The following is a 288,358-nucleotide window of genomic DNA, read 5'->3' as shown; positions in this document are numbered from 1 at the left end:
GACTGTCATTTTATTATACTAAATGAGGTTTATTGGTGGTTTCCTAATGTTATACTACTTATTGGTTCTAGGCTGGAAATAAAGATTGGGAATTAGTTTTAGACAGTACCTTTCTTTAACTGTTCAAAGTATTTACCTAAATCCTTCTAATTGCTTTCCTTGTCTGTTTTTTTTTTTTTTTTTCTTTTCTAAGTTGGAAATCATTGGGCCTATTTTTAAATGTGGTCAAGGGCAATGTTGGGTAGAATGATGTTCTTAGAATCCTAACAGTCTTCCTCATGGGTTTATGAAGTTGTTCTGAGGAGTCCCCAGTTGCCTAAGAGGTGGGAAAGGGCAGGGATTGCCTTTATTTTAATCTGGAAATACAGAGGCCCGTGGAGTTAAAGAGTTAGTACCAGATTCTAGATTGTCTGAAACTCAGGCCTGACTCCATATAGGAGAGGCCAGTAAGTAACTGGAGAGTGGACTAGGTTTTGAGGGGTCAAGGCTAGGGCTGTGATTTCCTATCAAAGCCTGTGGAGGATCCCAGGAACCCAAAGAACAAGCCAAGTTCTTGTAGCTAAAATATTGATGATGGAAGAGGTTTAAATATCATGTCTGTAGGGGCTAAAGGCAGGGACTAAAAACAGAATTCAAAGCCAGAACTCAGCAGCTGGAAGATGGATTTGAGTATGGTCAGGGCAATTGTCTGAAACTGCAGCTGGGTGAGACTTGGGTGGTAGGCTTTACTAAATGACCAGTCCTAGCTCACCAGGAGGGAAATCCTTGGTGAGTCCCTTATCCGACAGAACTTTTTGTCACTTTTCACTTTCATGCATTGGAGAAGGAAATGGCAACCCACTCCAGCATTCTTGCCTGGAGAATCCCAGGGACTGGGAAGCCTTGTGAGCGGCCGTCTTTGGGGTCGCACAGAGTCGGACACGACTGAAGCGACTTAGCAGCAGCAGCAGCAACCTCAGGAATACGTGCCATTTGAAGTCTGACAAGGTATAAGAAGAAGATAAGAAAATCATAAACTGGAATCATCTTTCTTCGTGGTCCTTGTATTTTAAATTTGGCAAAAATGGAAGAAAGGATTAAAAAATCACTTGGCTATAACGAATTGGTTTTCTTTTTTTGAAGTGTTTCAGTCATATATTTATGTTAGTCAGGATTATTTGTTCATTGTTTTCTCCCCAAACACCCATAATAATTGCTGAATACAAGAATTGTTTTACTGACTCAGATCTATGGTCCACAGGGCTACAACTTTATGCTAATAGAGGCCTGTGGGACTTTCATAGGGTGACATCACTTCCTTCCTTCACCCATCTTTATGTTTCTAATCCTTTAGAAATCTGAATTTCATTAGTTCATTTGTGGGGAAGGTAAAATTTTCCTCCACCCTTCTTGGATCTCCAGCTGGGACTGATATAAGACAGATTAACAGGGGAAAAGCATACAAATTTTATTTATATTCAATGTGTACATAGCCCTTACAAGAACAAAGAAGATCCAAAGTGATAACTAGGCCTAAGTGCTTATATTCCAAGTTGAACAAAATGTGGCTACTGTGGAAAAGTAACCAAAATATAAAGGAAAATGAGAGTTATTCCTGACTCCCTAGAATGTATCTTCCTCCTTGTACAGGGAGGGCAGTTTTCACATGGGAATTTTATCTCCTGCTTTCAGGAAGAAAAAGAAATATCAGAGAATCTTTCTTGCATGTACACTTTTTCAAAACCTTTAACTCAGAATAATTAATATACCAAAGTGCCGTATTTTGTAGTAGCATGTTCTGAACTCCTTTGCATCCAAACTTAAAAAAAAAAAAGTTACTCCAATTCTATTTGGGTTGGTGGAGGGAGGGTGGTGGTAATAGGTTCCACAGATTTACTGTTGGCAGGAAGCAAGAGATTTTCATCCTTTGTACTAAGACCAGCTAGGAAACCCATCAGCAGGTGACATGGAATTGGTATATAGACCTCATCCCTGTTTGAGTGTTGGAGGGAGATGGAAGACAATGAAATTAGGAGTCTTGTGAACTTTGAGGGAAGACAGGAGGCCCCTGGAGTCTCTGGTAGTATTAGAGTAGAGCTGGATTTCTTTGAAAGATAGAGTGATTCATCCTGGTTTTCCTGGAATCTTCCTGGTATCTGCCCTGAAAGTTCCACATGCTTGGAACCCTTCAGTACAAGGCCCATTTCAGATGTCATGTGATTCTTAGATCCTTTCTCTTCTGTGTTCCAAAGCCTGTTTGGAAGCTAACCTTATCCATGTAAGGTTACTCCTAAAAGTCCTGGTTTGAAACCTCTGAGAGAAGTTTGGTGATAGTGTCCCCCATGGGCCAAGCACCTTCCCTGGGACTCTGTTGTTGTTCAGTCACTAAGCCTTGTCCAACTCTGCATGAACTGCAGTGTGCTAGGCTTCCCTGTCCTCTACTATCTCCTGGAGTTTGCTTAAGCTCATGTCCATTGAGTTGGTGATGCCATCTAACCATTGCATCCATCCTCTGTGGCTCCTTCTTCTCCTGCCCTCAACTTTTCCCAGCATCAGGGTCTTCTCCAATGAGTTGGCTCTTTGCAACAGGTTGGAGAAAGTATTGGAGAAAGCATTGGAGCTTCAGCTTCAGCATTAGTCCTTCCAGTGAATATTCAGGGTTGATTTCCCTTAGGGTTGATTGATCTGATCTCCTTGCAGTCCAAGGGACTCTCAAGAGTCTTCTATAGCACTATAGTTCGAAGGCATCAATTCTTCAGTGTTCAGCCTTCTTCATGGTCCAATTCTCACATCCATACATGACTACTGAAAAAACCATAGCTTTGACTATGCAGACCTTTGTTGGCAAAGTGATGTCTCTGCTTTTTAATATGCTCTCTAAATTTGTCATGGCTTTTCTTCCAAGAAGCAAGCATCTTCTAATATTATGGCTGCAGTCACCATCTGTAGTGATTTTGGAGCCCCAAAAATGAAATCTGCCACTGTTTCCACTTTTTCCCCATCTCTTTGCTATGAAATGGTGGAACCTGATGCCATGATCTTAGTTTTTTGAATGTTAAATTTTAAACCAGCTTTTTCACTCTCCTCTTTCACATTCATCAAGAGGCTCTTTAGTTTCTCTTCACTTGGGCTCTGTAGCTCCTGCCAAAAGACCTGCCTGGGCCACTGCTGTAAACCTGAGGCCTCTTTATGGACTAAATAGCTCATTTGAGTCACAAACTTGTGTGGATGAATCTGAAATAGGAATATTTGTTTTTCTCTCTGGTTTGTGGCTTAAATGACAATCTTTTTTTTTCTTAAAATTGGGGATAATAATCTTACCAACCCCTAGAGTTGTTTACAGTATTAAATAATAAAAGAAGAGTGCTAAGAATAGGGGCAAACACATAGTAAATAATAAATATTGGGATTATTACTATAGAGTTATAGGATGTTGATAGAATTGTCATTGTTATACTAACTTGCAAGTTCCTATAGGAGAGAATTTTCAGGCTGTGGAAAAAACACACTGAAGGTTAAAATGAGAGCAATTCAGAGTCAGTGAAGGTTTGCCCAAGGAAACCTAACCTGGGAGTCAGATGGCCTAGTACTCCCACCGTTTAACTGCAGTGAGTATCCTCACATCTGTAGGAAGCCACGAAACTACGCCTATAAAACTGCAGAGCTTCAGTGCTGTGAACTTCGTGGTGGCCTGTGGGTGAGGCTTCAACCACCAGAGGGAGTTGAAGGAGCCAATTAGTGAAAACTTGAATCAAACTAGATTAAGCAACTAGGAAACACAATTGCTCATGTCTCTAGAGGTCTAGAAGATCATGCAACCAACCTTTAGTGTTAACCCAGTGGTTTCAGAGTATAATCCATTGAAGTGTTGATGTTCCCTATCCTGTAAGATCTCAGTGGTAAGAAATGAGGGCGTCAGAGCCAGGTATTGATCCTTTCTCCTCTCAGAGAACAGGGAGTTTATAGGTTGAGGATGGGCCGAGAAGAGCCTATCTCATACCTGGAGAAACCCAAACCCAGAGAGTTACAGAAGCTGACAGCGGCGGGGAAAGAAGGGGCCCATGGTAGAGCTCAAGGTAGACTTTGGGAGTTGGAGTGTAAAGGTCAGGGAACACAATACCTGAGGAGACATGAGGAGAATAGGATGGGTGGGGGCTATTGGTTGGGCTGGATGGTAGTGTTTGTGCATCTTCCTGGTGTACTTTCCGGCCTCCCAGGCAGCACTCGTGGTAAAGAACCCACCTGCCAATGCAGGAGACATAACAGACTCGGCTTTGATCCCCGGCTTGGGAAGATCCCCTAGAGAAGGGCAAGGCAACCCACTCCAGTATTCTTGACTGGAGAATTCCATAGACAGAGGAGCCTGGAGGTCTGTGTTCCATAGGGTTGCAAATAGTCGGACACAATTCAGGGAGACTTAGCATGCACGCATGCCTGTGCAGTCTCAGCATGGGCTGGCCATGTTGAAAGAGCCAGGATGGATTAGAGAAATAGTTCAGGGCAGGGCTTTCCTTCCAGTAGGGAAATAGGAATGCCTTCAGATAAGGACTCAGATAGTAAAGAATCCCCCTGCAGTGAGGGATACCTGGGTTCGATCCCTGGGTTGGGATGATCCCCTGGAGAAGGGAACGGCTACCCACTCCAGTATTCTGGCCTGGAGAATTCCTTGGACAGAGGATCCTAGTGGGCTATAGTCTATGGGCTCGCAAAGACTGAGCAACTTTCACTTTCAGATAAGGACTATGGATGGTTCTGGCTCCAAGGATATCAAGTAGCTGGGCCTTTTTAGGAGCTCTGCGTGTAGGCTAAGGGCAGCAAGACCAGTTCTGGTAAGGCTTATGCTGATGGCACTGGGGTTCCTAATCCACTGCCAGGCTTGAAGCAGGAACTGGTTCTTTATGACCTGAGGCTGGTGAGATCTTTGCTTATCATCTTAAATTTCTCAGAAGGTAAATCTAAATTTTTAAGGGTTCATATTTCACAATTCTAGAGGCCTTTTCATCTGGCTTCTTTGCTTGCCAGAGTTCCAGAATAAACCCTCCTACGATATGGACCATGCTCTACCCACCAAGGCCAAAGCAGCCAGCTGGGAGACAGAGCACATGGACTGAAAATTAGGTAGTAAGACGCTGAGTTCTGTTCTTTCCAAAATAATTGAAAGTCGATGGTCAAACTTCATTGAGTGTGGAATATTTGGAAATAACTTTTCCAGGGGGATTAAAAACAACTCTTAAATTTAAGGATTATCAAGGAAGATGATGCTATTGGGGAAGGATTGTCAAAAAGGGGGCATTGAGACTGTTTTTCTCATGTAGGCTAGAAACTAATCCTGGGAGTATCCTCCAGAAAATGGTTTTCTAAATGTTTTAAAAAGAGCAATGTGACAGCATCACTCGGATCAACCATAATCCCATAGATTCGTAATTCTGAAGGTTTGCACTCAATTCTAACATACAACATTCTGAAATGTCTATCAAACACTCTAGTTTATGACATAATTTATATTTATGTAGAACCTAATTTGTTATTTAAATTTTAGAAAACTCAATAAATATTTTGGGTGCATGCTTAATATAAATTTATTTTTATTTATCTGTGTTTGATAAACAAATGCCTTCCCCCCACCCCATTCTCTTCACTCTGCATTTATTTTCTGGATTGTCTGCCCTGCGTTTGTAGGCAGAAGGTAATTGAAAGTTGTGACCGGCTGCCATCTACTGGGGAAATAGAACAATAGGTAAAAAACAGGCTTGGCAGGGGCCTCAGTGCAAAAGAATGAATACTTAGAAAAAGAGAACTTCATGAATATATAAAAGGAAACATGGAAAGAGACGGGATGTTTACATATTCCTTGATACGGGAATCTAATATGCTTCTTTAACACATATTTTCTTTAAAGTAAGTGAAAGTGTTAGTTGCTCAGTCATGTCCAACTCTTTGCAACCCCATGATGGACTGTGGCCCACCTCTGTCCATGGGATTTTCCAGGCAAGAATACTAGAGTGGACTGCCATTTCCTTCTCCAGATAATCTTCCCAAGCCAGGGATCAAACTCAGGTTTCCTGCACTGCAAGCAGAGTTTTTACTGCCTGATTAGGTCAAACATTAGCTATCAGGAAAAATCCTTAGTCTATTAAACCCTCAGTCTACTTAAAATCCCCAAACTTTCATAGTGATAAGACCTTTGGGATCACCCATTTCAGCACCTTCATGTTATAGTTGAGAAACAGAGGCTCTGAGGAAAGGGATGATGGCAGAGGACCTGCATCTTCTCATCTCATCACCAAGATGGTCCTCACTTAGATGAAGTGGCCATTTGGGTAAAGATCATGATTTAAAGGATGCCAAGAAGTTATTCAGGGCACCAAACATTCTGTCCTTTGCTGGCTAAATAGGCTGTTAGAAAGTCTCAGAATTAGAGTTGCTTCTTTGAGTCAAAACTGGTACTTACTCATTTGTACTGTAAGTTCCCCCAAACACCTTCACACAAATAGGGTTTTTCTGATTACCTATTATTTCCCAGCTTATTTAGAAAGTAAGTAAGTAGTAAAATCACTGCTTGAGATCTAATTCTAGCCAAGAGAGGGTAGTGGTGAGTGAGAAGAGTCTTGTGAGATTCGCTGAGGCAGTGAGAGCCAGGGAGGAAAGCTGGACCTGGTGAGGCTGAGACCCTGGATCCTGGAATTCAGAGAAAAGCAGGTACCTGGAGGGATGAGGAGCTTTCAAAGCCATGGTACTGCATCTGCACAAATGCAGACACCCAATGAGAGGTAAAAATGGGTGCTTAGAAAAACCAGGGTGGCTACACTGGAGCTCTCTGATGAGTTGTCATTTCAGAAGTATACTTGTAGAGGGAAGTGAGCTCTTGGAGCCGGGGGTGAGAGGCAAACCCTGTGGGAACAATGTTGTGGAGACTTTAATTCCCATGAGCTAATAAGAAATGTTCAGGGCAATAAACCCAATAAAATTAGGTTCAGAGTAACTCCACAAGGCAGAGGTGGGAAATGGGCCTGTTACCTGGAGTTTTTCTTGAATGCAGACCAATAATTAAAAAAAAAAAAATCAGAGATTTCCTTCTTCTTTCACCATTATTTTGGCAACAAAGAATGATCTTTGGATTGAAAATCATAGAACATCCATCAGTGAAAGGGAAATAGAAGTCCAGACGAGAGGAAACCCATGTCAGAGAGTAACAGTGACATATTGGAATGCTTCCTGCATCATCTCATTGAATTTGTACAATAACTCTGTGGTTTTAGGCACTATCTTATTTAGATATTAGGAACCATAAACTTATGAAGGTGAAACTATCTATGTTTCATGTAATTAGAGGAAGGGAAGGAGCATAATTTATACCCTGGTCATCTGAGTCTGAGAGCTAAACCACTCCGTTATTTGGCCTCCAGACCACCTAAGAGAGATCAGGTCTCCTGGTGCCCACACATCACTCCAACTGTTGAGAGAACTTCCAAATATGTAACATGGACCGTGGTGAGAAGCTGAATGGAAAAATCTGTGTGTGCTTGCTCAATCATGTCTGATTCTTTGTGATCCCATGGACTATAGAACCCACCAGGCTCCTCTGTCCTTGGGATTGTCCAGGCAAGAATATTGGAGTGGGTTGCCATTTCCTCTTCTAGGGGAACTTCCTGACCCAGGGAAGATCCTTGTGTCTCCTGCATTGGGTTCTTTACCAGTGAGCCACCTGGGAAGCCTCGAAACAGGAAAACAGGTTTCTGTTAAAAAATGTTTTTTTCCTTAAAAAAAAGGAGACTGTAATAGATTCTACAAATTGCAAGTAGTGAGCTTGATGTAGATTCTGTGAAAAATCCTATGATAGTCTACTAAGGGATTATTATATTAAACTGTTAAGAAGATACTACACTTGATCTTAGCCAGAAGGTCAAGAAGCCATAATACCTGGGAAAGGAAGCTTTGGGTCCAAGACCCAACAAAGGTTGTTAACACAGGTTATGTCATTTAGAAAATACTGCAGCTGCTTTGGGCTTGCTGCTGTGTGGGTTACTTATAAAAAGAGTCATCCTCTCAAAATAGTCACAGCCAGTGTAAAGGAGACTGGGTCAGATGATGACAATGCTGTAGATCCACACACAGAGGTGCATCAATGGGGGTGAGGGAGTCCCAGGGAGAGGCGCACAAACCAGAGAAAGAGGGGCAGAGGAAGTTCTCCAAGGATCACATTCCTTTGCCTTCCATTAGAAAAGTTTCTAAAATTGAATTTCTGTTAAAATTTTAGGTTGAATTATGCAAACGTATGTTCATGTAGATGGGATGGCCATTTTAAGGTCACACATAGTCAAATATTGGCAATTTCGTTGATTCAACCTAACCCAAAATCTTAAAATTCAACAGCATTACAGACAAGTCCACATTGAAAGAGTAGGAGTTCTGTGCTCTGCATTTCCCCACCCAGCCCTTTCTCCAAGGCTGCCACAGTCTTCTCTTAGAGCTGTTTTCAGCTATTTCTTTGGTTACTTACTGCCTCTTAATATGTTCTATCATTTCTTGGCTTTTCATTTTCATACCAGCTATTGCAATTCTCTTCTGAGAATGGGGATTTAGCTCTCTAACACCACCTCTGTCATAAATGTCTGCATTCCCTTACCCTTCTTACATTGCCCTGTTATAGTTTCTGGTGAAATCACTCTTCACGTTGGCATCGTTAATGTCAGGAGGGAAGCCTGTTCCCCACTCCTGAAGTTTTCTTCCTTGAGGTGGGATTTCTCTGTTCTCTCTGCCCAACTTGGTTATTCATTTCCTTCTCTCTAAGGGAGAAGGAGTAGCTTGATTTGGTTGGTAAATTTGGATCCGTTATTTTTCCTTCTGCCCCACTGGAAACTCTTCATTACCAAGGAACAAGCACTCCATGGAGCACTGCCCTTGCTGGGTGAGAAAATATGCCCAATCTGGGGTTCAGTCCATTTGGCTCTCCCAACTAAACTACTTTAGCCAAATCAACCTTTATCATAAAGAATAAAAGTGGTATTTTATCTTTCCCCTGAATTCCTTAGTTTTATTTATCAAATTATTCAAAACTTAGGTGGGGAGGAGAAAAAATGATTTACCAGGTATCTTGGAAGGACCCCAAAATTATGATTATATACCTCTAAATCTGCAAGGAGATCAGACCAGTCAATCCTAAAGGAAATCAGTCCTGAATGTTCATTGGAAGGACTGATGCTGAAGCTCCAATACTTTGTCCACCTGATGCGAAGAACTGACTCATTGCAAAAGACCCTCGATGCTGGGAAAGTTTGAGGCCAGGAGGAGAAGAGGGTGACAGAGGATGAGATGGTTGGATGGCATCCTCGACTCAATGGACGTGAGTTTGAGCAGACACCACCAGATAGTGAAGGACAGGGAAGCTTGGTGTGCTGCAATCCATGGGGTTGCAAAGAGTCAGACACGACTTAGTGACTGAACAACAACAACCTCTAAATTTACTCTTCTTTTCTTATAGTACCTTTTATTTGCTCTAGAGCTATTAAGTTGCTCTGTTTTTCTTACCTATTTAGCTCACCCCTAAACTCCTGAAGGCTGAGCCCTTCTTTCTATAACGTCATAACTTCAAGTAATGTCTTGCTCTCCCTACCCCTGCCCATTCTCCTTGGAGATAAGCCTTTCAGAATTCTCCTACTCTGTTTCCATCTGCTCCAACTGTTCTCTAGGTCTGCAGCCCAGCTGTCACCCAGAGGCTCCCCTTCACCATTATTCTGGGAATTCTGTTTGTTTCTCTCCTGTGTTGAAATCTGATCTCGTGGTTTACATGACTCCTCTTCCTTGGTCTACATTCTACCCTCACACTTGACCAGTCATTTTGTTAAGTATAGAAATCTGTCTTGGACAGAATTTCTCTTAGAAATTTGAAGAAAGTACTCTTCCAGAATTCTAGTATTATGAAATTTTGCAATGATGGGCATTCTGCAGGATACCTGACACATTCTTTCCATTTAGAAGCACATTCAAGTTGTAGAAAAATTTCTTGCATTATCTTTTCTTATAATCTTCCTTCCATTTTTTTTTCTGATCTCATTTTTCACCCACCCATGCTTAGAACTCTTATAATTTTAATGTTTGACCATCTGAATCAATGTTCTTTTCTCTCTTATTTACTATCTTTTTGACACTTTGTTTTACTTTATGTGAGATTCTTATACTTTATTTTTCCATGCATTTGATTACATTCCCCAGTCTTTAGTTGGTCATCTATCTCAATCCTCCTGCATCCATGTCTTGGGTCTCTGAGTCCAGAGCCTAAGTCCTGGACCTAGAGTCTGAAACCCGCTTCCTGTGCAGAAGGAAAACCTCCTGTCTTTCTCCCATTGCAGCAGCAGAGTCAGGAAGCCATAGAGGTGGTGATGGGTTGTGTTGCCTAATTCCATGGGTGTAGGAAGGGAACTTAATGCCTCCTTACAGAAACTTTCAACCAACCCTCCTAATTTCAGCCTCATCCCATAGCATGGTCTTCAGAAGTAACCAATGCATTCAATTTCTGAGACTTTCTGGTGCTTTCTGGCATGCAAATATTCCATCTTGTCTTCCCATATAAGCTTGGTTTTCAGCTTTTTTTGAGTCTGCTCTGTCAGGATGTATGTCTGCTATGTACACTCATGCATCTACTTTTCCAGCATTCAAAATCGTGTTGACATCTCCCCTTGGCTGTAGTCTTTTCTCCCATATTATTTGTCATCTCTTTTAAAAAAGAGATTACACCTTAAAAAAATTTTTTTTCTCAGTATTTTGTTGGCATTTGGGGAGAGATTAATGCCTGGTGTACTGCAATTCATGGGGTCGCAAAGAGTCGGACACAACTGAGCGACTGAACTAAACTGGCTGAAATGAATGTTACTTAATGTTCCATGTTTAAAGAGAACTTTGCTCCCCCATTCGTTTCTCCCTCCATCCCACCCTTTCTACATCAATTTTTAGTAACAACTCTGTTAAATTATAATTCATAGATCTTACAATTCACCCATTTAAAGTATACAATTCAATTTTTTTTAGTATATTTCAGAGTTGTGCAGTCATTGCCACCATCAATTTTAGTATATTTTTGTCCAAGTAAGTAGAATATTTTAGAATATTTCAAACCTAAAAGAAACCTGTACCTGTTGGCAATCACTGCCTTTCCCTCAATCCCACCAGCCTTAGGAAATCACAAGTCTGCTTTCTGTCACTATGAAAGTTTTAGTTGCTCAGTCATGTCTGACTCTTTGTGACCCCATGGACTGTAGCCCACCAGGTTCCGCTGTCCATGGGATTCTCCAGATAAGAATACTGGAGTAGGTAGCCATTCCCTTCTCCAGGGGATCATTCTGAGCCAGGGATTGAACCTGAGTCTTCTGCATTGCGGACAGATTCTTTACCATCTGAGCTACAATCTGGGCATTTCATGTAGTGAAATCATACAATACAATATATGGCCCCTTGTGGCTGGCTTCATTTACTTAGGTCTTCCCTGGTAGCTCACCTGGTTCAACTCCTGAGTCAGGAAGATCCCCTGGAGAAGGGATAGGCTACCCACTCCAGTATTCTTGGGGTTCTCTTGTGGCTCAGATAGTAAAGAATCTGCCTGCAATGCAGGAGACCTGGGTTTGGTCCCTTTAGCATAATGTTTAAAATGTTCATCCATGTTGTATCAATACTTCATTTCTTTGTATTAACAAATAACATTCCAACATCAGGATATACCATATTGTATCTATACATTTATCACTTGGTGGACTTTTGCATTGTTTCTACTTTCTGGTCATTATGGATAATACTATGTTTCTGTGTAGATGTATTCTTTCATTTTTCTTGCATGTGTAATTAGGACTGGAATTGCTGAGTTAACTCTATATTTAATCTTTGAGAAACTGCCAGATAGTTTCCCAAATTGGCTGCACTATTTTATATTCCCACAATGTATGAGGGTCCCAAATACCCCACATCCTCATCAACAGTTGTTATTGTCTTTTTTATTATAGCCATCCTAGTGGGTGTGAGGTGATATCTCTTTGTGGTTTTGATTTGCATTTCTCTATGAATAATGATGTTGAACATCTTTTTATATGCCTGTTGCCTGTTCAGGCATGTCTTCTTTGGAGAAATGTCTTTATAAATCCTTTGACCATTTAAAAATTGGGTTGTCTTTTTATTATTGAGTTGTAAGGGATTTTTTTTAATTTTTATGTTTACTTTATTTTACTTTACAATACTGTATTGGTTTTGCCATACATTGACATGAATCCACCACGGGTGTACATGCGTTCCCAAACATGAACCCCCCTCCCACCTCCCTCCCCATAACATCTCTCTGGGTCATCCCAGTGCACCAGCCCCAAGCATCCTGTATCCTGCATCGGACATAGACTGGCAATTCGTTTCTTACATGATAGCATACGTGTTTCAATGCCATTCCCCCAAATCATCCCACCTTCTCCCTCTCCCTCTGAATCCAAAAGTCCGCTCTACACATCTGTGTCTCTTTTGCTGTCTTGCATACAGGGTCATCATTGCCATCTTTCTAAATTCCATATATATGTGTTAGCATACTGTATTGGTGTTTTTCTTTCTGGCTTACTTCACTCTGTATAATCGGCTCCAGTTTCATCCATCTCATTAGAACTGATTCAAATGTATTTTTTTTAATGGCTGAGTAATACTCCATTGTGTATATGTACCACAGCTTTCTTATCCATTCATCTGCTGATGGACATCTAGGTTGTTTCCATGTCCTGGCTATTATAAACAGTGCTGCGATGAACATTGGGGTACATGTGTCTCTTTCAATTCTGGTTTCCTCGGTGTGTATGCCTAGCAGTGGGATTGCTGGGTCATAAGGCAGTTCTATTTGCAGTTTTTTAAGGAATCTCCACACTGTTTCCATAGTGGCTGTACTAGTTTGCATTCCCACTAACAGTGTAGGAGGGTTCCCTTTTCTCCACACCCTCTTCAGCATTTTATTGCTTGCAGACTTTTGGATCTCAGCCATTCTGACTGGTGTGAAGTGGTACCTCATTGTGGTTTTGATTTGCTTTTCTCTAATAATGAATGATGTTGAGCATCTTTTCATGTGTTTGTTAGCCATCCGTATGTCTTCTTTGGAGAAATGTCTGTTTAGTTCTTTGGCCCATTTTTTGATTGGGTCATTTATTTTTCTGGAATTGAGCTGCATAAGTTGCTTGTATATTTTTGAGATTAGTTGTTTGTCTCATTATTCGTGTATAGGAATGCAAGGGATTTCTGTGTGTTGATTTTATATCCTGCAACTTTACTATATTCATTGATTAGCTCTAGTAATTTTCTGGTGGAGTCTTTAGGGTTTTCTATGTAGAGGATCATGTCATCTGCAGACAGTGAGAGTTTTACTTCTTCTTTTCCAATTTGGATTCCTTTTATTTCTTTTTCTGCTCTGATTGCTGTGGCCAAAACTTCCAGAACTATGTTGAATAGTAGCAGTGAAAGTGGGCACCCTTGTCTTGTTCCTGACTTTAGGGGAAATGCTTTCAATTTTTCACCATTGAGGATAATGTTTGCTGTGGGTTTGTCATAGATAGCTTTTATTATGTTGAGATATGTTCCTTCTATTCCTGCTTTCTGGAGAGTTTTTATCATAAATGGATGTTGAATTTTGTAAAAGGCCTTCTCTGCATCTATTGAGATAATCATATGGCTTTTATTTTCCAATTTGTTATTGTGGTGAATTACATTGATTGATTTGTGGATATTGAAGAATCCTTGCATCCCTGGGATAAAGCCCACTTGGTCATGGTGTATGATCTTTTTAATGTGTTGTTGGATTCTGATTGCTAGAATTTTGTTGAGGATTTTTGCATCTATGTTCATCAGTGATACTGGCCTGTAGTTTTCTTTTTTTGTAGTATCTTTGTCAGGTTTTGGTATTAGGGTGATGGTGGCCTCATAGAATGAGTTTGGAAGTTTACCTTCCTCTGCAATTTTCTGGAAGAGTTTGAGTAGGATAGGTGTTAGCTCTTCTCAAAATTTTTGGTAGAATTCAGCTGTGAAGCCATTTGGACCTGGGCTTTTGTTTGCTGGAAGATTTCTGATTACAGTTTCAATTTCCATGCTTGTGATGGGTCTGTTAAGATTTTCTATTTCTTCCTAGTTCAGTTCTGGAAAGTTGTACTTTTCTAAGAATTTGTCCATTTCTTCCACATTGTCCATTTTATTGGCATATAATTGCTAATAGTAGTCTCTTATGATCCTTTGTATTTCTGTGTTGTCTGTTGTGATCTCTCCATTTTCATTTCTAATTTTATTGATTTGATTTTTCTCCCTTTGTTTCTTGATGAGTCTGGCTAATGGTCTGTCAATTTTATTTATCCTTTCAAAGAACCAGCTTTTGGCTTTGTTGATTTTTGCTATGGTCTCTTTTGATTCTTTTGCATTTATTTCTGCCCTAATTTTTAAGATTTCTTTCCTTCTACTAACTCTGGGGCTCTCCATTTCTTCCTTTTCTAGTTGCTTTAGGTGTAGAGTTAGGTTATTTATTTGACTTTTTCTTGTTTCTTGAGGTATGCCTGTGTTGCTATGAACTTTCCTCTTAGCACTGCTTTTATAGTGTCCCACAGGTTTTGGGTTGTTGTGTTTTCATTTTCATTAGTTTCTATGCATATTTTGATTTCTTTTTTGATTTCTTCTGTGATTTGTTGGTTATTCAGAAGCATGTTGTTCAGCCTCCATATGTTGGAATTTTTAATAGTTTTTCTCCTGTAATTGAGATCTAATCTTAATGCATTATGGTCAGAAAAGATGCTTGGAATGATTTCGATTTTTTTAAATTTATCAAGGTTAGATTTAAGGCCCAGGATGTGATCTATCCTGGAGAAGGTTCCATGAGCACTTGAGAAAAAGGTGAAATTCATTGTTTTGGGGTGAAATGTCCTATAGATATCAATTAGGTCTAACTGGTCTAATGTATCATTTAAAGTTTGCTTTTCTTTGTTAATTTTCTGTTTAGTTGATCTGTCCATAGGTGTGAGTCGGGTATTAAAGTCTTCCACTATTGTGTTATTGTTAATTTCCCATTTCATACCTGTTAGCATTTGTCTTACATATTGTGGTGCTCCTATATTGGGTGCATATATATTTATAATTGTTATATCTTCTTCTTGGATTGATCCTTTCATCATTATGTAGTGGCCTTCTTTGTCTCTTTTCACAGCCTTTGTTTTAAAGTCTATTTTTTTGGATATGAGTATTGCCACTCCTGCCTGATGTCCTCTGCCAGCATTCAGAAGTTGTTTTGTGGAGTTTGCTCAGCGTTGAAATGTTCTTTTGAGGAATTTGTGAGGGAGAAAGTGGTCTTCCCGTCCTATTCCTCTGCCATCTTAGGACCGCCCCCCGCCCCCCGCCGGGATTTTTTATATTATGCTCACTAGTTCCCTTACCAGTTATTTAATTTCCAAATATTTTTCCCATTCTGCGATTATGTGTTTACTTTCTTAATAGTACACTTTGCAGCCATTTTATTTCTCGTTTTTATATCTTGTGCTTTTGGTGTCAAAGAATGAGTTGGAAGTATTCTCTCTTCTTTGGAAATTTTATGACATGTTAGTTTTCTTCTACAAAGGTTTTGTAAAATTTATCAGTAAAGACAATTGGGCTTAGAATTTTTTGTAGACAATTTAAAAATTACTGACTCTATCTCCTTATTTATTATGTCTATTCAGATTTTCTATTTCTTTTTGTTGGTTTCAGTATTTTATGTCTTCCTAGGAATTTGTCCATTTCATTTTCCTTCATCTTTATGTTTATTTTTGTCTTGGACAGTAGAAAGGATAGTTCAAGGAAATACGGTGGTGTGCCTCATGCTGCTGTATGGGATTGTACAGGCTGTAGTTCATTTGAACTTGCTACTCTGAGGTGAGTGTGCACAAACTGCATGGCCAAACATGGTGTCTTAAATAGCAAGGGAGTTAAATGCGCCAGCTTTGAAGCATTTGGGTTTGAATCCTGCCTCTACCACTTTCCAGAGGAGTGCCTTTGGGCATATTACTTAATCTCTTTAAATATCAGTTTCCTTCTGTATAAATTATAGATAATATCACCTTCCTTAGGGATTTTTTTTTTTAAAGACCAAATGACACAGTACAGTTAAAGTGCTTAAAATAGTGGCTGATTCAATAAGAATGTTACTTTTGTATATAAATGTTATTTACTTATGTTTATTTATGTTTATAAGTGTGACTTGTGTTATTGTTCAGTAGCTAAGTCATGTCCAACTCTTCCCGACCCTATGGTCTGTAGCATGCCAGCCTTCCCTGTCCGTCACCATCTCCTGGAGTTTGCCCAAGTTCTAATGCATTGAATCGGTGATGCCATCCAAACATCTCATCCTCTGTCATCCCCTTCTCCTGCCTTCGATCTTTCCCAGCATCAGGGTTTTTTTTTTTTCCAGTGAGTCGGCTGTTCACATCAGGTGGCCAAAGTATTGGAGCTTCAGTTTCAGCATCAGTACTTCCAAAGAGTATTTAGGGTTGATTTCCTTTAGGACTGACTGGTTTGATCTTGCTTTCCAAGGAACTCTCAAGAGTCTTTTCTAGCTGAACGTACCGTGGAAGTGACAAAGATTCAAGGGATGAGATCTAGTAAACAGAGGGCCTGAAGAACCAATAGATTCAAGGGATGAGATCTAGTAAACAGAGGGCCTGAAGAACTGTGGACAGAGGTCCATCATATTGTGCAGGAGGCAGCGAACACCATCCCAAAGGAAACACCTTATGGCCCACCTATAAGCTTCTGTTAGTAACTGAGGTCAGAAACGTTCTGTTTTTAAATTGCTGAAACTTTAATCCCCAGCAAGATGCCTGCTACACAGTAGGAGCTCAATATTATTTGTCTAATGTTTCCATGTCAAAGTACTGGATGTGAGGGCAAAGAGCTTGTTGAGGCACGGATTAGGGTACTGATTCATAGTGAATGTCACTGGAAGAGACTGGAGGCATGCTGAAGCTATTGTGGCTCTTGTTGGGTTCAACATAGTCATAAATGGCTTGAATAAAGCCACTTGACATAAAGAAACTATGAGGGAGAACAAAATTTGGGTATGCATATATTTGTGTATACATCCCTATACTTGAATCCTACAATTACCACTGCATATGTAACAGGAATCTGTCGATTTGCTGCAACATAAAAGAAATGCTTTGGATTCTTGCCAAAAGCAAGGTCATTATGAGTAAACAATTCAGAAACAGTAGCAATAGAAAGCTATACTCTTTATATGTGAAACAAGGGATGGGACAAGTACACGCACAACAGAAATGTGTTGTAGCCTCACTCCTCTTTAACTTTTGGGGGGATAATTTGCTATCTCTTCTAAAAAACTGAATGTAGACAATTGGCAATAGACCCTGAAGCATTCTCTTTTATGGAGATGGTAAAGTTTTATGACGATGAGTTAAAAGTGTTCAGTAGACAGGTTGCCATATCCTTGGTATAGCACCTCATCAAGGTTGATGTAAGGATGCACTTTCTTATCACTGAATTATCACTGAATGTGAGTTGGCCTTTGTTCTTTGGCATGAGTCTCAGTCAGGATCCTCAGATTTCACACAAAGTTATCAGTTCTATTCCCCAGCTCAGTTTAACTGAAATAGAGTAAAGGTACCTGTCTGTACTCATTAGTACTCGATTACTTTCCAAACTGAAGCTGAGAGAAAAAATATTAATGGAAAACAACCTGAAGGTTATGTGAGTCATCCATCTACACTCTAAAATTTGTCCCTAAATGAAGCCTATCAGAGAATCAGGAATGCATCGTAGCCTTCCCGCAGAGGTTTTCTTTTGTTGAATTGTATACGTTGGCATGAGAGTATGAAACTATATTAAAGATTGTTACAGGAAGCATCCTTATGAAATATGCCTTTGATTTTATGTTATTCAAATACATTAATTATTATGCAGCATCCTAGGATAATTGCTTGAATTAAGCCTGGAAGATAAAGATTTTCCTAGGCAAAAAAGAGAGTAAGCCAGTGGAGGAGAGAGATGAAGAAAGTGAAAAAGGGTATATGTGGGAAATGCTGGTTACCTCAGGTTACCTGGAGTGAGGCATCCAACTAGGACTGGAAAATGGAATAGAACCAGAGTGTACCAGGCCAAAGAGAGAATCAGTTCAGTTCAATTCAGTTCAGTCACTCAGTCATATCCGACTCTTTGCAAAGCCATGAATTGCAGCACTCCAGGCATCCCTGTCCATCACCAACTCCCGGAGTTCACTCAGACTCATCTCCATCGAGTCGGTGATGCCATCCAGCCATCTCATCCTCTGTCAAACTCTTCTCCTCCTGCCCCTAATTCCTCCCAGCATCAGAGTCTTTTCCAATGAGTCAACTCTTCGCATCAGGTGGCCAAAGTATTGGAGTTTCAACTTTAGCATCATTCCTTCAAAAGAAATCCCAGGGCTGATCTCCTTCGGAATGGACTGGTTGGATCTCCTTGCAGTCCAAGGGACTCTCAAGAGTCTTCTCCAACACCACAGTTCAAAAGCATCAATTCTTCGGCACCCAGCTTTCTTCACAGTCCAACTCTCACATCCATACATGACCACTGGAAAAACCGTAGCCCTGACTAGATGGAACTTGTTGGCAAAGTAATATCTCTGCCTTTGAATATGCTATCTATGTTGGTCATAACTTTTCTTCCAAGGAGTAAGCGTCTTTTAATTTCATGGCTGCAATCACCATCTGCAGTGATTTTGGAGCCCAAAAAGATAAAGTCTGACACTGTTTCCACTGTTTCCCCATCTATTTGCCATGAAGTGATGGGACCAGATGCCATGATCTTTGTTTTCTAAATGTTGAGCTTTAGGCCAGCTTTTTCACTCTCCACTTTCACTTTCATCAAGAGGCTTTTGAGTTCCTCTTCACTTTCTGCCATAAGGGTGGTGTCATCTGCATATCTGAGGTGATTGATATTTCTCCCGGCAATCTTGATTCCAGCTTGTGCTTCTTCCAGCCCAGTATTTCTCATGATGTACTCTGCATAGAAGTTAAATAAGCAGGGTGACAATATACAGCCTTGACATACTCCTTTTCCTATTTGGAACCAGTCTGTTGTTCCATGTCCAGTTCTAACTGTTGCTTCCTGACCTGCATACAGATTTCTCAAGAGGCAGGTCAGGTGGTCTGGTATTCCTATCTCTTTCAGAATTTTCCACAGTTTATTGTGATCCACACAGTCAAAGGCTTTGGCATAGTCAGTAAAGCAGAAATAGATGTTTTTCTGGAACTTTCTTGCTTTTTCGATGATCCGGTGGATGTTGGCAATTTGGTCTCTGGTTCCTCTGCCTTTTCTTAAACCAGCTTGAACGTCTGGAAGTTCACAGTTCTTGTATTGCTAAAGCCTGGCTTGGAAAATTTTGAGCATTACTTTACTAGCGTGTGAGATAAGTGAAATTGTGTGGTAGCTTGAGCATTCTTTGGCATTGCCTTTCTTTGGGATTGGAATGAAAACTGACTTTTTCCAGTCCTGTGGCCACTGCTGAGTTTTCCAAATTTGCTGGCATATTGAGTGCAGCATTTTCACAGCATCATCTTTCAGGATTTGAAATAACTCAACTGGAATTCCATCATCTCCACTAGCTTTGTTCTTAGTGATGCTTTCTAAGGCCCACTTGACTTCCCATTCCAGGATGTCTGGCTCTAGATTAGTGATCACATCATCGTGATTACCTTGGTCATGAAGATCTGTTTTGTACAGTTCTTCTGTGTGTTCTTGCCACCTCTTCTAATATCTTCTGCTTCTGTTAGGTCCATACCATTTCTGTCCTGTATCGAGCCCATCTTTGCATGAAATATTCCTTTGGTATCACCAATTTTCTTGAAGAGATCTCTAGTCTTTCCCATTCTGTTGTTTTCCTCTATTTCTTTGCACTGATTGCTGAAGAAGGCTTTCTTATCTCTCCTTGCTATTCTTTGGAACTCTGCATTCAGATGCTTATATCTTTCCTTTTCTCCTTTGCTTTTTGCTTCTCTTCTTTTCACAGCTATTTGTAAAGCTTCCCCAGACAGCCATTTTGTTTTTTTGCATTTCTTTTCCATGGAGATGGTCTTGATCCCTGTCTCCTGTACAATGTCACAAACCTCCCTCCATAGTTCATCAGGCACTCTGTCTTTCTAGTCCCTTAAATCTATTTCTCACTTCCACTGTATAATCATAAGGGATTTGATTTAGGTCATACCTACATGGTCTAGTGGTTTTCCCTATTTTCTTCAATTTAAGTCTGAATTTGGCAATAAGGAGTTCATGAGCTGAGCCACAGTCAGCTCCCGTTCTTGTTTTTGCTGACGGTATAGAGCTTCTCCATCTTTGGCTGCAAAGAATACAATCAATCTGATTTCAGTGTTGACCATCTGGTGATGTCCATGTGTAGAGTCTTCTCTTGTGTTTTTGGAAGAGGGTGTTTGCTATGACTGGTGCGCTCTCTTGGCAAAACTCTATTAGTCTTTGCCCTGCTTCATTCCACATTCCAAGGCCAAATCTGCCTGTTACTCCAAGTGTTTCTTGGCTTCCTACTTTTGCATTTCAGTCCTGTATAATGAAAAGGACATCTTTTTGGGTGTTAGTTCTAAAAGGTCATGTAGGTCTTCATAGAACCATTCAACTACAACTTCTTCAGCATTATTGGTTGAGGCATAGACTTGGATTACTCTGATATTGAATTGTTTGCCTTGGAAATGAACAGAGATCATTTTGTCATTTTGAGATTGCATCCAAGTACTGCATTTCAGATTCTTTTGTTGACCATGATGGCTACTCCATTTCTTCTAAGGGATTCCTGCTCATAGTAGTAGATATAATAGTCATCTGAGTTAAATTCATCCATTCCAGTCCATTTTAGTCTGCTGATTTCTAGAATGTTGAGGTTCACTCTTGCCATCTCCTGTTTGACCACTTCCAATTTGCCTTGATTCATGGGCCTAACATTCCAGGTTCCTATGCAGTATTGCTCTTTACAGCATCAGACCTTGCTTCTATCACCAGTCACATCCACAACGGAGTATTGTTTTTGCGTTGGCTCCATCCTTTCATTCTTTCATTATTTCTCCACTTATCTCCAGTAGCATATTGGGTACCTACTGACCTGGGGAGTTCGTCTTTCAGTGTCCTATCATTTTGCCTTTTCGTACTGTTCATGGGGTTTGCAAGGCAAGAGTACTGAAGTGGTTTGCCATTCCCTTCTCCTGTGGACCACATTCTGTCAGACCTCTCCACCATGACCTCCCCATCTTGTGTGGCCCCACATGGCATGGCTTAGTTTTATTGAGTTAGACAAGGCTGTGGTCTGATCAGATTGACTAGTTTTCTGTAATTATGGTTTCAGCGTGTCTGCCCTCTGATGCCCTCTCGCAACATTTACCATCTTACTTCAGTTTGTCTTACCTTGGACGTGGGGTATCTTTTCATGGCTGCTCCAGCAATGTGCAGCTGCTGCTCCTTACCTTGGATGAGGGGTATCTCCGCTGCCCCTCCTGACCTTGAACATGGAGTAGTTCCTCTTGGCCTCCTGCACCCTCATAGCCACCACTCCTTGGACTTGGGGTTGCTCCTGTATTTGAGAATGAACACAAGATCATCCATTCATAAAAAAAATATGAGTTGACTGCTGCTGGATATGGAATGATAAGTAAAATGGACATAATCATTGGTCTTATGGAGCTATTATGATCAGTGAGATGGACATTAATACAGTAAGGAAACAAATAAATGCTTAATTTCCCTCCATGGATGAAAACGATAGGGTACTAGAAGAGTAGGAGAGATCAGAGTGAGAGAAAGCTTCATCAAGAAGAGTGAACTCATTTTGAGGAGTTGACATTGATGCAGAGACCTAAGGATGAGAGCTGTTGTCCAGATGAAAGTGGATGGGGAAGAGGGTTCCACTCAAGGGGAACAGTAGGTGCAAAGGTCCTGGAGCAGGAAGAACTTGATACTGGATGACAACAAGAACAGCCAGTGGAGCTGGAGAATGGAGTGGGGAGGCAAGTTGGAGAGGTAAGCCACACCCACTCGTAGCATTGGGAATTGTTCTAAGGATAATGAGAAGCTTTTTTTTTTTTTTTTTAAAATACGTTTTAAACAGAGTGTGTGTGTGAGAGAGATAAAATCCATTAGTAATTGAGTATAGGGTATTGGTTAGGGGACACTTGAAAAAGTAGAAAGAACAAGAAACAAATTAGAATGGGGCAGACCTGTTGCAATAATATATAGAGAGGAGCAAGCAGTTGGCAAATATTTCCTGTTAAGGGCCTCATAGTAAATATTTCAGGCTTTGAGAGGCAACAGTCTCTGTCTCAATCCTTCAGCTTTGTTATTATAGTGTGAAAGCAGCCAAATAATATGGAAATGTGAGGATGACTATGTTCCAGTAAAGTTTTATTTCCCCAAAACAGGTGGTGGGACAGATTTGGCTCTAAGCCCAAATGGTACTAGAGCTGTGCTAGGGGGCAGGAGCACAAAGGATGGGCTGGGAAAAACCATGGATGAAGAACTGCTAGGCTTTGTGACTACCTGCAGGGACTGAGAAAGAAGGTATCAGGAGGTGGGGTCCAAAGCTTGGGATATAGAAAGAATAGTATTTTCATTGACAACTACGTGGAAGTCAGGAAAAGAAGCTGATTTTGGTGACAGATGATGCATTTGCTTTTCATTTTTACACAGTTTATACCACATTTTAAAATTGGATTCGGCTAGTCTAGGCTTCCCAGGTGGCACTAGTGGCTAAAAAAATCTGCCTGCCAGAGTGGGAGACATGAGATTCGAGTTCGATTCCTGGGTTGGGAAGATTCCCTGGAGGAAGACATGGCAACTCACTCCAGTATTCTTGCCTGGAGAGTCCCATGGACAGAGGAGACTGGTGGGCTATGGTCCATAGGGTTGCAAAGAGTCAAACCGAAGCTATTTAGCATGCATGCAGTCTGGAAACATCCATAAGACTGGCAGTCGACGATGATATTCAAGGCTTATGCAGGCTGTGAGCAGTCTGTGTATAGGATTGCTTTGTTTGAAGGCTGGGGTGATTTATCTGATCTGGCCCACAAGAGGACTGCCCCTTCTCCTTAAATGAGCAGCTTCTGGAAGGTGCAGATCCAGCTGAAAAGGCTCTTTTTTCCAAAAGACTTTGAAAGTTTTATTCTTTCTGCAGGCACACATTTGCCTGCAGAAATGTGGTAAACCATTGTAGGGGCCAGAAAGGTCAGGAATGCCTTGGGCTCTATTCAGTGAATACTGAATTGGAGTGTGATTTCTCCAGCCAAGATGACAGTCCCCTAGACTAGATTTCCCATTTTGGGATCATCCTTAGTTTTAGCATATTTGTGTCTTAAAATATATTGTCATCCATCATTGATACATTTTATATTTATTATTATTCAAATACTAGACAATGTATTTGTTTAATGAAAAAATCATAGTGTGCCTGAGAAATACCCTGAAGAGAGAGGAGAGAATGGGAATCAGGCTTAGCTCTGCTTCAGATGGCAGCATGCTTCTTACAGAAAAGTTCCATACTGAGGGATTTTACGGGAGAGTTTGGCAAACTGGAGGCAGTTACCCCATGCTCTTCAGTGTAGCCTTAGGATTACAAGACTGGAATTGAGTGGGAGAAGGCCATGGCTTGGCTAACATCAGGCCTCCTGTACATGTTATGATGGTAGCCTGGCACAGGGGGACTTGCTGTGGCTATCCTTTTGCAAATTCTCACCCCTGTTTTCCTCAAAGTCCTGTTTGTTCTTGGTGTTCCCTGTGTCCGATACCCATAGTGAGGTTCAGTTTAGTTCAGTTCAGTCTCCCAGTCGTGTCCGACTCTTTGCGACCCCATGAATCACAGCACGCCAGGCTTCCCTGTCCATCACTAACTCCCAGAGTTCACTCAGACTCATGTCCATTGAGTCAGTGATGCCATCCAGCCATCTCATCCTCTGTCGTCCCCTTCTCTTCCTGCCCCCAATCCCTCCCAGCATCAGAGTCTTTTCCAATGAGTCAACTCTTCGCATGAGGTGGCCAAAGTACTGGAGTTTCCAGCTTTAGCATCATTCCTTCCAAAGAATCCCAGGGCTGATCTCCTTCAGAATGGACTGGTTGGATCTCCTTGCAGTCCAAGGGACTCTCAAGAGTCTTCTCCAACACCACAGTTCAAAAGCATCAATTCTTCAGTGCTCAGCTTTCTTCACAGTCCAACTCTCACATCCATACATGACCACAGGAAAAACCATAGCCTTGACTAGACCGACCTTAGTCGGCAAAGTAATGTCTCTGCTTTTGAATATGCTATCTAGGTTGGTCATAACTTTTCTTCCAAGGAGTAAGCGTCTTTTAATTTCATGGCTGCAATCACCATCTGCAGTGATTTTGGAGCCTCAAAAAATAAAGTCTGACACTGTTTCCACTGTTTCTCCATCTATTTGCCATGAAGTGATGGGACCGGATGCCATGATCTTCGTTTCCTGAATGTTGAGTTTTAGGCCAGCTTTTTCACTCTCCACTTTCACTTTCATCAAGAGGCTTTTGAGTTCCTCTTCACTTTCTGCCATAAGGGTGGTGTCATCTGCATATCTGAGGTTATTGATATTTCTCCCAGCAATCTTGATTCCAGCTTGTGTTTCTTCCAGTCCAGCATTTCTCATGATGTACTCTACATATAAATTAAATAAGCAGGGTGACAATATACAGCCTTGACATACTCCTTTTCCTATTTGGAACCAGTCTGTTGTTCCATGTCCAGTTCTAACTGTTGCTTCCTGACCTGCATACAGATTTCTCAAGAGGCAGGTCAGGTGGTTGGTGACAACAAAAATTTTTCCAATGGTCATGTCTTGCCCTCTTCTTTTGAGGAAAGCTCCTCCTCTCCCCTCAGCCCCTGGTCATGTAGTCTAAAAGAGGACTGTCATCATTTTACATGTCCCTAGTTCCCAGACCATAGTCATGGATCCAGACATGCCCTCTGAGTTCTTCCTTGTGAATTCTTAAATGGCAGCTGCCCTCTCTGATGACAGAACTGTTTCAGAAAGGGGGACCCCTTTCAGGGCCCGAAACTGGGCTCTTGTCTAACACTCAGAAATGAATTGTCCGAGGAGACACATCTGTTGACAAAGCAAGAGATTTTATTGGGAAAGGGCATCCGGGTGGAGAGCAGTAGGGTAAGGGAACCCAGGAGAACAGCTGTGCTGCGTGGCTTGCAGTCTCGGGCTTTATGGTGATGGGATTAGTTTCCGGGTTTTCTTTGGCCAATCACTCTAATTCAGAGTCTTTCCTGGTGGCGCATGCATCGCTCAGCCAAGATGGATGCCAAAGAGAAGGATTCTGGGAAATGGATGGACAAGCGGTATCTCCTTTTGACCTTTCCCAAACTCTTCCGGTTGGTGGTGGCTTATTACTTCCGTATTCCTTATCAGGATCTCCCGTCATAAAACAACTCATGAAAATGGCTACTATGGTGCCTGGCCAGGGTGGGCAGTTTCAATCAGTGTGCTTCCCCTGACACAGCTGCGGTGCTGTGTTCACAGCTGATGACAGACTGTCTGCAGACAGAGGACGAGGAGCACCTGGGGTTGGGAAAGCCCAGGTGACAAGCAATCTGTTCTCCTCTAAGATATTCAGCACTGCCCTTGCTGTCCTGCTAAGAGCCTGGGAGGCAAGCTCTCTTTGATTTTCTGAGCTACCCTAGAGTCCTGCCAACACATTTCCTATATGCTTAAGCTAGTTTCACTGGCCAATTTACAAAGTTTTAGGGTAGGGAATGGGACACAGCATTATAACAATGTCCTGAAATCACAACATAGAAACAGTAGTCCATTTGGTTTGAGTGAAGTCACCATTGTCCTCTAGTGTCTAAGAATTAACCTCAGGTCCTGCCAAATTTTAGACAGAGGCTGACCCTGAGGATATAGGTCATTTGAACACTTGGAGTGATCTTGTGATAAGAAATCACTTTTCATTGCCCTAACAATAGCAAGCTAAAGAGGGATAAATGGGTGAAAAGGGTCTGAGGTCTCTCTCTACAGAAATAGTCCATGAGTCTGGCTTTTTGCTAGGAGGGAGACTTCACTCTCTTGGTTCTCCTTCAAGTGGCTCCAGCTCATTGGTCCATCTTTATTGTCTACCACAGAGACAATCTGACAAAAAAAAAAAACTTCACTGGACTTGGCTTCTGCTTTTTTGCCTCTGTCTTCAGACTAAGTGCCCCTCCTCTCCTCAGTTTTCCACCTACTGAAATCTTGCATATACTTTAAGACTTATTGAAGATGCCATCTCCCCTTGAAGCCTACCTTTATTGACCCCAGCTAAAATTAACCCTTGCCTCTTTAACTATTAATACAATAGAGATTTTATAGCTCCCTTAGCATTTATGCATTACTTCTTCCAAAACTTTGGTAAAACTCATCTTATTTTCATGCATTAGGTCAAGAATTGGCCTATGTAATTTCTAAATTTTCTTGCAGCAATTCTCTATTTTGTAACATCTGTAATTTTATAACTAATATCAATTGTTCACAAACTTAGGGTGCACATCTTTTTATTTTTAGAATGGCTATTTCACTACCTCTTATCCTGGGTTTTTTTTTTCCCTAGATTTATGAAGACATAATTGATATATAATATTGTATAAGTTTAAGGTGCAGAATATGTTGATTTGATATATTTATATATTGGAAAAACCACAGTAGTGTTAACTGATACCTCCATCACCTCATATAATTACTGTGTTTTTTGAGGGGGGTGAGAAAATTTAAGATTTATTAGATTTACTCTTTTACCAAACTTCAAGTATATAGCAGAGTGTTATTAGCTATAAGTGCCATGTTATATATTAGATCCCTATTGTCAAGAGTTTAGTATGTCTTTCTTTCTTGAGATTTCCCCAATTCTTGAACTGCTCAATAATTCTAGGGAGGCACTGTCCAATAGACCTTTCTGCCATGATGCTTCTCATATGCGATTATTGAACACTTGTAATGTAGCTTGTACAAATGAAGAACTGAGCTTTTCATTCCATTTAGTTTTAATTAATTAGATTAAAATTTAAGTAGCCACATGCAGCTAGTGACTACCATATTGTTTAATATAGCTCTGAAAGCTTCCACAGTCCCAAAACATTTACTCCAACCTCTGCACCAAGTTGAGTATCACTGGGTTCAGTAACCATAACAGCTGATGTTCCTCCCACCAAATATTGTTGCCTACAGAAGGTCAGTCCTGCACTGCTTGCTCACAGTCGCTGGTTCACTTCTTTGAAGAGGAGGTGACAGAACCCTGTTCTTCCTACTGCAACTCTTTGGGAACATGATCTCACTCCCTTGAGCTAACCTTGGCCAAACTGCCCGTGCCTGGACTCCAAGGCTTGGAGTTTTCTTACTCATGTCTCCATGCACAACTACCAACCAGAACTACTGCAGTAATTGAGTCAGGATCAGAGCCAATTCTGTTGTTGATCACCCGAAGGATCTAGAGTCACCCTTTCCCTGTCTAGTTATCCATCACAGGAGTCAGAAGATTTTTTTCTCTTGAACCCTCAAAAGCACAAGGAATTTGGCTTTGGATTTCTCTAAGAATAGACCTTTAGGTAAAGACTTAACTGAAAGTAGTTTATTTAAGGAGGTGATCCTAGGAAATATCAGTAAGGGAATTTAGAAGTAAAATAAGGAGGTGGTGAAGGAAGCTGGTGAAAGGTAATTCAGCAGAGTTACCATCTTGGGGAACTCTAAGAGGCAGTGTAGAATGTGCTTCAGAATGAGCCCAGCTGAAAGGCAAATGGTATCCATACACCAAATTCCTGTCAGTCATTGGTTGAAGTCTTCTCCTGAAGACTTTAACTCTTCTGCACTCTTGCCTGCTCTAAGGGTAGCAAGTATGCTCTCAATGACAGAGGAAGTCTCTCAGGCAGTTACAAGAAGTCTATGGAATACAGAGGTGGGGGTAGGGGTGATGATGCCTGCTCTGGTATCCTAGCCAATGGGTCAGTCATACTTCCTTTTACGATTTCGGCAGCTTTAACTGGTTCTGGGGTGCTCCACACTTCCCATCTTGGGACAGAAGCCTCAGAAGTTTCTCACAAAAGATTTACGACAACTGTAAAATCTAGGGCAGGGTATGTGTCTCTGGTAAGCTACTCCATTTTATCTTGTTTTGTCTATTTAGTAATATACTGACCAACATGCTGAGAACACCAAATAAAACTTTAATGTGGTCTGAAAAGCATAAGAGAAGTTAAATTGATACCACCTTCACAGGTTCTAACAGTATCACCAGCTTTGTGTAAAAGAAAGGGGTTTAGAATTTGAAAATATCTTAGAATTTCAGATTTTAAATGCACATATTTTCATGAACTCTTGCTTTCTTCAGCTTTAGCAGGCATATGGGGATTATTACACTTGCAAAAGGTGACTAAGATACAATATATTAGGTCTCATATGCACAAAGTGAAAAAGGCAAAAGAATTGAAGAATGAAATCTGTTCTTAAGTATAGTCAAGTGGAATTGAGTGATGTAGGAGTGAGTGAATGAAAGTCACTCAGATGCATCTGACTCTTTGTAATGCCATGGACTGTAGCCTGTCAGGCTCCTCTGTCCATAGAATTCTCCAGGCCAGAATACTGGAGTGGGTAGCCATTTTCTTTTCCAGGGGATCATCCCAACCTAGGGATTGAACCAGGTATCCTGCATTGCAGGCAGATTCTTTATAGTCTGAGCCAGCAGGGAGCCATTCTACAAGTGAACTCAGCGTTCCTTCACGGTAAAAGCATTTGGCTTGGTTTAGACTGGATCATTTTAGAAAGTTCATTGATAGCAACATTTCCTCTCACTATATCTGGAGGTCTGAAGTAGATGGATTTTGTGTGTGTGTGTGTGTGTGTGTGTGTGTGTGACTTTTCATTTAATCACAAACTTAATTTGGTCTATATGCAAAGATTTACAGTTTCTCCAGATAGGAGGAGTATCAATAATAAAGGAGATACTGGGCAGTGTGCTGCTTCTCATCAAATATTCAGTGTGTGATATGAAGATTTATCTTGTAAATATCACTGGGTATAACCTTGTAAATTCAGAGATACATCATCTACAGTTCAGCTTTGAGAATAGAGCAAATGAAGGAAGAATGGATTTTTTAAATGAAAAGATCAAAAAGGATAATTAATATTTCATAATCTTAACTAACTTTTCCATTGCACATTGGTTTTTAATGTTATTTGGGGAGTAAGGTGTGATTATTGCTTTCATAGCCAAATCAGATAATCTGGTCACAAACTTGAATGTCAAAAGGTAATGTGAAAATTTTGTTTGGCTTGAGAAATTAGTCATTAAGTTCTTCAATTAGCTCTGTGCTTATTCTGGGGAAATTGCATTACACAAGTGAATAAGATTGTAAGCTTTTAGAATAGGAAGCAAGTTATTAAGCATGTTAGGTTGGAGCCCACTGGTAAGAGATGTATGAATTGCTGTATTAGGAGAGAAAGAGGGACCCTGCACCAAGGTGCATGGAATAAACCATGCTTCCCAGTGGAAGCATGGATAAGCATGGATAAGCATGGATAAGCATGGATAATAGAATTTAACAGACCACCCAGCACAGTTGATTGGTAGGTGCTTCTGTGCTGGTAGGCACCTGATCCTTGAAGCCAGCCAGGATTGGACTGGATTCTTGACCCCAGCAAACTCACCTGCCTATCCAGTAGAGGTACACCAACCAGAGCTAGTGGGAAGTGTCCAGGACCATCCAAACTTTGATCATGGCTCACTTTTCCCTTGGCCTCATCTTCCCATCCTGAAGCATCTGGATTCAAGACTCTGACTTCTGAGCGCCCCCATCTAATATCTCAATTTCAGTTCTTTTACCTCCCTTGCTCTAGTGACTTTGCTTCAGCTGAAAACTCCCTGTTCCATTCTCTATTCTGGCGACTTAATCTCCAGCTGGGTTAGCTCCTGACCAGCTTGGGTTGAGGTAGGATTTAGGGTAAAAAGGGAAAGAAGGAATTCAGATAATTTACTCCTGGGAGGTGAATAGAACTTCAGGTTCTACATTTGCTGCAAAGCATACTAGGATCAAAAAGGTAAAATGAGAACCAACATGGGAATCATGGAGAGGTAGCCAAGAATAAGAGATTCACGTCTAATTTATAGGCAGGAATTGCAGTTTGTATAAATTAGAGTATGGTACATTGTGCTATTATTACACACTGCCCCACATCACTGTTTTAACAAAGTGAAAGTTGATATCTTATACAAGGTATCCAGTGTGATATAGTGTGATGATCTGTCCCACTCAGTTACTCAGGGACCCAAGCTAACCAAGTTTCTGCTGTTTTATTCTCTGCATCGTTTGTGTCATGTAGACTTTATACCCCCCAGCAGGAGAAATAAGACTGGAGAATCTGACATGGGCTTTTCGCTTCCATGGTGCAACAGTGATATATGTCACTTCCGGACACGTTTATTGGTTAGAACTAGTCAGATGGCCCTGTAGCTTTAAGGGGGTCAGGAAACGTATAAGAGAAAGTAATATTTGGTGAGAATTCTGTTTCTATCACAATATACATGAGTAAAAACCTCATCAGAAGGAGTAGGGCAGGGGTGCTGTGGCTGAAGTTTGAGGAGGGAAGTGCGAGGGAACCCACCCAAAAGAGAGGTAGAGGAGGGTTTCAAAAGAGCCTGGTCTGTCCAGAAGGAGCTGCATGGAGCCCTCAACTAGCTGGGTTCTCACTCTGACCATAGGATGGCCTGCGGCAGGCACTGATGTGCACAAACAATCTCACGGTCACTTTAAAAGGTCTTTGTTTCACATTATTATGAAGGGATTTTACCAAGTAATTCCTGAATGTATAGAATATGCGTGCCTTTTAAAGACAGGCAGATACTTGTATAACGTTATGAACTAGTCAGATATCGTCTCAGGAGGAAATGTGCTGTCTTTTGGTTGTCACTTGGAAGGAAAGTTACCTAAACCTCAGAGTCATATATTTCATGTGTAGAGCAGAGCTCACTTTTGATAAGTTGTTGCTATCATTTATTATAATAAGTAGTATACATGTTTGACCTCACCTAATCATCTCCATAAGCCTAGAAGAGTATTATTAGCAACCTACTTTACAGACAAGACTACTGACTTTCAGATAGGTTTAGTTATATAGCTAGTAAGTGACAGTGTTGGGATTCAAATCTAGGTCTCATCTGAATCCAGTGTCTCATATCTCATTGCTAGAATTAAGTAGATTAAACATGCCTATCATTAACTAGGAGCTCAACAATGTTGATTTTCTTCCTCTTCTTTTCCTTTTTCCCTCTTATCCTGGGATTCCAGCCAAGTAACTCATCACTTATTGGGGATTCCTTTGGGGACCTCTCTCTTAGAAGAGCCAGGAAACCACTTACACAATGATTTCGGCAACTGAGCAGGTGATGAGAGGGAGAGCAGGTGGAGAGGTGCGCTCTTGCCAGCCCCCCTTCTCCCCCTCTTTCGCAGTTGGTCTGGGAGAGGTAAGACCAGGAAGAGTTCTGTGCCCATTTACCTTCTCAAAAACAAGAATAAGGGTGGCAGCCTTCACCCCTCCTTGTCCCCTTTCTCAATATTTCTGTCTCTTGTGCTATTTCGGTTATTTGTTTACAGCTGGAGAAAATGATTCACTTGGTGACACAAAACTTTTCTCTGTCAAGCACAGGAAGCTGTACCAATTGCCAGCTCTTAAACATGAGGTCATGTTAACCTTTAATCTTAAAAATATGTAGCTCTATCCACCAGATTCCATGTTCCTCTTATCCTGAGATCCAGATGCCCTAGGGAAGTGGGGTTAAAGGTGAAGGGTTGTAGGTGGGAGGATGTGATTCTACATCTTGAAAACAAGATTCTCCCGGTTTTTTGTTTTGTTTTTTTAATTTAGAGGAGAACAGGGGATGCCTGCTTATGGCACCCAGCATGGAGCCTGGGGCTATTTCTTTTATCTCATTCTATAAATAAACTGGATGGCTGCCAGGGAAAATGTAATCTGGGACATGATTCTTAGTTTCTACTAGACTGAACTGCTCTAAAAATTCTGGCTGCCACTTGGTACAAGTTTCAGGATCTTTAAAGAGTATTTTGAGTGCTCATGCATGGGAAGCGATGCGTTCCCTTCTTCATATAGTTTCCACTTAAAAAGAAAATCATCAGACTCAGAATGATTTAGAGTTTCTCTGTAATCAAACGGAGAAGGCAATGGCACCCCACTCCAGTACTCTTGCCTGGAAATTCCCATGGACAGAGGAGCCTGGTAGGCTGCAGTCCACGGGGACGCGAAGAGTCGGACACGACCGAGCGACTTCACTTTGACTTTTCACTTTCGTGCATTGGAGAAGGAAATGGCAACCCACTCCAGTGTTCTTGCCTGGAGAATCCCAGGGACGGGGGAGCCTGGTGGGCTGCCGTCTATGGGGTCGCACAGAGCTGGACACGACTGAAGCGACAGCAGCAACAGCAGCAGCTGTAATCAAATGCTAATAGTTTTAGTACATACTTGCTTATTGCTCACCATGCGTTGGGTGAGAGGCTAGTCTCTTGCTAATTTTGAGGATAATGGTGTTTCACTACCACTAGTCCAGGAAGGCCAAATTTGTTCTTAGTTGAAAATTTAAATGCTGCTCTCCTTATGTAACTTGGTCTTCCCTTGTGGCTCAGCTGGTAAAGAATCCCCCGTAATGCTGGAGACCTGGAAAATTCCCTGGAGAAGGGAACAACTAGCTACCCACTCCAGTATCCTGGCCTGGAGAATTCCATGGACTGTTTAGTCCATGGGGTCACAAAGAGTCAGACATGACTGAGCCACTTTCACTTTTATTTTACTTAACTCAGTAAGTTACATGTAGCCCTAAGAAATAAATCCCTTAGGGTAAATCAACCAATTTGTTAGAATTTTGGCCCCAAAGGTGGGTTTGAAGTCTCACATCTTATTTGTTGCTGTGATTTACTACTGAAAGTTCAAACATCATAAATCAGGATGATGAGACTTTAAGCATGGGTTACTGAGGCCTCAAAGGGAGGACACAGAGCATCTCCCAGGCTGCTCAAGAAAGAAGAGAGTCTGCTTTGCATATGATAGGGTGGAGCATTGGAAAGAGTATGTACCTGTTCAGGGAATCCAAAACCATCTTTCCCTCCCTCTGAACACTGGTGCTTCTACTGTCAAACCATTCACTTGGCAGTTGCCTTTGTCACATTCTGTTCATATTGTGAGTTAGATGTTCATGTGTAAGAGTCTAAGATCTCAACCTGATGGGAAGTTCTGCAAGGCACAAAGCTGAGCTTTCTACTCCTTCATGTCCTTGTATCTTCCAGCTTTGAACTTTGCATATAATGATGCATAATGTACCATTCATTAGTATGAATTATGTATTATTGTTATGAATTATTCTTATGATCCTCATTATGACTCATTATTCATACTTGATGAAAATTCAGTCAAAGTTAAAAGTACACACGATGCTCTCTTTCTCACGCATTCGTGTAGAGCTTATCTTGACTCAAGGCCCAGAGGTCTTGTATAGGTATCTTTTTTTGTAGAAGGTTTATACTCAGGATACAGTTTATTTAATTCAATAAATATTTACTGAGCTTCTATCACGTGAAGGGTTATAAGTTATAAGAAAGAAATAAGATAATATTAAAGTACTCAATGTGCTTATGTCTACCCCATGAATGATGGATAGATTTCACCTTAAATGTCTAGTTCATTAACTGATGAAGGCTGCTTGGATTGCTGATAAGGATTATAAAGTCTGCTTTAGATTCAGGAGAAAATAATACCATGATTAATTAGCAATATCTGCCCTTTTATTTAGGAGTAGAGAATGGGCTTCCCTGGTGGCTCAGATGGTAAAGAAACTGCCTGCAATGCAAGAGACCTGAATTCGATCCCTGGGTTGGGACGATACCCTGGAGAAGGGAATGACTAGCCACTCCAATACTCTGGCCTAGAGAATTCCTTGGACAGAGGAGCCTGGCAGGCTATGGTCCAAGGGGTCACAAAAGGTCAGACAGGACTAAGCGACTTTCTCTTTCAGAAAATGGTGGCACAGATGCCACACATTCATAATCCCCAATTTGCAGAATGAATTGAAGTCCAGACAGTAAAAGAAGCTTGTATTTAGTAGAATCCAGTCAGTCAATAACTTATATTTAAGTACCAAACAAATACATAAATTACCTGAAATAATTATGTATTAATCTGGTTGGGCTTTCCATCACAAAATACCATTGACTGGGTGGCTCACACAACAGAAATTTATTTCTCACAGTCCTGGAGGCTAGAAGATATTTTTTGAAAAAGAGGTCATGGGTTTATAAAAGGCAGTCATTCATAAGAAAGAGCTCTTACAGGAACTGAACTGGCCCAAAACTTCATCTTGGATGTCTAAGCCTCCAAGACTGTGAGAAAATAAATTTCTGTTGTGTGAGTCACCTAGTCCATGGCTTTAGGCTGTGCCAGTGGTAAAGAACCTGCCTGCCAATGCAGGAGACATAAGAGAGGCAGGTTCGATCCTTGGGTCAGGAAGATCCCCTGGAGGAGGGCATGGCAACCCGCTCCAGTATTCTTGCCTGGAGAATTCCATGGACAGAGGATCCCGGTGGCCTACAGTCCACAGGGTCGCAAGGAGTTGGATATGACTGAAGCAACTTAGCACACATGCACGCGCATGTAGTTGATTAAAAATGTTGTGTTAGTTTCAGGTATTCAGCAAAGTGATTCAGTTTACAGATACATGTATATATTCTTTTTCAAATTCTTTCCCAATTAGGTTGTTACATAACATTGAGCAGAGTTCCCTGGGCTATGCAGTAGGTCCTTGTTGCTTACCCATTTTAAATATAGCAGAATGTACATTTCAATTCTAAACTGCTGAAATAAGTTTGTTTTCTAAGTCTGTGAAGTCTCTTTCTGCATGATCTCTTTTTTGTATTCTCTAGGAAAGAGTGATAAGGCCCTGTGGGACCAGGGCCCTGGCTTTATAACCTCATTTAGCCTTAATTACTTCCTTAGAGGCCTCATTTCCAAATACAGCCACATGGAATGGGGTGCCTAGGGCTTCACCATATGAATTTTGGGAGAATACATTCAGTCCTTAGCAGTATAAGGTAGATTTATATCTCCTGTTTGGAGGATGGTATAATATAGGAGTTAGCTATCTAGCCAGGGTTATCATTTTTTAAAAAGCAAGACATCAAAATTGATTTCTTAATTAATGTTTTTCATGTTAGCTACATTTATGAGTTTAAACACATCTGATCTTATGGGTTGTTCATAACTTAAGTCATTTACATAATGCAATTTAAAAATTACATCAAAGAAGCCAGTAGTTCAAAGTAACAGGTGGTAGACAGGTTTACAAATGTACACTTAACAAAAACTCATACACTTTTCTAAATCTTAGTGACATCCTAAAATAGTAACTAACCACTAAAAACAAATACTATCCATCAGATGGTGCTAACTGTAAACATTTTGCCTTGGAATATGGCACCCTTCCTGCTGAAACTCCAGTACTTTGGCCACCTCATGCGAAGAGTTGACTCATTGGAAAAGACTCTGATGCTGGGAGGGATTAGGGGCAGGAGGAGAAGGGGACGACAGAGGATGAGATGGCTGGATGGCATCACTGACTCGATGGACGTGAGTCTGAGTGAATTCCTGGAGTTGGTGATGGACAGGGAGGCCTGGCGTGCTGCGATTCATGGGGGCGCAAAGAGTCAGACACGACTGAGCGACTGAACTGAACTGAATCTTTGTGTTGGTGTGCGCTGTTGTTGTTGTTCTTCAGCGGCTCTCTGCCACCCCATGGACTGCAGCACACCAGGCCTCCCTGTTCCTCACCATCTCCTCAAGTTTGCCCAAGTTCATGTTCATTGCATTGGTGATGCCATCCAGATATCTCATCCTCTGATGCCCTCTTTTCCATCTGCCCTCAATCTTTCCCAGCATCAGGGACTTTTCCAGTGAGTCGTCTGTTCGCATCAGATGATGATAATACTGGCGCTTCAGCTTCAGCATCAGTCCTTCCAGTGAATATTCAGGGTTGATACCCCTTAAGATTGACTGGTTTGATCTCCTTGCTGTCCAGGGGACTTTCAGGAGTCTTCTCCAGCACCACAATTCGAAGTCATCAATTCTCTGGGGTTTTGCCTTCTTTATGGTCCAGCTCTCACATCCACACATGACCACTGTGAAGGCCATAGCCTTGACTATTCGGAACTTTGTCTGCAGAGTCATGTCTCTGCTTTTCAACACTCTGTCTAGGTTTGTCATCACTTTCCTGCCAAGAAGCAATTGTCTTCTGGTTTCATGGCTGCAGTCACCGCCTGCAGTGATTTTGGAGCCCAAGAAGAGGAAATCTGTCACTACTTCCACCTTTTCCCCTTCTATTTACCATGCAGTAATGGGGCTGGATACCATGATCTTAGATTTTTTAATGTTTAATCTTAAGCCAGCTCTTTCCCTCTCCTCCTTCACCCGTATCAAGGGGCTCTTTAGTTCCTCCTCGCCTTCTGCCATTAAAGTGGTATATCTGCATATCTGAGGTTGTTGATGTTTCTCCTGCCTATCTTGATTCCAGCTTGTAACTCATCCAGCCCAGTATTTCTCATGATGTGCTCAGCAGATAGATTAAACAAACAGGGTGACAGTAGACAGCCCTGTCATACTCCTTTCTCAATCTTGAGTCAATCATTTGTTGGATACAGGGTTTTGTTACTTCTTGACCCGCATACAGGTTTCTCAGGAGACAGGTAAGATGGTCTGGTATTCTCATCTCTCTAAGAGCTTTCCACAGTTTGTCATGATCCCCACAGTCACAGGCTTTAACGTAGCTAATGAAACAGAGGTAGATGTTTTTCTGATTCTCTTGCTTTCTCTATAATCCAGTGAATGTTGGCAATTTGATCTCTAGTTCCTCTTCCTTTTCTAAACCCAGCTTGGACATCTGGAAGTTCTTGGTTCACATAATGCTGAAGGCTAGCATGCAAGATTTAAGCATGACCTTACTAGCATGGGAGATGAGTGCAATTGTCTGATTGTACATTCTTTGGTACTACCCTTCTTGGGAATTGGGATGAGAGTTGACCTTTTCCAGTCCTGTGGCCACTGCTGGGTCATCCAGATTTGCTGACATAATGAATGCAAAACCTTGATGGCATCTTCCTTTAAGGATATGAATAGTTCTGCTGGAATTTCATTGCATCCACTAGCTTTATTAACAGCAGTGCTTCTTAAGCCCCACTTGACTTCGCAATCCATAATGTCTGGCTCTGGAGGACTAATTACACCATTGTAGTAATTTGGTTCATTAAGATCTTCTTAAACAGTTCTTCTGTGTATGCTTTCCATCTCTTCTTGATCTCTTCAGTGTCTACTAGGTCTCTGCCATTTTTACCTTTTATTGAGCCCACCTTTGGGCAAAATGCTCCCTTGATGTTTCCAGTTTTCCTGAAGGGATCTCTAGTCTTTCCCCTTCTGTTGTTTTTTTCTGTTATTAAGCATTGTCATTGAAGAAGGCCTTCTTGTCTCTTCTAGCTATTTTTTGGAACCCTTTATTTAACTGGGTGTAACTTTCCCTCTCTCCCTTGCTTTTTACTTCTTTTTGTTCTTCCACTATTTGTAAAGCCTCCTCAGATAACCACTTTGCCTTCTTGCTTTTCTTTTTCTTTGGGATGCTTTTGTTTGCCACCTCCTATAAAATATTACAGACCTCTGTCTATAGTTCTTCAGGCACACTGTTTACTAGATCTAGTCCCTTGAATTTATTTGTTACCTTTACTGTGAATTCATACAGGATTTAAGTCATACCTGGCTGGCCTATTTTTTCCCTGGTTTTCTTCTTTAGTTTTTGTGCTTAATAGACTAAAAATACCATGTTCGTTTTTACAGGTATACTCATTACAGTGGAATTAAAAAATGTGATTTACCATTTGGTCTCTGTGAAATTTAAATCTTGATCCAGGTTAGTTTTGTTTTCATGTGTGTGTGTTTTAATTACTTCCTCCAAGAAGCTTTATTTATTAAAGTGATAAGATACTACAGCTAGTGATTACACATAGAAGAAAGAAAATATATCAGTGTTTGAATTTTGACTCCATCCAGCCCATGCTTGTCTCTCCACTCTTCCATGATTTTATATTTCAGAGTAAAAATATTAAATAATATTTATTCTTTATTATTAAAGAAAAGCTGACCTGGGTTTTAATAGAACTCTTAGCTTCAAATGGGTCATAATGCTTTGTCATTTATCTTTTGTCTTGACATGATTTAACTGTAAGAACACTCATGTTGATGATAAAATGGATTCCCTTGATTTTAATCACAAACAAAAGCTTCATAAAATGTTTAAATGAATTCTTGGTTAAGGCCTAGAAAATTCAAGGGGGTATTTTTTTATCCATATTCTTATGTCAAAATGACTCTCTTTAATTATTAACATGGGAATAATGTAGTGGCTCAAGGTGACACCTCTAAGTATGACTGAATAATGTTTGAAATGTGACAAAGATCTGAAAATTCTGTACACAGGGAAGTGTTTCATTTTAAGAAATTAGCATGTAAATTATCATTTTTCATGTATTTGAGACAGTATAACAGGAGAAATTATAATCTGATACATACACTGTTTGTTATTATAGTTATTATATATGTAATATTATATATATAGTTATTATAGTTATTATTATAGTTATTATTTTCCAAATAAAACAATATCCTCTATAGATCAGAACAAAGAGTATAAAAATCTTACATAATTCCACCAGTCAGTATTCATTGAATTAAATATTATTAATGCAGAGATATCTAACATTATTTTAATGTACAGTCTTCCTATTTTTAAAATTGGAATTATGTGACATATTTTAGACTGCTACATTTACTTATTAATATATTATAAACATATTCTTATATCACTGCATATTAAATATAATTCTATCATGTAGTTATATCAAAATTTATTTAAACAGTCATCTGTTTCTGAATCGAAAGAGCAACAGAGTCCCAGAAAAACATCTATTTCTGCTTTACTGACTATGTCAAAGCCTTTGACTGTGTGGATCACAATAAACTGTGGAAAATTCTGAAAGAGATGGAAGTACCAGGCCACCTGACCAGCCTCTTGAGAAACCTGTATGTAGGTCAGGAAGCGACAGTTAGAACTGGACATGGAACAAAAGACTGGTTCCAAATAGGAAAAGGAGTACGTCAAGGCTGTATATTGTCACCTCACCTTGCTTATTTATCTTATATGCAGAGTACATCGTGAGAAATGCTGGGCTGGATTGAAGCATAAGCTGGAATCAAGATTGCTGGGAGAAATATTAATAACCTCAGATATGCAGATGACACCACCCTTATGGCAGAAAGTGAATAAGAACTAAAGAGCCTCTTGACAGTGAAAGAGGAGAGTGAAAAAGTTGGCTTAAAGCCAACTTTTCAACATTCAGAAAATGAAGATCACGGCATCCGGTCCCATCACTTCCTGGCAAATAGATGGGGAAACAGTGGAAACAGTGGCAGACTTTATTTTGGGGGGCTCCAAAATCACTGCAGGTGGTGACTGCAGCCATGAAATTAAAAGATGCTTACTCCTTGGAAGGAGAGTTATGACCAACATAGACAGCATATTCAAAAGCAGAGACATTACTTTGCCAACAAAGGTCCATCTAGTCAAACCTATGGTTTTTCCAGTAGTCGTGTATAGATGTGAGAGTTGGACTGTGAAGAAGGCTGAGCGCCGAAGAATTGATGCTTTTGAACTTTGGTGTTGGAGAAGACTCTTGAGCGTCCCTTGGAGGGACTCTTAAAGAGAGTTCAACTAGTCCATCCTAAAGGAGATCAGTCCTGAGTGTTCATTGGAAGGACTGACGTTAAAGCTGAAACTCCAATACTTTAGCCACCTGATGTGAAGAACTGACTCATTGGAAAAGACCCTGATGCTGGGAAAGATTGAGGGCAGGAGGAGAAGGGGACAACAGAGGATGAGATGGTTGGATGGCATCACCGACTCAGTGGACATGGGTTTGGGTAGACTCCGGGATTTTGTGATGGACAGGGAAGCCTAGCGTGCTGTGGTCATTGGGGTAGCAAAGAGTTGGACACGACTGAGTGACTGAACTGAACTGAACTGGTTTCTGAATATTTACATTATTTGCAGTTTTGTTGTTTCAAGTAATATTGCCTCAAAGTAATTTTATGTAAATATGATTGTACCTAAATTATTTTTATTATGATAGAGTCCTAAAAGTGGAAGTTTTGGGTTAAAGACTATAAATATTTTTTTGGATTTTAGTAGATATTGTTTCTCAGAAAGATGTATCATCTTACATATTTTTGGCTATACTGGGCCTGCACTGCCGCGTGGGCTTCTCTCTAGTTGGAGCAAGCAAGGGGTACTCTCTGTTGTGTGGGTTTCTCATTGTGATGGCTTCTCTTGTTGCAGAGCAGTAGTTGCAGCTCCTGGGCTCTAGAGCACAGGCTCGATAGTTGTGGAGCATGGACTCCGTTGCCCCACAGCATGTGGGATCTTCCCAGATCAGAGATCAAATCCATGTTTCCTGCATTGGCAGGTGGATTCTTTACTGCTGAGCCACCAGGGAAGCTCCCATTTTACATTCCTAACAGTAATTTGAAAGTGCTGTTTCTCTACACCCTGGCTAACAAAGTGTGTTACAACTTTTTATGCTTGTCAATTCAAAAGAAAAAAGTATGATAGTAAGATGTATTATTTTTATCTACTTATAGGCCTAACTCTGAGCTTAGATCAGAATATAGAAGTACAGAAGGAAGCATTGTCAGTCTGTCTCATTGTTCTAAATACTAATTTTAGATTAATATCTTTTCATTAATCAACAAATATTCTCAGCGTTCTTCTTCAGAAAAGAAACAGAATTTGGAATGTAAATTTTTATTTTTGGCAAGTTAATCATATTCCTCAGCTGATGGCATGTTATTACCATGATCCATGCCTGGAAGCCCTCTTGTTTATTTCCTCTTCTTTCATCCTGATCCCAACTTCATTTCTCTTCTCTTCCATAAGCAGCCATTCTAGTGTGTTTAACACATACATATATTTGATATACGCATTTCCTTGAAGAACACATAGTGTCTTGTGGTTTTGAGTATATGCATTTTTAATTTACATAAATTATATTCATAAATATTATATAGCTTACATTTTCCATTATTAGCACATTAAAAAAATTCTACCTTTGTGAGCATGTTTGGATTTCTGTTTCTAGTTTGCTGCAAAAAATTCTATGGTGAAGATGGAAAGTCCAAAGAAGAATAAATGTTTGTGATTAATTCATCATTCTGGGAAGATCATATAAACATTTACATGTTATTTCTTAAATAAAGCAGATCATGGTTAGTTATGTGGCTACATATGTCTAAGGTAGGTTTATTAGTTTCTGAGAAGACTGCAAGAACTTTCAGGAAAGCTTACATTGATTAGCACCCCTTTGGAGCATCAACACTCCGGGTTAAGACTGTTGTATCCATCCTGCACATCTGTCCAGGGAGCATGTGCATCACGTCATTGACTTTAGGTGCGGGCAGTTGGTGTCATGTGTTGTGCTGTGCCTAGCACACTCTCCCACGGGTACCACAGCCAGGAATACAACCCTACCCCTTGTCTCGTATCTTCAGCATCACTCACAATGTCTGGCACATAGGAGACACTCGAACACTGTTTGTTGAATGGATGAGTGAAAAGGAATCAATCTATGCTGAATCTTAGAGAGGCAAGGATCCCTACTGCTCAGGCTATGAGGGATTTCCAGGGAAACGGCTTGCAGTTCATGGCGTAGAATCCACCTGTGTCTTCCCCTCCTTTCCCTCCTGAGCACTTAGATACTACTACACTTCCTAGCCCTTTGGCAACTGGGTGAAACTGTTTTACTAACTGAAGCCGATGAAATATACATGAAGTTACATATGCCATTTCTATGTCCAGGCACATAATGGCCAGTGGGCCACCTCTGAGCTCTCTCTTCCCTTCTCTGGCAACCTAGGAGGTCGCATGTTCCAGACTGTGCAGCTTACAGGACAGCAATATTAAACAGCCTTGGACCCTGGTGCTATATAGAGACAGACCACCCTCCTCCTCCTCTGCCAACCCTCATTGGGAGGAGTTTGGAAGTGGTGAAGGAGGGGGTTACATTTTAAATAATGAAGCCAGGGAAGCTCTGATGGAGGTGTTTCAGTTGAGACCCAAAAGCTTCAAGGCAGTGAGGGTATGAGAGGCAGTTGAGACAGGACTATTATGAGCAGAAGGACAAGCATGTGCAAAGGTCCTAACATGAGGTTGGCTTTGGTGTGTTAAAGGAAGCAAAGTCAATGTGGCTGAAGCAGAGTGAACAAGGGGAAAAGTCACAGACATACCAGCTGGAGGGAGAAGAGAACAGATGTGCAAGGCCTTCTAGGTCCTTTTAAGGACTTCAGCTCTCATGGTAGGGGACACTGTAAAGTCTTGCATACTGGAGTGACATGATCTGACTTACATTAACCTCAGTTGAGAACAGAACCAGGGTGACAAAGGAAGAGGCAACTAACTAGGAGTCTACAACAATAATCCAGGCAAAGGATGGTAGCGGCTTGGGATAGGGTGACAACAGAAGAGATGTGAAGCAGTCAAATTCGGAATGTAGTTTGAAGGTGAAAGTGAAAGTGACAGTGAAGTTGCTCAGTTGTGTCTGACTCTTTGCAACCCATGGACTGTAGCCCCCCAAGCTCCTCCTCTGTCCATGGGATTCTCCAGGCAAGAATACTGGAGTGGGTTGCCATTTCCTTCTCCAGGGGATCTTCTCAACCCAGGGATCGAACCCAGGTCTCCCACATTGCAGGCAGACGCTTTAACCTCTGCACCACAGAATTACAGATTAGACTGAGGGTCGGAGAAGGCAATGGCACTGCACTCCAGTACACTTGCCTGGAAAACCCCATGGATGGAGGAGCCTGGTGGGTTGCAGTCCATGGGGTCACACACTGTCAGACACGACTGAGTGACTTCACTTTCACTTTTCACTTTCATGCATTGGAGAAGGAAATGGCAACCCACTCCAGTGTTCTTGCCTGGAGAATCCCAGGGATGAGGGAGCCTGGTGGGCTGCCGCCTATGGGGTCTCACAGAGTCAGACACGACTGAAGCGACTTAGCAGCAGCAGCAGCAGCAGCAGCAGCAGCAGCAGCAGCAGCAGCAGCAGCAGCAGCAGCAGATTGAGGGTATGAGAGAGAATGTCAAGGATGACTCCATGGTTTTGGTCTGTGTAACTGGGAGGATGCGGTGGTCATTTGCTGAGATGTGGAAGGCTGCAGGGTGATGGTGATCAATTTTGGAAGACTCTCAGGAGGTCAGGTTTGGATGAATTAGGCTGATAACCACTGAACATGCAACTGTTGCTGGAAGGAGAGTACACCAGGCTATGCTGGCAAGGAGGTGGACAGACTGACATGGATGATGGTGCTTCTTCCCTAGGAGGTTGAGGTCCAGGTTCTCTGAGTGGAGATTCAATTGTGAAGGGCATTGGGAAGCCTAGTCCTTGGTTTCTAGAGGGCAGGCTGACCTGGAACTGAGGTTCACTCATGATGACTAATCTGAGTTTTTACAAGGCTAGACTATAAATGCATCTCCACATGGCAGGCAGAAGGCCAGAATTTCATATTCTGTGGGAGAAAAGTCACCTAAAAATCCCATCCTCAAAGCTTCTGCCTCCTTGGGTTTGAGACCCCTTTCCAGGTTTTCAGATCTCAGGGATGAACTGTGAAAGTGTATTTTAAGGTAAACTAATTTATGCTTATTCTTCCAGCATAAAAAATTGTATTTTCACATCAGAGTCATGTTTGGTTTCTAAACCTATCACCACAGCAAGAACTATTTTCCCCAGTTTTCCCTAGCTGCATTGTTTATATTTTTTAGCTAACAACATCTAAACCTTTTTTTTTTTTAAACTCACTTGGAACTGCCATTTATTGCAACCTTTGCTTATGAAACATTTATATTCTGAATGTGTGAAAAAATGCCCTTATGTGGGGGAATTTTACACACCACCCTGCTATCTGTTAGGGTCATGATAAAGGTAAGTTTTGTGTGTTTTCCGATGCCAGCCCTATACCAGTACTCTCCAGGCATCACACTTTCCATTCCTAATTGTCTCACAGTGTTGAACTTGACAGCACCTTGTCTGTGACTGGTAAATAGCGAGTCATTCCGTATGCTATCCTTCTGCACAAATGCCATTTCTGGGACTCAGTACTCGTTGAACACTTTGGCAGCTGTTTTTTTCTGTTATTAAAGTCCTTACTTTGTAGACTCATTTTGGTTTTTGTCCTCTTCCTGTTGTTTTGTGTTTTTATTTTCTCTGTTCTTCAATTTCTGAGGGGAGATTGAATGTGTCACATAGACCTGCCAGTCCAGGGGAAAGCTGTGCTTCTCCCACTGAAAGGAGGGGTTCAGCATCATACCCTTGACTTACATAAGTCACGTAACTCAGATGCTTGTCTGGGTAGCCCTAGTAAAATTTGAAAGGAGGCTTTGGGACTTCCCTGTTGGCCCAGTGGCTAAGACTCTGTGCTCCCAGTGCAGGGGGCCTGGGTTTGATCCCTGGTTAGGGAACTAGATCCCACATATTGCAACTAAGAGTTCACATGCCACAGCTAAAGACTGAAGATCCTGTGTGCCACAACCAAGACCAGGTGCTGCCAAATAAATAAGTAAAAATTTAAATAAAACAATACAAATTAGCATAAAAGGAGGCTTCATCAGAACAACTCCTAAAATGAGGTACCTTCTTAGGGTACCGAGTCTAAACCACGATTGGTCCAGAAACATGGTGGGATTGAGGAAGCCACTATAAAGTCCCTGAACTTGGAGAAGAGGAGGCCATTTCTTAGAGAGGTTGTTAAAACAGTGGGCAGGTCCCTGCCTGTGCTTGTGTAGACTGTGTTCTATGCTGTTGTGCCTAGCTGAGGGGCAGATAGGAGCTGGAATGTGGCCTGTAGTCCACCATGCACCTTAATTAATTTTATGTGTCAACCTGACTTGGCCACAGTGTGCCCAGATATTTGGTCACGCATGATTCTACCTGTGTCTGTGAGAGTGCTTCTGGATGAAATTAACATCTGAATAGGTAGATTCAGTCAAGCAGATGGCCCTTGCCAACACAAGTGGCCCTCATCCAATCCACTGGACACCTGAATAGAGCAAAAGGTGGGATAAGGGAAAATTTCCTCTCTGCCTGCTTTTGAGCTGGGACGTCTGTCTTCTCCTGCCTTTGGACTTGACTCAGACTGAAACCTATGCCATTGGCTTTCCTGGTTCTCAGACCTTGAACTTAGATTGGAATGAGAGCATCAGCTCTCCTGAGTCTCCAGCTTGCACTAACTCACAGAAAGTTTCCATATGGACTAACAAAGGTTCTGGCACTGGGTGTGGAGAAGTGGGAAGGGGGCTGGTAAGTATAATTTGAATAACCATGTCCCCCTCCACCGCTGTATAGCCTAGAGTTTGACTGTGGTTTAAAGCTCCTAGTCACAGCATAAGTTTATATTCTAGATGATTCTTATAGCTCCAGAGGGATGGGAGCAATTAAAGATTTTAGTTCCTCTGCTACATTAGCAGTAAATCCTGAGAACACCTTTGCTGTTTGGAAAGAGATACAGCAAACTGGGGATAAGTGCTATCCACACAAAATAGTTAAGCTGCATTTTGGTGTGGCAGTGTGCACTTTTCAAAACATGTTCCTTTCTATGCTTTAATACAGGGAAGGATGATGAATGCTTGTTTTATTCTCATTTTAAATGTGTGGTAACAGAGCTGCAAAGGGATGTCCCTGTGGCAAGATGGCTTTTAGGTATCAGGCTTTTTCTCTAGTCGAATTGCTGTCTGGACTCCTGGATTCTTTCCAGGCTTCCTCACAGGCCTGACAGAATGCTTAGAATCTTGGCATGCTCTTTTGAAGCATTTCACTTCTTTTCTCTCCTTGGTTTCAAAAACTTTTGTATAACTTTTGAGGGTTCAGAGGGATTATGAATTCTAATATACACCACAATATAAGATTATTAAACTTGTATCTCAGGAAAGAAATTATACTTTGAAAATCTTATTGTAGAATTGGAGCTTTGTCTCATAGCAAAGGTGATGAGATTTGGATTCTAAAATATTCAAAGTTAATGTTCAGATAATCAGTGGAGATTTAAACATTCAGAGTATGTGCGATTGTCATTCTTGGATACTACAGTAATTAAACTAACAGCTAGTGTTTATTGAACACCTTACATCTATGCTAAGAGTCACACTAAATTTTTAAAAAATATATGTATGTAGAAACATTTATTTCTTAGGAAAAGTAGAATATGACAAGTAGGAGCATGGTTTCATCAAAGAACAAATAGGAGATCCTGGCTGGTGCAGATTTTAAGTTTTTGAGAAAATAACCATGCTTATTTGGATTATAATTATATATTTTAATCGAGTTTTCTCCTCTCACTGTCCATAGTCTCTTCTAATTGCTGTACACAAATACATGCTCACATGTGTGCACAAATGTGTGCGCACACACACACACATACACACACACACACATCTCAGGTCTGTTTGTTTAACAATTTCTTTAAAAAAGCCCTCAAGACATAGGCACTCAGGGCACTGGGGTGTCACACAGGTCACCACAAAAGAGACAGAGTGGATGTGAGGTCATGTTTGCAGAATCTGACATATTGGCCTCAGAGTAAGAATTATTGTTGGTGCCCATCCCCAGCAGGCAGAGAAAGAGTGGCAATGATATTACCATGCTGTCAAGAGTTTCTTGTGCCCCAGGGAGAAGATGGAAGTCAGTGAACCAGAGAACCCATGTTTTGCTTTTGCTTTGTTTTCAGATGCTGTCTAAATTGGTTTCCTGATTTCTTGTACTTTTATGTAACCTTCCCTCTGGGTCATTTAATGCAGATTAAAACAACACAGCCACACCTCCAACTCCGGAAAGACCCCTATGAAGAATGACACAGTTTATTTAGGAGCATTAATAACAGATTCCCACACCATCTTCCAAAGTTTTGTGATCTTCATAGTCACACATCATTCTAGGAGGCTAAAGTTATAGGCCAAGAATCCAGCCCTTCTCTTATAAATTGCCTGGAGAGCTTGTCTAAAGGCAGATTCCCATTCAGTACTTCCAGAGTGGGGGCAGGAATTCTGATATTCTAGCAAAGTCTTTGGTGAAGACCATGCCTGCTGGTCCTTGGACCACACCATGAAGAGTAAAGGCCCAGGGTGATGTTAATTTCTCAGGTACTCAATTCCTTTTCTTTTTTTCCTTTTGATGTTACTACTATGTGGCTGTGGACTCTGCTCCCTGTCACTGCCATTTCCAGCCTCATTCCCCATCTATTGCTAAAACAGTATTTAGTATTGATCTCCAACCACTCAAATCTGCATAGGGTTCACATGGCCATCCTTAGGTGGTCTACCTTTTGGTTCTTTTGCAAACCCCCAAAAGATGTATGTTACTTTGAGGTTCCAAGGAACTTGGGATACATTTTCCAGAAAGTGGAATTCTTTAGCTACCCTGAATATTCCCCCCAATTCCCACCATGTTGGTGGTCTCTGTCTCTCCTTCTTACTGGGGAGCATTAACTCATGGTGTATAGAAGGTAACATTAGCTTTGAATTTTATTTATGCCTTCTTGTGGCTAGACAAGGGTACATATGCAAATAGGAGTCACAAGATACACTCAGACATCCCCAAGATCCAAAAATGGGTGTGTGAATTAGGTTGTTGCCATGTCTCTCACTGCAAAGAGAACAAATACAAATTGTGTGAGGAGGCAGGCATGGGGTCCTGCATGCTGTTCTATTGACTGATCACATCAGGGTTAGCAAGAAGCAGCCTTTTAGAATACACATTTCCAGGACCTCACCTCAGACCAACTATATCAGCCTTCTAGTATTGGGGGATTTGTACTATTATAAAGCATAGAGTGATTAGGGGCTTGCTGTGCTGATAAGCAAATATTAAACATCTGCCATTTATCTAGTTACTAAAAAAGAGTTTCCGAATAGATACCATGAGTCAGGCACAACACAAACCCACCTCCTCCCTATGTGCCTTTCCCAGCTGAAAATGGAAAGTAAACAAACAACATAGAAACAATTTCAAATGAAAAGTGTTATAAAGGAAACTAATAAGGTGATGAACCCACGATGAAGGAGTAGGTCCTTCTGATGAGCTGATTAGTGATGGTATCTCTGGGGCAGTGACATTAAGGCTGCAACATGAAGGGGCAGGAGTCAGCAGCAGCACAGTGGTGCTGAGGCAGACAGCATCCTTTGCAAATATTCCTGTGGGAAAGAGCCTGCTTTAGCAACTTCTGTAGATGCTACCAGACAAACCAAAAGACAAAAAAATGTTACAACTTCCTTCCTTGCAAAATATTCTGCAATTAGGTTTTCTTTCCCAGTGGCAAAGGCATAAGAACCCCTTTTATGTCACCTTCAGAGGCTGTTCTCATTCTGTGTTTGCTCTACTGCTATTTCCAAAAACCTGGGACTCAGTGTACCACTGAAGACCCCGTGCCATTCTTTGAAGGCTGTATGGAAGGTTGGGGCCCAGAGAGTCACCTGCAGAATCTTCAAACTCCTCCTGTTTTCTTTGGATGAAGACTATCATCCGGATGATACTCTGTGTTAACTGTGAGAGTCTGGCCTGAGCCTTGGACTGCTCATATATAAAAGGGAATCAAATGCCTGGTCATAGTTGATTCAGTAAGATCGTGTACCTCGCCCATGAGAGTTCTCCAGTTCAGTGTGCCCACAGCATTTTGGAAGCTTCTGTTCTGAAGGACAGTGTGTACTTGAATTTTTGCTCTGTCATTTATCATTTTAAATTATATGGGGGCATGATAAGCAACATCCCAGGTGGTATCAATGCTTCCAGGAGACTGTCCTTCTGCCTAAGAGCAGACTTCCCAATCAAACTTACACACCCTCAGAGCAGCTGATCTCTACATTAGGAGGAAAGCTATCTTATTGAGCAGACATGTGAAAAGGTATTTTCACCCGTGAGACTCTTAACTATGTCTATTTCAGGCAGCTGAGCAAAGAGACAAAAAATTCCCGTGGGGGTGGGTCTGCCCTGGGACAGGCGGAGGTGGGCTAGTTCTGCTGGAGTTTGCATCGCAGGTCAGACCTGGTAGGCAGTTCCTGCGTCTAGCACTTTCTTCCTTTTCTCTACTCCTGGGGTTACTGCTTCTCAAAGATACTTCAAGAGACTAGGGCAGGCAGGTGTTACAATGGATCAAATGAATGTCTATATGTCTGTGATCTGTTGTCACTCTGTCAGATAGAGATCTCCCTTGGAGGCAGCCTGCCTTTCATGCTTTTCCAGAGCACACACAATCTGGGCACCCTGGAGACACCACTTCAGGTGCTTCTGAACAACCTTGGCTGATGCCTATAGCAACCACCTAACTGGCTGGGTGTGGTGAGGGTTCATCAATGAACATGCATATCCCTGCCTCAAAAGAGACACAGATATATAGAACAGACTTTTGGATTCTCTGGGAGAGGGTGAGGGTGGGATGATTTGGGAGAATGGCATTGAAACATGTATATTATCATATGCGAAACGAATCGCCAGTCCAGGTTCGATGCATGATACAGGATGCTTGGGGCTGGTGCACAGGGATGACCAAGAGGTACAGGGAGGGAGGTGGGAGGGGGGTTCAGGATGGGGAACGCAAGTACACCAGTGGCGGATTCATGTCAATGTATGGCAAAACCAATACAATATTGTAATTAGCCTCCAATTAAAATAAATTCATACTAAAAAAAGAGAATATATCAATAGGTATTCAACTAGCTGCAAAAGAAGACAGACTGTGATGACTGCAATACTACATATAAAAAGTATTAGTTCCTACTGTCGTATTAGTTCCTACTGTGGCCACATATTTAACATCTTTAAATAATAGAAATTTATTTTCTCACAGAAGGCCAGGAATCTGAAATGAGTCTTAAGCGGCTGAAATCAAAGTGTCGGAAGGGCTGTGTTTCCTCCAGAGGCTCGCGGGAGAGTCTGTTCCTTGACTCCTCCAGTTTCTAGTGGAAGCCAGCATTCCTTTATTTGCAGCCTCATCTTTCCAATCCCAGTCACTGTGGTTACATAGCCCTCTCCTCTCCTGTTGGGGAATTCTGCCTCCGTGTCCCTTCTATAAGGATACATGTGGTTGCATGCAGGACCCGCTAGGATAAGCTACTGCCCTATCTCAAGATGCTTAATGCAATCATATCTGCAAAGTCTGTTACTACCATGTAAGGTAACATTCATAGGTTCCAGGGATTAGCACAGGATATCTTTGAGGGTGTTATTATTCAGTCCACCACAGGTGCCACTCTCTTTCTTCCACTCCTCCGCACCACCCCCACACCAAATAGAATACATCTGTGCTGTCTAATTTGGAAGCCACTAGTCACATGTGGATATTGAGCACTTGAAATGTGGCTTGTCTGAATTGAGATGTGCTGTAAGCATAAAGCTCATGTTAGATCTTGAAAGCTTACTACAAAAATGCAAAGCATCTCATTCAGAATTTTTATGTTGATTACACATTGAACTAACATTTTGGAAACATGAGGGTAAATGAAATCTATTATTAAAATTAGTATCACCTGTATATTTTTACTTTAAAAAGAAACTACTAGAAACTTTGCAGGTTTCCCCAGTGGTTTAGTGGTAAAGAACCTGACTGCCAATGCAGGAGACACGGGTTTGATCCCTGGGTCAGGAAGATTCCCTGGAGAAGGAAATGGCAACCCACTCCAGTATTCTTGCCTCGAGAATCCCACGGACAAAGGAGCCTGGTGGGCTACAGTCCATGGGGTCACAAAGAGGCACATATGACTTAGGGACTAAACAACTAGGAACTTTAAAATTTCATTTGTAACTTGAATTTGTGGTTTGTACTGTACTTCTATCCCATCTACACCATCTAACAGTAATTTTCAAATGGATACACAACAGAATCATGTGAAGAGTTAAAAAAAAACCCCAATGTGTATGCTGTACCCCAGACTTATCATATCAAAAATCTCTAGGGAGAAGCCCTGGTTATTCCAGTATGCAATCAAGGCTGAGAATCTGTGGAGTAAAGACCGGAGGAGGGTTAACAGTGGCAACAGCATTAAAGGTCCTGGGATGACCATGAACGGGTATGACTGTTTCCTTTACAAACAACAGAAAATAGGGGTTCCTGAAGTACCCTCTGCTTTCACTTTCTTCCCTGAGGTGCAGGCCTCATCCCACCCATGGTGCAGCTGTGAGACTGTGCGTGTGAGGGGGACAGAGCTGCTGTTCCCATGAGCCCGGAGACACTGGGGATCCCAACACTGATGATCAGGCCGACTGAACCTGTCTCCCTTGGGTGCTTCTGGCAGTGACATTAACACTTGCCTGGAAGTTTCTGCCTTGGTACTTGGCAGAACAAAGTACAATAAAACCCAGCAAGCTCCTAAATGTCCTGTTTGTGGGGCTGGATAAAGGCAAAGCACTTCCACATTGGCTTGAGGCAGAAGCATGTTTTGGAGTCAATCATCAATAATACCCACCACCCCCAGAGGTTTCTCACCAGAGCTGGGAATCTCAGCTGTTTCCCAGCTCCACACAAGGGCCATGTTCTCTGGATCTGGATGCAGAATTAGACACCAAAGCTAAAGTCTGATGCACTTCCATTGAGCTTTGAAATGTTGCCTGGGAAACAGGCCCTTGGGGGAGCAAGATAGGATGTTTCAATGGCTGCTTGTGTTACTTGACACAACACACATACAATGAGATAAGCCTCAGCCTTGTTGATGCAGTACCATTACTTACTCTGGCATCATCAGCGAATAAACCTGTCACCTGAGAGCATTTTGCAGCATTTGAGCACCATAATATCCTACCTTTAAACAATTTTGAAAAATCTGAAAAGTTTTCTAAACTGCAAAGCACTCCTTTGACTTCTATAATAGCAAATGCCAAACAGTAATTAATATTTTCAAAAGGAAGAGGCATTCCAAACCAGGGGGATAAAAAATTCTGAACAAAAGCTTCTAGGAAGCTTGTTCTCTCCTTGCTTCCCTCCTTTATTAAGTGCTGACTTTAAGTAGGAAGCAGGCCTTGTTGACAGAGTTTAGGGCTGACAGAGGGAAAAGACATCAAAGTAAATGGGAGACAAGCATATAGGGTCTATGGCTGAAGGAAAGTCCTCTCTTTCCCTCCTGTTCCCTTTTTTTGTGTGTATGTTTACAGATGTATGTATCTGACAGTGTACAAATATACATACAGAACAAGGTAAAAGATAAATTTGGAAATTTGGAGAAGGAAATTTGAAAGTAAAAAAAAAAATGACAGAAGTCAGAGTTAGTCAACAGACGATATTCTTTAAGTCTTGTTGAAGTAGCTGAATGTGGGCCACAAATTTGGATTTGACTTCCCAGCAGCCAGTGCAAAGAACAATGCTTACCAGATGCATAATTCAGTCTCCATAAGATTAAAACTAACGAGTTGCCAAGAAATCTCATGGATGAGGATGCAGTGTCATGACAATGCATTGTGGAATATACTCAGTAATGTCCTCAATAGCAAGCATCTCCCGTGGTCCTGAGGGGCTCTGTAAGGGATGATGGGGGTCTGTAGGGTTTGGAGACAATACAAAAGATAGATGATTAAACTCTGGCTGGAGCTAAACTTTCTACTAGGATTGAGCTGGGTTAGTCTGAGTTTCTACCTATACTATTCTGTAGTTGATAGTGTGTTTCAAGTGCTGAGCTATGGTATGCACTGGAGGTGAGATGGGATACTCACTCCTACTTCCACTGAAGAGCGTGGGCTGATGCCAGGGACCTGGAGAAGCTGGTGCCCATGGGAAAAATCAGTGTGAGTTGTTCAGGGGAAAAGGCAGGAGAGGCACTGAGAGAAGAGCAACAGTGGGGCACAGAGGTATGGAGAGCGCCCAGAGGGAGCGATGGGTAGTTTGGCACTGGATAAGTATGAAATACGAGGCAAGATAGTCAAAGGCCAGACTGTGCCAGCCCTCTGTGCTCTGCTAAAGAACATGGCTTTGCCCTATGGAGAGATACTGAGATGCCACTGAAGGGATTCCAGCGAGGGAGTTGTATCTCCTATCTATCACATTCATGATGCACAATAAAGATACCCCAAACTCAGTGGCTTACTAACAATCACACATTCTTGCACACAGATCTGAGTCTACAAGGGGAGGGTGGCCTGGCTTCTGGGTAACTGTGTGGGGCCCAGACTGAAGCAACAGCAGCCACCCAAGGTTAGCTCTTTCCACATAAACTGTGAAAGTACAGGCAGGTGAGTTCTCACCAGAGAAGCGATACACCCTCAGGTGCTTTGCTTTCCATTAGCAAAGCAAGTCCTGTGGCCAAGCACAAAATCATTAAGAGAGAGGATAAACTCTGCTGCTTTGGTGGGAGTTACTGCAAAGTCACGGGGCAGAGATGGTATGAATTATACTTGGAGGTTGAGATGAGCGGTGATTCACCCTACCTGAGGGGTGAAACAGCTTGACTTGACTGTTTCAGATAGTTTATTTGGGCAGTTGTGTGAACTCTAGAGAAGTGATGTTGGAGTCAGAAGAACCAGTGCGGACACTCAGGTGAGACCTGAGACTCTGGGTTAGGCAATAGTGAGCTATTATGGAATAGTTGATTCAAAAGGACAGATGAGGTAAAACCATCAGGACCTAATGACGTAGAGTCACATAGTGGCTGGTTTTAGACACCTCCATTTACTGTATACAGAATCCCTTGCTAAGGTCTGCATATGAAACTGTTAATTGGCTTTATAATATCAGTTTCCTTATTTATTAACACAACTTTGATTTGACTTGTGACATTACTGTATCTTAAAAAAACTACCTAGCTTCCCATGAAGCTGGGAGGTGGTCAGATGGTAAGCCCTGACTATTAGGATATAAATGAGATTCACTGGGTCATGTTACCAACAGAACTTTTGGCATCTGCATCTACCTCCTTCCTGCCTCAAATGTAGATGGATGGCCAGAGCTCCAGGTATAAACAGAACCCCACAGTTCAAACTCTTGTTGTTCAAGGGTCAACAGCACTAGAGGAGTCTGGGTGTTGGGGATGTTAGCTGATGTGATGAGCCATCTGTGTTTGCTAACTGGCACTCATTGAAGTTAGGCTTCTACCTCCAAGAGAGCTAGGGCACTATCTTCCTTGATGATCACATTTCAAATGGATGGCTCTCAGGTCCTTGAGAAAGAATTTCTGGGTGGTAATACTGGTGATAAGCTGGGAGGTGATCTACAGTTCAAGAGAGCAGAGAGAGAATTTACGAAGGAAAGTCTTCTAAAGTAAGTGTTCTATGGAAAGGGAAGTCATGGACCTTCAGGATGGGCAGGAAGAAACCTGTCTGAAGTGTAGTTAAGTGGAGGGGAACTTTAAGGGCATCAAGGTCAAAGGGAGAACCACCATTCAGGCTCTCCAGGAAGTCAGGTGTCAGAAGTCCCTGAGCGATCATCTCTTAACAGGTAGCAGCTTTATCAGGGGACATACACTGAGCAGCTGGTGGGGGGTGGTCCTCTGATTTAGATCCTCATCTTACTGGACAGAGAGATTGCCTCTGCACCCTGGTTTTCTGAAGTCCCTTGGGGGCAAATCTCTGTGGTTTTCTGACCCTGTCCCATCCTATGCCCCATGACATGCCCCACCCTTGGTCCTGCGCATATCACTTCAGTGAGTATACACTGAAGTGACATGCCCAGGACCAAATGCATCCACTTCTTCAGGCAAAAACAAGCATTTTCCTCTCAGATGATCCCATGTGAATCATATGTGAGAGCAGAACTGAGGATAGGGGAAGAGACTCTTGTAGCCCAAACACAGTACACAGAGACACAGGGTACCCCTTCCAGAAATTACTACCATAAAAGGCTGAGCAGTAATACAGGGCAGCCTTGACAGGCATTACAGCTTGCCTAAAGGGCAGTACTCAGAGAGAAAGTGACTGCTGACCTTAAAATCCAGGCTTCCCTGAGCAGTTCATTCAGTTCAGTCGCTCAGTCGTGTCCGACCCTTTGTGACCCGGTGGACTGCAGCACGCCAGGCCTCCATGTCTATCACCAACTCCTAGAGTTTACCCAAATTCATGTCCATTAAGTTGGTGATGCTATCCAACCATCTCATCTTCTGTCATCCCCTTCTCCTCCCACCTTCAATCTTTACCAGCATCAGGGTCTTTTCCAATGAGTCAACTCTTCGCATCAGGTGGCCAAAGTATTGGAGTTTCAGCTTCAACATCAGTTCTTCCAATGAACACTCAAGACTGATTTCCTTTAGGATGAACTGGTTAGATCTCCTTGCAATCCAAGGGACTCTCAAGAGTCTTCTCCAACACCACAGTTCAAAAGCATCAATTCTTCAGCACTCAGCTTTTGTTATGGTCCAACTCTCACATCCATACATGACTACTAGAAAAACCATAGCTTTGACTAGAAGGACCTTTGTTGGCAATGTCCCTGCTTTTTAATATGCTGTATAGGTTGGTCATAGCTTTTCTTCCAAGGAGCAAGCATCTTTTAATCATGTCTGCAATCACCATCTGCAGTGATTTTGGAGCCCCCAAAAATAAAGTCTGCCACTGTTTCCCCATCTATTTGCCATAAAGTGATGGAACCAGATGCCATGATCTTCGTTTTCTGAATGTTGAGTTTTAAGCCAACTTTTTCACTCTCCTCTTTCACTTTCATCAAGAGGCTCTTTAGTTCTTCACTTTCTGCCATAAGGGTGGTGTCATCTGCATATCTGAGGATACTGATATTTCTCCTGGCAATCTTGATTCCAGCTTATGCTTCATCCAGCCCATCTCTTTCAGAATTTTCCACAGTTTATTGTGATCCACACAGTCGACTTTGGCATAATCGATAAAGCAGAAACAGATGTTTTTCTGGAACTCTCTTGCTTTTTCGATGATCCAGCACAGGTTGGCAATTTGATCTCTGGTTCCTTTGCCTTTTCTAAAACCAGCTTGAACATCTGGAAATTCACAGTTCACGTATTGATGAAGCCTGGCTTGGAGAATTTTGAGCATTACTTCACTAGTGTGTGAGATGAGTGCAATTGTGCTCATTTGAGCATTCTTTGGCATTGCCTTTCTTTGGGATTGGAATGAAAACTGACCTTTTCCAGTCCTGTGGCCACTGCTGAATTTCCCAAATTTGCTGGCATATTGAGTGCGGCACTTTCACAGCCTCATCTTTCAGGATTTGAAATAGCTCAACTGGAATTCCATTACTTACACTAGCTTTGTTTGTAGTGATGCTTCCTAAGGCCCACTTGACTTCACATTCCGGGATGTCTGGCTCTAGGTGAGTGATCACACCATCGTGATTATCTGGGTCATGAAGATCCTTTTTGTATAGTTCTTCTGTGTATGGTTTCCACCTCTTCTTAATATCTTCTGCTCTGTTAGGTCCATACCATTTCTGTCCTTTATTGAGCCCATCTTTGCATGAACTATTCCCTTGGTATCTTTAATTTTTTTGAAGAGATCTCTAGTCATTTCCATTCTATTGTTTTCCTCTATTTCTTTGCATTGATCGCTGAGGAAGGCTTTCTTATCTCTCTGTGCTAGTCTTTGGAACTCAGCATTCAAATGGGTATATCTTTCCTTTTCTCCTTTGCTTTTCATTTCCTGTCTTTTCACAGCTATTTTTAAGTCCTCCTCAGAGAGTCATTTTGCTTTTTTGCATTTCTTTTTCTTGGGGATGGTCTTGATCCCTGTCTCCTGTACAGTGTCATGAACCTCCATCCATAGTTCATCAGGCACTCTATCAGATCTAGTCCCTTAAATCTATTTTCCACTTTCACTGTATATTGCAAGGGATTTCATTACAAGAAGACTCTACACATGAACATCACCAGATGGTCAACACAGAAATCAGATTGATTACATTCTTTGCAGTCAAAGATGGAAAAGCTCTATACAGTCAGCAAAAACAAGACCAGGAGCTGACTGTGGCTCAGATTATGAACTCCTTATTGCCAAATTCAGACTTAAATTGAAGAAAGTAGGGATAACCACTAGACCATTCAGATATGAGCTGAATCAAATCCCTCCCTGGGCAGGAGTTTTTATTTTTCCCTTAAGGCTCTGATGTTTTCCAAACAAAAATATAAAAGATCCAGAACTTTTCTTTAAGCTTCTTCACTAAGTAGTGGGTTTTTAGACAAGACAGAGGCCTCCTCTGGTGAGTGTGAGGGTGTGTGGTCCTTAGAGTATTGCCCAGAAGCCTCTTTTACCCCTTCTTAGAGAGTTTTCTTACACGTTCCTTCCCCACAGCCCGCTTATGTCTTTGCCACCGACCTTTTCTTCTATCCTCCAAAGTATACTCAGACGGTTACCCTCATGTCGTCCTACCCATCTTTCCTGAACCTCAATTTCTTCAAGTAGCTCATTTTGCTCACAGCTGTTTCCCCTGCCAGGTAACTAGCCTGGCAGGCAAGGGGCGGAGGGAGCAGTAACTTCGGTCACACGGTGGCGCCCGCGAGCCTCCCAAAGCCTGAGCGTCACGTCTTCTCATACTTCTCCTCCCGCCCCACCCGCGCCGGGGCGCAGAACGAACCGCACCCCCGGCCTTCCCCGGCGGGACAGCGGAGAGCGTGCCTCGGCATCCCAGCAGGCAAGGGAACGGCTGCAGCTGCGTCCGGCCCGCGCGGGAGGTGCGGCCGGCTGCAGGCTGCCCTGGCTGCAAGCTCCTCCTCCTGCCGATCCAGCCTTTTCCCACCCAGCCTCCACCCCTCCTCGGCTCGGCGCTGCAAATCCTAGGCTTCCCTGGGAGCGGCGGCGGGAGTAGCTAAGGCGGTCGGAGGAGCGCCGCCGTCCGTCCGCACGGATCACCCGGGCAGCAGCGGCGGCGGCGCCAGCTTAGCCCCGGAGGTGCCGCGGGGCCCAGCGCGCCCCTGCGAGGCTAGGATAGAGGCGGGGCTGCAGCTGGGCAAGGGGGAAGAAAGTGAGCGCGTGTGCGTTGTGTGCGTGCGAGAGTGTAGGGGGCGACAGGCTCGAATTAGGGCGGTGGAGAGGGCAGGGGAACCGGGCTGCGGCTCCCCAGTGCCTCCTCGAGCGGCACCCGCTTCCCGGCGCCCCTCACCATGGACCTGCGCGGAGTCGGGATGTGCCTTGGCCGCAGCGCGCGGGTGGCTGCCCGGCCCTTGGGGTGCGCGGGCGCGCGCGCGGAGATGGCGAGGTAGGATGGCCGTCCAGCGCGACCCCTGCCGCCCCAACCCAGCGGCCCCTGGGCGGTGCAGCTGACTCGCTGGAGCGCACAGGGGTGTGGGCGGAGGCGGCCCCGCAGCGCCCGCGTCTTCGGGAGTCGCTTTGCCTTTTCCACCCACTCGCACCTGCCGCCGCGCGGATACCATGTCGAAAGCGGCTGGAGGCGCATCGGCGGCGGAAAGTTGTCCTCCAACCTCTGCCGGCCCGTCTGCGGCCGCTGCCGTGGAGGACCTGTCCAAAGTGTCGGACGAGGAGCTGCTGCAGTGGAGCAAGGAGGAGCTGATCCGTTGCCTGCGGCGCGCGGAGGCCGAGAAGGTGAGCGCGATGCTGGACCACAGCAACCTCATCCGGGAGGTCAACCGCCGCCTGCAGCTGCACCTCGGCGAGATACGAGGGCTCAAGGTGAGCGCTGAGCTCTGCAGGGCGGGGAGCTGGGCGCCCCGGGGAGGTGGGGCCAGACGACTTTCCCTCCTTCCGTCAACAGGTAGTGCTCCCCTTTCTCCCTTGTCTGCACCCCCCGCTCCCCTTCCCCAGCCCTTTGGAAACTTTTCCAAACTTCGGAGACATTCGGTTCCCTCCTCTTCTCCATATGGGGCGCGCTAGCGTCGAGCTCGGTGGTCCTTTGTGGCCCCAGGAGCATGCTCCAAGGATGTCGAAAGGCTGGGAGGTCAGCGATGGGCGCGCGGAATCTTTAATTTCCCAGGAAACCTGGAAAATCGGTGCTTTGGGGAGCCAAGTTACAGCCAGGCAGGAAAAAAACAAAAACGAGCGAAAGGTTGAGTCCAGAGCGCCCTTGGGGATCAGGGATATGATAACGTTGCTCTGGCGCCACGACTTCTCCATGGGGCAAAAGGTGAAGAAAGGGACAGGGGAGAGGGGCTGACGGGGCGCCCAGGGTGAAGCCCGGCGCCATCCCTGGAGCTGGGCTATGTCTCATCTTGCAGAGAAGCCTACCTCTGCCTTCCCGTTCTGTTTTCTACCTGTTCCGATGCTTTCCTTCTCCTCGAGTTAGACTGGCATCATCTGGGGTTGCCCGACCGTACCATTTGCCCCCGATTTGATTGTAAGTTCACCTAGCCTGGGGTGAAGGGCAGAGGGACTCAATGCGGGAAGCACAGGGATTGGAAAAGGCAGCTCAAGTATCAGCCAACGATGCTTTCCCTTTCTTTGCTATTAGGGGAAAGAAAAGAACAAAAGAAAAGCAAAACAGTAAAGCCGCAAACCCCCACCAAGTTTCTTTTCTCCTGGAAGCCTCTGAGTGTGCCTGCAGCGTGCCCGCCCCAGTGGCTGCCGCAGATGAGTGGTGGGGAACCGCCCTGCTCCTGTGTACCACAAACTTCCTTTCCTCACTGCTTGCGCTGGTGCCTCCTGGTATTCCTTCCTCTCATTGTTCTTCTTTTGTTTATAGGAAGCCAGACACAAACGAAATCACTGAAGGAACCTGGGGAGCAAATACCCGCAGGCACATGCTGTTCTTGTCCGCTTTCCACTCCCACTCTGCTTCTCAGGCCCTAGACGCTTACCGCTTACCGAATTTCCTCGGCGGTCCAGCTGTAGGATTCTGGGGCAAAGGGGAATGGGAGGGGTAGAAGGCAAGATGCTCACCTGGGTGCTGGGCCCGCTCCAGGTGGAGATGGCCCTGCCCTGAGGCTCCAGCTGATTGTCATATGGTCCCTAGAGTGGGTGCAGTTGGGAGAATCTCAGTTAGGAAAACCCCAAGGCTTAATCTCTCTTTTGGTTCAATTCATTACTAATGGACTATTTATTAAGTACTAGACTCTTGGGGGATTAGAGGCAGGCCAGGCTAGTGGGGAGCTCATCTCAGAGGTGGATTTGCATCTACAGTAGAATCCTCATTTGGCCAGGAGGGTGAGCTTGGGTAATTAATTTCTCAGAGCTTCATTTTACTCATTAATAAAATGCAAATCATAGTAACCATCGCCTTGGGGGTTGTGACAATAAATTATGATAATGTAGGCAAAGGTTTAATTCTGGACTTGTCTGCAAAAATGGTGGTTATTGTCCTCAGGTGACGATGCATAGGTGTATGTATATGCATCTTCCGGATTAGTCCCAGTTTCCTAGGCAAAGCCGGACCCAAGTATAGTTCACGATCCTCCAATTTCATCTTCTATGGCTTGACCTATAATATGACTTGGAAGAGTTTGTAATTAATTTCCTAGAGATTTTGATAGTATGGAACATTGACATAAGTGCTTAGAAATACTTGAAAGTTCTTTTCGTTTGTGTGAACTGTGTGTCTAAGTCTATGTGTAAGTGGTGTGGGGAATGGGGGACCTGGTCTTGATTCCAGTAACCTCATTTAGAGGAATACCTGTATGGCCAGTTAAGAGCAGCTATTATACCTCAAGTAGTCTCCCTTGTGGCTGGAAAATGTGACCAGTCCACCAAGTTCAGAAATGACGGGGGCAGGTTACTGCTATCTGACACAGCCTCTACTCCTCATCCACATCATCCCGCCTCCCCCCGCCCCCCCAGGGCTGTGAAAGCCCAGTCAAGGGGCCAGCCATCTTCCTTCCCTTCTTCATCTCGGCTCAGAGCTTCCATAGACACCATCATGATCCATAAATGTCATTGACTAAATAAGTAATAGTACATTTATTTTCACTTAATTGGAAGGAAGGGAGTTTATTTTTTGCCCTCTGTTGGTTTGGGACTCAGCTGAAGACTAAAGTTTGGAGTAATTAAGGCCATAACACTTTGCTTTCTTTTTTTTTTTTAATGTCTCTTTCTTTGAGCTGCCTTTGAAATTGCATCTCAATATTTTGAAGGCTACTAGGTGGTACTGTGGCTGTGGACATGGGGAGATGGAAGCAACATTCTCATCCTTTGAGTGGCCTATGACTAAGTCCAAGCATTGGCTTGGTAGTGCAGGGTGGAGCAGTGGAAAGTGAAAGGTTTGGGGCCCTGATGATTTGGGTAGCATGGGCAAATAACTCACCTTTTTGAGCTTTTGTTTTTTTTCATCTGCTAAATGGGTATATTATTTCTGAATGAAGTTTGATGAAGATTAAATGATACACAGATAAAGAAATCCAGTGAGGTTCAATAGCTTTCTTAAGGTCACACAGATATGAAATGATACAAGTAAGCTGATTTTTTTTTTTTTTCTTTTGGCTGGTTGACATTCTCTGGTTGGGATGCGTCTTCCTAAAAGGGGTTCGAGAAAGGAGATTCTGGTTAGGGTGCTGATGTTGAAAGGGATGAATTCCTGAGAACCACGTTCCTGCTCTCTGAACATATACCAGCACTCACACGGCTCTGGCCTAGAATTTTGGCAGGGGAGGTTGGGGGCAACTGAATCTCTATGGATTTATCTCTAGCACATTAATTTTCCTCCTCGCTCTCCAACACACTAATTCCCCATGCTGCAATGATGGAAAAACAACAAAATAACTCTTTAACCTCAGTTACAGTACTTGAGGGGTTTCCCTGATGGGGCAGTGGCAAAGAATCTACCTGCCTGTGTAGAAGATGCGGGTTCAGTTGCTGAGTTGGGAAGATACCCTGGCAACCCACTCCAGTGTTCTTGCCTGGAAGATACCGTGGACAGAGGAGTCTGGCGGGCTACAGTTCATGGGGTCACAAGAAGGTTGGACATGACTCAGTGACTGAGCGCATGCACACACATATGCGGTACTTGAGAGCCCTCTGTATGAAATTTGGGATGATGTGAATTTCAAGTGATTATACATTTAGCCTTTTAAAAAGCCCACTTTAGACAAATGGGTAACATCTAGTGGCCTGTTGCAATGTTAAAAAGAAATACTGTTTTGAAAAAGACAACCCAAGTCTTAAAGTGACAGATTTGAAAAAACTATCTCACAAGATTATCATCAAGCTGGTTGCTTAGCTATTCATTACAAGGCAAAGGAAATGGCTAAAAATTGGAGAGTACATAATATTTGCAAGAACCCAGGTGGCACTAGTGGTAAAGAACCCACCTGCCAATGCAGGAGACATAAGAGATGCAGGTTTGATCCCTAGGTTGGGCAGATCCCCTGGAGGAGGGTATGGCAACCCACTCCAGTATTCTTGCCTAGAAAATACCATGGACAGAGGAGTCTGATGGGCTACAGTCCATGGGCTCGCAAAGAGTCAGACACAGCTGATACGACTTAGCACGCATGCAATGAAAAAAAGGAATAGTGAATAAATGAAATAAATGAAAAAAGGGATACTGATAAAACTGAATGAGGCAATACCTATCCCTTCAACCTCAACTAGAATTCTGGCATTTGAGCAACATAGGTGTGAATCGCTCAGGTCCACTTTTTTAGGGATATTTTCTCTAGTAAATACTGCAGGGCTATGATCTGCCATTGGTTGAATCCGTGATTGTGGATCTGGTGTGTATAGGGCCGACTATAAGTTGCATGGCTTTTCAACTTGGCCAGATGTCAGCACCCCTAGCCCCCAGCTTGTTCAGGGGTCACATGTATATATTTCACTCCATTTGGGAAGCAGCCCATGGTGGCACAAGTCCTGTTTACTTCCCAGTTCTGGAGAAAACAGGAATAGTTGTAGGATAGTCAAAAGGTAGTATTTTCGCATGGGGATTCAGATGAAGAAGAACGTGACTTGAACTTTCTGTGAGATACCAGAACTAAGCTAAATGTGCAAGAATTTTTGAAGCTGAGAAAGATTGATTTTGTTTAGCATTATTTTCTCAGAATATCCACAGCTTCTGATTTTCCATAAAGCACCCGTGTCAACGGATAATTTATTCTCTTATTATTATAGGCTCCAACACAGCAGGAGCTAGCAGAAAACAATAAGAAGCCTTTTGTCAGTAGCTAGAGCTGTGTCTTGTTTGGATCACTTGCCTAGGGCTTTAAAGGGTCGGTTGCTCCATCAACACCTATTAAGCTTTCACTGTGTGCAGTGCACCAAGTCAGATGAATCAAATATGCAAAGAAAGACATTGAAATAGATTCTTGCCCTCCAGAAGCCATCTACATTAAAAAAGAAAAAAAAATGATGCCCAATGAATGAGTGCTCTAGGGAGTGCTTCTTACAGGCATTGAGCAGTGAGTAGAAATTCATTCATTCATTCTTTCAGACCTGGTGCTCCTGCATACCTGGTGCTCTTCTAGGGCTGGTGGAGTCTTAGAAGTGCAAGCTCTCCGCTTTGGCAAATTCACAGACCGGACAAGGTAGTTTTTTCTAGTTGCAAAGTTAGACCTAATCAGGGTTCCTAGTTGGCTGGTTCAGAATTAAAGGGGGCTAAAGGTAGAAAGGCAGGAGAAAGCCTTTCAGGCCTGGTCCAAGGGTTTCTTCGTTTTCCCTGGCAAAGGGGAGGTGATGGAGGCAGGAGAGATGTCAGCTGCAGGGAGAGTGTTTGAAGATCAGTCTGGCAGGGAGAGCTTGAGTTGGAATGACTTAGGGAAGTTAAGGGCTGGGGCAGATCAAGGCTGGGAGGCCTGGGGATGCTTTTGGAGACAGCAGGCCTGAGGTCAGAGGTGGCACTGAGAAGCAGAAGAACTGGATGGGCATTAGACACAAGGAGACAGAGCCATTGGTAATGCTGGGAGCTAGAATCAAGTTGAAAACTAAGCTGCACTGATCCTCTTTCTCCTCAGGCCTTGAGAATCACTCCTGCCTTAGGCCTCATGACTGCCAGGAGGTGCCAGGCATGGTTGGCAGATGTTTTATGTTTACTTTCTAGTCAGTATCAAGGAAAGTGTTGAAATCAGTCTGAGTTTGAGAGAATCAGGTCCCCTCTCTGAGTGCCTCTAGTTCTGGATTGTCTGACAGTCACAAGACCAGAGGTTTTCAGGCTTTGTGAAGCAAGGGAAATCTTAGGTAGCTTCCCCCTTTTACCCTCTCCAAAGGATGGTGCTGCAAGAAACAGCTACCCCTTTTACTCTGTGTGAATGGAGACTAAATGGGGATTTCACAATTAATTCTGACCTTGATGTCAGGTATCCACAGTGGGGGTGCTGTGTGTGGGGTACACAGAGGTGAAAGGAATAGATGGGTCTCCATTCTCATGACTCTGGTCCTGTGAAGAAGGAGACTTGACCAATAGTCACACTCAACCATATGTGATTAGAAGTTGTAAAAAGCCCAACAGAGGGGACGTTGACGGGGTCCAGCATAGAAGAGGACTTCCTTTAGATTGAGTGAAAGTGGGAAGGGCTCATCTCTTGGGCCTGAGACCAGCCAGCATGGGTGGGGCTCAGTGCGTGATGGGGAGGAAGGGTCTCACTTTGTCCACTGACTCCATGGGTAGCAGCCGCTATTATCTCCCTCTGCCTAGACTTACCTTGTAGCCTCCTAGCTGGTCTTCCAGCTTTCACCCTATCCTGTCTCCCTCACTTCAAGTCACTCCCTCCTTCCATCCCCCAGCAAACTCTTTTCTGCACAGAACACTGGTGATTCTTTATAGAATGAATCACATCATGTCAAACTTCGAGCCTCAGCTCATTAACAGTCCAGAATTTTCCTGTGGCCCACATTACCTAGCCCTGGCACCCACCTCGCCTCCCAGACCTCCTTCCTCACTTTGCCCCTCTTGCTCATTCTGCTTTAGGTCCACTGGCCTTGCTGCAGCTTGAGCCACACTTGTCTCAGGGTTTTTACACTGGCCTTTCTCTCTTTCAACAAATGTTTGCTCCTTGATTTCGCCCAGGTATTTGCTCAAATGTTTTCCTTCTCTGCAGAGGTGCCTTCTCTTTATAGATAGTATTTTTTCACCTGTTTTAGTCTTTTTCCCAGCACTTTTTACTATATGACGTTACGTTCTATACTTTTTGCTAATCTTTCCCACCAAATGAAAGCCATAGGAAGGTCAAGGTCCTTCAAGGTCAAGGTCCGCAGTCAATGTCCTTGTTGTGTCTGCTGATCTCTCCCTAGGACCTGGACTAATAATACCTTGCACATAATAGATGTTTACTAAATATTCATGAAGGAATCACCATTCATGCTGGAGAAGTAGGCCAGTTAAGAGGACTCGGAGCCTTTTGAGACCTACAGGATTTTGTACTTTATCCTAAGGGCAGTGAGACCCTTTTAAGCGTTTGAAGCATGGGAGTGACAAGGTAAATTTCAGAGGTAGAGTTTAGGAGATGTGTTTGGCTTGCAAATGGGAGGTGAGGGAGAAGGAGGTGTCAGGCACAACTACAGATTCTTATGAAGAGAAACAGGATGGGTGGAGGTGGCATGTGCTCAGAGGTGTGATTTGGGGAGGGGACCCTGGATATAACACAAGAGCTTGAGTTTCCATGAGATGCCTGGGACACCTGTGGGGGTTGGGGGTGGCAATAAGGGGCTGGATGTGCAGGATTGAAGCGCCACCAGAGGGCAATTGTGCTGCTCCCTAGAGAGGGATCAGGGCTGCGCATCCCATGTCATGAGCTGAACACCAAGGCTGTGTTTCTTGTTTGCGGTGATGAAAAGTCTGTTGCTTCAGAGCTTTTAAGTCTTTCACAGGTCACAAGTAGCCATCTTTCTTCCTTGAAGGTGAGGTAGGGACCCTTGCCTTTTTTTTTTTTTTTTCTTTTTTACTGATTTCCTGTTAATGAACTGGCTGCTCCCTCAAGACTGACTGGATGACCTTGGACAGGTGAAGCTTTTCGAGGTCCAGTTTCCCATTCTGTAAAAGACCCATTATAACCATTATCCCCTGAGGGTTTGGTGAGAAGTCGATGAGATAATGCAAGTAAAACATAGGGCAGGGAGCATAATCAATACCCATTATTTTTATTTTTATGTATAGCTATGTATCTTTAGCTTGCTCTCACCTTCTCACTTCCTCCCCTAACATCACAGAGAACTCACCCATTCCAGACTCCCAGGTCCCAGGAAGTCTGAGTCTGGTGCCCCGGCCCATACACGATTATTCCTCCCTTGAATGGCTGTGTGTCTCTTTTCAGGATATTAACCAGAAACTCCAGGAGGACAACCAGGAACTGAGGGACCTCTGCTGTTTCCTGGATGATGACCGGCAGAAGGGCAAGAGGGTGTCCCGGGAGTGGCAGAGACTGGGCCGGTATACAGCGGGGGTGATGCACAAGGAAGTGGCCTTATACCTGCAGAAGCTGAAGGAGCTGGAGGTGAAGCAGGAGGAGGTGGTGAAGGAGAACATGGAGCTCAAGGAGCTGTGTGTGCTGCTGGACGAGGAGAAGGGCACGGGCTGCGCGGGCAGCCGCTGCTCCATCGACAGCCAGGCCAGCCTGTGCCAGCTCTCCGCCACCACAGCACCCTACGTGCGGGACGTGGGCGACGGCAGCAGCACTTCGAGCACGGGCAGCACCGACAGCCCCGACCACAAGCACCACGCAAGCGGCGGCAGCCCTGAGCACCTGCAGAAACCCAGGGCAGAGGGCAGCCCGGAACACTCCAAGCACGGGAGTGCCAGCCCCGAGCATCTGCAGAAAGCTAGGGCCTCCGGGACCCCAGATCACCCCAAAGCTCTCAAAGGCCCTAGCCCCGAGCACCACAAACCCTTGTGCAAGGGCAGTCCAGAACAGCAGAGGCACCCACACGCAGGGAACAGCCCGGAAACGCTGCCCAAGCACGTGCTGAGCGGGAGCTCTGAACACTTCCCGAAGCACAAGCCAGGGAGCAGTCCTGAGCACACCAGGCACAGCGGAGGGAGCCCCGAGCATCTGCAGAAACACGCCCTCGGTGGGAGCCTGGAGCACCTCCCCAGGGTCAGGGGCACCAGCCCCGAGCACCTCAAACAGCATTTCGGAGGGAGCCCTGATCACAAACACGTGGGTGGAGGAGGAGGCGGCAGCGGCAGCGGCAGCGGCAGCAGCAGCAGGGAGGGCACCCTCCGAAGGCAGGCGCAAGAGGATGTGTCAGCCCATCACCGGAATGTCTACAGTGGCATGAACGGTGGGTCAGTACGTGCTGCGGAACTGGGGCAACTCTGTAGACAGTTAAGATGATGAAAGGCTTGCCGGCCACCTAAGAAAGTGCAGGTGCCAGCAGGCGCTGGCCTGGAGGTGGGTGGGGAAGGGCAGCATACATTTGCCCCCAGATTATGATGTGTGTTACTCCCCCTCCATTTGTCCTAGGTTTATGCATTTATCAGGTAGCCTGGAGAATGTTGGGGAGGAGGGGGCAGGGGAAGGAGAGGAAAACAATAATTCTGTGGGACCCTGAGTAGTTAGGGTGAGATCTTGGTCACTGAAGATAAAAATAGAACCAATATAAGATTTCTGTATCTTGAACATTTTCCTAGTTGCCTATAGTTTCTACAGGGCTCTACTGAGACAGGTGACCAAAGCTTTTTGAATCCAGTTAACAGCTTATGTGCAGGAAGAAATAAGTATTTATTATGAAAAACAATAACACTAAAAAAGAACTAGGACATCCTTAAATGGCATGAAACTGGGTTGCCACATGCCTGTAAACATGCCTTACTTTACGCTGAGGATGTTTTGCATTGTGTTGGGGACTTTAACAGGAATCTGTGACTTTTCTTTCCATCTGGAGTGCGTCAAATGATTTCCTTCCCAGTTCAGTCAAAACCCACCCAATCCTCTCACCAAAGTTCCTCAAATGTATTCTGAGTAGCATGCTCTTTTACATTGTGAGTTGTCTTTTTGGTTGTTTAAACGTTCCCTTTAAAATGTACAGATGTGTTTGGACATTCTTTTGCTTTCCAAAACTTAACAGCCACTACCTTTGCTGAAGCAGCCCTAAACCTGACTCCAAACCTTTTGGAAGAGGTTTAATTTTCTGCATCTTGGTTCTGAAACCACTTTGAACTCGAGAGAAAATAGTTTTCTGTTTAACAAAAAAAATCCTCACAGTTCTTTTATGTTACATGTGACCAAGTTAGAACTAAAACGACTGGTTTTATGAAGTGGAGTTTTTGCATCCAAAAAATTTCAGTATCTGAGGTTTTTCACTTTATTTGAAAGCTGCCCCAGAGTCTGTGTGCGGTCAGCTCTGAGCAGTGGTCGAGGCCACCAATTTTAGCAATGACACAAAGGGGTAAATTTTCAATATTATACTTGGGGATTTACCTGTTGGATTTCATTTCATATGAGATTAGGATCTCATAGTGCTGAAAATTGACTCTTGAAGCTTGGCTTCTAATACATCCAATATTTTAAGCACAGATTTGGAACTGGAAAGAGCAGGAAAGGGCGAATGCCGTTGCTTTCTCAGTTGTGTGTGCTGGGAGGTGGAAGCCAGGAGAAGCCAATTCACTGTTGTGTTGAGGCCACCGCCTAGCTGGCGGGGCTTTTACTTTGCTGATGGCACCCTCCCTTGCACTTGCTCTTTCTTGGGGAGGTGGAGGAGTGGCCTGATTGCAGGGCAGCCTCAGTTGTGTAGTTCTCGAAAGAGATGAAAGTCTTTTAAAAAGATATTTTGGTTGTGTTGCTGTCACAGAATCTATGTATCATCAGCCATGAAACTTGACTTCGGGGGTAACGGGTTAATGGGAAGGTAAAGTTGATGACTTCCATTTCTTGATTATTTTTTAACTAGCATGACAAGTAAATGTGCACACTATTTTGAAGAAATTTTGTATCTTGAACCAAAATAAAGATTACTTAAGGGCAGGTGGTTCACTTACAAAACAATTCTTCTTGCAAAAGGACTCATTTAAATAAAGAACTTCTCTAATTAATGTATGATTTAACTTACCAGAAGGGATTTTAGGTGCAATTTTTAAGCAATTTGTGCAAAGTAAGGCCTGTCTCTAGACTGAGAGGACATTACATCATGGAATCTTATTGCCTGAGTTCAGACAAATTTCAAAGGAAAATTATTAAAAAGACTTTTTAAATTTAGTTAAAAATTTGATGTAACATAGATGTATTCTTTAGAATGAAACCATAGCTTCTTGTTTACTTCAGGTTTTCTCTTTCAAAAGTGACAAATCTTCTGACAGTTGATATCCTCACCAAAGTGCATTTGTAGTCCATTTGCATTGCATTTTTATTTCAGTAATTAATTGGAAAATGAAGAGGCGCGATGAGATGTTTATGGATCATCAGCCTGGAAACTTGGGCACTGGTAGCTTGTGTTTATCCTGCTGTTACAAATTAATTTTTTATATGGATGATAAGACATGACTTTTCAAAGTTTTAAATCCCCACACACTTTAGTTGAATTACTGGCTTATAAACAGATAGGAATCAGGAGCGAGGTAAATCCCAAATTGCAAATTTGCTGAGTCATTTACAGAGTCCTTCAGTGTGGGGTTGGAGTGATGGGTGTTTTGGATGAGCATTTAAATGTTTTTGCTCGAACACAAAGCAGGTGAAAGTTGCGAGGGAGTCGTCTTGTGTGATTTGGCAGGTGTAGCGTCACTCCCGACTTACGGGTCTACTGGTAAGCCATCCCTAGTTGTGACGATTATACATCCAGATGGCTGTCAAAGTTTCCTGGGGTATCGAGATGGCAAAATTGCCCCTGGTTCAAAATCACTGCTTTCCAGCAGCGTTTTTCAGTTTGGCTGCAGGTTAAAATCACTGGGCTGACTTTGTAAAAACACTGATGCATGGACCCCACATTCTGATGAACATTGATTTATTCTGGCACTGTCCTGTGGGCACATTGTAAAAAAGAACCCTTCAGGTGATTCTAATAAGCAGACCAGGTGGAAGCCCCTAGCCAAGGTGCATGGTTGTTGGATAAGATAGGTTGTTGTGAGTGAAGCTCTTAAACACCTAGGCAGCCTGGGAAGAAGGAAGTTCTTTCCTTTGTTGAACTCCAGAACTGAGAGGACTGATCACAGCAGCTACTGAAAACCTGCACCCCTCAAAACCCCAGCCTAAGGCTATCTTTGGGAATGTGGGTTGAAAATTTGAGTTTTTGGTGGGTGGGATTATTAGGTTAATTTGGAGAAGCTCTGACATACGAATCATTTAAGGCTACTTTTTAAAGCCTTCAAATTAAGATAAAGAAGCATGGGGGTTTCTAACTTATTTCCAGTGGATGCTTACAGTGCATGTAGATCACATGGGATCTGCCATCCTAATGGCTTTTTCCCACAAGAGAACCCTGCATTTCAGATCTCTCAGTTTATAGGTTTTACCTTGAGTTTTAAGATTGCTTCTGATTCTCTGTTGAGGTTACTAATGAGGAGATGAAAGATGCTGATAACACAAAAATGGCCTTGTCTGTTAGGAATGAGATAACCTGTGTGTGGAAGAGCCCAGCAGGGTTTCTCTGAAGCTAGGTTGACTGTGAGTTCAGTAGTGGTACATTACAGCATGAGTGGTCGCTCTCATTCATCTTTTGTTTTTGCTTAGAAAAAGTCAGACCACCACTTATGAATGCATTGGACAATAGAAATTGACTGTCTCTTGGGAGAAAAATGTCAGCAGTTACAGTTACAGAAATACTACAGAACTGATTTTAAACTGAGGTTCTCTGACTATATTTTCTATTGTGTGAGCTAACACAAGAGGGTTAAAGACCTTGATAACAGTTTTTGATCTTCAGGCTTCAGTATGGTAATTTGGTAGCCTTATATACACTTTGATAGGACAGAAATTTTAAGAAATTTTGAAAAATATAATCGATTATACTCTACCTGTTTATTCAAAGCATGTTGCATTTATCATAAGAATAAATTTGTTTTAATGATATCGGTCAGTTCAGTTGCTCAGTCGTGTCCGACTCTTTTGTGACTCCATAGACCACAGCATGCCCGGCCTCCCTGTCCATCACCAACTCCCAGAGTCCACCCAAACCCATGTCCATCGAGTCGGTGATGCCATCCAACCATCTCATTCTCTGTTGTCCCCTTCTCCTCCTGCCCTCGATCTTTCCTAGCATCAGAGTCTTTTCCAATGAGTCAGCTCTTTGCATCGGGTGGCCAAAGTATTGGAGTTTCAGCTTCAGCATCAGTCTTTCCAATGAACACCCAGGACTGATCTCCTTTAGGATGGACTAGTTGGATCTCCTTGCAGTCCAAGGGATTCTCAAAGAGTCTTCTCCAACACCACAGTTCAAAAGCATCAGTCCTTTGGTGCTCAGCTTTCTTTATAGTCCAACTCTCACATCCATACATGACCACTGGAAAAACTATAGCTTTGACTAGACGGACCTTTGTTGGCAAAGTAATGTCTCTGCTTTTTAATATGCTGTCTATGTTGGTCATAACTTTCCTTCCAAGGAGTAAGCATCTTTTAATTTTATGGCTGCAGTCACCATCTTCAGTGATTTTGGAGCCTCCCAAAATAAAGTCTGACACTGTTTCCACTGTTTCCCCATCTGTTTCCCATGAAGTGATGGGGCTGGATGCCATGATCTTCGTTTTCTGAATGTTGAGATTTAAGCCAACATTTCCACTCTCCTCTTTCACTTTCATCAAGAGGTGCTTTGTTTCTTCTTCACTTTCTGCCATAAGGGTGGTGTCATCTGCATATCTGAGGTTATTGATATTTCTCCCGGCAATCTTGATTCCAGCTTGTGCTTCCTCCAGCCCAGTGTTTCTCATAATGTTCTCTGCATATAAGTTAAATAAGCAGGGTGACAATATACAGCCTTGACATACTCCTTTTCCTATTTGGTACCAGTCTGTTGGCCATGTCCAGTTCTCACTGTTGCTTCCTGACCTGCATACAGGTTTCTCAAGAGGCAGGTTGGGTGGTCTGGTATTCCCTTCTCTTTCAGAATTTTCCACAGTTTATTGTGATCCACACAGTCAAAGCCTTTGGCGTAGTCAATAAAGCAGAAATAGATGTTTTTCTGGAACTCTGTTGCTTTTACGATAATCCAGCAGATATTGGTAATTTGATATCTGGTTCCTCTGCCTTTTCTAAAACCAGTTTGAACATCTGGAAGTTCATGGTTCACATATTGCTGAAGCCTGGCTTGGAGAATTTTAAGCATTATTTTACTAGCGTGTTAGATGATTGCAATTGTGTGATAGTTTGAGCATTCTTTGGCATTGCCTTTCTTTGAGATTGGAATGAAAACTGACCTTTTCCAGTCCTGTGGCCACTGCTGAGTTTTCCAAATTTGCTGGCATATTGAGTACAGCACTTTCACAGCATCATCTTTCAGGATTTGAAATAGCTCAACTGAAATTCATCACGTCCACTAGCTTTGTTCTTAGTGATGCTTTCTAAGGCCCACTTGACTTCACATTCCAAGATGTCTGGCTCTAGGTGAGTGATCACACCATCGTGATTATCTGGGTCATGAAGATCTTTTTTGTACAGGTCTTCTGTGTATGCTTTCCAACTCTTCTTAATATCTTCTGCTTCTGTTAGGTCCCTGCCATTTCTATCCTTTATTGAGCCCGTCTTTGCATGAAAAGTTCTCTTGGTATCTCTAATTTTCTTGAAGAGATCTCTAGTCCTTCCCATTCTATTGTTTTCCTCTATTTCTTTGCATTGATCGCTGAGGAAGTCTTTCTTATCTCCTTGCTATTCTTTGGAACTCTGCATTCAAATGGGTATATCTTTCCTTTTCTCCTTTGCTTTTTGCTTCTCTTCTTTTCACAGCTATTTGTAAGGCCTCCCCAGACAGCCATTTTGCTTTTTAGCATTTCTTTTTCTTGGGGGTGGTCTTGATCCCTGTCTCCTGTACAGTGTCAGGAACCTCCATCCATAGTTCATCAGGCACTCTGTCTATCAGATCTAGTCCCTTAAGTCTATCTACACTTTCACTGTATAGTCATAAGGGATTTGATTTAGGTCATACCTTAATGGTCTAGTGGTTTTCTCCACTTTCTTCAATTTCAGTCTGAATTTGGCAATAAGGAGTTCACGATCCGAGCCACAGTCAGCTCCTGGTTTTGTTTTTGCTGGATGTATAGAGCTTCTCCATCTTTGGCTGCAAAGAATATAATCAGTCTGATTTCGGTGTTGACCATCTGGTGATTTCCATGTGTAGAGTTTTCTCTTGTGTTGTTGGAAGAGGGTGTTTGGTATGACCAGTGCATTCTCTTGGCAGAACTCTGTTAGTCTTTGCCCTGCTTCATTCTGTACTCCAAGGCCAAATTTGCCCGTTACTCCAGGTGTTTCTTTACTTCGTGCTTTAGCATTTCAGTCCCCTATAATGAAAAGGACATTTTTTTTGGGTGTTAGTTCTATTTGATGACATAGAATGCTTAATATTGGAAACATAGTTTAAGATATTGCAAAATATCTGAGGGGCAAACTATTATTGGAAAACCTAGATGACTTACAGAGGTAATTTCTAGTAGAATGTAAGGTTTTCAGCTGAACTGGCAATAATAGCACAAAGCTATAAACACTCTTGAAATCTTGGGGACCGTTTTAATCTTCTAAAGAGATTATCCTTATCATCTATATGCTCTGTGTGTATGTATGTATGTATGTATATATATTTCAGTAACTTTAATATTATGTCTAAATAATGCCTGCCATTCGGCTGATTGATTCTGTTTAGCATACACCTTCAATTGCATTTGGGTTCAGTCACATAAGCTGTGAAGCTGAAGATGAATTATTTTCAGCTGATCATGGTTTTGCTTTTTAGACCTAGTTGAAATCAATTAAACATTTGTAGTTTGGGGTCCATTGCAACTTTTCAGAAGATATCCACAGTAGGGTAATACCCTTGAGTTAGTAATGCTTTCATCTTTTTAACTGAAATGATTCAGAAAAAGCCTAACTTACAACAAAATTGTGGTGACTATTCCATTTCATCTGAGAAGTCATTTTCACAAGTGTCAAATGAATAAGACAGTGATTGCTGTAAGGCTCTACATTTACTCATAGTAATGATAGATTATTCTGGAGACACCAGTGTGGGGATCATATTAGTTAAGCTCCAACTGTTTAAAATTAAGAATGTGAAGGCAAACCTTGCAAAAACTGAAAAAAAAAAAAGTTTTGCTTGTATAGCACCAATGGGCTAGTGTGTGCTGAAGTCTCCTGGAGGAGGGCATGGGAACCCACTCCAGTATTCTTGCCTGGAGAATCTCATGGACTGAGGAGCCTGTGTGTCTCCAGAGGTGGCCGTAGTCAATAGGGTCGAAGAGTCAGGCTTGACTGAAACAACTTAGCATGTACACATGTGCTGAAGTCTATGGCCCTAGACTCTGAAATTTCTCGTTTTAGCCACTTGTGATATTTAGAAACTCTCAAGCTGGATAGAGCTGTGAGTCCCTATTTTAGATGGCTCTTCTTTATTTTTTTTCCAATATCTACTTTTAATAGAATTTCAGTTACTCTAGTAGCAGCATGGTGTCAGCAGTATTCCTTGCTGCTCTTACCTGGCCTGATTTTAACTCATTCCCTCGCTATTCCTAAATTCTGCTCTGCTCTAAGGGTCGTCATACCTTGGGGAAATGGATGACCACACTGATAAGAAAGAACTGTGTTGAAAACAAGAGTAAGTGACCTTGAAGTATCCTCTGTGAGTAAAGTGCACAGGCTTTAGTGCACGATCCATGTGTCGTGCATTTATCAATTATTTGGGCTGAAAAAGTAAGTTTTTGCTTGTTTTCTGGGTCTTGACTGTTTTTCAGATAATTGAAGTGTTTCTTTAATACAGGGGTCCCCCTACCTTTCAAAAATTTGCTCTACTGAAGACCTACCTTAGTACCTGTTTTTGCTAACTTAAATCTAAAGAGGATATTCAATTTTATGGAAAAGTAAAAAGCAAAAATAGCTTTCAGGGTTGGTTTGGCACTGAGCCTCTGGAGACCCAGTGGACACCCCAGTGGTGAGGGCGGCACCACCAAGCTCCTTCCCCAGGAAGCACACTCAGCATCAGGCCACCGTAGCTTTGCACTGTGTCTGTGAGCATCTGTGCTTTATCTCGATTGGCTTTGTACATCTGTTAGCAAGATGTGTCTGAGGCAATTGCTGCTTCACTTTGCGCCATTTCAGCTTACAAACAGTTTCATAGGAACACTCATTTTTTTCTGATAGCAGGAGAACCTGTTAGCAACTCAGCAATTTTTGCTCCTTCGGTACTACAGAACAACCAGGTTGCTCTTACTACTACTTTAATACATAGCGTTTATGACATGCTTTGTGAACATTTGAAGAAAAACACTTATTTTGAACTGGATCCTGGGAAATATTAAAAGTTTCATTTTATGAAATGGGCTGATTCTTCAAGAGTTCTAGGAAATTTGTGATTCAACATCAAGAGTAGACCATGGGTCACTTGAGAAATCAGATGTGTGAAATCTCAGCTCTAATTTCTATGTCTCTAATCTGCAAGAGAGTGAGGTTCAAGTTACTGCTGCTTCTGCCATAAATTGCCTTCTCTTTTAGAGTGCCATTTGAGAGTTTCCAATAGAAAGAGTGGCTGCTCTTTCAGAGAGGGGAGATCCTTGAGCAGCAGAGTGGCAGAAGAGGTGTTTAGAGAGGAGAAAAGAGCAGAAGAATAGCAGCTTGTTTCTTTATCCTTAAAAAGGCAATACTGATTTGTCCTCCTTAAGGAAAGACAATGGCTAAATTATTCACACCATTGAGTTGTTTACAGTTTTCATGTCCCAAAGAGTTAAGCGTATTACAGCGCTAACATACTTGAATCATTATGGAAGGGTGCACAAAGTCTTGGGAGTTCGTCTTAGCCCTGGTTTGAAATTAGGCACATCCCTGATGGCTCAGAGGTTAAAGTGTCTGCCCGCAACGCGGGAGACCCGGGTTCGATCCCTGGGTCGGGAAGATCCCCTGGAGAAGGAAATGGCAACCCACTCCAGTATTCTTGCCTGGAGAATTCCATGGACAGAGGAGCCTGGCGGGCTACAGTCTATGGGGTCGCAAAGAGTCGGACACGACTGAGCGACTTCACTTCACTTCAATTAGAAATAGATGAAAGTATGGGGAGTAATATTTTTTAGTGTTTTCCTTTTTCAGATCCTTAGTTTTTTAGGCCCCTCATGGGCTTTTCTATGAGACAGGATATGTAAAGGAGAAAGGTTGGGTTTGATGATTGCTCTAAGTTTATATTTCAATTATTTGCTTTTCTCTCTCTCATGTGCACACTGCATTGAGTGTTCTTACATGCCTTTTTAAAAAATTTTTATTTTTACTTTACAATACTGTATTGGTTTTGCCATACTTTGACATGAATCCATCAAACATTAAATGCTTTGAATTTGAAAATACTGAATGACTCCTTCCATTTTCAGCTACATAAAGGAAAGTGACTACTTACATTTTAAAATCTCACAGACAAGATAATTATATAACCATTTTTGCTTGCTGCTGTAGTTGAGGGATAGAATGTTTTGGTTACCTTTTGATGACCAAAATTTTGAAGATGGTTTCTGATTCCTGGGTTGGTGTTTCTAGTCAGACATGTTCATTGCTATGTTAAACTCAGAATTTTGTCTTCTAGTCTTGATTATAAAGGAAACTGAAAGGCCCTCTCATCTTTCTTCCAATTATTGAGGGGGGCATCTTTTGGCTTTTAGGGGTGACCCTGATCTGGCTGATGTGCAGCTGCAGCTTCCTGAGTGTCCATAATTGCCTCTTGTGTTAGAAATGTTAAGTGTGAATTGCATTTGGGAGCATAGATACATGTGTTTGTACATATTTATTTTATTTGGTTAATTGAGAATGTCTATTTCACTGCTAAACAATTAGGACACTATCTGATAACACTTGGAGCTGTAAATTCAGTTCCGTCGCTCAGTCATGTCCGACTCTGCAACCACATGGACTGCGGCACGCTACCAGGCTTCCCTGTCCATCACCAACTCCCGGGGCTTGCTCAAACTCATGTCCGTCAAGTCAGTTGAGCTCCAACTTGATGGAGCTATAAAGTCCTCTCCATTTCATGCACTTCTGATTGAGAAAATTGACTTTCAGAGATGTTCAGTGAGTTGTTCAAGGCCAATTGCGATTTAGTAGAGAACTAGAATCCTGTTGACTCCAGGGCAAAGCATCACTTTTATAAAGGTATTTAATCTTCCAGACTTTGGAGGTGCTTGATGTAAGGGTAGTGTTAACAAAGATGCTAAATAGAATAGGAAAGCAGTCTTCCTGTATTCCTGTTGGAAATTCCAGAAAACCAGCGAATTGTGATGATGAGTGAGTGAGACAGGGCAGATGTCAGTAGACTTGGGCCTAGAGAAGTTGCAGAGGAGACCTGGAGATGCAGAAGGGGAGCTGGGATCGCTTGCCCCTGCTTCAGTTAGATGGGGTGAACTGTTCACAGCTGGGTGAACAAGTCTTGAAATGCATCCCTAGTAGAAGGAATATTCCTGCTCTTTTCTTGAGAGACCAATGGCTTTCTTGCTCTTCTTCCTCACACATGGACTCATCCCACCCCAGGACCACATTCCTTCAGATCAATAGTCTTGTGAAGATGGGCTGACGTTAGTCCTGTCCTCACACATCTGATGGTCTTCACAGCCAACGGGCTTTGTCTGGAGAAGTGTCAGCTTCTAGACCACAAGAAACACAAGGAAAGACCAGGAGCAAGGGGTTAGACCAGATGGCAACACCAACTGCTCTCAAGGAATTGTGTTTTTAATAACTTTGCGTACTGCAAACAAAACTAATTAAGCCTGTTTTTCTGATTTATGCTACTGTCGGCAGAAGTAAAGTACACTTTCATTACACTTTTGATGTCATTTAAAAGGTCAGAATATCTGAGTTGCAAATTTCTGTTTCAAGCAGCCTGGTCTGTTGAACTACTTTTGAGAATTCAAATTAACTGTGCTTGTTAATTCAGCATCTTTTCAATTTTTCCTAAACTGCAAGTGCCAGTTCACCTATTCACCTAAACAGTGTAATATAACACTGAAAGACAAGTCACTTAGTCGTATCTGTAGGTGATGGATTCCTAGTGAATCACAGGAAAGTGATGTAAAAGTCAACTTACAGGAAAGAAGGGGAGAGAGTGAAATTACTGGACAAAGGCTGAGGGAGGGGGGTGCCTTGAGGAATGTCAAAAGATCTACCTATTTGGTGGTGACCCTTGTTGCTAATGGGCAGCAGTCTTATGTGATTGGCAAGGCCAGCTGCCTTACTGTTACAGGACCCAACCAGAACTGACCTGGTTATGGAGCTGTATGGGAGGGCAGGGGGACTGGCTGAATTTAGCCATTTATTGTATATAAAGGGCACTTTGGAAGAGAATACATTTATGATTATGATCAATTAGAGGTCTAGAAATAAGCATTATTCAGGTGGGTTTGTCATGAATCAACTTCCTCATTGTAGTGATTTTCATGAGAAACCATTAGGAATCAAGGAACAGGCTTGAAAATTGCTTGATTTTATAGTGTTCCTTTAGCTCTTAAATGGAGAGCAGTACTTAGTCCTTCTTACTGTTACACTATATGCCATATGGTTTTCACCCTAAACTGCTTTTGACTTTTTCTTGTTGCAATCTCAAAATTGTCTACTTTGGGTTTTATTGGCCTAGCACATAAATCTATCTGTAATGGAAACATTGTTCTTGGTAGAGTCTGACTAGCCATGTATACAGTGGGCATTTATTTAAAAAAGAGAGCTAGGTTACTACTATTATACTTATTCACAAAACATAGCTAGTTATTTTTACATTTGTAGGTATTGGTGGAATTTCACATTTTAAAGGAATATGCAGATCAGTTCAGTTCAGTCGCACAGTTGTGTCAGACTCTTCGTGACCCCATGGACTGCAACACGCCAGGCCTCCATGTCCATCACCAGCTCCCAGAGTTTACCCAAACTCATGTCCATTGAGTTGGTGATGCCATCCTCTGTCATCCCCTTCTCCTCCCACCTTCAGTCTTTCCCAGCCTCAGGGTCTTTCCAAATGAGTCAGTTCTTCACATCAGGTGGCCAAAATATTAGAGCTTCAGCTTCAGCATCAGTCCTTCCAATGAATATTCAGGACTGGATTTCCTTTAGGATGGACTGGTTGGATCTCCTTGCTGTCCAAGGGAATCTCAAGAGTCTTCTCCAACACCACAGTTCAAAACCATCAATTCTTCAGCGCTCAGCTTCTTTATACTCCAACTCTCGCATCCATACATGACTACTGGAAAAAACATAGTTTTGACTAGATCAACCTTTTTTGGCAAAGTAATGTCTCTGCTTATTGAAAAGCTGTCTAGGTCAGTCATAACTCTTCTACTAAGGAGCAAGTGTCTTTTAATTTCATGGCTGCAATCACCATCTGCAGTGATTTTGGAGCCCTCCAAAATAAAGTCTATCACTGTTTCCACTGTTTCCCCATTTATTTACCAGGAAGTGATGGGACCAGATGCCATGACCTTCATTTTCTGAATGTTGAGTTTTAAGCCAACCTTTTCACTCTCCTCTTTCACTTTCATCAAGAGGCTCTTTAGTTCTTCTTAACTTTCTGCCGTAAGGGTGGTGTCATCTGCATATCTGAGGTTATTGATATTTCTCCTGGCAATTTTAATTCCAGCTTGTACTTCATCCAGCCCAGTGTTTCTCATGGTGTACTCTGCATAGAAGTTAAATAAGCAGGGTGACAATATATAGCCTTGACCTACACCTTTCGCAATTTGGAACCAGTCTGTTGTTCCATGTTCAGTTCTAACTTGCTTCTTGGCCTGCATACAGATTTCTCAAGAGGCAGGTCAGGTGGTCTGGTATGCCCATCTCTTTCAGAATTTTCCACAGTTTATTGTGATCCACACAGTCAGAGGCTTTGGCATAATCAATAATGTGAAGTCTAGTGAGCCTTAGGAAGCATCACTACGAACAAAGCTTGTGGAGGTGATGGAATTCCAGTAGAGCTGTTTCAAATCCTAAAAGATGGTGATGTGAAAGTGCTGCACTCACTATGTCAGCAAATTTGGAAACTGCAGCATTGGCCACAGGACTGGAAAAGGTCAGTTTTCATTCCAATCCCAAAGAAAGGCAACGCCAAAGAAGGCTCAAACTACTGCAGAATTGCACTCATCTCAGACACTAGTAAAGTAATGCTCAAAATTCTTCAAGCCAGCCTTCAACAGTACATTATCTCCACCACAGTTTGGCCTCAGATCAAATAACAAGGAGGGAACACAGCCCTGCCCTCCAACAGAAATTTGGATTAAAGATATACTGCGCATGGCCTCGCCCATCAGAACAAGACCCAGTTTCCCCCTCAATCAGTCTCTCCCATCAGGAAGCTTCCATAAGCCTCTTATCCTTCTCCATCAGAGGGCAGACAGACTGAAAACCACAATCACAGAAAACTAACGAATCTAATCACGTGGACCACAGCCTTATCTAACTTAATGAAACTACATGCCATGCCGTGTAGGGCCACACAAGACAGACAGGTCATAGTGGAGAGTTCTGACAAAACGTGGTCCACTGGAGAAGGGAATGGCAAGCCGCTTCAGTATTCTTGCCTTGAGAACCCCATGAACAGTATGAAAAGGCAAAAAGATAGGATACTAAAAGATGAACTCCCCAGGTCAGTTGTGCCCAATATGCTACTGGAGATCAGTGGAGAAATAACTCCAGAAAGAATGAAGACATGGAACCAAAGCAAAAACACCCAGTTGTGGATGTGACTGGTAATGGAAGTAAAGTCCGATGCTGTAAAGAGCAAATTTGCACAGAAACCTGGAATGTTAGGTTCATAAATCAAGGCATGACGTTCACAGTTCATGTGCTGTTGATGGCTGGCTTGGAGAATTTTGAGCATTACTTTACTAGCGTGTGAGATGTGGGGTATCTCCTCACAGTTGCCCCAGCACCATGTGGCTCTAGCCATCCTTAAACTGGCATATGGTACACTAGCTTTATAACTTACAATGAAGCAGTCTTATAAACTTCCTTTAAGTGGTATTTATTTAAAACATATGTCAAAACAGCTAAAAGTTATACATTTATTCATGGAGTTAAAGTGTGATACCCTAACTTCATAAAAGGAGATCTGGGTATAAACTGGCTTTGCCACTTTCAATGTTGCACTTTGCTGTACGACCTTTAGCACACCACCCACTTCAGTGGGCAAGATAATTTATCTCTCAGATAAGGGGCTTGGAATACATTTTTTCTAAGTCAGTAGTCTCAGAATTTGGATTTTATAGATGTATAAAACCTGAGAATAAACCAAGAATTGCCAACTTTCTATGTTTGTTAGGTAAGAACTGCTATAAAACGATCATCTATTAACACCATCTGTCACAAAAGATCATTTGAACATTTAGAAACAAAAGATACTATTTACTAAAGTGTAGGTTTTTTCCCTCACATTGTACTGATAACATCTCTACATCTCTGCTAAACTTTTTTTGGGAATAGTAACAACATATAGCCTGGCTTTCAGATTCTGCGATGCAATGTGAAGCACATGTCTAGCGCCCAGCATGTTTGTGGACTTTATTTTTATCTCAGTCATCATAGAAAATCTAGTTTCAACAGCTTGACATGTTGATAAGCGCAGAACCCCACAATGTTGATTTCACTTAGGCAGAGTCTAGGTGAACTGATGGAAACCGGGAAGTACAGCCCATGTACCACTTCCAGCTTCTTGCTCCTCTTAACAAGGACGGGACGACTAGAGACGCATCGACTTGAGGGCCTGACCTGCTTGGACTGGGGGCTCCTCTCTGTGCATGTGAGCCCATCTGCCTTCTCCAGAGTTTGTGCAGCTGGGTCTGGGCTCCTCACAGTGCAGTCAGGATGTTACCCTTGAGGGCTTCTGTGCTCAAGTGGAAGGTTCACTGTGTATGGCACCACCTGAGAACTGTGGCACTAAATCCTGCGCTGCGTCTCTGCGCCTTGTCAGGAGCTTGTTGGGTTTGCAGCATTCACCCAGCAATGTCCAAATAGACCCAGTCTCTTTAGGCATGGTGACAGTAATGATTGAATACCTCATGAGTGAACAGGGAGCTCTATAGGCCATAGCAAAGGTGTCTTGGGATTTGCAGCATCCTGGAGTTTGATGTAAGATTTCTTCTCTTTGGGTGGTCTTAGGTGGTAGGCTGCAACTGGGTTGGCCATGGGTGAAAAATGCATTCTGGGTCAAGATTCTTATTTCCCGGTGGCTTAGTGGGACAGTGCTCTGGAAAATCAGAGTGGAGGAATTTATTTTCTGCTCCTTTGTAAACCAGATTTCCTCAAATCTCTTTGCCACCTTTGTACCAAATGGAAGAGGATGGTTTAATCAACTCAAGATCAAAAGAGAATAAGCCAGTGGTGATGCAGTGTCGCCATACTGTTCATATGTTTTTGTTATGTCCCATCTAGCCAGATGTTGGTCACCTTTTCCTGGAACCTTGAGGTGAAAGAGGAGCCATTCTTTCCAGCATTTAGCACTTTAATCCTATAACTTCACAGCTGGAGCTTGGACTACTTTGGAGGGAGACTCTTTGATGAAACTGAGTGGGTACCATGAACTGAAGGGAAAGGCAAAGTTTCATTGTAAAGCTTTCCTTAGCTTATCAGCCAGGCACATGTTCTAAGCAGTATTGGGGTAACAGATTTATTACAACAAATTAAAGGCTAACTACAGCATGTCCTAAGATAAACAGCATAGCCAAACAAACATAAATGACAGTTGGGAGAATCACGAGCTGGTAAAAGACTCAAGGGTGTGGGTGGGAGCAGAAAGCCAAACTCTGCTCATGTTTCACTTGCTTTGTGTAAGTATCTCCACTGTCTCATGTGTAGATGAGAGATGATTGAAAATGACACATGTATGAAGGTGGCTCAGTGGTGTTGGACTCTTTGCAACTTCATGTACTGTAGCCTGCCAGGCTCCTCTGTCCTTGGGATTTTCCAGGCAAGAATACTGGCGTGGTTGCTGTTTTCTTCTTGACGGAATCTTCTCTACCCAGGGATCAAACCTGGGCTTCCCACACTATAGGCAGACTCTTTACTGTCTGAGGACACGGGTATAAACACAAGTATTCAACAAGTGTTTGTATGCTCCGTGTGGGTGCAGCCTGGTGATACATCCTTTATGAGGGGGAGCAGAAAAGTGAGCCACATGCCCTTCATACTAGGAATTAGCCATCCACCTTGTCCATGGGAGGAGGTGTGTGATTATGAGCCAAGTGGACAGAGTGAACTCTGGGTGCTGTGGGCCCCTGTGAGCCTGAGCGCTGGTTCACATTCTGTCACGTCAGTGCTGGCTGCTCAGGGAGCCCTGTTGTCAGGCTGGGTCTTGGGAGGAGTTGAATTTAAATTCACTGGCAGGTGGGTTGAGGATGTTTGGAAGAGACTATGTGAACCAGAAATGCACAAACAGTATTAACCACGAGGGTGGGAGCAGGTCTGTGCTGGATATCTTTGTTAGGTGATGCTGCAAAGTGGGTAGAGGCTAGATTACAAGAGGGTATTGCTTTTCATTATTGTTTCCTAGTAGACATTAACTTCTCATACCAGGAGGAAAGTAAAATGTTTTCCATTTTTGGGACCTTTTGATTAAATGAAATAGACCAGAAAAGCTAGTTCATTAGCATTAAAAAAAATCCCTTGTTAGGATTTTTATAACTCAGTTTAATTTCTTTGTTTCTTTTCTTTAGGATTCTTGGAGGAAAAAATTTTTAGTGATCAGTGCTTGAGGGCTTTATGTACCCAAATTTATGCTACCATTTAATCCTCTTCCATTAGTTTTTCTAGCAAAGGCTATGCTGAGTTACAGTTCTTTTTTACTGGGCAAGTTTTACAATTAGGGTCATCTGCTAAGAAAACCCATCTTTCTGACTAGTATCTTTTCAGTCAGTAATAAAGATGTGATAAGGTTTTGGGGAAAATATAGCCTCATTCTCCAGAAGGCAGACATACACTGCTAGGTGCAAATCAATAAATTAATTCTGTTAAAACAATAAAGTGAGAAAAATATTCTTGGAACCTGTTGACCTTTGGGTTGGTGTAATGTAAAATTAACCTAATTTAACCTTTATGTTTCATTCATTCTGATGTCTCTCAGATACGGGCCAAATTTACTCTTTTGATCTCATTTTAGCCCTTGTTGCTGTATATTCAGTCTCAGATGGTTTTTAAAGTGTTCCACTGAGCCCTGGCAGGGGCGGGAGGAGCCAGACTCTGCCACCCGCAGCAGATGACCACAGGTGCCCTTCACCTGGGGCAGCCCTGCATTTAACTGGCTTGTTCACACTTCTGCTTCAGCTTCTGTGGATCAAAGGTGACTTTTTAAAAAGTTTGAAAACCCATGATCTAACCCAGAGAGGCCAAAAGAGGCAACATTTGGATGTATGAACTGGGTTTCTGGACCAGAGAATAGATAGTCCCAGATAACACCATTTCTTGATTCTTCTTCTCGCTGAGGGTGTGAACTTGGTCTCAGCTGTGATGATAGGCATGTTATGAAAACACACATTCAGGTTAATTTATAGGCCTGGGGACTGTCTTTTTCAAAGGCAGACGTTTAAATTAGTGCATCTTCAAAAACCTTCACCTTCAGGGTCTCCTCCTTTAGTCTACCATCTGTTCTTTATTTTGTGATGCCCTCTGGGGCTGGAGAAGAAACAAAATGTAAATTCTTTGAAGGAAACCAAGCCTTTGTTAACCTCTACCGGGAGCTGCTGAGGTGTGTGCTGGTCATTTTGAGTGATTTTCATAGTAGTGACAAACTTTTCTAGAGAAATGTAACAATGTTTATCGTTGAATCTACCAACAAATAACTTTTTTCTGTTGGAGCCTCCCCTTTTCCTCTCTGTTCTGTGGAACTACTTGGGCAGATTTTATGTTTTCCTAGCTTAATTAGATAAATGTAATCTTTATTGTTACATCAGTAGGTTGCCATTTGAAAAGGTCGTGCTTGAGTTTTAGGGTCATTTAATGGCCTCATTGACTCAATTCTGAGTTCTGACCAGATTTATTTATTGAAAAGCCAGCTTTTATTCAGGATACTAAATTATATTAGCTCAGAAAGAGAAGATAAATTGGTAATTTTATCTATAAAATGAGGCTTTGTTCTAGATCTCTGCCCTTTCTCTTACATACACATACTCTCTCTCACAAACATACGCCTAATCTTGTACCACCACCAAGGTGTTAAACTCACTAAGGATACAGTTCATTGCAGCAGAGCATTTTGAAGCAGTGGTGTGTTTTTTTTTTTTTTTTACAGCAACACAGGAGCCTCTGCTTTCCTGTAGTCAGGGCTTCTGGAATCCTGGGTTCAGGTAAATCAAAAAGAGCCTGGATTGATGAATGGAAGCTTAGAATTTATGGGGCCCATGGTGAAACACTTGCCATGGGGTCAAGAAGTGTCTTGAATCCAGCTTGAGTCAGAGAAACTTTCACAGTGACTTGACAGGCTTCAATATAATAATTTCCAGTTTCTACCTCATTCTCCTCTTCCAGGCTCACCCAGTACACGTAATTAAAGGGAGGTAGGGGAGGAGAGAGCATTATCCGGAGAGCTGGCAGTGAGGATGTTCCTCCTGTCTCCTTGTAAACTCTTGGCACGTTCTGGTCTCCAGAATTCTTTCATAACTACCAAAGAAACCAGAATTTCCTTCTGTACCCTGTATGGAATGTCAGAAATCCCTTGGTTATAATACTCTGCTGCAATGAACTCTATCCTTAGTGATAGGCAGATAGGAGGCAGCAAGCATTCTTCACCATCACAAGAACTTCCTGTGCGTATATGCCTGGGGTCTAAATCAGGCAGAAAGGAAAGGAAGGAAGGAATCCTTTGGCCATGGTGTCAGTGTCTGGCCATTCTGAGCTATATTTCTCTGAGCAGGTGGAAAAATGGTGGCATATTTGAATTTGCTGTCAGAGATCATATTTAAGTTGTCTTTCATATTTGGTCTTGATGTGATAATTTCTATCATAGTTTCCTTCTATAGATGACTGTGGTACAGTGATTTCAAACAAAGTAAATAGAATGCTAATTTGTTGAATACAACCTATTTAAAAGTAAACATTCTTATGGATTCTCATGTGCCTTCTTTTCTCAGCTTCTTATAAAGAAAATTAAGCAAAATCCTAGTCACAAAAAGATTAATTTAGGCCTGGCTGATATTTGGTAAAACTTAGAGATACAAATGGGCTTCCCTGGTGGCTCAGCTGGTAAAGAAAAGAATCTGCCTGCATTGTGGGAGGCCTGGGTATGAATAGACTCTGTTTTTTTTTTTTTTTCCCCTGGAAGTCAATGTTGACTTATATACAAAATTTCCTATTTCATAGTTTAAATGAAAGTGGCCTCTTTTTGGTGGTCTATTTAATACTTTCATTTTGGCAAAGGTTTTATTCTGTATTGGGCTGTAATGAACTAGCTTTACTGCTAGGTCACCATCAGAGACAGAAACTTGGGGGAATTTGTCATTTCTGTTTTAGAGACTTAATAATTCACATCAGTTTAAGACCTAAGTGAATTTAGACTGGGTTGTGATTTTGTCTTTGTGGAGATGCCAAAATACATTATGAAGGAAGATGGGACACATCACCTATTGAAATGGTTCTTTATTCCTCTGTTTATGAGTGCTTTTGCTCACTGAGTCATGTCCATCTCTTTGTGACCCCAGGGACTGTAGCCTGCCCGGCTCTGCTCTGTATGGGATTTCCTAGACAAGAAGACTGGAGAGGCTTGCCATTTCCTTCTCCAGGGGATCTTCTTTTATCTTTTACTGAGCTTACTACTAGGTACTGGGCTTCCCTGGTAAGTCAACTGGTAAAGAATCCTCTTGCAATGCAGGAGACTCCGGTTCAATACCTAGGTTGGGAAGATCTCCTGGAGAAGGGATAGGCTACCCACTCCAGTATTCTTGGGCTTTCCTGGTGGCTCAGCTGGTTAAGAATCTGCCTGCAAAATGTGGGAGGCCTGGGTTCTATCCCTGGGTTGGGAAGGTCCCCTGGAGAAGGCTATGGCAACCCATTCCAGTATTCTTGCCTTGAGAATCCTCATGGGCAGAGGAGCCTGACGGGCTGCAGTCTATGGCGTTGCAAGGAGTTGGACACAATTGAGCGACTAAGCACAACACACAATGTAGCACTAGGTACTAGGCTCAGTGCTCCTTTTTATTCTCCAGCTGAACTTTTATTCTCCAGCTCTGCTTTATAGACTATGGATCTCAGGCCTGCTGCTTGAACTCACATTTGGGACTTCCAAACTTAGTGATCCTTGAATTTTAACATCAACCCCATGGCTTTGGATGTTGGAATGTGGACCTTAAAATCATTTGGAGGTTTAAAACTAAAGCAAATCCTAGAGTGCTTTTTAGGAATATTTGGGGGAGTATCTCAGACTTATCTAGAGCTGTTTCTTGCCTAGCGTGGTCTATGGCAAAGCAGCCATGAAAGCTGGTGTGGCGCAGAGTGGCGATGGCAAGGTGGTCTGAACCACTCACTGACTGTGTGCTTGTTGAAAGAGGCCAACACCATGTGCATATCCTTGTGCGGCTGTAGCTTCTGTATTCTACATGAGGAGTTGTAAACTAATGATCTAAGTCGCAGTCATATTTCATTTGGCCCATAGTTTTCTAGCAGTTGGAAAAGTTGTGTACAAACCTAAATTTCTGTCTTCTCTTGATAAGTGGGAGGGTCTTCTGCCACTGGTCACGCACTCCCACATGGTACTGGTCAGCAGTTGCAGTAGTGGCTGCCTCTTTAATGGAGGTGTTCTAGTTTTCCGCTGCTGGGTAACAGACCGTTCAGTACCTAGCGTTCTAAAACAGCAACCCTTGCATCACGTTCAGGGATCCTGTGGGTCAGAAATTTGGACAGTTTGGAGTGGAGATGGTTTGTTTTTATTCCACAGTGTCTGGGTCCTCAGCTCGGGGGACTTAAATTTTGGAGGCTGAAATCATCTGGAGGTATTGTTATTCACATGTCATATGCTTGGCTTGGGATATCTTGGGGTTGCTTGGGCACCCTCCAAATCTGTGTGCAGCTCCCGGTCTTTCCATGTGGTCTTTCTCTGTGTCTTCTGTGACTTGGCAACCTCAGGATAATCAGGCTTGCTACCTGGCAGCTCAGCCAGCCAAGAGCAAGAGTTCTAGCAGAACCAGGCAAAAGCCACCTGGCCTTTTCGGATCTGTCCTCTGAGGTCATACCGTGTCTCTTTCCTTGCCCTCTATTATTGATTGAATGTCAAGCCCACCAACTTGTAAAGAGAGATTATACTCCTCCTCTCATTGGGCTAAGTGTTGAGTAATTTGCAACTCTGTTTTAAAACTGCCCAAGGAGGCAAAACACATCTCCCTATTACCAATACATGCAATAAATATCGATGCTTTTCTCTTTTCTACCATCTGACTGCCGGGGAGGGCTTTGGGTAAGGAATTACTGCTCTTCCTTTGTACTTCCAAATGTAGATGAACCCTAAATTCTAGTTAGTTTTTTTTTGTCAACATTCATAATGGTAAATCTAAGTGTGTCCTTTGGGGAAAGGAGTGGGATGCAAAGATTGCTCACATGACAAAGTTCTTTTGAGAAGCTTTGTGTGATTTTTTAACTGGGAAGATAATACACCGAGGTGTAATTTGTGCTTGTATTGGCCGTGTCCTGTATCTGCACTTGCAGAAATGTGTTATCTTACCCATGTATTCATTTCCTTATTTCTTGTTCTTGGCCATGTGCATTTCCTTCTTTGGGGGAAGATGGGCCAAGCCATTTGTTTATTATTTTTAAAATATCCTGTGGGTGTTACCAGCGTTGTTGTAAATAGTGAAGTTCTTGTTTATTGTTGTTGCACTAGTAGGAATATTAGAAACAAAGCAACCACAGGTTGCTTATATTTTCTTTAAAAATTAAGAAAAACTATCTAAAACTAGTGCTGTTGTCTCCCTTTTCATTTTTACCAACTTCTCTTCTTCCAGTGAAGGTATCATCATTGTCCTGGTTGGAACACTGGGTGTTATCCAGTCCTTTTCTTGCCCATCACCCTAGGCTGTCAAATTTATTTAACCTTCTCTGTATTCGTTCTAAAACTACTATCCCCTAAAACTACTGTTGCTCCCTTGGCTCAGCCTCTCATCACTGGCACTTCTGGTAATCGGCCACCTACCTGTATGTTCTTCTCATCTCTAATCTCCCATTCCAAACTGTCCTGTTTTACAGTGATCTTCCTAAACTATCAGATCATGTTAATTCTCTGCTACTGACAGTAGCATCTCTGTGCCTCTGGATAAAACTCAGCCTTCTTTCAAAATGGCACAGGATGTCATAACAGAATGAACTGCGTGTGGCTGTAAGACCTCATATCCAAACTGCTGTTAACCTGCTCCAGGACATTCACACCCTAAGTTACTCTGGTCACAACTGGCCACTTGCTCCCAAGTAGTTGCCAGGTGCACTTGGCCATATTCTAAACTGGAAGCCTTTGCTGGTGTTCTGTCATTTCCATTCTGTTCCAACTCAGTTTTGGGTTTCTGTAACATTCCAGAGTACTTTTCCAGTATAATAATGTGTTTACCACCTGCTTTCACATTCTAGTTTAGATTTTTTGAAGGCAGAAACTTATCTTTTGTCTCTGTATATCAATCCCTGGCATATGTAGGGCTGTTGGTAAATGTTGATGGAATGGTTGACTGGTTGAAGCCCACCAGTGATTCCATTCCAAAATTACTCTTGTGGAAGGGCAGACATATGATGGGGGAGAGAACCCTGTTCCGTTATTATTGGCAGGGGGAAGGCATCCTTCTCTGCTCTTCACACTGAAAGGGAATGTATACAAATTGTGTATTTGGGAGGGGAAGGAGGCAAGATCTTTTTCTGAAAACTATATATTCTGATAATGTACATGTGTGCGGTCATGTCTGACTCTGTGCAACCCTGTGGACTGTAGCCTGCCCAGCTCCTCTGTTATGGGATTCTCCAGGCAAGAAATAAGGAAATGAATACATGGGTAAGATAATACATTTCTGCAAGTGCAGATTGTACCTCAGTGGATTATCTTCCCACTTAAAAGATGGGAAGCATAGAGATGCTACTGTCCCAGCATAGAGATGCTACCGTCAGTAGCAGAGAATTAACATGATCTGATAGTTTAGGAAGGTCACTGCAAAACAGAGGACAGTTTGGAGTGGGAGATATTAGAGATGAGAAGAACATACAGGTAGGTGGCTGATTACCAAGAGTGGGTTGCTATGCCCTCCTCCAGGGAATCTCCTGACCTAGGGATCAAACCCTCATCTCTCACATCTGCTGCATTGGCAGGCAGATTCTTTACCCCTAGTGGCACCTGGGAAGCCTGTGATAATATATTTGTGTATATTACAAAATGAAAGTATTAAATCTAGTCCTTCCTGATAAATGTCAAGAAGAACCTTCCTTTGTGCATATTTGCATTTGTGACTCATTTCTTAGTTCCCTCAGTGAGCAACTCAGATTTTCACAATAATTCTCCTGAAAGCATTGTGGTACAGTGGGCAGGATGTGAACTTGGAGCCTGGCACTCTGCAAATTCGGGTTCTAGTCTTTCCTGAACTACACGTCTTGGAGGACAGCTTATCTCATAGAGCCTCACCATATTTATAAAATGTAAGTAGCAGGTAAGAGTGGAAGTTGACAAATGTTAGGTCCCTTCTTTCCTTCCTCCAGAAGGGAGATAATTGTACACCTAAATATTTTGTTTGACAATCGGAGAGTCATTTCCTTCACCTCTTAGCTCCTTATTTTGTCACTTTAATTGCAGCAACTTGGAAGCAAGTAAACCTCAGATTGCAAGTTAATTGTCGCTAGTGATGTGTATAGAGGATATAACAACACAGGATCAAGGGAATGAAAAGCGAAGAGCTCTCAACTGACCGTTCAGTCCTCGGCAGGGGTCAATACTATTATGTCAGCTGACAGATTTACAAAGATTCTCTGTGGTCACTCTTGTTTTATGAAAGAAGAAAGAAGCACTTGACATGCTCTGAGTGTCTAGAATTTCAGTTTCAAGCTAACTGCTTAGACCTGGTCCTCTGTTGACTGTTTCTATGGTCTTAGGTCAGTATTTCACGTGGAGCTGCATTTAATTCCCACTTCTTATGGACAGAAACTCAGAAGGGCTTCGATGGCAAGACAGAGCAGGAGCAGCTGAGATCCACAATCTTGTCTTACGAAGAGTTTAGATTTGGCTGTAATTGGCAGCCGGCTCTTTGTGTTGCCAAGAGCCGAGGCTAAAATTACCCAGGTTTCAACCAAAAGGAGTTCTTCTAGGAATTGCTTTTTTTTCTAGGCAGCTGAAGCAAGAGGGGAGATTGATGACTTGTGACTGAATACCCAGACTCTAGGATCTAGGCCAAACAGGGATTGAGTTGCCTCTTAAAATTTTTATTATTATGGACTCTAGGAACCTCTTGGAAGGAGACTAATGCACTTTTAATGACTGGATATTAGGCGTATTTATTTCAAGTGTAAAAAAGTTGCTGTTGAAGTGATTTTCTTTATCCCTTGCCTCAACTTGGGCATAGAAAGAACAAAGTCTAATAACTGAAAATAGAACCATCCCAAATAGTCTCTTCTTATAAATGTGAGCCAATCCCAGTTAAGTGGCCCAGACTGGGTAGAGGAAGCCTTACTAGTGAATAGGAATTTGGGGGAGAGGGTGCACAGTCAGCAGCAGGGTGTGGTACCAGATGTGTCCAGTAAAGTTGGACAGGCATCGGGGACTCAGCTTGACTGATAGTAGGTGGTGATTTGAACGTTCTCCAGAGACAAGTCTACACAGATAAGCACAGTTTCCTAGGGATGAAATTGATGTTACTGTATATAGAATATATTATTCATGTCTGGACTTTGAGGCCAGACGGGATTTTATTTCTTGGCTTCTCCACTTGCTGCTTGTATGACCTTTGGTAAATGATGTAACTTTTTTGAACCTATTTTTCTCATTCATAGGAAGAAGGTGGCAAAACTATCTTACAGAAATGTTGTAAATAGTAAGAAAATCAACATATTTAAAGCATTTAGATTGAACCTTCACCTAGTAAGTGCTGCATAAATGTCTAAGACGGTTTAGGATTTTCCACTGATGGCTGTATTGCTTGGAGACTGTAAGTGAAAGTTAGTGGTAACAGAGGTGGAAACTTTACCTGGACGCTAATTCCCCAGGGGGTGAATTTTGTTTCATCTCGCTTGCCAAATTCCTAGTATCTAAGATGAGCTAAAGATTGTACAAGTAAAGAAAAATGGGAATGAAGAGTATGTGTAAATCATGGTTAACAGTGGATTTTGCTTCCTGGCAGACCTGAATTCAAACTCAGGTGGTTTGAATCTAGAGTCTGGACTTTTAACCTCAAAGTGAAATGTGATATACCTCTTCCCCACCCTCAAGAATAATGACTTCATTGTTTTTGTAAAAATTTCATATGATAAAGCAATTTAAGCAACCCAGGAAAATCATAAAAAAGGGAAGAAAAGCCAAAGTTGTATCATCCAGCTAAAAACTTCCTTCAAATTTGTGAACCCTCTACACAGCCCCCATGCATATTATAGATGAAAGGTAGACAGAAATTGTTTTATAAACTGAGATAGATCTATCCCCCCACCTTGTTTTGAAGATTACTGTAGAGAAACATAAGGCCAACTTGACTTCTTCCTTTTCATGAATGTGACTTTTTCTGGTTAGGTTTTCCAGTAAACTTCCCCTGAGCATGTCTTGATGTTGATGCTTCAGAATTGTTTTTCCTGGGGTGGAGGATGCCCTATTGATGCTTTTAAATTTTATTATTATTCTATTATATCATTGAAGTATTTAACTTTTTTATTATAATATAATGTAGAGAAAATGGATTGAAACTAAATTATACAGTTGTAAGGATTGTTTACAAACCAAATTTTCAGGGAACGACCACCTGGATGAAGACTCAAATCTTCACTGCCTCTGCACATCTCCTGTTATCCCTTCCCAATCATGACCCCTTCTTTCCCTTGGGGGGACCCTAACCTGACTTTGAGAGTCATTGTTTCCTTGCTTTTCTTGTAGTCTTACCCTCAGCATTCATTTCCTGAAATGGCCTAGTTTAGTTTTCTTAAACTTGCACTGCATGGATTTATTAATTACAAATGATGTTCAATATCACTGAGTGATTTTTGTTTTGCCACTTGTATGTTTTCTCTGGTGAACATCTGTTCAGATCTTTTACTCATTTTAAAATGGATCATTTGTTTTACTGAACTTTTAAGTTTTTTGTGTGTTTTGGATCCAAGTCTTTATCAAATATTGTTTTACAACTATTTTCTTCCAGTCTGTGGAGTGTTTTTTGTAGAGTAGAATGTTTTAAATGACGTCTACCATTTTTTTTTTAATGGATCATGTTTTGGTGGTATATCTAAAAATTCATAGTCAAATCCAAGGTCACCTGGATTTTTGTTATTTTTTGAGTGTTTTATGTTTTACATTTAGGTCTGTGATCCACTTTGACTTTTTGTGAAAGATGTAAGGTCTGTGTCAATTTTTTGTGTGTATGGACAGCACTAGTTTTATTTTATTACCTTTGTTTCTGTCTCAAAGATCAATTGATTATATTTATGTGGGTCTGTTTCTGAGCTCTCTTTTCTGTTTCATTGATGTGTATCCTTTTGCTAATTCTGCACCATTGATTTCTATAGCTTTGTGATTATAGAAATTGGGTTATGCATGTCCTCAAAATTTGTTCTCCAGCACTGTGGTGACTATTCGGGGACTCTAACTTTAGAATCAGTTTGTTGATATTCACAAAATATTTTCTGGGATTTCGATAGGGATTCCATTGAATCTATAGATCAGATTGGGAAAATTGATGTATTGCCAACAACTGTAAGTTTTCCAGTCTGTCAACCTAGCTCTCCATTTGTTACAAATGGTATTGTTTTTTAAGTTTCAAATTTCAGTTATCCATTTCTGATATATAGGAAGGCGGTAGACTTTTATGAATTAATCTTCTATCCTGTGACCTTACCATACTGGCATATTAGTTAGATCTAGGAGGTGTTCCCCTTCTTCACCTCCCCACCTTTTGGCATTTTCTGCATAGACAGTCATGTCATCTGTGAGCAAAGATAATGTTATTTCTTCCTTTCCAGTTTGTGTATTATTTCCTTATTGTGCTTGCTGGACTTTCAGTGTGATGTTGAACAGGAATGATGAGATATGACATTCTTGCCTTGTCCTAGATCTCAGGGGCAAAGGATCCAGTATGAACTTGGCTGTACGCTTTCTGTAGATGTTTGAGATCAAATTAGGGACGTTCTCCTCTATTCCTGGTTTAAGAGTGTTGGGTTTTTGTTAAATGCTGTTTCTATATTGATATAATTTTCCTCTTCAGCATATATATATTTTAAACTTTTTAAACTGAAAAAAGTTTTAATGATCTCACTTATATGTGGAATTTGCTCACTTCTAAAAAAACTCAGCCTTATGTGTGCAGATTCATGTGCCTTCTGCAGCTGGTTGTGCTTTGTATATTTTCATTGCTGTACTCTGACCTGCAGGCCATGGCTAGGCAGCTGCCTGTTTTTATGACTTGCAAGCTGAGATGGTTTTAAAATTTCTAAATGATATTTTAAAAGGTCTAAAGAAAAATAATATCTTGTGGTGTGACAGTTATGACATACAGATTTTATTGTCCATAAATAAAATTTGATTGAAACATGGCAGTTGATTTGTGTGTGTAGTGTCTATGGCTGCCTTTGTGTTTCCATGGCAGAATTAATTACAACAGAGATCATAGTTTCTCAAAGCAGAAAGTGTTTACTATCTAGCGCTTTACAGAAGCCTTTGCTGATCCCTGTTGTGTAGTAGTCTACTGCATGAATATTCCACAAAATGTGAATCTGTTCTCCGCTGATGGGCTTAAGGGTGTTACTGGATTCTGACAATTATGAAAAAAGTCATCACGAACAGCTCTATACATGTATACTGGTTCATGTAAGCATGTGTACCGTGGCTGGGATTGTACTTTGGAGAGAGTCTTGGAGTGTGTCTGTCTTCAGGTTTCCTAGGTGATACCACTTGTTCCAGAGTGGACATTTCTTGTTAGGTGATGAAATGCTCACCAATAATGGCTATTTGTATGACTTAAAATTTATCAGTCTGATAGGTGAAACCTAGAATATAGGTGCTCATTTGTTCCTTCCTGACCACCAATGAGGCCCATTATATTTGGGGGGGGGGTATTTTTCTGCATTTAGTTCTTTTCTCTCCTTTTGAGACACCAATTATATGTGTTGTGTTTTCCCCCACCCTCCTTTTAAGATGACTTACTCCATCCTGTCCATCTTGTTTTTGATTGTAGTTTTAGTTGTATTCATTCCATCTGTTTTTCTTCATAATGTTTTTTGTCTCAGGAATATTTCCATTTCTCTCTTTCCTTTTTAAATCTGGACTTTGCCATCTTATTTCTTTGAAACTTGTTTCTTTTTTTTAATTGAGCTTTTTACTTTATTGAAATGTTTTTATTTTTGGCTGCATATGCATTGAGTTATTGAAAAAGCAAGAGTTCCAGAAAATCATCTACTTCTGCTTTATTGACTATGACAAAGCCTTTGACTGTGTGGATCACCACAAGCTGTGGAAAATTCTTCAAGAGATGGGAATACCAGACCACCTGACCTGCCTCTTGAGAAATCTGTATGCAGGTCAGGAAGCAACAGTTAGAACTGGACATGGAACAACAGACTGGTTCCAAATAGGAAAAGGAGTACGTCAAGGCTGTATCTTGTCACCCAGCTTATTTAACTTCTATGCAGAGTACATCATGAGAAACGCTGGGTTGGAAGAAGCACAAGCTGGAATCAAGATTGCCAGGAGAAATCTCAATAACCTCAGATATGCAGATGGCACCACCCTTAAGGAAGAAAGTGAAGAAAATCTAAAGAGCCTCTTGATGAAAGTGAAAGAGGAGAGTGAAAAAGTTGGCTTAATGCTCAACATTCAGAAAACTAAGATCATAGCATCTGGTCCTATCACTTTGTTGCAGGAAGGGGGACCCCTTCCAGGGCCCGAAACCGGGCTCTTATCTAATACATGGAAGTGAACTGTCTGAGGAGATGCATGTGCTGACAAAGCAGGAGATTTTATTGGGAAAGGGCAGCTGGGTGAAGAGCTGTAGGGTAAGGAAACCCAGGAGAACAGCTCTGCCACATGGCTTGCAGTCTGGGGTTTTATGGTGATGGGATTAGTTTCCAGGTTGTATTTAGCCAATCATTCTGACTCAGAGCCCTTCCTGGTGCTGCACGCCTTGTTCAGCCAAGATGGATGCCAGAGAGAAGGATTCTGGGAGATGGTCAGACATGTGGTGTCTCCTTTTGACCTTTCCCAAACTCTTCCGGTTGGTGGTGGCTTATTAGTTCCTTGTTCCTTAGCAGGACCTCCTGTCATAAAACAACTCTCAGAAATGGTTACTGTGGCGCCTGGCCAGGGTGGGCAGTTTCAGTCTGTGTCCTTCCCCAAACACCTTCATGGCAAATAGATGGGGAAACAGTGACAGACTTTATTTTTGGGGGCTCCAAAATCACTGCAGATGGTGACTGCAGCCATGAAATTAAAAGACCCTTGCTCCTTGGAAGAAGAGTTATGACCAACCTAGACAGCGTACTAGAAAGCAGAGACATTACTTTGACAGCAAAGGCCCATCTAGTCAAGGCTATGGTTTTTCCAGTTTTTATGTATGGATGTGAGAGTTGGACTATAAAGAAAGCTGAGCTCCAAAGAATTGATGCTTTTGAACTGTGGTGTTGGAGAAGACTCTTGAGAGTCCCTTGGACTGCAAGGTCCAACCAGTCCATCCTAAAGGAAATCAGTCCTAAATATTCAATGGAAGGACTGATGCTGAAGCTGAAACGCCAATCCTTTGGCCACCTGATGTGAAGAACTGACTCCTTTGAAAAGACCCTGATGCTGGGAAAGATTGAAAGCAGGAGGAGAGGGGGACAACAGAGGATCAGATAGTTGGATGGCATCACTGACTCAATGGACATGAGTTTGAGTAAACTCCAGGAATTGGTGATGGACATGGAGGCCTGGCCTGCTGCAGTCCGTGGGGTCACAAAGAGTTGGACATGACTAGGCAAATGAACTGAACTGCGCTGGGTATTTCTTGACCCACGGCTCTTTCTTGAGGAAAGTGGAGGCTTCTCTAGTGTGACACATGGGCTTAGTTGCCCTAAGTCACGTGGAATCTTAGTTCCCTGACCAGGGATTGAATCCCCATCCCCTGCATTGGAAGGCAGATTCTTAACCACTAGACCACCAGAGAAGTCCCTTAAATGAGCCTTTTTATCTAAAATTTCCCTGCACACATTGGAAACTATTAGCTTGAAATTTTTCTCTGTTTCATTGTTTTTCTTTTTATGTTCCTCATCTTTGCTCATGGGCTAAGGGGAATGTGAACTGGGACAATCTTTGGTTGTAATTTTGGTTTTTGTTTCAGAAGTCCTCGCATTAAATAGGCTATTTTTTTCCCCTTTGGGTTAGTCTTCCCTTAGAGTTTAGGTTTTAACAGGTGATGTGGCTCATGGCAATACCAGCGAAGTAAGAGACTCTGTGATCTCCTGGCCTGACTGCTTTTCCTCTGAAAATCTCCGTTCTCTAAGGTTAGGTCAGAGGTAACAGATATTTAAAAACAGCAATAACTACAAAAAAACAGGTTTCTGTTTTAGCTGTATCTCCTGTTGTAGTCTGGCTTATTTATGTCTTTACTGCCCTCAGATATATCAGTATTTCCTATAACCATCCAAGTTCCCAACTCCCCCCACCTCTTTCTGCAGATTTGAGCCTCTGCATCTGGTTGCCTTAGTCACTGGATGGGCCTTCCCTGCCTGTAGGCCTCATCTGACTTGAACTCTTAGGAAGCCACTCCCGCTGATGTATGAGGAGGTGTGGGTGGTGACATTGCCTCCATGGTTGAGGGGGGCTCCACAGCTCCCCTTGTGCATTTGTCACTTCTTGCTCCAAAGAGATTTCTTCTATATTCAGTTTTTTGGTTGGTTTTGGAGGAGGTGAATCCTTTTACTTAGCTTCTTTTTTTAAAAAATTTTACTGGCAGTCATATCTTTTTGGTGCTTTAAAATACGTGAATGTTTGGTGTTATACAAAGTCAGTGGATAATGAATTTTCACTTTTGTATCCTCATATGTTGAAGCTATGTAAAGAGAGCCAGCATTTGTAAGGTATTGATGTTTTCTTCCCAAAGGCATAAACATCTAGCATGGAAGGGAAAAATAACTACGTGGAATAAAAGCAAAATGCTCAAAATAATGATTTTTTTCCTAAAAAATTAATGCAAAGTATCTTAATTATCCAAGGATTATATTTATTGAACATGAAAATCATGGCAAACATCTGAATATACATTTCTGAATGTGATTTGCCAACCTTTTTGGTTAGTTATAATTATCTTTCTTAATTAGGTTTGCCTGATTATTGGTTTCTCAAAATATGTGCATATTTTAAGGATCATAGGGAAGTCAGTTTATGAAAAAGCATCATGAAATCTGTTTTACAGACTCTTGAGTTGTTCCTGCTGAGTTTTGAGGGCATATGGCATTGTGTCTGATACAACATCTTGTGTGAAAAATCTTGCTTAGGAACCAAAACAAAAGCAGCAAAAAAGAAGAATAAACCTCAATGTAGAATTTTTCTCAGTCAAAATGCTCCTTAAGTAATTTCAGGAAATAATTTGTACATTGTAACTTTGGGTAGAGTGCTAAATATCTTCCTGAGAAAGAAGAATTTAAAAACAAAAATGGAAACTATAGTCTTAATATAGTGATCTAAACTATTTTAAAGAAAAACTATGCTTGCTAAAGAAGCTAGGTTACTTAACTACTTTTTCAAAATTAAAAATAACTTTTATTATAACAGCAAAGATGTACATTGTAGAAAATAGAAAATATAAGAAAGTAAACACCATCTTTCTACCACCAGAGATTACCATAAATGTAAATTTTCTTCATATCCATTTCCACGCACATGCTTTTTTAACCAAAATAATCATACTCTACATGCTATTTTAGAATTTACTTTTATTCCAGCTAATGCTCACTACTATTTCATGTCAGTAAATTTACATTTTATGTATTACCTGGTCAGTATTCAAAATTGAATGATCATCCCCAAAATATACTTTAGAACTGTAGTTAGTCTAGCCTAGATTCTATTGCAAGTCACTCTTTGCATCTAGTTGTTTTGTCCCTTTATGGTTCTTTCATCTAGCACAGTCCTCACTTTTTCCTGTGTTGTGACTTGATGAAGAGACTGGGTCAGAAGGAACTGGGCAAGCTGTCTTGTTCTCATAGATTTTTAATATTAGAACTTTTGGAGATAGCATTTAACTTCTTGAATTATTAGAAATTTACTTCTTAGAAGGTGTAGGGAGGACCAGAGGTAGGAGTTGGGGGAACATGTGAATATATTACTGAACTCAGAAAATACTTTCATCTGCAAGGGTGTGCTGATTACTTCTTATTTACATATTTAGTTTATGAGATGCCTCCCAAACTGTGAGGCCCTGACTTGTCCATTTTTTAGTAGATTAAGTAGGATGGTACTTTGCCAACAAAGGTCGTCTAGTCAAGGTGTGGTTTTTCCACTGGTCATGTATAGATGTGAGAGTTGGACCATAACAAAAGCTGAGCACCACAGAATTGATGCTTTTGAAGTGTGGTGTTGGAGAAGACTCTTGAGAGTCGCTTGGACTGCAAGGAGATCCAACCAGTCCATTCTAAAGGAGATCAGTCCTGGGTGTACATTGGAAGGACTGACGTTGAAGTTGAAACTCCAATACTTTGGCCACCTGATGCGAAGAGCTGACTCATTTGAAAAGACCCTGATGCTGGGAAAGATTGAGGGCAGGAGGAGAAGGGGACGACAGAGGATGAAATGGTTGGATGGCATCACCGACTCAATGGACATGAATTTGGGTAAACTCTGGGAGTTGGTGATGGGCAGGGAGGCCTGATGTGCTGTGGTTCTTGGGGTTGCAAAGAGTCGGATACGACTGAGCAACTGAACTGAGCTGAAGTAGGATAGTCATGAGCACCAATGTACTAAGGAGGTTGGTAGTGATGCAGGGGTGCCATTGTTGAATTTTGTTTGGACTGTAATGTGCCTTCACACTGACTTTATTCATATATGTGTGTTCACGTGTGCCTGTACACACACACATGCATTTTTTTCTGGGCCCTTAGGTCCCCTGCCAGAAGCAGTAGTATAGTGTACCTACAATGTGCCATGCCTTGTGTTAGATCTTAAGGAGGTGAAGATGAGTAACATTAAGATAAACAACACAGACTCTTCCCTCAGGGATCTCTGTAGAATAACTGGAGAAAAAAGATCTACCAGTATATGGAGAAATAACTAAATGCAGTGTTAGAGGGTGTGTCAACAACAAACAAGATGGCATTAAAAATACTCCATTACCGGGTACCCCTGAAACTAACACAATACTATGAATCAACTATAGTTAAAACACTCTGTGATCTTGCATTTAAAAATCCTCTCTTGAGGAATCATTTGCATACAATAAAATGTATCCATTTTAAATAGCTTCTTTTTCCTGACCATTCCCTCCCTCATCCTGCTACAAAAACAGCTCAGTCTTCTGCCTTCTCATCTTCCTCTTGCCCTTCCAGCTATTTGGCATTTTTGTGCCTTTGCTTTGTTCCTTTGTCTGGAATGACCCCCAACCCCGACTTGCTTTGCAAATTTTACTTCTCAACTTTAGCCTCACACCTGGCTGTTCACCCCTCTCTGTCCTCTCAGACATCCGTGTGTATAACACCATTTACTAAAGAAAGTGTAAGCTTAGTTTTCTTCCATTCCACTTGAACAATGTCATTGTTTTGCCCCCTACAAGCAGACATTTTCCTTTTTTCTGTTTCATCCATTCTGTAAATATTTTTCTAATGTTCATTATGTGTCAGGATTAATACTAGACTGTGGGATAGATACAAATGAGAATAAGAATTTGTCCCTTTCTTTATGAGACTGAAATATAGTAGGAGTTAGTGTCAGAAGCAGTAGACTATACTAACTGTAATGGACATGAGTGTGGTAGTTTATGGGAGCAAGGTGTAGGGAGCCATCGACTATATGGGAAAGGGGTAGAGCTTCACTGAGGTTTCTAAAGATGTAAAGATTCTGACGTTTGCTAGGGAAGGCCAGTGGAATATGGGAAACAGTAAGTATAAAAGCATGGCATTCTGAAGTCAAGACATACTTGGGGAAGCCTGAGATGTCAGTGTTCTGGGAAGGTCTTTGCTTGTCACTTTAGGCACAAATATTCTAATTCCTTTTTGATGTTTTCTATTTAATCTAAAATTCCATTGCTCCACTATTATATTTTTTTCACTTAAAAGGATGCTAAATCAGATACCTTCCACATGCTGAATAAATATTTTAGGGATTTTGTTTTTATGAAACCAAGCTTGTAGACTATAAAGACAAAACACTAAACTATTGACATATCAGAGAATAAGATGTGAGTATTTATAGCAAGCCAGGAAGCTATCACTAAGCTTCTGAAAACAGCTTACCTTTTATAATAATGACTCTGAAGAAAGAAAAATGTACTTTCAAAGAATAAACTAGGCACAAAGAACGACACAGAGGGGGTAGTACTTTGTTTTCCAGAGACTCGCTCACTTATTGCAGACAGTTTAGCGGGTCAGGCATTTCTGAGAAGGCAGCTTGTACTTTGTCATTTCTTCTCGGTAGCTAAGTGGCATTCCAGAAGATCACTCTTCAGCAATGTCAGTGCACTTAGTGATAGGACCAACCACAAATGGATTGTCTAAAAGCTAAGTATGACTGGCTTTACCTAACAAAACAGCAGTAAAGGTTGGTCTCCATCGATAACCTCTTCTCTTTTGTCTCCTGGCTACCAAAAATAACATATAGTAAATTTTCCCATGGCTCTAGAAGGAAAGAGAAATCAGGTGGCCAAGGATGTAGGGTCTCTTGGTGGAGTCTAGTATAGATTCTCCATTCCCACCAAAGCCTTTGTCACCCTTCCTTCACCACCCTCCACCCCCTGGTCCACTGGACTAGACTGTGTCTCTGTTCCTTTTCCAAACAGATTCCTGTTTTATGAAAACATGCACATTTAAGATCCTAATTCTTTTTTCCGTGGTTCTTTGCTTTTCTGACTCCATTTCCTGGTACACAAATAACAAGTGCTCACTTATGAATAAGAGATGAACCACAAATCATTTCATCAAAATGTCTTGGATAGATCTGGGCTCATAGATGGCTACTCAGATAGAATCAGCCTGTGTTTGCAAAGCTTTTAAAACTGTCAACCTCATGAAGTTGTATATCACCTGTGCACATACAGTATGGTAGATGTGCACTTAACTTTCACTTTTCCTACTTAACACAATGAGTATTTCCATTTTTGCAATAAAGCATACTGACCAGTGCCGTTGCAGCTAGAAGAATCCTCAGTCTGGTACACTCATCAACTTCTCCCACTAGTTGAACTGTTGCTTACCAGGAGTTAGTTGTATGTATTCCCAAACCTGTTTATTGTCCATTACAATGGTTGTAATCCTGAAATTTCGTTAAAATACTGCATAGATTGATAAACTATAACAGCAAAGTCAGAGTTATTTTTCTGTGAAAAGTAAATCAAATGGTATGGGAAGATTCAGTAAAGGTAAGTTGTTTAATGAAAATTGCTGTCAAATTTGAAATTGGGCAAGAAAGTGGTAAAATATTTGAAAACAGAGTCATAAAAATTGAGAAAGATTTTGCTAGGTAACATATTTCTCACTCTACTTTTAAATGTTTAAGTGTGAATTTCTCACTGCACTTGAAAGAAGAGCGCAAAACTAGAACATCTAGGTGGTGCGTTTTGAACTGGCTTTTGTGAGCAGTACAGTAGAGGCTGAGGAAAGGTCTGTGCATATATTTATCCTTGTTAAAATGACTCCCAACTTTTGGAATTAATGAAATAACCCCTATCAGGCCATATCTTAGGCAAAAGACTTGGGAATTATTTGAAATGCAAGCCCCCCCCCCCCACACACATTTTTATGTGCAGTCATGCATAGAGGGGTATTCTTTGTTAGAGCCACTGGGCTGGAACACTTCTCTGTTATAGAGGTATAAATTTCTGGACCTAGGCAGGGAAGAAGATGTGCAGCCTATCAGAAGGCCCATCAAGGATAATTGAACCATGGAGAGTTAATGTCTTTGTAAATCTGTTTTCTTGGCACATAATATTCAGGGGCATATTAGACATATTTGCCCACCCGCTGATAATAAATGTATCCAAAGTCCCCAGTAGGAGATGTGACTGGGAGGTAAAGAGAGAATGTAACCAATACATTAGAATTTATACATCCAAATGAGCTTTCTTCTTCAAGATGATGACAGTAGGAGGGTCAACAATTATTCAAAAGATGCTGTCTCTACTCAAGCCATCTTTGGAACTGGTTTGAAGTTGCTACTGAAGACAGTTTGCATGCTTTGTGGGAGTGCCAGCTGAATTGTTTCACGTCATGCTGTGCTGTGCTGCCACTTCAGTCGTGTCTGACTCTCTGCGTGCCTATGGACCGTAGCCCTCCAGGCTCCTCTGCCCATGGAATTCTCCAGGCAAGAATACGGGGGTGGATTATTTAAAGTCATACCTGATTTTAAACCAGTGATAATTTTGCCCGTCCGCATTTACCATCTTCGTTCCAAATAGCTACTTACCTTGGTTTTCCATTGCTAGGATATGCATTTCAGATCTTAAAAGACAACCTAGAAGGAGAATTTCGGAAAAGCATGGAGCAGCGGTGGCATCACTGAGATAAATATAAACCATCGAACAACGTGAATGCTTTGAAAAGGAGACTGTTAATTTGGGTGTATAAATTGTTTGTTAAAAACCAAATTAGTTTTATTTCTCTAGAGTGGGAATCAGCAAACTTTTTCTGTAAAGAGTAAGAGTAAATAGTTTAGACATTGCAGGTCATGAATCTCTGGCACAGATATTCAACTCTGTACAGAAGCAGTCATGCACAACATGTAAATGAATGGGCATGGTTCTGTTCCCCTAAAACTGTTTACAAACACAGGTAGGAGGTTCTGGCCCCCTGAGCCATGGTTAGTCAACCATTGCTCTCACGGTGTCCCAAGAAATGGATGAAGCTCAATAGTTCTATCTTGGTCTCATCCCCTGAAAATAGGAATTAAAATCATTGCTCCCATCTTTGATATAATAATTGTCATTTTAAAGGACAGTTCATTACATCAAAGCTGAAAAAATTACTCTAAATTAAAATCTGATATTCTTAGCAAGTAGCCTTGGCAGAAGTCTAAAGGGCTGAAGGGGAGTTTACTTCTGTACCTCATTCACTGTATTGTTCTGACTGTCAGTGTTGTTGCCCCAAAGTTTGACCATACATGTGTCTGGAGTGGCTTCATCAGAGATTGGTCAGAGCTGTGATGAGCTGGATCTTTCCATAGCCCTAAACAATCCTCTAGATTCTGCCTCAACAGTCTAGTGGTGTTTTTTGTTTTCCTCTCCTTCCCTCCTACCCAGCTTCTTCCCTCTCCCCTCCTACTCACCTTACCTTTTCACCTCCTTTCATATCTTTACAATAAGTGAAGTTGCTCAGTCCTGTCTGACTCTTTGCAACCCCATGGACTATAGCCTCTTCTTAATATCTTCTGCTTCTGTTTAGGTCCATACCATTTCTGCCCTTTGTCGAGCCCATCTTTGCATGAAATGTTCCCTTGGTATCTCTAATTTTCTTGAAGAGATCTCTAGTCTTTCCCATTCTGTTCTTTTCCTCTATTTCTTTGCATTGATTGCTGAAGAAGGCTTTCTTATCTCTTCTTGCTCTTCTTTGGAGCTCTGCATTCAGATGCTTATATTTTTCCTTTTCTCCTTTGCTTTTCACTTCTCTTCTTTCCACAGCTATTTGTAAGGCCTCCCCAGACAGCCATTTTGCTTTTTTGCATTTCTTTTCCATGGGGATGGTCTTGATCCCTGTCTCCTGTATAATGTCACAAACCTCATTCCATAGTTCATCAGGCATGCTATCTATCAGATCTAGGCCCTTAAATCTATTTCTCACTTCCACTGTATAATCATAAGGGATTTGATTTAGGTCATACCTGAATGGTCTAGTGGTTTTCCCTACTTTCTTCAATTTGAGTCTGAATTTGGCAATACGGAGTTCATGATCTGAGCCACAGTCAGCTCCTGGTCTTGTTTTTGTTGACTGTATAGAGCTTCTCCATCTTTGGCTGCAAAGAATATAATCAATCTGATTTCAGTGTTGACCATCTGGTGATGTCCATGTGTAGAGTCTTCTCTTGTGTTGTTGGAAGAGGGTGTTTGCTATGACCAGTGCATTTTCTTGGCAAAACTCTATTTCTTTGCCCTGCTTCATTCTGCATTCCAAGGCCAAATTTGCCTGTTACTCCAGGTGTTTCTTTACTTCCTACTTTAGCATTCCAGTCCCCTATAATGAAAAGGACATCTTTTTTTTGGGTGTTAGTTCTAAAAGATCTTGTAGGTCTTTATAGAACCATTCAACTTCAGCTTCTTCAGAGTTACTGGTTGGGGCATAGACTTGGATTACTGTGATATTGAATGGTTTGCCTTGGAAACGAACAGAGATCATTCTGTCGTTTTTGAGACTGCATCCAAGTACTGCATTTCAGACTCTTTTGTTGACCATGATGGCTACTCCATTTCTTAGGAGGGATTCCTGCCCGCAGTAGTAGATATAATGGTCATCTGAGTTAAATTCACCCATTCCAGTCCATTTTAGTTCGCTGATTCCTAGAATGTCGACGTTCACCCTTGCCATCTCTTGTTTGACCACTTCCAATTTGCCTTGATTCATGGACCTGAGATTCCAGGTTCCTATGCAATATTGCTCTTTACAGCATCAGACCTTTCTTCTATCACCAGTCACATCCACAGAAGAGGTGGCAAGAATACACAGGAGAACTCTGCAAAAAAGATCTTTATGACCCAGATAGTCATGATGATGTGATCACTCTAGAGCCAGACATCCTAGAATGTGAAGTCAAGTGGGCCTTAGAAAGCATCACTATGAACAAAGCTAGTGGAGGTGATGGAATTCCAGTTGAGCTATTTCAAATCCTGAAAGATGATGCTGTGAAAGTGCTGCACTCACTATGCCAGCAAATTTGGAAAACTCAGCAGTGGCCACAGGACTGGAAAAGGTCAGTTTTCATTCCAATCCCAAAGAAAGGCAATGCCAAAGAATGCTCAAACTACTGCACACTTGCACTCATCTCACATGCTAGTAAAATAATTCTCAAAATTCTCCAAGCCAGGCTTCAGCAATACGTGATCCGTGATCTTCCTGATGTTCAAGCTGGTTTTAGAGAAGGCAGAGGAACCAGAGATCAAATTGCCAACCTGTGCTGGATCATCGAAAAAGCAAGAGTTCCAGAAAAACATCTATTTCTGCTTTATTGACTATGACAAAGCCTTTGACTGTGTGGATCACAATAAACTGTGGAAAATTCTGAGAGAGGTGGGTATACCAGACTACTTGACCTGCTGAGAAATCAGTACGCAGGTCAGGAAGCGACAGTTAGAACTGAACATGGAACAACAGACTGGTTCCAAATAGGAAAAGGTGTACGTCAAGGCTGTATCTTGTCACCCTGCTTATTTAACTTATATGCAGAGTACATCATGAGAAATGCTGGACCGGAAGAAACACAAGCTGGAATCAAGATTGCCAGGAGAAATATCAATAACCTCAGATATGCAGATGACACCACCCTTATGGCAGAAAGTGAAGAGGAGCTAAAAAGCCTCTTGATGAAAGTGAAAGAGGAGAGTGAAAAAGTTGGCTTCAAGCTCAACATTCGGAAAACGAAGATCATGGCATCTGGTCCCATCACTTCATGGGAAATAGACGGGGAAACAGTGGAAACAGTGTCAGACTTTATTTTGGGGGGCTCCAAAATCCCTGCAGATGGTGACTGCAGCCATGAGATTAAAAGACGCTTACTCCTTGGAAGAAAAGTTATGACCAACCTAGATAGCATATTCAAAAGCAGAGACATTACTTTGACGACTAAGGTCCATCTAGTCAAGGCTATGGTTTTTCCCGTAGTCATGTATGGATGTGAGAGTTGGACCGTGAAGAAGGCTGAGCGCCGAAGAATTGATGCTTTTGAACTGTGGTGTTGGAGAAGGCTGTTGAGAGTCCCTTGGACTGCAAGGAGATCCAACCAGTCCATTCTGAAGATCAGCCCTGGGATTTCTTTGGAAGGAATGATGCTAAAGCTGAAGCTCCAGTACTTTGGCCACCTCATGTGAAGAGTTGACTCATTGGAAAAGACTCTGATGCTGGGAGGGATTGGGGGCAGGAGGAGAAGGGGACGACAGAGGATGAGATGGCTGGATGGCATCACCGACTCGATGGACATGAGTCTGAGTGAACTCCAGGAGTTGGTGCTGGACAGGGAGGCCTGGCGTGCTGCGATTCATAGGATTGCTAAGAGTCGGACACGACTGAGCGACTGAGCTGAACTGGACTATAGCCTATCAGCCTCCTCTGTCCATGGGATTTTCCAGGCAGGAGTGCTGGAGTGGATTGCCATTTTCTTCTCCATGGGATCTTCCTGACCCAAGAATCGAACTGGGTCTTCCGCATGGCAGGCATATGCTTTACCGTCTGAGCTGCCAGGGAAGCCCTTTAAGATAATATAACCTATATCATAAAATTCACCTGTTATATTCAGTTGTACAGCCATCACTGAGACTTGGGAACATTTTAATTTTCCCCAAGAGAATTTGTATTTACCCCAAGGCTTCCCAGGTGATGCTAGTGGTAAAGAATCCACCCACCAATGCAGGAGACACAGGAGACGTGGGTTCGATCCCTTGGTCTGGAGAGTCCCCTGGCGGAGGGCATGGAAATCCACTCCAGTATTCTTGCCTGGAGAACCCTGTGGACAGAGGAGCCTGGTGGGCACTGGTCCCTGTGGTCGGAGCGAGGCAGACATGACTGAGTGACTGCATGCATGCAGGCACACCCATTGCCTGTTAGTAGTCCGCCTCTCCCCTCTCCCACAACCCCAAAGAAATCACTGATATATTTTGCTTCTGTAGATTTGCCTGTAATGGATTTTATATAAAAGGAATCATATAATTATTCTTTTGTGACTGCATTCATTCGACATAATGTTTTCAAAGTTTTCTTTTAGCATCTATCTGTTAATTGTTGCTTTTTATTGCCAGATAATATGCAGCATTGTATGCATATTCCGTATTTTTTGATCCCTCCATCCATTGATGGACATTTAGGTTTCCTTATCTTGGCTGTTTTAAACCTACTATGGATGCTTGTATGAAAGTTTTTTTTGTGGACATATGTCTGTCTTTCTATTCCTTGAATAAATACCTAGGAGTGGGATTCTAGGTTACGTGGCAACCATATGATGTATGTTTAGCATTTTGAGGAACTTCCAGCTGTTTTTCAAAGGGGTTGCACCATTCTATATTCCCACTAACAATATATGAGGGTTCCAATTCTCTCCATCCTTACAATGCTGGTTGTTGTCTTTTATTATTATTATTATTATCCTAGTTGATATGAGGTAGTATCACAGTTTTTTGAGTGTCTTTCCATGTGCTTAACCATTTGTATGTCATCTTTGGAGAAATGTCTATTCAATTCTTTTGCCCATTTTAAAGCTGTTTTTTTTTTTTTTTTAAGTGGTAAATCTTCTTTATATGTTCTAGATATAGGTCCTTTATCAAGTATACATATCAGATTTACAAATATTTTTCGCCATTCTATAGGTCATTTTGTCCTTGGTCTTGTCCTTTGAAGTGTGTGTGTATGTGTGTGTGTGTGTGTTAGTCGCTCAGTCATGTCTGACTCTTTGCGACCCCATGGACTGTAGCCCACCAGGCTCCTTTGTCCATCGAATTCTCCAGGCAAGAGTACTGGATTGGGTTGCCATTTCCTTCTCCACCTTTGAAGCATAAAAGGTGTTAATTTTGTTGAAGTTCAGTTTATTTTGTTGCTTGTAGTTCTAGGGTCATGTCTAAGAAACCACTGCTTAGCCCTAGCTCATGAAAATTTTTCCTAGGGATCTTATAGTTTTAGCTTTTACAGTTAGGTCTAAAGCCCATTTTGTGTTTTTCTTTGTGCATGGGGTGAGGTAGGAAGTACGGATTCATTGCTTTGTGTGTGGGTGTTCAGTTACTCCAGCATCATTTTTGAAAAGACTATTCCCCATTGAATGGACTTGGGACCCCTGTCAAAAATAAACCCTTAGATTTATGAAAGTTCTCTTCATTGGTCTATAAGTCCGTCCTTAGGCCACGTCCTTATGCCACGTCCTTATGCCAGTACCGTACTGTCTTGATTACCACAGCTGTGTAGTAAGTTTGAAATCAGGAAATGTGAATCATCCAACTTTTTTTCATGATTATTTTGGCTATTCTGGGTCCTTTGAATTTCTCTATGAATTTTGATATCAGTTTCTTAATTTTTTCAAAAATAAGCAGCTCAGATTTTAAAAAATATTTATTTGGCTGTGCCAGGTCTTAGTTCCTGCATGTAGGACCTTTAGTTGCAATATGTGAAGTCTTATTTTCAGCATGTGGAATCTAGTTCCCTGACCAGGGATTGAACCCAGGCCCCATGTTTTGGGAGTTCAGATTGTTAACCACTGAAAAGTCCTTCAGCTGAGATTTAAATAGGGATTACAGTGAATCAGGGGACCAACTTGGGGAATATGGTCAGCTTAAGAGTATCAGGTCTTCTGATTCGTTAACATTGGATGTCTTTCTATTCATTTAGATTTTCTTTAATATCTTTCAATCATGTTTTGGAGATTTCAGTGCATAGATTTTACACTTCTGTTATTAAATCTATTTATATGAGCTTTATTCTTTTTGATGGCCTTGTTAATAGAATTGGTTTTTCTCAATTTTATTTTTGTTTGATTATTGCTAATGTATAGAAATAGAGTTGATTTCTATATCCTGCAGTCTTACTGAATTCATTTATTAGTTCTGATAGTTTTTTGGATTTCTTAGAATTTTCTGTGTTTAACATCATATCTGCAAATTAGACATTAAAAAAATGGACTCAGTTAATATCTTTTTTTCTTGTTCCTCTCTATAACTGTTTCAGACATTTTAACACCATAGTTAAGTCTCCTTTTCCTTTTCAGCCTCTGTACCCTCCACTCTCAGCAGAAAATCTCCTAGGATGACGAAAAGGAAGAGAGCTAAATAATACTGTATATTATATATGGGAAACCTCAAGCAATTCTGTATTATTGGTCCTTAACTGCGAGTCAGGGACAAGCTGAAAAAAAGAAATTTCTATCTTTCATAGCTGGTTTGTTAAAAAAAAGTCCAAGGTCAGAAAAGTAGTGACCTTTTTTTAAAGGAAATTATTACGATTTTTATTAATAGTGAGCTGATTTTGATTTTCATTTTTGGCCAAAGCCAAACAGGGTGCTTGCTTAGCTTATTGTCTTAGAGCAATGGGCCAGTGAAATCAGGATCATGAATTTGATCACTGTCTTAGCCAGTCTTGTAAAATACATACCATCCTCTGTCATGAGGGGCTGGTGAAAAGGTAACTTGAGCTTACAAGGCCATGGGCACTAGGGGACATGGAACTCAACATGTTTCTTCTAACTGGAAGAGGGTTGGTTATGTTCTCTTGGTTTATGAAGGATATGCAGGGTTGGGGCATATGGCCTGGCAAATTATGCCTTGAACAGCTCCACAGAGTGCAATTCACAGAGACTATAAAATGTACAGTGATACTCAGTGGTCCTGTGATAGGACCAATATATATTCTCTGAACTGGAAACCTTACAGATTTGCTGGTAGAGGATTTAGAGTTTTGAATATTCATTTATATTTGCTAACTCTTCTTTGATTCCTGGTTCTTGGGTTTCCTTCAGTCCACTCCTGCTACATGTTGGCTGTCATTGTTTTGATTTTTTACAGCAAGCCTTAAAGAGAGTGGTTAAAGATAAACAGGCACCTCATTGAACCTTTTCTCCTTGATATAGTCAACATAATTTAAAAAAAAAATTAAAAACGAGCTTTTTCTTCTACATGCAGGAATATATGCCTGGTTGCCTGAATTTTATATGTATGTACGTATGTGTCAGAAACTAAAGTATAAGACTTCTAGAATGATAATATATTGAAGTGGATGGATTTTTGGAAACTGTTTGATCCAGCCTCGAGTTCTCATACATCATCCATATCACTGTCCATGGTTTATTGGCTGTTCTCCACTTGAAGAATTTCAGTTCCTGAGACTTCATTTTTTAAGCATATTAAAAAAAATCACTTATGTTTGGCTGTGCTGAGCTTTTGTTGCTGTGCGCCAGCTTTCTCTGCAGCGAGCAGGGGCTGCTCTCCGGGTACAGCGTGTGGGCTTCTCATCGTGAAGCTCCCCTTGTGTGGGGCACAGGCTGTCGGCGTGAGGGCTCTCGTGGCTGCGGCAGGTGAGCGCAGTGGTTGCTGGTTGCGGGCTCCAGAGCACAGGCTCGGTAGTTGTGGTGCACAGGCTTGGTTGCCCTGTAGCCTGTGGGATCTCCCCTGACCAGGGATCCAGCCTGTGTCCTCTGCAGTGGCAGGTGGGCTCTTCATCACTGGGCCACCAGGGAGGTATCTTCATTTTGTTCTGAAACCACCTATAACCAACTTTGGACAAATTTTTGTGTCAAAAAAGCTCTCTTTGTTGAACTGAAATCTGCCCCTTCTTATCCTCCACCCATTATTTTATCTTTGGTTCTACTCGTGTTTCAAGGCTTTATAGAATAAGTCTCATACTTTTTCTATGTAAAAATTTTCTGTTATATAGATGTTTATCACATCTCCACCTAAATCTTCTCTGCTGGTCAGACAACCTGGAGAGTATTCCTGATATATTTTCCAGATATTCCACTCTCCTGATTGACAAACTAGAATGTGTCTAGAGGAATTCAAGGCTCCCTTTAAACTGAGTCACGTAGAACTAAAAACTACTGTTTCCTAGGTGTGATGTTATTGTGAAGCACAATGGAATCTTCACCTCTCAAGTTAGGGCACGAGCACTGAACTGTGGTAGATTCTGGAGTCAAAACAGACTTGAGTGGCAATTCCACGCCTACCACTAACTAGCTCTGAGGGGAAGTTACTTAATTTCCTCATCTATAAAATGAGGATGGTGAGTGCAGCAAGTTCCTCTAGACTCTGGGTTTCATGAGAGGAAGAACTCTTCATTTTGCTTTGTTTACCATCAGTTACCCAGCTCTGTTACCATCAGCTAGGTGAAGTCTAGCACTGAAAGATGCAAAAGCTAACGAAAAACCATTCAGTCACTGAAAGCACTTAATTAAAGCTAACATAGTAGCAGTGACATTGCTGTGTTTTCATATGGCTGCAGCAATTTGAGTATCTGCATAGAATCCCCCTTTATTATTAGCCCTGTACTTTGAGTTTTCTGAAATTGAAGATTTCATGGCTTTCTGTTTCCAGTGTAAAACTGCAGTGGTTTGATATGAGTCCTATTTCATTTCTTACTGTTTTCTTTTCAGTTATTTATTAAAAAAAAAAAAGCCTTCATTCTGTAATCAAGATATCCTGTTTCTATAACCTTTCTATACGACTGAGAATGTTAATCAAGGTCTCAGATTTTATCACAGCAAACGTATGTTGCTTGGCAACAGAAAGAAAGATATGATGTTTTCAGACTTTAAAAATAGTTCAGGGTTTTATTATTCATTTTTTTTATTAAAATGATTTCATTATTTGGGGAAAAATAGCCTAGAGGTAGAAGAAAATAGCATGGCAGCAATATTTTTCTTGCATTTGTCTTCTAAGAAATGTTTTAAGTAGAAATTAGCTTTTGTCCATTTGAGCTCTATAGATACTCTGGCCGGAACCTATGCTCACAATCTGAAGATTTGCCCAGGCTACCCATTACATATGGAGGAATATTTTTTTTTTAGTTTCTTTTCGTTGTTTCCTTCCGAAAAATTACAGCCCACAGGTCTTTTAAACTTCAGGAAGCCTTTCTGAAACAAACCCTATCCATTGTCTGACACATTGAGACCAACTCCATCTTCTTGGTATATTTAATTATTGTATGTTTATAATAACTGTATATCATCTTAACTTCTCTCCCCTGTCAGAATTCCAGGCCCCTGAAGACCTTTGTCAGAACCCTTTGTGGGCTTGTTATGAAGTTTGTTGATGGTCTGAGTGCCCTTTCAAAGTGAGCTTACCTAAGTTTCAAAAAGTGTGACTCAGTAATTTGGACACCAGTGCTCTTCCCACAGAATGTTTCATTCTGTTGTGAACTTTCACTGTGACTTGCAAAGTAAATCTGTACTATTTCAGAGTCATAGAAGTGACTGAGTTGCTGAGAGATTAAGAGATGCTTTTTTAAAGGACATAGCACAGAGCAGAGTTGAGGACTAAAGGTCTCCCGTTGAGCATCAAGGAATAACTGTGTAACTAAGAACTTCCTTTGGGAAGCCAGCCAGACTGATACTGCTTTCTGACTCTGATGCTTTCAAGCACTGCGATCGGGTTTCTTAACTTATCTGTGCCCTAGTTTCCTTATCTGTTAACTGAGGATAATAATAGTACCCACCTTTTTATAAGGTGCTTCTCAGAATTAAGTGAGACAACACACTGCCTGACAACACACTTATACACTAGAAGAGGACAGTATATATGTTTGTTTTTATTATTTGATACATGTCTAAAGGCAGTAACAGAAGTCAACACATTCTTTCCCCTTCCTTCTGTTTTAATTCCACTCGATGTGGCCTCATTAAGATTCAGAATCAAATTGAGAGAAGATATGTTTTCATCAACCTTCTAAACTTTGTATTCATTGGATGATAATACATTTAAATAATAAGCTTTCAGGATAAGGCTCTCCCATTGCACAACTAAAATAAAAAGAGACCTGGATGCTGCTGATGGTTCTGAAGACCCTGAACTTCTTCCTGGTTAGCAAACTCTCTCTCTCAGCCAATGAGGGATTTTCCTATACTATTTATCCTAGTTCAGGATTGCTGTGACACAGTTACTTTTATCAGCTGAATTAGGACCTATATACCCTCTGTTTGGAAGTTTTGCTTTCTTTGCAGGAATTATCTAAAGCTTCACTTGTCATTGCATATCCAGTGGTGTTTTTTTTTCTGTCCTAGTGTTAGCTTATAAGAGGCTTAATCCTACATGATCAAGGCATACTTCTGTCTCTGAATATCTGTTTTATTTCTCATCCATTTCATTTCCTCCTGTTGCTTGGCTGAATGTTTTGGGCATGTGTGATGTTTCTCTCGTTTTTAATAGAGGACCTTAAAGGAGCATTATTTAGGTACAGTTGTGAACATTGTAGCTAGTAATTGTGGCCTGAGCTTTGAGTGAGTGATTGCCAGTCATTTTAGACCTTAGTTTTGCAAAATTCTGTAAGACTTGAGTATTGGTGGCAGTGACATGGAAGTCTACACATTTTCTACCCCCCTCCTTCTATTTCTTGAATTCCACTAGAGTATAGGGGAGAGGAGAGGAAAGTTGGAGAAAAAAGGAGCAGCAAACTGCTGGTATCTTAGACCTCTGATTTTTGCTGTTTTTGTCTGGTTGCTAAGTCATGGCTGACTCTTTTGCAACCCCCATGGACTGTAGCCCACCAGGCTCCTCTGTCCATGGGATTTTCCAGTCAAGAATACTGAAGTGAGTTGCCATTTCCTTCTCCAGGGGCTCTTCCCAATCCAGGGGTCAAGCCTGCATCTCTTGCATTGGCAGGTGGATTCTGAGTTTTGCTGTAGGTAATCATAAACTTGCTCATTCTTAAAGGTAGGAGAACCATGTTGAAGATGATGAAGCAGTTACAAACAGTTAAATCTTTGTCTTTTTTTTCCCTAAATGAAACATGAAAGTGATCAATTTTTTGAAACAGTATGGTACAAATTAGTCTTAAATAGCCTACACTGTGTTTTATCTGAGGCAAAAATGAATCAGTCCCAGCAAATGGATTTTCACCAGGGAATCAATGACTTTCACTTTGAGCTGACTTTGTTTTAGCAGCAGGATGTACCTGAATTTTGATTCTGATATTATGCTAGGAAAATTTTTTCTTTTTGACGGAGAATTTTGGTGAAGTTGATACAGATATTGATGTTGTCAGTAAAATTATGCTTGAATTTTTAAAAATACTGGACAGTGTAATTATCAGAATCAGCAAGTGAAATTTATCAAGGTATTAGGCAACATTACATACATGCTCAGTTGTGTCCATCTCTTAGCAACCCCATGGACCAAAGGCCACAAGGCTCCTCTGCCTATTGAACTCTCCTGACAAGAGTACTGGACTGGGTCACCATTTCCTACTCCAGGAGTTCTTCCCTACCCAGGGATTGAACCCATGTCTCCTGAGTCTCCTGCACTGGCAGGTGGATGTTTTACCATTGTGCCGCCTGGGAAGCCCCAGCGTTGAGCCCAGCATATTCAACATTCTACTTTCTGCATCTTATGTTTCATATTCTGGGTTTCAGTCCTTTTCCTTAGTTTGCATAAAATTTGTACAATTGCTTAGAATAATTGAACTAAACCCTTCCCTGCTTGTGATATTCGGAAGTCATGACTGATAATTTAGCAACATAGACTTACTCTAGGGATAGATACCAAGGGCAGATGATGTAATTCGTGGACACAGGCAGTAAAAGTACAAGCAGTTGTAATTTTTCTGGGCTCCCTGTTCTCTTAATTAGTCATTGAAAACCTCATAAAAGAAGTAATGACTCACTCCTTTTTATAGGCAATCCCAGGAGTTCATATTTATTTTTTCTGCTGTTAGCAATACTGCTGCTAAATGGCTTAGTCTAGGTTATTTTCCAGTGGTTCCAAGTCTGATATTGGAAGCAGGATTTTAAAAGCATAGACAGAACACTCTTCTTCAGTTTTTCCCATGGCTGACACCTTGTTGTTATTCAGATCTCAGCTCATGCATGACCTCTTCTGAGAGTCTTTCCCTGACCACCCTGTTCTCTTATATTTTTTAAAAAACAATAATCCCAACTTGAAAGTTTCTTTATATATATGTATGTGTGTATTTCCATTTGAAAATTTCATATAGTTAGATACATGGCTATTTAACTTAATTGTTTTTCATCCTTAAAAAGTGAGCTCCATTACAGCTCAGCTGTAACTCAGTGCTTGGTTCTTGGTCCTCACCTTGGTTTTGCCTTCTGAAAGGCAGTGTATGGCAGAGGGTTGCTGGAGGAGATAGAAGAACAAGCATGAACTGTTTCTAGTTCAGATTCTTTTGCTACTAAAAGTTGGTGTCTGTGCTTAAGTGAGTTGTAAAGCATGATCCAGACAAGCCCTGGTTATCTGTGCATTGCATCTCAGCATGGCTATAAGAAATGTGGTAAGCCTGACATACATGGTTTGGTATCTTTCCCCTATATGAAAGGGCAACATGCCAGCCAAAGTTGAGATTTAGGAGCAAGTGAGAGGTGGAAAAATTAGTCCTATGAATACTACTTTATCTTTTAAAAATTCAGACTCTGTAGGGTCTGACAGTATGATGTCCTGGCTACTCATTGGCTTAACTTGGCACTAGAGGCTTTTCTGGAAAAATAAGACTATTTCAACTGCCTTCTTGGTGAAATCCTTATGCCAGTCACAATCTCCTAAACTTGAGATGGCAGGAAAAGCAAGACAGGTAATAGAATTAAGGTATCTGAGCTCTGATGCCCCCCCAACTCCCCACCCCTCAGTTGAACAGACTCTCTTAAACAAGTCCATGAAAGAGCTAGAGTGAATCTGCCTTAGTTCACCATAATGAAGCCTGTGGGTTCTTTCTGAATCTCAGTGATTCCATTTTATGAAAAAGAGCCACATTCTAAAGGGAGCAAGCTTCATGGGAAAGACAGGAGACCTCCAAATACTTGGAATTGTCCATGACTGTAGGTTTTGGTTGGCAGTGTGGAGTTTCCCTTGGTGGTATGTTTCCACTGTGGACCAAGGTTTTTTAATGGAGTACGTAGAACCTTAGGGGGTTCATACTTCTAGAGAGTTCTACTGTGTAATCCCCCCAGTCCCCTAATACTTGATGCTTCATATGTTAGTGTGCCTTTTTTTTTTTTTTTTGGTCTGGGATAAAAGTTCTTGGTTTCGTCAGAGATATTTACGTTTTTCACTTCCTCACTTCATTCTTTTCTTATCCCATTCCAGTAGCTTTTCACTGCCCACCACTTCACTGAGACGACTCCATTCGAGTTGCCTCCATCCTGGTGCTCCCAGAGGGCAGTGTGCTGCAGCTGCAGCTGCCCAGCAGCAATGGACAAGGAGAGCCATTTCTCCTTGTATTAGTAATACTCTTAACTCTAGGCTTTCGTGACTTCGTGTTCCCTTTGCCTCCTTCTCTGGCTGTTCATCCTCTTAGACCTTCCTCGCTTCTCCGCTTGACCTCTCAGTGCTGAGGGGCCGCAGGGTGCTCTCCTGTGTACTCCCCCCCCCTTTTCTATCTGCATATTTAAGTCATTTCAGCTGGTCCAAGGGCTTTAAATGCTAACTTAGTACAGAAGACTCTCAAATCTGTGCCTGTATCCATCACTTTACTGAAGAACATCAGACTCTTCTCTCTAAATCCCTCTTCAGCATTATCACTAGGGTGTCTGATTGGTATTTAAATCTTGCCCCAAAGCACACTCGGGATTTCTTCCTTGTAGCTGCTTCTCCCATGGAATTGCTGATCTTAGAATATGGCACCAGTTGCTCATAGCAAAAATCTCTTACTTGTATTCAATTTCTTGCATTTTCTCATCCTCCACATCTAGTCTGTTGACTCTCTCTCCATATGTCTATACATAATAAAATTGTGTGGGTAGTTATTTATATACATGTATTTATATATATGTATATAAATAACTACAATATCTATATGTGAATGTGTGTAAGCGTATATAGATTGGTATTTGTTGTCTGTTTCCCCAACAGAATATCAGTTGGCAATCACAGAACTCAATTATTTGTTGGGTAAATGAATGCATGATTATACTCAAAGGGATTTGTGGTTTAAAAAGGCATTAAAAATGACTGATGTTTGCAAAACAATTGATTTGTGATTTGGGATTAGTCTTTTGTGCCCCTATGTGACCAGTGCCTTTGTGTTGTGTACGTATAAACATCTCAAATGGGCATGTGAAAAAAGAACTTCTAATGTGCGCTAAAAGGTGAAGGCCAAGAACCCACAGCCTGTCCAGCTCCTGGTAAGCCTAACTGCTGGTTGGTTGGTGTTGATTGATAGTGTTCTTCTGGGCAGGTGAGGAAACTGAGGCTCTGACAAGTTAAAAAAACTGGCAGATTGCACGGCTGGTGACTGAGGGATCCGGACTGGAGCCCGGTCCTTGTGACGACAGAGCCTGCTGTGTAATGACAAAACTACACAGCTTTCCTGTCTCATCCTTTGGAAAGTGACAGAATTCATGCTTGACATTTGTATTGAAGAGGCCTGGCATGCTCTTAAAGCAGAAGTCAGTCAGCTTTCACTGTCACCCAGATAGTAAATATTTAGTCTGGGTTTCTGGCCCAAAAGGTCTCTGTTACTACTTCTCAACTGCTATTATAGTGCCAATGAAACCATAGACAATCTGTAGTAAAGTGGCTGTGTTCCAATAAAACTTTATTATGGACACTGAAATTTGAATTTTATGTAATTTTCACATGTCACAAAATATGTTCTAAGAACTTTCTTTTTAACCATTTAAAAATATAAAACTCTTTCATAGCTCATGGACCACGTACAGATGGGCAATGGCCTGGATTTAGCATAGGGGCCACAGTTTGTGGACCCCTTCTCTACTGGAGTTCTCCTGTGCTGTGTTTGTGAGTATGAGAATGGCTTTCATGTGTTTATTGAACTCTGTCTTCTCTTGAATGACTCCTGTGCTCGTGGACAAGTGTGTCAGTGGTGGTGAGTCATGTCCTTTACAGTGGAGCTTAGTCCTCTTCCTCCTCATCTCTGGGTTCTTCTCTCCTGGTAGTCATCTCCATCTGCCATCTATCATGGTTTTTAGGTATGGTGCTAGCTTTGTTTTCATCATCTCATTAGGCTTCTGGAGAGTGAGGTCTTTCTTATTTTGTCTTGTGGGCTCTGCAACTCTTGACATGACAGCTTGTCCTGGGTAGGACTTCAGTAAACCGCTGTGGAATTAAACTTCCACCTTACCACTGCATCTGCCACCCCCGCCCCAACACCGCAGGCTTCCTTAGCCTTTCCTAACTATTGCTCTTACCACTACAGAATGTCTCTGCTACAGTTATTTTTCTGATTTTTAAAAAAATTCACCCTCCGTGGATTTTGATTTTCCCTTGTGTTTCATGCTTTTTCTCATCTTGATTCATTTTGTAACTCCTTAGTCTTTTTCTCATATTTGCCTGTTACATGTCAGTCCCTCATTATTCATCATCTATCGTTTTCTCCCTTCTGGCTGGGTTCCATTTCCCTTTCAAATATGCATGTTCTTCCAGAGCCACCTTAGACCTTTCTTAAAGAGATTCAGAATTCATCTAATCTTTTTAATCCTTCGATTATGGACTCATTTTCCTTCACCTGAGTGTTTACACATTCTTTTCTTGTCCTGCCTGTTTGCTGACTTAGGGGAGATGCTGTGTTCTAATTATTTGTTGAATAATAATTAGCGTATTATGAAAGTTGACAGTTCTGTCATGTCTGCTGATAGAAATAGCTTAGTAGATGTTCCCAAATACCTATAAGCCTGAGTGTGAATAACTTGATCTCAGGTTGTGAAAAACAGTTTACTAAAATCAGAAACAAAACAGATGTAAAGTTTCAGGGTCATTAATTTACACTAAACTTCCATGGAGACCTGTGAACAAGCTGAAAATACTGAAATACCATCTTCTCTAGTGTGCAAAGTGATAAAGAAAAGGTATGAAGCTAAATATTAGTTTATTACTCCTAATCTGCAAGCTTAACTAAATGAAAATCTGGATAATCTTGTCACTCAGACTAGTTGATAGAGTAGGCACAGAAAGTTTTCTGCAGAGCTTCTTCCCTTAGTTTCTTCAGGTCCACTTACTACAGTCAACCAGAGCCTTGAGTAACCATTATTAGATATGCTTTGAAAAATATAAGACTGTAGAAGGCTTGTTTTGATACTGTTTTTTACACACAAATGAAAAAGGTAAATTAGAGAAAAGACAGAACTTACCAATGAGAGGGGGCCTCCCAGGTGGCACTAGTGGTAAAGAACACGGCTGCCAGTGCAGGAGACGTAAGAGACACAGCTTTGATCCCTGGGTCGAGAAGATCCCCTCGGGGAGGGCATGGCAACCCACTCCAGTATTCTTTCCTGGAGAATTCCATGGGCAGAGGAGCCTGGCAGGCTACAAAAATATCTCTAATAATGAAGAGAAAACATTATTTTTGGCTAAGAGGTATAAGAAGTCCTTGTGGAGGAAGTGTGTCTAGACATCCTTTGAAAAGAAGTGCCTCAGAAGTAGGAGGACGTTTCTGTTAGAGGGAAAGCCACAGGCAAGAACCAAAGGGGAAGAGCCAAAGGCTTGAATAAGAAGCAGCAGGTTCAGTTTGTTGAGGACTCAAGCAATGATACTGAAAGTATAGATGTGACCAGATATGGTGGTAGAAGAATACTGGGGGTAACAACAATAATAGCAGAATAACTTTCTTCCAGGGTCATTGTGAGCACTGGGACTACTGAAGGAAAACCTGATACAGTCCTGGTACTCTGTGTGTGCTACGAGTTACCAGCTGGTATTAAGCGGGCAGTTGAAAGTTGTTCCCTGTGTTTGAGCAGAGAAGTGACGCAATCATGTGCCTGATGGAATGGAGTGGGGAGGGAGGGACCTACAGCTGGGAGACCAGGAGGGCCAAGACAGTGTGACCTGTGCTGTGTTTTCTGTAATCCATTTCCAGACCTGACCTCTCCCTTGAGTTGGAGTCCAGTGCAGGTGGTAAGGAGAGAGGAGGTGAGAAGGGTCTCTGTGGAGGGAAGAGGAAGAGCAATGAATGGAAGGATAGAGGAAGTGTGAGCCTGCACACTTCTTGACATTTTATGAGAAATTTATTTTATTTTTTAGCTCTCCTCCCACATTTTGCACGTTCCATTTCAGAATCTAAAAAAACTCTGCATAGGATCAGGATGAGGGGTGATGACTTGGGGCAGATGAGATAAAAATCGGCATCCTGGGCTACCTACTGAAAGAGGGTCAAGAGTCCAGGTCTCCCGAGTATGTTCTTTCTTTTCCGTAGGTGGCTGCTTCAGAAATTCACCCTCACGTTTGTGCAGATTTGTCAGGCTTCTTCTGTCCGCATCACCCTTACTCATTCTTATGCCCAAGTATGTGAGTAATGCAGGGTCTTTCATGGAAGTTACAAACCAGTGCCCTCCCCTTAGGAATGTTGATTCCATCTGTCTTGTCCAGCTTTCCTAGAGCTTATTTACATGGCTCATCAAAATATATGTTTTAGCTGGCTGCTAATCTGTGCAAACTGCTGCTTTGATACAAAGGGCCATTTCTACACAGTGCTTAATTCAGCATTTCTGTTCTATCAGGCCTATCCCTGGAGTAGACCTAGACTCTATAGCCTCACTAGGTGGGTTGACCTAGACCTTGCCAGTCTGGAGAGTTACTTGCTCAGATGTGGTTGTGCACTCTGGCAAAGCCAGATGTCCTCTCTAGATTCCCGGCATGACTTAGCGTGCATCATTTATCATTAGCTTTTCAAGCTTATTTTTGTTACAGTTAGAATGATCTTTCAGATAACAGGCAGGCCTAGCTCATTTGGCTAGGAAGCTTGGGTGCAGGAGGCAGAAAGCAGGTGTCTGCAGGTGTTTCTGGGATGTTGTTTTTGCTGCCATGATGGAAATTCAGCAGACAGGTACATAAAGTAAGTCAAGAGAAAGAAAAAAAAACAAGCTCATATAAGAATCTTGATAAGTAATAGCAGTAATCTCAAATGTGTATCAGGCACCTTGTTAGGCAATTTATGTGAATGTCTCATCCCTACTTTAAAGACAAAGGGACTGGAAGAACGGGAAAAGGACTGCTTTTAGAAGGTTAAGAAATTTTGTGTGAGTCTACTTATTTGGGTGCAGTGCAGTTAGGATTAAAAGTTAAGTCTCGTTACTGGTTTGCTGGAGCTCTCAACTGGGATGCTATACTACCTGTAGCCACTGGATGATAATAATAACACAAATTTGCTGTGACAAATGAGTAGTAAAGTATTGTTTCTTTTGTAAATGAGACAGTATAGGTTAGGTGCCTACTCCAGGCCTAGAGACAGATGGTGGGTCTGGTGCCACATGCCGTGTTACGTGAGACAGTGATTGTTGCATCCTCACGTAACCTTAGAAGTTATATATAATTATCTCCATTGTCCAGAGGCAAAAGCAGGCGTTTGAAGAAGTAAAGTGACTTTCTCAAGTTCACCCACAGCCAATTCATGGCCAGGCTGGGCTTTGAACACAGGGCTACCTGCCTGTCCTATTTATTTCTGCTCTTTCCACTGGGCCGCTCTGCCAGGAGGTAGCAGGTTGATGTCAAATCAGCACCCAGCACTCAACTTTTTCTTTTTTTAAAACTCAAATGTATAATATAGCCTTTTCTTAAAAATAGGGCTTGTTATTTTTGACATTTCTGGTGCAGTCTGTGTAGCTCATATCTTTGAACATTGTACAAACATGTTGAGAATATGAAAAAAAAAACTTTGAAAATTATTTAGAGGCTTTGTTTTTGTAGGGGTACTTGGTTAATTGGAGTGACCAAATTATGCAGTTCGTTTGGATAGTCAGAGACTTGTTTTTGCTTCAAAGAATTGATCACTTACTCAGTTCTGGACAAGAGTGGTAGTTGTAGTATTCTGAATCAGGGGTCAGTCTACACAAAACCAGTCATTTTCACAGCGGATTGATTCAGTTGACAACTATCATGTACACATGTAACCTTACACGTGGAGCGGATGTTTGCTAAAGGTTATTTAACTACTTTATATCTTTTTATGTTATGTTTCCCTGTGAGATGGACATTATATCCATATACTTGGTACTAATCTAAAAGCAAAATGGATCTTTATACTTAAGAATCCCCTTGGCAGCTGAAAAAAAATGCAAAGTAGCTTCAGGAGAGAGACAGGTTTCCTCTCTAAGGTGTGCTAAGATTTAAAATCCTGGAGAGAGACGGGTATGCTTTTTGAACTTCTCTGAGCAGACATTTCACTGTCTTTTTATTGAGCCAGTTGTCAGGATCACTGTAAGACTGTGGAGTAGGCACAGAGAGGCTGTTTGGGTCAGAAAAGAGATAATTAAATGTCCTCATGTGCAAGGTACATGTCATGCTATTCTTTGTTTAAAAGTGGACAAGAGGGATAGAGAATTCAGGATGATGAAGCCCAAAAGAGAAATGACATGAAGTGATAGGCGCATGAAGCCAGGCTGACTAATGGCTTGTGTTGGCTGACAAATTACTCTGTGTAGGTTTTATCTGGTGTGTGACAGCTCCCTCTTCAAAGTAACTTTGTAGGAAGCTACTTGTTACTGGGAGAGAGCCAAACACATTCCACCAACTAGGTTGGGATCTGGAGCCTTGTAAAATTCACTTATTTGTAATTTATTTATCAAATTACTTATTTGAGAAATAAATTGCAGTACTCATTTTAATAATGAAGATTTGTTTAGAAATTTTGGGGGGATAAACTTTGTTTGACTAAGGGTTTTCTTAAAGAGTTACTGAGTTGGAATCTTCAGACCACTTTCTAGGTTTGGATTGTCTGGGCTTGTTCAGCAAGCACATTATCCTGACCTTTCAGTGACAGCAGTAATATGATGTGATAATTTGTTGAAGAATTCCCTTGGAAATCTCTGGAATACTTTTAAGGACTCCCTTAACTTTAGATGTTTTTATTAGTTTGTAGTTTTATATACTTATCTGTTTCATGGTAAGTTTTTAGTGGAATTGCTTGATTTTTTTTTTAAAACCAAGATTTTCATACTCTTAAAATCTACATGCCACTAAAGTTCAAAGTTTTAAGGTATAATTCATATACCATACAACTTGCCCTCTTAAAGTGTACTATTCATTGGTTTTAAGTAAATTCATAGAATTCTGAAACTGTTATTAACACTAATCCTAGATTTCATTCTTCTTATCACTCCAGACAGAAACATTAGCAGTTGCTCCCCATTCCTTTCTCCTTCAGTCTCAAGGAACCACTTACATGCTTTCGGTCTCTGTGAATTTGCCTCTTCTGGACATTTCATACAAATAGTCATACCATATGTGATCTTTTGTGTCTGCATCTTTCATTGGGTTGGTCAAAAAGTTCATTTGGATTTTTCTGTAAGAAATTATAGAATACTAAGAGTCGGTGATGGACAGGGAGGCCTGGCGTGCTGCGATTCATGGGGTCGCAAAGAGTCGGACATGACTGAGTGACTGAACTGAACTGAACCCAATATTTAGTAAAATGTTTTTAGGGTTCATTAATATTGTAGCATCTATCAGTACTTTAGTCCTTTTAAAGGCTGAATAATAGTCCATTGTGTGGATGTACCACCTTTTATTTATCCACTCATCCATTGATAGGTATTTGAATTATTTCAATTTTTTGACTAGTGAATAACGCTGCTATGACTATTTGTACACAGGTGTTTGTGTGGATATATGTTTTGAATTCTCTTGAGAGTAGAATGGCTCATCATATGGTGACTCTGTTACTGTTTGAACAACTGCCAAACTATTTTTCCAAAGTGGCTGTACTATTTTACATTCCCACTGGCAATATGTGAGGGTTCCTATCTCTTCACATCCTTGCCACCAGTTGTTATTGTCTGTCCTTTGGATCATTGCCATCCTAATAGGTATAAATGCTGTATCTTGAAGTTTTGATTTGTATTTCCCTATAGACTAGTAGGGCTGCCCTTGTGGCTCAACAAGAATCTGCCTGCAATGCAGGAGACATGGGATAGATCCCTGGGTTGGGAAGATCCCCTATGAAGGGAAAGGCTACCCACTCCAGTATTCTGGCCTGGAGAATTCCGTGGACTGTATAGTCCATGGGTTGCAAAGAGTCAGACAAGACTGAGCGACTTTTACTTTCACATTTGGACTTCCCTGGTGGCTTGATGGTAAAGCGTCCATCTACAATGCGGGAGACCTGGGTTCGATCCCTGGGTCGGGAAGAATCCCTTGAGAAGGAAATGGCAACCCACTCCAGTACTTTTGCCTAGAAAATCCCACGGATGGAGGAGCCTGGTGTCCATGGGGTCGCAAAGAGTCAGGACACAACTGAACAACTTCAGTTTCACTTTGACTTTTTTGATAGACTAGTAAGCATCTTTTCATATTTCACTGGCCTTTTTGTTATATTGCTTAGATAAATACTTTGCCTATTTTTGAAATTGAGTTGTCTTTTTATTCAGTTCAGTTCAGTTGCTCAGTCATGTCCGACTCTTTGCGACCCCATGAATCGCAGCACGCCAGGCCTCCCTGTTTATCACCAACTCCCGGAGTTCACTCAGACTCATGTCCATCGAGTCAGTGATGCCATCCAGCCTCTGTTGTCCCCTTCTCCTCCTGCCCCCAATCCCTCCAGCATCAGAGTCTTTTCCAATGAGTCAACTCTTCGCATGAGGTGCCCAAACTACTGGATTACAAATTTTTTATATAATCCAGATATAAGTCGCTTATCACCATGATTTGCAATTTTTTTTCTCATTCTAGGGTCTGTTTTTCACTTTTTTGATAGTGTCATTTGAAGCACAACAAAATTTTAATTTTGATGAAATCAAGTTTGCCTATTTTTTGCTCTTGCTTTTGGTGTCATAGCTAAGAAACAACTTTCTAATCCATAGTCATGAGGATTTATGCATATGCTTACTTCTAAGAAATTCGTAGTTTTGCCTTTTACTTTTAGGTCTTTCATCCATTTTGAGTTAGTTTTTATACATGATATAAGCTAGAATTTTAATATCATTCTTTTGAACATCTATAGACAATCTCAGAACCATTTATTGAAAAGACTATTCTACATTGAAATATCCTGGCATCTTTGTTAAAAATCAGTTGACTGTGAATGTGAGTTTATTTCTAGACTATTTTATTCCCCTGACCTATGTGTTCTTATGTCACTACCAGATTGTCTTAATTACTGTAGCTTGTAGTAAATCTTGCATGTGAAGGGTAAGTCTTCCAACTCTTTTTTTTCAAGACTATTTTGTTTGATCTGGGGCCCTTGAATTGCTTTGTGTATTTGGGTTTGGCAATTTCTGCAAAGAAGCCAGCTGGGATTTTAATAGGCATTGTATTTGGGGAGTATTTTTGTTGGGGATCATCTGAACATCTTAACAATTTTAAGTGTTCAAATCAGTGAACTGGGATATCCTTCCATTTGTTTAGGCCTTCTTTAATTCTTTGAACAGTTTTATAGTTTTCAGTATACATATTTTGCACTTCTTTTGTAAAATTTATTCCCAAGTGTTTCTTTTGATGCCTTTGTAAATTGTTTTCTTAATTTCATATTGGGTTGTTCATTGCTGATGTATAGAAATACAGTTGATTTTTGTATCTTGAGAGCTTTCTGAACTCATTAATTAGCTCGAGTAGTTTATTTGTGGATCCTATGTATAAGATCATGCCATCTGGAGAAAGAGAGTTTTACTTCCCTCCCCTCCAAACTGGATGCTTTTTATTTTACTTTCTTGCCCAATTTCCATAGTTAAAACTTACTGTTTGTGACCCCTTGGACTGTAGCCCACCAGGCTTCTCTGTCCATGGAATTTTCCAGGCAAGAGTACTGGAGTGGGTTGCCATTTCCTGCTCCAACGATCTTGAATAGAAGTAGTGAAAATGGGACATCCTTATTTTGTTCCTGACCTTAGTAGGAAAATTTCAGTCTTTAATTATTAAGTATGATGATAGCTGTGGGTATTTCATAAACACCTTTTATCAGCTTGAGAAAATTTCCTTTTATTCCTAGTTTATTGATCCATTTTATTATGAAAAGGTATTGGATTTTATCACATGTAATTTTGTTCTTTATAAATATGGTCTATTACATTTTTTTTTCCCAATGTGTTGAACCAACTGTGCATTCCTGAGATAACTCTTACTTGGTCATGGGTAGAATTTAAATTCAACTTGATTTGCAGGCTCCTGTCTTGAGAGGAAAAGGTTTTATGTTGTGGTGGCTTCGATATTTTTTAAGCTAAATTAATGAAATTTATATCTTGAGAGACGATGGAGGACTGTGACCTGAACTGGCATTTAAAATAAAGGCAGATCACAGTGTCAGCATTGGGAATCCATTAGAGGATCATTGCTTCATTTGGTTTTGGACATTCACAGTGAGTTGCTGGAAGGACAGGCTTTCCTGAGGGTGAGGAGAGTGGGGAATAGTGCTGTTGCCAAGAGACCTTTCCCTAGTATGTCAGTGTGTTTTCCTCTTCTAATCTGCAGCTCCCTTTGACATCTTAAATGGTGACCTTTGAAGAAGGGACAACTTTTTAAAAAAGAAATTCCTAGAAAGAAGAGTCAGTGTAAAGTAATAAAGGAGAACACATACGAGCAGGAGGGGATTTGGAACATGAGAATATAGTCAACTTTGATTTCAACATTATAGTTTTCAATGCATAGTTTTCTTTCATTGAGTTTTTTTTCTTTTTTAAGCTAAAAATATAGCTTTTGTTGTATTTGTTTCTGCTCTGTTTTATATTGAAGGTTGATGGTTTTAGGACCTTCTTCTTCTGACTTCATGGTTGAAAATATTTATTGTGAGAAAGAACAATCCATTCCAGTCATCCTTACATCCTTGTGTGAAGGATTTGAAGGAGTTGTGATTAGAATAATCTTAACTATTGTTCTTATAAAAATTCAACGAAGCTCCATTTTATAATTTTATTATGGGAATTCAGATATGCTATAGGCTAAATGATATCCTCTCAAAACATGATTATGCCATGGTACCGGTTCTGCCTAGGAACCATGACTGACTAGGGTGTGTGACTCTGACTGCCTCATGTGGGGGAATTTGAAGGTGACCAGAAGCAATGGCACCCCGCTGCAGCACTCTTGCCTGGAAAATCCCATGGACGGCGGAGCCTGGTGGGCTGCAGTCCATGGGGTCGCTAAGAATCGGACACGACTGAGCAACTTCACTTTCACTTTCACTTTCACGCATTGAAGAAGGAAATGACAACCCACTCCAGTGTTCTTGCCTGGAGAATCCCAGGGACGGGGGAGCCTCATGGGCTGCTATCTGTGGGGTCACACAGAGTCGGACACAACTGAAGCGACTTAGCAGCAGCAGCAGAACATAGTAAATTCTAGAACTTTTCCTATTTTGTCATGATCTCTTGTTTGGATTGGCATTGAGACTCTCTGACATTGGGTTGCAATGTAAATACATTGCATGGGAAACTAACAGTAACCTACTGATATCTAGTGGCAGTGAGTGCTGAGAAGTTTAAACTTTAATATTTATCTGGGAACTATAGAGTTGGAATGCGACAGGTAACTTTTTTTTTTTTTTTATTCCTGGGAGGAAGAGGAAAGAAACTTGGAAGATAAATTTTTCTTCTGCAGTTCTGCCTTGTATGGATCACACACCTGGTGTGTCCCCTCTACAATCTTAAAGCAGTTGGAGTGTTGTCCTGGTTTTTCTCATTGAGAGTATTTTGGCTTTTCATGCAGTAGGAGGCCACAGAAAGAATTAATAGGATCCTTGAAACCACCTTGTTTATATCCTTGCAGTGTTTTGTTTGGATATTTCCAGACTGTCTTGTTTTGATGGGGACCGATAAGTGTCTTCTTTTCTACTTTGATAAAAATGTTAAATGGAAAAGACTAGACCGTTTAAAATATAAACAAAGTGAAGACATCATAGAGGATGTGAAGGACACAGAAGAGATTTTTTTTTCCCTTCTTATATAGTTCTGTGGAATGTGGCCCTGTTTAATCCTCTCTGAGAAAGGACAGAATGCATTGATGGAACAAACAAGTGGGGAGTCTGAGGATATTGGAATTGGCACCCATGTTTGGCTGGTACCTGAAGCTACTTAGAGAGGGAGAGGAGAGTGCTTCAGAAGCAACCCACGTGCTTGCCGGGGAGCAGGGAGACATGTCAGGTATACGCATGCTTTACCTGCTCAGGGGAAAATTACAGCAACTTTATCTTTCTCTCTCCTGGATTGTTTGAGAGAGTGACAGGGGATATAAGTGATATTACTCAGATGGCTGTTTCTAGATGTCTCCATTTCTGGAAGTCAGAATATATCACTGTGATAAATGCTCTTGCTGTCTAAATATTCCACAGAAGCATTGGCTCAAGAGGGAGAAAGTCCTGCCAGCTGGCAGGAAGGACGATGGATCGAGGGTGAAGAGTCTATTCTGGACCTGGCTGGCTCTGGAAGGGGCTTCCTTGCTAGGGTCTCCAGCCTTGGTGACTTCTGGTTTGGGGACAGCCTTAGTTTCCTGATGAGGTGCTGGGGTGTGGTGGTACACTCGGGAGACCCCCATGCTGCTTGGCTCACATATCAGGCTTGCCCTTGGGAAGACAGGAAGGCAAATGACGCAGGCCCTGGGTGCCCATCTACCTCCGTTCCCGTGCTGGCTTCTGTGCCTTGTGGCTGGCCTCTCTCTCGAGGCCTCGGTTTCTGCTTGGGGGCCCTCGCTTCTCCGGCTCCTGCGGTGATGCACTCAGGCCTGCCTGCCACACTCGTCCCTTCTGGGCGCACAACTGCGTAAAGTGATAGGTGGTCCACCCTGCTGGGTGTGTCATGTCTCCCTGCAGTGTTTCTCTTTTTGTTTTATTTTTTATTTAATAGACTATTTTTTAGAGAATTTTTAGGATCACTGAAACATTGAATAGAAGGTACAGAGATTTCCCCGATATTCTCAAGGTGTTTCTATTTTAACAAGTGCCTTCTGGCAACGCAAAGGCTTATCACAAAAGTGGGAGTTTCAGGCAGGTAGCATTTCAGCAACGGAAAAGCTAGGGAGGAATCACTGTAAATAATAATTACTAACTTAATCAAGCACTTTTACACGGTGAGGGTAAGTTCAATGCCACATGCCTGAGTTAACTGTCATGACAGCACTCTGATCTGGGTTCCCTTAGGATCCCCAAGATGAGGAAGCTTGAAGAGGGCAGGTCACTGGTCCAAGATAGCATAGATACTGACTGGCATGCTCAGTTGCTCGTTCATGTCCTACTCTTTGCGACACCATGAACTGTATGTCACCAGGCCCCTCTGTCCCTGGGATTCTCCAGGCAAGAATGCTGGAGTGTGTTGCCTGCTCCAGAGGATCTTCCTGACCCAGGAATCAGACTTGCATCTCATCATAAGCAGGTGGGTTCTTTACCCCTGAGCCATCTGGGAAGCTCCATGATATTGACTGGCAAAAGTCAAAACTGATATCAGAGAATTGTTGAACCTTAAAACCCACACTCACAGCTGTTGGAGTTGTCCTGAAGATCATATCAGGGGGGTATCTGTGTCAGGACTCAGAAAAAACAGGTGGAACTCCATGACAAAGGTTAAAGCAGGGGTTGCAACCTTCAGTGACGTTTCAGATGTCAGCCCACAGTGTTATGGGAGGGAGTTGTTGGGAGAATGAAAACCAGGACCTCGCTCTCTGCCCTCTGTCCAGTGCTCTCCAATGCTGCTTAGTGACACCCCCAGCGGAAGCCAGAGGCTGGGAGAAGCCACTGATGTAATCCATATGGTTCAGGCCCATAGGGACAAGGGCACAAAGGGGAAGGCGTGGCTATCAACATGAGAGAGGGGCCCCCAGATACGAGTGCTGCCTAAAGTAGGAGCACGTACCCACTGCCAAACCACAGCCTGGCTGGGGGAGAACCCCAGCTTTTCTCTTTTTTGACTCCCATCTCTTGCCAAGGCTTATCATCTGAGCCCAGTGCTAAAAGGCAGGGAAGCTGAGGTGAGGCAGCTTTCTGGGGCACAGAGCAGCGTGGAAAAGGGGAGAGTGGATCCGGATGAGGACACAGGAAATGTCTTTGCTTATAGCCCATCTGTGAGCTGGTCCCTGAAATCAACCTCAGAAGACACACTGTGGCAGCTTGGAGGTCGCTGGGTCGTTGGTCAGCAGCTGTATTTAAGTCAGTTACCTTTGTACATATGGCACCTTCCACTTGACCTAGTTACATATTAGTTTTCTCTGAGCCTTTAGGAAGAAGCTTGCGTCAGTTTGCTTTGCCTTCTGAGTGAAAAACCAAGCATATTTGCAGAGGTCTAGTCTCCCCTCTTTCATGCATTGGAGAAGGAAATGGCAACCCACTCCAGTGTTCTTGCCTGGAGAATCCCAGGGACGGGGGAGCCTGGTGAGCTGCTGTCTATGAGGTCATACAGAATCGGACACGACTGAAGCGACTTAGCAGCAGCAGCAGTCTCCCCTCTCTGGATATCTGCGTTGTTTGCAAATTCACGACCTTGAGTGGCTGTGGCATGTAGTTATCCCTCTGTCTATGCCTGGGCCCTGGGGCATTTGTGTCCTTCAGATGCCCCTTCCTCTGATAAACTTTCCGAAGGTTCAGCGTTTTCCGTGTCTCATTAAAATTTAATTTGCTGTAACACTGCCAAGCCCAGCCATAGCTTTATTTAAATGGCTTCATCACCTCATTCTTTGCATCAGCTCTGCTTTTGAGGATCTTGAGGCAGTAAATGCCATCAGCCAGCAGCCATGAAGGGCAGGCGGGGCCTTGTCCGTGAAATCTGTGTGTTCACACAGTTCACTTCCCTGTCGTGTGCAGTCAAGAGGTTATCAGGGAATGCAATAGATGGCAAGGGCCTTGTGGGATAGCAGAAGCATCTAGAAACAAATATTAACTCTTTAATGGGCTTGGTACTTTTTTCATTTGGGGGGAGCCTGCTCAAAAAATACGATTTTAAGTTAGGATGCTCTCCTAATCTTTAGCCGTAGAAATGTCCCCTAGATCCTATCTGAAATTGGTATAGAGACTGCAGTGGAGTTTTACAGTTATTTCCACACACTCAGGCTTGTGCATGAGTACTCTGAAAAGTGTTCTTAGTTTGAAGTTAGAAGACATGCAGACTTTCTATCGGACCCATTGTTGAGAAAGATATTACACTGTGTGTCAAGAATAAGATGATAAACGTATTGAGATATCTTCCCTGGATAAATGTGAAGAAAAGCTCTCCTTGGGCTACTGGCAGGGCCGTTGAATGAGGAAGAAACCAGGATGGAGGCCAGGGCCAGGACATTCAGGCTGAGGACGGAGAATTCCAGGTCTCCTAAGAAGCAGAGAGTAGGGATTTCTTTACTGAGTTTTTAGAAGTTCATATATTAGAAGAAGGATTATAATGTGATTCAAATAGTATGCTTCTTTTAAAAATACTGACGCATCCAGAAAAACTGAGGTGTTTGGTTAATTTTAGCAGTCAGTTCTCTGCTCAGTGACTATTTGTTGTGTCCAGAGATGGTCTGTTGAGCCAGAACAAACAGAGGAATGTTAGGAGTGCATTTGAAGGATTTTGTGCTCAGTGCTCTTGTGAATATCTCGCCTTTCTTTTTTGCCAGATTTCCATTATGCCTGCCTGACCTCCCTTCTCTTCTGTTTTGTTTTCTATTCTGCTTCCTGTTTATTCTCTTTCCGCTCTAGTGTAATTCTCCCCCCACCCCCTTTTTATGTTGCTGTTGTCTTGTTCTGTTTTCCTTTTTGGGTGGTTTTGGTCCAAAACTCTCCCTCGTCTGATATTATCAGTGCCGTGTACCTTGTCAGTTCCTCCCCCAGGCTCATATCTTGGATCCTTAAGTAACGCCAAGATACGGTGATAGTCCTGTAGACTTTGGGGAAAGGAGGGCATGGGTGCATTTGACTTGACCTGAAGTAGTTCCGCCTTGACATGGCTCTGTTTCCTCCTCATGGCTATTTAATGCCTTGTGAGCCCATGTCAGCCCATTGCCTGCTGCATATTGGGTGCTTGGTGGATGTGTGAAAAAGTGGTTGGTTTCTCTGGAAAAGGTGGGCAGTAAGAGTGAAAGATAAAGGTTGCTCTTTGGGAAAATGGTGGAAAAAGAAAATTTCTCTTGGATTTGCCTCTGTGTATGGAGAAGTAAATGGCAACCCACTCCAGTGTTCTTGCCTGGAGAATCCCAGGGATGGGGGAGCCTGATGGGCTGCCGTCTATGGGGTCGCACAGAGTCGGACACGGCTAAGGTGATTTAGCAGCAGCAGCAGCAGCATGGTGGTTTTGCTGTTTTGGCTGTTTAGTCTCAGGCTCTGTTTCCTTCACAATCGCTCATTTTCAGTGGGTTCTACTGTTTCTTTTCCCTTCTCTGTTCTTAACATTGTTTACCCTAAGCTGTGCCTTCCTCTTAGCTTAGCCTCCAGTGGACGGTGTCACTGCCGGAGGCCCCTGGGCTTCTCCCTCCACGGCCAGCTTGGCGTCAGCTCCCTGCTGCCTCTGCCTGTGTGGCCCCGTCATGCTGTCCTGCCTTGCCATTGAGATGCTGCTACTTCCCTCCCTTCTATAGAGCCTCTATGGCTGCTTCATTCTGCCTTCCTGAATGACACAGGTCTCTCCAGGATGGGGAGCTTGGCTTCCTCACACCAGATGAGCACTGGCTGCTTGTGGGGGGACCCTGAGAGAGTGGAATGTTCACCGCAGGAGAGAAAGAGACCATTTCTCCTGTCACAGAGTCTGTGCCATTCACTGTGACCCATTTTAAAATTTTCTGTGAGATTCATTTTACCATCATCTCACTGGCCAAATCACATCATATTTCTTGAGCATGTACCTAGGCCGGGCAATGCAGAGTTACTGAAGAGCACACCCAGCCGACTTTCACGGAGCCGATCATCTAATGGGAGAATGTTAGATGTTATTCTAATGTGACGTTGCAGCTGTGCAGAGGCAAGATACACAAATGAAGAAATACATTAGGATCAGAGTGCCCTGTGTACTTTTAAAAGCTTTTTATTAAAGTATGATATACATATTGGAGAGGACATTTATAAGTATATGGCTTGGTGGGTTCTCATGACCTCAGAATTCCTGTGTTGCTGGCACCAGATCAAGAAACTGATCAGCTTATAGATCTTAAAACTGATCAAGAACTTACCAGCACCCAGAAGTGCCCCCCTCACATCCTCTTCAAGTGCTGCTCCCTGTTGGAGAATGAACTCTGATGGCAGTCTCTAAAACTGTGGATTGGTTTAGTTGTTGTTATTCACTCACCAAGTTGTAGCTGACTCTTTGCAGCCTGATGAACTGCAGCACACCAGGCCTCTCTGTGCCTCTCCATCTCCCGGAGTTTGCCCAAGTTCATGTCCATTGAGTCAGTGATGCCATCCAATCATCTCATCCTCGGTCACCCCTTCTCCTCCTGCCCTCAATCTTTCCCAGGATTGGGATCTTTTCCAGTGAGTCAGCTCTTTACATCAGGTGGCCAAAGTATTTGTAGCTTCAGCTTCAGTATCAGTCCTTCCAGTGAATATTCAGGGTTGATTTCCTTTAGGATTGACTGGTTTGATCTCTTTGGAGTCCAAGGGACTCTCAAGAGTCTCCTCCAACACCATAGTTTGAAAGCATCAATTCTTTAGTACTCTGCCTTCTTTATGGTTCAACTCTCACATCCGTACATGACTACTGGAAAGACCATGGCCTTGACTATATGGACGGTTGTTAGCAAAGTGATGTCTTTGGGTTGGTTTAGAGAATGGATCAAATATGAAGCCAGGGAAGGCCTCCTTGAGGAAGTATGCTTGAACTGAGAGCTGAAGGGTGAGAATGACAAGAATTCAGGTGATGATTGGAAAGAGTTTCCAGGTGGGTTCTCCTGTAGCAAAAGGGCGTGGGAAGTGTTTGAGGAGCTAAAAGACGACTGGCATGGGATGCACAGAAAGAGGCGGGTGCAGAGTGAGTCTGGAGAGGGGGGTAAGACTGAATTTGCTGGATCTTGTGAACCGTCATGTGAGGTTGTGCTCATTGTAAATGCAGTAGAGAGGAGGCTATCAGATATATCTTTTTATGAAGAGATGGCTCTGGATGTAGGCTGAAGATTGGACTGGAGAAGAGCCAGGGTGCATAAAGGGAGATGGTTAGAAGCTTATTTCAGTATTCTAATCCAGAGAGGAAGGGCTTGGTTAAGGGTGGCAGTAGCAATGCAGAGAAGTGGGTGGATTTGAGAGATATTTCAGAGCAAGTATTGACACGACTTGATGTTAAGCTATAGGGACTTGAAGAGGAAGGTGTCAAGCATGACTTCTAGGTTTCTGGTTGGAAAAGTGGCAGAAGGGTGATGTCAGTCACTGACGCCATCTGCCACCTCAACTAAATGGCTGTGAAGAATGCAGATTTGGGAAAGGGCTGGCAAAACCAAGGACAGGCGTGATTAGTTTTGTGTTCATCTAAGCAGTTGCTGGCAGTGATGGCTCTAAGTCATAGATTGACACATGTGGGTATTAATAGAATGTGTTACATTTCCTCTTCTAACTTATTCCTCTGTACTCCTGAGGAAGAGATACACAAACACGCATACGTGCACACCCACGCACATCTATCCATGTGTACCAAATATGTGTATTGAATCTATGTATATATGTATGTATAGATACATACATACATATATATAATAAATATATGTATACATACATATATTGAATATATGTATATGTGAATATAGATGTAAAGAATCCACCTGCAATGCAGGAGACCCTGGTACCATTGCCTGGGTCAGGAAGATCCCATGGAAAAGGGATAGGCTATCCACTCCAGAATTCTTGGGCTTCCCTAATGTCTCAGATTGTAAAGCATCTGCCTGCAATGTGCGAGACTGGGGTTCAATCCTTGGGTTGAGAAGATCCCCTAGAGGAGGGCACAGCAACCCATTCCAGTATTACTGCCTGGAGAATGCCCATGGACAGAGGAACCTGGTGGGCTGCAGTCCATGGGGCTGCAAAGAGTCGGACATGACTGAGCGACTAAGCTCAGTATAGCACATAGATGTGTGTATGTCAGGGTGTAGTTTGTATTTTTCCTCTTAGCAGGCAGAAGTTAGCTAGAGTAGGTATATGGGGGAATGATGAAGTTTGTTGAATTTGATGAATATGAAAGGACAAATCCTACTTTCTATTTGCAGCTCATAAAGCACTCTTCAGCAAGTTCACAGAGGGTCCAGCTCACACTTTGATGATGCTTACAGGATTTATTGATACTGTGTCCCCGTACCTATGGTGGTGGTGGGAGCAGTGATATCAAGAATAAAAATGTGTAAATGCCAACCCTGATCTCCCAACTTATCCTCCCACCTTTCTTTCTTGTTCTCTATATCTCTGACTCAATTCCTGTTTTATAAATAAGTTCATTTGTACAGTTTTTTTAGATTCTGCATAGAAGTGATATCGTATATATTCGTCTTTCTCTATCTGACTTACTTCACTCAATATATATAGAAGATAACTAATAAGAACCTACTGTAGAGCACAGGGAACTCTATTCAGTGCTCTGTAACGACATATGGGAATGGAGTCTAGAAGAAAGTGAATATGTATACATGTCCAGTTAATTCACTTTGCTGTACAGCAGAAACTAATACAACATACTCCAATAAAAATTGATTTAAAGAAGGGTAAAAATGTGAATCTTGCCCTGAAACAGTTGAATAGAGGTGATTAAGTCATTTATTCAATGTCTATTGTTTATGATAGTGCCATATAATTTAATTAATATTGAAAACTAAATATTGTACCAAGCATTGTGCTAGACACTGTAAATAGAAAGATGAGCAACATTGACTCAGTTCCCAAGTGTGTATAAATTTCTTTATGCTGTGCTGGTTGTTGGGTTTCCATGGTGACCTAAAACAAGCATGGCATCTCTGCTCTTAATGGCAGTGGCAGGCTCGTGATGTATCCCATAAGGGAGAAATACATGGTTTATGAGAGCTTATAAATAGGGATTGGATCTAGCTAGTGACATCAGCAAAGGCTTCCCTAGGGAGGTTGATGATTAAGGTGCAAGAAGAATAGTATCATTTGGGTAAGAGAAGGAGCTGAGAAAAACATACCTCATAGGGCCGTTTGAAGGGTCAAGACAGATAGCCAGCTAGGTTATGTATGAATAACACATTAACCACCAGATTCTAGGGGCTTAACTTTAAAGAGGCTTGTTTCCTCCTTTCCCCACATGAATGATTTACCTTGGTGAGGAGATTCCTGTTCTTCGTAGGCCCTGGGGGACCCCAGCTGATGGTGGTTTCCCCTTCTAGAGCATTGCTGGTTGGTTCAAAATGAGGAGAGAACACATGGAGTCCCCATGCCTTGCTTTTCTTTATTCCCATCCAGAATTAACCTACTTCCCCTCATAGCCAATTAACCAGACTGATTGCATGACCCCACCTAACTGCTGGAAACTGGGAGACAAAGATAACATGTACTGGAGTAATGATTATGGATATGTCAGAGGAGTAAAGCATATCAGTGGCCATGAAAATGATATGTCAGAATGACTTGGTGGTTAATAAAAGTGGGTGGTAAAGGAGGGGAAGGAGTTAGGGAGAAAAGAGGTGACCTTTAGCACCTGGGTGGATGTGGAGTTAAGGTACAGTTCGTAAGGTTAAGGGAATGATATTGAGAGGAAGAGGGTAAGTCTGGCTGAGATCATGTTTAGTCTGGGGTATTAGGTTGGAGAAGATGCCCACAGACAGTTGGAAATGCAGGGCTAGACCTTGCAAGAGAAGGGAGGGTTGGAGATGGCATTTTAAGTGTAAGGACAAATACAGAGCCATAGGTGAAACTACTGGAGAGAATGAAGATAGTGAGAACTGTATCCTGTTTCTTTTTTTGGATTAGTGTATTTAGTCTTTTTACGTTTTTTGTTAGAGTGTAATTCCTTGACGTTGTTGTGTTAGTTTCTGCCTATGATGAAGTGAATCAGCTACACGTATGCATATATCCCCTCCCTCTTAGACCTTCCCACCCGTCCCACCCCCCCAGGTCATCACAGAGCCCAGAGCTCAGCTCTCTGTGCTATATAGCATGTTGCCACTAGCTTTCTATTTTACGCGTGGGTGTGTGTATATGTCAGTCCACACCTCCCAATTCACCCCACCTTCCTCCTCCCGCTTTGTGTCCACGGGTCTGTTCTGTGTGTCTGCGTCTTTATGCCTGCCCTGCAGATAGACTCATCACCATTTTTCTAGATTCCACATATATGCGTTAATGTACGATGTTTATTTTTCTTTCTGACACACTTCACTCTGTATGACCAACTCTAGGTCATCTTGGAGAGCACTTTCCTGCAGCCAATACCAGGAGAATAGCACATGAAGTTATGGTAGCCGGTGAGGGAACTTTCAGCAGGAAGAAGCAACCAGCACTGTCAAATGCTGTAGACATTTAAGAACTTGGAAAACGAGGCCAGTCATCAGGTCCTGGGAATTGAGAACATTGTTGATGATCAGCTAGGAAGGAGAAAGAAATGATGGAACTCTGGGTCATTATGAAAGTCATGGGTTCAGGGATTTTTTTTTTTTTTTTCCGAGGGGGGAGTAAATTCTGGATATGATGATAAGCATAGAATAGAGATGATGTGGAGAAAGAGAAAATGAAAATACAAGTAGTATTTAGAGGAGACCAGAGCAGAGTACAAAGTTAGCCTTGGTAACAAGGTAGGGGGGCGGCATTTCTTTCTTAGAGCTGAAAGCAGTAGATGGGAGGGGCATTTGAAAATACAGAGAAGCATTTGAGGTGATGAAAGGGTTGATAGAAGAGATGAGAAGATGTACATAGCCCATGTAGATTCAAGGTCCTTAGAGGCTTCCTGATCATGATCCTGGAAAATACAGTAAATTGTTTGGTGGGATCAAATATTCAAAATAGCTCTTTACAAAGGTCAGAATTCCAAAATATCTTAATTACGGGCTGAAATACTGAGGACTCTATGAAAGGGCTATTATTGTGAAATTAAAAATAAGAGTAAGTGTTGCATTTTGAATAATTGTGCATGTTACTGTGCTGTGTTTTTATGGGAACATAGAACCAACCTTCTGGCTGTAAGGGATTACAGATCTTTTAAAGCAGAGTCAAGGTAGCTTGTAGGGCTGTGTCTGAGATTAATTAATGAGACTATCTTTCAGATGTCAGGCACCTTATTACTATTTATTAAGTGGGCACAATGTGTCCTTGGTGGCCTATTGATCAGTGTTATCACTTTAGAACCTGTCAGTCAGACTAGCTGTGAATTGCCTAAAGAAAATTCAATTATAAAGTAGTTGACTAAAATAACTCATGCATAAGGAGGGAATGAGTTATACCCATCAGAATTCATCTGCAGCATTAAGTTGGATTTTTTTTTTTTATAGAGGGTTAGGTCTTCAGTGTTCACTTTAAAAATTCAAAGTAGGGCAAGCCATTTTTATCCTAATTTAAGAACCACACAGGTGACTCAGGTATTATCTGGATTAGAGTCTCTTGCCTAGCCAGATGAATAGATCTCCTGCCCAGTGCCTAAGCTGTGTGAATGACTGCTGTATACTGTAAGCTGTACACCTACACGGGGACTGGTAAGATCCCTGTGATTTCAGAAGTTGTGGAAAGAGTAAACAGTCCTGCAAACTCATCTGAAAACATATTAAAAAGGAAACACAGACAAAAAAGGACAGGTCCTGGTTGTAAAGTGTCGCTAAATGCCATTTATTTTTCATTTTGTGCTTGAGAGTTTTAAAAATAACTGGTAGTAACCTCAGACAGATTCAACCTGTCAAAGTATTTGAGAAGGAAAAGGAGAGAGTTCACTCACACAGGGAACCTTGACCTGAAGTCCATATGGATGGTCCATGACCTTAGAAGTTACCATATTACAGACTCTAGTTTGCTTTTCATCAAGTTGCTTTTAATCAAACATTTAACATGTACCCTCCCTGAATAAGGTCTTGTTACATTCTGGAAGCGCAAAGCACAAACTTAAATAAGACTCAGTCCTTGACTTTAGAGAACTTTATAGTATTGTATTATCATATGTGTGTATGTGTTGGGGAGGTGGCAGAAATGGTCATGCAAACCAGACTGTAACGGATGGCAAAAATGGGACCCAGAGTACTATAGAAGTTCAGAAAGGGAAGGCAGTGTTTCCAGTCGGGGGATCAGGAAAGTTTTTACTGAAGAAAGTAGTGTTTAAAATGGACCCTAAGTGAAAAATAAACCCAATTATGGTGGTTTAGTGAAAGAGCAAGATGGGGAAATGGGGTAAAGTTACAATGAAGAGCATAAGGCGGTGGAAGGGAAACAGGAGGTGGCAAAGTTGAGGGGTATGCAGCCACACAGGCAGGCAGAAGCGAGGGGTAGGGGTAGAGAGGTTACATAGAAAATATCCATGAGGAAGGTAGGTTTGGGCATATTTTGGAGGCTCTTAGATGCCTGAATGAGGAGTTGTTAATTTTTTGATTTGAGTGGAAGAAACTATATTTTTGAAGGCTAATGAGGTATGTATCCAGGTATGCATAAGAAGGGTTAGAGGCAGAGAGATGAGTTTGGAAGTTATTTTGATGATCTAAATGAACAATTGCAAAGATCTAAAGGACAGTTGATCTTTGAGTTGGTATGAAGGAGAGAAAACAAAGATGCTCTTGATGTCAAATTTTTGTGTGTTAGCTACTGAGGGAGGGAAAGAAACAGGGATGGAAGATGGTGATAAGATGTTGACATCCTTTTCATCAACAAGAGTGGGTAAATCAGGACTGTTCTTTATGGAGGTCGGCCAGCATAACAGGTTTGGATTTCTACTTCTTAAATCATTGATGTATTAGAGATGTTCTTCCTCGAGATGCCAGCCTGGGAGCCACGGACATGGCATTGAAGGAGTAAATCAGTTTCTGAGCAGCGAATGTGAGGATGTAGAAGACAGTAGACAGCTGGGTCTAGGAGCACCCCTGCAGTGAAGCAGTGAGGGGGGGATGCGGGGCCGTGGGAGGAGATGTGGGGGAACGGCCAGGGAGGGGGAAGAATGAAGCCAGGGGAAGACCATGTGTGGTGGGATCTCACTAAAAGCCAGGATGCAAGAAATTCAGGGGTGAGTGGGTGCTGGGGAGATGAAGGCAGTGTGTTGAGTGTGATGCCCCTTCCCCATGTCCTGCTCTGTCATCAGCCATGGCCTGGCTTGGCCTTAACCCTTGTCCTTCACAGAGAATCGTGCCAAACAAAGGTGGCTGTGGGGCGGGGCTGTTTGGCATCCTGGTACAGACTCTTGCATCTAGAATTTTGGGAGAATAAAGTCGTGGTTTAAAAGAGAAAAGGAGATACAGGACAGGAGAGACCTGAATATGGTTGTGACAAGGAGGGAGTCAGGAGGAAAATGCGGCTGAACTATGGGAGAAAGGAGCCCATAAAGTCGCGCAAGTCGAGAGGGCAAGAGATCAAGTTGGGTTTGGCTTGGCAAGAAGAGGAGACATTTTTTCCTGAGATACAAGGGGGAAGGTAAATACAGAGAGTGATTCTGAAAAAGATGGAAAGAAATTTGGAGCACTTTAAGCTGGATTTCTGTAGTCTTTTCCTTAAAATGTGAAATAAAGTCCTCAGTGTAAATAGGTGGGTAAGATGTGAGCTGAGGCCCTTTGGTAAAGTCTAGGATAATTGCTGAGTGTGTGGTGATTCCACATCAATGTGAGATGAATAAAATAAGAATTACGCAACCTTGAGGACCAAGTAAAGTTGGATGTCATGTATTTATAGTGACCTAGATTATGACTTTTTCCTTCAACTGACGGCTGTGCAGGGCTTACTAGTACTGAGGATGAACAGAGCAGGAAAGTTGGTAAAGAACAAAGACGTGGGAGCCAGGGGTAGTACGGGTACATTATTGATACTATTTTGTTCCCCATTTTAAAGGAAATTTATATTTATTTACAAGTATAATTATTCATACATTGATAAGAAGCAGAATCCTCTTGTAGGTTATTACAAAATTTTGTCACAAAGAGTCGGACATGACTGAGCAACTTTCAATTCACTTCACAAAATATTGATTATAGTTCCCTGTGTTATACAGTAGGTCCTTGCTGGTTATCTGTTTTATACATAGCAATATGTATACACAGCAGTATGTATATGTTAATCCCCAAATCCTAATTTATCCCTCTTTCCTTACCTTTCCCCCTTGGTAACCACAGGTTTGTTTTCTATGTCTGTGGATCTATTTTGTAAGTTCATTTGCATCATTTTTTTTTTTTTTTAGATTCCACATATAAGCGATATCTGATATTTGTCTTTCTCTGGCTAGGTCACTTAGTAATTTAACATTTAGGTCCATCTATGATGTTGCAAAGAATATTATTTCATTCTTTTTCAAGACCGAATAATATTCCATTGTGTATGTATACACACGCACATGTGCATACACACAGCATGTCTTCTTTATCCATTCATCTGTCGTGGACACGTACGTTGCTTCCGTGTCTTGGCTATTGTGAATAGTGCTGCAGTGACCACTGGGGTATATTAATACTGTTTTGGATGTGGCTCACTTTTTGCAGACAGGATCATATGCATTGACTGCTTTTTTCTTCCCCGCTTCTAGAGGCTGACATATCAGAATTAATGTCATGAAATGGTAAAGAACAAAGGAGACAAGAGGGAAAGCCATGGCCACAGAGCCAGTGGGCCCCGGTCCCCCCAGCACCACTTCTTGGCCCTGGTCTTCTAGGCCTCCCCCTTCTAGTTCAGTGTAAAGTCCTGAGCACCTTGAGCAGGACAGGGCGTGTGCACACTGGGGGCTTCCAGTCTGTTGGTGGGTGGAAGTGGATTTAGTCTTGCTTCTGTACTCCCATGTCTGATATGGATGTGGTGGGTTCTGGCCCTTGGGTGTCCACGGAGTTGTAGCCCTCCCTTGAGCCTCTTGGTATTTGCAGTCTGGGCAGCTGTTTCTATTTCCTCCTAGTGCTCCTCTTCGGGTTTGGTAGAACCTGGAACTCTACCTGCATGGCTGGCCCTGTGTTAACTTAATGGATTGAAAACCACAAAACTCCTTTGTCCTTCTTGCCACATTGGGCCTCTTCAGATACACTGCTGATGGCCCAGGTCAGGTCTGATTTCTCCTTGTCCCTTCAGACACTGAATGCTGAGCTCCCATAGCTCATCTTAGGGGACAGTCTTGATAGCTGGGACATCTCCATTCGGCCCCAGTGGGCCTGCTTCCTTATGAGTCTGTTCTGTGGAGACCTGAGGACTCCCTTGGCCAAACCTACTCAAATGTTCATATTGAGTTGGGAAATGTGAGGTGGTGGGTTAGCAAGCAAACTGACATTCAAGACATGAGAAGTAGAATGTGAAATAAACCAGAGAGTCGTAAAACATTAAGATTGATGGTGAGCAGAGAAATACCAATTTAAAAATCAGCCTGCATCTTGATGTCTGGAAAGATAGTATGGAACAACAACAACAGCAGGGCAAAATGGACAGGGCAGCAGGCAAGAGATGATCAGTAATGTGTGCCCTTGCCAAAACACCATTTGGCCTTCTGCTGGAGAGTAGACTTTCTGGAGTTTGGCTTTCCTAGGGATTTCCGCTTGAATCAGCCTGGGGGCACTGGTGAAAAATAGAGGTCGATTCTAACAAAGAATCACAAGAATCTTTCCTTTGATCACTGCTCTTTCCAGAAGATATTTGCCCCTGCCCATAATGGGAGATGTCATGCTTGAAATAAAACATTAGTGGAACTTTTTATTCAAACTTAGGCTTTCACAAACATGATAATATTTGTCCAATTTTTCTTGAGCTACTCTAACGTCATGATAACTTACCTGCTAGCAGAAGTAGCCATGTGCTGTGATTCTGAAGTTTAGCATAATGAGCAGGTCGGAGCTGTGTTAGTAATCATGTCGCATTCATGACCCGGGTGACCTCTCCAGTAGGTGCTGCTGCCGGGAATTTTGTGCGTGAGGGTGCCTGGAGTTAGCGTAAAGTCACTGGCTCTGGAAGTATGGTAACTGTTGCTGTTTAATTGCTAAGTCATGTCTGACTGTTTTGTGACCCCCTGGACCATAGCCCTACAGTCTCCTCTGTCCATCGGATTTCCCAGGCAGAAATACTAGAGTGGGTTGTCATTTCCTTCTCTAGGGGATCTTCCTGACCCAGAGATTGAATCTGGGTCTCCTGCCTTGGCAGGTGGATTCTTTACTGCTGAGCCATCAGGGAAGCATACCTGGTAGGTAATTAGTATAAGGAAAATATCAATTGGATGTATAAAACAGTGTCATTTAAAAAATATTCCTAGTGATTCAATTTGTTGGCTAAACATCCTATTTAGCCTGAATATTCTCTGTATTATTCCAGGGCATTTAACCTTTGGTTATTAGATTCTCATAGATCTTTGCAAAAAGCAAAAATAAATAAATAAATAAATAAATAAATGCACCTTGCCTTTGGAAAATCATTTCATACAATTTTGTTTAGTTTTTAGTTTTCATCTCTTAAAAACAAATCTGCTTTAGGAATGAAGTTGACACAGCCCTGAGTAGTCCTGAATCAGTACCCTGGGTTTGCATCTTAGATCAGTCCTGTCCTTGAGTGATCCAGGGAAATATGCAAAGCCTCTTGGAAATGCCATTTCCTCATCTCTCAAATGAGGATAATGCAACCTCCATCAGGGAGATCGTGAGGAAACCTGCGGTCGCACTTTGGAAACCACAGGGCTGTATAAACATATGGTGCTATTCTTGGGCTAGAACTGAAGCACAGCCTTGCAGAGGGAAACAGGGCAGTGAGACTGGTAATTTATAAGCCCGGGTGTTCCAGTCTCTTTCCTTCCTTTACGGATGCTGTGTGCATATCCTCCTGCATCCAAAGTGACTCAGGCATAGCTCTGCTGCCATTCCGAATGTTCATACATCACTTAACCAAATTCGTATGCTAAGGCTTATCACATTTAAGCCAGTCTGAAATTCTGCATGCATTCATTACAGCACAGTGGGATCACTTTGGTTGTATTCACACAGTCTATGAGCGCCGAAGAATTGATGCTTTTGCACTGTGGTGTTGGAGAAGACTCTTGAGAGTCCCTTGGACTGCAAGGAGATCCACCCAGTCCATTCTGAAGGAGATCAGCCCTGGGATTTCTTTGGAAGGACTGATGCTAAAGCTGAAACTCCAGTACTTTGGCCACCTCATGAGAAGAGTTGACTCATTGGAAAAAACTCTGATGCTGGGAGGGATTGAGGGCAGGAGGAGAAGGGGATGACTGAGGATGAGATGGCTGGATGGCATCACGGACTCGATGGACGTTTGAGTCTGAGTGAACTCTGGGAGCTGGTGATGGACAGGGAGGCCTGGCGTGCTGTGATTCATGGGGTCACAGAGTCAGACACGACTGAGCGACTGAACTGAACTGATGCCTCATTTTAGGACTTCCCTGGTGGCTCAGTGTTAAAGAACCTGCCTGCCAATGCAGGATGTGGGTTTGATCCTTGAGTTGGGAAGATCCCCTGGAGGAGGGCATGGCAGCCCATGCCAGTATTCTTGCCTGGAGAACCCATGGACAGAGGAGCCTTGTGGGCTACAGTTAGTGGGGTCACAAAGAGTTGGACACAACTGAAGCAATGCCTCATTTTATTTAGTCTGTTTTACCTGACATTTATTGAGTGAGTATCAAAGACCTGTAAAGTATAACCTGGCCCCAGCTCTCGAAGACTCTCCATCTGGTGAAATGAGAATGAGCTAGCTGTACATTTGCTATTTGAAAGGTGGAAATAGTGCTAGTGACGGGGCAAGTTTGTGTTGTAGGTGAAGTGAAGTTTTGGTGTACCCTTCACATATCCTTTAATGATGCCCTTGACTCATGTACTGTAGTTCTCAATTGCTCAGAGATTCAAACCAAGCCACATGCTTACTCTTTACCGCTTAACCCCATCTTGGCGTCTACTGTCCTGGCTACTCTGGCATCTACTTTCCTGGGAACTAGAAAAGTGCAAATGAAAGCAGTTAACCATACATTCATTTAGTATGTACTCAGTGAACATCTGCCATATACTGTGTTAGAGAATTTTAGAGTATTTTGAAGCTAAGAAGAGACAACTTCATGAACCCAGTTTTTCTCTAGTGGTGAAATTTCCATAATCAGGAGTGGGAATGTAGAGGAAATTTGAGAGGGTCCATGGAAGTATGAGCTAGTCTATAGCTGTATGAGGGCTTCCCTTATGGTTCAGCTGGTAAAGAATCCCCCTGCAATGTGGGAGACCTGAGTTCGATCCCTGGGTTGGGAAGATCCCTTGGAGAAGGGACAGGCTACCCGCTCCAGTATTCTGGCCTGGAGAACTCCCTGAATTGCAGTCTATTTGGTCACAAAGAGCTGGACATGACTGAGCGACTTTCACTTATAGCTGTACAATAACCCATCTTAAAATTGAATTTTTTAAGTCTTCTTTCATTGTTTTCTAACTTCACTGATTTGTTGAAAACCTACTGAGTTGTGACATATGTCTAAAGTCAGTATAATATTAGTTTTACTATTTTTGTTTAATATTTTTGAAAAAATTTTTTTCACTTTTAATTTTTTACCACTGCTGTGTAATTAATATAAATTATTAATTAGTTTCAGGTGTACAGCATAGTGATTTGGTGTTGTGTATATACTAACTGATCACAATAAGTCTGGTATCACCATAATATTAATAGTTACAGAATTTCTTTTCTTGTGAGAAATTTCAACGTATACTTTCTTAGCAACTTTTGTATATGGAATATACTGTTACTAAGGCAGTCACTAAGCTGTATGTTACATCCCCATGACTTATCTTACAGTTGAAAGTGTGTATCTTTAGATCCTCTTCAGGCTTTTCACTTGCTCCCTAGCCCTAGCCCCCGGTAACCATTGATTCGTTCTCTGTATCTAGGAGTTTGGGGTTTGTTTTTTTATTTTTAAGATTGCACACATACATGAGATCATACAGTATTTTGTCTTTCACTGTCTGACTTATTTCCCTTAGCATAATATCCTCAAGGTTTATCCATGTTGTTGCAGATGGCAAGATTTCATTCTCTTGTGCTTAAGCCTTGATTGAGGTTTGGATAACTGTAGGGTGGTTTTTTCAGGGCCAACTTAATAATGGTTTTGTATTTTTTTTTTTTTAAATTGGTATGAACAGGAGTACATCAGATATTTTGGGGCTTTATCTCAAACAGAATGATAGACTTTGCTCACAGACTTGTTTCACTTTTTTCTGTAACTAATTGTTGGAAATGTCTCAGTCTAATACAAAAATGACTTTCACCCAGATTCCCTTAGTTTCTAAGGGTTTTTCTGAATGAGAAGGCAGGGTTTGGGCAATTAGGTGCTGCTGGATAAAGTGATATAACTCAGGTACCCCCAGGTAATCAAGGTTGTCTTCACCTCATTGGGAGATAGATGCTCATTCCCAGTGGCGGCCATCAATAAGCAATCCACACACTGTTACGGGTTCATTAAAGTCTCTGTGGTAACTGGTATGTAGTAGCGCTTGTGTTTATGAGAAACTGCGGCAAGGTCAGACCTCGTGTTTAGAGGAGGGTTGAGACAGGGCATTGCTGTCTCTTGCTTCCAGTCCAGTCATCACAGGCAAGCTCTAAGGTACAGAGGATGTCCATGTGATGCCAGCACAACAGCTTATGAACAGAAAATTTAAGGACTCAGCCATGTGTCTCTAAACAGGGCATTTGGTTTGCCCACTTCTCCCCTGACTGGATCATTCCACTACTTTGACAAAATATAACTACAGCTTCAATTATAATGCTTGAGAAATAAGAGGTGCCTCAGAGAACATTTCTTTTTAAAGACCACTTAAAGCGTTTGATTAACAAAGAGACCAGCAGGGACCAAATGAATACTTAGTTGCAGAACAGAACTAGAAATACTGCAAGCCAACAAAGCAAGTGAAAGTACTTAATTAGAGTGTAAATCTTGACCTTTCCTGGGCACTATCACATCTCATAGAAACGCAGCCTAATCCAGAGGCATAGAGTTTCCTTAGACAGCCCTGCAGACTTAGATTGCTCAGTCTTGGTGCATAAGGGGAGTTGACTATCCTGGGGCTCTTCGTCTTCACAGCTGAGGACACTCAGAGAGCTCCTGGATAGTGTTAATCTCTGTTAGTTTTAGTAAGAAATAAATTCTCCTTTAATACTTGAATGAATGTTTGGAGACAAGCGGGATAATTTACTTCTGAGGTTTTTGTTTCCTTTGGGAAAATATTTTATGTAACTGAATCATACACTACCTTGAAGTTTGCAGAGTCCCTGTTCCCTTCCTCCCTCTCTGCCTGCCTTGTCGGGTGAGTGGAGTGATGCTCGCGGTTAATTCCTGGCTCCGTGAAGCCCTGGCTGGGAAAATCCCAAGTGCGTTCCTGTGTGTATAGAAGGCATGTTTGTTGGCAAGAGACGGAGTGGGACAGTGTAGGCAGCTGAGCATTGGGAGCATCGCTCCTGGGGATTGTGAACTAGTTCATTCTCCTTTTACAGTGGGGCACATATGATTTAGAAGGGACTCCTCCTCAGCCCCTTCTGATTTTATCTCCCTCAGTTTACACACTGAAATAGTCAACTGCCCCCGGTTTCAATTCTTAACCCTCTTCCCTTTTCCATTCTCCTTATTCCGTAGATGATTTTTTCCCATTTCATGTCACTCATACAGCCTTTATATCATTTCTCTGCTTTTCACTTTCAAATTTTATCTACAGACTGAACCTCTCTCCAGAATTCCAGATTCTTATATTCTTGTATCTTGTATTTGATATTTCTTCTTGAATATCCAGCAGATTTTCGAGCTTGTTGAAAACCAAACTTCTGATATCCTCATCCCCCCCCAAAACCTGCTCCTTGGGTTGCCTCACCTGTTTTCATAGAGAGTAAACACCATCTTCACCATCTTTTCTGTTTCCCAGACCAGGAAGCCACGTGTCACCTTTGACTCTCTCACATCTTCTCTTTCTCTGAAGTTTCATGTCCAAACTACCAGCAAATCCTATTGGCTCTGCTTTCAAAGCAGACCCAGAATTCATCCACTTTCCCTACCTACCCCTCTGTCATCCTGGTCTGAGCCACTGTGGTTTCTCTCTGAGAGTTTTGCAGTAGCTTCATAACTGGTCTCCCTACATGTCTCTTGCACAGCAGCCAGAGTGAGATTGTCATTCTCTCACACTTCTATTCTCAACCCTCCTAATAGCTTCCCTTCTTACAGTCTGAAAGCAGAAGTCCTTAAAGGACTCAGAAGGCAGGCCCTCTGTGATCTTGCCCCCACCTTTCTCTCTGATCTCACCTCCCAACACACCTCACCTCACTTACTCCCCTCCAGGCCATCGTAGCAACTGTGCTCTTCAGCCACACCCAATGTGCTTTTGCTTTGGGACCTCTGCGTGTACTGTTCCCTTTTACCTTTAGGTGCTTTGTACAGTTCTATTCAGTTCAGCTCAGTTGTGTCCGACTCTTTGTGACCCCATGGACTGCAGCATGCCAGTCCTCCCTGTCCATCACCATCTCCCGGAGTTGTCCCAAACTCATGTCCACTGAGTCGGTGATGCCATCCAACCATCTCATCCTCTGTCATCCCCTTCTCCTCTCGCCTTCAATCTTTCCCAGCATCAGGGTCTTTTCCAGTGAGTCAGTTCTTTGCATCAGGTGGCCAAAGTATTAGAGTTTCAGCTTCAGCATCAGTCCTTCCAGTGAATATTCAGGACTGATCTCCTTTAGGATGGACTAGCTGGATATCCTTGCATGGTTTAGACCCTGGATTAAATCTCTGGTAAAGTGTCACCTCTGTAAGGAGGCTTTCCTGGATTTGCCTGTAACACAATGGCCTCATTCTGATGTTAACCTCCTCCCCTTCTACCTTCCTTTATTTTTCTCCTGGTACATACAACTGTGTGAACTTAATCTGCCAGAATGCCAAGGGGAGGAGGGGGCAGGCATTGCTCATGGATACTGCTGGCGCTTCTAAGTCTTACTTGAGGAGTAGGAAAAGGGAAGAGGAGCAAAGAAGAGGCATCAGAAGGAAAGGACAAGCTATAGAAAGAACAGCTGTCCTTCTGATACCAGTTTGCCAGCAGTGTCAAAGTTGCCTATATTTAAATCAGCTTTCTAGACTGATCCCTTGTGGGAGGACAGTTCTACTATACTAACACAGCTACCAAAGAAGGTTAACCTTAATGTATACGAGATGAGTTGCAGAAAGCCTTGAAGTGTATAGTTTAGGGTTCGTGACTTTGTGTTTCCATTGAGGGTCTTGGCCTCAGCTGCCTGCTGATTCCTGTTGTTGTTCAGCTTTCTTTGTCCCTTTACTTCACTGTCGCTGCTGTTGTCACCCACTTATAACGCGACCCTTAGTAAATTGTCCAAATGAGGATGCTTCAGATATGTTAGCAGTTAATTAAGACTTCCCTATTGTTATATGAAGATAGGATAAAAGGCCTTTGACATTAAACGGGTGGAATATGGTTTGCTTTAAATAAAAAGTGACTATTTGAGAACAAGGTCTTTAAAGATTTTTCTATTTGTGAATCTCCTTGTGCTTGCACACATGAAGACAGCCTTAGCTTTTCCAAAATAATCTGTATACAATGTAGAGATAGTGTACTGTATAATTATGGACAATGAAATATGTTCATGGGCTTGGTTTGTGATGTTTCCATCTGAGAAGTAGAAGCTGTTCTGAAGTGGAACAGTTTTTGCTGACCCTAAAAATAGAGATGAACTCCTCCTCCTCCACCCCCCAGACCCATTTTCTTGCCAGTTTGCACCATCCCTAAGTGAAGGCTACAGAACAGGAGTCAAGCCAGCTCCCTCTCTCTGTAACAACCAGTACTGCTATTTCTGATCTTTTTTCCCTAAACAAAAAGATGCAGACTTATAGAAAGATTGATTAAACCTGTTGGAAATGATAGTGTTTCAAGTACTCATGGCCTTTTTACATATGGTACACACCTAAATCATTTGAACAATGTTTTGATCCACCCAGCTTTTTATTCTTTCTCAAAAAGTAATTGATGTGTTCATCACAGTGCACAGACCCTTGTGTTCACTCCGACTGGGACCAGATGGGAAGGATGTGGCATGCCAACATGGCTCGGCGTGCTGGCATCCAGAGGGAACCCAGGGAGGATGGGCGGGTCTATTGGGGTAGGTTTATTGAGTGCTCACAGCTCTCATAGAGCATAAATCTGGCTGTGTTTTACATGGTTAACCTCAGAAGACAACCAAATAGACTCATATTTCAACTAGAAACACTGGGGAGTGGGATTCACTGTAATTCAGGACTATTTTGAACTTCACTCAGAATTACACTTAAAATAAATGTAATTAGTCAAAAATCTGACTATCAGGATTTAGAAATATCTAGACTTTCTCCTCAAACATAATTTAGAGAAATAAGCTAAATGGTAGTGGAATTAGAGCCATTGCTGTTTGGTGTGAAGTTTGGTAGGCTCAGAAGGCTTATGTCAACAATTTTTCCTAAAAGTAAATTTCAAGGATAAATCTCATAGACTGTCTATGTTGACTCTTCTGTATGATGGTTAAACGATGCCCTTGAAGCTTTATATATGAATTAAAGGAGATGTTAGATCCAATTATGCTCCAGGTTAATTCATTATTTGTTAGATTTACATGAGCTCTTCAGGTTAAGATTAAGTTAAATTTTGAAGTTTCTGAGGTTTTCATATATTTATCAGAAATGATTTTCCATTATCCTATGGAATATTGAAAATAAGGATCTACTATTCAGAAGCAGACCCAGGTTTTATGGGACCTGAAGCACAAAATTTTGGAGGCTCTCTTAAAGGAAAAACAATAGATAAGTACAAAAATCCCAACAAATTACAATTTTAAAAAGCCTGACAAATAACACCATTATCAAAAATATTCAGAAAAATTATGTAATACTTTATTTGCTTCTACTGCTTGATTTTCGAAAAACATTTTTGGCTGTATGGTCTTTGATCACTTCATACAGTAATGATTTTTGTGATATTTTCTACAAAGAGCTTAGATAATTATCTTGCCTTTATCAGCATTAATTGGACTTTGTTTTTTATCATTAGCTCAGAAAAATTTTGGATTTTATTAGTAACATCATGTGTTTTTTAGCACTATTGTCAAATTTGGGAAACTTCAGTCTCTTTCAAGAAAAATATCTTCCTCTAAGATTTGGAAGACTTTTCCATACACTGATTTCTGGCTTTGAACGTATATTTCAACCTTTGTTTCCTCCTTCCACACCTCACTTCTTTTTGGTGCTAGGTGACGCAGACCACATTTATTTTGCAGTCCCTGGCCCTGCATCTTTGGGTCATGATGCAGGGGGAATTGGGACTGTGTATAGCAGGAGCATCCCTGAAAATAATTTTCCACCAGGACCCCTGGTAATAATTTACCTTACATGCAAGCACATAAATGTATCCTCCTAAATCCCAACTAAATGTCCTCCCAACTTAACTTCTCCTTAGCTGGATCCCAACCTGCCCATGGATGTTACCATACTGCCTGGCAGGGTATTTGTTTGGCAGGGTATATGTGAAGCAGGAAAATTTGGAGTAGAAGGAAGCAATCTCAATGGTACTGGTAACAGATCTCACTTTTACAAAATTTACAAAAATCCAAATCTGTTATGAACACATTGCTGGAGCTCCTCCCAAGTCCTTGGAAGAGGCCCATAAAAGTGAGAATCCTAAAGATTAAGCTTCATTATCATCACAGTAAATTTGTCTCTGCTAATGGCACCCCACTCCAGTACTCTTGCCTGGAAAATCCCATGGACGGAGGAGCCTGGTAGGCTGCAGTCCATGGGGTCGCTGAGGGTCGGACATGACTGAGCGACTTCACTTTCGCTTTTCACTTTCATGCGTTGGAGAAGGAAATGGCAACCCACTCCAGTGTTCTTGCCTGGAGAATCCCAGGGACGGGGAGCCTGGTGGGCTGCCGTCTATGGGGTCGCACAGAGTCGGACACGACTGAAGCGACTTAGTAGTAATATGTATTGAGGATTCATCAAATCCATCACCAAGAGTGTTCCCTAGGGAAGAGTATGGCACTTTGTCTCACCAGCAGTGCCAATTCCCAGGGTCACATTCAGTCCTCCTAATTTAAGCATGTGAATTAAAATCTCCTTGTATTTAATTGATGGTGTCTCATTCCTCCCAATAGCACCACCCACCTCCTCGCTAAAAATGTACCAGGAAAGAAAGCTGTTGTTTCTTTTTAAAGTGAGGGTATGTGTGTATATGTATGAAGCTGAGTCAGCTTTTTACGTTAGGCTGACTCTTGGGCATAAGACAGAGTTAACACTCATTCATTCCCTTGGATTATCTCAGATGATCCATTACCAGAAACAGCACTATTAGATTTTTTTTCCTTCCACATTAGCTTTGGTGGTGATTTTTATTTTATACTCAGCTTAAAGTGTGCATATCTGTCATTTGGACTTCTGTTAGGAGTCTTGTCTGCTAAATGATTTCTCACAGTAATGGCATTGTCAGGCTAAGTGAGTGTCAGATTCATTTTGTGCAGAAATAGCCTGTCAAGGATACCCAACCTGTTTTCATTCTACTGCAGAAATTAAGATCTTGGTGGGTAAAGGTATACATGTGTTTTTGTCAGCTGGGATTTGCTAATTTGCCCCTTTCCATTACAGTAATTAGTGGTAGGATCCAGAAAGGTTTGATTTCTTGGAAATTGACAAGATTTCAAGAATTGTGGAGGAATTAGCATTGTTTTTGTAAGTAGTATTTATATAATTTTATAATTTGATAGCAAAGAACAATACCTTAAAATAGATTTTTCTATTATTAATAATTCACTGGGTATATCAGTACAGTTACTCAGTCATGTCTGACTCTTGGCAAACCCATGGACTGCAGCATGCCAGGCTTCCCTGTCCATCACCAACTCCCGGAGCTTGCTTAGACTCAAGTTCATCAAGTTGGTGATGCCGTCCACCATCTCGTCCTTTGTCATCCCCTTCTCCTCCTGCCTTCAATCTTTCCCAGCATCATGGTCTTTTCTAATGAGTCCGTTCTTTGCATCAGGTGGCCAAAGGATTGGAATTTCAGCTTCAGCATCAGTCCTTCCAGTGAATATTCAGGACTGATTTCCTTTAAGAGTGACTGGTTTGATCTCCTTGCAGTCCAAGGGATTCTCAAGAGTCTTCTCCAACACCACAGTTCAAAAGCATCTATTGTTCAGCTCTCAGCTTTCTTTATAGTACAACTCTCACATACATACATGACTATTGGAAAAACCTTAGCTTTGACTAGAAGGCCCTTTGTTGGCAAAGTAATGTCTCTGCTTTTTAATATGCTATCTAGTGTGGTCATAGCTTTTCTTCCAAGGAGCAAGCATCTTTTAATTTCATGGCTGCAGTCACCATCTGCAGTGATTTTGGAGCTCAAGAAAATAAAGTCTGTCATTGTTTCCATTGTTTCCCCATCTATTGGCCATGAAGTGATGGGACCAGATGTCATGAGCTTAGTTTTCTGAATGTTGAGCTTTAAGCCAACTTTTTCACTCTCCTCTTTTACTTTCATCAAGAGGCTCTTTAGTTCTTCACTTTCTGCCATAAGGGTGGTATCATCTGCGTATCTGAGGTTTATTGGCAATCTTGATCCCAGCTTGTGCTTCATCCAGCCTAGCATTTCACATGATGTACTCTGCATATAGGAGAAGGCAATGGCACCCTACTCCAGTACTCTTGCCTGGAAAATCCCATGGACAGAGGAGCCTGGAAGGCTGCAGTCCATGGGGTGGCTGAGGGTCGGACATGACTGAGCGACTTCACTTTCACTTTTTACTTTCATGCATTGGAGAAGGAAATGGCAACCCACTCCAGTGTTCTTGCCTGGAGAATCCCAGGGACGGGGAGCCTGGTGGGCTGCCGTCTATGGGGTCGCACAGAGTCGGACATGACTGAAGCGACTTAGCAGCAGTAGTAGCAGCAGCAGCACTCTGCATATAAGTTAAATAAGCAGGGTGACAACATATAGCCTTGATGTACTCCTTTCCCAATCTGCAACCAGTCTGTTGTTCCATGTTTGGTTCTAACTGTTGCTTCTTGACCTTCATACAGATTTCTCAGGAGGCAGGTATGGTGGTCTGGTATATGGTATCTATAGGTAGATAAATATGAAGACTGATTTTTAAGAGTCCTAGGTAATTGAGTAGAATATTGCTACCACTCTGATTTCCAAAGAGAATATGATAATAAAATATCAAAGAGCAAGATTAAATGCAATAGTATCCTACCATTTCCATTTAAAAACTTGGGATGGAAAGTGAACTATACTTTGTGGATATCTGTATCTAAATGATACAGATAGTACAGTGTAATAGTATAGTTTGACACTATTGTATCGTACTATTTTATTGACATTGTATACAATACGATAGTATAGTTGAGTTTACACTTAAATCAAGAACTGTTAAACCTAGCTGTTACTTTTGTAGTTATTTTTACACGTTCAAATTAATTGTAGCAACCTCCCATTTTAATTTTTTTGTTGTTGCTATTTTAATATACATTGACTATTGTAATGGGTCTGAAAGATTGACTATGCATTGTGTTTGAATGGAGGTTGAAGGATTTAGAAGCATCCAGAAATCAGCACTAAAGATAAAGGTGATTAATTTAGGAATGCAAGGCAGGCAGGGTCCACATGCTTCTCAAACAGTCTTAAGTTGTACACCATGGGGAAACTGTGATTTATTATTGGTTCAAGTTGGTTTTGGGATGGACTAACACTTATCAAGTGCTTGTTCTATTTTATATATTCTGCTAATTGATAGTTTTATATTATTTCTTTGAATCCTCACAACTCTATGAATTAGAATTTATTATCTCTATTTTCCAGTTGAGGAGTTAGGCTTAAGGAATTATAATAATTCACTCAAGATCCCACAGCTAATAAGTGGCAGGGCTGCAATTGAATCCAGGTCTGCCTGACTCCAGTGTTTAATCTGTTAATAGTATACTACATCACCTCTTCTGTAGGATTTACTAAACTAGAGTTTTGAGGCTAGAATCAGATTTGGGTCAGATGTGAGTCAGTTTTGGGGAGCTGTGGATTTTGAGCAGAAACTGGTTTTCAGTAAAGTCAAGAATAATTTGAGTGGTGGATTACCATTGGACAGAGCACAATGGGAGGATGGATAGATCCTCTGAGTCCTTAGGCAAGCACAAGATTGAACTAAACAGCAAAGCTCTACTGGAGAGGAGCAGACAGGTATCACTGGTTAGGCTGGCAGGGCTCAGATGCCAAGAAGGCGGGAGTGCTAACCAGAAGTGAGAGGCATTTTACATGAGCCAGAGCTTTTTTCTGCCCTATTTGATAGAGCATCTTTGCTCTGGGTTCACAGACAGTACACAGCAGGTGTCAGAGTTATGCAGGTGAGATTCAGGGCAGAGATGGTCGGGTTGCCTTATAAAGAGGCAAGCAAGTGATAGTAAATCCTTCAGTCTTTTTTTTCCCCTCCCTGTTGAGCTGCTCCTGGTACATTATTCTGCCTCAAAGTTTCAGACCACTTTGGTCTCCACTGCTGAACAGCTCTCTGTGTCTGATGGTGGACGAGGCACAGACGCAAGGGGAGGCATTCCCTCCACCTGGGGAAGGTAAGAAGCCCCAGATCAGGAAGCTTCAAACAGAGCATGAAGACAGTGTGCTCAGGGGCAAAAACAGATCTAGGCTATTCCTGTCAGTGGCAGGCTGTCCCCGGCCAGGTCCCTGCTGTTGTTGACACATGATGGCATTGATGACATGGAGGGAAAGGTCTAAGAAAGTTATGCACCATTTGGATTTGTGAACTTCCAGTCTTCTTCCAGCTTCTGCCTGAACCTGGTGGGAAGCTAAGAGGAGTGGGTGAGGTGAGGTTTCATTTCTAAATATGTTAGTCAGCTGTATATATGTGTGTGTGTGTGTGACTAATATGGTGATCCTGGACTTTGGACACAATTTAATATGATGAGTAGACCATTTGTTTTTTCTCTCCTCACCTGCTCCACTCAAGTGAAAGTGAAAGTGAAGTCACTCAGTTGTGTCCGACTCTTTGCAACCCCATGGTCTGTAGCTTACCAGGCTCCTCTGTCCATGGGATTTTCCAGGCAAGAATATTGGAGTGGGTTGCCATATCCTTCTCCAGGGGATCTTCCCAGCCCAGGGATCGAACCCAGGTCTCCCACATTATAGGCAGATGCTTTACCATCTAAGCCACCAGGGAAGTTCTACTATCAAACAACAGTAAAGTTATTAAATGATATTAATCCCTAAGGCTAAAGAAAATGGGATAATGGCATTAGTGGATAGTAGACTTGAATAAAGTTTAGCAAGATCAAATGCAGAAAGAGGAGTGGTAACCAGCTTAGCAAAACAGAGTAAGCTACCACTTAACATCTTTCAGAGGGGTATACTGCCCAGAAGCAAATGGATTCATCTTATAGAACCTAATGATCTTAGAGGTAGCAGGTACTAGAGATAGTGGCAATGTGATAGGTCTGAAAACTGCCAAAATACTCTCTTTTAGAAGGTTCATAATGTTGAACTAAAAGAAACTATGCAAATTAAAAAAAAAAACCAGAATGGGGACATTAATATAAATGTCTTAACAGCTGTTAGAACAAACAGAAAAATCCAGTTGAGGTGAAAAATTTGAACAAAGTAACTAATAAACTTAAGTCACATTGACAGAGAATATTAAAATGAACAACTAAAAATAAGTCTTTATTATATTCCTTCATATACCTTATTATTACATTTTTCCCAAATGAATATGGAATGCTTACCAAAATGAAAGCAGTTTTCTCATTACATTGAAGTCATTGATATCCATGGGCTTTCCTGGTTGCTCAGTGGTAAAGAATCCTCCTGCCCACACAGATGTGGGTTCAATTCCTGGTTCAGGAAGATCTCCTAGAAAGGGAAATGGCAACCCACTCCAGTATTCTTGCCTGGGAAATCCCATGGACAGGGGAGCCTGGCGGGCTACAGTCCATGGGGTCACAGAGTCAGACGCAACTTAGCAACTAAACAACAGCGCTGAAATCCACAAGCCCAAATGCTTATCAGAAACAAGACAATAGGCCCAAAGTCACTTACACTACTCCCAATGTTACCAAACTGAGAGTTAACTTAATTACACTTTTAGCCTCTCTCAGAAGCAGAATTTTGGACCAGGATCTACCACTAGTGAGGTAGTCTGCCTCGTAGATGCTTATTATCCCCTAAAGGGCAGTGACATTGCCACAACCAGTCCCTTTTGTAGTAATATAAAATCCTTCCCCCACTCCCTTCTGCCTTTAAAATTCTTACAGTTTGTACAGTTCTTCTGAATGCCTTCTATTCTGCTAGAGGGGATGCTGCCCGATTCATGAATCATTGAATGAGGCCAATAATATCCTTACAATTTACTGATTTTAATTTTGTTATTTAACAACATATTAGCCAGAAATAGTAGAATTATGCTAAAAATTCAAAGAAAGGTGTAACTAGAAAGTATCCAAATAATTTTGACATTAGGCAATAATATTTCTGCTTTTGGAATAAGCTTACCAGATGCAATGTTCTCCAGCCAATGTAGGCCAGAAATACACTTGTTGAATATGTTGAATTTATTACTTATTGTAGTGAGAGAGAATGTACATCATGAGGAACTACAGGATATCTCAGTTAGATGATATTTTAAAACATTTATTGTAGAATTTAGGTTTGTATTACTGGAGAAGGCAATGGCACCACACTCCAGTACTCTTGCCTGGAAAATCCCGTGGATGGAGGAGCCTGGTGGGCTGCAGTGCATGGGGTCACAAAGAGTCTGGCACTGCTGAGCGACTTCACTTTCACTTTTCACTTTCATTCATTGGAGAAGGAAATGGCAACCCACTCCAGTATTCTTGCCTGGAGGATCCCACGGATGGTGGAGCCTGGTGGGCTGCCGTGTATGGGGTCGCACAGACTTGGACACAACTGAAGTGACTTAGTAGCAGCAGCAAGTTTGTATTACTTGATTTTATGGACAGTTTAAGAAGTATGTGTTTGCTCTGCATCAGACATTGTCAGAAAACAGGGCTAATTCTATTATTGGGTATCTCAATAAATCTTCCCTCAGAGGCAAGACTAGATTGAAGCCAAAGTTGTAATTAGTAAAGAAGCTACAGTTTCATCTTTGCCAGGATAGAGGACTCTTTGGTAGTTTGTGGGTTGACAATATTCATGTCCTGTCTCTTTCCAGACTTGATTACAGAGTAGTCTTGTTTTGATCCAGCATGGGCACTGGGTGTTCTTTCCCAGTATTCATCTTCAGTGGAATTGTTTAACAGGAGAACACCAAGGCTTGTAGGCAGTGACTAGACCAGCTTGTAGCAACACAACTGTTTAGCTGATGGACTTGGCAAGCACCTAGATGTTTCTCTCTTTCTTGGGGAAATGCATTGAAACTACACCAGTTTGGATGAAAGTGATACGTTTACCATAGTGAGCTTTTCAATCCATGGACAAAGATATATCAGTCCAAATATTTAGCTTTTCTTAATTTTTCTCAGTTTTCTTTTTCTTTTTCTGTTTTTCCTTGGAGAAGTTGTATTCATATTTTGTTAGATGTGCTCCTGGATATTTGATTTTTTTATTCGATTATAAGTGGTTTCATTTAAAGTTTTTATTAAATTTTTATTGATATGTTCATTGCCATGTGTAGAAATAAAATTGAGATCTTATATATCTAGGAAAAGCCTCGTAAGAAACAGTAAGTTTGGGGATCATCAGCCCCTCTGTATGTGACGTGGTCATGTGATACTTTCTTCACCAACCTCCCCTCTCTTTATCATGGAACTGAGGTTCTCTGTTTGACAAATTAGCTCTGTACTTGGGAATATCATGTATGTAGCAGGGGGCAAAGATAAATTACAGGGGAAAGCAAGGAGATTCAGTGAATCTGCACATAGATACTCCAGAGGCAGGAGAGCAGAAAATTAGTGTCTTGAGAAACAGCCTGACTCCTGGATGGATTTCGAGATCCTTACATTTGAGATTCTCTTCAGAAAAAGAAGAAATGTCTTCTCTCTGATTGATTCCTCTTCAGTGAAGCTACCAGGCAACATGCCAAGCCTGTACATGTCAAGCTCCCACTGAGATTTTTAGTGCTTTAACTTGTAAATATGAATATGCAAGCAAAGATCACAGCGTTAGAGGAAACTTTCAACGAGGAAGAAACCCTAATATGAACAAATTGGAAAAAAAATAAAGTATAAAAATGGAGACAAGAAAAAGTCAAAATAACCACAGTTAATATTTTTAAAGAGATTTGAGATGGTAGTTTATTTATGAATTAATATGATGCTATGATAAAGGAAGAATTAGGGAACAAGCAAGCAGTCTTGTAAATAAAAACATAGCCGAAATAAATTTGAAGGAAAATTTGGAAAATAATTATCCTAAAAAGTAAATAAAAAGCAAACATAGAAAATAGGAGATGAAAGATAAGAAAAGTAGATCACCATGTGAAGTTCAAATCAATATGATTTCTACAGAGATAAACAAAAAAGGATAGGAAATGAACATAGAAGCAATACAAAAACAAAAAAAAGACATGTTTTTGAACAAATCAAAATTCAGAAAGACATGTATTTTTGAAAGGTACATTCATTAAATGCCTTAGTACATGGGGTAAAACCTAGACCAGTATAGAATTCTACAGCGTTGGACGGGGACAGGTGGGGGGCAGAGAAAGAAACACAAAGGAATTAGAGTCAGACTTTATAATAACACCAGCTAGGTTCTGGAAAACAAAGGAACAACGCCTTTGAAATTGAGGGGGCATTACCTTCAACTTAATATTTCATGTGCAGCAAGTGGTCAAACAATTGTGAAGTAAAATAATGATATTTACAGGGAAAAAAGTATTTTTAAAATGTACCTTCCATATAACCTTTCTTGAAAAGTTATTGGAAGATGCACTCCAACAAAATGAGTAAATAAATCAAGAAAGACAAGGACATGGGTTCCATAAAAATACAACACTGAAAGGAAAAGGGAGTCCCAGGATGACAGCTGTAGAGTAGATATGGGTGTGAGGAGTAGAAGGCCTTGGAGATGACTCCAAGAGAGGACCCCAGGAAAAAAAATAGTTGATAGGATATCTGATGTTTGTTCACTGTGGGGAAAAAATCTTTTGTCAGACAAATGGCAATCTGCTGGCAAATACTAAAGATGAATGAACTGAAAACTCTGCATTTGGGAAAACTCTATTTAAAAATTTTGTTTTTTAAATCTTCAAGGCCATTATTATCTCTAGGGAGAACACAAAATTGGTTAAAGCAAGCATAATCAGGGGGCTTCCCTGGTAGCTCAGTCAGTAAAGAATCTCCCTGCAATGCAGGAGACCAAGATTTGATCCCTGGGTCAGGAAGATCCTCTGGAAAAGGAAATGACAACCCACTCCAGTATTCTTCCCTGGAGACTTCCTGTGGACAGAGGAGCTTGAAGGCTACTCTCCGTGGGGTCGCAAAGAGTTGGTACAACCGAGCGACTAACACTTTCACTTCAGTTCAGTTCAGTTCAGTTCAGTCACTCAGTTGTGTCTGACTCTTTGCAACACCATGAACCATAGCACGCCAGGCCTCCCTGTCCATCACCATCTCCCAGAGTTCATTCAGGCTCACATCCATCGAGTCAGTGATGCCATCCAGCCATCTCATCCTCTGTCGTCCCCTTCTCCTCCTGCTCCCAGTCCCTCCCAGAATCAGAGTCTTTTCCAATGAGTCAACACTTCGCATGAGGTGGCCAAAGTACTGGAGTTTCAGCTTCAGCATCATTCCTTCCAGAGAAATCCCAGGGCTGATCTGCTTCAGACTGGACTGGTTGGATCTCTTTGCAGTCCAAAGGACTCTCAAGAGTCTTCTCCAACACCACAGTTCAAAAGCATCAATTCTTTAGCGCTCAGCTTTCTTTTCAGGCCAACTCTCACATCCATACATGATCACTGGAAAAACCGTAGCCTTGACTAGACGGATCTTTGTTGACAAAGTAATGTCTCTGCTTTTCAACATGCTATCTAGGTTGGTCATCACTTTTCTTCTAAGGAGTAAGCGTCTTTTAATTTCGTGGCTGCAGTCACCATCTGCAGTGATTTTGGAGCCCCCAAAATAAACTCTGACATTGTTTCCACTGTTTCCCCATCTATTTCCCATGAAGTGATGGGACCAGATGCCATGATCTTAGTTTTCTGAATGTTGAGCTTTAACTGTTGCTTCCTGATCTGCACATAGGTTTCTCAACAAGCAGGTCAGGTGGTCTGGTATGCCCATCTCTTTCAGAATTTTCCACAGTTTATTGTGATTCACACAGTCAAAGGCTTTGGCATAGTCAATAAAGCAGAAATAGATGTTTTTCTGGAACTCTCTTGCTTTTTCCATGGTCCAGCAGATGTTGGCAATTTGATGTCTGGTTCCTCTGCCTTTTCTCAAACCAGCTTGAACATCAGGAAGTTCCCAGTTCACATATTACTGAAGCCTGGCTTGGAGAATTTTGAGCATTAGTTTACTAGCGTGTGAGATGAGTGCAATTGTGTGGTAGTTTAAGCATTCTTTGGCATTGCCTTTCTTTGGGATTGGAATGAAAACTGACTTTTTCCAGTCCTGTGGCCACTGCTGAGTTTTCCAAATTTGTTGGCATATTGAGTGCAGCACTTTCACAGCATCATCTTTCAGGATTTGAAATAGCTCAGCTGGAATTCCATCACCCCTACTAGCTTTGTTCGTAGTGATGCTTTCTAAGGCCCGCTTGACTTCACATTCCAGGATTTCTGGTTCTAGGTGAGTAATCACACCATCGTGATTGTCTTGTTCATGAAGATCTTTTTTGTACAGTTCTTCTGTGTCTTCTTGCCACCTCTTCTTAATATCTTCTGCTTCTATTAGGTCCATACCATTTCTGTCCTTTATCGAGCCCATCTTTGCATGAAATGTTCCCTTGGTAACTATAATTTTCTTGAAGAGATCTCTAGTCTTTCGCATTCTATTGTTTTCCTCTATTTCTTTGCACTGATCGCTGAGGAAGGCTTTTTTATCTCTCCTTGCTATTCTTTGGAGCTCTGCATTCAGATGCTTAGATCTTTCCTTTTCTCCATTGCTTTTCGCTCCTCTTCTTTTCACAGCCATTTGTAAGGCCTCCTCTTACTTAAACATAGTCGTAATAGACAGTGCTAAAAGCTTTTCCTTCTTTGCTTAGCCTTATCAACCACATCAGATACATCTAAAATAGTGTACCCGTGTAAGGGCTTCCCCGATGGCTCAACGGTAGAGAATCCACTTGCAATGCAGGAGACACAGGAAACCTGGCTTTGATCTCTGGGTGGAAAGATTCCCTTGGAGGCAAGGATGGCAACCCACTCTGGTATTCTTCACCTGGAGAATCCCCATGGACTGAGGAACCTGGCAAGCTACAGTCTATAGGGTTGCAAAGAGTTGCCATGACTAAAGTGATTAAGCACGTGCGCACATACACTTCTCTGCAAATTGCCCCTAACTCTTAAAGATAACTTGAGAAAGATGTGTTATTTTCTTTCTTCATGTCCTCTTCTGTTCTAGTCATAATTATTTGGTATATTATTTGACATGTCCCATGTGTGTGTTGTGCCATTTTGCTTAATTTGTGTATTAGGCAGAGTTTTAGAGTAAAACAGAATCAAAGAGCATGTACAAGTGATAGAGAAAGAGGAAAACAGATTTATTTTAAGGGACAGTTGGGGAAGGGTGGTAAATCTGAAGTTTATGGGGCTGAGTAGCATATCAGAAATCTGGCTAAAGGTTAATGAGTCCAAAATCTGTAGGGCAGGCCAGCAGGCTAGAAACTTGGGTAGAGTTTTTTGCTGTAGTCTTGAGGCAGACTTACTTACTTTTTAGGGAAACCATATTTTTGTTCTTAGGGCCTTCGACAGATTGGTTCCACATTATGGAGGGTAATGTGCTTTACTTAAGATCTACCAACTAAAAATATTAGTCACCTTCATAAATCCCTTCACACAAACATCTAGACTAGTGTTTGACCAAACATCTGGGTGCCTTAGCCCAGCCAAGTTGACCCATGAAGTTAACCAGCAAAATCTGTTAAGTGTAACCTGTATCTCAACCTGTTTAGCCTGCCTTAACAAAATGCCGTAGACTGGCTTAAACAACTTGAATCTCTCTCTCACATTGCTGGAGCCCATGATCAGTGATGTATCAGCAGGGCCAGGTGTCTGGTAAGCTCTCTCCCTGGGTTGCTGATGGTGCCGTCAATGACAGTTTGATTCCTTTACAGTAGCTCAGCTTAAACAAGGAAGCTGAGTCCTGGTTTCAAGTTGGCAGTTCTTTGATAAACCTTCCCCTAGTCTTTCCCAGTGGGAAGTTGCTACTCGTACTTTTGAAGTCTACATCCTATAATAAAAAAAATTAGGAAGTGGGAAAGGAGGTAAAATTTAAAAATAATCTTGTATGGCCCCTCAGGTTCATGGCACGGTTCAACCTTTTAAAACAGATGGTTGGTGGTTTTTCTCCTGAAAACTCTGGGAGCAGAATCCCCAAATGTCCCTCATTTTCTTCCTTGTTAAGATGTTCTTTCTTATTGTCCAGCTAGAATCTCTCCTATTTTAAATTAAGCCCATTTCCTTCTTGTACCTCAGACTTTTGGATTTGAGAAGAATTTTTAGTGATTGTTTAGCAGCCTCCCCCTTTGACACCAGAGACATGGAAGCATCAGGAAATTCACCTGCCTTTTTTAAAGTCATAGGCAGTACTCAGACTTTGACTTACTGTAAGATGATTGCTTCAGATATTACATTTCAGTGTTTTCTGGAAGAAATCCTTGACAGAATTCATATCTTTAGTGGTTTTCTCATTTATTCTCTCAGATAAAATGTTTTAGCCCTTTCTGTGGCAAGATACTGCTCAGCATAAGGAATGCAAGCATGAGTAAGATAAGGCTCTAGATGTGGCCTTGGAGCCTCCTAAGGGGCTGCTGCTTAATATTTTCTTCTTAGGAAACACCATAATGTAGAGAAAGCAGCATTATCTCTGCTGGGTTTCTAAGAGGAGGTGACTCTTGCTCTGAGTTTAGTAGCTACTCCAACTTACTCCGAAGGTGAGTTGGAGTAGCTCAGACAGAGGGAAGGACATGCCTGACAGAGCCATGTTACATGTATCATTAGTTGTGTGTTTGTGTTAGTTGCTCAGTCGTGTTCAACTCTTTGCAACCCCATCGATTGTAGCCAGCCAAGCTCCTTTGTCCATGGAATTCTCCAGGCAAGAATACTGGAGTGGATTGCCATTCCCTTCTCCATTATCATCAGTTAATTATTTTCTAAATAATGTGTTCAGTTGTATGAATATAGCACAACTTGTTTATACGTGATTGTGTTGATAGGCATTTGGGTTGCTTCTAGTTTGGGACTATTTTAAATAATGCCTTGTGTGTGTACCCATACATTTTCATTTGTTCTGGTTAATAGTTAGAAGTGGAAATATAGGTCATAGGGTAGGTATATGTTGAACTTTGTTTTTTAAAAAAATGCCAGATTATTTCTGAAAGTCATTGCACTCTTATCATCAAGCACATGAGAGTTCTAGTTACTTCACATACTCAAACAATATTCAGGCTTTTTAACTGTAGCCATTCTGGGGGGTATATAATGGTACCTTGTGGTTTTCATTTGCATTCTTCTGATGCACAGTTGCACTCATCTCACACGCTAGTAAAGTAATGCTCAAAATTCTCCAAGCCAGGCCTCAGCAATTCGTGAACTGTGAACTTTCCGGATGTTCAAGCTGATTTTAGAAAAGGCAGAGGAACCAGAGATCAAATTGCCAACATCTGCTGGATCATAGAAAAAGCAAGAGAGTTCCAGAAAAACATCTATTTCTGCTTTATTGACTATGCCAAAGTCTTTCACTGTGTGGACCACAATAACTGTGGAAAATTCTGAAAGAGATGGGCATATCAGACCACCTGACCTGCCTCTTGAGAAACCTATATGTAGATCAGGAAGTAACAGAACTGAACATGAAACAACAGACTGGTTCCAAATAGGTAGAGTACATCAAGGCTGTATATTGTTACCCTGCTTATTTAACGTATATGCAGAGTACATCATGAGAAACTGTGGGCTGGAAGAAGTACAAGCTGGAATCAAGATTGCTGGGAGAAATATCAAAAACCTCATGCGGGAGACCTGGGTTCGATCCCTGGGTTGGGAAGATCTCCTGGAGAAGGAAATGGCAATCCACTCTAGTACTGTTGCCTGGAAAATCCCATGGACAGAGGAGCCTGGTAGGCTACAGTCCCTGGGGTTGCAAAGAGTCAGACACGACTGAGCGACTTCACTTAGTTACTCACTTATGCTGATGATACCACCCTTATGGCAGAAAGTGAAGAACTAAAGAGCCTCTTGATGTAAATGAAAGAGGAGAGTTAAAAAGTTGGCCTAAAGCTCAACATTCAGAAAACGAAGATCATGGCATCTGGTCCCATCACTTCATGGCAAATAGATGTGGAAACAGTGCCTGACTTTATTTTTCTGGGCTCCAAAATCACTGCAGATGGTGATTGCAGCCATGAAATTAAAAGACGCTTATTCCTTGGAAGGAGAGTTATGACCAACCTGGATAGTATATTGAAAAGCAGAGACAACAAAGGTCCGTCTAGTCAAGGCTATGGTTTTTCCAGTATTCATGTATGGATGTGAGAGTTGGACTATAAAGAAAGCTGAGCACTGAAGAATTGATGCTTTTGAACTGTGGTATTGGAGAAGACTCTTAAGAGTCCCTTGGACAACACGGAGATCTAACCAGTCCATCCTAAACAAAATCAGTCCTGAGTGTTGATTGGAAGGTCTGATGTTGAAGCTGAAACTCCAGTACTTTGGCCACCTGGTGCAAAGAACCGACTCATTTGAAAAGACCCTGAGCTGGGAAAGATTGAGGGCAGGAGGAGAAGGGGACGACAGAGGATGAGGTGGTTGGGTGGCATCACTGACTCAACAGACATGAGTTTGGGTCAACTCCAGGAGATGGTGATGGACAGGAAGGGCCGGTGTGCTGTGGTTCATGGTGTTGCAAAGAGTTGGACACGACTGAGCAATTGGAATGATAAGTAATAAGTACTTTTTGATGTGTGTTTTGGCTTTTTGTATTTCTTTTTAATGAAGTGTGCAATTATTCTGGGTTTCTTAAATTGGATTGTTCATCTTTTTGATTAAATTGTTGGTGTTCTCTCTATATATATTTGCAGTCAAGTCTATTGTCAGATAAGCATGTTTGATACTACACATTGTGAATAGTTTTTCAGTCTTTAGCTTAATATTTCATTTTCTAGAAGAACAGGAGTCTTTAATTTTGATGAAGTCCAGTGTATCCATTCAAAAAATTTGAGTTTGTGCTTGCTATCCTTTCTAAGAAAGTGTTGTCTACTCCATCGTTATCTTCTGTGCTATTTTTCTGTTAACTAGAAATTTTATCACTTTAGGGTTTACCTTTTTAGATCTATTATTCCTTTAATGTCTTTCCCCCCCCCCACTAATACAAGGAATTAAAGGTTCTTCCCACTTGATAAGAGTATCCTGGTTCCAGCCCAATTTGTTGAAAAAGAGTATTCTTTCTCCATTGACTGTCTTACACTGGTACCTTTGTTAAAGATCCTTTTATCATATACGCATGGAACTTTCTGTGGATCTATTCTGTTATATTTGTTTAAAAGATTGTCTTGACAACTGTGGCTTTCTAGAAAGTCTTGATATCAGATAGCCTAAGTCCTTGTTCTTAACATTATTTCCATCATTTGAGATCAAATGTTGTATTAAATCTATATACCTTAATAGTAATGGAGTCTTTTAATTTATCCTCTTTATTTAGGTTAGTTTCATCTCTTAGAATTTTTTTTAAATTTTTCAGAAGAGCGGCCTTGCAGTTCTTCTTAAAAGTTTATTCCTAAAGATTTTATTTTTATTGAATTGCTCCATTTTTTTTTGCTTGTATATAGAAATCAGTTGGTATTTATGTATTAACCTTGTGTCCTGGGACAGTATTAGATTCTCCTATTGTAGTAGTTGTTTAGTAAAATATTTAGGATTATCTGTGTAAAGGAAAATAATCATGTCATCTACAAATAAAAACATTTTTATTTCACTTTTCAATCTATATTGCTTTTTTTTATTGCCTTAATAGACATGTGCAAGCATGCTCACTTGTGTCTGACTCTTTGCACCCCTAGGAACTCAAATAATATGTTGAATAGAAGTAAAGAGAGAGTCCTTTCTGAGCTTAGAAAGGGAAAGCATTTGAATTTCATAATGGAGCTGACTGTGGCTCAGATCATGAACTCCTTATTGCCAAATTCAGACTTAAATTGAAGAAAGTGGGGAAAACCACTAGACCATTCAGGTATGACCTAAATCAAATCCCTTATGATTATACAGAGGAAGTGAGAAAAAGATTTAAGGGACTAGATCTGATAGACAGAGTGCCTGAATAACTATGGATGGAGGTTTGTGACATTGTACAGGAGACAGGGATCAAGACCATCCCCAAGAAAAAGAAATGCAAAAAAGCAAAATGGCTGTCTGAGGAGGCCTTACAAATAGCTGTGAAAAGAAGAGAAGTGAAAAGCAATGAGAAAAGGAAAGATATAAGCATCTGAATGCAGAGTTCCAAAGAATAGCAAGAAAAGATAAGAAAGCCTTCCTCAGCGATCAATGCAAAGAAATAGAGGAAAACAATAGAATGGGAAAGACTAGAGATCTCTTCAAGAAAATTATAGTTACCAAGGGAACATTTCATGCAAAGATGGGCTCAATAAAGGACAGAAATTGTATTGACCTAACAGAAGCAGAAGATATTAAGAAGAGGTGGCAAGAATACAAAGAAGAACTGTACAGAAAAGAGTTTCATGACCAAGATAATCATGATGGTGTGATCGCTTACCTAGAGCCAGACACCCTGGAATGTGAAGTCAAGTGGGCCTTAGAAAGCATCACTATGAACAAAGTTAGTGGAGATGATGGAATTCCAGTTGAGCTGTTTTTCAGTCCTGAAAGATGATGCTGTGAAAGTGCTGCACTCAATATGCCAGCAAATTTGGAAAACTCAGCAGTGGCCACTGGACTGGAAAAGGTTAGTTTTCATTCCAATCCCAAAGAAAGGCAATGCCAAAGAACGCTCAAACTACCACACAATTGCACTCATCTCACATGCTAGTAAAGTAATGCTCAAAATTCTCCAAGCCAGGCTTCAGCAATACATGAACTGGGAACATCCTGATGTTCAAGCTGGTTTTAGAATAGGCAGAGGAACCAGAGATCAAATTGCCAACATCCGCTGGATCATGGAAAAAGCAAGAGAGTTCCAGAAAAACATCTATTTCTGCTTTATTGACTATGCCAAAGCCTTTGACTGTGTGAATCACAATCAACTGTGGAAAATTCTGAAAGAGATGGGCATACCAGACCACCTGACCTGCCTCTTGAGAAACCTATATGTAGGTCAGGAAGCAACAGTTAGAACTGGACATGGAACAACAGACTGGTTCCAAATAGGAAAAGGAGTACGTCAAGGCTGTATATTGTCACCCTGCTTATTTAACTTCTATGCAGAGTACATCATGAGAAACACTGGGCTGGAGGAAGCACAAGCTGGAATCAGGATTGCCAGGAGAAATATCAATCACCTCACATATGCAGATGACACCACCCTTATGGCAGAAAGTGAGGAGGAACTAAAGAGCCTCTTGATGAAAGTGAAAGTGGAGAGTGAAAAAGTTGGCTTAAAGCTCAACATTCGGAAAACGAAGATCATGGTGTCCGGTCCCATCACTTCATGGGAAATAGATGGGGAAACAGTGGCAGACTTTATTTTGGGGGCCTCCGAAATCACTGCAGATGGTGACTGCAGCCATGAAATTAAAAGACGCTTACTCCTTGGAAGGAAAGTTCTGAGCAACCTAGATAGCATATTCAAAAGCGGAGATATTACTTTGCCAACAAAGGTCCATCTAGTCAGGCTATGGTTTTTCCAGTAGTCATGTATGGATGTGAGAGTTGGACTGTGAAGAAAGCTGAGCACTGAAGAATTGATGCTTTTGAACTGTGGTTTTGGAGAAGACTCTTGAGAGTCCCTTGGACTTCAAGGAGATCCAACCAGTCCACCTTAAAGGAGATCAGTCCTGGGATTTCTTTCGAAGGACTGATGCTGAAGCTGAAGCTCCAGTACTTTGGCCACCTCATGCGAAGGTTGACTCATTGGAAAAAACCCAGATGCTGGGAGGGATTGGAGGCAGGAGGAGAAGGGGATGACAGAGGATGAGATGACTGGATGGCATCACTAACTCGATGCACATGAGTTTGGGTGAACTCTGGGAGTTGATGGTGGACAGGGAGGCCTGGCTTGCTGCAATTCATGGGGTTGCAAGGAGTCCGACACGACTGAGCGACTGAACTGAACTGAATGGTATCTGTCACTTTTTTTTTAAACATGGTTGAGGTTTTCTTCCAGGTGCACCATTTTGAGTTAATTTTTGTTCAGAGTCTAAAATCTAGATTCATTTTTCTTTTTTGAATTTGAATGTCCAGTTGTTCCTATTACTTTTTTGTGGATGTCCTTTGTAGTGTTGTGTCCTTCTGTTCCTCAGTTTTCATGGGTGTTCTGTCAATTATGTTTTCTATGTCTCTTGTTACAATACGTTTTTTTTTTTATTCTTTTAGAGTGAATTACATTGATTTTTTAAAAAATTTTTTATTTTTACTTTATTTTACTTTACAATACTGTATTGGTTTTGCCTTACATTGACATGAATCCACCACGGGTGTACATGTGCTCCCAAACATGAACCCCCCTCCCACCTCCTTCCCCACAACATCCCTCTGGGTCATCCTCATGCACCAGCCCCAAGCATGCTGTATCCTGCATCGGACATAGACTGGTGATTCGATTCTTACATGATAGTATACATGTTTCAATGCCATTCTCCCAAATCATCCCACCCTCTCCCTCTCCCTCTGAGTCCAAAAGTCCACTCTACACATCTGTGTCTTTTTTGCTGTCTTGCATACAGGGTCATCATTGCCATCTTTCTAAATTTTGGACTGTTAAACCAAATTAGTGTTTGGAACAAACCCTGCATAATCATGACATTTTTTTTTTATCTTGCTCGGTGTGGATATTTTTATGATTATTTATACAGTCTACGAAGAATTTTGATTTGCAACTAAAATCATTTTAGATTGGTTTTGGTATCATAGTTATGCTGGTTTTTTTGAATAAATACTGATAATTTGTATTTTTCAAAGAATGTGTCTTTAAGTTTTAAAAGTTTCTATTATGTGCTTGCTATATCTGTATGATCTATAGTAATATACCATCTTTCTTTTATGATTATTTGCAAATTGTGCTTTTCTTTTTTTAAATCAGCATTGTTAGGGGTTTTATTAATTGCCATAATTTTTAAATTAATTATCTTAAGCTTTGTTAAATTTTTACTGGTGTTTGTGTTGTCTACTCTGTTAAGTTCTATCTTTATCATTTCTTCTTTTAATTGTTTTGGATCTAAGATTTCTTTCACTTTTGTCTAGCTCCTTAAAAAAATACTTAGATAACTGGTCTTAAGCCTTTTAATCTTTTTTAAGTAGTTATAACTCTACATTTCCCTCTAAGCACTTCTTTACCTGCATCCCATATATTTCAATATATTGTGTTTTTGTTACTCATCAATTTCAAATTCCCTTCTGATTTGTTCTTAAATAAAAAAAAGTTACTAATAAGTCATTACCTTTTAAATACTTAGGTATTTATATGTAGTATTCTTGATTTCTAATATAATTCTCTTGTTTTATATATCATACTCTATAATATGATTTTTATTGCTCTTTCTTGAGTAACCCATTTGTAACTGAGAAGAATGTGAATTCTGACTTTCCTGGATATAGCCATTTCTAAATGTTCATGAGTTGATAGTGTTGAGCAGATCTCTTAAGTCCTTACTAATTTTTTGTGTTATGGGATGACCTTTCCTTAGGGTGTGTTGCTTTTCCAAAGTGTAGCCATTCTGTGGTCTTAACTGAAGGCTAAGGTGCTTGATGAGGTCTCTCCACTCTGGCTACAGCTGAACTCCAGTGTTTCTTTGCGTTAGTGTAACACCTGGACTATTAATTTATTTTGGACTTCCAGGGTCTCCCTCTTCACTTGTACAGCCCAGCCCTTGATCAGGGACCTGTGGGATATCTACAGAATTTGTTAGGTTTCCCTTCTCTCAAAGATTTTCCACTGCCTGTTGTCAAGTGTCTGAAAATGGTTGTTAATATTCCATCCAACTTTTTAGTTGTTTATGTGAGGGAGGCAAGGCCGGTTCCAATTACTGTGTTAGAAGTAAAAGTAGAAGAAAGCTGAAACTCCAATACTTTGGCCACCTCATGCGAAGAGTTGACTCATTGAAAAAGACCCTGATGTTGGGAGGGATTGGGGGCAGGAGGAGAAGGGGATGACAGAGGATGAGATGGCTGGATGGCATCACCGACTTGATGGACGTGAGTTTGGGTGAACTCTGGGAGCTGGTGATAGACAGGGAGGCCAGGCATGCTGCAATTCATGGGGTCGCAAAGAGTCGAACATGACCGAGCCACTGAACTGAACGTTCTCTGTTGAATGCATATTAAGGTTAAATGACGGATTCTCTGTCTTCTTGCATTCTTTGTCTACCAGATACATTAATATGTCAGGCTCAGCCTTTCAGACCCAGTATTTATGTGGATCTTCTTTCTTGGCTCCAAGTCTGCTATTTCTCTTTTATTTTCTCACCTTTATCCTTTTTGAATTCTTTCCCTTTTCACTGTTTGCCTGATTTTAAGAAATGGGACCTGGTAGGCCCAGCAGGCAACATTCTGTGCATATAAATGTGAACTACTTTGGGGAGTGTGACATTTTCTTCCCAATTTGGAGCAGGGCTTTAGGCCTCTTAAGTTCCTTCTCTGTTATCTTCAGGTTTTTCCTCTTCCCCAAAGAACTGCCATGAATCATGGAAGAGGCTCTCTGGGGAAGCCTTAGGACCTGTGTCCTTGCTTTCCAGAGTTGGTGACAGCCTTACCTCTGAATACAATCCTTGGGAGCTGATTGACAATTCCCTCCCCACTGCTGAAAAGGATCACTGATGTTATAGTCATTATTCGTTGCATAGGGATGGGTGGACTGAGGAAGACAGAGGCCTTTATATTAGTGTGATGAATAGTTTTATACCTGGTCACAATTCTAGCATTTTTTTTCTTATTGTAAATTTATTTTAATTGGAGGTTAATTACTTTACAATATTGTATTGGTTTTGCCATACATCAACATGAATCTGCCACAGGTATGCACATGTTCCCCATCCTGAACCCCCCTCCCTCCTCCCTCCCCGTACCATCCCTCTGCGTCATCCCAGTGCACCAGCCCCAAGCATCCAGTATCATGCATCGAACCTGGACTGGTGATTCATTTCATATATGATATTATACATGTTTCAATGCCATTCTCCCCAGTCATCCCACCCTCTCCCTCTCCCACAGAGTCCAAAAGACTGTTCTATACATCTGTGTCTCTTTTGCTGTGTTGCATACAGGGTTATTGTTACCATCTTTCCAAATTCCATATATATGCGTTAGTATACTGTATTGGTGTTTTTCTTTCTGGCTTACTTCGCTCTGTATAATTGGCTCCAGTTTCATCCACCTCATTGGAACTGATTCAAATGTATTCTTTTTATTTATTTATTTATTTTTTGGTTTCTTTTTTTTCCTCTCTCCCTTTTTTTTAAAAATTTTATTTTTTCACTTTACAATACTGTATTGGTTTTGCCATACATTGACATGAATCCACCACAGGTGTACATGTATTCTTTTTAATGGCTGAGTAATACCCCATTGTGTATATGTACCACAGCTTTCTTATCCATTCATATGCTGATGGACATCTAGGTTGCTTCCATGTCCTGGCTATTATAAACAGTGCTGTGATGAACATTGGGGTACACGTGTCTCTTTCAGTTCTGGTTTCCTTGGTGTGTATGCCCAGCAGTGGGATTGCTGGGTCATAAGGCAGTTCTATTTCCAGTTTTTTAAGGAATCTCACACTGTTCTCCATAGTGGCTGTACTAGTTTGCATTCCCACCAACAGTGTAAGAGGGTTCCCTTTTCTCCACACCCTCTCCAGCATTTATTGCTTGTAGACTTTTGGATTGCAGCCATTCTGACTGGCGTGAAATGGTACCTCATTGTGGTTTTGATTTGCATTTCTCTGATAATGAGTGATGTTGAGCATCTTTTCATGTGTTTGTTAGCCATCTGTATGTCTTCTTTGGAGAAATGTCTATTTAGTTCTTTGGCCCATTTTTTGATTGGGTCATTTATTTTTCTGGAATTGAGCTGCAGGAGCTGCTTATATATTTTTCAGATTAGTTGTTTGTCGGCTCCCATTCTGAAGACTGTCTTTTCACCTTGCTTATAGTTTCCTCTGTTGTGCAGAAGCTTTTAATTTTAATTATATCCTGTTTGTTTATTTTTGCTTTTATTTCCAGAATTCTGGGAGGTGGGTCATAGAGGATCCTGCTGTGATTTATGTTGGAGAGTATTTTGCCTATGTTCTCCTCTAGGAGTTTTATAATTTCTGGTCTTATGTTTAGATCTTTAATCCATTTTGAGTTTATTTTTGTGTATGGTGTTAGAAAGTGTTCTAGTTTTGTTCTTTTGCAAGCAGTTGACCAGTTTTCCCAGCACCACTTGTTAAAGAGATTGTCTTTTCTCCCTTGTATATTCTTGCCTCCTTTGTCAAAGATAAGGTGTCCATAGATGCATGGATTTATCTCTGGGCTTTCTACTTTGTTCCATTGATCTATATTTCTGTCTTTGTGTTAGTACCATACTGTCTTGATGACTGTGGCTTTGTAGTAGAGCCTGAAGTCAGGCAGGTTGATTCCTCCAGTTCCATTCTTCTTTCTCAAGATTGCTTTGGCTATTCGAGGTTTTTTGTATTTCCATACAAATCTTGAAATTATTTGTTCTAGCTCTGTGAAAAATACTGTTGGTAGCTTGATAGGGATTGCATTGAATCTATAGATTGCTTTGGGTAGTATACTCATTTTCACTATATTGATTCTTCCGATCCACGAACATGGTATATTTCTCCATCTATTAGTGTCCTCTTTGATTTCTTTCACCACTCTTTTATAGTTTTCTATATATAGGTCTCTAGTTTTTTTCAGTTCAGTTCGCTCGCTCAATCGTGTCCGACTCTTTGCGACCCCATGAATTGCAGCATGCCGGGCCTCCCTGTACATCACCATCTCCCGGAGTTCACTCAGACTCACGTCCATTGAGTCAGTGATGCCATCCAGCCATCTCATCCTCTGTCGTCCCCTTCTCCTCCTGCCCCGAATCCCTCCCAGCATCAGAGTCTTTTCCAGTGAGTCAACTCTTTGCATGAGTGGCCGGAGTACTGAAATTCAGCTTCAGCATCATTCCCTCCAAAGAAATCCCAGGGCTGATCTCCTTCAGAATGGACTGGTTGGATCTCCTTGCAGTCCAAGGGACTCTCAAGAGTCTTCTCCAAAACCACAGTTCAAAAGCATCAATTTGTCAGCGCTCAGCCTTCTTCACAGTCCAACTCTCACATCCATACATGACTACTGGAAAAACCATAGCCTTGACTAGACGGATCTTTGTTAACAAAGTAATGTCTCTGCTTTTCAATATGCTATCTAGGTTGGTCAGAACTTTCCTTCCAAGGAATAAGCGTCTTTTAATTTCATGGCTGTGGTCACCATCTGCAGTGATTTTGGAGCCCCCAAAAATAAAATCTGACACTGTTTCCTCTGTTTCCCCATCTGTTTCCCATGAAGTGATGGGACCAGATGCCATGATCTTCGTTTCCTGAATGTTGAACTTTAAGCCAACTTTTTCCCTCTCCACTTTCACTTTCATCAAGAGGTTTTTTAGTTCCTCTTCACTTTCTGCCATAAGGGTGGTGTCATCTGCATATCTGTAGTTATTGATATTTCTCCCAGCAATCTTGATTCTAGCTGTGATTCTTCCAGCCCAGTGTTTCTCATGATGTATTCTGCATATAAGTTAAATAAGCAGGGTGACAATATACTTTAGGTAGGTATATTCCTAAGTATTTTATTCTTTTTGTTGCAATGGTGAATGGAATTGTTTCCTTAATTTCTCTATTTTCTCATTATTAGTGTATAGGAATGCAAGGGGTTTCTGTGTGTTGATTTTATATCCTGCAACTTTACTATTTTCATTGATTAACTCTAGTAATTTTCTGGTGGAGTCTTTAGGGTTTTCTATGTAGAGGATCATGTTATCTGCAACAGCGAGAGTTTTACTTCTTTTTTTCCAATTTGGATTCCTTTTATTTCTTTTTCTGCTCTGATTGCTGAATTCTAGCATTTTTATTCGAAGCAAACTCACCAGGGTTTATCTTCAGTAACCGCCTCTCCATACCTAAAATTTCCTTTTGTTGTTTTCTTCCCCTTTTAAAATCAAAATAATCAGATGCTTATAGATATCACAAAGGAAGAAACCAGGAATGAATTATGATGAGAATCGTTGCCAGTTTTTAAGCTCTTCTTAAAAACACAAACCAGTTTAATATTTTTGACTCTACTTTTCAATAAATAATGAAATTATTAAGAAATAAGTTAGAATTGGTTATGTCTGCATGCATATTTTAGGCTCAAAGAATGTTTTAATTAGGCACTTTTGATGTATTACACATAATTATGTTTACCTTTAATTTGGCATGAAAATGACATTTTGAGAGCTAAGTTCAGTGGTGTATTTTAGAGCACACCACTAGAGAAATACGTTTTATCTCCTAGGGCCCTTTTTCTGCTTCTCCCTACCATTGCTGAATTCAAATCAATATTAAAAAAAAAATGTGATGGTGATGAAATTGTAGATTCTGAAACCAGAGCACCGTAATTAACACCATTTTCCTAATCAATGAACCTTGCAAATTTGTAGTTTGGTGTCTGTATTAATAGTTCAGATGACTTGAGAAGGGGGGCATGGCATTTGCTCTCTAGTGAAAAAGTGATGATTATTTCTAAAGGTCAGTGTGCAGAGAAACTTGTGCCCCATATGTGGTGACCCTTTAGTTTCTGAGGGATTCACTGACATGACAGTGAGTGACTCAACAGTGTTAGCAGAGATGGGAGGGGACTGGGGAGTCTGGGAGGCAGACCAGGTTTCCCACTTACAGTACAGGCAGAGTTGCTTAAGCTGCCATCAGCATGTCCAATGAAAGTATATAGATTCATAAGTGAGTAGGCACCAGGACCCATGATTTCTGATTATTGGCTGAATTCAGTTTCACATTATCACTCCTTGTCTCTCTTTTTGCATAGATTTTTTCATGTATTTATTCTTTCTACGTGTACATATTACTATTTACTGTTTATTATGACAGACACTGAGGATAAGCATGACAATAAATTGTCAGGTAAATAGACTAGGCAGCATGCGTTCATGTATGCTAAGTTGCTTCAGCTGTGTCCTACTCTGTATGACCCCCATGGACGGTAGCCCACCAGGCTCCTCTCTGTCCATGGAATTCTCCCAGCAACAGCATAATATAGCTATTCGGATATAATTATGTGAGCCCTGGGAGACTCAGTTAACTCAGACTTTGTAAGGGTTTTTTTTTTTTTTTTTGAGATTGTTTATTTTGGTCATTCTAGGACTTTTGCTTTTCATATACATTTTATTTTCTTTTATTATTTATTTTTTTAGAATGAACATTTTTATTTATTTATTTTTTATTTTTGAGGGACAGTGGCATGCTTGGGAAACTGCTTCATTGCTTAGAATGTAGAGTCCAAAACAGTTAAGGCAGAAATGACAGTAGGGGACCGTGAGAGGAGCTGGAGAGATGGACACACACCAGACCTTAAAGGGCCCTCTCAGTTGTTCCGCCACCATCTTCTTCACACAGAGCAAGTTGAAGAGCTTATTCTGGCCCTTAGGGTCTCAATCAGACCCTATCCCGGAGGAGTTGGGGTAGTGATGGTCCCAGTTCTGACTCAGACTGTCTTTTCCTGCTGTGATCTGGTTCTCCGTCCTGTACTACTGTGGGTCACATCCTTCTCCAGTTCCCTCCTCTTTTCTGAAATCAGTGCTGACATTTCAGTTGTAGTGAGTTCTCAGTCTCTCTGTCTATAGTCACTCAGGGAGATCAGTCTTAAATTTAATCCGTTATCTGTCCTTCTAGCTGTTTTGCTTCTGAATTATTAACTACATCATTTATGTAAATGCTGAAGGTGTAACTTTTTGCCGATACTAACATGACATCTCTGTTTTTTTTCAGTGTGCTTTTTTCCTGGTTTTGCCAGAAGGGGGCCTTAGGAAAGTTCATTGTTTGTGGTGCACAGGGCAAGAGAATAGCTTTTTGCCATTTCCCATGTTTATGATTCGACATGCCTGACTCTTTGCCTCTCAGTAATGGTGAATGACAGCAATGAATTCTCTTTGTGTTTATGGTGAAATTTTGCTCTTTAACTCTTCCAGGCTTACTCAGCTTTAGTTTGAACTCAATAGTTAACATCACTAATGGTGATTGTTTAACTATCCAAAAGACAAACAGGAAAAGGAAATAGTGTACATAATTCTGAAATCATATAATTAACCTCTGGTCTATAGATCACTGACTTTTTAAAAATTTATTTTTGATTGAAGGATAACTGCTTTATAATGTTATGTTGGTTTCTGCCATACATCAACATGAATCAGCCATAGGTATACATATGTTCCATCCTTCTTGAACCTCCCTCCCACCTCCCACCCCCTCCCACACCTCTAGGTTGTCACAGCCTAGAGTACCAGGTTGAGCTTCTTGTGGATTGTTGACTTTTAACTATCTTTTGCATTGTTTCAAGTTTATAGCACCAATACATATTTATCTTGAATTTGGCAAATGTCTCCTAAGAAAATGACATTTGGCATCTTCCATATATTCATATTGGAGAAGGAAATGGCAACCCATTCCAGTATTCCGGCCTGGAGAATCTCATGGACAGAGGAGCCTGGTGGGCTACAATCCATAGGGTTGCAAAGGGTCAAACATGACTAAAATTGTCTCCCTGGTGTATCCTGTGAAATATTAGTTCTTATGGATGTTCATTGGTGCTGGTAGAAAAACTGGTGCTGTTGTCAAACAAGTATGGAAAATCTTAAAGCTGTGGTTAAATGAGGATAACCAGGCTTTACTGAAATTCTTCTGGAGCTTTTAATATGTTAATATGCATTGTGAATTTCCAAGGCAAAAAAAAGAAAAAAAAATGTGGCATGTTGCCCAGATTCATTTGATCATGTAACTCTATTTGGGGGATGGGAGATGATTTACAGAAAGTATGTTGTGTGGGTCGTATGGTAGTCCTTATTAGTACAACCGATGATAAATTGGGAGACTCTGATCTCGGGAAAATTAAATGTATTTCAGAGACAAGTATCAAAGAATACAAATAGAACAGTGAGAGAATTAAGAGAATCTTTATGTCTTAATCTTTGAGTAGAGGCTCAACAACAAAATATACCTAGATGGATCCAGCCATATTGTAGCTCATCTCTTCACTTACTAGTCATTTAAGTGCTGGTGGAGCCTCCACTGTGAGACAGGCACTGTACTGGGCCTTAGTGACAGGGTCTTAGTGAGAGAGAGCTTGGAAGAACACATCAATAGACAGTGGAATGCATCAGAAGATAATGAAAAGAGCTGATAGTGATGGCTGTGAAGTCATGGACTGTGGCTCTGAGAGGGAATATGACGGTGGGGGGTACCCTGGCTAGGGTGCTTAGAGAAGGCCTCCCTGGATAGGTGATGTTTAAACTGAAACTTAAAAGATGAAAAGATTCTATTTTTGTGAAAATTTGGGAGATCAGAGGGACAGTAAGTACAAAGGTTCTGAAGTAAGAAGGGACATTTGAGGAGCCATCAGAGCCCAGTGTGGTTGGAGCTTTGCAGGATAATAGAGGCTTCCCAGGTGGTGCTAATGGTAAAGAACCCACCTATAATGCAGGAGACTTAAGAGACACAATTTTGATCCCTTGGTCGGGAAGATCCCTGGAGGAGGGCATGGCAGCCCACTCCAGTATTCTTGCCTGGAGAATCCCATGGATAGAGGAGCCCCGCAGGCTACAGTCCATAGGGTTGCACAGACTCGGACACAACTGAAGCAACTGAGCATGCGCACATGTGGGACATGAAATTAGTCTGGCTTGCTTTTAATGTTGTAGGTCACTTGTAACTGCCTCATACCTAGGCAAATAATGAAAATATTCCACGTGATCTGTTCTGGGTTACCAGGGGTCTACAGGAATGCCCAGTTCCTTTGGACATGGCATTTATACCTATATCTTCCAAAGGGACCACAAAGGCATTGTGGATTTTGCTCCCTGGCTTAGTGCTATCCCATCCCATCCCATCAGGGCTAACACTGATGAGATCATTTATAAAAAGAAGCTAAAAATGAAGTAATGTGCATACCTATGTAGGCGTAAATTTCTGGATATTTTAAAGTGAAATAATCCTGTGAAGCCCAGATGGAGGAATATAACATACTCAGCCTTGTCATGCCATGGCACACATAGGAAGTGAGCGCCCTTGTACAGCACAGTGGAGTGAATGGACCAGGCTGGAGAAGCACAGATTCAGGACTCTGGCCCCTTGGGCACTGGATGGCTGCTCCAGTTGGTGAGGGGATCAGTGTCTGTGGCCTATTACTGACTTATTTGCTGCCTGCTAGCTGTCCCAGTTGGGATGTTCTACGCTGGTGGACTGTATGAAGAAAAAAGCCAAACGTGTACCATAAATGGGACTTACAAGTCAGTTTTCCAGCTCACGGTGTTGGCTTTTCATTCTGTAGAAATAGTTACAGTAGTGTTATCTAGTCAGTGATAGTCTTAGTTTGGAAGTGGCATCGTGGAATTAGTTTATCTTCTTGTTCATCCTAACCAGATAGCTCTTTTCAGAATTGTTGTTCTTGTTGTTGAGTTGCTAAGTTGTGTCCGACTCTTTGTGACTCTATAGACGGTAGCACCCCAGGCTTCCCTGTCCTTCACTATCTCCTGGAGCTTGCTCAGACTCATGCCCATTAAGTCAGTGATGCCATCCAACCATCTCATCCTCTGTCGCCACCTTCTCCTCCTGCCCTCAGTCTTTCCCAGCATCAGGATCTTTTCCAGTGAGTTGGTTCTTCGCATCAGGTGGCCAAAGTATTGGAGCTTCAGCTTCAGCATCAGTACCTCCAATGAATATTTGGGTTTGATTTCCTTTAGTATTGACTGGTTAGATCTCCTTGTAGTCCAAGGGTCTCTCAAGAGTCTTCAGCACCACAATTTGGAAGCGTCAGTTCTTTGGCATTCAGCCTTCTTTATGGTCCAACTCGGACATCTGTACATGACTACTGGAAAAGTTTCAGAATTGAGGATTCACATCTTTTTCAGTCACTTGGTCTGTAATCATATAGGGACTGACTGTCGATGACAGATAAAACCCTTACCTAAGCAGCATCAGAATTTGGGGGTTGATGAATGAAAAGAGGATAGTGTTTCCAGGTTGCTGAGCTGGAGGGGAGAACTTCTAGAAATTTCATACTTGAGATTCTAAGTCTTCAAAGACACAGCAAATAAACTTATGGTTACCAAAGAAGAAAAGGTGGGGAGGGATAAGGTGGTGGGAGGAATAAATTAGGAGCTTGGGATAACAGATAAAATAAACAATAAGGCCCTACTGTATGGTATAGGGAACTATATTCAGTATCCTATGATAACCTATAATATAAAAGAATCTGAAAACCTATAATGTATTGGAATCACTTTTATGTATGTAGAAACTAACACAACGTTGTAAATCAACTACGATCCTGTGTTCTTGCCTGGAGATTTCAATGGACAGAAGAGCCTGGTGGGCTATAGCCCATGGGGTTGCATAGAGTCAGACATGACTAAGTGACTAAAACTTTCACTTTCAAATCAACTATACCTCTGTTGACAAAAGAAGACCCTAAGTCTAATACGAGATTTGCTGCTTTGAAGAGAGCTTTAGCCGTGAGGAAGTGCATGGTGGTTCCCAAGGCCAGTACCTCCCATTGCCGCTGCTGCTGCTGCTAAGTGCTTCAGTCGTGTCCGACTCTGTGCGACCCCAGAGATGGCAGCCCACCAGGCTCCCTTGTCCTGGGGTTCTCCAGGCAAGAACACTGGAGTGGGGTGCCATTGCCTTCTCTGACCTCCCATTGCTAGATACCCAAAATTCTCAGAATGGGTTGGTGGTGTTAATAGTAGTAAAAATTCCAGCAGTGATTTTGGTAGTCATGAAGACTAAACATGTGACAGCAGAAACTTGAGTTATTGAACTATATACATTACCTGATAAGAGTATTAGATTCAAACATTGTATTTATAGCATCCAGATTGCTGAAGGAATATGCCCCAAATATTACATTTTTTTCTGCCCAGATCTTTTTCATTGACCAGTTGTTTTTCTTCCTTTTTTTTAATAAGTCAAACACCTACCTAAATTTCACCCACTAAAATAGTCTCACAGCTTCAAATAAAGAAGCTAATTTGACAAGCATGTTAATTGTTCAATTGTGTTCGACTCTTTTGCGACTCCATGGACCACCAGGCTCCTCTGTCCATAGAATTCTCCATGCAAGAATCCTGGAGTAGGTTGGCCATTCCCTTCTCCAGGGGATCTTCCGGACCCAGGGATCAAACCCAAGTCTCCTGCATTGCAGAGATTCTCTACTGTCTGAGCCACCTGGGAAGCCCATGTGTTTATTATTTATTTTTCCCTTGCACTTGTTTTTAAGAGCATTAGATCATTATTTCTGAACTTTATCCTAAATTTTATTTTCTTTTGTATAATGAGGCCTAAATCAAGGATCCCTTTGTGTTTATTAATCTGTCATCTTCCAGGATGGGTAGGTTTCTTTACAAAGGGCCAGACTTTGCTTACAGGCTGGGCTGTGAGTCTAACTGATTAACAGCACGCTGTTCAGTCTTCTGTCTTTGTAATCTGGAAACTCAGCCTGCACATGATTAATGGGAAGGAGGTTGACCTCTTTCTGAAAGGATGCTACTGAAGTCCATCCTAAGGGTCCTCAGAGGGTGCCATTCAGAGTGGATAGTGGTGCCTGGCTCCACTAAAGAGAAGTGACCCCTCTCTCTGAGGAGGGGCACTCTGCTGCTATTCCTTCTTGTTCCAGATCATCTCTGTCCAAATTAAGAAGGTCTGTGTAGTGACTTCTTCCCAGGAGCTTTAGCATCATTATCTAATGTCAGGAAAATCTTTGGGGCATAGAATGAGAAGGCTGTGCCTGGGGGAATCCCTCTCCCGCCCACACCTAGTAGCTTCTAGCTTCAGGCACAGGCCTGGTGAGAGGGGGAGGTGCCAAGCTACTTAGGTGTCTGCCCACGTGCTGTGAGCCTGAGGATTTCTGGGTCAGGATTCTGTAAATTTAGCTGACAGGGTTTTCTACTACTTTCCAATTAAGTCAGTAAAGTGTTGACATCTTTCTTACATATATGATAAGGAGACAGGAGGCAGGCAGCCCTGAAAATGAAAAAAGGAGTCAGTTTTTAAAATGTGAAATCTACAGGAAGTAATTTTCCTTTCTTCTATGTGAAAATAACATCAGGAACTTTAGCACACTGACAGACTCTCATGGGTTTAGCTCTCATTGCCTCTTTTTTATCCTCTTCCTTAACATTTCCCACTTAACCGAAGCTTCTAAATGTGTCTCCCGGCCACGTGAGTGCCTCCCTGGCTCCATCACAGCACCTGGATGAAAGGTGTGTCCCTTATTTTAGAAAATGATCTGTTGCTAAACTGTGCCAGGATGTTATAAAAACTGTTTATCATACCTACTGAGGAGTCCCTGGAATGTGGTAGTTTTCTTCTGTCCCTTTTCCATAAGCAGCAAATGAAAACAAGGAATAGAGACTTTTTTAAATTACTGAAGTATAGTTAATTTACACTGTTGTGTTAATTTTGGTAATATAGTGATTTATGGGTTATTAATAAATATTGAGTATACTTGTGCTATACAGTAGGTCTTTGTTGGTTATCTATTTTATATGTCCTAGTGTGTATCTGTTAATCCCAAACTCCTTATTTATCCCTCTCTCACCTTTCTCCCTTGGTAACTACAGATATCTTTTCTGTGTCTGTGGATCTATTTCTGCTTTGTATATAAGTTCATTTATATCATTGATGTTTTTCCTTTTTTTTTAGATTCCATATATAAGCGATATCATGAGATATTTTTCTTTCTCTGTCTGGCTTACTTCGCTTAGCAGGATAATCTCTAGGTCCAAGGAATGGAGACTGCTGAAGCACACCTAAGCCTGTCGGAGGAGAAGACAGCATCACCAGACATCTGTTATTACTCTATGGAGACAATAGTGCTCCCTACCAGCTGTTTTTGCCTAAGCAAAGTGGTGGCTTCTGGAGTAGAGAACAGAATGTTAGTGGATTTTGACATTGAATGAGCATTAAGCAGGCATTATACTCAGTGCTTCTCACTGAGTTTATGACTTGTTTTGTAAAAAATCTTAGGAGAGAGCACCTGGATTATATGTTTTGAATGTGAGGGAGGAAACAGTTTGCCTTGGGAAGGAATTTTCCATTTTCCTTGGGAAGAATTCAACCATCTCTAATAATGGAAAGAGGAAAGAACAGTTTAAATAATTTACATAGTGAATTAATAACACAATAATTATCCATTTGCTTATTTAAAATGGACCGGAAAATCCAACTTTTTTCATGAAAGATGATTTCATTGCATGTACTAAAATAGCATAATGCTGTACCAAAAGCTGTAAAAATGATACGACTTTTGAAAATGTATTAATATATAAAATATTTATTATGGAGGCTCAGTAGTGTTTGCATTTAATCATTTTTATTGTATATCAGGGGTTAGTCACTTCATTCTGAATTCTGAAAAATGAACATGAGATGTTTTGCAAGCACTGCTTTTTCTGGAGTGCATTCTCAGCGGGATTTACTGAGGAAATACTTATTTGTTGAGAGGTAGGGGCATGTATCTGTAAGCACATTACAAATGCTTCCCACAATGGCACTAAAATGATTGGGGGAATGAGAAGCAAGCCAAGCCACATTGCTTCATTGAATTGAATTCTTATAAGTATGTTAAGTGGAGTATGGATGAGTTCGGGAAACATATTCAGGACAACAGAGAGGCAATGCCTTTCTTCTAGCTCTGTGTTTAGAAAACCACATCCTTTTCTTAGCTTTTTTGGACCCCAGCCTTTGTACTTGTCTGTGTTTTCCATTATGTGACCTTTATGTGACATATGTACATTTTTCTGTTTCCAAAGCATGCGTGTGAGGTTGTTCAAGTTTTAGGGCCAAGAGTTACGGCATTTGTGATGTAGCTACGTAATAAGGAAGAGTTAATCAACTAAATGCTGATATATTTCAAATGGAATCACAGTGCAGGGCCGAGGAAAGTGGTTTCTCATTGGTAGGTTTTCTGTGTTACACTGAGGTCCCCAAGGACCAAGGGTATGCCCCATTCTCAGTCAATTCCAATAGTGTAGATGGTGGGAAATATTTTCTCACTAAATTCAGGTGAGTGTCAGAGCTTGCCTCCTGAAATGCTTTTGGGGCCTTGGGTGTTAGTACATCGAAATGGGTCCAGAGCTGCATTCTCCCTCGGCCATTTGGCCAAACCGGGTGGCACTTGGCATACAGAGCTTGGCACCAACTATTGGCAGTATTTAGGGTTGTTTATTTAAAAAAAAAAGAAGTCTGTGAAATGATGGTACCTTTCAACCTGTTCCAAGTTTAAATCTCTATGATCTGCTATCAGCTACGTAGTTACCCTGGGAAAGGGTTAGCTATGATTCCCAGTCTGTGCCATTCCATACAGGGCTGCAGAGATTTACAAGGTCATGCCCAAACCCTGGAGCCATCTTGCACAGCCATGGAACCTTCCTGGGGTTGATGTTATGTTGAAACATAATGATTCCTTGTTTGTGGATGCATTTGCTAAATGGCAACCTGTGCTGTTTGGGGATAATTGGAAGCTGACTTAATAGTCCTGGGTGAGAAATGGCAGCAGGAGAGAGAATATGCAAGACTGAAGTAATGTCCAATGCTGTGTTCTATACAGAGGTAATTGCAGACGTGAGGGTTCTGGTGTGTGAAGAAGTTCCAGTCAGATGCCTGCATAGATAGGAAACGTCATGGAATTTCAGATCTTGGTGTCTCCTAAATGCAGGAGAGCCTTCATTCCAACCACACGCTAGTCTGCATTGTGGAGAAAAAGTGATATTGTTCCACAGTTGGTTAAAGGCACATGTTAATGCTTTCAGTAAGTAGTTAGATCCTTACTTCTGTTTCTGCCTGGCTGAATATCTTAATTAATCTCTTTTTAATATGTAAGTGTGTGTGCTTAGTCACTCAGTTGTGTCTGACTCTGTGACCCTATGACTGTTGCCTGTTGGGCTCCCCTGTCCATGGGAATTCTCCAGGCAAGAATACTGGAGTGGGTTGCCATGCCCTCCTCTAGGTTTTTTAATATATGTGATATCAAATCCTAAGGATTTGATGAGTTTAAGTTATCTTTGGAGCCTACTATACCTTTTCCATTTTTAGATTTTCTTCCACTCTTTCTAGGATAACTGAAGTCCAAGCAGTCACTTGAATGGTTCATGGTGACATCACCAATCTAAAGAGAAGAAAACAATTGAAAATTAGGAGCGGCAGCTAATTTAATTGCAAATAAAGCTCTGCAAGGTTAGAAATTTGTGGGCTTACTAATAAAGAGTATTTAACCGCACACATTAGATCTGTTTACTTTTGTGGCCTTGGAAATGCTGTGATTTTATTAGCTAGGCAAATTGCAAAGGTCTAGATGGGAGAGGATTGCAGAGCAGAGTGGACAGAGCAGCTGGAGAGAGGGTAAGGACCAGATCAAAGGTACTGATCCTTCCTCAACTCTGTCATTCTGATTACCATTGTGGACACACAGAGTAGCAAATCCAGTCACATTGTAGCAAATGCTGGGAGGGGGGAGGGCGGGAGCAGCGCTTAGGCATGCATTAGCCTGGCAGGTCTGAATAAAGCTTTCTGCACCTGTAGTTCTCATGCATTATTTATCGTGACACCTCTGCTCTCACTCCTCTTATAACTGCACTCCATCTGAAAGAGAGAAGGGTGCATAGGAAATCCTTAGCTCTTGGCCTAGTGCACTTAGAGAAGATGGCCTGCCAATTTGGTAACTGTGATAACTGCAGCAGTATTCTTGGGTAGCTTGTTTTCAGGGCATCTTTAATGGGCAGGAAGGATGTAAGGAGGCTATTAGCCTTGGCTGTACTGAGCTTAGAGTGCTGTCAGCCATCCACTGCACGGATGCCCCCTGCTGAGTTCTTCCTTGATTAGTCTGTTCTAATGTCTTTGCCTGGGTGCATCCGTGCTGCAGTCTAGAATTAAGATTTGCAGTGTCTGCCTGGGAGTGCAAGGCTATTCTCTGTTTTGGACCCCAGAGGCCTTTTGTTTCCTTGCTTTGCCACTGGAAACACATTTCCTGGCAAGTGGGCTGGTTGTTGGATGAGCAGCATGAACACGGAAAAGAAAATACTGGGAGTGGAGGGTGGTCAGCTACAGTCTGTCTGACTCGGAAGAGGAGATTCCAGCTGCTGTGGAGATGGGAAAGGGTGGTGGCTGGTGAACACTTGTCCTGATTCAAGAAACTGAGCAGGGTGAGGATCAGCTCGCTGTAAGCAAAAAGACAGACCGAATTAGCTCCCTGTAGTAATATTAGCTGCAAATCCCTGCCGTTGTCCTCATGAAGTCAGCTTTCATCCCCACCCCTGGATTAAGGTGTTTGATGCGGGGCTGGGAAGTGGGTTTTGCTAACTAAAGACCTACAGTGGTTCACTTCAGGTCTGAGTACAAGGGGGACCCATTTCTTAGATGTCCCAGATGCAATGATTATAAGGGCAAAACGGGGACTTGAAGAGTGAACTTTACCAGTTTGGGTAAAACTGAATGAGATGAGCAGCTGGCCAGGAGACTTGACCTTTGGCACATTCAATAGGCCTTATTCTGGGGAATAAGGGAGTACAGTATCTGGAGAGAATGGTAGCAGGTAAGAGGTACCCGGGTGACATAAAGAGGTATTAGTGGTGGCCCTAATTAGTGGGAGCTGCCAGCATTCAGAGACAGATAGTTCCTGTGGATCCAGGCTGACCAGGCCCCTCCAAGGTGACTGAGATTCACAGAAAGGATTCCATGGACCCTGGACTTGAAGGAGCTGGCTGCTGGACAGGTTATCAAGACACAGAATGAGATATTTGGGGACAAAGGACAGGACATGGTTCTTTGGGGAAGAGATGGGTGGAGTTTGGCATTTGACTTTGGTGTCTAGACCATAAGACTCTTGAAATTAAATACCATATGTTATACAAAGTAGGTTCTAAATAAATATTTGTTGAACAGGTAAACATTGAAAACACTTTTTCTTGATGCTGAAAATAGATTCAGGTGGTGTATCTATCAGACTCATTTGAAAAGACCCTGATGCTGGGAAAGATTGAAGGCGGGAGGAGAAGGGGGACAGAGGATAAGATGGTTGGATGGCATCACTGACTCACTGAACATGAGTTTAGGTAAACTCCAGGAGTTAGTGATGGACAGGGAGGCCTGGCGTGCTGCAGTCCGTGGGGTTGCAAAGAGTTGGATGTTACTGAGCGACTGAACTGACTGTCAGCAAGTATAATATAATGATGGATCTGTTAGTGAGTTGACTTAGAGTTCCCCAGTAATCCCTTCTCCCCCTCCCCCTGCTGTAACGGCAGATTTAGTCACCTTGGATTGAGGCTGAGCCTGGTCAGGGGAAGAGAGCCCCCTAGAACATGATCAATGTGTCCTAGTTGGGTGGAAGAGCCTGTAGATGCAGAAAACATGGGTCACTCTAGCACACCAGTGCCTGAATTTTCAAGGATGGAGTACCTTTCTGTTTGTAAACTCAGTTATAGTCTTTTTTTTTTTTTCAACCAGAGGATTTAAGGAATCATTCCAAAGTAGTTACAGATAACCTGATGTAAAAATAGGTGGCAGTATGGGGCACTCCAGTCAGTGTGCATGGGCTGGCCTACTCTTGTCATCTCAAATCTAGAAGGATGTTTTCTCCTAGTACAATTGCGTTTGTGTTGGTTGCCTTGGAAAGACAGTGAATCTTACATTAAGAGTTTATGTTTTGAGTTACATTTAGTCACATTATTTTTTTCCTACAAACTGTGAATTTTAGTCTACATTATCATCCAAGTAATACAGGTTTTGAAACCCTGGCTTTATTTTATAAGCAGCAACGAATGGAAACAGTAATATTCAACCCCCCCCCCCCGACTATTTTTTAATCTATTCAAGTTGCTTAAACTAAGTTTTTGAACCAGAAAATGTAAAAGAAGTCAACCTCTACACTTTGGATACTGGTTTTACTGAAATAATATCATGTCATGAAAGTATTTATGAGGCGAATCAAATTACTCAGTGGTCGCTAAATGTGTGTGTTTGTGTGTGCGTGTGTGTGCAGAGTTCTGTCATGGGATGAATTAGTGGCGGGACTTCCTCTGAGTGTGGCCTTCCTACCACCCGAGAAAGAATCCCCTAAGGTGCCATTAAGTGTAGCTTCTTTGGCCCTACTTTCCAAGCCGAATTTCTTGAGGCATTATTCTGAAACATGGGATATCAGGCTGAATGAGTTTTTGGACAAGATGTGATTAACAACAAGTGAATAGCAAGTAAGAAAGGGAAAGGCCATTGGAGATGGTGTTTGGGGTGTTGGGAAAAACGTTATAGGCAATCTAGAATTTGAATTTTTTTTTTAGGTTCTGAGACAAGAGATGGACACTTTCTGCACAAAGAATGACTTAAACAAAAGATAGAGTTTAAAAGAACATAAATAGACCTGCACCATCGGATGAAGACTTTGTTTTCCCTAGGGCAGTAGATACCTAGATAGGCATGATGAAGTGAAATATAATGAAGGACTTCTGAGAAACACTGAGAGACAGAAATGAGACTGATTGTAAAACCACTGAGAATAACATGTGATGCTTTGATCCACATAAGTTTCCTTCCTGCATCCCACCTCCATATGGGCATGGTGTTCAGAAATTTGGACCAGAAAAACTAACCACATGATTACAGGGGGAAAGCTATTTGGAAGAAATGTATTTGCTTTTGTACTATTTGCTAAGGACAATAAGATCTAGATAGAGGTGAATGTGTTCAGATAATGTTTTCTGGATACAAAGATATCTTTGTTTCCTCTGTTTTCTGCCATAAACCTAATATTAAACTAATGTCATAATTGCAACATAAAGCTCATTTTCACAAATATCTCTGTTAGAGTCAATGTGAGCGTGTGTGTTATGTTTATTAGTGTACATTATGTCAGCTCTTCTAAGCTTTTTATACCCTTCTCTACAGCCAGCCTGATATAATAAGAATTGAGAATGAGGGTTTTAGTAAATTGCATTTCCCTCTTTTTCCTTTATTTGATGCTCACATGAACCCTATGAGGTAGATGAAATTGACAAGACTTTGTTGATGCATTTAAGCTGATAACCTGAGTAGGGGAGAAACTAAGATCTGTGCTCTGTGTCTTGCAGAGCTAGACAGAGGAGTCAGACCAGTGCCTTTCCTGTCCACTGATCATGCCCCCTTTGAATGGACTTGCTAGTTTCTTTTCTATTCTCTCCTTGACCCAGGTATAAAGCTTATAGACTGCTGGAAATAATTACTTGTTTTCCAGTCACAGATTTCTTATAAAATCCAGAGACTTAATATGCTTTCAACTTTTGTCATAGGATTAGGTTTATCATCTAAAAGAAAACATAATAGGAAATACTGGGGATTTATGTTCTTTCTCTAAATATTTAATACATGTTGACTTATTTCATCCTTATAATAACCCTGTGAAGTAGAACTATTTCTATGGCTATTTTAGATAAGAAACAGAGACCCCAAATTGATAAGTACTTGATTAACATTGAACAGGGAGGATAAAAAGAAAAGAAGAACAAAGTTTCTCTGGGGCTCTCCAAGCTGGAATAATACGTTGCTAATGTGATCACTCAGTGTCCCTCATTCTTCTTGTGTGACTGTAGTGTACTGTCTTCTGAGATGCTGATTATAGTACTTAACTCATAGGACATGCTGACAGTTGCAAACTGGACACTCTTTAGTGGATTTAGAGAGTCTTGATTGAATATATTTCTGATAATTGAAGTTTCAAAGAAATCCTTCACTTTTTAGTCATTTCCACATGCAAGGCATGTGGGGCTTACGTAGGATTGTAAACCCTAGGTTCCCCAAAGCGTACTGTAGCATTTTTTAATGTATCTTGTAGGGCTGAAGATAAAGAATGAGGTTGAAACTTCCAAGGGAATAATTTCTCTCCCATTTACAATAAAATTTCAACCATTTGAAGGTGATATTACTATTCAATATCTTATTAGTAGACATGACTTTCTTCATTATTTTTATTTACCATATTTTAGTTCTTTTAATCTGGGCTTAGACCCATTAAGATGGAGAAGGCAATGGCACCGCACTCCAGTAGTCTTGCCTGGAAACTCCCATGGACAGAGGAGTCTAGGCTGCAGTCCATGGGGTCTCGAAGAGTCAGACATGACTGAGGGACTTCACTTTCACTTTTTACTTTCATGCATTGGAGAAGGAAATGGCAGCCCACTCCAGTGTTCTTGCCTGGAGAATCCCAGGGACAGAAGAGCCTAGTAGGCTGCCATCTATGGGGTCTGTTCACTGTTTCCTAGAATGTTGATGTTCACTCTTGCCATCTCCTGTTTGACCACTTCCAATTTGCCTTAATTCATGGACCTGACATTCCAGGTTCCTTTGCAATACTGCTCTTTACAGCATCGGACCTTGCTTCTATTACCAGTCGCATCCACAACTGGCTATTGTTTTTGCTTTGGCTCCATCCCTTCATTCTTTCTGGAGTTATTTCTCCACTGATCTCCAGTAGCATATTGGGCACCTACTGACCTGGGGAGTTCCTCTTTCAGTATCCTATAATTTTGCCGTTTCATACTGTTCATGAGGTTCTCAAGGCAAGAATACAGAAGTGGTTTGCCATTCCCTTCTCCAGCGGGGCCACGTTCTGTCAGAATGTACAAAAAAGATCTTCACAACCCAGATGATCACGATGGTGTGATCACTCACCTAGAATCAGACATCCTGGAATGTGAAGTCAAGTGGGCCTTAGAAAGCATCACTACTAACAAAGCTAGTAGGGGTGATGGAATTCCAGTTGAGCTGTTTCAAATTCTGAAAGATGATGCTGTGAAAGTGCTGCACTCAATATGCCATTAAATTTGGAAAACTCAGCAGTGGCTACAGGACTGGAAAAGGTCAGTTTTCATTCCAATCCAAAAGAAAGGCAATGCCAAAGAATGCTCAAACTACTGCACAATTGCACTCATTTCACACACTAGTAAAGTAATGCTCAAAATCCTCCAAGCCAGGCTTCAGCAATGTGTGAACCGTGAACTTCCAGATGTTCAAGCTGGTTTTAGAAAAGGCAGAGGAACCAAAGATCAAATTGCCAACATCTGCTGGATCATGGAAAAAGCAAGAGAGTTCCAGAAAAACATCTATTTCTGCTTTATTGAGTATGCCAAAGCCTTTGACTGTGTGGATCACAATAAACTGTGGAAAATTCTGAAAGAGATGGGAATACCAGACCACTTAACCTGCCTCTTGAGAAACCTATATGCAGGTCAGGAAGCAACAGTTAGAACTGGACAACAGACTGGTTCCAAATAGGAAAAGGAGTATGTCAAGGCTGTATATTGTCACCCTGCTTATTTAACTTCTATGCAGAGTACATCATGAGAAACACTGGGCTGGAAGAAGCACAAGCTGGAATCAAGATTGCTGGGAGAAATATCAATAGCCTCAGATATGTATATGACACCACCCTTATGGCAGAAAGTGAAGGGGAACTAAGAAGCCTCTTGATGAAAGTGAAAGAAGAGAGTGGAAAAGCTGGCTTAAAGCTCAACATTCAGATAACAAAGATCATGGCATCTGATCCCATCACTTCATGGCAAATAGATGGCAAAACAGTGGAAACAGTGTCAGACTATTTTTGGGGGCTCCAAAATCACTGCAGATGGTGATTGCAGCCATGTGATTAAAAGACGCTTACTCCTTGGAGGAAAAGTTATGACCAACCTAGGTAGCATATTAAAAAGCAGAGATATTACTTTGCCAAACAAAGGTCCATCTATTCAAGGCTATGGATTTTCCAGTGTCGTGTATGGATTTGAGAGTTGGTCTGTGAAGAAAGCTGAGCGTCAAAGAATTGATACTTTTGAACTGTGGTGTTGGAGAAGACTCTTGAGGGTCCCTTGGACTGCAAGGAGATCCAACCAGTCCATCCTAAAGGAGATCAGTCCTGGGTGTTCATTGGAAAGACTGATGCTGAAGCTGAAACTCCAGTACTTTGGCCACCTCATGTAAAGAGTTGACTCATTGGAGAAGACCCTGATGCTGGGAAGGATTGGGGGCAGGAGGAGAAGGGACGACAGAGCATGAGATGGTTGGATGGCATCACCGACTTGATGCTCATGAGATTGGGTGAACTCTGGGAGTTGGTGGTGGACAGGAAGGCCTGGCGTGCTACGATTCAAGAGGTCGCAAAGAGTCAGACACGACTGAGCGACTGAACTGAACTGAACTGAACTGATCCTCTGTAGAGGGATTTCTGGGTCTTATGGTAACTCCATTTTTAATTTTTTTTTAAAGAAATATCCATACTGTTCTCCAGAATAGCTGTACCAATGTTCACTCCCACCAATGGTGTAGGAAGGTTCCCTTTTCTCCACACCCTGATTTTTTTCCAAAATGATCAAATGGTTAAATTTTATTGACACCCTCTCCTATTTGCCATATACTGCAGTGGGTAAGCACTATGATACAAAAGAATTTTGAAACATAGCACCCATCATCAAAGAACATAGATTTCTCTTGCATCTATCACCTTCTTCCTTCACTCTTCATAGTATGAACTCTGTCCTAATTTCCATGATTTGTCTGAATATTTTTTTAAATTTTATTTTTCTCCCCATTAGCTACTTGCAAAATTATACTGTCCTCTTAAATTGTACTGTTTTCTTAACTTGTTATATACCTGTCTCTTACCACACAGATCTGGTCTGTTCTTCCATTTATCAATTTTCAGTGGCTATCCAATGCCCTGGTCAAAGGGCATTGTGAAGATAGGAAGAGGTTCTTCATCCCCTGACCTTTGCCCACCTTCCTGGCCTCTCTCCCACTTCCCTGACACTACTTTTGTCCTCTTATGTCTGTCTGCATTGTTTTTGCGTTAGGATTCACTGTCCTTGCCCTTTGTTTATGTGCTACCATTGTGAAGGCATCTCCAGCTTCCTCCTCAACCTAAAAAGAATCCTTCTCTGTGTTTTCGTATCCCCTTATCCAGTCTTTCACAAACCGATCTCTCTGTACTGCAGTTCCTTACGTATCTGTCTGTCCCCTGTGCTGGGCTCAGAAAAAGCTGCCTAAGGTCTACGATTTTGTCCTTTCTATACTTTATGGCCCCCATGCCCTTGCACCTATGTAATGTTTAAATGAAAGAATATGCATACTGTCATGGTTCAAACTCAAATAGTTATAAAGATATAATGCTGGACCTAGAACCCAGAGGACATCAACTGTTATTTTCTGCTCTGATACACCCTCAGTTCTTGGCTGGAGACCTGGGCCAGACTATATGCCTAATCAGTATTTGTTGCGTGAAGAAATGGATAAAGATCAGCAAGGACTCTCATAAGTAGGACATGATTTGAACACTGAATCTGAAAGAATAAGTAGGCTTTGCTTGAAAGATACCATCCAGTAAAGGCATTCTAAAGTTGGTAATTACTAGGAGCAAAAGATTAGGGAGAAAGAGGAGTCTGCCTTCATGAGAGCCTGATCATTTTCTCTCTCTGAATAGTTGCTCTGTTTACAGTGCAGATGAGAAACTACCAGGTCCTTTCTTTTTTCTTTCTTTTCTTTTCTTTTTTTTTGATTGATTGATTGCAGGAACAAAATTACTATACCCATAAAAGTTTTGAACTGTCTTTGGTGAATGTAAGGAGCAATTATTTGATAAGTATTAAGTATAACTTAGACTCTTATGTTCTGGCATTGTTAATGGACAAGTAATAAGTTGGGTGATGTGTGTCCTGCAGGCTGGTTGGAAGCCAAGAATCTGTAAGGGCATTTTGGGGAACTGACACCAAGAGTTGAGGAAGTTCATCATATCAAGGAAAGCCAGGAAAAGCTGTGAAAGAGATAAAGATTAGAACAAAAAGAGGAACAAGTAGATGTTAGATCTCTCTGTCCTACTGATTTTCATCAGAGGAAAGCAGCAGTTACATGAGTTATTTCAACTCGGTAGCAATTGTGATGGTTCCCTGCATTGCTGTGAATTGGGCTGTTGTAAGTGCATTCTCATTGGGAAATATGACATGTTATCTGCAGTCCCATCCCATTTCATGACCAGTGCCACTGACAGGAAGGTTCACCTTACATTTTGTGGTTTTTATTGAAGATAGCACCTATTATTTGGGCTTTCTGGACTTAAGGGGAGATTCACAGAAGTGACATTTCAAATAAATAATGTTTTGAAATATTGTCATGCTCACAATAAACAATTGCACTGAAGATGGATTCTGAATAGAATTTTAATTCTAAGGAACATGATAAGCATGCAAGTTTGACTTTTATGCAGTGGCATTGATAATTTCCTCTAGGACTAGTGCATTTATACAAGAATTCACTGGGCCAAGTAGACATAATTATGAGGTGAAATAACACTGTGATTTATTTGTATCTGTGCTGGTGGAAGCATAGGAAATTCAAGTTATGGGGAGAACTATTGGGCCACTTGAAATAATACCTTGAGGAACGTGAAACTCAGAAATGTTGAAATAGCAAATGTATGAAAAAACGATTCACCTGATATTCAGTTTTATTCATGGGGGAATCTGGGAGACAGAAATATGTTGCAAATATTAAAAAAATAATTTTCTTTTTAAAAAATTTTTGGTTGCAGTATGCAAGCGCTTTGTTGTGGCATGTGGGCTTCTATCTAGTTGTGGTGTGGGGCTCAGTAGTTGGGGCTTGAGGACTTAGTTGCCCCATGGCATGTGGGATCTTAGTGCCCTTACCCCAGATATCGAACCCATGTCTCCTGCATTGAAAGGTGGATTCTTAACCACTGGACCACCAGGGAAGTCCTTATCTCAAATATTTTAAAGAAAATGTCTGACTTTAGTAAATTTTCTTTAAAATGTTTAATTTTAAATGTTTAGAAATTAAAAAAAATGTTTTAATAATCCATGGGAGATTATCCTTAGGATTATTAGAAAAAATTTTAATGACTATATGAATATATTTAGAATATAATGTTATTGACACATTGTGACTTTAAGGAATGGAGGGTGAATACATAAATTTGTTAGTAATAGCTAACATTTACTGAACAGTTGACTGTGTAACAGATACAGGTGTTAACTTGACCTTCCAAAAAGTTTGTTCAGGTCTTACTGAACTTTTTGGCCAACCCAATATTATCATCCCCATTTTATTGAACAGAGAGGCCAAGTAACCTACCCTAGTAAGTTACTTACTCACAGCTAGTAAGTAGTGAAATTGGAACTTGAACTTGGGTAGTCTCTAGTTCCTATACTTTTAAAAGCTAAAACATACTGCCCTGTGTTCGCAGTTAGGGGATTTCTCTATGTAGTATATGACTTCTGCTTCCAAATTTATTCAAAAGGCAAGAGAACAGCCAGTAGATAATGACTGAGAATTTCTATAATTTGTACATCTGCCCCAAAGGCAAGAAGATCAGGATTGTTAAAAGTATTATGATAAGGAGGCCATTAGGTTCTGGTCGCTGATGCCATGATCACCTAGGTGAGCTAACCAAAATCTCAATCAGAGTGAATACACTTGAAAACAGGAAAATGAAACTAAAGGACACCCAGTCACAAACAGACAATGAGACTTTTTCAGATAAGGCAACCACCAACCACTTATGCTATAAATAGTGAAGTACAGTTGATCCTTCCTATATAGGGGTTTTGTATCCTCAGATTCAACCATGATAGAAAATTAAAAAAAAAAAAAATCCAGAAAGTTCCAAGAAGCAAAGCTTGAATTTTCTGTCCCTGTTTACATAGCATTTACATTGTTTTAGGTAATGTAATCTAGAGATGATTTAAAGTTTTCAGGAAGATGTGTGTAGGTTATATGGAAATACTTTACATTATTTTATATAAGAGACTCAGGCATCTATGGATCTTGGTATCTGCAGGGGAACCAGTCCCCTGTATATACTGAGGGAAACTATAAATTCTTTGCTTTCACATTTTCACTATGAAAACTTGGCCCCCAGTTCCTCTTGGTGGAACTTCAGCCACTTTTGGTTTTGTACTGCCCAATGCCAATAAATGTTTTCTCATAGGCTTTTCAAAATTTTAATGTGCCTTAGTTTACCTTTTAACAGGTTTCAACAATGACCTGTTTCTTTACTTGCAGAATTCAGCAAATTGCATCTCAACATTCACTGATTAAAGTCATGGTCTCAGTTTTAATTGATTGGCTGGTTTATATGCTTAAAATTTGATATTGATGTTTACAAGTGGGCACATTGGCTTTTGATTAACTGCTGAATTTAATTCTGTGTAGAGTGCTTTTGATTATGTAATCAGCATTGCTGATTTAATAATCAAGTACTCTTGTTTCCTAGATAATGATATTTGGTACCAAAAATGACAGTTTGAAGATTGACACATTTCTTTTCAGTTGAACTATAAAGTTGTTCCAAGAAGAGATTCCCTCCTTTCTCACGCTCTTTGTTCTTTCTTTCACTTTCTTCACAAAAATTGTATTAAATCCTTAGGTGCCAGACTGTGCTCAGTGATATGGTTATGATGATAAACACAAACAGGGTGGTCTTAGCCTCTTCTTCTGTACCACAAATTTTGTGAAACTTGAGCATAGAAGAACTTCTCTCTTTCTTAGCAGCAATTTTTGAGTTGGATTGAAAATGTTTTTTAGAAATATTCAAATGTTAACTCATTGCATAACCATAGTGAAAATAATAACTTAGAATTGCTTTACTTACTGTCTTTATTGCTTGCAATTACCCACTGTCATGGCCTGTCTTAACTTGGGTTGCCATAACAAAAATATCACAGACTAGGTACCTTAACAATGCAGTTTTATTTCTCACAGTTCTAGAGACTGGAAGTCTAAGATTCAGGGTCCCAGCATGATTGGTATTGGTGAGAGTCCTCTTCCTGGTTGTTGTATCCTTACATGGTAGAGAAGATAGACCATCTCTCTTGAGTTTTTCTTAAAAAGGTACTAATCCCATTCATGAGGGCTCCACCCTTATGACCTGATTACATTTCAAAAGCTCCACCTCCAAATACCATCACATGGGGTGATGATTAGGGCTTCACTGTAGGGATTTGAGGACATGTTTAGTCTGTAGCAGGGACTGTTTCTAGCTGGAGATCTGCCAAGTTTCAAGTAAGCAATTTGATACTTGGACAGGCAATAGATGGAGGAGTAAATGGCAACCCACTCCAGTATTCTTGCCGGTATAATCCCATGGACAGAGGAGCCTGGTGGTCTACATATAGTCCATGGGTCAACAAAGTCCATTTGTCCAACAAAGAGTTGGGCAAAACGGAGCATGCACCCACGCAGGCAGTAGATATTTATTGAACACCTACTATGTGCCAGGCCTGGGCTAGGTGCTGAGTTATAGCAGTGAATGAGATGCAGCACCTGTCCTTCTGGACAAGGTGATCTAGTAGGTTACTGCCCTATTCAACATGATTATTGTCCAAAGTGGTTTACATTCTTCTCTTTCCCAGCCCTTGTTATCTTGGAAAGGCATTTTGCCTAATTTAGGTTGATTGATTAAAGATTCAGAATGAATGATTTTACTTGATTCAAAATTTATGTGACTTTCTTAATAATTTAGATTTTTAAGCTAGAAATAAAGTTAAACATTTAAAGAATTTCTAGAATTTCAGCCCAAGCCAAAGACATTTAGGCGGTCATCTTCATAATTTACTTCCAGGGTCTTAACTAGTTGAAATTGGAGTCTTTTTAAATAGTTTATTGTAAATATTTTAAAGTTCACTTTTCTTTCTTTTCTTGCATATTATAGTATGACTGCTTAAAGTGATTGCCTACTTTTAGGTACGCAAAACAACAAAAATAGCAAATAATGAAATTTATCATTATGAAATGTATTAATTCCATAATAAGAAATTATCATTTGTGCATTAAAAAAAAACTGGGTTTAAGTCCAGTGTGAATCAGGACAGCTTTTAGTCAAGCCCCACACTGGCCTCTCTCATTTGCAGGAGTGACCCTGATACCTTGCACAGTGATAAGAGGTAGTGTAGAAGCTTAATGAACTAATATCTATTGAACAAATAGCCCTTTTTCTTCTGCTGCGTGACACTGATGAGTGGAGACTTTGGGTCTGCTCTTCTTTATTGATGTCTGCATGTAAAAGTGATAATCCTTAGCCTACTATTGATTATTTTGTGACAGTTATTTCTTATTCTTAGAGCAATTCTATAAAATATTGTTACCTTCATCTTACAGGTGAGGAAACTGAGAGTCAGTTAACGGTAGTGTACCTAGTAGTTGGTAGCACCACAATTAGAGCAAATGTCTCCATGACTCAAGGCCCATGCCTTGTCCGTATCTGTGCTGTTTTACTTAGCAAGGAAAGATGGGGAATCCAGTGATGGCTTAAGTGGAAACAGCAGGATGCACACAGAGCCCAAGGGCATCCCAGCACTGACCTGCAGTGAAGCAAAGTTGATAGAAGAGCCTGTAAATGCTTGTTATGTAGTTTTGCTCCTTCCAATATCAAGATGTTCCTGCCTGCTTCCGGCTTTGCTGCAGAAGATGTAATATACCTTAGACTAAAGCAAACCAGATATAAAATGATTTGACATATAGAAACTTTGATTTATTAAAAAATCTTCTCCAAATACATCTGTTATGTACAGAGAGGTGGCTATGACTCATATATAGGAATGACTTCTTGAGTTTTTTGAGCAGTGGCTATTGGCAGTTGAGGTAAGCTTGGTGTGAGTAACAGTGCAGTGAAGAAAGGGCTTTCTGAACACAGCCTTCATGACATTATTGTCAGTAGCAAACACTTAAATGTCTTTAGGAAGTACATTTTATGTGAGTCACTCCCATTCTGAAGCTCATTCAATCTGAGAACATTCTGTTCTTCCTCTCTTAGCATGACTAGCTATTTAAAGAGGTGACCTGGTGGTTTGACAGCAGCCTAAGCCATCGTGGGCAAATCTTGACACTTGCTCAAACTAGTTATGGAAAAGCTGGTATAGTTCACCATTTTCAGTCATTTTTTCAAATGAGACCCTTTTTTAAGACTTTATATTTTGGACAAGTTTCAGAATTGGAACAAAAGTGGAAGGTACAAAGTTTTCCCACATAACCACTACCCGACACGTGCATAGCCTCCTCCACTATCAACATCCCTCATCAGAGTGGTACATTGGATACAACTGATGAATCTATATTGATAGATCCTAATTACTCAAAATCCACAGTTTACCTTGGGGTCCATTCTTGGTGTTGTACATTCTGTGGGTCTGGACAAAAGTGTAATAGCCAATATCCTTCATTTTAATGTCATATAGATTACTTTTACTGCCCTAAACATTCTCTATGCTCTGCCTGTTCATCCACCCACCCCTCTTCTGGCAACCACTGATCTTTTTACTGTCTCCATCGTTTTGCCTTTTCCAGAATGTCATAGCGTTGGAACCATACAGTATGTAGTCTTTTCAGGGTGGCTTCTTTCACTTAATATAGATTTAAGATTCTTCCATATCTTTTCATGGGATGATAGTTCATTTCTTCTTAACACTGAGTAATCCTTTATTATTTGGGTGTACCACAGTTTATTCATCCATCCTAGTGAAGAAGAATATCTGAGCTGCTTCCACTAGAGAGAGATTTAATTGATGTTCATTAAAATGTTTCTGTTCTGAAGTTCACTCTTTGAGCTATGTTGTTGTCGTTTAGTCACACAGTCATGCGACCCCATGGATTGTAGCCCACCAGGCTCCTCTGTCCATGGAATTTTCCAGGAAAGGATACTGGATCAGGTTGCCGTTTTCCTCCCAACCCAGAAATCAAACCCATGTCTATTGGATTGGCAGGAGGATTCTTTACCACTCTGATACCTGCAAGCTGTCTGTATACCTGCAAGCTGTCTATATCTCTGTAGAAAGAACTCCTCCTTGCTCCTGCCTAACCTGTTTTGGACTAAAATGGAGGACAGTGTTGGGGGAGCTGTCATCAGTAGATCCATGTAAGGGTTCTGGGTTCAGCCAGTGTCACTTTAGACTGGGATTTATTTACGGCATTTGGAACTGTGAGGATCCACTTAAAGTGGGAGTTAACAAGATTGCACTTGCTTTTGGGCTCAGAAAGATGTGGCTTCAAATCTTGACTGCTATCTGCTAGTTATTTGAACATTAGTGAGTACTGGAGAGATGAATTTCCTGAACTTCGCTTTCCCTCAACTGGAAAATTGAACCTAATGATAACCTACTGTGGATGTTTTTTTATAAAGCTCTGTCACTGTTGATACTACTATTCATTGAAAGCAAAGAAGGGGGGTTCAGCCAGAATGGCAATTATTTGTGAGTGGGAAGAAACGTGTATTTTAGATGTCCACTGATTGCAGTCCTTTGACAGGTCTACAGTTACACTGAATCTGTGTACCATGTACTGTATCGTCTAAGTTTCTTTGGCTTTGGAGTCCTAGCCTTGCAACTTACAGGCTGTTGCCTGGAGTGAGAGAAGCTGTTCCTTTGGGGGAAGTGAGGGGATTCTTCTCTTTGGAAACCAGAATTCCCTTTTGGATGTGACAAAGAGAGGTGAATTCCCGTTTCCAAAGTTCCAGACACTAAAAGTGACCTTGAGACTCCCTCTTATAGAAGTAATTGGAAAATATTATTATTAATAAGATAAGTCTGCTGTATTGAGAGTTGTTGAGATTTATTTTGGTTAAATGGGAACCTGGGCATTCTTTCTGTGGGAAAAAATAGAAAAAACCCATAGTATATGAATTTATGTAGCAAAACTTTTTCATAAGATAACTTTACAGAGTAAACTTTTAAGATTTTATTTCTTGTCTGAAGACAGAATAAAGAAAATAAGTAACTTATGATGTGAATCCTTGTAATGGTTAAATTTCTTGAAATCAGAACCAGCTTTTGAATCTGATAGGCAGCTCTCTGCAGATAGACGTTTTGTAAGAATATTTTATGAGCTTCCGCCTACAACACATTAAGTGAAACCATCAGCTTAATAATCGTAAAAGCTTCAGAGACCCTATTTGGTATCATAAGCTCAGTTTCTAAAATGTTTGATGATATAGTGATAACTTATCTAATGGCACTATATAAAATAGTTCTCAGAAAGTAATGGTGATGCTGATGGGCGAGGTGACAAGATTGTTTATAACATTTGATTAATAATAAAAGTGATTTTGAAAATCAGTTTTGGGGCAGTTTGAACTGAGGAAATGAATCTACTTGATATTGGTTTGTCTTTTGATGGTCACATTTATTCAACAGCTTTAGGAAGGAATTTGCACAAATAAAGAAGCCGTCATGTACCCCGTGGTGAAAAGTTGTCACTGACCATTATGCTAGCTGAGGGCAGGAAAGGATGTTAACTAGGAACCTGAATGCTTCTGAGAAGGTGCTGGGGTTTTGACAGTGGGGTTTGAAGCTGAATTCATCACAGCACAGTTGGCTAAATATAAGTCTAGCTCTATGCCCAAACTTTACGGCTGCTACTTGAGTTTTTGTTTGTTTGTTTCTTTGGTTGTTTTTGTTTGTTTGTTTTGTTTTTCCATACCATGCAATATTCGGGATCTTAATTCTCTAACCAGGGGTTGAACTGGCTCCCCCTGCAGTGGAAGCATGGAGTGTTAACTAATGGACCACCAAGGAAGTCCTGCTTCTTGAGTTTTTATAATTTAATATGCACTTTGCCTAACAGAGAAAAAGGGTTTTCTTTCTTCTTATATGTTTGCGTAAGGCCCTGGAGGAGTCATACTGGTTACATTGTGAATCTCAGTTTAGCCCATATGACATATGAAGAACCAGGGACTTCAAGAAATGATATATTCCTGATCCCATCCAATTGTGGAAGGGCTGGAGTTATTTGCTGTCTCTGGTTCCAACTACTGTTTAACCTACATACTTGTAGTCTCAGGTAAGACAGAGACATGCTTTGGATGAAATGCCACAGCCATGTTGACTGATACAACTGGTTGTTGAGCAGAGGTTTACTTATCTGGACAAGGTGAAGGGCAAGTCTGGAGAGGAGGGTTTCCCCTAAATACCTGAAGCAGTTTCTAGTGGACCATGGGCCAGCTTAAGATGCTGTGGAGGTTAGCATATATTCCTGATGGAATCTGCCTTTCTGTTGTGTCACCTGCAGCTACCAGAAGCAACAAGAAGTCCCAGGGTTCATGAGAGGACACAGCAGGAATCTCAGAACAATTCTGTTTAGACAAAATGGACTTCCTTTATTCTAATTTATAACGAGGTTCTTACAAAGTTGGACCACAATAATGATTTTATATTAAGAACCAAATCAATCCAACTAGACCGATCAAGCAAATAAACAAACAAAAAAACTGATCAACTTTGCTTTACTTTATTGGATTATCTGAGCACATTCTTAATTGATTTCATGTTCCCTGGGTTCTCAGACTGATTATTAGTAGTTTGTTTTGAGTTTGTATTAAATATATGGCTACACCTGAGAATTATATATGGCAAGACTGTACAGAAAATTGCATATGCTTTTCAGGAAGAAACGATTAATCCCATCAAAATTTTCACTGCAGATTTACAGATGTGCATAGACAGAAAACAAAGACTGTTGAATCCCTATTCCTCCCACAGCTTGAGCCATTTGTCTGTCTCTTGAATTCATACCTTCCAGGAACTCTTGATCCTTGCAATGCTGGCAACTTTTAATTTAGGGAGTGAATGTCAAATATGACCTTTTCTACGCACATTTCCTATAAGTTCAGTGGCAGTGTCCTTAAACATTTCTGTGGATTCTTATTCTGATGTCATTCTTATATATGTTTTCCTTATATGTTGGTATTTTGATTGAAATACAGAAGGGAGAGAATAATTTTGATTTGTATTTTGTTCCAGTATTTCTTCCTAATTCTTGGTCCTCTCTGGTGATAAGGCTCAGGGGAAGAGAATATAAGCTTTAACATCTCATAGCCTTCTTTAACTGTTGCCCGTTTTCCTCCCGCTCTCATCACATTGTAGCAGTCACACCATCCCTTAGGTCCCAGTGCCTTTTTCCATTCCACACTTTCTATCAATATTTAAACATAGGATTTTGGCCTTTGCTGGCTTCTAGCAATTCTGATAAGAGTTGTTTACAGATTGCTTCTGGCAGCTTAAGCTAATGTATCTTGATTTGGTTCGTTTTGATGACTTTTCAATAAAGTGAAGGTGCTGCTGCTGCTGCTAAGTCGCTTCAGTCGTGTCCAACTCTGTGCGACCCCATAGACGGCAGCCCACCAGGCTCTGCCATCCCTGAGATTCTCCAGGCAAGAACACTGGAGTAGGTTGCCATTTCCTTCTCCAATGCATGAAAGTGAAAAGTGAAAGTGAAGTCACTGAGTCATGTCCAACTCTCAGCGACCCCATGGACTGCAGCCTACCAGGCTCCTCCGTCCATGGAATTTTCCAGGCAAGAGTACTGGAGTGGGGTGCCATTGCCTTCTCCAAAAGTGAAGGTAACTAACACTTAATGAGAATCTAGTTATCTGTCAGGTACCTTACTAAGAGCTTTACAATAATTCCAAAAATGGAGCAGTGGAAATTCTCTTTTGCAGATGTCAGACCAGATCTACAGGCTGAATGACTTGCTCAGGGTCTCACAGCTAGTGGAAGGCAGAGCAGGAATTCAAGCATCTGCAGCATTCTAATACCTTGTTTCTCAAGGGTAGTACCAAGACTGGCAACAGGAGTGTCATCTCAGCCCAGAATTGCTGAACCAAAATCCCACACTTTAAGGTGATCCATAAGTGACTTGTATGCACATTAATGGTGGAGAGGCACTGCTATCACAGAAGTCTGATAAACCAGAGACTGTTACAGATAGAGGATGGGGGGCACTTGCTTCCTGGTGGCACTGTTGAGCTGTGACATGGGGCATTTGCTTTTCTAACTGTGACTAAAGCAGGAGGTAGGAGCAAAAGAAGAAGACATGGGCTGTGTTAATGGTGACCTACAGAGTAATTTTTGAGGTGTAGACACACTTGCATCACTATCATGATCACTAGAAAGCATCTATTAAAACCTTTTTCTTTAAATGGCAGCTCTCAGTTGATGGATTGATTTAGAATGCCTCTATTATGAGATATTTATTGGGAGAAAATTGAAGCCTAAATCAGAATTTGTTGTACTATGTTTGAGTTCCTGGAGACAGTGCTAAGCCAGCAAGAAAATCATTTTTAATTAAATGTTTATTATAGTTACTACAGTGGTTTGGGTTTGAATTTATAATATAATGGGGTTGTATTTGGATGTAGGTACAATTTATGATGCATTGGGTCCTTTGTGTAATCATTGTGTACCATGCAAGATGCCTCTATTATAGGGTTTGAAGAAGAACTTTAGTACGTTCCATGATTATGAAGATTTATTATTATTCCATCTTTGCTTTTATGACACTGTAGATTATATTTGTGACAGCTGTGATACTGAATCCTTGGTCAGAAATAAACATCCAATTACTGTATAGTCTCAGAGGGAAAGCATGATCTGCTTTATGAGAGTCCACTTTATAAAGTGAGTTTAAGGATTTTAACTTGGCAAAAAGGAAATACTATCTGCACAGCATGTCATTTATTTGGTATTTCTTGTCTTCTCTGCACTAATTACATTCATCTCTAGTTATGAAAATCTGACAATATTCACTAGCCCTGAAGCTGATTTGATGTAATGTTTCTGGAGTTTCACATGAAGAGAATTGACTTGGTGGTCTAGTTCTTGATCCTGAAATACAAAAGCATGATAAATGAAGAGTTCTTCATGCTTCCATACTGCTTCATATATGCCATCTTGTCTAACCCTCCCATGGGTCAGGGCTTAACATGCTCATTTGATCAAAGGATTAATGAGTCAGAGGGTCTCACTGCCTTTTGTGTCCTCAGAGTCTTTTGTTATGAGCAGAGATGAGTAATTGTCATCCTGTCATCTGACCATTCATGGCTATTGTTGTTTGTACCATTCAGTTGACAGCTAGTCACGTTCTTTTTTATGGTAACTTTGCTTTCTGTTTTTATCTTAATAGTCCCTTAAATCATATTTATCTTCTTATGCATTTCAGTTTTACTTTCCTAACTAGTTTGTGCAAATCTCACATGTGTTATACATTTCTTTATATTCCTTATATTACCTGGTACATCACAGGCCCCTGATAAATATTGTTGAATCTGAAGTGGCGATAAGGAGAACTAATATCTTGATTTGCATCCTGCCTGCATTTGTTTCATCTCCTGGGCAGTGTTTTTTCTCTAGGTCTGTTAAGGTTAGGACTGCTGTCTTTTTCAGATTCTTACTTTAAGCCATGTCTTTGCCCCGCAGACCACAATGCAACAAAGAGGATTTGGAGCCCAATGTACTTGGTTTTGCCAAATGTTCACTGCTCTGATAAATCATCTATCAGCTAAGCTAACTTTGGGGAATTATCTATGGAGTTTAATTCTATTTGCTGGCCCCATCTGGTTACCATGGATACTTGCCCTGGCAGAAGGTTGTCCTCCTGGCCCTGGTATATGATGTTGCCTGTGGCAACAAACAGCTAGCTGGGTGGCAAAGGAACAGGGATGGGATGTGAGTACCAGGTATTCACAGGGAGGGCAGGGACTTTGCTTGGACCCCTGAGGCTATGGGGGACCTTATAGTCAGGGCCGGGCCTGTGGAGGGAGCCAGGGTGTGGTGTCAGAAGATGGGGTTGCTGCAAGCAGTAGTCAGCATTGAAAAGGACAACAAATTTTGGCTCAGCCACCTTGAGGAGAGGATTCTGGTAATCTGCGGAGATCCAGGTGAGCAGGTAGTTGAGACTAGATCTGATATTAGGTAGAGTAGAGTAGTTCAGGAGGCAAGGGTAGTCTTGAATGAGCTTGGGCTCTTAGCTATGGAAGGGAGGGGAAAGGTAGAGCCTTAGGATAGTGAGGAGAGAAGGTTGGGTGAGCCACAGCTTCCTAGCAATGGATTCTGTGGTCAGAGTTGCAGTTAGAAACTGGGAGGTGCTCTGAAGAAAGAGTACAGCTCTAGAGTAGGACAGTTCTGAGTCTTATTCCTGTTCTTCCATATAGTAATCCTGCTGTCTCCAGAAATTACTTAGTTGTCTCATCCGTAAAATACAGAGGATGTTCATATGTGTTTTCCACCCTATGACCTGCACAGTGCTGCCTTCTGGAAAAGCATCCTGTGTTCATATAGTTTGGGAAATGTTGCGTGGTTTGTCTTCCCTCAACATTGACAAGATTTACAATATTCTCTGTTATCTTCCAGTAGCCGGTAGTGACCTGCAATGATTTTTATTTAGCCCGGTGGTTCCCAGACTGATGGACCATGGCATGTCATCTCCCAAAGAAGCTGTTGACTTGATGAGGGAGTTTCAAGCTTGAGAAAGACTGTGCTCAGCGATCTCCCAGATGCCTGCTAATGGGGGTTACCCTAAGTACATCCATCATTCATTTAAGAGGCCATGGATACACAAATGACCCATCCAGTTGAGGAGCCACAAGTGGTCCTTTCCTTTCTACTTTAACTTGGTGTTCCTTCCCTCCTGAAAGTTATAGTGGAGACTCACTGCTCTTTGGAATTTCCTGACCCCCAGCATGGGAGCACTGGTCCCTGACTCCCAATCAGGATTTAGAGGAAGGGGTGTGGAGGGTGCCTGCTATTGTTCCTCCTTCCTTTCCCAGAGCCTTGATGTTGGGCGTCAAGTCAGCCTCCCTGATGCTGTGTCTCTTCCTCTCAGCCCCTTTGGCTTGATCAGTTACAGGCTGCTGGAAGACGAACAACACCGCCCCCACCCCTCCAAACCTGGGATATTATGTCAGTCACTTTGGAACGTGTTTTCCTTTTTCCCAACAACTGGTTTACAAATAAACTCTTGGAATTCTGCCCACCCACCCTACCTCCCATTGGATTGGCTGAGGTAACTTCTTAACTGCAATCTGTTTAAACGTTTTGTAATCAAGAGTGGGAAAAATACTAATTGTTTTATCAGGCTGCATTTTGCATAAATAACTTTTTTTACCAGAAGTCTTTTGGGAATGGGGGAAATTTCATTAAAAACTTGGTGGAAGTAAAAGTGACTATTTTTTAAGTGACTGAATCCAGCTATGGAAATGACTTTGAGAATGAAAATAGTTACCACATAGAAAGTATTTATGCAGCTTATACTGTGTGTCTGTCATTGTCCCTGACACCATGGAATATCAACCAAGCTTCTGCCTGCAAGGGACTGAAACAACTGGCGAGGTAGAACCACTGTTCTCATGGATACATGAGCATGGAGTCCAGGGTTATTCTGTGTAGCATTACATTGAGTTAAGGCAAAGTGTGGTATGAATTCAGAGATGGGAGTGACTGTGACAGACCGACTTAGTCCATGGAGTCTCTGCTGAGATGGAGGGACTCGAGGGCCAACTACAGAAAGACAGGTGGGAATTGTAGATCTTACAAAGAAAAGGGACAATGCTTAGATGGGCAAAAGCATATGTAAATCACACCTTCTCAAAGGAAGGGCTTCTTAAGCCCTGTTGTGTGCAAGGCAATGTTTTGTATCAGCGGGTGATCTTGGGAACTTCCCCTTTGCGGTGGCACGTGGATGTGCAGGACCTGAGAGAATGAATGTGTCCACCTCAAACAGGAAGAATCCCATCCCAGCTGCCCTGCTTAATTGTAAGTTGGAACTTTCTCAGCTTGGTGGCTATGCATAGAACACCCATTTATGATAGAAGGAGTCGGTTCAGTGGTGGACTTGGTGTTGGCAGACCTGGGACCAGATAGAGTGGTGATAGGGGAGCACAATGTTAATAATAAATAGTAACAATATTCCTGAGACATATTTGTTGAAAAAATTAGATATTTGGATTAGTTGACAGCAAAGGAGATTATAAATTTCAAATAAAATGTTGCCTGTTTCCTTTTGGAATCATTCCAAGAACTGCCCCAGTACCATATTTGGTTTGGATGGCATTTAACTATTAATCTTTGCCAGGATGCTTATATGATCATTCAGACACTTATATGGTTCTCCTAAAACATGTTCTTTGTTATTAGGGACAAAAGCAGTCTGATCCCATTTGGATTTTTTCCTGGGCATAGATATATCACTCCAGTGATTTGCCTGAGTTTTATTTTTGGTATTATTGACAGAAATTGACAGGCTGTTGATGAAATTAACTGACTAGTTCTGTTGAAGCTTTGACTGGCTTGCAGTTATAGACACAGTCTTAGTATTTAGAAAAAGTCACTAATCTTCACTAGATCACTGTCACCCTGCCTGTCAAATAATTATGATATTATTGTGAAAATAAAGCTTAGTGTCCAGAATGTGCATAGTATGGGAATGTTCTGTTAAATGTATTCTATTAGGATATTTGTTTTCCATACAGACAAATAGTTGACTGCCCATAAAATGTTTGTTGAATAAGTATGTGGTTAAGGATTTCCACTTCTGTTTCAGGCAATTATTCACAAAGTAGCAAAATGTCACTTTTCTATGATAAACAGGCATCATTGACATTCAATAAATTGAAAGTACTAATGGTAGTTGTCAAAAGGTTTTTAAAATATCTTTTGTATTCATCTTACCTGTGGCTGGAAAAACATTCCTAAGCCAGAGTTATAATTTTTCCTCTATTTTGTGTTCAAGTGGACTTTCTATTCAGAGGGTAAATTTTGGCTTCACATATTGGAGAATTAACTCAGGCTATCTCACATTCTAAGAGGTGCGTGTAGTAAATGGAAGATGGTAAAGTTGAAGATTTTTCTTTTGCTTCTAAAAGCCTGTATTTCCCATAGCTAAGCTAATTCAGCAAAGACTTGGAGGCACCAGTTATTTAAGATTTTCCTTTTGAGCCGCAAACTTTAATTAAAATATATAGTTTCTTGGTTTCCGACGCCTCTCTTTGATCTATTTATCTGTGAAGATATTTTTACAACAGAAATTCCGCATTAATTGGAAATTTGCTGCTGCTGCTAAGTCGCTTCTGTCGTGTCCGACTCTGTGCGACCCCATAGATGGCAGCCCACCAGGCTCCCCCATCCCTGGGATTCTCCAAGCAAGAACACTGGAGTGGGTTACCATTTCCTTCTCCAATGCATGAAAGTGAAAAGTGAAAGTGAAGTTGCTCAGTCATGTCTGACTCTTAGCGACCCCATGGACTGCAGCCTCCCAGGCTCCTCTGTCCATGGGATTTTCCAGGCGAGAGTCCTGGAGTGGGGTGCCATTGCCTTCTCCAAATTGGAAGTTTACCTTCCCTAATAAGGGGCATACCTGCACCAGCAGGTTGTAGTCCAGAGAGTCTGAGCTGGCTTTGCTGGATGTAGCATTTCCCCCAAATCTTTTTTCCAAAAGGAACATTATGCCATTTTTCATTGATATTAATGTATGAACTAAAGCTTTCTGTCTTGACTTGCCAGACTGAGTGAGAAATTAAATACTTAGCCAGGCAACTCGGTTTATCCATCCTCAGACTCTCTCTTCCCTTATTAAGAGGAAATTTTACCTAAAATATTGGAGTTGTCTTCATAATTGGAAAAGAATTTTTCAGAAGGGACTTGAAGAGGGTGTTTGTTTCAGAGGTCCTGCAGAGCAGTGTGACTGATGTTCATGAACAGCCTTTGAAATTTAAATTTTTTTTAATGATTTTTTAAACTCCAGGTCGTTCATGTATCTGCTTGGCTGTTGTCTCATCTCCAAGTCCCACCTTCTCTCTCCGCATCTCCTTCATCCTCAAGTCCCATGGTCTTTAAATTGTGAAGATGGGGAATTGTCTTTGACCACTTTACTTTTTCTTTGACCAACCAGATAATAACAAAACTTATAAAATCCAATCCATCTTCTGTATTCTTGTGATGACTGCTTATGCACGTCATCTACTGAAATGCTTTCCTCTGGCATTTTTGTATAGTCAGTCCAGAGTATGAGAGCCAGTTTAATCTGCCTTATCTGTGCCTACCAATACATCACCTTCTAGAGAGATGTATGGAGTTTTAGACCTGAAGGGATCACATGAACCTAACCACCAGATATAGACCTGGTGCCTAATACTCTTCTTTTTTTTTTTTAAACAATTTTTATTTTTACTTTATTTTACAATACTGTATTGGTTTTGCCATACATTGACAACGAACCCACCACGGGTGCACATGCGATTCCAAATGTGAACCCCCCTCCCACCTCCCTCCCCACAACATCCCTCCGGGTCATCCCCGTGCACCAGCCCCAAGCATGCTGCATCCTGCATCGGACATAGACTGGTGATTCGATTCTTACATGCTAGTATACATGTTTCAATGCCACTCTCCCAAATCATCCCACCCTCTCCCTCTCCCTCTGAGTCCAAAAGTCCGCTATACACATCTGTGTCTTTTTTGCTGTCTTGCATACAGGGTCATCATAATACTCTTCTTTTTAATTGTACTCAACTATTTATTTGTTTAATATTTATTTATTTGGTAGTATCAGGTTTTAGTTGCAGCACATGGGGTCCTTGTTGCATCATGTGGGATCTTTCGTTGTGGTGAACAAACTCTCGTTCTGCACCCAGGATTCAGTAGTTGTGGCCTTAGTTGCTGCACAGCATGTGGGATCTTTGTTCCCTGACCAGGAATCGAACCCATGTCTCCTGCATCACAAGGCAGATTCTTAACCATTTAACCAGGGAAGTCCCTATATTTTCTAATTAAAAAAAATAAATACTTTGCTCATCTCTACCACAGGGCCTCTGCATGCACTGCCCCTTTTGTCTAGATTGCTCATCTTCTGAACCATGGCTCTCAGTCATTATTTCTTCACTTAAATGCCCATTCTTTAGAGGGTCCTTCTCTAACTCTCCAGCCACTCCTTCATCACCCTTAGCACATTTGAAATTATTTTATTTTCATGCTTATCTGTTGTTTGTTCTCCATTATAGCTCCATGTTCGAAACATTCAACTATTTGCTGTATGAAAATTTATGCTTTTTTGGCCTAAATTCAGTGTTCATTAACAGCCAGAGGGTCACTAGTCACTTTATAAAGACTAATGAAATGAGATGTGTGCACATTTAGTTAGTGCTGCTCCCAAACATAGGCATTCCCTTTCCTTTGAATCTTCTTACCCATTTGTATTCAGCTGGTTTTCACTCCCATCTCACAGATTCTCTTTGCTGATGTTCAGTGTTTGATGCAGTGGTCAGGCTGTGCTCAGTGAAAGGTGTGACTTCCCAGGGTTCACATGTATGGCTGAGACAAAGTAGCCAGAGAGCAAGGCTGAAGAGCCTGTGAAATGCATGTGCATAGGAGACCGCACACGTGTGGAGCACAGTCCTGTCTGCCATCGAGTATCTGGAAGGAGGAGGGCCAAGCAAGCAGCCTGCTCCACGGCAGAGGGCCGGTGGTGCTGGTGGTGGCCTCAGAACCACACTGAGCACTAGAAGGGAGGCAAGAATTAAGAATAGCTGGGGCTTACCCTAGATGCCAGGCACTGTCCTAGGTGCTTCTACCTGGCAACTCACTCAGTACCTACCTCATGAGTGGATGATTGTTACTGATCCATCTGCAAATGAGGAAACTGAGTTTAATAACTCACACAAGGCTACAGAGGAGGTGGTTGAGTGAGGATGCAAACTCAGGCAGTCTGGCTCCATGCTCTTCACCACTAGTCTATACCAGATCCCAGATGAATGTCTTTGGGGGCTGCACAGAGAGCAATAGGAAAATAAATTTCAAGTGAGTTGCTATTTAGACTAAGACAATTTATCTCTTTATAAATCAGTTCATTAAAATGGACATTATGGAAAGATATATACATTTGTAAATTTAAGAGGCATTCTTCATTTTCCATGGATTTGAATTTACATGGGCCATGGACCTACTGTTTTATTCTATCTTAATGTTCCTGAGTACTTATGGACAGACAGCAAATTAAAAATACTTTATCTTGTCCCACTCCTGGGTCAAATGTGATGATTTAAGAAGCCTTTTCTCGATTAATATGCTAAGCCAATAGCCATAAACAGGAGCCCCGGTTAGTTTGTTGCTGCTAATGGCAGAAAGCTGAGCTGTCCATAGAGGGGAGAAGGATATATTTATAAAATCCTGCCCCTCTTCTTGCATTGTTGTAAATTCCTACATAGCTTTATTCTCAAGGAGAAATATTAGACACATAATTCTTTTCACAATGATGTTACCCACTCCCAGAGCAGTGTACTCCCAGAGGAGTAGGAATAGAATAATGTTTAAAATAATAATTATTAATTGACGGAATACACAGGCAAGGGGTACCTCTTTAACCAGTCTCCTACCACCTAGCATGCCCTAAGATATCTCTTTAGAATGGAATTTTCCCAAGGGTATAAAAACATCATTTAATTATTGTTTTAATTAGAATCCTTCACTCAGCCCATCTGAGACCAGGTAGACCTTTTTTCTTAATGTGTTTTAAAGGGAAATGTTTTTATTGTGATCTGATTTGCACATCTGCTGCTTTTATTCACTGTTACACTTCTTCCTTAAAGTCACCTGCTTGGACTTTCTTTCAGCTCACATACACTTGAACTTTATAGAGACATTTTTAATTCTTAAAATACTCAAAGGTCATTTTCATGTTGAAGAGGCATGCACCTTAGTTTAACATCTATTTGAAGTTAAATATTGGTGCCAGACTTGGGTTATAAAGAAGGAAAAAAAAAAAAAAAAGCACAGTCCCTTCCCTAAGGAATGTGGACTTCATAGTTTATTTTAGGATTTCATACTCTATATTATTTCTTCTTTTACTTTTTGACTTATGCATTTCTTTTATTTATAACTTAAGGTTTTCCCTAAATAGAGACTGTACTGAGAAGAGTTAACACAAGTGAAAATGTAAAGATTTTCAATTCCATCTGCTTTGAAAGTTAAAGAAGCTCTCTTATATTTTGTGAGGGTGAATAAAAGTCATTGATTCAATGATGTCATTTTATAATACAACACATAACATTTCTAGGATAATACATTATCAATCTGGAAATTAGTATAAACAGCATTTAGTAAATTCATTGCAGGGCCAAAATGAAGTTAAAATATGCTTTCCATTGTTGTGTGTATAATTTCAGAGTGTATGGAGCTTGTGACATCATTGTTTGGTGATTACAGTTACTTCAGGTATACAAGTTCATTGTACCTGCTCTTGTTTCTCATGACTCATTAAGTATTGATACATACTTTGAGTGTCTATAGGATTTTGTGGCCAAGGATGATTACTTTAGAAATACTGTGTTGAGATATTCACCTTGGGGGAATAACCAACTTCTGTCCAGCTTCCTACGAGGTGATGTATATCAGATTTCATTTTGATATCACCAGGAAGCATGGTAAACAACATTAAATTAAGCAGAGTGGGTAACATTTCACTGGGTTCCCCAACAGTTCAGAAGCGAATCCAGGAAAGCAGCTGCTGTGAAAACAACTCAGGTTAGACATCAGCAAGCCAGAAGAAATTGCTTTTTGCCTTTGTGCAGAATTTTCTTCTAAGCCTGTTGTCATACTTGTTCAGTTGCTCAGTCATGTTTAACTCTTTCGAACCCCATGGAATGCAGCATGCCAGGCTTCCTTGTCCTTCACCATCTCCTGGAGCTTGCTCAAACTCATGTCCATTGAGTCAGTGATGCCATCCAACCATCTCGTCCTTTGTTGTCCTCTTCTCCTTCTGCCTTCAGTCTTTCCCAGTATCAGGGTCTTTCCAGACCCTTTTCAGACCCAGAGTCAGTTCTTCACGTCAGGTGGTCAAAGTATTGGAGCTTCAGCTTCAACATCAGTCCTTCCAGCGAATATTTTGGGCTGATTTCCTTTAGGATTGACTAGTTTGTAGGTTTCTGAATTGTAAGAAGTTTGTAAAATTGTTCAAAGAGCGTGTTGTAAAAAGTATCTGTGTTCATTAAGCCCACTAATGATTTGGCAGTCTTCTCTGGTGGCTCCGACAGTAAAGAATCTGGCTGCAATGCTGGAGACCCAGGTTTGATCCCTGGGTTGGGAAGATCCCCTGGAGGAGGAAATGGCAACCCACTTCAGTATTTTTGTCTGGGAAATCCCATGGACAGAGGAGAAGAGCCTGGCAGGCTATAGTCCATTGGGTCGTAGAGTTGCACACAACTGAGCAACTTACATCTCAGTAGCACCTAATGACTTGGCAAATCCAAGCACTTAGCCAGGGGTGATTTGGTGGTTTTTGAACTAGAAACTTGCTGGCTCTACTTTGGCTGACTCTGGCTTACTTGAAGGTCAGTTCAGTTCAGTCGTTCAGTTGTGTCTGACTCTTTGTGACCCCATGGACTGCAGCCTGCCAGGCTTCCCTGCCCATCACCAACTCCAGGAGCTTGCTCAAACTCATATCTGTCGAGTCAGTTCTTCACATCAGGTGGCCAAAGGACTGGAGTTTCAGCTTCAACATCAGTCCTTCCAGTGAATATTCAGGACTGACTTACTTTAGGATTGACTGATTTGATCTCCTTACAGTCCAAGGAACTCTCAAGAGTCTTCTCCAACACTACAGTTCAAAAACATAAATTCTTTGGTGCTCAACTCTTTTTATGGTCCAACTATCACATCCATACATAACTAATGGAAAAACCATAGCTTTGACTAGATGGACCTTTGTTGGCAAAGTAATGTCTCTGCTTTTTAATATGCTTTCTAGACTGCTCATAGCTTTTCTTCCAGGGAGCAAGTGTGTCTTAATTTCATGGCTGCAATCACCATCTGCAGTGATTTTGGAGCCCAAAAAAATAAAGTCTGCCACTGCCATCTATTTGCCATGAAATGATGGGACTAGATGCCATGATCTTCGTTTTCTGAATGTTGAGCTTTAAGCCAACTTTTTCACTCTTCTCTTTCAATTTCATCAAGAGGCTCTTTATTTCCTCTTCACTTTCTGCCATAAGTGTGGTGTCATTTGCGTGTCTGAGGTTACTGATATTTCTCCCGGCAATCTTGATTCCAGCTTGTGCTTCTTCCAGTCCAGCGTTTCTCATGATCTTGCAGTCAGGATTAAATGCAGTATTGCATGTGAAAAATGCCTTTGCCCCTTTAGTGAATTGCTTGATAAATGATAATCAAATTAAAATTGTTAGCTATTAAGGGTATCATCCGATACACTTCCTTAACCAAACTGATTAGTCTGTTGTTTGTTGCCTAGTAACTGTTTAGTGAGACAAGATGATTGAATCTTTGGGAATGGAGAAAGATGCAAAGTTTTCTTAGAACTTGCCCTCCCTCCTGCACTATGATCAGGTGTCTCTGAAATCAAAGGGCATGAAAACCATCATGAACATATCCAGGGTGCCCTGTGTTGGGTGTATTTAATAGGACTTACAAGATTTGTTGTTGTTTAGTCACTCAGTTGTGTCTGACTCTTTGCAACCCCATGGACTGCAACACACCAGGCTTCCCTATCTTTCACCATCTCCTGGAGGTTGCTCAAACTTATGTCCATTGAATCGCTGATGCCATACAACCATCTCATCCTCTGTCATTCCCTTCGATAGCTTACAGTGAACAATGTCAGATTCATGATCTCTGAAGAAGAAGATTTGGCTTTGGGACCAGGGACCAGGCTTGATCACTCAAGAGCTTTTGTGTAGCAGAGTTTTATTACAGTGAAAAGGGACAAAGAAAGCTCCTGACATTGACATCAGAAGGGGGAAGGAGAGTACCCTCCTCACTAGTCTTAGAAAAAGGAGTTATATACTTTTTCAATTGGTTATTACAATAAATCAAAAGAATGTCTCAAGGTCGTAAATATCTTACTAGACCCATTCCCACAATTTACATTTTAAGATAACAGGATTAGAATTTAACAATAGAAAGAACAGGATTAGTCAGAAGGTTTTCAGGAAGAAGAAATTTCCCTCAAGCAGGATGTAGTTTTGTTATAAAGTCCTTACTAAGGTTTCTGGGAGAAATATCAATAACTTCAGATATGCAGATGACACCACCCTTATGGCAGAAAATGAAGAGCAACTAAAAAGCCTCTTGATGAAAGCGAAAGTGGAGAGTAAAAAAGTTAGCTTAGAGCTCAACATTCAGAAACTGAAGATCATGGCATCTGGTCCCATCACTTCATGAGAAATAGATGGAGAAACAATAGAAACAGTGTCAGACTTCATTGTTTTGGGCTCCAAAATCACTGCAGATGGTGACTGCAGCCATGAAATTAAAAGACGCTTACTCCTTGGAAGAAAAGTTATGACCAACCTAGATAGCATATTCAAAAGCAGAGACATTACTTTGCCAACTAAGGTCCGTCTAGTCAAAGCTACGGTTTTTCCTGTGGTCATGTATGGATGTGAGAGTTGGATTGTGAAGAAGGCTGAGTGCCGAAGAATTGATGCTTTTGAACTGTGGTGTTGTAGGAGACTCTTGAGAGTCCCTTGGACTGCAAGAAGATCCAACCAGTCCATTCTGAAGGAGATCAGCCCTGGGATTTCTTTGGAAGGAATGATGTTGAAGCTGAAACTCCAGTACTTTGGCCACCTCATGTGAAGAGTTGACTCATTGGAAAAGATTCTGATGCTGGGAGGGATTGGGGCAGAAGGAAAAGGGGACAACAGAGGATGAGCTGGCTGGATGCCAGCACTGACTCGATGGACATGAGTCTGAGTGAACTCCGGGAGTTGGTGATGGACAGGGAGGCCTGGCGTGCTGTGATTCATGAAGTCGCAAAGAGTCGGAACTGAGCGACTGAACTGAAGAAATGTAGGGAAAAAAAAAAAGTTTGTCCTTTCCTCCTCCTTGAGCATGCCAGACTCCCGTCTCCTCCTTGAGAGCCTCAGACACCTTTCTCCTTCTCAGAGACCCTGAACTTCTTATCAACCTGCCTAGGAATTGACACTCACATTCTCCTCCTGCCTTCAATCTTTCCCAGCAAAAGGGTCTTTTCTAATGAGTCGGCTCTTCACACCAGGTGACCAACACGTTGAACTGATGCCACTGTAACGTACCAGCCTCCCTTCCCTAATGATCCCTGCTCCAAATAGTATAAAATCGCATCTCCTTTTGTTGATTCACTGACGCCATGGGTCTTGTCTCTACTCCTCCAACTTCATCTCCCCTCACTTCTCTCGGACCACTGCAGTCTTTTTGTTGTTGTTGAGAGCCTCTGGCTCATCCCCTTCTTGGGGACTTTCCAGATTTTATTCTTGCTGTTTGGAAAGTTTGTTCCCAGAATCTTTACGTTCAAGCTTCAGTTTGGATGTCTTGGGTCTTCTCTGATGATCTAGATCTCAGCTAAAGTTGTGGCGAGTGTATAGGGGAGCAGTGTGCTTACTTCTGTGTTGGTGTTTGCATGTCCGTCTGTCTTCCATACTTGAGTGCTCCTTGAGCAGAGGAGCTCTTTTTGTATGTTTTCAGTAGAGTGAGTATAGCCCATGAGAGTGTAGCACATAGTAATTACTTAATAAATGTATGTTAACTGAGTCCAAAGTGCTTGTTAATACAACTAAAATAGCTCACCAAAAAAAAAAAAAAGTTCCACAGTATGTGGTCTTTCAAATATTATCTAAACTATTTAGCCATTATCTAATAGACTCATCCATTATCTATCTATATCACTTTGTGTGTGGATAGATAATGCTAAAACGTTGTGAAAACTTTGCTTTTCTTATGTAAGGCAATTATTCCTTAATTGTCATACTCTGAGTTTGTTTTGCCCACTACTTTTCATAGCCAATGCAGAGATTATATATAAGCTGAAATAAAATTTTTATGAATTCCCAATTGATGAAATTCAAACTAATGATGCTTTGCTGTATAATGCCATAAAAATATTTTATTTTGCATAAAAGTATGACAATGAAAAGCTATTGTATATAGGCCTTTACAAACACCTAAATATACATAAAAATCAAAATAATTATCCTAAAAAAATTTTATAGGCTTATTGTCTTTTGAAAATCTGTTTTCTTATAGATTTGCTTCCTTGTTCATTCATTGACAGTGATGACAAACAAGATGCACTTACAAGGGGACTACATACATTGAAGGAAATTGTTACATTTCTTAAAATGACATGAATTTTTATCCTCCAGTATTGGGAAAAGGCAGTCATTTTTCCCTGGGAAATAACAACAGCAGCAGCAGCAGCGTCATAACAGTGGAAAGTAAAGCACATTTTAACCCAGAGTAACTGTTAAAATGATACACTAAACAGCTATTTAGAGTTTGAAATATTTTCCATAGAGTCACCAGTCCTTTAGGCCAGTTCAGTGTTACTTATCTACTTTCTCCTTCATAGGGTTGATGCTTTCAAAGAGCAAAGTCAAAGGGAAAGCAATTTGAAGGCACACAAGCTTCCTCTAAGCCAAACATCAGTTTAGATTGCTTGTTATTGGTGATCTTCTGGTGGAAATTTGACTGGATTTTGAGTTAAATTTGTTTTAAACTGTTCTGGGAACACCAAACTTAGAGAGCAACCAGAGCAGCTGGGAACCGAATGATGAGGACATTCATTCATTTCTTCAACCAAAAGTTATGTGACACCTTCACACATAGCGCTGTGTGAGTCATAGGACAGCTCGGAGTGTAACTATAAGGCCAAGGACTTGCCATATGGAGCCTCTAGTTTCTGAAGAGAAATGGAAGCTACAACAACCAGGCACTAATTCCCAAGGAACAGGTACAGGTGGATGTTGGCAAATAGGCAACAAAATGCCATTCTCTCTCAGTCTAAAAACACTCATTTGGAAAGAAGAGAAACTTGAAAAAATGTTCGGTGATTATTTTCTGGAACAAAGCTAAGACATAGGCCTTGAATTTCTTTTCTGTTTTCTAAATTGGTTTATGTGCACATCATTGGCTTTCCATACTCATTTAACTGTTTACTCTTTTATAGAAAATAATTAGTGAAATAAACTCTGAATTGTTTCCAAAAACATATCCCTTGCATGGCACTCTCAGGAGATAGCACTTGTGATTTTTCCTGTCAAAGCATTCTCGGGAAAGGCCTTCATTTCCAGCCTTCATTCTGATTAAAATAAACAGGACAGCACATTGCTCTGTTCTCTTTTCTCTTGAAATGACAGGTTTTTCTCTTCATGAAGAAACATAACCCGTTTCGACACTGACCACTGCTCTCCACCCTCCTCAGGCTGCTCTCTGCCAGCTCAGAGCCCCTCGCTCGGCCCGCTCGGCTGGCCCCTGCCGCAAGCCCCACAGCTGTGATTGCTCCCCTGCCTTCCCCCTCACACATCCCTCCGTCGCAGGGATGGGCTGGGAGGAGATTGTCCAGGTGAAGTTTAAATTCCTTCCAGTGGCATTTCTAACCAAAATGGGGAAACTTATCAATTTAAGCAGATTTCCAGCTGGAAATACTGTGTTCCAAGATCCTAGTGGCAGAAATGCTTCATATTGGTGCATTTCCCATGACTCTTTTTATTCCTCTGTCTCTCCTGAATAGACTCTCTGTCTATTCCTCCTACTCTCCCTCATCTTGACTTTCCTTCTTGCCCTTTTTCATTCTCCATGCACCACCCTCCCCAATACAGAAAAAAAGTTTTTGAGCCTAATGAAAACACATTTTAGATTTTCTTACTGAAATGGCCCACCAGTGATTAGTTCTGACATAATCTGAGAACCTCTCCAGTGTTTCCATCCAAAGTTTAATGTTCTGTAGAATGTTCTTCATGTTCAGTGGCACAACCGAATTGATATTGGCTCCATTCAAATACAAACTGTCTTACCTGGTGTGATTGAAACATGCAGACTTGTCCTATGAAATAGTGTCCTTTCAGGGCACTGTCTGTGTAATTGGTTTATTGACTTGTTCAGTAAATTTTTATGGTGCCAGACACCATTCTAGGCATGTGGAGTGCATCACCCAACATAGCAAAGATCCCTGCCTCCTGGAACTGACATTCTGGGGAGGAGAGATGGGGCTTCTACAGTAAACGTAGCATGTGAATAAGACAGTTTGTATGACAGAAGGTGATAACGTATTTTGAAGAAAAATAAGGAAATAGAACAAGCTACCAGAGATGAGGAAGATGTGGGTAGAGGTGGGGGCAGTTTGCAGATTAAATGAGGTAGGCTTGGTGAGTGTCATTGAGAGGGAGGGATCTGCACAGAGACTTGTAGGAGTGAGGAAATTAGCCAAGCATCTCCCTGGGACGAGCAGCCCAGAAGCTGGACAACAAAAGCAAGTGTGTCCCTGGGATGTTCGGGAATAGAAAGGAAGCCTGGGGGCTGGAGCTGAGGTGCGAGGTCGTGAAGTCAGAGACTTGCCGGGTGTCCAGATCATATGGGGCCCTGCTGGGCTTTTTAAGGACTTTGACTTTAAGAGTATATATTTATTTATTTTGGGCTGCACCGAGTCTTGGTTGCTTGCACAGGTACGGAGAGCAGGGGTGTTACTCTCTAGTTGTGGCGTGTGGGCTTCTCATTGCAGTGGCTTCTCATTTTGCAGGAGGGGCTGTGGGGCAAGTGGGCTCAGTAGTTGTGGCTACTGGGCTACAGAGTACAGGCTTAGTTAGTTGTGGTGCATGGGCTTAGTTGCCCCCTGGCATGTCCGGGATCTTTATGGACCAGGGATTGAAATCATGTCCCCTGCTCTGGCAGGCGGATTCTCAGCCACCGGACCACCAAAAGAGCCCTAGGACTTTGACTTTTATGTGGAGCAAAATGGTGAGCTCCTGGGGTGTTTTAAAGAATTGACGTGATCAGACATCATTTTAGGAAGTAAACCCTGGCTGCTGTGGGTTTGAAATAGATCTTGCATGATAATAGATCCAGAAAAGGAGGTAGGGATAGAAGAGAGGACACCTGTTAGGAGACTAGTAGGAGGCTGGATTTTCAGTATATTTTGGCAGCAGGGTCAACAGAATTTCCTGATAGGGGGAAGCAGGGTATGTGAGAGGGTGCAGCCAAGTAGAATGCTAAGGCTTTTGTCACAAAGAAAACCTAACAGTCAAAGGATTAAAGTCTAGGTCTGAGTGTAAATAGCCAAAGAGAACACAAAGTTTTTTAAAAATGTAAGTAGTGGAGAAAGGTGTGATAAACAGGTCCCAGTTTCAAGCTGCTGTCCCTTTCCCGTTCACAGCTATACCCCAGAAGGGACTCTCTGCAGCAGAGCCTGTGCGCACCCTTCCCTGATTTGGAGAATTCTCTTCCCCAAGCCATTTGCAAAGTTGACTTCTTTGCAGCTTGTCTTCCCCAGAGAATTCCCAGGCCAGGCTCCCTAATGCAGCCCTACTTGTGCTCATCTCTCTTCCCAAGATCTCTGTTTTGCTGCCTTTATTTCTCATATTGCCTTCACAAAAGAGTGTATCTGCTTTCCATTGTCTGTCTTCCCCTCTGGAATGTGCTATCATGAACTCACATCCTTATCGCTCTTGCTATTGCTTGCTGCTTTATCTGCAGTATCTAGAACAGTGTTTGGTACACAGCAGATATTCACTATTGGTGAACACCAAGAAGTGATATTACAGGAAATCAACAAGTGTGTATTAAATCCCTGCAGGGAACACCAGCAGTTACTGTGTAGGGTTTAAGGGAATGTTTTAATGTAGCATATTTGGGCAAGAAATGAAAATGTGCAAATAAATAACATATAAATCACTGCAAATGGTGACAGCAGCCATGAAATTAAAAGACACTTGCTGCTTGGAAGAAAAGCTATGACAAACATAGTGTATTAGAAAGCAGAGATAGCACTTTGCTGACCATGGTCTGTATAGTCAAAGCTATGGTTTTTTCCAGTAGTCATGTATAGATGTGAAAGTTGGGCCATAAAGAAGGCTGAGTGCCAAAGAATTGATGCTCTCTTTTGAACTGTGGTGCTGGAGAAGACTCTTGAGAGTCCCTTGAACAGCAAGGAGATCAAACCAGTCAATCCTAAAAGAAATCAACCCTGACTATTCATTGGAAGGACTGAGCTGAAGCTCCAATACTTTGGTCACCTGATGCAAAAAGCCAACTCATTGGAAAAGACCCTGATGCTGGGAAAAATTGAGGGCAGGAAGTGATTGGGGCAACAGAGGATGAGATGGTTAGGTAGCATCACTGAATCAATGGACATGAATTTGAGCAAATTCTGGGAGATAGTGGAGGACAGAGGAGCCTAGCATGCTGTGGTCTATGGGATCTCAAAGAGTCGGACACAACTTAGCGACTGAATGACAGCAACAACAAAAACAACTATGTAAAGAAAAATCCCAGGACACTCAATATATGATTTCTTGGCAAATGATAAGGGAAATTGAAAGGCACTTATGGAGGGAGAAGAATTTAAAATTGTTCATTTATTGATTATCAGAGGTAGAGACTAGCCCAGCAGCATATGCAGGTGGAAATCTTTGCTGAATCTCATTATAAAGCTGTTTTTCATAACATGCATAGAGGAATAAGGAGTATGGACTAGGCAGAGAAAGATTATTTGGCAGGGAAGGTGTGGGCCGAGACCCAGAGCTAAGAGAAGTTGGGGCCAGTGAAAAACAGTGAACAGGTTTCCACATGGGAGGACTGGAACAGAAAATAACCATCTCATATTTCTTTCAGATTGCCATCTAGAGAAGGGTCTGACAGGAGTAGAATTAGCTTCATAGATGATGAACTGGAGCAAGACCTGACATCATTTTTTTAACCTACTGAGGACAATTAAAGATCCCATTAAAAATAAAAAAATTCTATCTCTGCCAATAAAACAGTTTGAGTTAAATATCCAGGCAAATCCTAAAATGCTGATGCCAACAAGAATTTTTTTAATAAGAAAAGCATCAAATTATAGTGAGAAATGGTAATCACTTGTACTTCTCGAGCTAATATTAATTCTTAAGTAGGAGGCTGAACTTTGCTTGCCTGAGGAAGAAAGAGTAATACTTTTAGAATCGTAATAATTTTTAAAATATATAGTTCTGAAGACTTTCCCTCAGGAATATGTAAAATCCTGTGGATGGTGGGATTAATTTGGAACTAATTCAAGGAGTGTCTTTAGAGTTTGGGGTTTATTAAAGAGATTGCCTACAGATTTGAAATCATCTGGCTGTTGGACTTTCTCTGACTGAGGGAGACTAACTTAGCCTCAGAAAAGCTGACACCTGTAAACCCACAGTGGCAAAAGTCTTCCAGATGACTTTCCTCCTGCACATCCTTCCAAATGCTGTAATGTGTTTTAGAATGGACCATTACCAAATTTTATTTTTTGCCCTGAAATCTTAAAGACCAGATGGCACTTTGTCAAGTCAAAACCACTTAGAAGTTTGACAAACCTTAGACAGTTGCAAATATCAACAGTAAACCTTTTGGGGACAATGATCAGGGTAACTCATGGCTGATTTCATGGATGGAGTCCTCCAGGGAGAGAAACACCACTTTAGAAACCAAGGGGGAAATTAGAGGGTTTAGTATGTTGACCAGGGTATTTTCAAACTAGCAGAGAAAAAAAAAAGTCAACCTACTTTATATGACTGAACGCATTTCAGGTAAATTGAAGTGAAATCAAGTCCAAGATGTTGTCCAAGGAGAATATCAAGTTATTTTAAAGGTAAAAGTCCATCCAGAATATCTAAAATCAGGAAAAAATAAAAGACGTTAGAATTTAATGATCTGTGTGAGAAGCTTGACATCTCAGTGATTAGAAGATCTGCAGTGGGAATCCCTGTGATGCCCCAGGAATGAAACAAAATCTTTTGAATGTATGTAGCTAATCCCCAGTGTTGGAGGCCAAATTCACTAGCTTCTGGACTTTATTCTCTCATCTGCCAAATGAGTCGGGATTAGGGATAAGTTAGATTAGGGAATCATTTAGGTATATTTTAGTTCTAAAAGTGGAATCAATTAGAAGATGTATATTAGTGGAATTCTTATGACTGTTTCTTTGACTAGTTTTATTGCAAGAGATACTGTGAACTCATGTTCCATATAGGTTAAAAAAAAAATGAGGTACATGGAGAGAATGGTTTCTGCCTTGAAAATGTGATCAAGATTTACCCAGAAAATCTTGAGAATGTCATTAGATTTTCACAGTGGTATTGTTTGCTTCACCTAGCTTTTCTAATGTGTAGATGTTTGTAGATTTCCAAGGGTGGAAATAGAAAATGCCCTTGGCGGAAGTAAAAAGCAAATCTCACCATCCGCATATCTGTGATTTGACGTTGGTTCTTCAGATCCATGAGGCTGGAACGTACCTGGCTTCTCCTCTGTCTGCTCCCAGTATATCCCCTTCTCTTTCATGTAAATTCCTTCTCTCTTCCTTGTTTATAGCAGGGTCATTCTTGTCCATCCTGTTACTTCACTGGCTTCTGTCTGATCTCTGAAGCTCTTGCTGATCCATTAGTGAGGTTTCTTCAGAAGAACTACAGACAGTATTGATCTTGGTGTACTCCTGTTTCACATGATTCAGCTCTGAATATCATGTTATTGCTTTATTTTTTCCCTCCTTATCTCCCCTCAACTCTTTATACACTCCTTGAAGATAGCATCCTTCTTTAATATGTTCGACATAGCCTCATATTTGGCTATTTTCTGCAGGTAATCTTGCTGCTCCTTTGGAACCTCATCCTCACAGTTCTGAAAGCCAAAAATGACATCCTGAAATCTGTTTTAACAGCTGTCAGCCATTGATATAAATGTAGCCATCAGTTCAAATGATAGCATGTTCTAATGCAGTTGTGTGTGTGTACGTGGACATGCATGTATGTATCATTTTGTAATAAAAACACTTATTTCTGTCATATACTTTTCTTGGGAGCACAGCTGCACTCCACGCTCCGTGGGTGTAATGAAAGACCAGCTTATCTTAGAGTTGACACCACTCTGGAAGGTCCTTGAGAAAGGAAGGGAAAGGACGCAGCAGCCTGGAGAAGGGACTGTCACAGACAAGGTCAGATACATTCCAGCACACAAAGGGCTCTTCTTTCTTACAAGATTTTATCTTTCCTTTCTGATGATCAGCTAGGACTAGGATGTGGATTGTGGTGTATTTTTTGAAGTGGAATTTCTTACACTTTATTCTATTATGTTTTATTAAAATGTTTACATATTTTCTGTACCATGATCGGTTATGTGCTAGTAGTCAGGCTTGCCCAGCCTATGGTGCAGTAACAAGTCTTGAAGTCATAAGGGTTTAACAAAAGAAATATTTGTTTTTCTGTCATGTCACAATTGAGAGATTGGATAGTTCCTCAATCGCTCTTCATATAGGGACTCAGGGATTCAGTGATGATCTTCCAGTATATTCTAGAAAAAAAGTGTGCGTGCTCTACTCCCATGTAAAACCAGCATATAATCAGTTTCTTGATGAACTGAACAGTGAACAGTGTGAATTCTTGTATTTATTTATGCAGATCAGCTATTCTTCCTGTCCCCTCTCCCTCCATACACACACACACACACACACACACACATACACACGTACACACACATACATGAGGAGTCTTTCCATTCATTGTATCTGTTCATTGTTAAGTAATAATGGCAACAGAAACTGAACCTGGAAGAACAGGACCTTCTGGAACACAGCACATGGGCATGTAATCTTAAAATGAAGTCTGCGTTTTGAGAAACTTAAAGACTTCCAGTAACTGGCCTTCTCTTCATACCAACCCCAGTAGTGCCTTGACAGACAGCAGTGACACAATAAATACTTGTGTGGAACAAATGAACTCAAAACTTTCCTTAACTCTGCCTTTACTGTAGAGCTAACTTTTCTCCTAATGTTGCCTGTCTGAAAGTATTCCCTATCATTTCCTGTCCCCACCCATATTTGCAGTGAATGCTTTGAAACAAATATTTGGACTTCATCTGTTGTAACTTGACAGTAAAAATTGCAGTTAAGGAATGTTTTCCAAATTTAAGAGTTTCCCATTTTTTGGAATTGACATGACTTTTGTAATATAAGTAGAAACTTAATGAAGTCATCAAATATGTAAACTGCAAAGATTTAAAGAGAAATAGATTAAAGTGACTGAAGATAGTTATTGAGTTAAAATTCATTCAGTAGCATTTTTCAACTGTCACCTAAATCACTCTGTATAGTGTCATTTCAGCTCCTTTCAGTATCCTAGCCTTAAGGATAGTGCAGTAAGTACAATAAAGATAGGGTATAAATTGTGAACAAAGTAGAAAAGGATTTCAGCTGTTCATGGTTTACGTAGACTGTTTCTGAGCACCTTTTCACTTCAATGATATTTATCAATTTTTTTTTTTAAGAGAGGGGAGCTTGTAGAACTGTAAATCAGGGAATCTGTTATACATTCACATTTAGATGATCAGCAGATCACTTATTCATTTGCTAGACTAGAACAGATTCATGAAATCAGTAAGTTTGTTATTCATTTATGCCAGACACTTTTTCCCCTCTTGAAGTCCGTAAGGCAAACACATAACATTTCATTGAGCTAAAAAAGAATGAGAACATATTTTTAGCAAATGTCACCAGTTTCCTTTACCTTGTGTTTCTTCTGTCTTGTTGAGAAATGCTCAAGGCAAGTCATCACCATTGGCGTGAGATCAGTGGATGATTCTATTAATGTTAGTGATGGGGACTTCTGCAAACATTTATGAAAACAGGCAGGCTATAAACCAGTTAGGGGTGAGTTTAATTTTTATATTGTGAATTACTGAAGTTTCTTAGGTGTTTTAAGAAAATAAAATGTTATTTTGTTGCCTTGGAGGTCACAAAATGGAACTGGGTTCATATAACCAATTTTCATATATTTTTTATAGAGTTTCCATGACGAATTTCAGGTCAAGATATTCATTTGCACACATAGTCATCCTAAGCGCAGACTATCAGGAGCTTCAAATGCTGTCCTCTTAAATCCACTACCAAGTTGGCCTTGCCTCTTACTCTTGTATTTTTCAGGCCGAAGAACATGCACTGAGGATCTGTTGCTTTAATATTAACTGTGGAAGTGTGCTCTGAAGGGATTCTTTGGTCATGTACATTTCACTATACCTGAAGTATGTTTGCTGTTGGCTAAGGAATGAATTTCAGCTATGTTGCAGTATGATGCTGTGCTCTGGATTATTTTTGGTTTGATGAAGAACCATTGCTGTGAAATGGTTGCTCAGAATGAAACTCCACCTTTTCCACATGTGGACCACATTTTTATAATGTAAAGCTATAAAATCTAGTGTTTCGTTATAGAACAGATACTAACATGATGCTGATTCTGATCTGTCAGCATACACCTGAGCATGTTGAAGAAATGAAAACAACAAATTTCAAGTCTGCCCTGATTTACCTAAATAGGGAAAAACTTGAGCCAAAATCAAGTCAAAATTCAGGCTAGCTTTATTATTTAGCCGTTTTGTAGCTGCTCTCTAAATACAGTCATAGGTATTTATAGATTTGTGAGAAGAACAAACCATTCCTCTTAAGATTTGAAAAGTTTATTGAGAAAATGAAGGGAGCTCGGTATTCAAAATATTTTATTTTCAATTTTTTAAAAGACATTGTAATTTAGCTTGGTTATAATGAATATTATAAGAAGGCTTATGTGTGGGAAAGCTCAAAATGCACAAAGTAAATAGAAAAGGGGGAATAACTATCTTCAAAATGTCTAATGTTCTGAAGGCTGCATGGTGTGCAGACGCCTACAGTCTTACCACCTATATATTTCTCTGATTCTCCTTAACATTGTGCAGTTGTTCAAACTGCTTAGAGTTTTAATGGCTTCTGTTATAGTTTTTCTGGGGTGAGATCTTTTTTTTTCTAAATATCAGACTAAGTAGTCACTACCTGATTTAAATAAATGGAGCCAGAAGTAGCCTGACAGTGTACCAAACAAGACCTGTGTGTATAATGTGAGTTCTTTCTTTTCAATTTTAGAATCAACCTTGTCCTATGTTAGGCAGCTGGAGGCAAGAGTAAGACAGCTGGAGGAAGAAAATCGCATGCTGCCCCAGGTGGGTGACTTCTAGAAGCTCACAGCTAGTCAGTGTCATTTGAGTTATAGTATTTTATTTGGAATTTAAAGTCTCAATTACATTTTCTCCTTTAAATGATAGACATCATTTTGTCAATAGTCATTCATCAGTGTACAGCATGATTGCTTTTCGTCATGAATCATCATATTGTCCAGATTCTTAAGCATGATACTAAAGGGTACATATGTCTAAAATAAGACTGTCGTTACCATTTTGTAAGAAGAAGAAAGAGAAAACAAGAGTAGAAGTGCTTTGATGGTACTGCTCACATCTGTCATGCATGTTGTTGGTGAACATAGGGAAGGGACTTTATTTCAGGGGAAATGTGCTAATTTACAAGCTAGGGAGAACTACAGGTAGTTTGAAGATTTCATGTTTTAATTAAATGAGTACTTTCTAAAATTTTTTGTGATATAATTGAACACTTAGAGTGCAACAAAAAAATGACAGTAATTGACAGTTTTTACCTTGGGGCTTAATTTCTTTTCCTGGGTGAATATAAAATGGTAATTTTTATGGGATTTAAGTCCTTGCCATATATTTTACTTAAAAATGTATTTTACTTTTTTCCACGGGCTGTTTATCTTGAAATGATGTTGGTTGAGGTCATGGTTCTTGGGAAATGTTTTGTTGAAGAGTTTAACAAATCTACTGATTTGGCTTGGTTTCCTTGACAGACAGGTAAACAGTATTTTAATATTTCATAGAAAATAGTTTTCTCAACATTTAGTCACTTGTGTTCTTTCTACATTCTGGTGACTTTTTCTATTTCATTGGTGACTAACAGAAAATTAAACCTCTAATAGTAAACAATTTAAATGTCAAGACAAAGAGTGTTTATAGTTCAGGAGAAATATAAACATTAATACAAAGAATTAACCAAAGACTTTGGAAAGCTGTTTTAGGTCTTTTAAATCTTGTTTTTAAACTAGTTTTGCTCTCTGATGATGGTTTAGGCTGTCAGGTACTGCATATAGAAATATCTCTTTCTTTCTTTTATTGGTCAGTCATTGGAGATTAAATGAAATGAGGCTATTTCTCACCCTTCTCAAACTGTACATATGTCAATGCTCGTGATGACAGAAAGGTTTATTTGCATTATGAAACAAAATACTACTGGTAGAGTTTTTTCTTGTGTTCTTTTATACTTTTCATTAAAAATTCTTTTTTGCCATTTTCCCTTTTATATTGGATTCAGGGTGTGACTGTGCTAATATCCTTAACTGACCACATCTAACTTCTCTGTTCCAAGAAACCTAAGAAATGTGATTAGTTTATTTACACATGTTATACCATCTCTGAGGCAACTGGGATTGTAAGCAACAAAAAAAGAGGAAAAAAAGAGATGTGTTTCTTGCTTTTCCTCTGAGTGGAAATTGAAATTTACACCAAGTATTGAGTATATGTATGTGTGCTGTCTTATTGAAAAAGAGGTACAACATATGGGAAAATAATTATATAATTGATTTTTAAAAATCTATGAAAGTGAGTTTTAGAGGTCTTGAAGGGAGATCAGAAGAGTCCTCAACTATATCTGATATGTACATGTATATTTAAATATTTGCATAGTTAAGAATAAATGATATTACTTAATTTTTTTTAACAAATTCATATGATTTTAAGTGCATTGCTGTTTTTCATCAAAGAAGATTGCTATTGTTTTTGGTTTTGGTTTTCTCTACAAGAAAGGGCTAAGAAAACCATATTTTATTGAACCTAGGATGCTATTAATGTGGGAGGCACCATTAGCATATGTACTTTTCAGAAAGAAAAAAGATGTTGTCAATTATTGTCAGATTCTTGCTGATTTCAATGATGGACGTTAAGAAGGAAAAACAATTTTTTTAGAATTCAGCTTTTTATGTGTCTAAAGTACTTTAATGCAGAGAAGATCTATTGTTTGCAATACTCCCTTGGACTTATGCAATGAATATAATCTGACACAGTTCAAAAATATTATTCATTTTAAATTTCTGTACTTGAGAGTGTTGCCTTCACTTATAGCTAAGTTAGATATGATAGAATCACCATTTGCGACTACTTGTATAAATACTGAAATGAAGTGAAATTGGTGAACAAAAACTGAACAAAATGAATAATAACAACAAAAAAAATCTGAAATGAACACAGACAGTAGATCAGATGTGAGGATGGAAAATAGTAAATGGACCTCAGAGCAGTGGGAATCATGCCAACTGAATCCTTATAGAAGTCTGAGACTTGGACTAAATAACACAAAGACATATGTAACTTATTCTTAGATGTTTAATCATGAAATTTCCCTTCAGAAACAATTTCTGACTGCATGATATGAGCTGATTTGCAAGGTCAGTTCAATGTGACAAGCTGACATCCCTGAATAGATTAATATGAGTATCTGAACACTTGATTTTCAATTATAAGAACTTGTTCACTGTGCCTTGATTAGAAGGTATTATTTTTTTTTATTCCCAAGTTTTTAAAAAAGAAAAAAAGTCCACTTGTCTTTGGATAAGCAGGAATAAGAATATAGTAGACAATTGGAATTCCAAGTGTATCAGATACCTTTTGTGGCTATAGAAGGTTCCTTGCTGTTGCTTGAGTATTTAGACTAAATTACATAAAGCCTTTCCTGGATGAAGAAATCTCCTTAATGCCTACTTTTATTCTTTATATAAAATGGTATATAATGAACAGAAACTCACAACTTTGCCCTAGAAATACATATTTAAAACTAACCAGGATGAGTGTCATAAATGCTTGTGGATTTTTCTCTGGGTAGTTGCAAAGGCTTCCATTTCCTAACATGTAAATGACAGGGTTTCTCCTAACTCTTACGTTTCATAAGCGTAAGGGTAATTAAAGCTTGGATCCAGTGTTACACCCATGCAAAGTTACCAGGTCCCAGAATGAAGGATTTTTTATAAAATAGAAAAATGTAGTGAAGACTCAGTTTGGTTCTGTCTGGTGGTGAAGAGGAGCTCACAGGAGGCATGGATGAAATGTCAGTGTGGCTGCTGTGGCAGGTCATCACTAGTAAGCACAGAATTCTTTGCTATGCCACAGCCTTTGCAGTATCCTCCAAGGACAACTAAGCTGCACCGGAAGTCTGGTTTGTAAATACAGTATTTCAGAGGTGTCCTAAACTAAGAATAGTCTCATTAATTTCAGAAAATGCATTATTATTATTTGCTAGGTATTATTTGAAAAGACAATGCTTTTTTATACTGTTTTTAAAACTTTGTGAGGAAGACAACATGAGGTCTACCCTCTTAATAGGTTTTTCAGTGTATAATACAGTCTTGTTACCTATTGGCACAACATTGTACTTTAGATCTTCAGAACTTACCTTGCGTATTGAAAATTTTACACATGTAGATTAGTAACTTCTCATCTCTCCCTCCCCCTCTTCCAACTCCTCGTGACTACCACTCTATTTTTTGCTCCTATGAGTCTGACTGTGTTAGACACCTCATCATGTAAGTGAAATCATGTGATGTTGGTCCTTTTGTGACTGGCTTCTTTCTCCTGCCGTAATATTACCATTTGATCCAGCAATCCCACTTCCAGACAATTTACCCAAAATAATTGAAATCAGGAGCTCAAAGAGATATTAGCACTCTTATGTCTATTGCAGCACTATTAACAATAGCCAAGATATGGAAGCAACTTCAAGTATCCATCAGCAGGGGAAAAGATAATGAAAATGTGGTATAAACATACAATAGATCATTATTCACCCTTTTAAAAAAGAACGAAATCCTGCCATACAAGACAACATGGGTAAACCTTGGAAATGCATTTCTGAAAGCTGGCATAAATGGTCATTAAAAATAATGTGGACCTGGGGTATTCTTCCTTGAACACGTAAACTAACAACGTTTTTTACAAATTATGTTTAAAAATGTTTCAAACGATTGCATCTACCCTCTTATAATACATATAATAATAAAATAATAATAAAACTGCTCAGACTGGTCTAAAAACTCCACTATGTGTATACTTAATATGGTGAAAGTTGCTTAGCCATTTCTGACTCTTTGCAACCCCATGGACTATACAGTCCATGGAATTTTCCAGGCCACAATACTAGAGTGGGTAGCCTATCCCTTCTCCAGGGATTCTTCCTGACCCAGGAATCGAACTGGGGACTCGTGCGTTGTGGACAGAGTCTTTACCAACTGAGCTATCAGGGAAGCCCTAAATGAAGATTGTGTGTTACTTAAATAAATGTAGTTGCTATCTATGAAATTACACTAACTTTCAATTCTAATAAGGTAGATTTACCCACAAGATCATGCATAGCCATTTGTAACTAAAAGACCCGAGATGGTATAAAGTTGTAGTTATATAAAATTTATTATTTTGGCTGTACTGGGTGTTCATTGCTCCATAGCATGTAGGATCTTAGTTCCCGAACAGGGGTCAAACTGGCATTCCCTGAGTTGGAAGGCAGATTCTTAACCAGTGGGCCACCAGAGAAGTCCCAGGAATTTTTATGAAATTTAAAAGGAACATACCTATTTCATGTATATTTATGCATAAACACAAGCTTGCTCTGGAAAAATTATAAATTTTCAAGTCTGACTGGAACCTTAGATTTGTATCAGATTGGACAACCCCCTCCTTTAGAAAAGGTATATAAGGTTCACAGAGTCTGAGAGTATAGTCCTGGTCAGACAGCTAATTACAGACTGACTCAGGCCAAGATGTAGGCCTGTTCAGCATTCTGTCTAGTGTACACACAGTGCCGCCTTTAATCATTTCATACCATTGACTTAATTCACTGGAATTAAGCTGCTATATCTGTTTTTGTCCTACTGTCAAATTCTTTTTTTAAACATTTATCTTAAAAAAAAAAAAAGGGCTTCCCTCATAGCTTAGTCAGTAAAGAATCTGCCTGCAAGGTAGGAGACCCACATTTGATTCCTGGGTCGGGAAAAACCCCTGGAGAAGGAAATGGCAACCCACTCCAGTATTCTTGCCTGGAGAATGCCACGGACAGAGGAGCCTGGCGGGCTACCATCCATGGGGTCACAAGAGTTGGACACGACTTAGCAACTAAGCCACCACCATCTTAAGAATTAACATTAGATCTGAGTAGCCATCTAAGATTTGTTAGGCCTTTATTTCTGCTTTAAGGGAAATACTGTTCTTCAGGCTGCAGTATCCATCATAAATGAAAGAAAAACGTATTTTAGAGTCTTCTCCTCCTTGACACATTTTCAAAATTAAAAAATGAATCATAAAATTGTATTATACAAACATACCAACTCATATCTGCATACTTAGAAATTGATTTCACAGCATGTGGTCCAAGACGGTCATTTGTTCAGATGATTGGGAGGCAGGTGGGCAGGAAAATTAGTAGATGCAATAGTGGTTTTTGAGGCATATCCCAGTGACATTTGATATTTTAGCCGAAATTCAAAACCCTTACTTGGATCTCTTTGTCCTCTTCTTGATGGTCACAAAGATTTTTTTAATCCAGACCTAACAGATAACATTTATGTGCTATGTCTGAGATGCAGTCTGTTCACCAGGAGAAAATATCTTAAAGTGGGTGATGATTACCTATCTGATGATTTTATTGTAAATACTATCCTTTGAAGACATCAGTTACTTTTCAGATACAACCATAAGGTAAAAACTAATATTTTTAAAGCTATTTTCACCCATCTTGTGTTGAGTTTGAATCTTGCGTCACGGAGAGGGCTAGAGACAAGAAACAAGCAGTTTGCTGAAAATTCGAAGTCAATTAAGTACATTTATTACAAGTCTTACTGGGAAATGTGTTTTTTCTTCTAATGCTCTGGCACCAGCATCTGCTAGGAAAGCATTGTATGTCCTCTGTGCGCCAGAAACCCTCTCCAGAACAAACCACCCACCTCTTGAGACCAGCATTTTAGAGCCAGTTTTCAGTGTTGGTGCCTAGCGTCCTGCGCTGGCCCTGTGCTCTGGGTTCAGCAGTGTGTTTGAAAGGCACTGGCAACTTGGATCACCACCGAGTGGGCCCTTCCAGCAAGTGTTTCTATTTCTGTTGTGCTAGCACACATGCAAGAGGCTAATTTTAGGAATGGAAATGAAAAATCTCCCTCTCATGTAATTTGGTTGCAATGTGGCCTCAAAACAGTGTGGTCTTTCAGTGTTCTGGGCAAGAGGCAGGGTCATTTCTAGAACTGTTTCTGAATAAAAGAAAGAAGCTGTCACTGTTCCCAGAAGTGCTGAGGAGGGTACACAGGAGCTGAGGAAATCGAGCCCCCACTTCCATGGCAACACACTGCAGGTCCCGCGTCACATCTCAGAAAGGCCCCCTCACCGGTGTGCTTCTGCAGACTGCCAGGCGCTGGGCAGAGACGAGGCTGGGGGTGCTTCTCTCTGACGTGTAGATTTGCCTCCTGTGCTCTTCCTGTTTACTGATTGTGCTATTTACTGATTGTGTCCCTCTTTCTCCTTTCCACATTTTTCTGACTTTATGTTTTGCAAATCACTTTTGCCTTATCAGGTCATAAATATATTTGGCTTTTCTTGAACTATAATTGCTCTGGAAGGAAAATTCAGTAACAATTTTACAAAAGGAGACACACAGTGATGCTTTCTAGGAGGCTTCAAGTGAGTGGTGGTATCCTCCTGTTGTTATTTGCCTGTGACACTCCTGAGGAGTAACTCGTGTAAAAAGATTGTTTTCACGGATAGCAGTTCTAATTATGTTGCATGACCTGAGTAGAATCGGGATGGTACTGATAGGAGAGTTTAGTTAAATCCATTAAGGGTTGGTTGCTGCTAGTCGTATTTGAGGAAAAAATAGACCTCCACCAGAGAAACAGTGAGAAACAGTGCTTGTGGAATATGATTTTCTCTAAATCACCATAATTTATATAATTGAACACAAGGAAAAAAAGCTTTTCTGTATGGTTCAGTAGAGTTTTCAAAGGACAGATGGGTGCTACACAAGTGGTGTGGGTGTATTGGAATAAAAGAGACAGATAGATATGGAAAGTAAATTAATGGAGGAAAGTCATGCTGGAGAATCTAAATACATGGAGACTAGGTTAAGGGGAAAGTGAAAATCTATCAGAAAATATAGAAAAGTAAAGCTCATAGGAAAAATGTCTATGGCAACATGGACTCTCAAAGGGGTTCTTTATAGCTTTCCTCAGTGACCCTCTTCATGCTTAAGAATTCTTGTTTGAGAATCTGCTTCATGATGAGAAATCTTATTTCTAATGAGAGAAAATTGATGAAGTAGAAATGTAATAGGAAACACAGCTATACTACTTATTAAACTTATTGATATAATTATTGATTTTAAAAGGTACTCAATTATTATGGCTGTGGTGTCAATAATTTGTATTTAACAATTTTTTATAGCTATATTAGTATGTTAGTAATTCAATCACAAAGGCATGTTTTTTAAAAAGGTTTTTAATTTGTCATCCATCACCATAAAAATAGCAGCAGTTTTGTTACCTGTCTGTGGCAGAATTTGTCACCAAAAATGATGGGACTTGCTGAGCACAAAGTTTTGCTGTATAGTAATATCAGCTAGAGTCAAAGAATGAGAAGCAATATGGAGGAATATTGGGGGAAAATTTGAGATGGACTATAAGAGAAATTAACGATGCCTTGTGCTGTAGTAATGGCTCTTTACTTACTTTTTTTAATCCAGAGTCGAGTCAAACAATTTTTATAAGGTAGAGATGGAACAGTCTTCCCTTCCTTGCTCCTTTCTAAGGGTAAGAAAACAGTCTTATCGAAAGTGGTGGAGGGCCTGCCCTGGTGGTACAGTGGCTAAGACTCAGCGCTCCCAATACAGGGGGTCCAGGTTCAGTCCATGGTCTGGGAACTAGATCCCGCATGCCACAACTTGAGATACCATGTGCCACAAAGAAGACCAGCTCAGACAAATAAATAAACATTTAAAAAAATGTGATGGAAAATGTATCATATTTGACTTGGGGATTAAATTAAGTAAATTAAATACTACTGAAATGTGGATATAAAAATGTAAGTTATGACACCATGGTTAGTTGACACTTGTGAAGGTGCTGAGACCCCCATTGGAGCACAGACTCATTCTTATCTCTGTTTCCTGCTGGACGTCAAGACAAAGAGGTATCTGAACCATGTTCTATCCTCCTCTTATCTCTGGTTCCAATCTTTCCTACAGTGGAGTTTAGGCATTTTTTTCATGTACGATCTAAATGTTCAGTTTGTTTCTTTGCTGTAGCTTGAGGAAGTGTGTGGGCTTCCCAGGTGATACAGTGGTAAAGAATCCACCTGCCAGTTTAGGAGATCCAAGAGATACGGGTTTGATCCCCAGGTCTGGAAGAACCCCTGGAGGAGGAAATGGCAACCCCCTCCAGTATCTTGCCAGGATAATCTCATGGATAGAGGAGTCTGGCGGGCTATAGTCCATGGGGTTGCAGAATTGAACACTAGTGATCACACACACATGCTGTTGCTGAGGAAAATGTGGAACTTAGAATAAAAATTAAAATTGGTGTGTCTTAGTAATTGATAGTTACCTATATCTTCAGAGTGTAGACAAACATAAATGTAATATAGGCAACATCTGTATTTCCTAAGTATAAAAACAATATAAATATAATAAATACAAGTATAAATACAATAATGTAATATAGGCAAATAATTATATTCTTTGACAAAGGAAGACAGTTTGTCAATATATTTCCGAGTCAGTTGAGATTTTCCTAAATTATATTTTAAAAGCTATCATTGTGTGATAATAAGCAAAACATAACTAAGTTGTTTTTAAAAAGCTGAGACATAGTCAGCCATGACTTTGGACTCTTGTTAGTAAACAAGTAATTAATGGAGTCACTGTGAATATGCTAGACCAAGCACCGACTAGCAATTACAAGAATTAGGACTTGACCTAATGAGCTGTTGGACCAGGATGGAACCCTAACCTCTGTGAACTTTAAATGCCTTGATTAAAAAGGAAGATTGAATCAGCTGTATATATACATATATCCCCTCCCTCTTGGACCTCCCTCCCACTGCCTTCCCCTCCCCCCAGTCTCACCCCTCTAGGTCACCACAGAGCACGGAGCTGAATTCCCTATGCTATACAGCAGGTTCTCACTAGCGATCTATTTTACGCATGGTATTGTATATGTCAGTCCCTATTACCCAATTTATCCCCCATGTCCACATGTCATTCTGTACATCTGCATCTCTACTCCCACCTTGCAAATAGGTTCATCTGTACCATTTTTCTAGATTCCACATATATGTGTTAATATACAATATTTGTTTTTCTCTTTCTGACATCAGTCTGTATAAGAATTACAGATAGTGTCTAGGTCCATCCACGTCTTTACAAATGACCCGATTTCATTCTTTTTTATGGCTGAGTTAATATTGCATTGTATATAGGTACCACATCTTTGTCCATTCATCTGTTGATGGACACTTAGACCGCTTCCATGACCTGGCTATTGTATATAGTGCTGCAGTGAACATTGGGGTGCATGTTCTTTTTGAATTATGATTTTTTCAGTATAAGGACTCTCCATACTGTTCTCCATAGTTGGTATATCAATCTACATTCCCACCAGTGGTGCAAGAGGGTTCTCTTTTCTCCACATCCTCTCCAGCATTTATTGTTTGTAATTATTTTGTTGTTGTTATTGCACTGAGTTGTTCTGTGTGGGCTCTCTCTAGTTGCAGTGAGCAGGGACTGCTCTTTGCTGTGGTGTGCAGGCTTCCAATCGAAGTGGCTTCTCTAGTTGGAGCCCAGGCTCTGGGGCACACAGGCTTTAGTAGTTGCGGCTCCTGGCCTTTAGAGAGCTGGCTCAGTAATTGCGGTGCACTGGGCTTAGTTGCTCCAGAGCATGTGGGATCCTCTTGGGCCAAGGACTGAACCAGTGTCCCCTGCATTGCAAGGCAGATTCCTAACCAGTGGACCACCAGAGAAGCCCTATTTCTTGAAGATTTTTTTTTTTAATATATTGAGCTTCATGAACTATCTTCATGTTTTGGAGATTAATCCCTTTTCAGTTGCTTTGGTTGCAAATAATTTATCCCATTCTGAAGGTTGTCTTTTCATTGTGTTTATGGTTGCCTTTGCTGTGCAAAAGCTTTTAAGTTTCATTAAGTCCCATTTGTTTATTTTTGTTCTTATTTTCATTACTCTAGGAGGTAGGTCAAAACAGATCTTGCTGTGACTTATGTCAAAGAATGGTCTTTCTGTGTTTTCCTCTGAGTTTTATAGTGTCCTGATGGGACACTGGAAATCCATGACTTTTTATCCAGAGAAAGTTTGTGTGTATGTGTAATGTATGCACAAAAGAGGTGCACCCTTTTTAATTCTGATAGAAAATTCCCTAAACCTACAACTTGACATTGTATTGGATCTTTTATTTACAGGTGTGTATTGTATGTTATTCTACCTCATTGTGCTCTAACGTTAATGAAATTTCATCAGATAACTACTAAATTTAAGTTAATATACAGTCTAGTGTATAAAACTTAGAGGTTCATATCACATCAAGTATGCATATAATGGGGCTCACATTCGAGTCTGGGCCATGTTAGCTTATGTATATTTTGAGAGATAATGTGCAGTCCCCTTAATGTTTATTTTTATTCTTTATATAAAATTATATGTAATGAACATAAAGGCATTCATTTTCCCTAATAGTATACATGTTTAAAAATAACCAAGATGAGTGTAATGATTGCCTATGGATTTCTCTCGGTCAGATACAAACGCCTCTGTTCACTGGAAAGTGTAGTTCCTTTCAGCCCTGAATATTCTGAACCCAAGGACAAATAAAAGTGTGTGTGTGTCTTAAAACTGCAAAACCACCAGTCCCCAGAATGAAGGGGTCTGTAGTCCAGAACAGATAGAGAAATGCAGTGACGACTGAGTTGGTTCTATCCAGTGATAACGAGGAGCCCACGTGAAATATGTATGGGTATCATTCCTCACCCCGTGAGCACAGGCTCTTTGTTCTTCCATGCTTTCTGTGGTACTCCGCAAGCATCACTGAGCTGTGCTCTACATCCAATTTGTGAATACAGCATTTCAAAGAAAGTGAAGTCACTCAGATGTGTCCGACTCTTTGCGACGCCATGGACTGTAGCCCGCCAGGCTCCTCTGTCCATGGGATTCTCCAGGCAAGAATACTGGAGTGGGTTGCTATTTCCTTCTCCAGGGGACCTTCCCAACCCAGGGATCAAACCCTGGTCTCTTGCATTGCAGGCAAATGCTTTATCCTCTGAGCCACCAGGGAAGCTCCCAAAGTTTGAACAGCCCTATTACATTTTGAAAATGCAGTATTATCTATTAGGTATTATCATTTGAGAAGAAATTCCTTTTCCAGGTTGATACCAATGATAGTTAAAGATCACCAGAACTTAGGATATTGCCTCTTAAACACAAAAACTAATGTGAACATTTTTTAAAAAATCATATGTAAAATATTTCAAAGGATTTTATATAATAAATGGAGAATGATATTTCACATGATTTTTAAAATTATGAAAGAGAACATCAATATAGGAAATGTTGGAAAATCAACTTTTATTATTTACCTCTAATTTATCCCAAAAAATGTGTATCCTTTATTCTAAAATATACTTTTCAGGAATTCAATTCTGAGAGAAGCCAAAATAAAGTACTATGAAAAAGAGATGACAAAGATATGGCATATCAGACAGTCTTTTGCAGTGTGACTGGACTGAGGAAAATAATGCAAGAGGCCCTGCATGGGAATCAAAGGTGGATATACTGGGACCCACAGGAGGGAGAAAATGTTCTTTCAAAGGAAACTGATTTCTCATGGATGACTGTAGACTGCAGACTAAAGCATCTGAAACAGCAGCCAGCAAGAAGTGAGCCAGGCCTTTCTTTGGATATGGTAGATGACGCAGAGATTGAAAGAGAACTGGTAGGAGATACGCTGCGAGACAGTGATCAGTGTTGCTTTTACAGTTCCCACGGAACATTTATATACTGTCTTTTGGATTGTGTGCCATGGAATCTGTAGAAACTGGTAACGTGTTGACATATGAAGCTAATTAAAGCATGTGTAGAGAAGCAGGGCTGCACAGAGTTGGACACGACTGGAGCGACTTAGCAGCAGCAGCAGCAGCAGAGAAGCAATATGAAGAAAAAGTGTATGAAATACACTACAGGCTTCTCCTTAATTGTTTCATGACCTAAGGGCCTTTAGGGGCTGGATTCAGGGTTTATTTTAAAGTTTAATCTAGAAATTCTACAATGCAGTTTCTGTATTGCTAAGCAGTGGAGTATTTGAAAATACACTGTTTGCTAAGGCCCAGCTAGCATAAGTTGGGTGGGTGGATGGGGTCTATGCTCAGCCCTTGGGGGCCTGCCTTTGGGAGCTGCTTCCCCCTCAAGTGTACAGGTTTCCGAGTCCTCCTAAGTCTGGTCCTCACTTGGGCTGTTGACTGGCTGCTACAGTGATATCCTGGCCCTTTCCCAGGGATCCTGTGGTCAGGGCTCCCAGCATTCTGTGGGCTGAGAAAATTCCCCAATTCCTATTTGTCATCCACCTTGTTCCAGGCCCAAAGCCCATAGAAAAAGTATTTCTTGCCACAGGATTTTAGTGTTAGACCCAGCACTGGAGGTGGGAGGGAAGAGGTATGATTAGTGAAAGGACAGTCTATTTAAAGATTGTTCCTCCCTTTTGAAAGTATTTCTTTATCTTTGATTTAAGTGTCTCTTCCCTGGTGTAATTCTTTCCTTTGGGAGAACGTTTTGTCCCCAAACTTTTCAGTAACTCATACAAATCCACTCATCTCAGATACTTGTGATTTCAGGAGTGCTTTAGCCACAGCACACAGATCATCAAGTCCTCTTTATGAGTTTTTAATCTTCTTTCAGATTTTTATAACTTCCATAATATAGTTTAGTGGAGTAAAAGCAAGTTTCGAATTATTATTTTTTAAAACAGAGAAAAATAAAACACAAGGAGACAGCTAACCTTGCTTAAAAACTCTTGAACTAATTAGTATTTTGGTAGTTTTATCATCCAGCTATTGCTCTTAGAAGTTTATGAGAAAAAAGATTGGATATAGAAATGTAAGGATCACAGAAGAAATGTAAATCTGACTTAAATGTAGTAGAAAAAAATAAAGAAATTTGATACTGTCTTTTCTTGACCTAAAATGCCTCCCATGTGCAACAGAACAACATGTGAAGCAGAAGTTCTAATGTTTGACAGATAGCAAATAACTAATAAACCCACGACCAGATGGGAGCCATCCTGGGCTTACATAAAAGCTGGCTCTAAAAAAGGCTTTTTAATCATCAAAATATTTCAGCTGTTTTTGACATTCAAGGCAGGTATGTCTTAATATTAAAAAGAGGGATTTTTAAAAAATTTAAACATTAATATTAAAAAGAGGGATTTTTTTTAACTTAAACACTTTCATGTCCTAAGAAATTTATTAAAATAACCCTAACTACAGAAATATCATAAAAGAAAAACATAAAATACACACTCAGAAATAAATTACAACTCCAGTAAATTTGATCACAAATAAATTGTGTGGGAATGATGGGTTTTTATCGTTTTGGGTGCCAGGCATGTTTGAGTGCCAGAAGGTAACAGAAGCTGCAGATAGAATCTGGATGCTTTCTTTCTGACAGAGTTTTAGACAGAGGGGGATTTAGCGACTTTGCATTCTGAAATTTGTTATCTTGTTTGGGACAAATTCTGTTCACTTTTCAACCCTTGTTCTCATCCCACTCCTGTTATAATACACAGATCCTTAACCAGCAAAACGTACATGTCTTTGTTGATAATTTCTGCAAATGATAGATAGTGATGGCAGCACATGTTCATTGCCAATTAAAAAGGATGTTGGAGAGGTCCCTGAAGACTGGACCCTCTACTAAATGGCCACTTGTCAAGAAGGTGGCTCATGTGGCCTCACAGCTTTTATTTTATTAGAGAGGATTCTCTTGGTGAGGGAACCAGCTATTTTGAGCCTTTGACACTTGAGAACAAGATGAAAATGCGCCTGAGAGCAGGTAAGGACAGCTGCCCTTCAAATGTTTTTCACTTAAAATAAAGTGCCCTGCTCAGGATCTGGGTATAGACAAGGTCCTTCAGAGTCAGTCACCAGAATGTGATAAGACATCTCTCAATTCTTAGTGGTTTCTCAGGGCTTCAGGGCTATAAGTGATACCAGAGTAATTTGTGAATCATACTTCAACTGGTCTTTAAACCAGGAAAATATGTTTACTTTTGTTATCTCATTGCTGTTTAAAAAAATATTTTATTGTCCTGTTCAGTCAGTTCAGTCACTCAGTCATATCCAACTCTTTACAACCCCATGAACTGCAGCACGCCAGACGTCCCTGTCCATCACCAACTCCTGGAGTTCTCCCAAACTCATGTCCATTGAGTCAGTGATGCCATCCAACCATCTCATCCTCTGTCGTCCCCTTCTCCTCCTGCTCTCAGTCTTTCCCAGGATCAGGGTCTTTTCCAGTGAGTCAGCTCTTCACATCAGATGGCCAAAGTATTGGAGTTTCAGCTTCAGCATCAGTTCTTTCAATTAATATTCAGGACTGATTTCCTTTAGGATTGACTGGTTTGATCTCCTTGCAGTCCAAGGGACTCTCAAGAGTCTTCTCCAACACCATAGTACAAAAGCATCAGTTCTTCAGCACTCACGTTTCTTTATAGTCCAACTCTCACATTCATACATGACTACTGGAAAAACCATAGTTTTGACTAGATGGACCTTTGTCAGCAAAGTAATGTGTCTGCTTTTTAATATGCTGTCTAGGTTGGTCATAACTTTCCTTCCAAGGAGTCTTTTAATTTCATGGCTGCAGTCACCATCTGCAGTGATTTTGGAGCTCAAAAATATAAAGTAAGCCACTGTTTCCCCATCTATTTGCCATGAAATAATGGGACCAGATTCCATGATCTTCGTTTTCTGAATGTTGAGTTTTAAGCCAACTTTTTCACTCTCCTTTTTCACTTTCATCAAGAGGCTCTTTAGTTCTTCACTTTCTGCCATAAGGGTGGTGTCATCAGCTTATCTGAGGTGATTGATATTTCTGCTGGCAATCTTGATTCCAGCTTGTGCTTCCTCCAGCCCAGTGTTTCTCATGATGTACTCCGCATAAAAGTTAAACAAGCAGGGTAACAATATACAGCCTTGATGTACCCCTTTTCCTATTTGGAACCAGTCTGTTGTTCCATGTCCAGTTCTAACTGTTGCTTCCTGACCTGCATATAGGTTTCTCAAGAGGCAGGTCAGGTGGTCTGGTATGCCCATCTGTTTCAGAATTTTCCACAGTTTATTGTGATCCACACAGTCAAAGGCTTTGGCATAGTCAGTAAAACAGAAATAGATGTTTTTCTGAACTCTTTTGCTTTTTCGATGATCTAGCGGATGTTGGCAATTTGATGTCTGGTTCCTCTGCCTTTTCTAAAACCAGCTTGAACACCTGGAAGTTCGTGGTTCACGTATTGCTGAAATGTGGCTTGGAGAATTTTGAGCATTACTTTACTAGCATGTGAGATGAGTGCAATTGTGTGATAGTTTGAGCATTCATTGGCATTTCCTTTCTTTGGGATTAGAACGAAAACTGACCTTTTCCAGTCCTGTAGCCACTGCTGAGTTTTTGAAATTTGCCGACATATTGAGTGCAGCACTTTGACAGCATCATCTTTTAGGATTTGAAATAGCTCAACTGGATTTCCATCACCTCCAATACCTTTTTTCATAGTCATGCTTTCTAAGGCCCACTTGACTTCACATTCCAGGATGTCTGGCTCTAGGTGAGTGATCACACCATCGTGGTTATCTGGGTCATGAAGATCTTTTTCGCACAGTTCTTCTGTGTATTCTTGCCACCTCTTCTTAATATCTTCTGCCTCAGTTAGGTCCATCCATTTCTGTCCTTTATTGAGCCCATCTTTGCATGAAATGTTCCCTTGGTATCTCTAAGTTTCTTGAAGAGATCTCTAGTCTTTCCCATTTTATTGTTTTCTTCTATTTCTTTGCACTGATCGCTGAGGAAGGCTTTCTTATCTCTCCTTGCTATTCTTTGTTAAATTATGCTTTTTATTTTATATGTCTTTTTTATGGTAATTCTGTTTGAAGGCATCAATCCTACTAGTTTTAAGTTTATGTTTGTTCAGAATCTTAAGTTTTCAGAGCCCATGGAGATACCCCATTGTAGGTTATGAAAAGGATAGTGTCTAATCTTTTATTTGTATATGTTCTTCTTTTAAATGATGTGGTCACAGCCTAAAATGAACCTTTCTTTTCTTTGAGAAACAGCTTGGCCCACAGTACGGTGAGTGACTTAGAAGAATCTGTGACCCTTGCAGCTGGGTCCCCTTCAGGGTGCAGACAGTGCACAGGATGTAATGGTTGTCTCCTATTTCACCCAGGAGGCTTGTTTAGGTCACAGGCACTAAACCACAAGCCGAGTAACAGCTGAGGTCCTGGGGTCTGGACCAACATGGAGTCCATCTTGGGACTGGTTCCCATTCTAACCTCGGTCCCTGTGATTATCCCTATTGCAGGTGAGTATACGTTCACTAATGGGCAGAGACAAGCTTTGTGTGCAGATTTTCAGGTGCTGCTAGCATAGTGTTCTTCCCATTTTGCTGACACTTGTCCTGTGGCAAGTATGTTTCTCTTGAAACAAGATAGCTACAAAAACACCTTGACCAGCAACGTCTCCACCACCATCCAAGACAAACCTCTGTTTGTGGTACCACTGAGGTGTGAATTGGGAATTAACTAAGAAACCCAGTTATTTTTCTAGTCCATCTGCTTTGCTATCACTCAGAGTTTTCATCACTCTAATAATGATTTTCTCAGCATGGGAAGATCTCATCCTTTAATCAGTCTTAAGGACAGTTCTAGCCCCTAGATATATGAGTACTCAGGAAAAAACATACTTGTTCACTTACATCACTTACCTTCTGCTTCAGTTATCGTCTCTCCTTCACTGCTTGCCTCCTTCTCCAGAAGCTTCCCGGACTATTCCAGTTGGCAGTGACCTTGTTATCCTCTATACCAGGGGTTGGTGCTTTTTAACTAAAGGGGCAGATAGTAAACATTTTCAAATGTGTAAGCCGTACAGTGTGTTTCAGCATCACATGTCTGTCATTGTAGAACCAAAACAGCTGACAACAAACGCAGAATATCTAAATGAACAGGTTTGGCTGTTTTCTAAAAAGACTTTGTTTATGGCACAGGGAAAAGGGGCTGGAATTAGTCAGGAGTAGTTTGCTGACTTCTGTCCTACACTAAAAACATTTGTGTGTCAGTTGGGTTATCTGTTAATACCTTATTTTAAATTGATCTCTCATAGAAGATCTCCTAGAGAAGGGAATAGCAACCTACTCCAGTATTCTTGCCTAGAGAACTCCATGGACAGCGGGGCCTGGCAGTCTACAGTCCATGGGGGTCACAAAGAGTCAGATACGACTGAGTGACTAACACTTTCAGTGTTACATAAATTTTCATCTGTGCATAAAGAATTTAATTGTATGCAAATGGTTTTCTCAATAAGTATTATTTTTTCATTGGTTTAAGTTTGTCTCATCATCTCCAAACGTGTTATCAGTATCTGGGATTTGAAAAGTAATTGAACTAAAGGAGTAGTTGAGCAAAAGTAAAAGTATTGTTTCCTAACAAATGACTTAGCTTTGGAAGGATTTTGTTGGTCAAGGTGCTTGCATTTGACTTGCAAAGGCAAGTCCTCCCTTACAAGGACAGTTATGATGCTAACAGGAATATGTATGTTTCTGAAGCACATACAAATGGTGACTGAATCTGCACTTAGTGAATGAGTGATTATATTGGTTTTGTGTCCTGGCTATTCTTGCCTGCCTTCAAGAGATGGCTGGGAAGATAACATGGGGCAGGCTTGTCTTTAATGGCTCGTGGCTTGGAAAGAATGTGAATTTCTATAAAGTCCTTGACAGACAAGCAAAATTTTAAATCCATGTTTATCAATAAATGAGGAAAACCACTTCTCTCCTGGGAGGAGATCAGAAATCAGTTAATCTCCCTTTCCCTTTAGTGAGAGCATTTCATGAAAGACTGAAAATATAGGGAGATTGCTGACAGGAATTAAGTGAACTGTGTATTTTCAGGTCCTTTATATTAATCTTCTCTCTCATCATCTTTGTCAAATATGTGGTGCGCACACACACACGATCTGCAAGGTGCTTTGGAAACAAAAGAGGAATACAAAGGCTAGTTCATGTCTGCAGTAGATCAGGAAATGAGAAATGAGTGAGAGAAACAGGGGAATCCTCACTTGTCTTTGTCACCAGGAGTGACTGACATCAGAAGAGTCAAGAGGAAGAAGGGAGCTTAAAAAGAGCTGAGTGCATGCGCAAGGCTTAGATGGTGACTGATGGCAACCTAGCCTTTAGCAAGCCTTTCTCTGTATTGCTTGTTGTTTTCAGAGTATCTTGCAATCAGCTTTTTAGTCACCTGTCTCAGTCACTATGTGAAGCTAGTTGACAGACCTCTCTCTGCTTTAGCATTGAGGACAAATGACTTGCTGAGGGTCAGGCAGTGAGTTGCTTATGGAACTCATTAATCCCTGGGTCATCTCTCTTGGGTTAGCAAAATACTATCTCTCTTTTGTTTTTAAAGACAACTCTAACCTTGGAAAACTTACCTACTCGTTGACCTGATTGTTTTCCAGGATAGCACTACTACAGAAATTCTAACTTTAATCTTTTTTTAAATTTGCCTTTCTTAAAGCTTTATAATGTCACTTTTCAGAAAAAATTTAGCTGTGCATTTTAAAGTTTAGCCAGGAGGGGCAGAAAAAGATGGCGGAGGAATAGGACGGGAAGACCACTTTCTCCCTCACAAATTCCTCAAAAGAACATTTCAACGCTGAGCAAACTCCACAAAACAACTTCTGTAGGCTGGCAGAGGACATCAGGCAACCAGAAAAGCAGACCATTGTCTTCAAAAACAGGTAGGAAAAAATATAAAAGACGAAAAAGGAGACAAAGGAGGTGGGGAGGGAGCTCCGTCCTGGGAAGGGAAGCCCGTCCTGGGAAGGGAAGCCCGTCCTGGGAAGAGAATTTTAAGAGAGGTTTCCAAACACCAGGAAACATGCTCCCTGCCGAGTCTGTGGCTAGCCTTGGAAACACAGAGGGCAACATAACAGGAAGGAAAAACAAAGAAATAATTAAAACCAAGAGATTACAAGCCCACCAGTAACTCCCCCAGCGGAAAAGCAGCACAGACGCCTGCATCCGCCATTGGGAAGTGGGGGCAGGGCAGGGACGCGTGGGAGGCGCGGGCTGCAGTGCTTTGTAAGAATCGGTCAGGAATGCCCCACGCGCAACCAGAACGATCTAACTTGGGCTAGCAAACCAGACTGTGGGATAGCTACCACGTGAAAAGCTCGAACATAAGACACCGCCAGGACCGTGCACAGAACAAAGGATGGAACGGAAAAGCCGGCTGCAGACCATCCCCCACAGGGGACAGGCAGCCAGAGCCGTAAGGACTGGAAAGGGGCAATTGCAGACCTGGAGAGACTTTATTTACCTAACTGCAAGCAGGCTTCTTTGCTAAGACTTCTGGGGGTGCTGGACAGTAACCATCTGCCTCACGGGGGGCGCCAGCGGTCCACCCAGAAAGCTGAGCAGCAGCGGCAGAAAAGGTGACAAGCCGCGGCAATCACGCTCGCCAAACTCCTGAGCTACTCGGACCTGGGAAGGGCACAAAGCGCAGTCCCAGCTGAATCTGTGCCTCTGAGGGCTGCCTGAGTGCCAAACCTGAGCGGCTTGGACTGGGGAAGTGTACGCAGCCTAGGGCCGGCCCCAGACGGTTCCCAGCTGAGCATCGTAGAGCCGGAGCGGTTTGTGCGCCGCGAGAAGGGACAGGTCAAGCGGGGCTGAGACACTGTGTGCACACGACAGTGCTACTTGTTTGCAGCATCCCCCCTCCCCACAGCGCGACTGAACTAGTGAGCCTAAAAAACCAGCAAACAGAAGAAGTTAAACAGAGGGAACCACCTTGGAAGTGATCACACACGGCCCACAACATCAGAGAAGGGCCAGTTATATTTTTACTATTTTTAAAATCATTCCTTTTTTTTTTCTAACTTTTTTTCTAACTTTTTTTTAATTGTTAAGTCTTCTATTTCTCCTCTAATTTTTATTTCTATAACCTACTATTACTATTTTTTTTAAATACTACTTTTTTTAAGGCAATCACCATATATAGTCTTTGGATGGTTGTTGGTGGTTTTTTGTTGTGGTTGTTGTTGTTTTTGTTTTTTTAAAATGATTCTTGTTATTTTTTTTCTTTCTTCCTTTTTCCTTCTGCTTCTTTTCTTTAATATTGTATCTTTGAAAATCCAACCTCTACTCTAGATTTTTAATCTTTGCTCTTAGGTTTTTGTTGTCAATTTTGTACATTTAAAAACCCAAACTTCACCTCCCAAGTTTACCTGAGAGGGAGATTACTGGCTTGACCACTCTCTCCTCCTCTGGCCTCTCCTTTTTCTCCACCAGGTGGCCTCTGTCTCTTTTCTCCCCCATCTCTTCTCTATCCAACTCTGTGAATCTCTGTGTGTTCCAGATGGTGGAGAACACCTAAGGAACTGGTTACTGGCAGGATTTGTCTCTCTCCTTCTCATTCCTCTCTCTTATCCTCCTGGTCACCTCTGTCTACTTCCTCCCTCTTCTCTTCCCCATATAACTCCGTAAATACCTCTGAGCGGTCCAGACTATAGAGCGCACATAAGGAAGTGACTACTGGCTAGCTTGCTCTCTCCTCTTTTGATCTCACCACATCTCATTCCAGTTACCTCTAACTACCCCCTCCATCTTCTCTTCTCCTTGTAACTCAGTGAACCTCTCTGAGTGTCCCTCAATGTGGAGAAACTTTTCATCTTTAACCTAGATGTTTTATCATCGGTGCTGTATAGATGGAGAAGTCTAGAGGCTACTGTAAAAATAAAACTGAAAACCAGAAGCAGGAGGCTTAAATCCAAAGCCTGAAAACATTAGAGAACTCTTGAATTCAGGGAACATTAAGCAATAGGAGCTCATCAAATGCCTTCATACCTACACTGAAACCAAGCTCCACCCAAGGGCCAACAAGTTCCAAAACAAGACATACCACTCAAATTCTCCAGCAACACAGGAACACTCCCCTGAGCTTCAATATACAGGCAGCTCAAAATTATTCCAAAACCTTTGATGTCTCATAACCCATTACTGGTCACTCCACTGCACTCCAGAGAGAAGAAACCCAGCTCCACCCACCAGAACTCCAACACAAGCCTCCCTAACCAGGAAACCTTGACAAGCCACTGATAGAACCCCACCCACAGTGAGGAAGCTCCATAATAAAGAGAACTCCACAAATTACCAGAATATAAAAAGGCCACCCCAAATGCAGCAATATAACCAAGATGAAGAGACAGAGGAATACTCAGCAGGTAAAAGAACAGGAGAGTTGCCCACCAAACCAAACAAAAGAGCACGAAGTAGGGAATCTACCTGAGAAGGAATTCCGAATATTGATAGTGAAAATGATCCAAAATCTTGAAATCAAAATGGAATCACAGATAAATAGCCTAGAGACAAGCATTGAGAAGATGCAAGAAAGGTTTAACAAGGACCTAGAAGAAATAAAAAAGAGTCAAAATATAATGAATAACACAATAAATGAGCTCAGAAACACTCTGGAGGCAGCAAATAGTAGAATAACGGAGGCAGAAGATAGGATTAGTGAAATAGAAGATAGAATGGTAGAAATAAATGAATCAGAGAGGAAACAAGAAAAACGAATTAAAAGAATGAGGACAATCTCAGAGACCTCCAGGACAATATGAAGCGCTCCAACATTTGAATTATAGGAGTCCCAAGAAGAAGACAGAAAGAAAGATCATGAGAAAATCCTTGAGGAGATAATAGTTGAAAACTTCCCTAAAATGGGGAAGGAAATAATCACCCAAGTCCAAGAAACACAGACAGTTCCAAATAGGATAAACCCAAGGCGAAACACCCCAAGACACATATTAATCAAATTAACAAAGATCAAACACAAAGAACAAATATTAAAAGCAGCAAGGGAAAAACAACAAATAACACACAAGGGGATTCCCATAAGGATAACAGCTGATCTTTCAATAGAAACTCTTCAGGCCAGGAGGGAATGGCAAGACATACTTAAAGGGATGAAAAAAAATGACCTACAGCCCAGATTACTGTACCCAGCAAGGATCTCATTCAAATATGAAGGAGAAATCAAAAGCTTTACAGACAAGCAAAAGCTGAGAGAATTCAGCACCACCAAACCAGCTCTCCAACAAATTCTAAAGGATATACTCTAGACAGGAAACACGAAAAGGGTGTATAAACCCGAACCCAAAACAATAAAGTAAATGATAATGTGATCATACTTATCAATAATTACCTTAAACGTAAATGGGTTGAACGCCCCAACCAAAAGGCAAAGAGTGGCTGAATGGATACAAAAACAAGAACCCTCTATATGCTGCTTACAAGAGACCCACCTCAAAACAAGAGACACATACAGACTGAAAGTGAAGGGCTGGAAAAAGATATTCCACGCAAATAGAGACCAAAAGAAAGCAGGAGTGGCAACACTCATATCCGATAAAAGAGACTTTAAAACAAAGGCTGTGAAAAGAGACAAAGAAGGCCACTACATAATGATCAAAGGATCAATCCAAGAAGAAGATATAACAATTATAAATATATATGCACCCAATATAGGAGCACCGCAATATGTAAGACAAATGCTAACAAGTATGAAAGGGGAAATCAACAATATCACAATAATAGTGGGAGACTTCAATACCCCACTCACACCTATGGACAGATCAACTAAATAGAAAATTAACAAAGAAACGCAAACTTTAAATGATACATTAGATCAGTTAGACCTAATTGATATCTATAGGACATTTCACCCCAAAACAATGAATTTCACCTTTTTTTCAAGTGCTCATGGAACCTTCTCCAGGATAGATCACATCCTGGGCCATAAATCTAAACTTGACAAATTCAAAAAAATCAAAATCATTCGAAGCATCTTTTCTGACCATAATGCATTAAGATTAGATCTCAATTACAGGAGAAAACTATTAAAAATTCCAACATATGGAGGTTGAACAACACACTTCTGAATAACCAACAAATCACAGAAGAAATCAAAAAAGAAATCAAAATATGCATAGAAACTAATGAAAATGAAAACACAACAACCCAAAACCTGTGGGACACTATAAAAGCAGTGCTAAGAGGAAAGTTCATAGCAATACAGGCATACCTCAAGAAACAAGAAAAAAGTCAAATAAATAACCTAACTCTACAACTAAAGCAACTAGAAAAGGAAGAATTGGAGAACCCCAGAGTTAGTAGAAGGAAAGAAATCTTAAAAATTAGGGCAGAAATAAATGCCAAAGAAACAAAAGAGACCATAGCAAAAATCAACAAAGCCAAAAGCTGGTTCTTGAAAGGATAAATAAAATGGACAAACCATTAGCCAGACTCATCAAGAAGCAAAGAGAGAAAAATCAAATCAATAAAATTAGAAATGAAAATGGAGAGATCACAACAGACAACACAGAAATACAAAGGATCATAAGAGACTACTATCAGCAGTTGTATGCCAATAAAATGGACAACGTGGAAGAAATGGACAAATTCTTAGAAAAGTACAATTTTCCAAAACTGAACCAGGAAGAAATAGAAAATCTTAACAGACCCATCACAAGCACGGAAATTGAAACGGTAATCAGAAATCTTCCAGCAAACAAAAGCCCAGGTCCAGACGGCTTCACAGCTGAATTCTACCAAAAATTTCAAGAAGAGCTAACACCTATCCTACTCAAACTCTTCCAGAAAATTGCAAAGGAAGATAAACTTCCAAACTCATTCTATGAGGCTACCATCACCCTAATACCAAAACCTGACAAAGATGTCACAAAAAAAAAAACAAGAAAACTACAGGCCAATATCACTGATGAACATAGATGCAAAAATCCTCAACAAAATTCTAGCAATCAGAATCCAACAACACATTAAAAAGATCATACACCATGACCAAGTGGGCTTTATCCCAGGGATGCAAGGATTCTTCAATATCCACAAATCAATCAGTGTAATTCACCACATTAACAAATTGAAAAATAAAAACCATATGATTATCTCAAGAGATGCAGAGAAGGCCTTTGACAAAATTCAACATCCATTTATGATAAAAACTCTCCAGAAAGCAGGAATAGAAGCAACATACCTCAACATAATAAAAGCTATCTATGACAAACCCACAGCAAACATTATCCTCAATGGTGAAAAATTGAAAGCATTTCCCCTAAAGTCAGGAACAAGACAAGGGTGCCCACTTTCACCGCTACTCTTCAACATAGTTCTGGAAGTTTTGGCCACAGCAATCAGAGCAGAAAAAGAAATAAAAGGAATCCAAATTGGAAAAGAAGAAGTAAAACTCTCACTGTTTGCAGATGACATGATCCTCTACATGGAAAACCCTAAAGACTCCACCAGAAAATTACTAGAGCTCATCAATGAATATAGTAAAGTTGCAGGATATAAAATCAACACACAGAAATCCCTCACATTCCTATACACTAATAATGAGAAAGTAGAAAAAGAAATTAAGGAAACAATTCCATTCACCATTGCAATGAAAAGAATAAAATACTTAGGAATATATCTACCTAAAGAAACTAAAGACCTATATATAGAAAACTATAAAACACTGATGAAAGAAATCAAAGAGGACACTAATAGATGGAGAAATATACCATCTTCATGGATCGGAAGAATCAATATAGTGAAAATGAGTATACTACCCAAAGCAATTTACAAATTCAATGCAATCCCTATCAAGCTACCAGCCATATTTTTCACAGAACTAGAACAAATAATTTCAAGATTTGTATGGAAATACAAAACACCTCGAATTGCCAAAGCAATCTTGAGAAAGAAGAATGGAACTGGAGGAATCAACTTGCCTGACTTCAGGCTCTACTACAAAGCCACAGTCATCAAGACAGTATGGTACTGGCACAAAGACAGACATATAGATCAATGGAACAAAATAGAAAGCCCAGAGATAAATCCACACACATATGGACACCTTATCTTTGACAAAGGAGGCAAGAATATACAATGGAGTAAAGACAATCTCTTTAACAAGTGGTGCTGGGAAAACTGGTCAACCACTTGTAAAAGAATGAAACTAGATCACTTTCTAACACCGCACACAAAAATAAACTCAAAATGGATTAAAGATCTAAATGTAAGACCAGAAACTATAAAACTCCTAGAGGAGAACATAGGCAAAACACTCTCCGACATAAATCACAGCAGGATCCTCTATGATCCACCTCCCAGAATTCTGGAAATAAAAGCAAAAATAAACAAATGGGATCTAATTAAAATTAAAAGCTTCTGTACAACAAAGGAAAATATAAGCAAGGTGAAAAGACAGCCTTCTGAATGGGAGAAAATAATAGCAAATGAAGCAACTGACAAACAGCTAATCTCAAAAATATACAAGCAACTTATGTAGCTCAATTCCAGAAACATAAACGACCCAATCAAAAAATGGGCCAAAGAACTAAATAGACATTTCTCCAAATAAGACATACGGATGCCTAACAAACACATGAAAAGATGCTCAACATCACTCATTATCAGAGAAACGCAAATCAAAACCACAATGAGGTACCACTTCACACCAGTCAGAATGGCTGCGATCCAAAAATCTGCAAGCAATAAATGCTGGAGAGGGTGTGGAGAAAAGGGAACCCTCCTACACTGTTGGTGGGAATGCAAACTAGTACAGCTACTGTGGAAAACAGTGTGGAGATTCCTTAAAAAATTGGAAATAGAACTACCTTATGACCCAGCAATCCCACTGCTGGGCATACACCCTGAGGAAACCAGAATTGAAAGAGACACATGTACCCCAATGTTTATCGCAGCACTGTTTATAATAGCCAGGACATGGAAACAACCTAGATGTCCATCAGCAGATGAATGGATAAGAAAGCTGTGGTACATATACACAATGGAGTATTACTCAGCCGTAAAAAAGAATTCATTTGAATCAGTTCTGATGAGATGGATGAAACTGGAGCCGATTATACAGAGTGAAGTGAGCCAGAAAGAAAAACACCAATACAGTATACTAACACATATATATGGAATTTAGAAAGATGGCAATGACGACCCTGTATGCAAGACAGGAAAAAAGACACAGGTGTGTATAACGGACTTTTGGACTCAGAGGGAGAGGGAGAGGGTGGGATGATTTGGGAGAATGGCATTCTAACATGTATACTATCATGTAAGAATTGAATCGCCAGTCTATGTCTGATGCAGGATACAGCATGCTTGGGGCTGGTGCATGGGGATGACCCAGAGAGATGTTATGGGGAGGGAGGTGGGAGGGAGGTTCATGTTTGGGAACACATGTAAGAATTAAAGATTTTAAAATTAAAAAAAAAAAAAACTAAAAAATAAAATAAAATAAAAGCAAAAAAGAAAAAGAAAAAAAATAAATAAAGTTTAGCCAGCTCCTTTGTTTAGGTAATGATCTCATAATTCTGGCCCTTTTATTTCTCTTGAGTTTTTCACCTAGAGACTTCAGGAGAGATTTCAGGAGAAATAAAAATTTTTAACCAGGCAGACTTGGTTTGTGGCATTAGCTGTTGTCAAAATCTGTATGGAAGGGTAAGATAAAACTGCTTTCTATTTTAGTTATTCTGTCTTTTCTTCCCAGAAGCTCATATAGGCTAGACAAAAGCATTAACCTCAGTTTTTGGAAGGAAAGATGCTGACATTTGTTGTTAAATTGGTTCAGCGATCAGTTCAGTTCAGTTCAGTCGCTCAGTCTCGTCCGACTCTGAGACCCCATGAATCGCAGCACGCCAGGCCTCCCTGTCCATCACCAACTCCCAGAGTTCACTCAGAGTCGCGTCCATCGAGTCCGTGATGCCATACAGCCATCTCATCCTCGGTCGTCCCCTTCTCCTCCTGCCCCCAACCCCTCCCAGCATAAGAGTTTTTTCCCAATGAGTCAACTCTTTGCATGAGGTGGCCAAAGTACTGGAGTTTCAGCTTTAGCATCATTCCCTCCAAAGAAATCCCAGGGTTTGTCTCCTTCAGAATGGACTGGTTGGATCTCCTTGCAGTCCAAGGGACTCTCAAGAGTCTTCTCCAACACCACAGTTCAAAAGCATCAATTCTTCAGTGCTCAGCCTTCTTCACAGTCCAACTCTCACATCCATACATGACCACAGGAAAAACCATAGCCTTGACTAGACAGACCTTAGTCGGCAATGTAATGTCTCTGCTTTTCAGTGTGCTATCTAGGTTGCTCATAACTTTTCTTCCAAGGAGTAAGCGTCTTTTAATTTCATGGTTCAGCGATAGTCATTCAATAATGAGTGATCACTGGGCTTTCTCTGCTTTTCTTAGTATAACCAAAACAACCCCTAACAAATGGGGAATGGAATTTCTGTAGATCATGGGAGGCTGATGACTAGTATTGGCAACTCAGTCAGTGTTTTACCCCTTAAGTATTTTTTTAAGCATCCCTCGTGTACAGATACTGTTTCAGACAATGGAGATACAGGCCTGAATAAAATATTCTTGCAGCTTACATTTTATTAGGTGGATTATTGTTTTAAAGCTTAAATACTTAGTAATGCGAAGTGATGATAACTGTAAAGAAAACAAAAGCAGGGTAAAGAATTGGATGGTGACTGGAGTAAGGGGTATTTTATGTGGAGTTAGCAAAAACCTCTCTAGGATGTGACATCTGAAGAGGACTGAAAGAAGGAAAGGCTTACGGCTGGAAAAGAGGATTGCAGTAAGTGAGAACAGCAAGGACAAGAGCCTTAGGTAGGATTGAGACAGGTGTGTGTGAGGAAACAGGAGCTACAAGGTTAGAGGGGCTGGAGCAGAATGCTTGGAACAGAGAGTATCAGGATGTGAAGTGAAGTCTGAGACGGGGGACAGACCCTGTGGGCTCTATTGACCAAGGTCAAGTGGGTGGATTCTGGGTCTTAGTTAATGAAAAACCATTGGAGGAACTGGTTGAGGGTATGGTGTCATCTGTTTACATGTCCCAAAGGTCTCTGTGAATGCTGGATGGAGACTGGATTGCAAATGATAGAGGCAGGGGAGGGGACTTAGGGACACTGATTAGGGAGCTGTTTTGGAAGATTGAGGGCTGATGGTAGCTTGAAACGGGTGGAAATGGTGAGGAGGCGTGGGATTCACAATGCTGTGTCTTTAAGTAGAGCTGATGGAGCTTCATGACAGATTGGATGTGGACTATAGAGGAAAGAAACTGCATGGGTTGGGCACCAGCCACCCCAGGAGGAGCTGTTTACAGAGACTGCAGCGGATGGTGGCCGAGGGGAAAATCAAGGATGACCCTTGGATTATGATCTAAGCAGCTGTCTGTATGATTGGTGGCGCTTCTTACTGAGATGGGGAGGCATGGAAAGAACAGGTGAGGGGTTGCAGGGGAATCAAGTTCTTTGGGTTGTGGGAAAGGTGAGCTGTTGGACACAGACGAGATGTCAGATGTAGAGTCAGATACGTGGAACTCGGGAAAGGTCAGTGCTGAGTATAAAAATTTGAAAGAATACATGGCTATGGAACTGAATAAGCAATTTTTGTGAATGCATGTTTCAATGCATGTTTAGGGGGGGAAAAAGTGGTTTGTGGACTGTGCCCTGGGACATAGCACAAGTTAGAGGTAGGGAAGGAGAGGGGAGTACAGTGCACCCTAAATTGTTTATGTTAGAAAGTAGTGCAGAAATAAACATATTTGTAAAATCACTTATTTTCTTCCTTCCCTAGTAAGAGCCATTTGTGAAAATTGAGCTCATGTCCCCGTGATGCTTCCTTTTGAGCTCTAATGGTGCTGTCACTGATGGGAGATCTCAGTTCTCCCCGCTGGTGATATTACTACCGTGTGTGCAGAGACTATGGGGCCTCGGTTCATTTGGGCCACTCTGGTTTTTATAAACCTTTTGAACTCAGATCATTGTGAATTGCTCTGAGGTAACGTTTTGCACAAATGGCACAGCTGAGCTGCAGCCTGACAGGCAGCGTCCTTATTTGTGTTATGAATGCCTGTCCTAGGGTGGTAACCACCCATGGATGAAGCTGACTCTTTGCACTTCTCTGTTGACGTCTCTCGTATCTTGATCTCCCCATTTTGTGTGGGACCCTTGTGGACTGGGAGATTCTGAAGAAACTGGAGATCCTTCTGTTTGCCAAAGCCCAACCAGCAAACACTACCTCACAAGGATTTGTCTTAAGTTTCTGTTTAGTCCCTGGGGCTCTAGCTACATCTCTTCCGCTGGGCTCTGAAGTGCTGAGGTATTTAACACAATCATTACTGAGCTCTGCTCTGCAAGCCAAATGCACTGTTAATTAGCATTACGTTTTTGATTTTGCCTCTGCACTGTCATTTGCGTTCCAGGCCTTGAGCTCTCTCTTCCTCATTCCTTATTCCCCACCCCCGCCGCCTTTTTTTATAAGCTCAAGACCTAAAAATATTCAGATATGTTTCTCTCAACAACAGTATTGTACACTTACTACTTAATATCAACCTGATTGGAAACCCATTGAGATATCATCTTTTTTTTTCCGCCCTAGAAATTTCAGTCTTTCTCAACAGGGAGGTGTATGGTTAATACAGAACAAGAATTAAGCACATAAACTCTTCTTAGAAGCAGAATGATGTAAATCTAATTGTCCACATTTCCTACCTATTGTTTAATAGCTTTTTTTGCTGTTTGTTTGCTATGCCTTTGTTGTTATTCTTTGTTGTTGCTCTGGCTGCAGAGATAGAGGGTGTTCGCCGTTCTGGCCCTTTCAAGATATTCATTCTTTTCTTCCTGGGGTTTGCTCTCTCATTCTTGTAAAAAGGCATCCTGCTAACCTCTGTAATTACTTTCATTTATTATTATTACTATTTTTGGAAACTGCATTTAAATATCTGCAGGTTTCACCTAGCGTCATAGATATTTCAGAATTATTTTCTCTCCCAAGAACATATTTTCATTATGGCATGAAGTTTAAGTCATTTACAATTTAAATATTTTGCAAGCTCCCATTTTACATGTCAGAAGGAAACCATTTTGGGGAATATTTGTGAGAAAGATGCTTTTGTGCTTTATACTGTTAATTCCCTCTTTGATCTTGATTTTAAAATCTGAAAGGGTTAGATATATTACATCTCCTGGCATTTCCTATCCTGGTTAATGGCATGACCAGTTAGCTGCTCGCATCCTGGAATCCTCTTTCAGCCTCCCTACCTACACTCAAATAAACATTAAAGCTCATAAGTTCCTTCCCTTTAATCCATCAATATCATCCTTTGTATTCTTTTGGCTGTTGTCCAGTGTAGGTGATGAGTAATCATTGTTCATTTGAACTTCTTTGTTAATCTCATAATTGGACTTCATCCCAGACTAGCTTGTCTTCATACCAACTAGTCTGGTAGCTCAGCTGGTAAAGAGTACACCTACAATGCAGGAGACCCCAGCTCAATTCCTAGGTCAGGAAGATCCCCTGGAGAAAGGGATACGCTACCTGCTCCAGTATTCATGGGCTTCCCTGGGTGGCTCAGACAGTAAAGAGTCTGCCTGCAATGTGGGAGACCTGGCTTCCATCCCTGGATTGGGGAGATCCTCTGGAGGAGGGCATGGCAACCCACTCCAGTATTCTTGCCTGGAGAACCCCATGAACAGAGGAGCCTGGTGGGCTATAGTCCATGGGGTCGCAAAGAATCGGACATAACTGAGTAACTAACTACAAGTCTTGTCCCACCCAGATCAATCTCTACATTATTCCCTGAACAATCAACCAGACCACATCAGGTCTTGTCATGCAGCTCATCATAGAATAAATTTCGAATCCTTTATATGCTATGGAAGGTTCTTCATCATCTCACCTCTTGCCGTTCATGTCTGCCTCATTTCTTGCTACCCTGTCCCTAATGTTCTAGGCTCACATTCTTCTGAACAACTTCCTGTTTCCCTGAATGTGACAACTGCTTAAAATTTCAGGTTATCTGAATTGGAGCGCCTCACCACCTCAGCTGTGACTTCACAGACCTCAATCTTAGACATTGTTTGGCATGATAAATGAGGAGTCATGCATGTATGCATGCTAAGTCACTTCAGTCATGTCCGACTCTGTGCGACCCTATGGCTCACAGCTTGCCAGGCTCCTCTGTCCATAGGATTCTCCAGGCAAGAATACTGGATTGGGTTGATGTGCCCTCCTCCAGGGGATCGCCCTGACCCAGGGATGGAACCCATGTCTCTAACCTGCATTGGCAGGCGACGAGTTCTTTACCACTGGTGCTGCCTGGAGCTGGGATTGGCCTTATACATTGACTGGTCTATACTTAATGAAGCTGAGAATAATACCTCTTTTGGTGATAACTTTTTAATATTCACCATTTGGTGTTTGGCATTATACAATGATTTTGATGGAAATCACCATATACTTCGGATGCCTCTATAATAAGGTCTTATTCTTTGGGTTTGCTAACCATTCCTAGTAATCTTTTCAGTTACTTTTTTTTTTTCTTTAACATATTTGAGCTCACTGCAGCTTTAGAAATAGAAGGAAGTGATTCAAAATTTTCAGAATAAATTAATTTGGCTCTGGCTAATAAAAATAATAGAAATTTAGTCTATATTTAAATTCTGATGAATCAGAAAAAAAGAATGGAAATTTAGTCTGTGTTTAAATTCTGTAGATAGACATCACAGAAATTTCAGTTTTATTTGTTTCAGGCCATTTTAGCACTCTAGAAGTATGCTTTAATGACTTAATAAATAGTTGAGTACCTACTAACTACAGAGTACACAGAAACATAATTAAAGCATTTACACAACTACTTCTGAGATGATAGAGGAAAAACTACTGTCCTGCGCATAGATTTTTATTATCCATTAATATATTAAGTTTGTTGAGCAACTTCTATGTGGAGATAGGGTGCTGGTCATTGTGATTATAGAGATAATAAAAGTCAAGTGCAGTGACCTTAAGGAGCTCCAAGATACGTGAAATATTACTAGCAAATGGGATAGGGCTATGAACAAGAGTCTTATTAGCTCACCTTGCAGTGGGTGGTCAGGGTAATTGTATCCTCTGCCAAACCATGAAAGTAGAGTCCCCATGATCATGACTTGTTCATCAGAGCCAGGATGGAAGCAAGCTTTTTCAACACCTGTTCCAGAATAAGAGAAAGAATATGAATAAATATGAAGGAACCAGAATCAAGAGAGTGACATCCTGGATCACACCAGTATGGAATAAGAAAAGCATGGGATCCAGAAAACTATCACTGGAACTGCAAACCCAGAGAGCAGAAAGCTAGAATAGGAAATAGATTACTCTCTTGATAACTGTGTTGAGCTGGAACCCTATTGTATTTCATTTATACCGTGACTCACATAGTACTCCAAAATGAGTTGCTAACAATTCTCAACAAGTTCATTAGGTGATTTCATCAAATCTCAAAGTTCAGAATCTTTGGGTTATTACAGCTGCAAGTTTATGTAACTGTTGTGACCACAGTTCTGGGTCTGGAGTGGACAAAGTCCTTGGGCCCACAGCTGATGTTCACCTGGTATGTACCAGTTCTTCTGCATTAGTTATTAACATGCTTCTATTCTGACCTCCCCAAGCCCCTGAGTCAGTCCTGATGCTCCCTAGGATCTGCAGGATCTCCTTGTAGCCCAGGAGCTAAAGGATGAGTACCTGGAACAGAAGACCTTCAGGGCCCCAAGCCAAAAAGAAAAAAAAAAAGTCGCTATGAAGTATAAATTACTGAGAACAAGCACCAGACCAACAGTTCATGTCTTAATGGGTATTATCATATAGTAGAAGCTCATATGAGCTACTCTTAATAATCTTTTAATTGACAGCACTTAGGAGAGGCCTAACATGTAGCAGGGGCTCAGTAATTGAGAGCTGTTATGATTCAAATGCACCCTCAAGGAGTCTTCTTCCTACTGAGGAGACAAACATGTAAACAGACTTGGCTATATCTGGAGAGAGTGGTCCGTGTTCTAGTCCAGCATTCTCTGATTCCTCTCTGCCTATCACAGCGTGTTCTCATCTGCCCTGGGATGTTGTTTCATGTGTCAGAGCCCTCATTTCTATTTGTGGGCAATTTTATTCTTTCTTGGTGTGACTACTTAATGTTAATGGCAGAATCTTTACCTTTTGTTTTGCTAAGGAAGATTCATTTTCTCCCGTAATGTCCACAAAGCACCTCTGCCACTTTACTCCCTGTGGGATTGGTGTCTCTGTTTTCAAGGTGCTGCAGTGTCCACACTCTCTCCACTCTGCAGTTCTTTGTCCTCTGGACTGCTGCCCTGAGCCTGCCCATTCTGCGTGCTCTTTCTGCTAGTGTTATTATAGTAGGATGTATCAGGTTTTTTTTTTTTTTAAATACTATTCCTTTTGTTAGAGTAATTTGCTTATGGGGGGGGGGGGTGGAAATAAGGATGTCTTTATACTTAGATCACTTGAGGTCTTAAGCTCAGAGAATTTCCTTCAAAATCATCACAGGCTCCATCACAGTCTTGTGGGCAACTTGTCTTCACATGCAAAATGCAGAGATTCACTAGATTTGCTACATCAGGATTTCTCAGCCTGAGCACTATTGACATGTGGGGCTGGATAATTCTGCTGTAGTGGGCTGTCCCTGTCCTGTGCATTGTCAGATATTCAGCAGCATCCTTGTCTTCTACCGACTAGATTCCCATAGAAACTGCCCAGTTTTGACAACTAAAAATATATGTAGGCCTCTTTGCCAAGTATCTCCTGCTGGGGGCCAAATCACCTCAGGTTGAAAACTGCTCTAAATAATAAACAAGTGAAAGCAGATTGACAAACAAGTTATAAAATGTGTTGACAAGCAAAGCTAAAACATTTGTGATAATGACAGCAATTACTTAGCACTTACTGTGGGCCAGGGATTGTTGTAAAGCTCTTTTCATGTAAGTAACCAAACCTATAGACTGACTTTCCATTGTAGCATTACTATCCACATTTTATAGACTAGGAAACTGAGGCACAGAAGAGGTCATGCCAGTGTCAGATTAAGACTCTGAACCTAAGCATTGTGATCCTATAGTCAAAAATACAAACTTACTGTGCTTTTCTTGCAACAAAAATTTATTGGAATGGAAATGTGCTTGGCATCATATGGAATATTATCTTTGGTAGGTGCTTAGTAAATATATGTGAAGTGAATAAATATCTGTAAATCTAGGAAATTATTTAGTATATGTAATATTTAAAGTCGTATTGAATAGATTCTTTAATTTAAATAAGAAGTGCTTTTCTCTGAATACAGTCAACTATTACCTATTAGACCAAAGCAGAGGGTCTCTTAGCATTTTTAAGTCTATTCTCAGGAATCTCTTGGAAAAGACTTGTCAAAGAGACAAGTCTTTAAAATCTCTTCTTATCTGAGCATTTGTTTGCGTGCTATTGCAGTATTGCAATATGTCAGAATGAAGACTGATCAAACTGAGCAAAATATTATTTTCCAAAGCATCTGCTCTTGCCATATAATAAGGAAGAAGAGAATTCATCCTCACTCTTAAATTAGGTATGCATTCTCATGAAGTATGAGGCACACAGTTTGATGCTTTGACCTAGCTTCAGGATTTATAAAAAATTAAACATCTTTAACTAACAGGAAACCACTTTAGCCGATCAATCTTCAGGCTTTCATAGTTGGCTTTCTATAATAGGTAAGGGGGCTGGGCTGTAATGTTTGCTACAAATATATTACATCTGATTTATATCAAAGTGGGAAGCATGTATTTATGATAAAATATAAAAACATAATATTCTCCTATTCTTGTTAAAGACTTTTTATTTTTTTAATGGTCATAATTTTATTAATTCCATTTTCTACTCATTAAGTGGTTAACAATGTAAATATTTGAACTTCCTTTTCCCTGTTATAATTTTTTAATTAATTACTTAATTTTTTATTTTACTTTACAATACTGTATTGGTTTTGACTTTTTAAAAATTTACTTCTATGAGGCAAAAGACTGGAAGATTCTAGAGTGTCAGTTAAATATAATTTTATTATAACAAGTAAAATATAGCCATAAAATAGCAAGAAGATAATCACAAAAGCTTTATCTTGCTGCTGCTGGTGCTGCTGCTGCTGCTAACTCACTTCAGTTGTGTCCGACTCTGTGCGACCCCATAGACGGCAGCCCACCAGGCTCGCCCGTCCCTAGGATTCTCCAGGCAAGAACACTAGAGTGGGTTGCCATTTCCTTGCTAGTTCTCTTAAATCTCACATCATGAATAATTTTCTTCCAGGACCATACAGAATAAGTATTCTGGGACCATAAGTATTTTCTTAGATGATCTTTTAAAAATTTGAATGATTTCATATTTTTTCCTTAATTTAGAAGATCAGTTATTTTAAGGACAATAATAAAAAGTATCCCAAATTTCCAGATATCATGTCATAAAAAATGGGTAGTAGGGACTTCCCTGGTATCCCAGTAGTTGGGACTCCATGCTTCCATTGTAGGGGGTGTGGGTTCAGTCCCTGGATGGGGAACTAGGATCATGCATGCATAATTACCATGTCTTTTGTATACTATCTTTTGACTTGTATACCATATCTTTTGACTGATTCATCAGTCAGCTCTAAGGTTGTTTCTGTCTCCTGGCTATTGTACATAATGCTGCTGTGAGCATTGAGGGTAGGTATCCTTTTGAATTAATGTTTTTGTTTTCTTAAGATATATATTCAGGAGTGGAATTGCTGGATCCTATGGTGGTTCTCTTTTTAGTTTTTTAAAGAACCTCCACACCTTTTTCCGTAGTGGATTCATCAATTTACATTCCTAGCAACAGTGCACAACAGTTCCCTTTTCTCCACATTCTCACCAGTGTTTGTTAGTTGTGGTCTTTTTGATGGTAACCTTTCTAACAGATGTGAGCAGGATGACCTCTCTGTGGTTTTGATTTGCATTTCTCTGATAACTAGTGATGTTGAGCATCTTTTCATATGCATGTTCACCAACTGTGTGTCTTCTTTGAAGAAATGTCTGTTTAGGTCTTCTGTCCGTTTCTTAATCAGGTTTTTTTTTGATACTGAGTTATATGAGCTTTTAAAACTCATATATATATGAGTTATATATATATATAAGTTATATATATATGATATATATATATATATAGGAGTTTTAGAGATATATATATATATATGAGTTTTAAATATTTTGAATATTAACTCCTATTGGGCATATAATTTGCAAATATTTTATTCCCATTATTTGTCTTTTCACTTTGTCAATGGGTTCCTTTGTTGTATAAAAGTTTTTAAGTTTAATTAGGTCCTGTTTGTTTTTGTTTCCTTTGCCTTAGGAGACAGATTCAAAAAACATTGCTGATTCATGTCAAAGACTGTTCTGCTCATGTTTTCACCTAGTGTTATGGTGTCTGATCTTACATTTAGGTTTTAATCCATTTTGAGTTTATTTGTATATATGGTGTAAGTAAATGTTCTAATTTCATTGTTTCACATGTAGCTGTTCAGTTTTTTTCAGCATCGTTTATTGAAGAGACTATCTTTTCCCCGTTGTATATTATTAACTCCTTTGTCATAGATTGATTGACCATAAGTGTGTGGGTTTACTTCTGGGCCCTCTATTCTGTTCCATTGATCTAAGTGTCTATTTTTGTGCCAGTATTACACTGTTTTGATCACTGTGGCTTTGTAGTATAGTCTGAATTCAAGGCACATGATAGCTCCAGTGTTGTTCTGTTTTGTCAAGATTTCTTTGGCTATTAAGTCTTTTGTGGTTCCATATAAATTTTAGGGTTATTTGTTCTAGTTCTGTGAAAAATGTTGCAGATATTTTGATAGGGATTGCATTAGGACTGCAGATTCCTTTGAAAAGTATGGACATTTTAACAATATTTTTTTTTCCCAATTCATGAACACAGGATATATTTCCATTTATTTGTATCATCTTCAATTTCCTTCATCAGAGTGTCATAATTTTCAGAGTACAGGTCTTTTACCTCCTTGGTTAAGTTTACCCCCAGCTTCCCTGGTGGCTCAGAGGTTAAAATGTCTGCCTACAATGCGGGAAACCTGGGTTTGATCCCTGGGTCAGGAAGATCCCCTGGAGAAGGAAATGGCAACCGACTCCAGTATTCTTGCCTGGAGAATCCCATGGACAGAGGAGCCTGGTGGGCTACAGTCCGCGGGGTCGCAAAGAGTCGGACATGATTGAGCGACTTCACTTAAGTTTACCCCTGGGTAGTTTACTCTTTTTGATCCAGTTTTAAATGTGATTATTTTCTTGCTTTCTCTTTCTGATAGTTCATTATTAATGCATAGACAAGCAACAGATTTCTGCATATAAATCCTGTATCCTGTAGCTTCACTTAATTTACTGGTTAGTTTTTTGGTGATGTGTAGGATTTTCTCTGTTTGGTATCATGCCATCATGCAAACAGTGGCACTTTTTTTTTTTTCAATTAGTATTTTTATTTCTTTTTCTTGTCTGATTGCTATGACTAGGACTTCTAACACCATGCTGAATAAAACTGGCAAGAGGGGACATCCTTGTCTTGTTGCTCAGCTTAGGGAAAATGCTTTTAGCTTTTCAGCCATTGATTATGATATCAGCTATGTCATCATAGCTGACATATTTAGCCTATGTTTTTTTTTGTTTGTGTGTTTTGGATGGTATTTTTAGCCTATGTTATGCTGAGGTGTGCTTTTGTTTCCTGATCTAGGGTATTTGTTTATAGTAGTAGAATTTGTGACTTCTATAATGAGTACTTACCGCATATTAAGTGATCTGTAATTTACTTCTCATACAGTCTGGGTGTGCAGCATTCCGTTGCTATTAACAAAAGAGCAAAGTTAAATAACATGCAAAATACTAAATAGGATACTAAATACTAAATAATTTTCAGGTTAACTGTATATAAAGTAGCTGAACAGTAGCTGATGAGTACCATAGCAGGGTCATTCATGCATGCTTTTTAGGAAAAAAATGAATTTGAATTTTTGGAAAACTGCAGAAGACAAAGCAAAATAGAATTCCTTAGAAAACAGGAAATGACTTTGTTAAGGTGGTTGGGAATTGTTCTCCCAATTCCTGGATAGAATTTGGGTATCCCCACTTCAGGTTCTGAATTTGTCAGAAATCACTCCAACCAGAATTACTGATGATTTATATTCTATGAATCTATCTTCAAAAAAATAGCATGATTGACAACTGTAGAGCTAGCAGAAAATCTTCATTAGATTTTACTTGAAGGTCAAAAATGATGGCCAGTCCAGAATACATTTTTCCGTGACCTGATTTAAAACAAGAAAGTTGCTGAAATGAGTAGAAAGTCAATAATCCTGATTTTAAAAGAGTACCTTTTCCTTTAAAATGATAATAAAGTAGTTTATTCATCTGTGAAAATCTGACTCGTATCAGCTCAGTTCAGTTCAGTTGCTCAGTCGTGTCCAACTCTTTGCAACCCCATGGACTGCAGCATGCCAGGCCTCGCTGTCCATCACAAACTCCCAGAGTTTATTCAGACTCATGTCCATTGAGTTGGTGATGCCATCCAACCATCTCATCCTCTGTTGTCCCCTTCTCCTCCCAGCATCAGGGTCTTTTCCAATGAGTCAGTTCTTTGCATCAGGTGGCCAAAGTATTGGAGATTCAGCTTCAACATCAGTCCTTCCAATGAATATTCAGGACTGATTTCCTTAAGGATGGACTAGCTGGGTCTCCTTGCAGTCCAAGGGACTCTCAAGAGTCTTCTCCAACACCACAGGTCAAAAGCATCAATTCTTCTGCACCCAGCTTTCTTTATAGTCCAACTCTCACATCCATACATGACTACTGGAGAAACCATAGCCTTGACTAGATGGACCTTTGTTGGCAAAGTAATGTCTCTGCTTTTTAACATGCTGTCTGCTGCTGCTGCTAAGTCACTTCAGTTGGGTCCGACTCTGTGTGATCTCCAGGCAAGAACACTGAAGTGGGTTGCCATATCCTTCTCCAATGCATGAAAGTGAAAAGTGAAAGTGAAGTTGCTCAGTCGTGTCTGACTCTTAGCGACCCTGTGGACTGCAGCCTACCAGGCTCCTCTGTCCATGGGATTTTCCAGGCAAGAGTACTGGAGTTGGGTGCCATTGCCTTCTCTGAATATGCTGTCTAGGTTAGTCATAACTTTTCTTCCAAGAAGCAAGGATGTTTTAATTTAATGACTGCAATCACCATCTTCAGTGATTTTGGAACCCCCCAAAATAAAGTCTATCACTGTTTCCACTGTTTCCCCATCTATTTGCCATGAAGTGATGGGACTGGATGCCATGATCTTAGTTTTCTGAATGTTGAGCTTTAAGCCAACTCTTTCACTCTCCTTTCACTTTCATCAAGAGGCTCTTTAGTTCTTTTTCACTTTCTGCCATAAGGGTGATGTCATCTGCATGTCTGAGGTTATTGCTATTTCTCCCAACAGTCTTGATCTGAGCTTGTGCTTCATCCAGCCTAGCATGTCACATGATGTACTCTGCATATAAGTTAAATAAGCAGCATGACAACATATAGCTTTGACTTACTCCTTTCCCAGTCTTCAAGCAGTCTGTTGTTCCATGTCCAGTTCTAACTGTTGTTTCTTGAACTGCATACAGATTTCTCAGGAGACAGGTCAGGTGGCCTGGTATTCCCTTCTCTTGAAGAATTTTCCACAGTTTGTGGTGATCCACACAGTCAAAGGATTGGCATAGTCAATAATGCAGAAATAGATGTTTTTCTGGAACTCTCTTGCTTTTTCTGTGATCCAGCAGATGTTGGCAATTTTATCTCTGGTTCCTCTGCCTTTTCTAAAACCAGCTTGAATATCTGGAAGTTCACGGTTCATGTACTGTTGAAGCCTGGCTTGGAGAATTTTGAGCATTGCTTTACTAGCATGTGAGATGAGTCCAATTGTGTGGTATTTGAACATTCTTTGGCATTTCCTTTCTTTGGGATTGGTATGAAAACTGACGTTTTCCAGTCCTGTGACCACTGCTAAGTTTTCCATTTTATTGTTTTCCTCTATTTCTTTGCACTGATCACTGAGGAAGGCTTTCTTATCTCTCCTTGCTGTTCTTTGGAACTCTGAAGTCAAATGGGTATAGGTTTCCTTTTATCCTTTGCTTTTCACTTCTCTTCTTTTCACAGCTATTTGTAAGACCTCCTCAGAAAGCCATTTTTCTCTTTTGCATTTCTTTTTCTTGGGGATGGTCTTGATTCCTGTCTCCTATACAACGTCATGATCCTCCATCCATAGTGCTTCAGGCAATCTTTCAGATGTAATCCCTTGAATCTATTTGTCATTTCCACTGTATAATCATAGGGATTTGATTTAGGTCATACCTGAATGGTCTAGCGGTTTTCCCTACTTCTTCAATTTCAGTCTGAATTTGGCAATAAGGAGTTCATGATCTGTGCCACAGTCAACTCCTGGTTTTGTTTTTGCTGACTATAGAGCTTCTCCATCTTTGGCTGCAAAGAACGTAATCAATCTGATTTCGGTATTGACCGTCTGGTGATGTCCACGTGTGGAGTCTTCTCTTGTGTTAGAAGAGGTGTTTGCTATGACCAGTGTGTTCTCTTGGCAAAACTCTGTTGGCCTTTGCCCTGCTTCGTTCTGTACTCCAAGGTCAAATTTGCCTGTTACTCCAAGTATTCGTTGATTTCCTACTTTAGCATTTCAGTCCCCTATAATGAAAAGGACATCTTTTTTGGGTGTTAGTTCTAGAAGGTCTTGTAGGTCTTCATAAAATGTTTCAACTTCAGCTTCTTCAGCATTACTGGTCGGGGCATAGACTTGGATTATCGTGATATTGAATGGTTTGCTTTGAAAATGAACAGAGATCATTCGGTTGCTTTTGAGATTGCGTCCAGGTACTGCATTTTGGACTCTTTTGTTGACTACGATGGCTACTCCATTTCTTCTAAGGGATTCTTGCCCACAGTAGTAGATATAATGGTCAGATGAGTTAAATTTACCCATTCCAGTCCATTTTAGTTTGCTGATTCCTGAAATGTTGACGATTACTCTTGCCATCTCCTGTCTGACCAGTTCCAATTTGCCTTGATTCATGTACCTAAAATTCCAGGTTCCTATGCAGTATTGCTCTCTACAGCATCAGACTTTGTTTCTATCACCAGTTTCATCCACAACTGCATGTTGGTTTTGCCTTGACTCCGTCTCTTCATTCTTTCTGGAGCTATTTCTCCACGGATCTCCAGTAGCATATTGGGCACAACTGACCTGAGGAGTTCATCTTTCAGTGTCTTATCTTTTTGCCTTTTCATACTGTTCATGGGGTTCTTGAGGCAAGAATACATATATTGCCCCCTTTTGTGAGATTAATCCTCTACAATCTGTATTGCATATGTTTAAAAAGAACCTTTTACAAGATACTGAAAAATGTTGCTATTGCATGTTGTATCAACTTTCTGGAAATGAAAATAAATGACTGCTCCTTCCAGCAGGCCTCTAACTGTTCACAGATATTACCTTAGATTTCATGGTTATTGTAATAAATTTTGTTACAGTGGAGAGGCATTGGGATTTAATCTCACTACACATTAAATACAAATGAAAGAAATTTTTATGTTTTATTTGGTTGTTGGATACAGAAAACATGAAATCTGTGATGTTTAAGTCTTGGAGAGAACCAAATTTAGAATATAGAGCTCATTTTTAAAAAGAAAAAAACTTCATTCATTGCTAATGATCATCCCAGGAACAAAACTGTGCAGATTGGGATGGGGGTGACTTTTCAGCCATCCACCATATTATAAATTGTTGGATAATTCTTTATGATGGAAATAGACACTGACAGATGATTACTGAGAGAGCAAAGTTTAAGTTAGTGTTGACTGAGGAAATGATCATTGTGGTCCAACTGCAAATATATAATTTTCTCTGCTATTTGTGAAGAGTATTTGTGACTTTCTTACTTAATAGGTTACTTGTTCTTATTTTGTAGACTCAGAATAAAGTTTTGTGAGTACCAAATGCTGGTCGACATTGCTCCCTTTCTGATTTCACTTCTGACCATGGTGTATTTCTTTATTGTTCAGCCTCCAAAAGTCTGAGAAAAGTAAAAATTAGACCAGTGCTATTCACCATAAAGCAAATAATAGATTAATGAGAACTAAAAAATCATTTTTTTTATTGTAAGTCTCCTAAAATTAACTTAAATATTTGTACACTGAAATTTTTAGACTATATTTGCAAGTTTTCTATATTTCAAAAATTGTTTCTTATTCTTTAGGACATAACATTCTGAGAAGGTCTTAGTGAAACTTGGCAGGGAAGGGAAATTATGGACAAATGAGTTAATTTTGTTTCTGATCATTTTAATAAAATTACAGTTTGGAAAAAACTAAAATTTAGGGATGAAAACTCTTTCTATTTTCTTTTTATGTCAGTTATATGATAGCTCTAGTTACAACTAGTACAGAAACTTGGGAAATGACTGATTAATAGAAATTTTGATAATTATGTATATGCCCCATGTAAAATAGTTTATTGCAACAGTGATCTCTGAGTTCATTATATACTCTTCAGTGTACAGAAATTTTGCTGAGAATTTGATGCAGTGTCAGTTTTTATGAGTATTGAATATATCTACCCAAATTGTGTTTCTTGACATAAGGTCTGAGTGCTACCAACTGCATTTAAATAATTTCTAAGTTCTGAAGTTATCACTTTAAATACTTAGAAGACCTTATGTTAATTCTCTATTTCTCACAAATAAAGCCAACAAAATTAAGTTGTATAAATAGCTTCCTTTTCTTTTTTTCTTTTTTTTGGTAGAATTTTGGCATTATCATCTATCTCTTTTTGATAGCTTGAGAATTAGTTATACCTCTACCCAAAACTTAAAAAAAAAAATCAATATTAGCTCTTACATTCAGGACTTCACTGAGTTTTTTAATGTTCTCCCTTGTTAGAGGTGCATGTTACAGCTTGCCATTGTGGTCATTGTGGTTCATTTCATTAAGCTTCTTGTTCTGTCTGCTTTCTTGAGACTTGGGAAACAGCATTTTTCTGAGTGATTGTACTATATTGTTCCAAATATAAGGCCACCCAGAATAGAAGGCAACCTCCAACTAGAAACAGCTCAAATATGGAGAAAGGCTGGGGGCCCAGAGCCCGGCGGGTCTTGCAGTGGTGGCAAGGGTGCCGAGGAATAGGACGATGCCTGCCCACTCTCCCGGTGAGTGAAGATGAGTCAGCTGCTGATTTGCTTGTGCGTAACCAGATGGATTCTGTTGCTAGAGGAAGTTATACTGGGGGGAGAGAACAAGTCTGCACACATGAAAGAAAGTCACTGTGTGTCCAGATCAGGGGAGGGAAGGCGGGAATAGAGTCTTTTATCTTCTAAACAGTCACCTTCAGTGCTTTCCCCTTTGAACCTGGGAGTGAAAGTTGAATAACTAAACACTGAAGAAGGAGAAAGGTACCTGCACCTTTTTTTTGAAAAAGGGCTTAAAGTCAGTGACCATGAAAATGAACTGTTAGACACCAACAGAAGTGTCAAGACCAGCTCAGAAAATTATTCCTTGCCCTTTCAAACTGACTGCTGACCCACTGTGTGAGGTCATGTGTAGCTTGAAAACAACCCCAAAGCTGGGACTCTCATTTCCAATTTCAGTAAGACTTTGTTCTTTTTAAATTCCCAGTCTCCTGAGTCAGCCAAGATACAATTTAAATAAGCAGGCTAAATCTGATTGAAATAAACTCCAAGGGACTCTTTTAAAATATTTTTTGTGCTAGTATTTTACCCAGTAGCATATTTTAAAAAATGCTTCAGTGAAAACATATTATTCAGCTGAGAATATGTATTGATGGAGCCCAGAGCCTAGAGAAAGCACAGTTAAAACTCTACCAATAACTAGAAATCTAAAATTTTATTTTATAGTAACTAAATCAGATGTGACAGAAAGAATGAGGTGCTTGTTTCTGTTATAATCAAGAAAACTATTTAGCATCTATTAGTGTACAACTTAACCTGTCTTCGGTAACCTTTGCAGCTACACAAAAACTACATGAGATATGAACCTTTACCTTTCTGGTGATGACTAAGTCCATGGCTTGCAAAGCAGATTTGAAGCAGAGCTTGAATCCCTGAATAAGTTGCCTGCCACCACCTCTTCCCCCTTCCCCCACCCATGTAGCTTCCATTGTAGCTTTTATGATGATGATGGTGGTGAAACTTCTTTAATAAAAGGGTCTGTCTTTCTGAATAGGCAGAACTGTCCTTAAGTCTAAACAATGCTAAATTGCCCAAAGGATGTGGTTTAGGGAAGCTACTTATTGATTTCAGAAATTTTCTTAAACCAAATTACCCTGAAAGATAGAGGTCCTGCGCCCAAGGGCAAAGAAGCTAGAATTGGACATGCCTACCACATTTTGCCAGGTCTGGAATTTGAAACAGGCCGGGCAGAAAAGGAAGAATTTGAAGGAAGTTTGTTGCAGAGGGGGAAGGATCTTGCCTGACAAGTTAGATTACCATTCAGAGGAAACAGCACTTGCAGTGGTGGAACCCAAATGAGACACGGATGTGAACTCTGTATAACCTCAGAAACCTTTTCTGAAGAGTTCCTAAGGGTGGTACTGGTAAGGAAAGAGAATAGTAGAGAACCAGAGCTTTTCAGGGAAGAACTTCCTTTAGTTCCTCATTTGTTTTGGAAATATTTGATTTCTACAAAGGAAGAGAATGTCCAAATTTGGTGGTTGGATGGGGGGCATGTGCCTGTTATTAATCATCTTTAAACTTCATATAGTTTACTTTCTATTATTTGTTTTAGGCACTCTATGTCTGATTTGATTCAAATTACAACAAAACAAACCTTATATTTCTTTCCCAGAGGGGGTTGGGCTGAGATAATTGTATGTCCTATGTCATCACCTGCTATTAATTTCATCATTAATTACAGTGGCAAACAGAAGCTGAAAGGTCACCTAAATGTCATAATCCATGGCTTCCTCTCCCTGTTGGCTAGTGAGGATGGGGGCAGGACCTGACCTGATTGCATAGGAAAGAACATGGCCTCAGTTGGCTTGTGAGATGGCAAGGACAGCCTTCAGGGACATATAGATAGAAAGGACAGTGACGAGGGAAGGGAGAAGATATTCCAAATTCATTATAAATAATAATCTCTATAAAAATCAATAGCAAGAGTTAATTTCTCTGCAGTTAGCATGGTTTGTATAAAACCCATACCGGTAACTATTGCTGTGCTCAGCTTCTCCCACCCATCCCTAAAATGAACAACATAGAAGTGTTCCTGTAGATGCTAGAAAATTAATGTCCCAGATCACTGTTGTTTCTTCCTACCAAGAATCGACATATGATGCGCCTTCCATGGCTCCTTCTCAGGGGATTAGATTCATAGGATCAAGTTAAAGGAAACAGTTATTAATCTAGTAGGTATGAAAAAATCTGCATATTTGTTGATGAATAGAAATTAAAATCTCTCAGACCCTAAAAACAGGAAAATTCCCATTAGACTGTTTTTGCTCGGAGGGTAGATCACTGCTGTTCTTTTTCTTTCCTGATCCATTAATGTTTTTCCCAAGGAACCCTGGAAAAAGTGACATTTTTACTTTTTCCCATTTCCTGTATGGGTGACTGTGACTCTTGCAAGTCAAATTAATAATGCCCAGATTCTGACTTCTCAGCAATTCAGTTGCAAAGTCTCTAAACTGCAGATATGTAATTTGCAATCTGTTTTTTTCATTTTTAAAAAGTTCATAAAATAAGAGAATGCTTGAAGAAAATGTTGCCTATGGTTAAATCTCTTTGGGAAACGTTCTGCCATAGGCAAGGGACACCATTTCTCCAATGTGATGTGTCTGCATTTTCTGAGACATATGGAACATGACATTTGCCATGCTGAGTGAGCATGCTTAACTCAAATGTGGAGTAACTCACAAATTGAGTATCTTTAAGTTTCAAAAATCCTTCTTAAAATGTTCTTAATGGGCATTCCTTAGGGGGCATTGCTCTCTTCAGTAAATCAGAGCTGACATCTGAAAATGCATAGAGATGGCTCTTGGTTACCTTTTTTTTTTTGCTGGTCAAGCAGCAAGTGTATTCCAATTAACAGGTTGATAGCATCTTATGACAGGCTAGAAAAAAAAAAGGCTAATTGTCATTTGGCAGTGAAATTGAATATTGAATGACATCTCTTCAGTTATAAACGACTTTTGTTTTAATAACAAAGTTGTTGATTTTCTACTAAGGGTTCTTTTAGGTTGTCATCTGGGGCTGATGGGAGTAACAGTTCACCCAACTCTCCAGCTAGCTTCAGTGGACATACCACACCTTCTCAGCAGCCTGAACCCGTGGTACACTCTCTTAAGGTAACCAACTGTGTACAACCATTTCTTCAGTACTTCAGTTGTGTTGTGGCTTGTTCACTATAGTCTGGTAATCCTCACGGTCTCGTTTTAACCATAGATACTTTATTTTTTGACCCGTATGGTATAAAAATTTTTTAATATTAAGTTTTGAAGAATGATTTTAATTGTATAAACTAATAGTGGGTTTGAGTACTTATGCTTGAATTGAATCTAATTTTATCATTTTGTTTTGAGTAATGTGATTCATATCTATCTGCATTGAAGTTAAAGTCCGATGTGCATGTATGTGTAAAATATTGTTACAGGTATTTTCTGTGCAGTGTTTGTAACATGGATGTCTTCAAATACAGGAACTTAATAGTTAGCCAAGATAAGGAAGGATATACCATATTTTTCTTTTTGCAACTGAAGTACGTTATGCAACTTACTAAAACAAAAGTTTTCAAATAAACAAAAGCCTACTCTGTTCACCACTAAATAGAAGTTAAGTCTTCAAACTCTAGTTAATGCCTCTTTATAGACTGTAGAAAATAGACATCTGGTCTTATTCATAAAGATATTTTACTTTTGGCTTATAATTAAGATTCTGCAATAAAGAAAGATGTGGCTTAAATTTATCATTTATTTTTCTTTACCACTAATGAGCTTTCCAGTAAGTAAAATTAATAATATGCAATATAAATATTTACCTAAGAAGAAACTGCAGGCAATAAAAATCGTATTAAAAACTGAGACAATTCCTTGAAATTTCATCAGCTCCAAAGTATAAAACACTGTCCTCCAATTTATCTCTAATTCCTAACATTTCACACAGAGTCGGACACGACTGAAGTGATTTAGCATGCATGCATGCATTGGAGAAGGAAATGGCAACCCACTCCAGTATTCTTGCCTGGAGAATCCCAGGGACAGAGGAGCCTGGTGGGCTGCTGTTTACGGGGTCGCACAGAGTCAGACACGACTGAAGTGGCTTAGCAGCAGTAGCAGCCTTGACTAAACCTTTTTGAGCCATAAAGTAGGTAGAGTGCTTCAGTCCTGCTTTTGCCACATGGATTTCACAACTTTTCTAAAGTTGTTTTGGTTTCAGAATGATTTATCCACAGGCTGATGAGGCACTCTTATGCAGGGGGCCACACTTTACTTGGCATGCAGAAAAGCAAAGAAGTAGATGAGAACTTCAAAATATTTACTTGACTTGAGGATGATTGTTTTAGCAGTTGATTTAGCTCCCTCATTACATTTTGCTGTAACTTTGATAAAATGAGTGTGCTTTTCTCAATCACTTACAGATTGCTGATAAGGGGAGGTGGTAGAACTATGCTGGGGGCCAGTGGCAATGAAATTGGCGTTTCCTGTCTCGACTGGGAAACCTCACAAAATGAACAACTGAGGGGAATTTGTGGTAAGGCACACCAGAATGAGGGGCGCTCCATGCCCTTTGTCTGACAGCTGCTGGTTTATCAACTGGCTTGCTCTTAGCAACAGCATTTGGATACTGTTTAGTATGAACAGCATGCTAAACAAGCTGTTACTTGAGCATAAATCAGGCACTAGCAATCTTAAAGCACTTTAGAAATGGAAAAATGAAGGAGTGGCTTCAAGCCTGTAGTATTGGTATCTACACATACTTCAGAAATGACACACTGCCCTGCTTTCCAAACTGAAACCTGTTTCAGCCCATTGCCTTATTCAATTACAAGTGCCGTTGGAATCAGATCAGTGTAGTGGGTCACACTGACATCTTTCCCTGGTTTCTCAATGCAGCTGTGGTAGTATGGCCTAAAAGGAAGGGGAGGGCAAGGAAGAGCTCTTCAGTTTTCTCCAAATTCATTTTTGAATTTTCATATAAAATTTTATCTTAAGAGGAAGATATTATGTTATAATCAGAACACATTAAGTGTCCTCACTTGGCTGATGGGTAATGTTGAGCAACTAAAGCACCTTGATTGGGTAACTGGAGGCTCTTGAATATAGAATACACTTGCTTCTATGAGTCGAGACAGAAATACGTGCAAACATAGCCTCTGGGAAACACATCTTTGGAATATCTCAACATAAAAAAAAAGATGTAGCCTCTTGACATGTTTTGTTTTTAAAAGGCTATCAATCTAGAGCTGATTTATATCATTTTTCTGTTCTGAAAGTAGTAGTTGAAACAGTGGCTCAGTTTCTCATCTTCTTGTAAAGTTTTAAAAATTTCTAAACTTTAATAAACTCCATGGTCATAGTTTGGGGGAAAGAGTTGTAAATCAATGTGAGGAATTGCCCACTTGAAATATGCCACATTTTTCTTGCTTTAAAATTCATAACTATTAATTGGAGCCTCACTTCATTTAGCAGAAATTAACTGATTTGAAGTACACTTCTCTCAGGTGCATAATAAATCGAATTTGTGGGCAAATGAGCTTGTTCCAAGGAGTGCTTTAACTTTTCTATGAATATTCATTGAGCATCATCAATAATTTCCTCTAAGTATAAAAAGAATGTGAACTGATTCTGTAAGGTTCTGCTTCAGGCTTTTAAGTATGAATTCTCAGGTGACACCTTTAGGTGTGGCCATCAGCATTGACCGTGGCAATAGAACCAAGGAGTTTAGCAGTGTTACAGTTCAGTGTGGATTATACAGGAGCTTTTAGGAAAAACATTTTTTTAATACTACATCAGTGATTTGATTTAGAAGCTGATGTAGAGAAAAATAACAAACAGCACTCAAGGCCAAAGTTTTGTCTTCTTTTGTACTGTATAGAGTATTGACATGAAACTTTTAAAGACATTTTGAACAGAAGCTTATTCTCAATTCATTTAGAAATAATTTAGAGAGGTAGAATCTAACATTGTTTAAAAGCATCTCATTCTCAGATGAAAAATACTTAGTGTTGCTCACATATTTTCATGACTGGGGAGCCATTGCTTCTCTTTGCTTTGGTAAAAGAGCTGTCTCCATAGTCCTGTCCTAGGCACCAGGAACAAATCTAGGCAAGAACTCTGAGGTCAGTAGCGTTCATGTTAAAAGTTCTTATGGGTTCTGACAAGTCTCACCTGTCACTATTATCCTTTTTAGTCATTTTTTCTATAGGCCGTGTCTACATATCATTTGGACTGTTGAGTAATATAATTAATTACATGCCAGTCTTTACATTGGAGCAAGATTTATTGACTATCTCCAAATGGTTGACAGTCAGCTTTATCTTAATGACCAGATTAACTAAATGCGTCTAATTATTTTGGACATGAATGAATTCAATTGACTATTAGTGATGCAATAGATTGCTCTTAATGGCCATTTGCAAATCAAGCAGAATTGACTCCAGATAGCTTTCAGAACAATCAACTCTTTTAAAAGATTTTGCCATATACTAACCTACTCTGATATGCAGACATGGAAAAAAACTAAGGTTTTTTTCTTTTTTTCTTTCTTTTTACAAAGTGGAGCTCCTTGATGATTTTTACTCATAACTAACAAACTTTTTTTTTTCCATGTGAAATTTGCTTTTCTTTTTCAACAAATCCAGGTCTTGGATGTTCAGGAAACTATAGATCGTCAACAGGGTAAAGAGTATGAACATGACCTTAGTGAGACAGAAAAAGCTATAGTCAGAGAAATGTGCAATGTAAGTTTAATGTGCTTTATTGTGTATTCTGTGTTGAAAGCCTCATCATAGCTTAGATTTTGCTTCATGAACACCCACTTTTAAAATACTGGCCAAATGCCTTTATATTTTTATGTGAAAGTAAAACCAAACCTTGATTGTCTTTAGTAAATGTTATTGCAGTATTTTTTAACACAATAGTCATGTAAAATATGCAGGTGAGCAAGAATCGGCCAATTCTGTGTTCCAGAATGAACTGTGAAAGTTTCTGAACAATAGATTTCCTTAAATGTTACTAGTTTTGATAAAATAAATCAGTTTCCATTTCATAGTTTTCCTTAAAGAGCAGTGTTTAAAAACCTTTGATAAAGAAAACACAGCCTTCTGCAGATTATTTGTAACAATACTTAGGGAAAAAAATCACCATCTTAATATTGGGTTGGCCATAAAGTTTGTTCTGTTTTTTCCATAGAAATTGGAATGAACTTCTTAGCCAACCCAATAGGTAATATTTGCTACATTCTTCATTCATATGATGTGTGCTTTATGTCATGCCCAGCAGTATCTCAAAATAGTAAGAGATAGATATGAACTTAAGAGATAGCCACACAGAAATCTACCTATGAAATCACAGAAATACAGTGGGGGTGGGGGGAGAGGGGGAAGACATGCTATTTTCACAATGCTTAGCCTGTGTAATCATTATTGAGGTTTGGATTTGATTAATCTTAATTTTAATTTTTGAGTAATATGCTTTGGATATATCATTTAATCAAGAATATAATTTGTAGAACTTATTTAAAACTAAGTAGAATATGATGGGGAAGACATTTGTTAAAAGCAAAAATTCATGGTCAGTTATTTTAAGCTTCAATTTGAATTGGTGTTTCATTGTGCTTTTATCCTTCGTTCACTAGGATATCAAAATTGCTTAGAAATACCCTTCAGCTTTAGGCTATTAGGACCAGGTATCTCCTTTACCTGCCTCCCCGAGGCATCCTAGAATCCAGGAAGTGTTAAATAAGTCCATTGCCATTTAGCAGTCTGGCCCCAGCACACAGTCTCTTGCTTGCTTGTGGTGGTGCTTTTCTTTCTTACATATCTGTTGTGTGTTTTCAAATGGTCATTGGTTCCAGATGTCATGATTTCCTAAATGTGTCACTATTTGTCTTCTGTAGCTTTTTGTCTGTTTTTAAGCTTTTCAATTTGAACACCTCCCTCAGATAAATTTTAAAGTTCAAACATTAGGAATTGTAAAACTGGAAGGGACCATAGGAGGTCATACCTTCAGTGGTTCTCAGAGTCATATTGAGGCTCCTTCATAATTCAGAAGTCTGGGTTTCGTATCAGGTCTTGGGCAATCGGGGTAGGAACTCTCATTTTATACTTGAAGAAACTAGGATTCTGAAATTAAGCTACTTGCCCCAATTGTCCTCTAAAGAATAGAGAAGTCAAGCATATACCCAGATTTTCTCTGAGGACCAGCTCTTTCCACTTTCCCAATTGTAGTGAATCTAGGCACTTCTGTTTTCTTTCTCAAGAATGAAAATCAATGTATCTTACAGAGGAAACCATCTCTATTGTGCTCAACGCCAGAATTTGTCTAAATAAACACAGGTCTGTTTCTTGTCTCTTTTTTTGATGAAATATTTTTAGATATTAGAAAGTTTATTTCTTAGAGAAGGGACCCACTAATGAATTGGATCTTGATTAGTTTTGCATTGATCTTGATTTGCCTGTATTTCCAAAAATCCTTCAAAAGGACACAGTGGTAATTATCATTGCCTTCAGAAAGCCAAGAGCTTTTTACCTTTGAAAGTTCTCTAAGGCATCTTTTCTGTTTTTTGCCTTTGGTCACCACAATTTGAAAAACAAAAAAAGTAAATTAGTTCAAATCTGATTGTTAGCACTGTTACATTTGGAAATTATTTAAAAGCCACAAGAAAAAAAAAAGTGTTGATTTAAAATATTTGTGTCACCATTGTAAGTTATATCCACATCAAGAACACATAGCAAATATTGGAGAATAAACGGAAATACAGTTTGTGGGACAGTTTCAAAATTTCTAAGCAATAATGTATATAAGATTATGAAACCTATTAAGAGGAACTATGGGCTTTTACAGTAACGTTACAGAAATGTAAAGCTTTCTCATAACGTGAGATCAGTTAAAAGACTCAGGTTTATATCTGTCTCTGATATTCTTTCTGGAAATAGGTTAGCATCTATACAGTCTTCCTTCCATTTTATAGACGTTAACAACCTTTCTTCACAGCACCATCATTTTGATTAATAAGCATGTAATGCTTCTAGTCTCTTCCAAGCTCTACCGCAAAAATATACTGTTCTCTAAGAAACAGTATATTATCTATCTTTTTGTAGTAATAGTTTTATCTTAGGTTTCTCTGTTTGGCCCTTGTCAGTTCCCTGAGAGCAGCTGAGATACTTGACTGGTCCTCCATCTCAGTAACCATCTCAGATACCCAACTGTTCAGCTCTCTTTCTTATTTAACAAGTTGCTACTCTGTGTCTGTCTTAGTGTCTTTGGCTTATTTCAAAGTTCTGTCTTCTCTGAGCTTCCTTTCCCCACGTAATTTCAGGGTTAAGGCCCATTACATTCTACATTTGAATACTTGAAGAGGGAGTGGTATACAACACTTTGGAGTTGTAATCATCTAATGCCTTTTGTTCCTGATCATTTGAATCTATCCTTTGCTTTTAAACAAGACGTTGAAGCATTCTGGGTAGATGTAATACCATTTAAGGGCTAGAAAGGGAAAGTCCACAGTGTCCGTTGGCTTCCTGATTCGGAATGTGTCCCTCTTCAGTCAGTGTATTGAGAAAGGACACTTCCCTAAGTCCCTTGGGTGCAGCCTGAACCATTCACTGCTGTACATGCTCAGTTGTGTCTGACTCTTTGCAACCTCATGGACTGTAGCTAGCTGAGCTTCTCTGTCCATGGGATTTCCCAGGCACAAATATTGGAATGGATAGCCATTTCCTTCTACAGGGGATCTTCCTGACCCAGGGATCAAATCCAGGTCTCCTGAATTACAGATGGATTTTTTACCATCTAAGCTACTAGGAAATTCCTTCCCAAATATTAAAGGACCATAACTACAGCTCCCTTCAAATATGACAGGACATCTCTACCACATAGTAGTGTCTCTCACACCCAGAGATGAATAGTTCCATAGGTTTCAAAATGAAGGTAGACAGACCCCTACATGCTTATGTGTTACTTTGACTAGAAATCTGCTTCTCTGGAATATCTGCTTTTTTAAAAGAGAAAACAAAGAAGTATTGATGAACCAGCTGCTTTATGTTCATGCCGCTGCTACTGCTAAGTCACTTAAGTCGTGTCCGATTCTGTGCGACCCCATAGACGGCAGCCCACCAGGCTCCCCCATCCCTGGGATTCTCCAGACAAGAACTCTGCAGTGGGTTGCCATTTCCTTCTCCAATGCATGAAAGTAAAAAGTGAAAGTGAAGTCGCTCAGTCGTGTCCAACCCTCAGCGACCCTGTGGACTGCAACCTACCAGGCTCCTCCGTCCATGGGATTTTCCAGGCAGGAGTACTGGAGTAGGGTGCCATTGCCTTCTAGAGCAATGTAAATTTCTGTGGCAGTAATCAATCTGATCATAATCCTAACAGTGAAACACTAAGAGAGTAATGACTGTTACTATGTGGTTTCTTAATGTAGTATATTGGTATGTCATTGTTGGATTCGGTGGTTTTACTTGTTATTAATCTCACCCTTTGCTATTGTCCCTTTAAAATAGCCTGATTTTTAACATATTGTTTTTAGTGACTCTTGATTTTATTCTTATCTTTTCCCTGCATCTGGATGCTTTCTATTGTGGTAATCTGAGATATACTATTGGGTAGCTAAGATTTATGATAACTAAGGCCCCCATTTGGAGAAGGCAATGGCACGCCACTCCAGTACTCTTGCCTGGAAAATCCCATGGACAGAGGAGGCTGGTAGGCTGCGGTCTATGGGGTCGCTAAGAGTCGGACACGGCTGAGCGACTTTACTTTCACTTTTCACTTTCATGCATTGGAGAAGGAAATGGCAACCCACTCCAGTGTTCTTGCCTGGAGAATCCCAGGGACGGGGAGCCTGGTGGGCTGCCGTCTATGGGGTCGCACAGAGTCAGACACGACTGAAGCGACTTAGCAGCAGCAGCAGCAGCAGCAAGGCCCCCATTCCACAGGGAAAACAAGGGAAATCTACTAGTGACCCTAAGGCTACTAGCTCAGGACTTTAAACCACTACAGACAGTGAAGGAGCTTTTGTTCTTAGTTATTTAACATTTTGGTATTCCTCATTTTAGATGTATAATATAGGAACCAGGATGATTTTGCTCATGTATTCTTAACTACACATTAGAATCATGTTGACAGATTTTAAAAAAAATAGACAACCCTACCTGTTTAAGAATAATTCCTAGTGGACAGCCAGAGTTGGGGAACACTCTCATAACCAGTGTAAGTTGGTATATCATTTTGTAGTTTTGACCCTGATTGCTAAAGAAGCATGGCACTCCTGTCTCTTGAGCAGTTCTCATGATTTAGAAACTTGCATCACATTTCATTTTATTTTTGAGCTCATTTGTGTGAATATTTTGTCTCTTGTCTTATATTCCTTTGTCCTTCTCATAGATTTCCCCCTTAAAAAAACAACAACAACATACACACCCCTTGGTGGAACAGGACAATTAGGATGCTTACTCTTTTTCTTCTTTTTCTTAAGGTTGTATGGAGGAAACTTGGAGATGCTGCAGGTTCGTGTCCTGGAATTAGGCAACATTTGTCTGGAAACCAGTACAAGGGACCCATGTGAGATGTACTCTCTTTCAAACATGACATCACCACTGCCAGAGAGATAAGAGAGGAAAGAGTGGATTTCCACAGACCTGGAGTAATTGTACATTGCACATATTTTCCCTCGATAAAATTTAGTATGGCTGAAGTTGTATTTTTTGTCTCTCACTTTGATGTTCACTACAGTCCATCTCAAACAAGGTAGCTTTGAAAATCACCATTTTGGTTCCAATATTTTCATTAGAACTAAAATGTTTTGGATTCTTCAGATCTAAGATTGTAATGGGGAAACCTGCATGATTGGAAGAGTCCAGTAGAGCCTCAGTGGTTTTGATAGACTCGAATCATTGCATATCATGGTGGGAGTGTTCTACCATGTTGTTGAAGATAACAAGTGGTTTCCAGCTTCCCAAGTTGGAGAGTTGGTCACCTATTATATTTTAGTCAATAAAATACTAGTTCCTGATGCATAATTAATTTGGATGCAAGATAAGGTTAGGTTTCTTGGATTTTGTTTTGACTTTTGAGGTACTAAAAATACCACATCAGTTTTCCTTACCAGCTAGAAGGGTAGCAGGACTTTGTCGAGTGCATTGTCAGAGTGCCATTTACTTAAACTGATCAAAGTAAATACATCTTTTCTTTTCATTTTAATGTATTATTCATGAAGACACATCTTGGGGACATATCAACCTCCATCTTCAGTGTATTCATTAATGTTAATATTAATAATTTCAATTAAAGAAGAAGCAAACAATTTTTCTAAGTGTTTCCAGCTGTGAAATGTCAGTTTCTACAATTTAGTTTCTAGACATGCTGTTATATTTAATAAACTTTCTGTAAACTTTAAAATATTGCACTGCATTTATGGAAAAAGCTTTCGTAGCCTACAGCAGCTATCTTAACGTTTTATGAAATTGACGCATGTCCTTCATTATTGAAGCTAAAAGCTCTTGTTCAGACTGCTTGAGATTTGAAAAGGAGGTGTACTAGCTTTAGTTTTTCCTTATTTTTGGTATATATATATATATATATAAAATAATAGACTGTGTGTATTGGAAATGCTATGATAGGTATTTTGTGTTCATTCAAATGCAATGATAGTTTCTTGTATGAATGTGCAAGAGGCCTGTGACCGAATGCTAAGTTTATATTGTAATATAAAATTATAAAAGTAGGAATGGAACGATTCCCAGTTTTCTTCTAAATTACTCAGATTTGATTCATAGCAGATACTCTGTTGCTCTTGTTTTTAAATGGGCTCATTACACATGTATTAATTGTCATTGGTGAAGGAACTGTTATACTTTTTTGAATGTTATTGTGATGAAAAGGCAATCCTATTCTGAGAAAATATTTATGAATTAATTTGCTATAAAATTATCTTTCTAATTATTGTAATTGGGTTACTATTTAAGCTTTTCTTTTAAAACGTTATATATTTTAAGACTATTATTACTCTATAAAGGAAAATTGCTTGCTATATTTACACCTTTTCTTGAAAAGCTTTCATCCTTAAATTGTTGTATTCCTACACTCTGAAGACATTTTAAAAAAGTTTTGTGCCTGCAGTAGAGCCTGCAGAAGCTAATACAAGGAACACTGGTCTTTTGACAAAATACTTGTGTAAATTTTGATACTGTATTAAAACTATTTTTTTAAAGTTCTAAAGTTAAAATTGAGTATCAAGTATATGTGTTCATCTTAGCAATGGTAATAAATTATTTAATCCCAGTGTTTTTTTCCTTCAAAATGTTTTCCCTAAATTGAGATTTTTCACAGTTGCTAAGTATCATATTGCTCATGTATGATGACAATAACTATAGTAATATAAAACAAAGGCATGTTTAAATATGCTCTTAAAGAGGGGTTTCATATTTAGAGATTCCTTAATTCACTATTTTTTTAGCATAATGTAGTTAAAAAGTTTAGAATGATATTTAAGAATATTTAAAAATTAGGTATCTATTACTTTTAATTCATATACATTAATATTAAACCTCCATTATTTATTTTTAAAATATTAGTAGTCAGAAGGATATAAACTAGAAGGGAAGTATTAAAGAAATGGAAAACTTGGTGTCTCTAAGAGACTTCTGCATTTTTGAGGAAAGAATGACTTAAGACGCAAGTCAGAGGACAGACATACTTCTTGGAAATCACTGTGGAACAAGGCTTCTTACACTTAGCATTAGTCCCTACTTTAAATGGCGTAGTAGATGGACAGCTCAGGGTCTGAATCTTGATACTGCCCAAAATTTTTATCAGTAAAACTCAGTGATACCCTTCTTTTATGTGACCAGATTATTTATCTCATTTTCCCTGGGAAAAAAGGTTAATTTACATATCTTGGTAGGTTACTTTTACCAGCCTTGAAGCTGTCAGTCTATTAGAATCTAAGCTTTTTAAATTCATGCTTTATAAGTTTCTAGCACATGTTAAATGCACTAAAGAATATTTAGATCGTGTGTGGCATCCAGCAAAATACTGACAGTCTTATTCTTCAATTCAATGAACTTTTAAAGAATGTCTGCCACTATCACATGAATAAACATATTTTCGTTCCTTACTCTGGATGTGACTGTTCAGGGAATACGTGGAACCACAGTATCTTGGCTACGAGTAAGAGCTTCCTTTATCCTTGAGACCTAGATAAGTTTCCCTCAAATACCCATTTTTGTGATCTTGAGGAAGTGCTACATTTCCTCGTGACTTCTCATTTCCAGAGTTTTCACTCTATGGCAAGCTTTCTGTTGCCTCATCCTCTTTTACCTCAAAGACAAACTGATTCTGTTAGAAATCCTGTCACCCATCCTCGGAAAGAATCTGCCTACTTCAAGCTGGCTTATTGAGGTAAATTCCCAACAAGCTCAAGATACTTCTATGAGGAATTCATATATTTACTTCTGAAAGAAAAAATTTTCCATCTCATTATACAATTAAAGGACAGTATATCAGACTGAACCATATGAGATTACCAATATTTGACCATCTCTGGATTATAAAAACAGCAATTTCATATGGTACAACTTTGTATGATTAGTAGACTTTTGGTGGGATTAAATGCAGTACAAATTAGTGTTAGCATGTTGAGCTGGAGCAGTATGCTTTACTAAGTGCAGCATTGAATAAAAGGCCTTTGGCTTAGTGAGGCTGACTTTAGGGCAGCAAGTTCGGCATGTGACTATTATTAGCTTTGTGCATTCGAACAACTTAACTTTATGGAGCCTTGATGTCCTGACATGCCTCATGGAGACAACATCTGAGTTACTCTAAGCTCCTTAGTAGTCTTCCGAGTTCCAAAGTTCAATGATCTTGACAGTTCACAGAAACAATGGTGAATCCTTTAAGATACTAGAGCCTAGACCTGTGAGCAATTTATACCATTAGGCTGGGGGAAGGGCCCACATCAACACTGAAGGGACAATCGACCACACAGAGATTCTAGCTGCACTATGTACTTTCAGGTTCTGTCCTTTACATCTCATTCAGCCTGCCACAGGCCCTGTCATGACCAATCACAGAATGTGATTTTGGAAATGCAGAAAAGGGGCATTTGTCTGATTCTCACGTGGGAAGAGTATGTTTGAAAAACAATTTACACAACCATTTAATTCTTTATTTTTCATGCCACCACAGAAATGTTTGACAATACTTTCACTTCAAAATGGCAGAATGAGTACATACTACAGCTTCTCCCTCTTGTCTTGATCCCTAAAAATGATGGAAAAGATACTTAATAAACTCATAATTCCAGTAGAACATGAAAAAAATAGTGTACTCTGTAGATCCTCAATTATGATGAATTCTTGAAAGAAGGGAAACAAAACATTATCTCATTGAAGAATGGATCCAAAATTCAAAATACATGATGGAGGGTATTGTTTAAGAAGGAGTCATGGCTCCAAGGATGTTAAACAAGGAAGAATTTGATATACCTGTGGATAATTGGCAGTAGTCAGTCGTTTTGACTCCTGCGTGTAACCTCTCCCTCCCTAGCTCTGGCAGAGAACAAATGAGATAGTTACTCCCAGGCCAGAATAGAG

At 40.7% G+C, this 288,358-nt stretch overlaps 1 protein-coding gene across 11 annotated transcripts; it reads left to right on the top strand.

The window, feature by feature from the left end:
- Nucleotides 1-57,632: 57,632 nt before the first annotated feature.
- On the top strand, nt 57,633-285,164 carry CCDC85A (coiled-coil domain containing 85A). 11 transcript variants are annotated; one of them, XM_069583273.1, is made up of 7 exons: nt 57,643-58,705; nt 66,202-67,168; nt 229,304-229,380; nt 272,608-272,742; nt 275,775-275,894; nt 279,407-279,505; nt 284,242-284,414. In XM_069583273.1, the coding sequence occupies exons 1-7, from the start codon at nt 58,448-58,450 to the stop codon at nt 284,329-284,331; spliced, it is 1,746 nt and encodes a 581-aa protein (XP_069439374.1). In that variant the 5' UTR covers nt 57,643-58,447; the 3' UTR covers nt 284,332-284,414. The 11 variants fall into 11 exon arrangements, 9 of the variants coding, with proteins under 9 accessions (XP_069439374.1, XP_069439367.1, XP_069439375.1 ...); XM_069583266.1 differs by lacking the exon at nt 279,407-279,505 and having other exon boundaries at nt 284,242-284,456; XM_069583274.1 differs by lacking the exon at nt 272,608-272,742.
- Nucleotides 285,165-288,358: the final 3,194 nt, after the last annotated feature.

This window comes from Ovis canadensis, chromosome 3 (genome assembly GCF_042477335.2).
Source record: "Ovis canadensis isolate MfBH-ARS-UI-01 breed Bighorn chromosome 3, ARS-UI_OviCan_v2, whole genome shotgun sequence".
In the NCBI taxonomy this organism is placed as follows: domain Eukaryota; kingdom Metazoa; phylum Chordata; class Mammalia; order Artiodactyla; family Bovidae; genus Ovis; species Ovis canadensis.
This window is presented reverse-complemented; position numbering and strand designations above follow the sequence as displayed.

Excerpts from the sequence above, each read along its gene's own strand:
- CCDC85A (XM_069583273.1), top strand. The coding sequence starts at position 58,448 with ATGTCGAAAGCGGCTGGAGGCGCATCGGCGGCGGAAAGTTGTCCTCCA. Across the intron at positions 229,381-272,607 it reads AAAATCGCATGCTGCCCCAG|GCCACCCAGAATAGAAGGCA; the intron begins GTGGGTGACTTC and ends TCCAAATATAAG. Across the intron at positions 272,743-275,774 it reads GATGCCTGCCCACTCTCCCG|GGTTCTTTTAGGTTGTCATC; the intron begins GTGAGTGAAGAT and ends TTTTCTACTAAG.